At 33.2% G+C, this 238,302-nt stretch overlaps 1 protein-coding gene and 1 non-coding gene across 2 annotated transcripts; one reads left to right on the top strand and one right to left on the bottom strand.

The window, feature by feature from the left end:
- The first annotated feature begins 110,872 nt into the window (after positions 1–110,872).
- On the top strand, positions 110,873–217,134 carry Gycbeta100B (guanylate cyclase soluble subunit beta-1-like). Its single transcript, XM_035365313.2, has 10 exons — positions 110,873–111,029; positions 122,120–122,193; positions 123,144–123,244; positions 171,266–171,540; positions 186,881–187,290; positions 190,438–190,704; positions 194,623–194,860; positions 204,345–204,485; positions 210,971–211,128; positions 215,029–217,134. The coding sequence occupies exons 1-10, from the start codon at positions 111,027–111,029 to the stop codon at positions 215,150–215,152; spliced, it is 1,791 nt and encodes a 596-aa protein (XP_035221204.1). The 5' UTR covers positions 110,873–111,026; the 3' UTR covers positions 215,153–217,134.
- TRNAF-GAA (transfer RNA phenylalanine (anticodon GAA)) lies at positions 127,499–127,572 on the bottom strand. The gene has a single exon. It is a non-coding gene; the product is annotated as a tRNA-Phe (tRNA).
- Positions 217,135–238,302: the final 21,168 nt, after the last annotated feature.

Here is a 238,302-nt window from a genome sequence, read left to right as displayed (position 1 = left end):
ATGCCCATAAAAAAGTTTTTGGTTAGTAAAAAATCATTAAATAAGTTATCAACTAAATTAGTTGCAGATTAAAAACGGCGGCATTAAAAATGAGGAAGAGGATGAAAATAAATGAAGTGAAAAAATGAAGGTGATTAAGAAGAGTGATTGTCAAGTATTAAAAAATGGAGGAAATGAAGAAACGAGGAATGAGAAATAGACTATAAATGAATGATGCGAAAACGTAGTAAAGGAAAAGAAGAAAACACTATGCAGAAGCAATTTAAATTTACTTGAAATCATCTGAGATACATAAAAATGATCATATGGTAAACTACTCGAGCTAAAGGTTTAATTTTTGTGAAACCTTAGGTAAAAATATGATGCCAAAAGCAAAAATATGATGCCAAAAGTGATTACTCTGCAGCTTATTTTAGAAGCCTTCTCATTAACGCAAAGTCTAAAACAGCGCGGAAAAGAAAGAATTAAACATTTTTAGCTTCAACGCTTTGACCATCAATGCTAGACAGCGAAAGCATCTCAGAAAAGTACTGTGTAACAAATTCGTTGACAAAAGTTATGAAGAGCGAGACGCCACACGGACGGCAAGGAAATAATATGCTCTCCTAAAACCTGTAGTTTATTCTGCTTCTAAGTTGATTGGTAAAAGGGAAATATTAGGGTTTTTGATACTTTGCATGCTAAAAAAATGAAAGAATTATTACATTCTTTCTTTAATGAAACATGTGGAAAGAGTTTAATCACAGAACCGAGATGACAGCGAAGTTCGCAAGTAAAACTCATCCTATCATCACCCACAAAAATCAGTTAACGTCTTACAGTTTCTGCTGGATTAACCTCCGTTGTTTCCAATAACACGTTAGCAAAATTTTGATAATCGAATAGATTACAGAGAATCCTCGAAAAATTACAGCAGCATAATAATGGGTTGTTCAGAACAAATTTTAAAGGATAAAAATGAGTGGCAAATAATATTGGTACTATAAGGTAATTCTCCCGCTGTCGTAGCATGCCTTCGTGATGTAGTGAGCAGCACACTCGGCGAGAATTAGAAAGGTCCGTGGTTCGAATCCTACCAAGAGCATTGCTCAATTTTCACATCTACTGCTTTGATACAACCTAATGTCTCTACAGTATAGCTGTTTGACTTGATTGATGATCCTTAACACTTCTGTAAAACGAAACCAGCTTCACTTCAACTTAAGCTTTTCTACCTACTAAGCAGACACTGAGAAAATCATCTAGGATCTTGGAATATTTATGTATTTAGTATCTATTTTATTTATAGTGGCAAAATATCAATTTTGAAGACTATAAATTTAGACCTTTAAAAAAAGGAAATGCAAAAGCTAATACTATTTTGTAAATTTCTGAGGATTAATACTGATTTTAATCACTATGATTTTCAAAAAAAAAAAAAAAATATATATATAAGTGTGCTTATTTTGGCAATAGCTATTTTTTACTCAAACGGAACTGATAGCGCATTGTAAACAAGTAAAGATATTAATATAATGCAAAATTAAAAACATCAGGAACGGAATTAATAATTACGATTAAATTAATATAAATTAGATACCATGGTATTCAGGCTAAAGGTTGCGACCCCAAAAGGGGTCACAAAAAATTAAATTGTAGTCATAAGGTGGATTAAAAATTGTAAATAAATTTAACTGAATACAAATACATCATCGACAAACAATTTGGAGAACTACTTTTCGGACGGCACCTTATCTTGATATCCCAAATAGGTTTGCACTGTCAAAATGTTTGAATATTACTGATCTAATAGTTTATAAAAACTTTCTTTTAAGAAATGTGTAAAAATTATTCATAAATTATTTATGGATAACTAATAGTTTTACAATAAATAGAATTGGATTTGCATTTGTTAAGAAATTTTAAACAAAAGTAAGATTAGAGATTTTTGAGATGACGTATAATGTAATCGTGAAGAATTGGAAATAACGCAGTCGTACTGCTGTCAACAATGCCACGACTTTTGTAACTAAATGCGCTCATTTCGAAATTTTAAAGTAATGACAATGCAAGTAATAGAAATTTATGCAGTATTCTTAAAAATTCTGCCTTTGAAACGAAAAACAAACGAGGAAGATATTGATAAAATGCTTTTGAAAGCAGTTCGATAGAAGTAAATACGGCGTTACTCAAATTGTCATCAACCGATATCAATGGGAATTTGCAAATGGCCACTCATAAAAATGGTTTATGATCTTGTGGAAAAACTATGAATCATTCCCTTGTCCCATTACCTATCACTTCAGTATACTGTACGATAAAGCAGAAAGATCTGCCCGTTAAATTGCTTCTATCTCAGTAAGTCACTAGCTAAAATCGTAAATTCTCTTCGAACCACACGTGTCCAAGACATACTGGTAGAAAAATGTCTAGAAAATTTCGAAGTAAAATAGTGTAATGTTTTGCCCGTCTGCGAACATATGCTACTATATAAATGACATTGCGCTTGTATTTATAGGACGAATGTTAACGCTATGCAGTAAAAAGAATTTACTTGTCCTTATAGCGCATATATTTACCTACGTAAACTAGTTCCGGGAATTTCTAATTTCTGTTAGGCACATCGTATATTTTGCTTCCATTGCGGCTCCTTCTGTTGACTTTCTTTCAATTCTCTTAGACTTTACTTCTGATGTAGGCTTAATCTGACTTCAGCTACCTTGAAGTCAAGAACGTGAAGAAAGAAGTCAAGAAAAAATGACTTCAACTACCGTTCAAGATTTCCCTTCCTTCACTTTATTATTGCCCTGAGACTGCGAAATATGCCACAGAATAAGATAAGGTAAGGTAGGATTTACTTTTGGTAACTATAAAGAGAAATGAAGTTTGTTTTAATGTTCATATGCTAAATGAAAAATCCCAAAACATGAATTTCTTAACTTAGTGCTAAATGTGAGAGTAGAAGTGATAATAAAGTGATTTATTGAAAGAGTCGTCGAATACCTCGCATAATTTTCTTGATATGGGTCATGATGTTGATGAACTCGATAACTGCAACGAAATATTATTTTCTAAAAAGCAGAATGACAAGATGTTATACAAACTAAAAATATTTTCTAGATTTCAAAATTTTCCCACCTTGTAAAGGCTTATAGGTGTTCGATTTCCCTGTCACAAAGAAACCCTTGGAATTTTTCAGAACGTTATTTTTTTTACATTCACAGTCAATATAGAACGTTTAAAGAATTTAAATACCATACTAAAATAAAACTTAAAGAATCCTTTATCAACAGCTGGAGATTAGAATATATGAAAAAATGCAAAATGAAAATATTTCCTTTAATGTATGATATACCTAATTCGTCTGAAAATTCAGCGATTAGCAAATCTTCTTGCACTGCTGTTCTCTTAGTTTCAATAACTAAGCCCACGTAGATTAGAACTAATAATAAACGTAAAATTTAAATTGCATATTTAGTAAATGATTTTTTTGAGAAAATTGTTATTCTGTGAATCAAGTTACTAACAGAATCAACATAATCAATGCAATAATTAAAAATTAATTTGGCCTTATACAGGGACAGTTGCTGCTCAGTATCTCAGAATTGCTGCAAATAACTTTTAAATAACAGATTAAAGGAATCTTTATCGATACTCTTTCAATATTGATGCTATATTAAATGATTTTTTGCAATACCTATTACAATACTTAAGCAATATAGGGTATATGGAGGAAAATTTTAAATATTCTAAAATTTAGAAGGACTATTTCTAAGAATTCTAAAATTTAGAGGAACTATATTCTAGTATCAAGCTTTGAGTAAAAGCTTGTTAACCGAAGTAAGTGTTAGCTAGTTACTTTGGAATACTTAAAAGGATTTTTAAGTACTTATTTTTTGTAAATACACACTTTTTGTAGGTATGCTGTTGTAAAGACCTTTTAAGTTTTCTGGATCATGAAACATGAAAAATCAATTGTGCTCTTGCTGGAATACAGGATTCGAGCCACGAATCTTTAAGCTTTCTTCTTTGAACACAAGCAACATTCTTTTAACAGATGGAAGTATTCATCCCTTACAACACGAAGGCATGGATAAGAGAATGAAATAATTCTTTACATTCTCTCTCACTCAAAAAGCAACAGGGAAAAAATACGAGACCTAGGCAACCAAATCAAAGTTATGATGAATTATTGTCCACCACATTTTAGTTCAGACGCCACTGTAGAGACTTTTGAAGCAAGAAACAAATTATGCCGTAACAGGAATTCGAACCATGGATCTTCGAATGTTACATGGGCCAGTTAAAAAAATACATGCACGAGAAAGGTATTAATTATAACATAAAATAAACAAAATATGCAAATAATGTCTTAAAAATCCCAAACATTTCGCGACTTAAAAGAAACAAAATAAATGACAATATTAAGACGCCATTTTGATTTAAAATGCTGTCTGAGTGACACTGAAATAACACCATTAGACCAGCTTATTCAGGAAAGCAGCACTTCCACTGAAAATATTAAAATGTTACGCAAGATTTTCTGGCACTTACACTGCAAAAAATTGAAAATAATTTTTCGCATGTGTTTCGTGGTAAACATACTTATCAAGCAATTTGAAGTCACTGGGTTTGATTCCTGTGAAAACTTTACCGCCTTTTTTACGTTTCTTACGCCGAAACACTTATTTGTGCAGAGACTTACAGGCTTTTAAGGGCAGGAAGCATAAAAAAATCTAATATGACTAGAGGAGATTTGAGCCACTCGTGGTCTTCCATTTACCAGCTAGACGATTACCAGTTACCCCTTATTATAAGCTCGATAACACGCCCATGGGAATACCGTAATTTCTTATTTTTTCCTCATATGATGATTGGAAAAGTTAAGAGACCCATTTCAGCAAATCCTAGTGGTAGCAAATTATCGTCACCACATTTTTAGTTTGGGCACAACTGTAGAAACCGTTAGGGTTTTTGAAAACAGAAAACATGAAAAATCCACTTCGCCTTCGTGGGGATTCGAACCACAGAATCTGCGGGATAAAATATCATAATTCATTACACTTGTTTCTACAGCATTAAATGTAACAGACTAACTAAATATTTACCTATTCTTCCCAATGAAGGCAGCTATGGGGCCATGCCTATAATCTTTAGCTCAATGTTAGGCAGGTAAAGAGGGATTTGGATGTGGAACGTTAGGCTCCATTTTAAAGTCTCCATTCTCCCATTCATACTAAATTATGACCTTGCTGGCCTCAACATCTGCCCAGGAAGCCAGATCATTTAACTTCACTAAGGAAGTGGGGGAGAAATGATCGAAAGCTAGACCACTGCAATGCCTGTATGGTGGGATCTCAAACTAGAATCTGAGTTAATTCTTTTCCCTCAGACCGTGAGCCCCCTCAGTATAGATGTCAACAAGCATAAAAGTCCTCGAGGTGAATCTGCAACATATAATATTCACTGATAAAAAAGAAATAAGAGAGAAATTTCTTTCAAATTTTCCTAGTAATTTAAAAATAATTCTTTCAATTAAAGGTTGTAACATATAGAAAAAAAAAAGCTTTCACCATTTCTTGTAGCATTACTGTAATTAACTGATAATATCCCGTTGCAACGATTGTAAATTAAGTCACTCTTAGAGAATCTTTCAAATGCATTGCCTTCATACTTTTTTAAGATTAACTGTTTGATAAAGCGCATTTATTTAAAGTTTTTATTAATGAGTCGAAAATATTTATTGTGTGAAAATGTAAAGCATTACCTATATATGTATATTTTGCCTAAAACCATTTAAATGAGAAAGTGAAACTCTTCCTAGTTCTGCTTTAATTGAGCTTATTAGTTGAAAACAATGACTTACTACAGCCCACAACAGCACAAAATAGATGCATAAGCGTATTTCATTATAAAAGAGATGCATTGAAAGTTGATATAGCTCTCAGACTGCGATACGTCTACTTCTAGGCGTAAATTAAAATTTTACATAAGGTAAGCGAGGAAATTCATGGTAATTAACAAAATAATAAAAGCACCAAAGGTTTACTAAAGATTAATATTCCAATTAGCCAGTTATTTACAGTTTTAGACTTTACAGTAACTCTTTTCCGTTTCCTCAGCAGAATATAAGTGAGTAATATAGGATATAAACTGGACTTATTTTTGGATTTTTAAGACAGAGCATGTTTCTAGTCTGCGCGCATGTTTCTAGTCTGCGTTTAGTTCCTGCAAGCCTTGATAGTTGTAATTATTCGGCTTTGCACTATGTTGTTGCCGACAAATTAATTTTGACGCTTCGGTTAGAATGTGTGTTCATGGTCTAAATTATGTTTAAATAAAAATGTTGTTTAAACCTTTCCACAAGCTATAGATATTTCAGACATATCAATAATTCACTTTACGTCTTTTGGGGTTGGTGAATTAATTACCAGTTTCAGATCAAATAAAACCTCATAAGACAAATGCGGGAAATTTCTCTTTTCACTATTGAAAAATTATTCACAATTTTTGCCAAACTCCTATTTCCTTTTCGAATACTTTGTCATACTTTTTTAAATCATTAGGACTTGCTCTTTTAAGATTTTTAAAGTGATGGTTATAAACGTAACAATTTACTTTTCTCAGAACTTAACCACAATAATTCGTGTCTATAATCATATCACTGCTGTTTCCCTTTAGCTATCAAATGCATTTAAGTCCCTGTTTTTATTGATAAATAGATTTGCTTCGGTGGCGTCAGTTGCGTGTATTGAAAATATGATTGCTAGCTTAAATGTATTTTTAAAACATAAATTTGAATCAAGAAACTAGGCTAGGTTTAAGAAAATTTTGTGAGCCTGAGGAAAGTGAATTTGCTTAGCCTAGTCCTGCTTATCAGCGTAGGGTAAAAACGAAACTTTGAATTACACGTGTAAGGTGTTTTTAAATTTTATAACAGTTATTTTTAATTTTGAAGCCATCCCCTTTCAGTTCTTGTTTTCCACTTACAACTCCCTACCAGAATAAGTTTTTAGAATCACATTGAATGCAAATGAGGTAGAAGCAATAGTTAAGGAAGGTTCAATTTACTTCCCCACAAAAGCTTAGAAGTCCTTAGTGGCTCGTGTTGCGTCAGGCTACTTCGTTATTAAACCTACTACGCTTGGCCGTATTGTACTTGCCTGTTGATAATCACCGGCTAATTTAATTAAAGGCCAACTACGTCAGGCACTTGTGTCTAGCTCCGGCTAAGTCATTTTAGTTTAGTTATAAGGTATTTCTCCCACCTTCTTCGCATGCCTCCGTCGTGTGGTGGTCTGCACGCTGAGCGCGTATTGCAGAGGTCCGTGGTTCGATACTCGGTGAAGACGTTTGCTCCTTTTTCATGACTCCTGCTTCCAATTAACCTAATGTCTCTACATTTAAAGACATTAGTAACCTAATGTCTTTTTCAGTTCGGGCGCCACTCTCGAGTGGCGCCCGAACTGAAAAAGGGTGTTGGATGATGATTTTCCTCACCCAAGATTTGGCGATTGTGTCCCCTAAAAAAACCTCAGTCGCCCTTTAAAAGGGGGAGTAAGTATATAAGGTATTTCTCCCACCTTCTTGGCATGCCTTCGTGGTGGGCTGGTCTGCATGCTGAGCGCGTATTCCAGAGGTCCGTGGTTCGATTCCTGGCGAAGGCATTTGCTCATTTTTCATGATGACTCATGCTTCCAATTAACCTAATGTCTCCACACAGTATTATATTAGTTTTTATTTTTCTTACCTTGATTTGAATCCCCAGGTGAGGCTTCCCTGTACGCCCAAGAAGAGGCCGACTCTATTATTGCTTTCAGTGAATAAAAAAATATTTTAACCCTTCTATGGAATTTGTTAAACTCAGCGATAAGGCATTACACAGTTCAATAGGTTCCTCTGCATTCAGCATAGACCAAGCGGAAAGGAACATTATATATGTTTTAAAAATCTAATTATGCAGAAAGTTAGTCAGAGCTTACGTATTTGCACATTATTTAATATTAATGTTCTTTGCAACAATTCAGTAAAATAATAAATTAAAACTATATTTAATTTTGAAGTATGAAACCCTGAAAAATAAGTTACGTGAAAGAAATGTGAGACTTAAGTTTTTAAAACTAAATTACAGCTTTCTCATCTTCAAATTTGAAACGCCTTGATGCTTCAGTCAAAACAAACTTAGTAGTGAGAACTTAGTAGTAGTAATTTTGTGAGGTCTGACAAAACTTAGAAACAATAGAATAGATCAACTCATAAGATAATATGTTAAATTAACTAAATTTTTGTAATTTTAAGGACATAAATAGTTTTTAAAATATGTATTTAAAATAGCATTATGCAATTCCATTTATATGTTTAGTCTTAGTTGTTTTTTTTCTGAGCTATTTACAATGATAATTGAAATTAATACCCGTAGTCTTGAAATAACTTATGTAAAATTATCCTGAGACTTGTTCTTGAATACTGAATAAGCAAATCATAATTGTGTGACTCACACCTCGAACATTCGTCTTAAAATGGTATTTGCACGTACATGAATTCGACACCTTTTCGCCAAACGGAGAAAAGTGTGCTTTCTGTGCAAAAAACATATACGATGGTCCTTAATCGGAAATTTCAAGTTACAGAAACATTTGAATTGTATTTGAAGAACAATGAAGACCTAAATTTCATAAAAACCTAAATATTATTTGCAATCTTGTAATAAATTTGAAAAATAATAACTTGCAATCTTTAAAAATATATAAATCCTATTGACATCTCTAGCTTTTCCCAGGAAATTATCCTGCTCGTTTGTATGAACTGAGACAAGATATTCAGGTTTTCTTTTTTGACAAGAAATACGAGTTTCGTGCTAGATTTTCAGGAAAGTAGTGGCAGTCCAAAATAGCTTTCCCGGATTAATCTTCTAACAGATAAATAATTTGACTGAAAGTCTGCATTGTAAATAACCAGCATTGTTTACGATTATTGATAATGTAAAATGCATTAAGAAAGAAACTTCGTTTTACAGCAGAACGTTGTGAATGCGTAACTGCGTGTCTTTCCTTTCTTAGAATATTTTGTTGAACACGATGAACGTTATCCCCTTGACTCTGTTATAAACTACAAGAAAGAACACTATCTGCCTTCAATGATATCTTTTACGAATATTTTCCTGAAAATTCAAATCTTACACCCTGCATACGAGACTTTTCCTGCAGTCAAAGAAAGACTAATAAAAGTTCCTTCATCGAAAGGAAGGGAAGACTTTATATAACTCTCAAGATATCAAATTCTCGAATCTGCTTTCAAGGGAACATCTTTAACAGACTTTTTCTGCACGGACTGGATGAGTTTTCTTTTATCGAAAACTGTGCTTTGAGATCAGAGTATCCTCCTTGATAATACATCTACAGAAAGGTAAAAAGTATTCCTAAACTTGAAATTGATTTATGATTTTAGAAAAACTTTTTTTAAATATGATGATTCACATTTAAATGAATAAAATCATTACTGAAAAATATTTTAGCATGCATTTAGCTCATAGACATAATATACAATGAAATAGCTACCTTTGCATACAATGAAAATGATCATTGTAAGATATATTCATAGTATTATATTACTATTAAAACTACGGAAACCATTTTCATATTTATTGCAGTTCCCTTTTATATTAATAATAGCTTGACGATAAGCATTAAACTTAATTAATTCAAGCATACTTTTTTGTTAATTTCCCCCCCCCCATTCTTAAAGTTTATGCTTAAGATCATGCTTTATTTGATACTGAGCTACCTTTGAAGCTTTCTTTTCATTTCATCCCAAGTATACTCGACTGGGTTAACGGCTGCTGACTGTGATGGAATGTATAGCAATCATTTCATTCACAGTTCGAGCTTTGTATCTGGAAGCGTTGTCTTGTTGAAAGTAAAATTTTTCAGAAAGAACAAGTTCTTGCGTTTTCAAACTGGTTTTTAAAATGTTCAAATAATCAAACTGATTCAAAACATCATCAGTTATGGTTCCAACGCCATTTGCAGCTATACCCCCCACACACACATCATTTTAGTTACCACCATTGTCTTTGTCCGTTGTTTGTATGTTTTGCGTCCTTATGGCTTAGCCAGCTTTCTTCCACACTAACTTGTATCCACCCCTTTATTGAACAGTATACTTACTTTCATCTTAAAAAATTAATTGGTGCCAGAATTCTTTAGACTTCTTAATGAATTCTTTTGAAGATTCTAATCTTTTCTCTCTGTTAGTTTTACATATGAATGGTTTTCATCTAGCTATTCGTGCATGATATCCAAACTTTTTTTACCAGATGACTAATTGTACTAGAATGAACCTCTTCCCTGGTAGCTTCACGAAGTTTTGACGCAATAGAAGAAGAGCTTAAAAGAAGATTTAGTTTAATTTTCTTCAAAATAAATCACTCATCTCTCTTCAATGGTCTTCCAGAATAATATATATTTTCCACAAATCCAGGCTTTTCGAAGTTGTTTAGAATATATTTTACAGTAGCTTCTTTTATTTATCATACTTTTCATTTGACGCAGAGATTTCTCATTTTTGAGCAATTATATTATGAGATATCTGGCATGAATTGTCTTTTCACTTTTTTATTTCTAGATAAAAAAAATATAAAGATTCATACAAGAAGCAGTAAGCAGTAGATTACGTACCTATTTGGGTGGCTGTGATAACTAAAACATCTGCTCATGAGAAGATTGAAATTCTCAAAGATACGAATACTTTTTTTCTTTCTAATTTAAAACTTTTTTGATGCTTTAAAACAAATATTACATTCATATATAACATTTGCAGAAAATATACCTATTTTTAAGTTTTATTTTTTCTGTTATTTTGACACATATTACAAAGAACCTATGAGCTAATCAGCGTAACGTAAATTAGCTTAAAAATTTTTATGCATGAGGAATGGATACCTTTTCCCCTCACTGTATGTGAAAGATGTCTCTTCTTTCATAGTGCCCAAGATAAGCTGAATTTGGAGCCTAACATCCGTATGAAACTTTCAACTGTGTAATTAATTACCAGAAATAAATATTAAGCCAGGCATGTTCCGCTAAATAACACTGAGAGTTCAGAAGCTCTCAGCTTCCAAAATGAAGATTAAAAGCTTTGTCTAGAAAAAATTAATAATCTGTGTCTTTTGCCTTACTTTTGAACAAATTCCTGATGAAATTATTTTAGACATTTTGTATTAACATTATGTTTAATTGTATTATTCCTTTCATTTTAACTGAGGCACCACAGTCTTAAGATCATTTGCCAAAACATCCACTACCACCATCCTTCATCTTAAACTTGATTATAATGTTTTTAGCAATACAAATTCTAAAAGCCAGTCATTTACCTCTGGCGTCAGAAAATTGTATCGGGGGAGTACATTAGACTTTTAGTAATGATCTCAGGGTATAATCTAGCAAAACATTTGAGAACCATTTATGTACGGTAAAGTGCATTCTGTAAAGGAGTCCATTGAGGTAAGACAGTAGCTCTCGATTTATCCAAATTATTCTTAAAATGGGTGATTGGAAGATTGAAGGGGTTTATAAATGTTATAAGACATATTTTAAACTTCTTTGTATGCATTTCCTGCATATATTATGTGCATGCAAAAAACGTTTCAGTAACTTAAACGTCAGAAAATGAGACTTCACTCAGATTACCACCATCTAACCCAAAATATTTTGCTTCTTTACAAAGAAAAAGTACTTTCTTTTCAGATAACCGCAGTTATAATATTTTATGACTGAACATTTTGGAGCTATGCAAAGATATTAGTAAAATATACAGAATCGGTTGGTTCAGGGATTTTAATTAATAATACAAAACTGCATTAGTTTAAGGGATTAGTTAATATTTTTATTTTTTCCTTATTTACAAATGTTATAAAAAGAAATATGAAGTATCGAAACACAGCCAATTACGAACTTTATTATATGTGTACGTATATCAATGATTCTAAACTTAAAATTCATACATAAAATTCATACATAATTCATACATAAATATTCTTCCAAAGTATGCATTCGAAAGATAGAAAATATATCAATATGCATTCAGATTTACTAAACATTCTTCATTGATATTCTTTACCGAAAATATTAAGAAGGGTTTTAAGATTTTCTACGCGAAATGTCACAAATAGATAGCAGTTTCTATGATTTTTGAAATAATTATTTTCGTACACCTCCACATTAAATATATATTTTGATTCGGAACACAAGAGCAAGAAAAATACATATATTAGATTTTTCGGTGGCAGAAACGGAAAAAATAAGCTATGCCCATGCCAGGATGTAAGCTCCGGATCTTATGGTTACATGCTGGGCTTGCTACCAGTTACACCAAGAGAATATTCGCGGGGTAAAGCCATAATTCCTATAAAGACATTCAAGATATTCTTCATAACTTTGCATGTGATATTTTAATTTTCATACCCTCTATCTTTATCTAAACCTTGAGTTTAAATAATAAATGTATTTATTCAGACCGACCATCATTACTTACCAGTATTTTATTTATTTGTTTATTTAACTTTTATATTTCAGTAAATTTATTTTCCCAATAAAACTGTTAAAACTGTTCCAAATAAATTAGCATTAACTTCGCTGTAATTCTTTTACTTTTTAAAATCTGGTCTCAGCCAGATAGCTTGCTTAATTATACAAGTATATAATCTATAACCAATATGAAGCTGAATAAGAAGATTTTTATAATAAAGTAGAGGAGTTTGAGATTAGAAAAAAGTTTGACATCCTTTCCTGAAATATTCTTTGACTTTGTATCTTATGATGAATTAGATTTTTTTTCCTGTTTTTTAATGCTATATGTACTATTGTACCGTTAGAATTTCAATCTTCCCTTTCGAAATTCGACTGGGATTACCCTCTTTCGACAAAGTTTACAAATTAATTTTCTTTCTTTTTTCAATATAAGTAAAACGAAATCTTTTCAGAAATAATTTTAACGTTTTCCTTTTCTTTTATATTTTACGAGACTTTAAAAGGATACGTCAGACTCAATAAATAGTAAACATTCTTTTGAATTTCAGATTTTATATGATCTTGTCCTTTTTTCCATCTCGAGAGCTAATTAGACAGGTACCCACCTTTTAAAATTTATTCAAAATCACTAAAAAATTTTAATTAGGTTATGAATGCAGTAGCTTTTAAGTGGATCCAACGCATTCAATATTATAGTATTCTCCACTATTTAAAATTTCAGCATTCACTCTATTGGCACGGTATATAAGCCACAAAAACCTTATGCGGCATTTTTATTCGAAAACAAAAACATATGTAAATATGGTGCATTAAAAATGCCACATATAGTAAATTCATCTCCGTTCATATTAAATTCAAATGTTCTTAAACCTAGGAATTCGAAAAATTTATATTAAAAAGAAGCACCCTCTATTATGTCGCTTCGAAAAATTTCAACCCGCGTAGCCACTATATGTGTATCATTGTACAATGCACAGCTTCATGACCATCTGCTCAAAATTGCGCATAAATGAACAATAAAATTAAAAAGTGTCAGTAAAAGTAAAGACATTTTTCAAAGGAAGTAATTAATGAGCTCGACTTTTTATGAAGTTAAAATGGCGCCCGTTTACCATAAATTTGTTTTATATGCGAGGGATTCAGTCAAGAACTGAAATCTTCTGATATTCATTTTCCGAATTTAAATTACACCTTTTGCGTTGGATTCAATAAAGACCAGATTCCGTTAAAAAAAGCAATAAAATGCTGAAATTACTTATTTCCAATGACATTTTCACACTACTATTCTTTAGCACATTCGTACTTTTATATAATTCAAAGAGAAATTTCCGTATAATAGTTTACGAAAGGATCATTTTAAACCTGGCTCTTCTTCAGGTAAACCCTGAGGATGTCTATAAATAAGCAGTTCAAGAATAGATTTCGAGTATCGTAGTAAGTATCTCCTTTTCACGCAAACATAGAAATAATACCTAAACTTCAATACTCCTGGAAAACTTTCTCTCACAAAAATTTTCTTCGCTATTTTTGTCTATACAACAGTTCCTATCCAATTGTCATTTGCCGAAAGGAGTCTTTGCTCCCAATGTCATTATAAGGTATTTCTTCCACCTTCTTAGCATGCCTTCGTAGTGTAGTGGTCAGCACTCTGGACGCGTATTCCCGAGGTCCGTGGTTCGATTCCCGGCGAGGACGTTGCTCATTTTTCATCTCTCCTGCTTCCGAAATAACCTAATGTCTCTACAACATTAGTGATTTCTAGGCAAAATTAAACTAACTTCTATTTTAATTCCTCTGTCGTATCTACTTTCAAGTGCAAAGTGTTCAGGTGCGATTTTATGAAAAGAACTCTTAGGAATTGTAAAGATGGAAACTAACTTACAGGATAACAAATAAAGGAAAATTAGTAATGTTGAACAACTGGAAATTTTTCTCAAAGCAATGTGAGAGTACATTCGTTATATTACTTTTCATTCTCTATTCGCCAGGCCAATATTTTAGCACTGAGATAGGATGCAGTATAAAATTAAACAGAAGCTTTACACGGCATAGAGTGGTTATATTCTAAAATAGTTGCTGCTGCATCATTTACGGAAATTCCAAGACCCCAGTCAGAGCTTTAATTTGTAGATTAAATTTCAAAGCAATAGCGTCAGAATTTTGTCCAGGTTTTATAAAGCTGTTATGAATTTTAAAGTTTCAATAAAATAACAGATTTTTAAAGTAAAACTGTCAACCTTTTATCAAATTTAAATGTTATGAATTAAACAGTTCATTATATCCCATGTCTTTTATACATATGGCTGTAAAATATACAATAGAACTGTTAAATAGGACTCCGTTATTATTTTAGATCAGATCTAGTATCCGATGACAGTTGCATCACTTGGCGCCCAACTGCTTAAAACACTCTTCACTCTTCGCTTGTCTTGCATTGGACTAAATGTATTGACTGCATTGCCTATTATTACAATTTTTTTTTCCATTTGCTATGCACCGTGTTCACAGAAGTCTACCCGGCATCTATTTTCCTAACCATTGGTCACAGACATTCAATTACAAGAACGTTTTTAAATAATACAAAGTTTCATGTTGTGGCATTTTAAAATTTAAAGAAATCAGTTTTGTAAAATTATAAAAATCTAACTTTTTACCTGTTCCTTCGGTTCCTATACTTATATTTGGATAACTTTTCTATAAGTTATGGAAACAAAATGTTTGACTAATGTACGATAACAGTTCACCGAGTATTTGACATAATCATATTCAAGGGCCATACACAAATCGAAGACAGAAATATGTGCGTTTGTAAGATTTCTAATGTTAAAAGATGATGTGACGTGATTTCCAATACAGATTATTGTGAAACATATTTATCAATATAACTTTTTCCCTAAAAGAGATATTTTATTCACAGAATTTGTTTTGAATTAGTGTTCTAGAAAGCACTGGCAAGCTCCAGTGCTGGCACGGAGCCAACTCGTAATATTATTTGCATTAATTAAAAATGAAAAATATTTTTATATTAATGAATTTCTTACGATTACCAAATTATAATTCTAAAATAATAAAATTTCATGAGAATATTAACCCTTTCCGGCGCAATGTGTTCGGTGTGAACACACCAAAAATATTCCCTCTTTAGACATTGAAAATAATCGATAAATATCGTGAAAACTACACTAATGGTTACTTTTTAATCTCTTTTATGAATAATAGATGGTCGCACGACACAAGCAAATCATTAACGTTGAGATATATTCTGTTTTTAAAGAAGCTGATTTTTCAAAGAAATGTTTCAGATTTTTTTAAATATAAAGAATATTAATGAAAAAATCTTTGTATAATTTTATTGTTCGTATGCTAATCTGCCTACTCTGTATTACTTTTAATTTTTATCTTTGAAATACTGCGTGAAGCCTTCAGCGTGTTCGGACTGAACACGCTGTACTTGTAGCGCCTGTCACGTGGGAGTGAGTCATAGAATCTGGTCTCGTGCATCAAACACGGTGGAGGCTGAGAGCGCAGATTTATTTATATTCGTTTTTATTCTTTTCTGTTTTTGTCTTTGAAGACGCCGGTTTTCAGTCAGCTATTTGATTTTCAGCGAGAGCAGACACTTTTTTTTCTTGCTTTCATCGAGCGTAGTTTGCTTAGTTTTGATTTCTGTAGATTTGTATATATATTTAATAATTATTTTTTCTAGTCAATAATTAACTGTAAATATTATAGTATTTTAATTATTTTTCTTATAAATTTTTAAATTGTGTAAATGGCTCGGAGAGGCCTCAGCATTGCAGAGGCAATCCTTTTTTTCCCCTGTTTTTTTGGGGGGGGTGTAGAGAAGCAGGCCTCCCCGTGGTGCACCCTGGGTTCTGCTAAATCTGTTACAGAGATCAAATTCTACTGTTTTTAAATCATAGACAAAGTATTTTACTGTAATACGTGCTTCACAGCAATGCTCACCTATCGCAGCTCGTGCGGCTCAGTGTATTCGCTTCGGACACACCCACAAAATGGAAACGGTTTGTGCAATCTTTGTAAAATTATACCTGCATACTCTCCTAGGCCTAAATAGACTGCCTACAACTTTTTTTGGTAAAATTCCAACTTTAAAGAGTAGCGTGCCGGAAAAGGTTAATAATATAATTTTAGACAGAAAACATAAGAAACTGCTTGTGCGAAAATTCTTTCGGCATACCAAATGTAACAAAATTATAGATAAATGTGCTAGTATATCACGAAAGAGTATCATTGAATAGCATTTAAAGGCAAAAGGTCAACCTCGAAATATCCGAATTTATTTATTAATTGGCCCCGAAATGCAAATTCAGGACATCAGAAATAGCAGATTTGGGAATTAAATATCTCGGATCAATTTTGGTTGTACAGGAATCAAATCTTTTGTGTTTCATTTTTTAGAAGCACTATAACGATTTCCTAAACATAAGTAGAGGAATCAGAAGAAAATGTAAAAAGTTAAATTTCGTAATTTTTCTAAAATTGACTTTTCTAAAATTATGAAAATGCCAAAACACGAATGTAATTTAAGCATGAAAGTAACATGTAATTTACAATATTTTTGCAACTGTAAGTACATGTTTACCACCGACAATTGTGAAACCAAAGGCTCAGTAAAGACTTTTGTGGACATGAGGTATAACGAATTGTCTGTGGGTATTCATCCTGTCAACTGCACCAATTGTAATAACCCTCTTTTGCAAAGTTGTTTGCAAAACATGCGCCTCATTCACAACTGCATTGCACTTTATATATATTTATTATATGTCACCCTCTAGTATTTACATGTTTACAACATACATAAAATAAAAAAAAAGAAAGAATGAATCCACCATTCGCAGCAGCACTTGCGTCGTGATGCTCGGTCGCTTCCTAAGTATAGTCCAGTTTTAAGAAGTTTAATATCCTTCATGTGATTTCCCGAAGTGTTTAGTGACTCTAACTACTGTACCGAAGGGCCCAGGTTCGAATCCGCGGGACGGCATGGATGTAAATTGTTTGTCCCTTCATAGGAGGCAACAGTGGCCCACATATTACGTACTCTTCATAATAAAAAGGAGACCACCGCTTCCGAACTTAGTAGTGGCCAACGGTAAAATTCGCAGTCTAGTAAACTAGTAAAATGGCTACAGCCCCCATTGAAAAAACAGTTCCCGAAGCAATCCTAAGGTTTTGCCCAGTACCTTAATGTTTTTAGGTTCACAAGCAGAGCGCATAGAGGACATTTCATTATGAAATAACATGATTAATTTCCCAGTATTTGATAAGGCAATGCCTTGCTCTGAAAGCTACGCCTTTGCCAAAATGTAGTTCGCTATATATCTGATTTTGCTTTAAGAAGGCAAGTTTGTACAAGTCTTATTATTTTCACCGTTGATCTCAGTTTTCTTTTTGACTTGCTTAGATTTGCGTTTAATTACTGAAACGTACTAAAAGACCATCAGGTTAAGTATGTTGTGTAACTTATTTGCTTTCTAATTTAAAGTGATAATAAATTTTTAATTTGAAACTTTAAATTAATATTCTAATTTGAAATTTTAAATTAATATTTTAATTTGAAATTTTGGTTTTTCTCAAAGATCTTCCTTTTTCTCAAATATCTTCCTTTACTTATTCAAGTTATGTTTGTGATTTATATCATCTGGTAATATCTTGAAAGATCTTAAAAGATTAAAGATCTTTCAAGAAAAAAAACTTATTATATTATTTTTTAACAAACTTAATCCATATTTTAAGCTTTGTTCAGATATATTCTTTTGATTTAATCGCTTCTTTGCTTAATTTTGGTAAAAGAAGTTATCACTTAATGGTGTTTTCACCTCAATCAATTAATTTAATTTAGTTTTCTCACCTTTCCTTTAAAGTAAGGTTTCTGACTAAGTCTGATTTTTCATCAACTTGTAACCAAGATAAAAGTTTTTACGCAATTATTAAAGAATTAGGTCTTTGAAAATATCGTTGTATACTAAAAGACATGTCTGAACTCCAAAAATGTTAGTATTTAACTAATCCCTTAGAACATCTGGTGCGAAGGTGTCTCAGTTAGGCATTCGAGAGCTTTACCATAATTAATCAACGAACTAACTTCAAAATATCTCCGACTCTCATTCATTCTCATTCATTCATCGTACTACGGAGACTACATAGTTGTACCTATTGTAGTAAATAGTAAATAGCTGTACCCTGTTTGTTAATATAATGTACCTTGTTGTTAACTGTAGTAAATAGTTATACCTTGTTGTTATGCGTGGCTTCATTGCAGTTAAGTAAAATGTGTATCATCCTGAAACATTTTCTAAACAGTGTCAAAGTATATATTGCTTAATGTAGTTAAAAGGTTAATCTATCTGTAGCTAAGCGAATAAAACTTTATTGCATTCACTTTAATGAATCAAACTAAAACAAATTAATTAAAAGCCGAGGAAAGTATGAAAAACAGTATGAAAAAAGTATGAATTTGAAAATGCTTCAGGATAATACAGATTTTACTTAGCTGAAACCACGCATAACAGTACAACTGTTTAGTCTCCGTAATACGAAATGAATGAGTGTCGCAGATATTTTTGAGCTTGTCAGTTGGTTGATTAGTTATTGTAAAGCATTCGAAGGCTTGAGTGAGAAACCTTCGCTCCAGATTTTCTAAGGGATTTGAGTCTTCTTTAAGCTACACAGACAGAAAACTGGAAAATATCATTTTAAGTGCACTTCAACATCAGGTACAGTACCACAGAAAAACGGCTTCTTCAATCATTTGCCCGCATGAGGTTCCAGTTTTGTAACAGTGACTTCTAGGCAATACCTTTTAGTAAAACTAGAATGCTCGGATGATAACAGAAAAGTTCAAAGATTGATTTCCTCAAGGCATTCGGATGACATCTTTGCAACACGTGCGGTAGTCATTTTATATTTTTTCGCGATATTATTTACGTTTCAACATTTTCCTCTGCAGTTTTGATTTTCTTTATCTTGATTTGAGTGCACTATTTTCATATCGTAAGAAATAAATTCAATTTTATGCAGATTAATTAGGAACATGATATCCACGTTTCCACGTTTATTTATTAAAATTAACCTTGGTATATAATGTTCACTTATTATTTTTTTCTGTATCATATGAATATTTATCAACGTTTCTATACATTTTATAACCTTCAAACCTTCAAACCATAATCCCATATCAGAGCATTCTAGCCTTAGACATAATCCCGTACCAGAGCAACATTCATTTCACGATCTTTGATACATTCTTGTGCTTCCTTAATATGTGCTGGTTATACCTCCCTTCTTCACCAAACATCATTCAGCTAAGATTATCATGAAAAGTGCTGAATTAAGAATGAATGCGTAAAATTAATTTAAAGCATTCTGTTAATTTCTAGAATATTTCGCATTACATATTAAATACTGAGAGAGCTACGTTTCCTGTCTCAGTCCTTTTCTACATGCATTTGTATCCAAATTGAATTTCCTTGTATTTACTCTCAAAAGATCCTTCATTTCAGCATCCTGAGAGACAAATTAAAATTTTTTCTCAGAATACCTTCCAACATTTACAATTTTCAGCAATAACTTTACAAAAATTATTTCACTGAAACAAAATTCGCAGAAACTGAGATAAAATTCCATATGAATTTATCGTCTTTGCCTCGAAGGTTTATAAGAAAATAAGCGATGTAAGCCGTTTTGAATAATTTTTTAAGGTACTAAGAAACGTGGGTATTAATGTGAGCTTTCGATAACATAATTTCCTCCAAATAAATTTCAACTAACATTTAAAATATAAGCATCTATTTCGAACGTGAACGAAATTATACTCGTAAATGATTTGTTCGATGTTACATATTTTGTATGCCTGTGAAATGTTCATGTATGCAGGAAGGTTACTGCTTACAAAATAAATTATGATAATCAAAGACTTAGGAATCAGTATGGAGGAAGAAATTATTTTTAATATATATATATGTAAAATATAAAATCTAGCTTTTAAATAATTAATTAATAGCCCTTTAACTCCTGTCTTCATTCAAAAATAACAGAGCAATAATTTTGTAACTAAACGAAAAAGATCCGTCACCTAATCTGTATTGCGCATTTATTGATGAAATCTGAACCCAAAAACCTGGACATTAAACTGTCATGTGATCTGCAATGGAATTCGTATAAAAGGTCAATTGAGTCACAATTCTTCTATTCCGTCTTTTCTCTTACTTCGTGTCGCTGCTTTACATTACCCGCTAACCTCGTAGAATTTACTTTTCTAAATTTAGTCCATTCTTTAAGGGAACATGTGACATATCGACTGGTGAAATGCAACTGTTTCGGGTCAAAAGTTATTAGGGTATAACTTTCCTCAAATTAAAAGTATACTCTAAATCCTTTTTTTCATTTAAAACAGACATCTCGAAAGTTATATAAAACACATAAAACATAAATTTAAAGCGTAATGTTTTTAAAAACCAGTTGTTTAATTTCTCTTACCTTTGACGACTCTTTTGTGATAGTGTGCTAGTTTGGTACACTTTCCTTAAAAATTACTGCATCAAACGCCTTCAAATGTTACATGATGGTTAAAAACCTATCATTTAAGAATAATAAGCAGTACTTTATATTTTACTTAAAAAGAAAAAATATTAAAAATAAATTAGTAAAATGTTTTGAAAATCATAGAAAAAAATGGTATTAAATTTTTAATATATCCAACACTAACGATCATAAATTTTATATCCTGCGTAATTTCAAAGAAATAGTTTAGATAAACAACTATGTAAAATTTAAACCTTCTAAGCTGAATAGTTTTCAAGAAAAGTGTACCGAGAGTTTAAAAAAAAATTTTTTTTGAGAAAAACTGAAAAAAAACCATTTAAACACTAACAATTTATAAAAAAAATTCATTTTAATACATTCCTGCCCTATAATCATCTTTTCATCATTTCTCCATCTAGGTTTTTTTCTGTTTTATTATATTTCTTTCTGACCATTTTAGAAAGCTTATGGTGAGCGAGATGGCCTCACTAATTCTATCGCAATCTATTTTCACAAAAGGTTACATAAAATCCTGGCTGTAGCGCCCATGCCGCACGGACCTTATACATTTACATACATCAGTGCCTTCTCCGCCATACGAACCGGGGCCCTTCAGCCCGGCAGACAGCGCCGCTAACCACTAGACCGGTTGGGGCGGGATAATTTGTCTTCTTTCATGAATTCAATTGAACAATAGTGTTTTGTCAGAAAGACTTCTAAGCACTCAGCTAATAAAACAGGTTCTAACAAAGAGTATTTATGAATATACTTTTTACCAGCTGAAGAATATGGCTTTATTGTTGAAACACCAGACATCTGTCCCTTCTAAACTGGTGGACTTGCTAGTGCTTGTTTACATTTTGTAATGAAAGATTTAGGTCTTTTAAAATTCCTAAACAGGCATAAATTATATATTTTTTGAATGGTCTCAAGCTACTTCATTTTTTTTAGCCAAAATTGAAAATTTGAAAACTTTTATGTCATATGTCCCCTTAGGAAATGGGAGCTGTACAGAATTGGGAAATGCATAGCGCACCCACAATGATCATGTGCATTATCGAAAAATAAAATTATGTGTGGAATTTACCGTTATGTGTGTTCTCGAGTGTCATCTTGCTAACTACGCAGATAAGTCTTCAAGTTGTGATGCAGTCCTCCTCCCACGTCAATCCATCGCAACTCTCACCAAGTTATCTTATCACTATAATGAAGTAGTTTTATCACAATAATAGAGCAGTTTTTGTTTTGCAGCTCAATGCGCAAAATTCTTGACCTCACAGGCCCTTTTAAGTTTAGTTAGTTTGCCTTTCTTACATGATATATATATATACAATTTTATGCAGAAATCTTTAATATATATATATATATATATACAGGGAACTGGAAAGCGTAGGTTACATGCTGTATTTCCCTTACTATTAATCCTAGACACATACTTCCAAAAGAAAAATTTCTCAAAGTAATTTATAAATTGCTAACACAGCTTCACCATTAAGGTTGTAAGTTTCCGTAAATATAAAATCTAACATTATGTGTAGTCTACGTAAAAAAAAAAGTTCTTTTAACAAAATTTAAAAGCTTCCCCTAATTTATTCTTAATAGTTGCGGATTTACTCGAAAACAAATTTTCTGATCTACTATATTATCTTCAAAAGCTATAACTACGCAATACAATTTCAAACCAATTTCTGATATAGTTAAGGCAAAACTATAATACAAAAGTTCTTTACTTTGGTAATTAATATCTCCGCATTGGCTAAAACCGCCCTAACTTTTTAATTAACCATAACAAACATTTAATTACTTATTTCCTAGGATTCTGTCAATAATTTTGTGTAGCCCTTTATGTTTCTTTCATTAAAATGTTGTGGCTATTTTACTGACTGGACATTTGCTCTAGGAGGATCATATAAAAACAATAAGTTTATATTGGATAGCATTCTTATCTTCACTTTTGAAACTGTTGATATCACTTCACTTTAGTTTGAGAAACCTTGTAACGGGACATGCATTTCTACAAGGCTAGGATTAAGAATTAAGGAAATAAAGTTCCTGTTTTAGGAAGATGGAGGGACTAAATACATCTTTAATGATTAGTAGTACGTGTATAGTTAACCTTAAAATGTGAGTCAAATAATTTAAGCTTCCAGCAATGATGAATCTACCAGTGGCAGAATGGTAAAACCGCTGACCGGACGTAATTCGGCTAGGGTTTCCCTGCTAGTGAACGAGTTGGCTTCAAAGTCGTTCTCGCGGTTTTCCTCCTGTTTAGTAGAATAGAAGCGAGTTTCCCTCGAGAAGTTTTCCACGAAGAAATCCCTTCCCTAAAAGCAACTTTTTTCCGTAGCAAGCGTTGCCATAATTACATTAATCCACTCTAATTCCGATTACTACAAAAATTTTCAAATCACCTGGTAGTGTAGTAAATGCACCAAAAAGAAACACTGACAGAAAAGCTGACTCATAGAGAACAGAGAAAAGTTATCAATATTGTTAAAGTGAATTAAAACATTTCTTAACATGCTATTGTAACAACATTCAAGGAAGACTTCGAGAAAATAATTCATCCAAAAGCTATCCGCAGAACTCTTTATTGGACTGGTTGCAAATTTAGAGTAGTCAGCAGAAAACCACATATCAGCAAATCTAATTGAAAGAATCTAAACATATCCTCCCATTTACAAGGGAGCATTTGAATAAAGATTGCATTTTGGTTGAATGTATTGTTTTCCAATAAAATTAATTTCTGATTAATTCGTTGCAATGGAAGGAATTTAATTTTAAGGCAACCAAAAACTCGGCTTCGAAAAAAAAATCAATTTTAAGCAACCGTAAAACACGAGAGCAAATGTACGATGATATGCAGCTGCATGTTGGTTGTAGATGTCGGCAATCTTGAGTTCAGTGATGACACAAATGGACCGGCATGTCTATTTGAATATCCTTAAACGTAATCATCAGCAAAGCTCCCTTCTGACAGGACCAACAGAATAATGATCCTAAACATACCCTTCGTCTGTGGTTGCTCTTCCATATGCCCAAAACTCTCAGTCCCTAGCTCAATCCTCTAACTGAAATCCCATCAAACATTTATGAAAAGAACTTAATAATAGGGTAAAGAAAGAAAATATACTAGATGTGGACCATATAAAAAGCTTCTTCCAGAAGAAGGGGACAGAATTTCTTTTGAAACAACAAAACCATTGGTGAATTTCATGCCAATTAAGCTCAAGGTTATTATTAAAAATATAGGATTTATCACAAAACTATTGACTACATTTTATTCCGATGCCTTTATTTTTCCCCTTCACTTTGATGGGTTGAAATGTTCTATTTATTTTTGTCAGTTCATTAATTTTAATTCAGGATTTTGTGCTTATCTTTATAATGTTCAAAAGATTATATAAATGATATGTGTTTTGATAAAAATAAGGGATTTTACATTTTTTCACCATTTTTATGAAAACATAGAAACAATGCCTTCACTTATGTTCAACACTGTATGTTCTTTAGACAAATTTTGAATAAGTGGCTACAAGCATTATTTATTTTAAATTTATCCTTAAGAGTCATAGGATAGATTTGATTATGAAAACGAAAAATTCAAATTTCTTAAGAAATGCATAGTAATATTATTTGACATCGATATGAATACATAAATAATAGAATTGACATCCAAAAAATCAAGCTACAGACACAACAGTTATGTCTTGGGAAAAAAGTTTTTAAATCAATTTAAAGTTTAAAATAATCAGATGAATAATAATATGGAAAACTGAGCCACGGAACCAAAGGTAGTCAAACCACATTTTTCTACAATCTAGACTTTCGTCTCGGAAAAAATAACATATTTCAGTTTTCAATGCATTTCCAAAGAACAAAATATCGTAACATTTTCATTTCGAACTCAGAATGTAAAATATTAGACAATTTCTACTTTCAATACAAGATGCAAGACAGAAATGCACTGAAAATACGTAGTTTAAATGCCCTTTTCTTGGAGCCTTGTCAGCTCTCTTAAATTTTAGCTTTGAATAATTTACTAGGTAGCTGTAAGCAAAAATTTTTATTTGAGCAATTTACAAAGAAATTTAAGAATCTAGCATGTTAAAAGTTGTTGTAAAAAACTTTCCGATAGCTTTAAAGTGAAGTTTAAAGTGCAATCTGGACTTAGCTAATTGTCTAATTCAATATCTCTTCCCTTCGTTGTAGTATGATTGTAGTTCTAGTTCGTGTTATTAGTCAATTTGAACATTGAACAAAATATTTTAATTTATTTACAGTATCCTTGTTCTTAAATACATTTTCATATGGTATTTGTGGCGCATGACGGGAAACTGAATTGAGATTAATCAAAAATTAATAATTTACACTAAATTAATTCAGTTTTGGAAACTTAATTTTAGCGCTAAATGTAGTTATTAAATCTCCAAATTTTTTCAGAAGGTCGCAAAACTGATTCACTCACTAACTTTGCTACTCAAAATTTTTATATATTGAAAACATTATCTCACAGACCTGGACAAAAAATAAGAAAAATTTGAAAATATTGAACTTATTTACGAGAGAAATTCCAATAAACTAATATTTCCAACAAGGATGAGCAACCCGCTTCCACGGCCACAGCATCAATCATTGTTTAAATGTACCAGAAATGTTTCACTTTTTTAGGGGAAAGAGGGGAGTTAGGAAGATGAGTTATCTGCGAAGGTAATAAATGCTTTTGTGGAGGGCATTTTAAGAAAAACTATCTGATATCCGCGCTGCACTTTCAGAAACTGCCAAAGCTCCCATGCAACCAACCGTTCATCGGGATGTGATCCCAGGCCAAACTACTAGTGATCAGCGACTTTACCTCTCGACCATTATTGAGTTTAAGAATTTGGAATAGAAAACCACTAACTGTTTTATGCTTGCTCAGGGCATCAATGTTAGCAAAAGGATGCTATTTTATTGTTATTCAGTTTAATTATAATTTCAATATAAATGTTAAAATTTCTCCATACATGCTTTTTCAGGCCTTCCACCATTCTCTTTATTTTCTGTTAATTTATATATATTTTCCGATCTATTATTCGATTATTATTTCATGAGAAGAATTTTTGAGCAACTAGAAAGTTGTAACCTCCCTTTAAGAAGTTTTTCTTTTTGGGGGGAGGGGGGCGGGAGTTATTTTAGTTTGGGATTGAATCAACGATACTAGTAGAGCCTGGGTGAGTATTTTCATTTGGATATCCTGAGCTCGGGTTATGGGTTACTTTTATTTGAATTATGTCAAAGCACACAAGGGCTGTCTTATGGAGAAATGTCTTCGCGAAAGACATTTTAAGAGAAACTGACTCGTATTCACGATATACACGGGCAAACTTTGAAATCTCTCCTCATGCAGACAGCTCATTTATTGGGATTTGAACCCAGGTCAGAATATCAGTATTCAGAGATCTTACCGCTTAACCTGTGTTGGGCTATTCTAAATGTTAGAAAATAGAAATTCAGCAAACGTGTAAAATACTCAAAATGCTGTAGAATAGAAATTCAGAAAACGTGTAGATCTTTAGACATTCAGATTATGTATCAGTCTTTGCTATGGTAATAGCACTTATAAAATTAATTGCCTTTACGTAAAAATGAGTGATAAAGGAATCATTCACTCTTGATAAAAGGCTTCAAATTAACTTTAAAATTTTTCTTTTTTAATGTATTAAATTTGTCAAAGAGAATGTTATCATTCTCACCTTATACTGGAAAATATCCATATAACCAACCTGTCTGACTGGGTATTAAACCTGTCGTGGAACGGGTTCGCTATGAGAAAGGTTTAATGGTATTCTTAAGCGCAGTGAAAATCTGAACTCGATTAGACTCGATTATGACAGCCAATGGTGCCTTTGTGAAATACTTTCTCAAGGAAACTGGCTTACATTCTTGTTGCATAAACAAAAAAAACCTAAAACGCTCATTTAACTCAAACTACTAATGTTCAGAAAGTTTTTTAATTCAGCCCTTAACGAACATATAAGTATAGGATAATTTTCTGCAGATAATCTTCATAAAGACTGTTTCGCTTCCTTCCCGAGTTAAACTCGGTTTGCTTTTCCTTCACAGTTGTGAAGTGATTGTACAAAAATAAGCATTTAATTAGCAATTAATTAGCAATATTAAATTAATATTTTAACACGGAAGTTGATATTATTTTTAAATAAAATTCCCTGCTCGTTGAAGTCTGAAACAAATTCCAAAATATTTGAAAATAGTAACATAAGTCAAAAAATCATCACACAGTTATATCTTCATTAAGTGAAAAATCTGAGTATCTCTGTTTTTAAAGCAACACTTTACCTTCAAGTGACGCAAATTACAATGCAAAGCGAAATGCTAATGATCTCGTTATAAATTTACATGTACTTGAGCAAATTTAACTTAACTCCAAGGCATACCTTTTGCCATTCACTGAAAGTCACGTAGGAGAACGAAAGGGAAACGAAACTAAATCCAAGTAAAAGAAATAGGGCAACTCTAATGATTCCCCAATTACAAGATTCTTTTCTTTTTTTATTGCAATTGTTGATAGAGATACTATTCATTACATTCGAACTTTCCGTCCAACCGTGCTATCTCACTAGCAATATCTGGCTAGTAAATGGACTTGTCTGAGCATGTTCTATCAAAAGACATGCGACACAGAATGTCCATTAAGGCTAAAGACATGAACCGGGGAAGTGTTTCGAATAAAAAAAATAGACATAATCTCATGAATCATCCATCATGCACGTACGGATTATTTTGAGAACATTTGTACTTCTTAGAACCAAAGAATTTCATTTTACATTTACTTTATAGGAAGCGTTTCATTAAGCTATTTCATGCTATTTTTCCAATATGGTCTAACTTTTTTTTTAATATTTAACGCAAATTATTTGGACACAGGAATCTTTGGAAAACTTAATTTGAATAATTATTAGCTAATTAGATTTATGAATGTCTTCGTTATTTATCTCAAAAATTCAATATCAGCAACAATGAAGCTGACATGTTTTGTTTTAGTTACTCCTTCGGATAAAGTTTCCCTGAACGCTTATCTCTAATATCCATTATTTAAAAATTGTGAGATAAATTTTATTTAAATGAGAACTCCTAGATACAACAAAGCTATCTTACGAAGGATCATTTCTAATTTGAATTCAATATAAAAGCTGACATGAAACAAAATTGTCTACTAGACGCTTCGTAGTAGTGAAATAAATATATTTTTAATTATACTTTGTTACTATTATCGTCTTTGAAGATCAGGGTTCCAGTTTATTGTGCGTGAGATTCAATAACATTAAAGCCATCTCTATACTAATTCAGGTATCAAAAGTATTCTAATTCAAAGGAAAGCCTGCTATAGCATTAAAGAAGATTTATTTTATAAAACATCGAAATTAATGTCTTTCTGAAAAGTTCTTTGTTCCTCCATTCAAACTCCAAATTAGCAGATTAACAAGATCAGGAGTTTTATGGAGATAATGTTATTTTAGATCATGTTGCTGCGTTTTAAATTTGGGTATCTCGCTCAGAAAATCGAAAAGGAGAAAATATTTTATTTTATTAGATTAAACAACGCTCTAACGAGTAGCATGAATAATAAATCCGGGTTTTCTGTTGGTCTATTAAATTCGAAAGAATCACAGCTCCACCCTCTCATCCTAAACTTGAAAAATACTTTACGTTTTTTTAATGGCACTGGGCTTTATCTAATAGCCATTAGCCTTGCGCCATTACAAGGCCCGGAAGTGGTGGCCATTTTATTATGGAGGAGCGTAGTATGTGGCCACCGTTGCTTCCTATGAAGTTAGGGAGGGTTACAACCATGCCTTCTTCGGGAGATTCGAATAGGGGCCCATCGAACAGGGCAATCAGGGTCGCTAACGCCGGTGGATTGGTGTAAAATACTTTGCTATTTGAGGATCAAGAACTTCGGGGTAAAAAGCACTTAAGCATGTTCCCCAAAAATAGGTAAGAGCAGGTTATACTCATTTCCATTACTGGATAAGTGAAATTTCTTATGATTTGAAGGAAATCTGAATAACAGAAATTTCCTTCAATTCAATCTGCCTATCAAAGTAAGTTTTTAAAATACAACACATTTTTTCTGCTTTTATTATGAAAAGGGTAAAAACGATGTATTCATTATGTGCAAACACGTAATATATAATCAGACGGAAGAAACTGCTGCGAAAATATCTTACATTTGAAATACAGATTCTTGAAATAACTCAGAATCAGATGTTTTGATAAACATAATAAATGGATATCAAATGACAGGAAACAGCATTTCAAAATCGCAGTTACGAATTATATATCGATATCTAAGGTACATTTTATAACAGAAAATTCTCATGTAAGATATTCTGAGATGCAATTCCTTAATTTTTTATCGGTTACTTCGGATACAAACGGAGACCGAATAGATAAGGGCTCTGAGCACTGAGCATTTCAGCCGCAAAGCGTACATAGCATTCCCATCGCTCCCGACGGAAATCGGTTAGCTACGTGAACGTTTTCGTATTCTATCCCATGTGTAACTAGATATATTATCCTCCACAAAAGCAGGCTTCCGAAGGCAGATAATATCTTGTGCTTTCCTAAAATAAATTATCAACTTATTTATCTTCTTCGTTCCTTTTGTTCATTGTCGAGTGCTGTAATTCACCTTTTTGGAAGGCGGTAATGCCGTTTTATCTATTTTTTTTATCCTTCTTGAGCTAAATACTACCTGATAACTTGAAATCTTTTTTCTCTTGAAGGGATTATATATTGACGGTCGTGAAAGACTAATATTTTATGCAAATTAATATTTGCATAAATTCTGTCTCCTTATCCTTAAGCAATCCTCCTTATCATCTTCATAAAATTACACCGTTATATATATGCCTACCAGCGGCCGAGTGGTAAGGTCTGAACACTGGTATTCGGTCTGAGGTTCGAATCCCACAAACGGCCTGGCTGCATGGGCGTTTTCAAGGTTTTCCCCATGTGTAACGTATATAAGAGCCAGTTTCCCTTAGAAAGTCTTCCACTAATGCATCCATTTCCTTAAGCATATAGCCGTCGAGGCTATGCAAGGCAGAGTTACAAGGGAGATTTTTGAGGTAATCAGTCACTTTTCTCCAATTAGTTTTGGGCGGGAGCGTTTAGGTGTAGGGTAGAATAGATGATGCAGTTAAGTTGCGAGCGGTATTTATACAGAGTATATGCAGAAAGGACTCTAAGCTATGAATGGTTAATTTTAGTTTTAGTTACCTTTTTCAAGGAGCGTTATGTAACATGTGAAGATTCGAATTTAGGAGAACAGATGAATTTAGAGGGAGAGAACAATAGATCTAGAATAGTGAATTTTAAGGTATACATATATATATATATATATATATATGTAATGATTTTAAAAGCGTAGATGAAAACAGTGGACCTCCCAACAGCTTACGATAAAGCGTAGATGATCGAGAAGACCGTAGTGGCTTGAAGGTGGCAGAGTGGAAAGCATGATGACGCAATTTAGCACAACATATCTTGAAAAATCACAATCTTTATTTTTTCCATGCATATCAAATAATCCTTTTTCAGACAAGATATTTCTTAATAATATTTGAATAGAATAACTCCCATGTTGAAGTACGACGTCATCTTAAGCAAGTAAGCGGCAGCAGCATGGATGAAAAGCGTCTTACCAGCAGGAGAGCTAACGCGGAAAAGGGCAGAGTATCATACAACTTCAGAGGAAGAAGGGTGGAAGTCGGAAAAGTTTCAGTTCACAGTTCTGGTTTGCAATTAATTTGATTGGACAAGAGGCATCTGCATTAAAACGTTACGTGAGATAGAAAAGTCTGGAACCTGTGAGAAGAGATGAATTTAGGGGCAGATTACCAAATTTAGAATGTTAATTTTGAGGTCGTCAATTATTTTTTTGAAACAGCTATAATATTTTGTTATATCTTACATGTATATATATATATATATATATATATATATATATACAGAGAGAGAGAGAGAGACATAGTCCTTACCTGGCCTTTATTTTCGCAAACTTGTCATATATGTACATTTCCAGGTACAAAATATTGTAAATGGCGCAAAGATTCTTAAGTTAGAAAGTATTACTTTTATATAAAATACGAAGTTTAACTTTTTACACATTCTTCCGGCCCTTGGTTTGGTTTGGTTTGGTTTATTTAGTTATAGCAAAGCAACTCGCAGGCTATCTGCCAGCAGGGAACTAGTGTTTTTAGCACTAACCGGTTCCGCCACATCATGAGAAGGCACTACCGGGTTTGAAATCTTTCCGATCGTTGCGCCAGTAATCAGGCCGTGGTGGACTTTGCGTCCTTTATTACAAACATACAATACACTATTACTAAAACATGACAACATCTAGATTAAGTAAAGAAAAGTTAAAAGTTAACACAAAGTGTCCTATTTGGACTTGCTATTTACATATGTACAGGTAGTTGATATCATCAGGTTCGCAGACCTGGTTTTTAGTAATCTTCTAGGAAGACATCTGGTCGTTGGTTCAACTCTGTAATGATCTTGGTCACTCCTTTCACCTTGTAGTAGTCCGTAGCGAAGGAGGCTAATGAACGATCTTGGAAATTTGCCGGGAAGTGTCTGGATCTTATATCATCTACCAGCCTACAGTCTTTGATGTAGTGAAGGGCGTCTGCTTGATGACCTGGGGTGCCGCAGGCACATCTTACATCGCGGTTCAAGAATCGCTGAAAGTAAGCTGGGAACTTGCCATGTCCGGTCAAGGCTTGCGTCATGAAGAAATTGGAGCGGATGCGTTTAGTGCTTACTTTCGGGAAGAAGCTGTATGTAATCCGTCCATTGTCTTCTTCTTACCATCTATCTTGCCACGCGTCACAGAGGTATTTGGTAATGAGGCGTTTAGCTATATCTGTTGAAATTGGAACTTCTACATCTATTGCTGGTCTGGAAGTAGCTGCCTTGGCATGAGCGTCCGCCAGCTCGTTCCCGTGGAGTCCAGTGTGGCCTCTAACCCAGCATAGGAGAGTCCTTCGGTTTAATGACTTTATAATTTCTTTTAGCGTTGCGGCATGTTCCGCTACTTTTCCTCTTTTATTCATCGCTTGTAGAACACTCATGCTGTCTGTGCTGCCAGCAGGGAAGTCTTTTCAAGAGAAACTGGCTCGTTTACACTTTACGCATGGGGAAAATCCACGAAAACGCCCATGCAGTGAACCCGTTTGCAGGCATTCAAACCCTGGAATGAACTACCAGTATTGAACGACTTTACCGCTCGGCCGCCAGTGCGCTTTTCGGATTCTTATACTTATGTCTAGGAAAATTTTTTATTCGTTATAAAAATAAAACACAAAACATTTGACTTCCTTACAATAAAATTGACAGGGATATTTCATATTAAAATAAAGAATCATATACGTGGGCCTCCGCTGATCAGCTCAGGGGGGCTCACGTTCCCGTTATCTCCTTTTAGTGACCAGTTGGAGTCTGGTTGATATTGTCTTGCGTGCTTTCAAACCTGACTAAGTTTATTTGCGCGTGGGCTTTACCTCCGTAGATAGCCTCTACAGGTTGAGGCGTTAACTTGAAAACAAAATTTCCCATCCAAAAAAATGTGTACTTTTAATGCAGTTGTTTCATTTGAGTCTAAAAGGGTTTCAATGCAGAACATTACTAACACGTGAGTATTTTATTTTATATCAAATTTTAGTATCGCGCACTGTTACAAAAATAGGCGCCAAGTACCAAATTTAACAAACTGTTATTTTTGGGATTGGTAAACAAAATTACTTTCCGTCGAGGAGAGTTGTACAAATTGACGGTTTTTTGAAAGCTCGATGGGATATTTAAGTATTAACGCAGCTACCACAGTAGAAATCGCAAAATGTTTAGATTGTGCCAAACTCTGGACACCATGTTCATAAAAAAAAACCTTCAGTTAAGCGACGTCGTCATTTTAGCATGCGTTATTTCTTTGTAAAAGGTTTTTATAGACAAACCGTGATATTTTTTTTTTTTTTTTTTTGCCTTAAATTCAATTTTAAAATATGGGCTTGTGGAATTACCCAGCAGTGGAGGAATGTGGAGTAACATTTCTGCAGAATACAGTACTTTGCCGCAAAATCGCTGAAGGGGGCAACGATTAAATGTATTTGATAGATAGTTGGCGGACAATGCTATGTTTGGGTAATTCTCTGATTTTTTTAACCAAGAATAGATCGATATATACATGGGAAAAGTAGCGCAATAATTTACGGAAGGATTTCGCGAAAATTGTGTTTTATTTCTTAATGTATCTTATATCTCTTATTTAATAATTAAAAGCTGTATTTTAGATATCTAAATGGTGTTTTACAATAAATATGAATAGTTCAGCAATCTTTTTAAAAAAGCCGCGAAAATCGTCGAATCGATCCATTAACTTTTTGATGGTCACCAACGAGCTCGGGTCGCATTTCAGTTACGCACCGCAGTCGGCACAATAGCTCGCAGTATATATTTACGACTAGGAGATATCATGCGTATTTGGGAAGAAAACAAAATTGCTTAATCTCCCTACTGCCAAAGGGTTAAGTAACTTTTATTTTTTCTCCTGTAAAATGTCGCCAGATTATGACAAGGTAGTTGCGTTAATACGTGTATAATGCGAATGGTGCTGTCATGAGGCATGACAGGAAATGTTATGCACAGCACTGTGTGTCCTTGGATGAGTACAGCCACTCTCTTCACCTTATCACCCCTGAGGATTAACTTTTCAGTTATGTCTGGCAGTCACGAGAGTAATGAACGAACAGCAGTGCCTCGGAGCTTGAAACAAAGTATTGCGATCACATTTCTCGTTCACGAAAACGTCAAGTCATCGAAAAATTGGCAAGGAATCCAAGTACAGTATGAGCTAGACTCTTTATCTAGGACCCGTGGAATTGAGTAGTTAAAGTACAGATAATCGTACAAATTGCGTTCGGAAGTAGAATCGCAGCAGCCAAAAGAGAAAATTTCTATGAAAGGGCCAATAAAATATTTCCAGAAAGTTAGCAAAAATATATCAACTCTGAAAAGAAGTACGTAGATGGGTGATGTTTTCAACTCTTTGATTCGTAATACAGATAGATATTAGTAAAAAACATCAGACCAGTCATGTTTGAATCGTTTGGCAAAACTTCCTCATCAGTATAAATTTTCTGACGAAAAAGGACTCTTTTAGAAATTTACATTATTAAATTTGTATAGCTAACTTCTTGAAGAAAGAATTACAGATAATTTTTAAAAAGTAAATTCAAATAATGCACTTTCTCATTAATTATTTTAATACATTACAGATGTTAAGTATCTTAACACAAAATGTTAAAAAAATAATAATTTTTTACGTTTAGTTGATTACGAAATCAGACTGGATGAGCACATTTAATTTGCAAGACTCAAGAAATACATTACTGTAAATACAGCACATGTATTTAACTAAATGAAAATATGTTTTGAAATCTTTCTAAATGAAAAGATTTTAGATGAATTATTCACCTATTTGTGTAGAAATACTCCTAGTCTTTAAATCTAATATCATAATATAGTTAGATTTTAAGCACAATCCAGCTGTCAAAATTTTAAAAAGATTTCAAGAAGACAGGTAATTTAATTGGAATAATATTTTTGTGCGAGTGCTAATATATATATGCAAATTTATGGTGTGTATTATAGAATTATGGTAAGTGCATTATAGAATTGCTTTATGTTCATTTGGTTGAGTATGTATTCAACTGGTAAAATTACGTTTTACAAAGTCACTTTTCTTCAAAAATTCTTATTTCTGAAGATATTAATAACCCAGTAGAAAATCTTCAAACATATGATGCGTAGTTTAAAACGAAGAAAATCATTTTACGAATAATTACAGGCACTTATGCATATTATATGAAAGACTTAAACTTTGGAGTCCATTTGCTAAGAGTATGAAACTTCAAAGCTAGACCAAACGCAGAAAGACAAAATTAATGTCCTCATAATAGCTCTACCATGCTATTGTCATTCTAACTAATTTGTTACAGTCGTAAGCTATTGACAGTTTCCCATCCGTAAGCGAAATAAATGAAGTGTAGGTAAGTGGAGGTCAACTCATCTAATGCCACATGCATAATGCGGAGAGCGAGAAATTTATAGAATAAGGAATTATGTTTATTCCCCTTCATTTAAATTTCGGTAACCATAAATTAAATGTTCCTCTATTTTTTTCAACGTCCTATAGGTTAAAATATTAAAAATTATGTTACTTTTAATAAATCTTTTAAATCGTCTTCTGTATATGCAAATACCAATACTTGCGTAATTCAGTTAGCACTACTTTCATTCTAAAAAGCATTATTTGGAGAAAAATATACAATGATACAAAGTTAATTTTATTCTCTTATAAATAGTCTTATTTTAAGTAAATAAAAGCTGTATCTTGTATAATTTCTGAGCATCTGGTTCCCATTGTGACGTCAAATATTTGCTTATAAATAATGAATTTTTACTAACAATATCTAATAATTATCTAATAATTCATATTACATCGAAGTTAATTACTTCACTTTGTAGAGACATTAGGTATATTTTTGGAAGCAGGAGAATTGAAAAATTAGCCGCCGGGAATCGAACCTCGCACCTCTGGAATACCGGCCCAGCGTGCAGAACCCCTACACCACGCAGGCACGCTAAGAAGATGGGAGAAATACCTTATATACTCCCCCTTTTAAAGGGCGACTGGGTTCTTTTAGGGGACCCAATCGTCAAATCCTGGGTGAGAAGAATCATCATCCAACACCCTTTTCGTTCGGGCGTCACTGTAGAGACATTAAGTATATTGTAAAAGCCAGGCAAGATGAAAGCTTAGCAACGCCTTCGCCGGGAATCGAACCACGGACATCTGGAATACCGGCCCAGCGTGCAGACCTACTACACCACGCACGCTAGGAGGCGGAAGAAATACCTTATATACTCCCCCTTTTAAAGGGTGATTGGGGTTTTTAGGGGACCCAATCTTGGGTACTGTAAAGAATCCTCATCCAACACCCTTTTATTTCGGGCGCCACTGTAGAGATATTAGGTATATTTTTGGAAGCAGAAGAATTAAAAAATTAGCAACGCCTTCGCCGAGAATCGAACCTCGGACCTCTGGAATACCGGCCCAGCGTGTAGAACCACTACACCACGAAGGCACGCTAGGATGGCGGAAGAAATACCTTATAACTTTTCATGCTATTAAGTACTTTCCTTGAATTGTGAGAAGCGGTAATTAATACCTGCAACTCAGAACTATGTTCCATTTAAAATACAGATTTTTTTTAGTTTTGTTGGTTTAATTTCATATTTTTCACATCGACAGTTATACCTTTCTGTTCTTTCTTTAGGCTCACCAGTGGCCTAGTGGATATGTGAATTTCGTTAATTCCAGTTGGGCTCAAATTCCGCTGATGAGTTTTGTTGCATAAGCGTTTTTATAGTTTTCTACAGGCTTAATGTGTATAGATGATAACTTCCCTTAACAGATCCTCCACGAAGACATCTCTCCTCTAAAACAAATAGCTCAGGTGTGTTTTGCCATAGTCAAACAGTTGCCATTACGAAAATCTTTTTTTTCATCTACTTATACAACGTTTAATAAAATTTCAACTTTCAGTCAAAGGAAAACATTGAAACACACTCAAACTGATATTATAAAAAATGAAGCATCTAAGAAAGATTTAAGAACTTCTGTCCGATATATAAGCAACTAAAATTATGCATTTATTTCTACTAACTGGATTTTTCACTGAAGTTATTAAAATCTATTTAACGAAAATAAAGTATAGATAAAGTAAGATAAACTAATGTAATATTTCTATCTTGTCCAGAGTGTACATAAAATGTCCACCAATTATAAAACTTGCTCATGAAAAAATAAAAAATAAAAATTTAAAAAAATCATCTTTGCTAGCAATCTTCGAATTAGCTAGATTTACGAATTTACTCATTTTGCTATATTTGGAAAATGAAACCAAACATAATTAAGAAATTAACAAATGCTCCCGTCAGTAGTAGAATTAAGTAAAAGAAAGAAATGTATGAATAAATGGCATTTCGAATGAGCCTATACACACTGTTAAACACAGAAGACACACTGTTAGGTCCAAAAATAATTTTCAGAAACTGGCTGTTGAGGCATAACAGTATACATCTCTCCCACTATATATTCAAAATTTGGTACCTTATAGTTATAAATACAGTATGCCTACTGAGATTAAAAACATACTTTTATCGAATTTCAAACTGCTGTAAGAAGCTGGAGAAAAGACTTAAATAAAATATAAATATATACAAATATAAGTATGATAGCTGAAATTATCTTGGTCTCCAACGCGACGGACCTTCTTCGTTTTGCAATTTTTAACACTGCACCTACAAACGCTTTCGTCGTTAACATAAAATTATATGGCATCCACCTCATTGCTTGGTAAATTAAAGATGGTTAACGTCCTATTCACAAAAAAGCAATGAATGTATTTTTACACAAACAATGCTAATTCGAGCGAACACGCAGCCATACTTTGGGAAGGTATATCGGTTGATTGGCAATTCAGTCTCTGAGGCTGCTATAACAAAGAAGTACCTTTACACGTAATGTGTACATCCACATCTCTTGGAAATATAAGTTACTTGATTAAGCAGATGTATAAAATTTAGAAAAATTGGCAAAAAACAGATGCAAGTAAAAAGCAGAAAAATACAATAATATGATGTAAAAAATTTATTCCGGTTCAGCCAATATTTTGCTTCAATGCATGCTTTCAAAATTCACCTAGATGGAAAATCAAGTTCTCATACTATGTATGATCATATTGGTTCTGCGTGCGAAACAAGACCAATGCAATGTTTTCGTATTTATAAATTTGAAAACACTTGCTTCAACAATTTAAATATTCCCTACTAACAAAAATGATTCGTTCTAAAAAAGGAAGAATAATATACTTCATAGAATATTGCAAAATAATACTGAGATTTTGGGTCAAAAAAAAGTATAGGAAAATTTAGAAAGAAGTTTATCCATATTTTAGTTTAGACGAAATAAAAGAGACCACGCTTTTTTATACTGAATCTATCGCAAATATTTACGATATTAAGGGAACGAATAGACTAAAATGTTGATGCATTTTGATCAGGTTTTTTACCTCTGTTTTGTCACCTCACAAGAGCAAAATGCGGTTGCAAATTTTAATTACGTTTGTTTAAATCACTCCGAAAGACGTGAGAGTTGTCTGCTTTGGAGGAAGTACTTCTCATGGAGGATTTCTTAAGTAGATGCTGTCGAAACTCTTAAAGAAAACACAAAACTTCTTAGGCTGCTGTTTACATTTCCGGGAAAAGAATCAAAATAGGGTACGAATTTTTAGTGATCTTTCTGGATCGAAAACTGGTGGACCAAGCATTTCAAACTAAGGTAGCCTGTAATTTTTTTCCATTAAGCTAGCATATCAAGCTTTGTTTAAATCAACGATAAGCAGATAATTTTTTACCTCAGAGATGAAAAGAACAAATTTATTTACAGTGTAAAACTTTCTTGAAATTTACAGTAGCTTCCTAGTTTATCACAGTAAAATCGGGTATGCAAATAGGAAAAGCAACTACGCAATTTTTCCAATTTTTGACCAAAAATAATTATTATTATTTACTCAATATAACCATTTGCATTGAACACACTGCTCTTAAATTCAGTTGTTATTATTAATGAAAGTCTTTCCCGATGATTACCAGATCCCTACAATTTCTTACAAGCCCAATAAGCAGTTTTTTTTCCTTTCTCCGGAAATTAAGTCCCATAGGTAATTAGATGGTAGATTGAGTAGATTGTCATCTCTAAGATTAATATCGTTCTTTCTTTTTCTCTTTGTAAGCATTTTCGCGCCCATCTGAAGATGTCTTACTGACCCGAAATGCTCAGATATCGGAGGTTCCTCGTTCCCAGTACATGTATGTAAACAGCTCTTTCAGAAAAATTGCAATTTCCTTTTAGGATTAAACCACAGATTTAGAAGAAATCAGGGAAACTCTTTCGTACTTCTAATACATACGAAAGTGTCATGAAAAGATTCAGACATCTACCACGTATTTCCTAGAATCGTACGCCAAGTGAAAATACCACTGCTGAACAAACAGTATGATAACCCTTCTGTCATCAATCAGCTTTTACGTGAAGATTGTCAAAATTAATTCCATTCGGAACAATGACTTATTTGCATTATGAATACTTTAAACAATTTAAGAAAAATTACTTTGTTTAATTACTTTTAGTATTTTCCCATTTTAAGCGAACATACCGTTCCAATTACGTACTGAGCCAATATCCGTATATTTTTGTAAAATACGGAAAATAGGAAACAAATGGTATACTAATACTAGGAAATCAATACATTACATGAATGTTATCTATTTCATGAGCAAAAAGAAATTATATTTAAATTTGCTTTAATTAGTTTACAATTTTCGCTATACTGAATTCTTTATTTCTCTTAGGATTAATGCAAATTTAATCATGGACTTTCTTGGCATGTAAACGAGGAACTTCGACTATTTTCAGTGCAATTATTCCAGTTGGGATACTTAGAAAAGTCCCGGTGCAAAACATCACGTGTGTAAACCAGATAAAGACACGCTCTAAAAGCGATTCCTTTACTCAAAGTTTCAATTCCCGGAAAGCAAATTTAATTTCTTTTATGTCTTACGAAATGAATATTTACGCTCATTGCGTGATAACAACTTAACACCGAAAATGTCTTTCTCTTTTGTGACGTGTGCATCTATAATCAAGGCATCTTAGAGGTTTTCATTCGAATATACTTACATGTAAACCTGCTGTTATTTTTCTCTTAAATCAATTACTTTTATCATCATTTAGTTACTGAACGTATTAGCTGTCTTCGTTAAAAGCCATCAAAACAGTTAACAGAAACAAACTCATTTGGACTTTGGTTAAAGCTACGCTTGAAAGCTCTTTTAACATTACAGATTTTCTTTTTTTTTTTTTTTTTTTTTTTTTTTGGTTAGTAGAGTGAATCATCAATTAAAAGTGCATGATCAAATGTCGTACGAATTTTCTGAACCTTGCTTCTGTACTTGCTGCTTTTACTCTTAAAGTAAACAGATACAAGTTTAAATGCAAGTCATAAATCTTCATTCTGTCCTGGATACATAACTAAATTAATTAGGAAATGAAGCAAATGTAAACAATTGAAGTTTATTCTATGCTATTGCTTTAGTTTATGATGTTTTAGTTTTAATTATATTTCTGTTTCACAGTTAAAGATGCATACTCTTAGAAACTGAGAAGAAGATTAATTAAGCATCGACGTTATAAATTAAATCCGTCACACTGAAATGAAGAGCTAAATGGGGCTACAAAACATAAAATATAGTCTTCCGGGAATAAATTATAATCTTAATTTCCATTACGCACAAACAAAGAATTTTAAAACAGAGGCTAAATTTATTTCTGCATATGACTAGTTTATAAAGAACTGAATCAGAGCAATCTATTAGAGTTTTTTAAATAATATTCACTGGGCTAGTATATATGAGAATGCACCTTCCGCAGTATTTTAACTATCAGCTCTTAGAAATGTAAAGACAGAAAGAAGACTTATCTTCCCGTCTTTCCACCGAAGTAGAATAATACCGACTCAAATGAAGGGTTAAAAAACCTTTTTGTTGACACGTCAACCTTACAGTTAGAAAAGACAGATAAAAATAAAAGGAAATGAATCTCTGCTACTTGTGGGTTAAAACAAAAGTTCCAATCAAATTTTAAAATTAAATACAAAGTAACCCACCCCTAAATAAATAGTAAATAAGCTTTACTCAGCCCCAGTATCTTCAAGAAGCAATAACGGCTATCATATCTAACGTTGATTACATTATTCAGTTACAAGAAGATGCTATAGAGTGACCGGTGAATGATGACTGCCAAGGGCTCTCTCTCAAACTCAAAACGCTGTATTATGCATTAACTACACTGCATCTTAAGCTGACAAAAAAAAATTAAAATAAAGGCAAAATAATAATGTAACAAATGAATTAACATAAAACCATGCAAGTATATAAAACAAATCATCATTATTACTGCAACACATCATATACCAGACAAAACTACGTTTCAAATAAAAGAAGAGGCAAAAAAGAGAAACAGGTTTATAACGGTTTTAAGTGCATGGGGGATATTTTCGCATGATATCTTTCCCTCCTCATTTTCCTGCAACATATTTTTATTTCCAACTGATAGTTGAGTAGATGATAGATAGATGGCTGATAGACGGTAGTTGAGTTTAAAAGTGGACAACTTTTGGCATAATTTTTGTTACAGTAACAAAGACAAAAGGGTGAAATTCTCTTATGATTAACAACTGACACTTATGGAAGATAAAAATGAATTCAAAATTAAATTTCAGCTTTAAATTATTGTAAGTAAGCAGTTATTGTAATAATTTACAATGGAAATTTAATTTTCATTTCAGTTTGGACAATAAAATTATGCCATATAACAATTTTACTTTTGAAGAAGAAAGACAAAGTAGTTTCATAACACAATTAAAATGGATATAGTAAGTGCTGATCATAAAGACAGAGCAGGAAATTCATAATTAATAAAAACAACGCATAATTTGCATATTTTGTCTATAGTATACTAAACAAAGGCTAAAACAACATATCACAGCACTTTTCTGCCTCCATTAGAGGGAGGGAAAAGGGAGATACTAAAGTCAAATTTGAAATTACGCAAACCATTCTCATCATAAGATCGTATATCAAGTCATTAAACTGAGAATACATTCAAATTAATTATAAATTTAGAGAAAAACAATTTCCTTTCCTTCAACATACGCAAATTTAGGACTGGCGGTAAAAAAAAAGGTGGAGAATTAATCGTTTGGGATACTGTTGCGAACTTTGTCGATAAAAATAATGTGCGTGCCGATGAAACACGAATATGTCGACAAGTCAGTTGATCAATTAATTTTCCCAAGTCCAAAACTACCTTGGAAATCTCACAGTGCGACGATAATAACAGGTTACATCCAAATAGTATCAGAGAATAAGTTATGTCTTGAATGTTTTAGCAGATGTCTTTATTAACAACAAAAATGTCATTAGCTTAGTTTTTCCATTTTTTTGAGATGCACTAAATTACGTTGTGGAGGAATTTATCAGCCACATTACATGGCAGTTTTTGCCATTCCATGAGGTAAAAGATCTTTCATTTATTCTCCTCGCAGCCTATAAAATTACTAGTTCTCAAAGAAATGTTGTCATGCGACGTACATAATATTTTTCGTTTATCATTTAATTAAAGCAGCTAAAAAAAGCTGATTTAAGTTAAGGATGCTTAACAAATTCCTTTGTAGCTTTATTTTATTTTTAATAGCATCTCTAACTGATTAAAGTTTTAATAATGCAATTAATGTCATTTATAATACATGCAACCTGATAATAAAGGATATCCGTAAATGTTTACCTTGATTACAAAATATGATAACTACGTTTATGCACAGATAAGGAAGCACGCATTGAACCTCAAATGCATAAACGCAAAATATTCAACGAATACCTTCAAGGCCCACACTTCTGATATAACCTTCACTCCAGATTAATTTCTTTGGGGTATGTTAAAGACACTGTGTACCACGCAACAGCTCCTGTTGTTACAACCTTGCAACAGCGCGTCTCAGACGCCATTCATACAATGACGCCAGAAATGTTGAAGAATGTGTGACGTGAAAATGAGTACCTGTTGGATATTTTACGTACATGCTGCCCATGTGAAAAATTATTATATGTTTTCAACATTATTATAAACTTAGAGAGTTTTTGCATTTGAAGTTTAATGGTTTCGTTTCTGTGCACGATCATGAGTTTTGTTATCAGATAAATATTTATGGGCATTCTATATTTACAAATATTTACCCCGTTATTTTAATTAATAAATGACCTTTCTAACACTGAATATAATACTGAATAACACTGAATTATGGGTTACGTGCCTCAGTGTAGAATAATCTTTTTCTGCCCCGCCTAAGAACAAGGTTTTAGTTCAATATCGCAAACGACGTTTTTAGTACTTTAACTTTGAACGAATGTTCCATACAGTAAAATGCTACTCCAACTAAAACAAAAGAAACGCTGTTAAATACAGTGTTGCATTCGTAAGGGTTCACAATAGACTGAATGCACAAAGGTCCGATGATAGGTTGATAAAATTTATTCCTATCAAATGAATCTGGAATTTTCCACAGAAATAGTCCTTCAACGCTTCACAATATCACAGAGTACAATTAGTTGATATATTTCAAACTGCTCTGAACGCTAAACACAATGCAATGCAAAACGCAGCTAAAGAGAAAACTACCCTAACTAACGGAAATATTCTTCGAACCCACGCTGAGCTGACAACTACAACTGAGAACAAATGCTTTCTCCAGCCTTATATAGTTTTTGCCAGTCCGCCGAGATATTTCTAGTACTTTCTGCTTTTCGAAATTACTGGAAAGCAATATGAGGGTCGAATTACGTTTACAACTAATAAAGTAGTCAATTACATTTATTCAATTGCAATGCCTATTACGGTGATACAGGGACCGGACCAAAATGTCGCCAAATAGTCATCAAGTTTGGCGACTTTTGGCGATTTCTTGCCACGTTTGTGGATATCTCGCCAAATTACTGAGATAGCCATTTACCCAATGCTAAACAGGCTTTCCCGCGTATTCTTCCTTTTCTGCCATTGCATGTCTCTTTCAATATTTCATGTTAAATTAGAAGGAAAATACATTAATTTCACATACATTAAATTCATCTATCTATGTACGAAATTCGTAACGATAAAGTGTCAACTATTCATAAAAAAAATCGTATAGTTATATTTCTGCCTGCAGAAAAATGCTAAATGATGTGTCTCCAAAGCTGCGATTTTAAGCTTTTCATCGATACACCTTCTTCAATATAACAGCCATAGCCCAGAAACAGAGCTGGAATTTAATTCAGAAGGGAAAAATCCCTCAAAACCATACAGCCGTGCTTTTCTCGCATTCGGCGCATATTTAGGAATTCCTAACAAACTGAAGTAATAAAATGCAAAGTTTATTGCTTTATTAGTCGCCTCGACGAGAATATTTTAATACCACTTGAGCTTATTAATGCAAATGACAATTTCGCGAAAGGTACCTTTTTTTAGCAAAAGAGTTCTCGTAAAGTATATTTAAAATGTTTTAATGGCACCATCTCAGAAACGTGCAAAGGAACATATAGCTATGATGTCTCACAAAGTGATCAGACAGGGGTTATTTTCATAAAGTTAACCAAATAAATAATTTGATCACTAAATAAAATTTATGTTTTTGAATTTGACAATTAATTTTGTAGGTACTTAAGACTTTTGCATTCACTTCCTAAAATAAATTATGAATTGAATACAAATAGCGTCATATGTGTTAGGGTCCAACAGTTATGTTCACAAAAATGATCGGCCGCTTATTATTCCGTGAAATTTAAAAAAAAAAAAAAACTTTTCAAAACATTGCTATACATCTACAAACTTTTAAAATAATTTTTAGCGTGGATATAATTAAGTTTTTGTTTTTATTTCTGGCCCTTTATCTTTTCTTTACTTATTTGTAGTTCAAATTTCACTAATTTCAACTATTATTTTAAAGGGCCATTTTGTTTTCGGATATTACATTTCAGTTAATGCCAAATATCTTTGCTTATAAACAGAGCTTCAGAACTGTTTTAATTATTTCGTCAAAATTAAAAAGGTAATCGGAACTGGATCGTTGAGGTGTCTTTCCCTAGTAGAATTTTAAATGATTTTTTCCAATTCAGCTTTTGTTCTCAAAATTTCAGATATCATTTTAAAGTATCAATATTTTTGTACTGATTCATCTCACAATTACTATATACAAAATCGCGATTCTAATGAAGGACATTTCTTCCATAAGACAACTTCTCTTCTATCATGTTTTATAGTCGGAATTTCTATTTCTAAAATTCTTCTTTGAATCTTCTCCATTACACATAAAGGAAAGGTGTTAAACATATTTCATTAACAAGTGTCCACCAACGGCCGAGCGGTAAAATCCCTGAACACTGATAGTTCCGCTCTGGGTTCGATTACAGGTGGACGGGCCAGCTGCATGGACGTTTTCGTGGTTCTCCGCATGTGTAACGTATATACGAGCCGGTTTCCCTTAGAAAATTAATCCTTCTCTTACGTAGTTAGCCTTAGTGTGCTTTGCCATAATTAATTAAGCCAACCTAAATATCAGTAAGTAATATCGTACTCCAGTTTCTTAAAATTTTTATTTCTTACAGTTCTCCACAAAATATTTTACTAGTCTTTCATTTTCCTGTCCACTTTAACATTGTTTATTAATATCTGGATTAACGAATACTGCATATTATTCATTATTGTGTTCTACCGAAATTGTGAGAATAATCAGTATTTTGTTATTTTAAAATTAATGCGTATAACTCATTTCTTTCCAGAAAACAGCTCTGATAGTCGAACTTTCTTTCATTTTAAATTTTATGATATCTTAATTTCTAGATGCCACTGTAGAGACATTAGGTTAAGTGGAAACAAGAGAGATTGAAAAATGAGCAACGCCTTCGCTGGGAATCGAACCACGGACCTATGTAATACGCGCCTAGCCTGCAGATCACCACACAACGAGAGCATGCCAAGAAGGCGGGAGAAAGACTTTATAAATTAACGTTTTATTATATCCAAAAACTGATGAATGTTTTATAGCATTTAACAGTATTTTGTTTCAACATTTCAGTAACTTTTCTAGGAGATTTTTCTTTTCCGATTTGCAAATTAAGTTCCAATAAAATAATTTCTAACAGCTTTCTTTCTTGAAACTGAAATAACAAAAAAGGTTATAACCCACATTCTAAGAAATGTTTATTAAAAATTTCAAGTGAATGTTTATTTTTCTCGTGTTACTCATTGTTTCGATCTAAATTAATGTTATATTCTTATATATTACTAATTGCAAATGATTTTGTTTTCGTTCTCAGGAGCACATTTGTGACATCATTTCTTCCTTAAAACCAAAATTATTAATTTTTAAGCTCAATGTATTTGTTGGAAATTAGCATAATTATTTCCTGCTGCGACGAGTTGAAAATGGGATTTTGAACTGCTGTTGCAGCAGGGAGAGTTCATATATACGTTTTCTTCTTGATTCCATTCATACTATATGGCTGCTAAGCATGCTCCTATATGGGCTGATTTGGTTTTGCGTATTTTTTGTAGTCAACCCATAGTTAAATCTGAGTCTATATATATCGACGTCCAAATTTCAGCGTAACAGGCTACAAAGTGTGAAGTTCTACATAATTCACCAGTTAAAAAGCGATGAACATTTTCAATGTGTAAATTTGCCTCTACTGTTGCAATATTCAAGGGCTATTAAAGTTTCTGTGTGTCATTTTTCATTGCCTTTGATGGTCAGTTGCTCAAGTTATCATATTTTATTGGATGTGTAAGAAACAAAGGCTTTACAGACACTGCTGTGACTAGGCAATCCCAAGTAGTGAAATTACTATCTTTATGTATTTTTCTATGTGTGACAGTTTCATTTTTAAAGCATGTTTTGTATACGAAAGAAAATATTAACGTACAACTTCAAAAAAACCTACATTTTATGGTTTCTATTTAATGCATTTTAAACTTTTGACATTTTTTTTTTTTCTAAACTAAAAAGTCAGATCACTCTTCTGAGAAAATGTATGGGAATTAAAGAACTACACTGCCTTCTCAAAATGACAAGTTTTCTTTTTAAGAGACAAGTAAATATTATGAAGGAATTCAAGCATTCTGATATTTGAAATAATATTTTCCTTCCTTTTGGTCTTTCCTTTGCTTCTCATTGAGTCGCTTACCCCCCATCAAACTACAAACTCTTTCCTTTAGAAACGTGTTATAAACTTCTGTAAGCAAGATCTTGCTATATAACACACAAAACCCTGTAGGTGTTTAAAAATGATCACACAATTAAATAACTTTTGAATGGTTGGGCGTTCCCAAATGAATTCATTTTAAGAAATAAATCAAATAACATAGTCTCCAGAGTATGATATTTTTAGTTGCATGTTACCTTCTTATAAAAATATATGAAACTTACATTTTTGTACGGCCTCTTACACGTTTTCCGTATATTATTAATCAAGCAATGAACATCTTTCTGAGCGGTTTAAATTATGCTAAATACCATCAACTACACTTATTGAGGGCTTATACAAATGCTACTATAGATAACTATTCATGTTAAATTTTCGAATGCAAATGTGTTTAAAGCTTTGGCACACGAAACTATAACTTCTTGCTACCCGGAAGAATATTTTTTTTTTTACAAATGACGGGCACTTGCCTATAACAGCATTGGCCACCACTAGGCCCGTGGTTCGATTCCCGTCGAGGGCGTTGCTCATTTTTCATCTCTCCTGCTCCGAAATAACCTCATGACTCTGCAAGGGCTTTATGGTATCTTTGTAAGTGAAAATAATGCTATATGTGCTTTTCATTGTCTGTATGTATTTTACATGCAGGTACGTACAATCGCATTATTGTATTATTAACAGTATGATTTACAGTACACAATGAATTATCAGCATTTTACTTTGCTATAAACTGATCAATATTAGTTCGTCCCAAATGTCAGTTCTTGTATATCTGAGTTGATTGTTCCTAGAGTATTTTCCATAAAATATGTATCTGCAAATCTCCCCCACGTCTCATAACAAGTAAGTAATACAAATTCTAGTAATGCAGTAAATCAGCACTGTATCCTTTTACTGGTATGGTAGAAATCGTAACCGATGTACTGAATGTAACTGTACTATTGCATCATTGTCTGTTACTAAATGTATTTAGGTATTATTGTACAACTGATTTGCATTATTGTGACTCGATTAAGGTGTAATTGTATATAATTATTGTATTGGAGTATGTATGTATTTTGTATGTATATATGTTTTATGGTGTACTTGTATTACTATAATTAGAATGGTAGCGAATTTTAACTTGCAGTTTCACTGTAATGGTATAGCTGCATTCTTGTTATGTATTTAAGTATCTCCGTACTGCTTTATTGTTTTTAGCGTCTCCACCATTATATGTAATTGTTTTTACTGCATTATATATATATATATATATATATATATATATATATATATATATATATATATAATGTTGTATGAACTTATATCCATTTAGTGCGAATACAAGTTATTATTACTTGCGCAATTGCTGCAAAGTTAGTTAATAATAATTTATTTCCTAAACAGTATTGATTAATTGATTATATTATCTCCTAAGTTTAATAAAAGTAGAATTATTTTAAAAGTGTGCATCCATACTGGTAAGTTATATTTTGAAAGATGTTTTGAAGTAATTTGAAAGCAAAATGTTAATAATGTTTTAACGGGGACTGGAGTTAAATCATCACGAAGAATAATATTACAATTGTAAAAGGAAAAATTAAAACATGTAATTATTGTCATTGATCGGAAATTAGTTGACTTTTCAAGGGGAACAAACCAACTCCCGTTCAATGAACAATAATTGATAAAAATACGTAAATATGAAAGTGTTTCGTCTTTACTCGAGTTATAAGTTAAAGCCAAACCGGCAATTCTACTCAGGCCAAATATTTCCGCGAATAGTTGCTACTCAAAGAACTTATTCTCATGAAGCATTTTAGTCAATTCAATTTGGAGTAAAAATCAATTACTGTAGAGAAATCCTGTAAAACTCGAGTAACCGTCCCCGACACTATCATCTTTATGTATTTGAGTACTATATTATTTGTAGAAATTAAACATTGGAAATTGTTATTATGAAATCGAAATCAAAGTAAAGTTGAAATAAACATAGAAGATTATAAATAAGATAAATAATGCAAACTTTGTAAAAACAAATTAAAGAAAACATAAAAATAATATAAAAATAATAATATAGAAAATAATATAAATAAGATCAGTGAATGTACATGAAGATATAAAGGCCAGAAAGGTATTAAGTAACTTACATTCTTTCTAGTGGGGGAGTTGGCAAAGTGTTCTTTTCGTGTCTGACTCAGAAGTGTAGGGTGTCCGAAAATTCTTAGCGGCAGTAGGGGCTTTGAATAATATCAGTCGGTAAGACTTGGGTGAAGTAATTTATGGTAGTGGGTGGGACTTGGAATTCTTGAGGGATGTATTTTGTGGAGTTCTTATCTGAGAGAGACCGTCTGTTAAGATTTTTTCGAAAATACTAGTGAATGGAAATTAATTAATTTCTGGCTAATTGTCGTGTCGCAATGATTAAGAATTTAAGAAAGGAAAAAGGCATTTTCGCTGTCCAAGAGCTAGTAGACAGTCTAAAGGCAGGAAATAGGCCCATTTTTTTAGTAACAGTAGAGTAACAGTATATGTCTGAAGACAATTAGCTTTTTACAATATATACAATTGAGTAATTACACTATATACAAATCTTTCAACTGACAGTCATCCAACTTATACCGCCTTCTCAGGTTTAGGAATAAATTATCATATCCCTATCAGTTAAATGATTTAGAGTGAGTATTTAACGCCTGCTCTTTTAAGGCAATGGTTGATAAATTGAAAGGGAATTAGATTATTTTTGAGAATTTTGATAAGGATCAAAATTTCGCGTTGTAAATCTATTGTATCTGTGCATATAGTTTTAATTCGTTGTATTTGATTAATTATAGTATTGTTAATTACTTTTTTGGATATGTTGGAGTTCCAATTTATTAATTTGTTAGTATTGAAATTGAACTTTCTTGTTTTGTCAAAAAGTAAAATTTTTTTGTAGTTAATGATTTGAAGATCTAGAAAGTCTATGCTATTTTGTGAATTATTAGTTTTATTAAGTTTAAGACAATTCGGATAAATGTCGGAGTTTTCAATTTTACCAAAATTATTAATTGTAATAAGGTCATCAATATATCTGTAGGTGTGTTTGTAGTAATTTAACTCTTGTGGTTGTAGATTATTTTGGAAGTTAAATTCTTTGACAAATAAAAAGATATTACAGATCGAGGTGCTGGAATGTAAGCCCATTGGCAATCCTTTGACTTGTTTAAAAAGTTGATTTTGAAACTTGATGTAGTTAAGAAAAAGTGTGCATTTTAGGTAGGTTTTCCATTTGTCAAGAGTCATGATATTGAGTATATTAGGGAAAAGTTTTGGTAGATCAAGTAGACTGGTATAGATTTCTTCTAGAGGAAGTGAGGTATATAAGTTTTCAAAATCATAGCAGTTAATGTTTTGGATGTTAATGGTATGAATGGTATTAATGACAGGAGTGTTATTATGAATGATCCAGCAATAGTTATGATTAGTGTTACAATCATTGAAAATAAATTTACAGATTTTATTAAGTTGAATTGAAAAATAATAGTCTATATTTTTCTTGTAATTATTAGTTCCATTAGCTATAAATCTAAATTTTAATGGTGTTTTATGGAATTTGGGAATCGCATAAAGATTAGTAAATCTGTTGTAGTTTGCATTGAAAGTAATATTGAGTTTCTTATGAAAAGTTTTAATCCTGTTTATTATAGATGTTTCTGTTATGGAAATTTCTTATGTATTTTTTGTTGTGTATAATTATTGCGTGTTATTTTACTGTGCATAATGTATTCTTAGTTATTATATTATTTTTTGTGTTTAATGAATTTGTATTGAGCTTATTTTAAATTAATGTTTAATATTTAATATTGTTAAACTTTACGGCAAAACTCCCTTAAGTTTGGCTGAATATGTGTTACAGTTAAAAGGGCGCGGTAGTATTTCCGTTTCTCACGCGTAGGCGTCTTTGGAGGTTAGAGGTCACTGTCCAGCTGCATTTTCCCCTTTTTTCGCGGGGGTTGAAAACACGTGTTTTTCTCGTCCAGAGGAGAATAGTTCTAAGGGGCAGCGATATTTTGACAGAGTTATAGGTTGGAAACATTCTTCTGTTGCGTGGGAAAGAAAGGGTCTGTCTTCTTGCAGAAAGTTCTAAATTTCTGAGAATTTCAGTGGCGATTTATGACCTTTCTTTTAATTGGCGAAAGGGAGTCCATTTTCCTTAAGATTGGCTAAATTTTTTAATTTTAGTGTTGTTTGAACCAATAGTAATTTTGAGGCGTTTCTTGGTGTGGGTAAACCGAGGTTTCTTAAGCCGTTGCACGGAAGGCAGGGAATCTTCTTTCTGGACTTGAAAAAAAAAAAAAGCGATTTGGAGAGAAGACTTTGAAGAGGTTTTTTGGAGCCTTAGGGGTTTGCTACTTTGACGGCGGCCCCTACGGGGCCGGCCGCGGTCAGTGAGGTGCTGAGATGGTGCGGAGGAAAACGCGGCGGTTCTGCCGTGGTCGACCGCGGTATACAGTTAAGTTTTTATCTCCGAGATTTCTGGGTACGGAGGGTGACGGCGGCAATTCTTGCGGCCTATTATTTTCAATTTCGTCGCTGAGATTTCTTTTTCCCATTTGTGGAACAGTCTGAACTGCTCGTTCGTGCTGGAGTATCTATTTTGCTTTAGAAAAGGTGGAAATATGGAAAGTCGTCATCGCCTGAGGTCTGCTTTGGTCTTTTGTCTCCAGTTTCGACCTCTTTCTCTTATCTTCAGTGGAACTTCGAAAACGGGAAGATGATTGAGTGAAAGTTTTGCTTAACGGAGGAATTTGAAAACTTTAAACTGGAACTATGAAAAGGCTCCGGTTCCGGAAAACAACGATGAAGATTTGGATGTTATTGTTTCGGGATTTGTAATTTAGATCGGGGCAGCTCCCTGAGTCAAATTGAAAACTATGAACTATGAAAAGGCTCCGGTTCCGGAAAACAACGATGAAGATTTAGTAGTTATTGTTTCGGTGTTTTGAAATTGGATCAATGGATTTGGGCAGCTCCCTGATTCTCTAAAAGGTGGTACGCCGATTTCGTGAGTGACTTTTTATTTTGATACATAATCTTTTTAAATTTGGAAATGTTTAATACTAAAGCAAGAGTTGACATGTTAAGTAGATAAAAATTGAATATTTTTAACAATTTCTAGCTGAGAAAGTAATTTTTTATTTAATGTTTAATAGTCAGAAGTCAATTGAACTAATTGGAGGAAGTGAATCTTTGTTTTAATGTTTAAGTGCTATGTTCAATATGTTTTATTCTAAATTAGTTTTTTAAAATGAGTTTAATATTCTTGAGTTCCTGCTTAAAATGATTAAGAACTGTGACGTGTTTCCCTATGATTTTTGAGTTAATGAAATAATGTTTAAATTGAGATTGCTATGAAAAGAAAAAAACTATGAGGAACTTTAAAAGATTTTGTAGGGGTAGTCTGGCCAGCTATCTTAAGTTATAATGTGTGGGAATTTTCAATAAATGTGTTTATTATCTTTAATATTGTATGTTTTTTTTGTGTGTGTATTAATTGTGGTCTACTGAAGGTCACCCATGTGATCCTAACGGAAACATGGTTTTTCAACCGAACCTGGGTAATTATATTGCGGTAGTAGGAAAAAAAAAATCAATTTTAGTGTTGGAGGCTATGCGATCTGTTTACAGAATTTATTTTGATTATGTTGAGTAAACTTCTTAATTGTGAGATTGTATCTTTCCCCGGTGTTTTGAAGAGTTCTGTTTGGTATTTGAAATGTTAAAGTTTTAAGGCTATCTCTAGATTTTGGTATTCAAATTTATGTGTTTTCAGGTTGGAGATATAAATTAGTTTTCATTTAGTGAGAGATAGCCTGTTAAAGATTTTGTTGTGGATGTACATAATTAATCGTGATTCTACCAAAACACCAGGGAGGATATCTTTCTTTGATGTCTTTTAGATTTAAAAGTTTTGATTACTAAGTACAAAGTTTAGTAGTTTTTAGTAGTAGTTAGTTTGTTTTTGTTTTTTTGTCGCGGCACCAAGCAGTCAGTTGTAAAGAGATAAAAGTTAAATGAAAAATATATTTTTTTTTTTCGACATAACATTTCTGTAAGGTTGGCTGATTGATAAGTAGTTGCGTTGAGAAGTTCTTTATGAATAATCTCAGTGTAGAATTGTTTTCATATAATGCTAAAGTTATTAGTTGCTTTATCTATTTTTGTAATAGTAAAAAGCTGTTTTAATTTACTAATATCTGATGTAAGTTGCGACCAGTTCAGTGTACTTTTAAATTTGAGGTGACTGATTTCTGTGGATATGCGTTGAAGAATTTTAGCTTTCCATTTTAAGAAGGTATCTATGGGAAAATTCAGTTGATAGCTTGCTTTAACTATAAATTCGTTGATGTTGTTTTCGAAAGTCTTGTAACACTAATTTGTAGTCATGTTTCTGACTGGTTTAAATTTTGTACCATAACTCATTAGTGTTTTTAGTTGATGGTTTTGTATGATATTCAGGTTGCCAGTAATTATGTGCTGGTGATGAGAATCTACGTAATTGCTGTAAATTGGTGTCTTACAATGTCATTCTGCAGTTTCATCTATTTCATGGTGGTTAGTAAGCAAGTTGCTTAAGGTCCTTTGATATTTAAATGCAATCATTGGTATAGTGTCAACTGCGGGGAAGTAATCTTTACAATCTCTGATGATTCTTGAGAAATGAATATTGTCAAACTGCGGATGCAGAAAATTGACTTTAAAATAAATTTTGCGTTGAGTGAGACTATTAGAGAGTCTGAAAAGACTAAAATCAAGAATCATGTCTTTAATGATTTGTATGTCGTCGTAGCTTTCTTGAATGAATTTTTTTAGTTTTATAAGGAATTTAATAGTACAGGAGTGTAACCAGTTGAGAAGTTTCTTGGGAAAGCAGTCTGAGTCAAAAAAACATTTCAATTGTTTTTTCAATGCAAGTGTATTCAAAGTGGATAAAAATCTCGCATTATTTTTTATTTTGCTTCCTCTTTTTCCTCTGAGTCAGACACGAAAAGAACACTTTGCCAACTCCCCCACTAGAAAGAATGTAAGTTACTTAATACCTTTCTGGCCTTTATATCTTCATGTACATTCACTGATCTTATTTATATTATTTTCTATATTATTATTTTTATATTATTTTTATGTTTTCTTTAATTTGTTTTTACAAAGTTTGCATTATTTATCTTTTTTATAATCTTCTATGTTTATTTCAACTTTACTTTGATGTCGATTTCATAATGACAATTTCCAATGTTTAATTTCTACAAATAATATAGTACTCAAATACATAAAGATGATAGCGTCGGGGACGGTTACTCGAGTTTTACAGGATTTCTCTACAGTAATTGATTTTTACTCCAAATTGAATTGACTAAAATGCTTCATGAGAATAAGTTCTTTGAGTAGCAACTATTCGCGGAAATATTTGGCCTGAGTAGAATTGCCGGTTTGGCTTTAACTTATAACTCGAGTAAAGACGAAACACTTTCATATTTACGTATTTTTATCAATTATTGTTCATTGAACGGGAGTTGGTTTGTTCCCCTTGAAAAGTCAACTAATTTCCGATCAATGACAATAATTACATGTTTTAATTTTTCCTTTTACAATTGTAATATTATTCTTCGTGATGATTTAACTCCAGTCCCCGTTAAAACATTATTAACATTTTGCTTTCAAATTACTTCAAAACATCTTTCAAAATATAACTTACCAGTATGGATGCACACTTTTAAAATAATTCTACTTTTATTAAACTTAGGAGATAATATAATCAATTAATCAATACTGTTTAGGAAATAAATTATTATTAACTAACTTTGCAGCAATTGCGCAAGTAATAATAACTTGTATTCGCACTAAATGGATATAAGTTCATACAACATTATATATATATATATATATATATAATGCAGTAAAAACAATTACATATAATGGTGGAGACGCTAAAAACAATAAAGCAGTACGGAGATACTTAAATACATAACAAGAATGCAGCTATACCATTACAGTGAAACTGCAAGTTAAAATTCGCTACCATTCTAATTATAGTAATACAAGTACACCATAAAACATATATACATACAAAATACATACATACTCCAATACAATAATTATATACAATTACACCTTAATCGAGTCACAATAATGCAAATCAGTTGTACAATAATACCTAAATACATTTAGTAACGGACAATGATGCAATAGTACAGTTACATTCAGTACATCGGTTACGATTTCTACCATACCAGTAAAAGGATACAGTGCTGATTTACTGCATTACTAGAATTTGTATTACTTACTTGTTATGAGACGTGGGGGAGATTTGCAGATACATATTTTATGGAAAATACTCTAGGAACAATCAACTCAGATATACAAGAACTGACATTTGGGACGAACTAATATTGATCAGTTTATAGCAAAGTAAAATGCTGATAATTCATTGTGTACTGTAAATCATACTGTTAATAATACAATAATGCGATTGTACGTACCTGCATGTAAAATACATACAGACAATGAAAAGCACATATAGCATTATTTTCACTTACAAAGATACCATAAAGCCCTTGCAGAGTCATGAGGTTATTTCGGAGCAGGAGAGATGAAAAATGAGCAACGCCCTCGACGGGAATCGAACCACGGGCCTAGTGGTGGCCAATGCTGTTATAGGCAAGTGCCCGTCATTTGTAAGAAAAAAAATATTCTTCCGGGTAGCAAGAAGTTATAGTTTCGTGTGCCAAAGCTTTAAACACATTTGCATTCGAAAATTTAACATGAATAGTTGTCTATAGTTGCATTTGTATAAGCCCTCAATAAGTTTAGTTAATGGTATTTAGCATAATTTAAACCGCTCAGAAAGATGTTCATTGCTTGACTAATAATATACGGAAAACTTGTAAGAGGCCGTACAAAAATGTAAGTTTCATATATTTTTATAGGAAGGTAACATGCAACTAAAACTATCATACTCTGGAGACTATGTTATTTGATTTATTTCTTAAAATGAATTCATTTGGGAACGCGCAACCATTCAAAAGTTATTTAATTGTGTGATCATTTTTAAACACCTACTATACAGGGTTTTGTGTGTTATATAGCAAGGTCTTGCTTATAGAAGTTTATAACACGTTTCTAAAGGAAAGAGTTTGTAATTTGATGGGGGATAAGCGACTCAATGAGAAGCAAAGGAAAGACCAAAAGGAAGGAAGATATTATTTCAAATATCAGAATGCTTGAATTCCTTCATAATATTTACTTGTCTCTTAAAAAGAAAACTTGTCATTTTGAGAAGGCAGTGTAGTTCTTTAATTCCCATACATTTTCTCAGAAGAGTGGTCTGACATTTAGTTTAGGAAAAAAAAAATGTCAAAAGTTTAAAATGCATTAAATAGAAACCATAAAATGTAGGTTTTTTTGAAGTTGTACGTTAATATTTTCTTTCGTATACAAAACATGCTTTAAAAATGAAACTGTCACACATAGAAAAATACATAAAGATAGTAATTTCACTACTTGGGATTGCCTAGTCACAGCAGTGTCTGTAAAGCCTTTGTTTCTTACACATCCAATAAAATATGATAACTTGAGCAACTGACCATCAAAGGCAATGAAAAATGACACACAGAAACTTTAATAGCCCTTGAATATTGCAACAGTAGAGGCAAATTTACACATTGAAAATGTTCATCGCTTTTTAACTGGTGAATTATGTAGAACTTCACACTTTGTAGCCTGTTACGCTGAAATTTGGACGTCGATATATATAGACTCAGATTTAACTATGGGTTGACTACAAAAAATACGCAAAACCAAATCAGCCCATATAGGAGCATGCTTAGCAGCCATATAGTATGAATGGAATCAAGAAGAAAACGTATATATGAACTCTCCCTGCTGCAACAGCAGTTCAAAATCCCATTTTCAACTCGTCGCAGCAGGAAATAATTATGCTAATTTCCAACAAATACATTGAGCTTAAAAATTAATAATTTTGGTTTTAAGGAAGAAATGATGTCACAAATGTGCTCCTGAGAACGAAAACAAAATCATTTGCAATTAGTAATATATAAGAATATAACATTAATTTAGATCGAAACAATGAGTAACACGAGAAAAATAAACATTCATTTGAAATTTTTAATAAACATTTCTTAGAATGTGGGTTATTTTAACCTTTTTTGTTATTTCAGTTTCAAGAAAGAAAGCTGTTAGAAATTATTTTATTGGAACTTAATTTGCAAATCGGAAAAGAAAAATCTCCTAGAAAAGTTAATGAAATGTTGTAACAAAATACTGTTAAATGCTATAAAACATTCATCAGTTTTTGGATATAATAAAACGTTAATTTATAAAGTCTTTCTCCCGCCTTCTTGGCATGCCTCATTGTGTGGTGATCTGCACGTTAGGCGCGTATTACATAGGTCCGTGGTTCGATTCCCAGCGAAGGCGTTGCTCATTTTTCAATCTCTCTTGTTTCCACTTAACCTAATGTCTCTACAGGGGCATCTAGAAATTAAGATATCATAAAATTTAAAATGAAAGAAAGTTCGACTATCAGAGCTGTTTTCTGGAAAGAAATGAGTTATACGCATTAATTTTAAAATAACAAAAGACTGATTATTCTCACAATTTCGGTAGAACACAATAATGAATAATATGCAGTATTCGTTAATCCAGATATTAATAAACAATGTTAAAGTGGACAGGAAAATGAAAGACTAGAAAAATATTTTGTGGAGAACTGTAAGAAATAAAAATTTTAAGAAACTGGAGTACGATATTTCTTACTGATATTTAGGTTGGCTTAATTAATTATGGCAAAGCACACTAAGGCTAACTACGTAAGAGAAGGATTAACTTTCTAAGGGAAACCGGCTCGTATATACGTTACACATGCGGAGAACCACGAAAACGTCCATGCAGCTGGCCCGTCCACCTGTAATCGAACCCAGAGCGGAACTATCAGCGTTCAGGGATTTTACCGCTCGGCCGTTGGTGGACACTTGTTGATGAAATATGTTTAACATCTTTCCTTTATGTGTAATGGAGAAGATTCAAAGAAGAATTTTAGAAATAGAAATTCCGACTATAAAACATGATAGAAGAGAAGTTGTCTTATGGAAGAATATGTCCTTCATTAGAATCGCGATTTTGTATATAGTAATTGCGAGATGAATCAGTACAAAAGTATTGATACTTTAAAATGATATCTGAAATTTTGAGGACAAAAGCTGAATTGAAAAAAATCATTTAAAATTCTACTAGGGAAAGACACCTCAACGATCCAATTCCGATTACCTTTTTAATTTTGACGAAATAATTAAAACAGTTCTGAAGCTCTGTTTATAAGCAAAGATATTTGGCATTAACTGAAATGTAATATCCGAAAACAAAATGGCCCTTTAAAATAATAGTTGAAATTAGTGAAATTTACTTTGATTTCGATTTCATGATGACAATTTCCAATGTTTAATTTCTACAAATAATATAGTACTCAAATACATAAAGATGATAGTGTCGGGGACGGTTACTCGAGTTTTACAGGATTTCTCTACCGTAATTGATTTTTACTCCAAATTGAATTGACTAAAATGCTTCATGAGAATAAGTTCTTTGAGTAGCAACTATTCGCGGAAATATTTGGCCTGACTAGAATTGCCGGTTTGGCTTTAACTTATAACTCGAGTAAAGACAAAACACTTTCATATTTACGTATTTTTATCAATTATTGTTCATTGAACGGGAGTTGGTTTGTTCCCCTTGAAAAGTCAACTAATTTCCGATCAATGACAATAATTACATGTTTTAATTTTTCCTTTTACAATTGTAATATTATTCTTCGTGATGATTTAACTCCAGTCCCCGTTAAAACATTATTAACATTTTGCTTTCAAATTACTTCAAAACATCTTTCAAAATATAACTTACCAGTATGGATGCACACTTTTAAAATAATTCTACTTTTATTAAACTTAGGAGATAATATAATCAATTAATCAATACTGTTTAGGAAATAAATTATTATATATATATATAGGTTTTATTGTCTTATGGTAATTGTATTATTACGACTGTCTTGACATAGAATTATATGTCAATGTATATTTTATATGTACGCACAACTATAGGGAGTGTGTAGTGTTGTGCGTGCGTACCTTGGTATGTATATGTATTATAGCATTAGAGTTTTCTATAGCAAAGTTTTTTTTTTTTTTTTTTTTTTTTTTTTTACTAATGGCGGGCACGGCATTGGCCTCTACTAAGGACAGGCCTAAAACGGCCTAAAACGGCATTGGCCTCTACTAAGGACAGAAGCGGTGACCATTTTATTGTGGAGGCATCTAACAGGCGGCCACCATAACCTCCTATGAAGGGACAGACAATTTTACATCCCTGCCTTCTCCGGGATTCGAACCCGGGGCCTTTGGTACTGCTATCAGGCTCCCATAACCAGTATACCGTCTGGGCAGCGGTTGTTAATGTACACTAACGGTTCCTTTGAGGATTTCGTCGGTACCCTGGGTTATAGCAGGAGATATTTTTCCCGCTCTTACCAGTACCTTAGAGATTCCCATTTAGGTCCTAAGCTTTGTGAAATCCTCAGTAAAAAGATCCACTAGATGAAGTGAATTTGTCGGGAAAGAAGTTTGGAGCACTTTGCCTATTGAAAGCAGACCAGAGGCTTGTGAGCTGGTCAGGTGGGTTTCTTCGACAAATCCTGAAATGTGGTGATTATTTGTAAACTATATACAAGGACCACTCAAAATATTCAGAAAATTACGTTCCATATAATGGAGATGAGAGAGAGAGAGCCTTTCAAAGTCGTAATTTTGAAGAAACACAATTTTCAACAGAAAATTTTCAGTGAGCAGAAATATTGTGTTGTCACTAGTTATCGTGGTCACATGTTTGTGAGTGCAGCAAATGAGCAGCACAAGGTCTAATAATTTTGTCCTCCTCCAGAATATCATAGGCCAGGATGTCTCCGAAGTTTGCGGAGGTTACTCTTTATAGATCTGTTGAAGTAATTTTTATTTATCCTGAGCTTTCTTCCATGCCCAAAATCAGTGTCGACATGAACCGCGATGTGTTAAATGTGGTTCAGACCACGAATCAAGGGATTGTACTAAACCCAAAGAAGAACTTCCATGTTGCTGTTATTGTGCATTAACACATACTACAAACTTCAAGGATTATGCCCACTACCCAAATCCACGATCTTCGCTATTCGAAAAAGGAATCACCCACGCTGATCGGGTAATAAACAACAGCAATACTCTGCCAGCGCCTCCTGCTCTCCCTCAGCTCAAGGAATTTAAAACCAGATTAAAAGAGACTAATGTGTAAACAGACTGCCGCCTTAAAAGCCATGTTCTCAGAAATACGTAACTTCATGTCTTCTGGTTTTATTCTCTGTTAAAATGGCTTTATTATAAAAAATATCCCTCGGTTTAAAATTACACAAAAAAGTAGGTCTTAGATATGCAGCATCTAAATAAAGCTCCGCAGGTTTTGTAGGCAATCGGATATAAGATCCCTCTTCATCAGGAAAAAGGATTTTAATTCTTTAACGGAAGAACCTAATGTCTGAGTTTCCTCAAAATGGGCAGAAATTAATTAAAGAAACAGTAGTTTTTTAGTTATTCATTTATTTAATGTGAATCATTTAGATATGTATCAAATGTTTGAACAAATACATAAATTTTAAATTCTTTTAGAATTTTGAGAAATCAGATTTCCACTTAAGCGTAATGACTATAGAAATTAATTCCTGTCTCATATATCAAATGAGCTCAAGTTCTGCAATTATCTGAAATAATAATCATTTTTCCAGTAGCAGTTTTAAGAGATTTTTCATAGTATATAATTGTGATTTTCTTCATCTCACTCTCCCCCACCCCCACATACACATATCAAAAATCCTTTCGAAATTTTTCCTATTACTTTTGCAGCTGCTTATGCTTTTCTATTTTGCATAGTTTAGAATAAACTGAAACATTTTTAACTTTAAATATAAAATTTAATGCCAAATTTGTTCCACGCAAAGAGTTTTACTAATTATTTAAAGAAACCTTTATCTACTCATTACTATTGTATTGCTCACTGGTATTCTCCAAACATATATCAATGAATTTGCAGATCAACTACCATCGAAATTTGCATTCCACAGATATTGGAGCATATTTATTCGCATAAGTAGGTTAGATACACGAAATCATGAAGCAGCAAAAATGCTTAAACATCTTACATTCAAGTTTAACATGATCCGAAGGATTTAGGAATAAAATTCGACATACAAAGAGACCTCAAATTTCATTTTGATTTTATTGCTTTTATATCACTCAGACGGGAAAGTGATTAGTAGCTCTGACTGCCCTACCGAAGGTCCCGGATTCGAATCTCTGAAAAGGCATGGATATAATTTGTTCATCCCTCCACAGGAGGTAATGGTGGCCACCTGTTAAGTATCTCCATAATAAAGAGACCATCGATCCAGCCTTAGTAGTGGCCAACGACTTGAATGGGTAGAATTCGCAATTGGAAAAAAACTATCGCTTTTCCAAATTTAGAAATTTAACATAGCATTTCAAATGTATATTTTTGCCCTTTATTAATAGAAAAATATACACAGAGGATCGAGTTAAACTAAACGATGTGTTATATACATTAAACAAAATAGTATAAGCAGACAAATTATATCTTGGAAGTTCATCTGCAATAGGAAATGGGTATAACAACTGTTTTCTTGTTGATACAGTAATTTAATTACATTATATTCAAACATAAAAGGATATTTCAGCCATCACTTTTGTTATCATTCAATATTGCATTTGAACCAAACATAATATTTATCAACTTTGTCCAGTTCTGCAAAGTCTTCAAGACTCTTACTTGATGCGTCATACATATTATAATTACTACCACAAACAAAAAATATCGCAAATGTTAATGTTTACCCTTTCTGCATCATGATAAAGTTAGGTGGATAGGCCATAGTTTACGTAGGAATTTTTCATAATTTAGATTTTCTACGAAAAACAAACAAGAGCAGAGACGACAAAAAATTAACATGATATGTGATTCCTTTATCTTTAATAAATTCTTTATTCTCCCTGATATAAATCAAACAAGTTCTGAATATCTTCGTTGAGGAATGTACTTATATTTCATTCCTGCAGGACCTGCTTAATTTGCTTTAACGCGCTTTCGGGAGACATAATTATCTAAAGAAGTAAAAGTTTCAGACGATATTCTAGGCTTCATTAGCTTTCAGAGCTTTCCATGTTATGGCCAGAAGTATGACAAATGCAGAGGTCATTGAACAAGAGCAGCAGCTAACAGTCTAAATAGGTAATTTGGTTTTTCATTTTTTTTAATTTGATACCTAGAAATAACTATTAATTACTAATAAGAAATAACTCAGACTATTAATCGAAAATGAAATACACAGGTAAATTATAAAATACAAGATTTATAACTTCAGTATATATGTATATTGTTTTACAAAATAAAAATATTCAGGCTTCATACAATAATTGCAATCTAACGCCGAGGGCAACGGAGGCAGCGAAATCGTTAAACACAGTCACATAGTACGGTATTTGACGCCACCAAAATCCTCAATGAATTAGTCTCCCCTGGAACTTAGAAGGCCACTGCCCTGTTTCTACGAAGGGCTGTGACGCTAATAACTTGGGTGAGGATAGAATTTCTATCACTGAAAACTTTCAGACGGTGTTAGGTCCTTTGTACATTTACTAAACTTCCATACAGACTAGTTTATTACGACAGGTGAAGGAAATGTTGTCTTTTACATCATGCAAACTTTTTAAGTGATCAGCGCAACAGTATCGAAAACGATGAAAGTGAAGTAAAATTTTAACAAGTAAGATTTTATGTAGAAGCAAGAATAAGAGAACTGAAACGACACTTCGATAAACCAGTGAATAACGATACGCATTCCCGGGGCTACAACCTTTTATGTATGATAAATGTATATTGGATTCTTTTTGCTTACAGCGATTTAAAGCATAACTATCTAGAAAAAGACATTTTAAAAGCTTTTCCAGTATTTTTAATTATAATATGAGAAATTAGAAATTACAAAAGTGTATACTGAACTTAGAAACTAAATGTAAAATTAATTTTAACGAACAGTATATCCAATTATGTTTTTGCTCGGTTTGTTTCTACATGTTTTCAGTTTAACACTATTTGGAAATAAAATATACTTCTTTGTAAAGACTGCATCACAAATGTCGCCCGATTTCCTGACAAAATCAGAAAAGTTGTTTCTTGTGTTTATACGCTAAAACATTAGTTTCATATTTTAGTTTAAATGTGCTTAGAAAAAACCAAATTTAAGTTAATGTGTATCCACAAAATCTCGGAACAGCTTTAACAGCTTGTTAAACGTGCTGCTTCTAATGAAAGAACTTATACCTTTTGATGCTGGTCACACTTTCCCAAGCAGGGTTCAAACTTTTTGTTACAAGTGACACAAATTACACAGCTTCGACATGCGACAAAATAATTTATAGAGTACAGACCTCCAACTATAGGCAAACGTTATCAGTCAATTTATCGAGCTAAATTCTGTCGGTTTTCGTTTGCTCATAGACGAAAAATGGTCCTAAAATCTGTTATGCGGCATCCCACACCAAACATTCACTTTCAAGCTGTCCCGCTTCAGTTCTTTTGTGACATGACGATTTTCTGATCTCTAAATAGTCGCATTATGTGTTTGCAAACCAAAGCAAACTGTTGGGAAAAAACACTTTCATATACTTGCAGTAACATTTGAAACATTTACGTCACTATCTTTTACAGAGCGCTCACAGTAGTTGTACAAAGTTGTTAGGGGAGTTTGTAGATACGCTATAAATTTGGGAACAAACTGCATGAACCTGTCTTTCATGAACTGAAGATATAGGAAATAGCAACGAGCAAAATCGAGTTAATAAGCACGTACATCATGCAAAATTTTTCATGCGCTTGTTTCGACGCATTTTTAACAGTTCATTTTACTTAAATTCATTAAATAAGATTATATTTAAACGAAGAAAACCTAAATTAAAATTTAAATAATCTTTATAAACTTTTTGAACTATCTTGTTATTTATACAGAGATTTTATAACTAATCTAGATAAAAAATGGAACTAATCTTCCATTTTTTTTTTTTTTTTTTTTTTTTTTTTTTTTTTCATCTCTAAGGAATTATAGCATTTCCACGTATATGATCTCATGGTGTAAGTGGTTAACGCGTTCAACAAGAAAACTGGAAGAACCTTGATTCAAGTACTGGCAAAGATATAGTTGAATGCTCTCGTTTCCTGCTCCGTAAAACCTAACGGTTTTCATAGTGGTGCCTAACTAAAAATGTGGTGGTTACTTTTCACCACCTGGATTCAGTCAACTGGATCTTATACGTCTTCCTAGTCGGGGTTTAAGTGTGGTGGGTGATGTAATAAATTAACGCAACCCCTAAGCATGCTCTTATTGTGTAAATATCCAAGTAACGCATCGCCTGTTCTATTAGTCAAATCCCGTGTCCAGCACTTTCATTTACCATACTCTAAACTTTCATTTATCTTACTTTTGCACTCTACAAATCTAAGTAGTGTCACTACATGTACTGTAAGATTTTAACCGAAGTGCATTGCGCAGTTTCTTCAAGAACATATTTACCATGTAAAATTAGGCCCTTCAGCGGCTAAGCTGCTGAACACTGGTAGTTCGGTCCGAGGCTCGAATCCCGCAAACGAACTGGCTGCATGGACATGTTCGTGATTTTGCCCATGTGTAATGCCCTCGAAGCTTTGCCTTAATCACATAAACCAAGCTAAACTAAGCAATGTGGAAATAGAGATTGATGTACTCTGAAGAGAAAGTATAGAAATATTCAGTCTCTAAATTTAAAAAAAATATTCTATCTCTGATAGATATGGGGCAGGATAATAATTGATAATAATTAATTTGTTTGCAACGTATTTCACCCGGCATGGGAAAGATTTTAAAAATATAATTCTATTTCAAAAGAAAATGATTCTCAGTTGTTCCACGCTTGTATTTCTCAACATTATTAATACTGTGTGCACTCTGATTTTTAGACGTTAAATATTAATTAAGCTCGTTACCATTCCTCAATAAGATTGAAATATTTTGATTACGATAATCGTGAAGTCCGTAAGAGCTGATTTTCCTAATGTTTGATAAAGAGAACAACATTAAGCATCACATTCAACGCAAGATTATTGGATAAATATTGACGCTTTATTACGAAAATTATTGTTATACATTATGGCAGCTGCAAATGAATAAATAATTATAATGCTTAGTGCGACACTGTTATAAGCAACAAATTGCTTCATTTAACTTTCTGTCCATTTATCTGTCTGCTGCTCCCACCATCAAGAGAAACAGATGACATTTTTTCAATGCACTTTTTCTTGAAATACGAACGATCTTCCTGTATTTCAATATAACGTTTCTTACAGATATTGCTTAGTTCTAATACATTACGTAAGTAATTCTAATACATTTTTCTAACGCTTTATGTGGTACATTACTGAGCTATGAATCAATTTTGATAATTTATTTCCAATAAGTAGTTTACATGAATTATTGTTCTCATTACAATTACTTACAATCTAGCTATCAGAGTTTAAAAAAACTATAGTTCAAATAATTATAATATGAGAGAACTATGTATTATACATTGACATGACGAATGTATTATACATTAACAGCTTGGAATATGGTAACAGCATATTAAACAAAGAAATATATAAGTATTCGAAATGAATTCCATTTTTATATTAGTCCATTTACACTAATGCAAGCAAAAATAATCAAATTTTTCTTATTTGATCTTTATTTTTTTTCTTTTATTTTTTCCAACAAGATTCTTTTATTTTTTCCAACAAGGATCTTTTATTTTTTTTTCCAACAAGGAATTACCTCATGAAATTATAAGTGAAACATCAAAACGATACGGAAAAAGTTGCTCAACTTCTATCATTAAAATTCAATTCATCGTTCCGCCACATTAATCAGACATACAACAAATGATGTTGAATTTAATGGTCTACCCATAAATGGAAAATAGAAAATGAAACATCAGAACGATACGGAAAAAGTTGCTCAACTTCTATCATTAAAATTCAATTCATCGTTCCGCCACATTAATCAGACATACAACAAATGATGTTGAATTTAATGGTCTACCCATAAATGGAAAATAGAAAATGAAACATCAGAACGATACGGAAAAAGTTGCTCAACTTCTATCATTAAAATTCAATTCATCGTTCCGCCACATTAATCAGACATACAACAAATGATGTTGAATTTAATGGTCTACCCATAAATGGAAAATAGAAAATGAAACATCAGAACGATACGGAAAAAGTTGCTCAACTTCTATCATTAAAATTCAATTTATCGTTCCGCCACATTAATCAGACATACAACAAATGATGTTGAATTTAATGGTCTACCCATAAATGGAAAATAGAAAATGTTCCTTTGAAAGAAACGAAACTAAGAAGACCCTTTTTAAATGATTAATCTTGGAAGTGAAATAAAAATTTAATCTATTAAATGTCTATGACTTTTATTGATTTTTGTAATTCTTATTTTCTTAATAGCAGTGCTTTGATTTCTGCTGTTAATTACGTCAATTTTAAAAAAAAAATGTTTCCTTTTAGTCCTTGTTATCCTGGAAAAAACTATCCGCAAAATATAAACACAACAGGAGTACGACAAAAAATAATCTCATAACTATATACAATTTTGAGATATTATTGTAACTCATGCTTTGATTATCGTTTTGAAAAATCCGTATCCGTTTTTCCTAGCAGTGAGAACAATAAATCTGTTGAGGTGAATACCATTTGGAGAATTTTTACCCTTAAAATTTCTGTATAGAATAGTTCAAATCTAACGGTTTATGGTTACTCATCATATAACTTCATAATTCCATGACTGGTGACATTTAAATCGATAACAAATGTTCTGAAGAATAAAAATGATCACTAATTTAAAAGCCAATTTCCTTGGTATGTTTTAGAATTTTATGCTTTGGCTATAAACTTGTTTTCATGGTTTCGTTGTATGAAAGTATTGAAAACAGAATCGTAGTTAGGCGTATGTAATATCATACCCTGAGTCACTTCTAACCCAACTGAAATGTTTATTGCGTCATAAAAAGCAGATATGACAAAAATTTACATCAGTATTTACATCAGTATCCCGTATAGTTGAGTAGTTGAGTTAGAAAACAGACTGATACTTCAAATTGTACTTTACAATTGTACAAATTGTTATTTTCCAATACAGAATGAAACATTTAGGTTAGATATTTAATTACAATAAAGCGCACAATAACTGTGTGTATTAAAAGGGTCTGACAGACTTAAGACACCAAGGATTCTCCAAAGAAAATTAGCTACCAAACGAGGAAAATAACAGTATAAGGTATTTCTCCCGCCTTCTTAGCATACATTCATAGTGTAGTGGTCAGCACGCTTGACGCGTATTCGAGAGGTCCGTGGTTCGATTCCCGGCGAGCGCATTGCTCATTTGTCCAGTCCCCAGCTCCGAAATATCCTAATGTCTCTACAACAGAAACAAGTATTTAAAATCAGGGAACAAACTTTCTCTTGTTCAAGGGTTTGAACGATTTTTTACAAATTGTCTCACAGTTAGACATCAATCACAAAAGTGTCCTTTTCAAATCAGTTTATTTCTGCTGAGCTTGTAATCGTAGGTTCAGTGATGTAAATAATATTTTAATATTTTTTGCTGGGAGGTAAAATGATCTTTTACAGTTTTGTGGGAAGAAGATAATTAAATACTTTAACTGATTGTAAGAGTCCATATTTTGTTTGCAGAAGCAACAATATTTAACGCTGTTCATGCGTTTTCGTCTATCAATAATTTTATTCCCTCTGTACTCAAGAACAGATTTTTCTGCTGAGATGTTTATTGCGGATGCTGTTCAACGAATGCTCTAAAATCAATAATCATGTAAGGACAAAAAGCAGCTTTATATACCTTTATTTTATGCATGGCGTTTTTATCCTGTCTTAGTTCTCATGAAGATTATGTCGACTAAGTATCTACAATAATAAATATTTCTAGGAAACATTCCTTTAATTTAAACTTTTACAAATACATCTTTATTTTATAACAACTATTAGTATATTAAGGTGAATGGTAAGTCATTTCTGTCAAATCACGCTGATCAAATAATAAGCAAGAACAGAATAGCCATAAGTTTTATCTATTATTGTCATTTTTCATGTATAGATTTAGAAAAACCGATGTATAATACTAAAATTGCAAATTAATTTGATTCAAGTAACTTGTTCATTATTTAGAAGGTAATGAAAATGTAAGCTGAATCTTCCTTCAGAAGTAAAAGTAAATAGCTATGTAAATATATTAAAGCTTCCAGAAGAGGGATGTCTTTATGAAGGACTTTTTACGGGAAAATAGGTTTACTTCATATCTAAGGTAAACTACGAAATATCCGTCCAATGTTCCGCAACTGGAAATCGAATCGTGGAGAAAACTGTCAGTATATTCAATCACTTTTACCGTTTTTACCGTGAACCAATGGGGAAACGGAAATATTTTTTTTTCTTTTCAAAAGGCTTCGTAAATATACCAGCATAATTTCTAGCATTTAATTTTTATGCATTAGAGTGTAAAAATATAAAATAATTTCGATTTCATTTTACTTGTTTGTGTACGCGTTTTTATTCATTTATTTATTTCATTTCCTCCCTTTTAAGCCTATATTCTATTCGAGTGAATATACTCGTATTCATACATCCCACTGGAAAATATGCAATAAATTTTGATCGCATAAACATTAATCTTTTAATTCTTTTATGTCTTCTCCGTGAAAGAAATAGACTTTCCCAAGCAAGGAATAAAATATGTTTAGTTGCGCATTTCTATGCTAAAAAAGACACAGTTCTTCGTAAAAATATGAAGGCTCTATTCCTGTGTAAAATTACTCTTCTACTATATTTTTTTTTATAAATAAGAACAGAAAACATTGTGAATAAATTTTCTGTAGAGTCTATTTTATCTGATCTACATAAATCAAACTATGCAGATTCAAAGAGATAAAAAGCAAATTTGGGAATGCTTATTTACGAAATTTTGTATATCCACGTTGCTTACGTAACAAAGTATTTACGATGTCAATCAGCTGAAAAATTGATTCCGTTTCTTTTTTTAATATGTCTGTCTTTCTACATGTTAGACATCACAGGCGACATTCTTTCAAAGCAGACAGAACTTTAAAGATACTGATAAGATTTCCAAATTCTGAAAAAGGAAGGCATTCTAATTGGAAATAACAAGTAATGAAGTTTCAGAATAGCTATTTAAAAAGAAAACTAGAAACAAATAACAATTTCGTGCCATATTATTTCCAATAGTTGAAAAAACATAATAATAGGAATTAAATAAAATTCTGGTGAAATGTATGTATTTTTCAACCATTTTATTCGAAGAAATATAATTATCTGTTCTTTTACATGTTGTTCGAAAGCTATTTCTATCTCCTGTTCGAAATAGATATATACAGCCTTTATTTATTTAAATATTGATCCTATGCATACGTTTCTATTTAAAAGTTTCACAAAATAAGATATAGATTATTTTTAAATATCTTCAACGCTGTAATTATGGAGATTTTTTATAATTATGCAGTTTACTTTTTTACATGATCCTCTTAAACCAAACCTCCATGAAGTACTATTATATTTATTTTTTTGTCAGCCAAACGTTCCTTTGTATGTAAAACTCGCAGAGATATGAAAGAATACGTTTATTGAATTTAGTTATTTATATTTTTTAATTTGTTAACACTGACGAATTTCTTAACACTCTTCAACATATAACGCTACGATGTCTGAATCTCTTTTTTTATCAAACTTGGAGAGAAACTATAAAAATATCTGTTTTTGAGGATATGATTCCTAAGTATATAAACCAACATTTGTTGTTAATATTGCAGCTGCAACCATGAAACTATTAACTGTAAATATCTTCGCAAGCTTTTCAAGTAAATGTAATAACAACTTTTCATTTAATTTGTCCAAGTATAAAATGATGATTTTAATGTTTGAACTTTACTCTACAGGAAAAGTATCGAATCATCGGCATTATTCTTCTGTCCCGAATGATAAAAAGAATTAAATTTTTTCTGAAAGTAATTATCTAGTATGGATATTTAAATACATAATGCCTGTAAACTCTATGTATATATGTCTATACGCTTATATATAGAAAAGGAGATAGAAATAGCTAGTTGACTAGCTAGGTAGATAAGATAGACATGCAAAGCCATATAGTTTATCTTCTGTCGTTATGCAGCGTTTCTGAGAAAACGTTGTCTTATTATAAAACTAACAGCACAAAATGGCGTAATTAAATAAGATTTGGGATAAAAAGAAAGAATAATTTAAAACGCTTTTGACACAGATACGTGTAATTATACGGAATGGACACAGCTAGTGTCTTGCTATATTCAAAATGGCAACAACGAAGAAAAAAGCTTAATGCGGATTGTGATTAGATGAAACATTTTCCATAATTTTGCAAACAAATATCTCAGTCAATGAGGACGACGCCTTTAAGTGTTTTTGTAATTTGTACTTGTATGCAGAAAATTACGAGCAAGAGAGTTCAGAATTCAAACATTTATGATTGCTCTCGATATTGATAAAACTATTAAGCAAATCAGATAAGGAGTCAGTAAGTACGTGAAGAGATCAGTGAGAATCGCTGAAAGAACTTAATCCACCAAAATATTGATGTTATTTGTGTATCTTAAGGAACACATTTTAAGGTTTATTTAACGTAAATTATATAATGTCGATCTGCGCGTTATAAATTTTTATAATTAAAAATATTTCCTTTTTAATCGAAAAATTATTTCAGCATATAGCTTCGCGATGTGGTATTAAATAGAATAACAATGAAGACAATGGAATAATGATCAGAAAAACTCCTAAAGCCCTTTAAATCTGCTGGTGATGAACAAAATATGAAATAATTCAGAATGATAATAATTACTGATTAATACTTTTTCAAGGAAACCAATTTATTACATTTAAAATGTAATAAATTGCCAAAAAATGTTTTGCTACTTGAATAGTACTAAATTAATGCGTATTAAACCAGTATTCACCTGCAAGGAGAAAGATAGGAAACGGCGATTAAAAACACCAACTAAAATGCTCACAAGATGTAAATAACCTTTTTAATTGGAAAAAAAATAATAATTCTTATTATTATTAGCAGTAATAAAGCAAATCCCCAAAATATATTAGAAAGAGTAAAAGTTATTTTTATGTAAAGAAAAAGAAATTTATTAGTCCACATCCTTCTCTCCGGGTTAAAATAGAGCGGTAAAGTCGCTGAACACTGGTAGTTCGGTCCGAGGTTCGAATCCCGCGAATGGGCTGGCTGCATGGGCGTTTTCGTGGTTTTCCCCATGTGTAACGTGTATACGAGCCAGTTTCCTTTAGAAAGTCCTCCACGAAGGCATCCCTCCTTTTAGGCAGATCGCCCTCGAGGCTTTGCCATAATCACACACACAAACACACCGGGTTAAAATAGAATCGTAAAGCAATCAACAAGACCCTAACAGTAGCTTTTTGAATGTTTGGAATAAGCATAAAAACCAAATAAACACAGTCGATAAGAACTGATATAGTTAATGAAGCAATTAAAACAGTTCATTGCAAAATATACTCCTCTTATAAAAAAGAACTAACAAATAACTCTATCGAAACCGAAATGAACAAATAAAAACTGTAACTCGTATAATTGCATAAAATGCGGCGAAAGTAGAATCTGTTAAAACAAATACATGAATGTAAATAAATAAAAGTAAGAAACTGAAACAGAAAAAGGTACTTAAAAATACTGAAATAAAAATATAGAATAAGAAATTTACTATTTCAAAATGCTGAAGTAAAAGAAAAGGGTGTAAAATAATTCATATGTGTATTTGTGTAATTGGATGAAAATTCCCATACGTACATCTTTAGACGAAACATATGTCCTCCTTATGTTTGACTTAGTTACTGTTTAAAAAATTAAATATATTTAAAACAACGTATTTTGCAAGCCATTACCGTTTTCGTGGGTGCAATTTACTGCAATTCGCAATCAACTTCTGCCCCCCAAAAAAACTGAATTTCTCGAACATTTTCAAGTTTACGGTTTTAGACATATGTTATTAATATTTCTAATCTTTAATTACATTGAGTAAAATAATGCCAGTGTTTATCCTAAGTGTTTTGAGTTACCTAAAACCACTAACTACGATGACATTATTGATTATCAATTAAAATTTACAACCCGCTGTTGGAATAAAGAAGACATTCCCTCTCAATGCAAATTTATACGCTGAAACACTAAAAATAATAAAGAAAACAATTAAAAATGAAACCACACCATTAAAAATAATGTGCGTCATCCAAAATAATTTTCATTTATAAAGAAGACCATTTGAGAGTAAAGACATGTTTATATTTAAATTCATTACTACGATGGATTTTAGATAATGCACACATCTGCTACGAAGATCTACAAGCGTCATCTTCCTGTCTTTATCGATGCGGAATACATGTCCTGTATCTCGTAAGGGGAAACCATATCGACTTTTACTCGAAATGGATATTTTAAAATAACTATTATTTGAAACTAAATGTTATAAAACTGCCTTCCCACAGTGTATTATAGTTAGTTGACGATTTTTTGAGAAAAAAATCAAGAATCTCATTGTTCATGAAACAAAATGTGGCTAACAATGATTCATAATAATAAAGGCTATAAAATTTTAATCAAACGAAGACATTCTTTATACGCTTGCATGAAAAGACAAAAAAATTATGAGAAAAAAGAAAATGAAAGACAAATAACAAGCGTGGGCTACTGCAAGACATTAGTATGTAGACAAGCTGTTCGACTATAAGGCTGAGTAAGCTAAAGTCGAATTTGATAACTTCACATCTGTAGGCAAGAGTAAAATCAACATTGTTGTCAAAACAGGGCAGTGTAGAGATTTGTACTTTCCTCTGAAGAAAGTCTGTTATATTCTCAAAATAGAGTGTCAGAGACGTTTACCAAAAACAACCAAAATTTTATTTATTTTTAACTATACTGTTTTAAATAGCGCACTGTACATCGCTTGTTTAAAATTTTCTGAAACGCTCATTTTTGACAGATTGCAAACATTAATTAGAATTTTACAAGACCATATTTGAATTTTTCCGACCATCAGCGTATACATATGCATTACTTAGCACTGATAACTGAGAGATCAGTTTTCGCACAAAAATAAATCTAAACTTTATTTATATTCTGTATTTATGTTAAATTCACTCTTAATTTGCTTTTGTCTGATAGAGATTTATATTTTCACTGTACCGAAACCGTTTTCAATATTCAAAAATGGAATTCGCCTGAATATCAATATTATGCGATTTATCTATTTTCAATCAAATACCCTATGAAAATGTTTTAACACAGAATCAACTATGTCAAATCAAAATCAACACAGAATCAATAACTGCTAAAAATCTTCTTAATCCTCTTGATTCCAAAGATAATTCTGTGACTGCTTGTCATTAAAGCTTATAAGGTATTTTCAGGTATTTATATTTCTTAGGTAAATATATTACCAAGGAATTTTATATTTGACCGATTGACAGCAACACAAATAAAGTTAACAATTATCTGTCTGTTAGGTGCATACTGGTAAAGGATTCTGCATCAGTTATGTGAGTTGAATCTGTATCATGTGAAATGTTTTTAATGTAACTTATTGAGCTAAAGTAGCTTAGATAAATCTTCTAAAGATATGTTTGAATATTTCTTCACACCTAGTTTTAGAATTAAGAGATTCAGTTCCATAAATAATAATTTATGTATAATTTCATTAAGACAATTCGCAGTTCTTTGACTATAAACACGATACGTAAGTAAATTTTATAATTTATATTTGAGTATATTTCGGCCAAATTTCATTTGAGTAATTTGCCTTAGAAAAAATAAAATTACATACAGTTTATCTTGTAACACCCTATTTTAAGTAATGATCGTTTCCAAGTGCTTCTTATAATAATTAGTTTTAAGAAATAACTATTTTAAAATTGTATATTTCGGCATTAAAACTAATATTAAAATTTCCTAAATTAAGTCGTTTTAAAATTATTAAAACATCCTGAATTAAGTCGATGTGATTTTCTTTTGAAATAAGAAGGAGATACCTAATGCGCAAATAAAGTCAACAAAATGGCTCACTTTATCTCGTAATAGCAAATGGCTTCTTTATCTAAATGGTAATAGTTTCAGTCGTAAATATACGCTTAGGATTTCTCACGTGATCTTCCTAAACCCGAAGGTTTTACCCAAATGCTAAGTTTCCAGCATTTGAAGACTGTACTTTCAAAATGCGCCACTTTCCCGATCATAAGAGGTAATGTGGAGCCATTCTGGCTCCGCTAACTGATAACATGGATAAAATGGAAGACCGTTACTATTTGGAATGAAAATATGTAAGCGTAAAGAATTTCATGAACTTACAAAGGCTACGCAATTTTTTAAAGAGCTGAAAATAAAAAAGGTTTTAGTATGATGAAAAGTTAAATGCATATGAAGATATTTCATTAATCTTAAATGTTCTTCATTTTATCCATTATTACATATGTAGCGTGAGACTGAAGCTATTTATTTGAGTTGATGCTTCTGCCAAATGCAGATTCATGCTACTATTAAATTTCCTTAAGCTGAAGTCTAAAATATGAATGAAAATCATTGAAGATTCTGGAACGCCTATGAAGAACCAGCATGTCTAATATTACTTTGAGCAATAGTAATGAAATTATAAAAAGGATGAACAGATATCCATGATGAGAAAGAACATGAAAGAAAGTCTCTGACGTCGGATGCTTTTTCTGAAATCTGACGGATTTCTTTTATGATCAGGAGGCAAGTTCTATAACAAATTTCTCTACCAAAGACATACTCTGTAAGAATTTTTCTTTTTCATTATCGCTTGTCTTAATGGATTTATTGGAAACACGCCCGACTAGCAATCGGAAGGTCCGGAGTTCGAATCCTGGCGAGGTTATCGCTGTGTCTTTTTTTTTTTTTTTTTTTTTTTTTGATTCCTACCCCCGAAGTAATCCTAATGACCCCATTATGCAATAAATGATGACTCAGTAAGATATATTTTAATCTAGAAGGCAGTTGCTCGGAGCTAAATGATTAGTGTGTCTGACTCTTCTGTATGTTAAAACCTTTTTATACTTCACTCTCATTTTCATTTCAAAGCTCTTCGAATTTGATTTAAAATGCTAACCCTCGTATTTTCCTATTTTTAAACTTCCTTTCATATCTTACTGAATTACATTCATGAAAAAGTAAAGAAAATGTATATTCATAATTATTTTTGTGATACATCGTTAATTATAGAGTTAATAATTACAAAGCATTCAATATTAACACTGTGCGTTATTTTGTTTATATTTCAATATGAGCAGTCTCCCTTCAACTAAAGCTAAAAATCAAATATAACAGATGAAGAAGCAAATCTTTCGCAATTTATTTTATCGTCTTAAATATTTTTATAATTTTTAATGCTGATTTCTGGCTCATTTGCTGGAATGTGTCCAAAAAAGAAAGTCTTTTAAGGCCTGTAATGTTAACTACTTTGAAAGACATATGGCTAAATCCATACATTAAAAATGAATGATAAAATTTAAAATTAGCAGTTGAAGCCTTATTAATAAATCTAAAAAAATTAATATCAAGGTTTCGATTCCCTTCTGACAAATTTAGCAACATTCGAAATTCTAAGAAGGGGCAAAACAGTGTTATGTGATCTTACATATTTGTATTCACATTTTATAACTCGGTATTTATAAGTATTTATAAGGGATTCGGGGGCTATTTTTCAATCATACGTGTTTCTAAATTAATCGTTTGCACTATTTTTTGCACGTGCATGTGTGTGTACTGCTTTACAGCTTTGCTGGTTTAAATATGTCATTGTTTAAATTCGTTTTCCACTGCATTTCATGTGTTCTGTAGTATAGTGAATACATAATCTACACAATACTTGTCACATGAAACGTACATTATTTGCATGATGTATGAGATATTTTTATGCAATATAATATTTTACAAATTTCCTGTGTCCTGGCTCATTTTCAAAAAATAAATTTCTTTCAGTTCTATTCAGTGATTCATGTTACCAACAAATTAACACATATATTGAAAATGAAACATCATATATCTATTTTTAATCGAATCATTATTTTATATATTTGCAATGAGAATCTGTCATATGAAGCGCAGGTCTAAAGAAACAGGACTTTGTCGTTCCACGTAGTTTCATTTTTTATCTGGTTCTGGGCCCATCCAATTCCATTTATTCTTATACTATACATATATCCTTTTTTTTTCTTTGATGAATAATAGAAATGTTTTAACACAAAATTCCGAAAGGACCAATCGAAAGGTAAAACTTTTCTAGTATGTGCGGCGTTAGGAGAAGGCTGACGGATCCAATGAAAAGGTTGCTAGTGAATAATCTATATAAATGAATTTGATGCTGACTTCAAATGATTTTGTTCCTTTTTCGATCCTTAGTGGTACTACGAGCAACTCGTACTTATAAATAACTTCTAGGACCTTTAAATGAAAATGTTGGGCCTATCACTTTATTGCCAAAGCTTTCTTCCTATCTGATGAAAGAACGCAACTGAGAGCATGTATACACAATTAACTTTACCGATGCTTTGGCACTAAAGAAGGGATTCTTTTTTAGTGGAGATCAACTATATGCTGTCCATTCAACTTAACAATGGCTCGATTCAGAACTTCTGCGCTTTTGCGAAAACTTTTATCCGTGAGTTTCGTCTCAAATAATCCAGAAACTCGGTTGAATGCGATTTGGGTCTTCAGAATTCAACTGAGTTTTGCCTCAGATAATCCAAAAACTCGGTTGAATGTGATTTGGTTCTTCGGCGTTATATTACAAAAGAAGCTCCGATTACCTTTCTTACATATCTTCGTAAGCAGTAGACAGTGAATTAAAATATTACCATGCACCAAGCTCAAAAGCAAATTGTAAACGTTGTGACAGCAGTGCAGATGTGAAAGGCGTATTCATATTCCAAACGGAAAGCAATACACGATCAACCGTAGATTTTCTAAATCAAAGCTTAAATAATAATAGTATCTGAATTAAATCATTTCTTAAACCTAAATGGAAATAAATTATATGAAAACTGCGCCTCTGTATTCAGAAATAAAGATTCATTTTAGTTTGAAAGAATAAAGTGAATGAATGAAATCAAGTAGAAAAATATTAAAATGCATACAAGACAAAAAAAATTTAAGGATTTATCAAATTTGATATCTTAGCAGATTAAGTTTTTTTTACATGTTATATTTATTGATACGTTTACTTATCTTGTTAGATTTGCCACTTCGTTTAATTTCGCAAGAAAGATCTGATTTATTTTTATCTTACATTCACTTTAATCTTTCATTTTATTCTAGTTTGCCTTTCATTCGTATTTTAATATGTTTATTTATTTTAGCTTTTCACTTTTCTTCTTAAGGTATCCGAACACGTTGAAAAGGCCAATTTTGGCAAAAAAATGGCAAATTTCTTCTATTCGTTCAATGGATAGATTGTTTATTTAGTTTTAAACAAAATTTAAATTAATATAGGGAAGGAACACATTAATTAAAAATTATAAATGAAAGTAAAACTTAGAATATGAAAAGAAACACAAAAAAGAAGCTTAAATTACAAACCAAGTTAAAAGAAAATAGAATATCTGTAGGACACATTGAAGAACTGATTCGTAATAACTAATGTGTTCATAAATATGGTTAGCGTATATCTTATTTGTCTCTGTTTTACGCATAAATATGTATTTTCTGGAAATATATTGCATACGAAAACTGATAACGAATAGAGTAGTAAATCAAAATGCATTCAAAATATCAAGATAAATAATAAAAAATCCGATGTGTGCACCACATGACTTCCTTGTACGGAATATTAAATTATACGCATTTTTTCTTGCATTTCATTTAAACTTATTGGATTGAATTAAATCTACTTCGTAGATAGCGCATAAACCACAATAGAATAAATGCACTCTTTAAAATTCACTATATTTGTTTACCATAGGGACACTCTGGCACTAGGTTCACTTAACAGCGTTACATTTCATTCATTTTTAACTCAGAATGCATAAAATTTATATCATCTTAATAATTATCTAATCGTTGCCACGTGTTCTATTCAAATACTATAGTAAATCTAAACAGATGTATAAAAGAAATTGAGCAAAGCACAACAACAAAAAAAAGAAATAGTTTTCACAGACGATTTTAATATTTCTCATTCAATTAATTCAGTTATCACTTCGCGACAAAGCAGAAATACATAAAAACTCAAAATGTGTGTATTGAAAATTACGAAATAAATTTTAAACGCTTATTTCCTCGAATAAATTCCAGAATGGATTAAACATGATTTAATTCACAATAATAAAAGAAGGCGTTATCTTTGTTATTTCGAAGCTAAGTTTCTCTAGATTGGCAACAAATCTATTATTCTGTTGTTTCAAAGGTAAACAAGCAATGGCCGCCATGGAAAAAATTATGAGGCTTAGCGGCACTTAAGCAACTTTTAAATTGTTGATAATTCTAAAAATATTGCATCCAGATTTACTAAAGGCATAAAAACCTTAACCGGAAGATAAGAACAACATAATTCAATCATTTTTAAAGCAAAAAATGCACAATTTACAAACATATAAGTATAAAGAACTGAGCTCACTGAGCCGAGTAACAGAGTGGATGTATATATGCATATATTTATATACTTTTGGTGCGGTCGATTGCAACTAAAATACGAGGTGCACATCTACATGTTATAGCTGTCCTATATACGAAATTTCAACGTTCTGAGGCTACTCGTTTTTCAGTTATGCGAGATACATACGTATGTACGCACGTACGCACAGACGCCACGAAACAATTCTCTTCAGAATTCATTTTAAATTAGTTTTACAATTTATTTTGGGGGGAAAGAGTCCTTTATTCTGTCCTTACGTATAGATGCCACGCAAAAACATCGTTAAATTGTATTCGATAGCGGTGAAAATGGATATTTCCGTTGAAATATGATGCCTGAAACTTTTCGCGATTACAATACTTCCTTTTTTACTTCGTACAAGGAAGTAAAAAGACTATTTAATTATCTTTTCATGTAAAAATAACCAAACGAAATCAGACATACTTCGTGCATTTGTGTTCAGATTTTTATCGAACGGTAAATATATACCGTTCATGTAAAAAATAATAGTTTTGCTAGACCAACAAGGACAGCAGCGTCATGGCATTTTCCGCACGCATCCATTTAATTCGATGGTTGGTAAATACCGCTATTGCAATAAGACTAACAGAAAAACATTTAAACACTAAATTTCAGCCATAAGGTGTTTATATTGCTGTATGCAGGTAGGTAAATAAAAGGTCAAACTTCAGAATTGGTACTTTAATAGTATTATTATTTAATGTAGTGAATTAATGATATTATTAGTTTAAGGTCTTTTGTGAATGAAACGGAAAGAAGGTCTGATTATAGACCTACGCACCAAAATTCATCGCGGAAAATATCAGCAACCATCTCTTTGAAAACAGGTTCTCCGAGTTAAAAATAAGATGTTTACTTATCGACTGAAATAAATACCATGTATTCATTCAGATTATAATTGCGCATTGTTCAGAAGCTGATTTATTTCATCATTATTTTATAGAATTACTTTTGTACTATTTTTGTAACGTTGATCGGCCTTTGGTTCTGTTATTTATCATTTTCTGTTTGGTTTCTGCCAAAATGATGTGTAACTATTATTCCTTTTTGACAGATTTTTATAGAATGCGATACGTTAAGACAGATAATTTATGATGGCAGATATTTCGAACTAGCCATAAGATCTAGCCTTAAGAAGAATTAGCCTTAATCCCCGTGAAATTTTTCTAAGAAAAATGGCTAGCACTTACTTTACATATAAGAAAACCAAAACCATCCATGCATTTAAGTCGTTCAAACGCTAGGAAATGAAACCAAAATGAATAACCAGTATTCAGGAGTTTCATTCATTTATTCGCTAATGAATTGCTACGTTGAACTATCTGGTACAATGCCAATTTGTTTCCATTATTTTGCCCGGCCACCAGTGGCAAAGCGGTAAAGTCCCTGAACACTGGTAATTCGATCCAAGGATCGAATTCCGCGGACGGGCTGGCTGCATGAGCGCTTTCGTGTTTTCTTCCATGTATAACATGTTAATACGCCAGTTCCTCTTAGAAAGTCTTCCGCCAAAGCATCCCTTCCTTCCGTGTACTGCCTTGGGGCGGAACAGGTAATAATAATAATTATTATTATTATACCCGCTAAAAAAAGAGGAAAAACCTTTTATTGCCTTTGAATATTGGCAATTTGTGATTCAAAATTCCAACGCAGAACAAAATAAATATTTGAAAGTTTCAGTAGTAATTCAGTGAAATTACTACGTGAAGATTCATGACTTGAAACTTTAAATTATTATTCGTTATTTGTGTTTCTGGCCCATATTGGTTTAGTTCAAAAATGTCGTTCTGCAAGGTTGTTAACTCTCACCTGCTTGTAAGGTTTTTTAGTCCAAAGGGGCTTTGTCCCTGAAGGATTATTGTTTTCGTTTTCAAATTTGGAAATTTGTTTTATTATCGGTTTCATATTTTGTAAAACTTTAACGAATTTTTGATTAACAATCTCAACGATTTAAAAGCGAGTAATGGCAACACTCGACGAGAGGGGGGGGGGGAACCTTTTTATTTCCAGCGCGCGGAACTGTGTATGGGAAATTCTAAAGATACGCTCATTTTTAAATTATTTTGCGACATTGCTGTTGAACTGAATTTTATGGTTTAAGTGCAAAGAGCATGATAATAAATAAATAAAGGTAACACAGAAAAGGTTAAAAAAAACGCCTCTTTGGACGTAATTTAATTTTTTTAATTAATACGTTTTTTTCTTATGTTAAATCTTTCTTCGGCTGTCACTCTGTTAACTTGCGTACTTTATTTAAGAAATGCGTACTTAGTTTAAATGCTGAGAAGAAATCCTTGTTAGAGAGGAATATTGGCATCAGTATTGAAACTCTCTGTCCGCGGTAGTGCTCTCTGTCCGCGGTTGCCTGTGACTTTAGCTTCCTCTGCAGCTACGTTAGAAGGCGCGTTAACTATAGTAATCGAGATTTCAGTCTTTAATTTAATACTTTCTTTCTGATTACTGAAATATTGTTGTATGCTCGGGCGCTCAAGGGGTGGACCCTTCACTGCATGGCGTTGCTATTGTTTAACATAAACTTGGGTTACTTTTTACGGGCACCTATCTTGTTTTCAATTGAAAATGTTTGAAATTTCAAAGTTCCTCAAAATGTCATGAGTAAGTGGTATTTTCTTGATTTTAATTAAAAAATGACTCTCTCATTTTCTACCCTGATTCCTTTTCTTCCAATATACATCCTAACCGAAATCAGATACATTAAAAGCTAGCAGAAATTTTCATGTGTAATGAATATAGAAGACAGACTTCTATACGGAATTTTCCGGCCATTACGCTGAGAGGGCTAATGAATGATCTGTTTTAACATGCTTTTCTTAGTTACATTCATAGATAACGTAAGTTGCTTTATTTATTTAATATAGCTGATGGCATGGTAGTCAAATGTTATCAAATTATGTGCATTATATTCGAAATATATTTCAAAACTGACATGAATTCAGCTGTTTAAAAATTTATTTTAGCTGTGCATACGTATGGTAGACACTGGAAGAACTAGGGAAACGGCAATTTTGTCCTTGACCAACTTTCCTGATGTATACAATTATGTGTTGCTGTTTAGCAAGAGCATGGATTTATTCGTAGTCTGATGGTACCACTATAAATTAGGTTACTGCTCGGGGATCAATATTTGAAGTTCTCTCTGGGATTTTGTGTATTGTTTGTGAGTTTTATATAATAAAATGTAATAAAATTAGTAGTAAATACGTTGTACTGTGTAAAGTGCTTAGATTTTGTAATTAGGGTATCACCTTATATACTTTGACAATGAAATGTGTTTGTATTTATAGAGAGAAAACTAAAATCTTATTGATAGAATCATTTGAAAATTTTCCTTCAAAAATAATTTCCTGCGTGTTTAGAAAAAAAAATTGAAATATACATATATTTTGCTCCTATATTAAATTTTCCTTAATTTCGTCTTTTATTATCTTTAACAACTATTTGTCATTTTTGAATTATCGAGATTAATTCAAATAAATCAAAGTTTTACATGAAAAACATCGATCTTGTTATCTATTCAAATTTTAAGAAAAAATATTGTTTTCAAAACCTGTTTAGAAAATTTACTTCTTAAAAAACGAGTATTATAACACTTAAAATACGGGTAAAACAGTGTTTAATTCAAGTTAAAAGCGCATTCAAAGTCTCAGTTTTTAGCACTGTGCAGTCGAACCGGTAATCGGAAAAAGAAATTTGCAGATTAATATGCTTTTTAAAACCAAGAACAGCAAAATAGATGAGGTGGCACTAAGCTTCAATAAGATCCCGAACGTGAATATCGAAGTCATAGCCCAGTGACGTAACACATAACAGATGCCTTTTCTGCTCTGTTAACTGCCTGGGGCAGGTTTAGCATTGATTCAACAGTATTCTAATAGGACAGATTTGTTAACATGGGTAAGTAAACAAAGGATCTTACATGCTCTAGACGTCCCAGATGACGGGCTGCTCAGTCTAGTTGCCCGCATTCGAGCACGGTCAAAAATAAGAACTGCCACTGATCTCTAAATGCCATGTGATCTGACGTCACGAACTCCGTTTAAACAATCTGATATTGTGCAGATTTTTAAATTGTTTTGTTTGTCATTATTAGTTCAAAGTCAATAATACCAAATAGATCGATGCTTTGCTCCGGGATGCCAGTCGAATTATGACAAAACTGGCACGTACGTTTCTGTATACCTAAAGACGTTGGTAAAAAACGAATTGATGTATGAAAATTCCCCAGAACATTTGTTCGCCATCCGCAAGAAGTGTTTGTTGCGTTTGAATCGGATGTAATAAGGAATCCTAAAAGAAATGTTCGAGACTGAAAGAAGATACTTACCCATCTGTATTTACTAATTGCACCAATTATCTAACAGAAGCAAACCTACATCAAGAACAAACAGATCTAAAAAGCTTGTAAAATCGGATAACCCTGCTTTTCAGAAATTTTAGATAAAGATCAAACCAAAAGTTTTAATGATATTGTGAAAAATTGGAGCAACAGGTAAATTCATTCAATTTAATTTCAAATCCAATTGTAATTAAAAATAAGTATCATGTATTTTTATAGTATTTAAATTTGTTTTCAGCACCAAGTGTAATTTTAAGCATGAAAATTAATAATAATATGAGTTCAAATACTTTTCTTGGGGATATTTCGGTTCCTCTTTCTCACTTCGAAAATATTATAAATAATCTACATAATAATTCTGTTGCTGGCCGTGACTCGAGTCATTTGACCGAATAAGTCAGGTGAGACCACGTTTCATGACATTAGCTTATTTCTTCCCCCATCCTAATACAGGTCGTCCTCGGTGACTTTTCGTTCTGAAACGTATAGTTCCTACTCTGGGAATATTTGCAATATAAGACGGATAAAACGTTTTCAAGATGTTTTCCTAAGCATATCGCAATTCACCACTGCAATCACATATCATCTAAAGCCACCAGCAGACCACACCAATTACAATAAATTAACTTTCCTTATTGCATCAACAATCGTCACCCCCGTGGACAATACTTACCATTCAAACCAGATTCATTTCTAAATACTGTTGCTCCTACGCTCGCCAACCGTTATTAGTCTCTTAAAAACAAACTCTTGAATTCATAAACATTTCTTCAATACCTGTTGGTGCAATCGGCATATTATATTGCTAACATAAGGGGATTTTCCAATAATTTATAATGAGTAGTCATGTGAGACGTTTGCTTCCGAACTCCATGGGCAAATGTACGCTGCATTATCATATATACGTTAGAAGTTTCAGTTTTCAACCTCAATTCTCACACAGTTATAGTTAGGCCGAATTTGTAACTTGCTTCTGCTTTCTTTTCTGGTCTCATAATTTCGTCACCCTTTCCAATTCTATCTTTTGTACAACAGTTTCATCGTTGTTCTGCTACCCTGTTCACGCTCGAATTTTCTTGGTAGGTTCCAGCCTACACGTTAGTACAATTGCGCTAGATGTAGTTTTCGTATTACTAATAGACACTAATACGGTTCAACAAAACTTTTCACAAAATAAGTGAATTTTTCTATGTTCGTGGATTATAATTTAAGGTATGCATTCGGACTTTTACCATCATTATAGTTTCTGGCAAGAATGTAAGAAATTTTCTCCCTTGATTTACCCTTTCTTTTTCTCCCTTGATTTACCCAGTTTATATCAGGTATTTTCTCCCTTTCAGTGTGCCTTCGTGGTGTAACGCTTAGCACACTCGGCGCGTATTCGAAAGGTCCAGGTTCGAATCTCGTTGAGGACACTGCACATTTTTCGCGTTTTCCGCTTCAAAAAAATCCTGATATCTCTACAGTCTAAAATGTGCTGAACGATAATTCGTCTCCACCTGATTTGGCGACCGGGTCCTCTCCTTCTGATTCGCCTTTTCAGTGGGGATAGACTGTAAGGAATTTTCTCTCTCCTAATCGTGTACCTTCATGGTATAATTAGAAGCATATTCGGGAGATATGAAGTGCGAATATCGGATAGGGCATCATTAATTTTACATTCTTCCTGCTCCGAAATAAACCTAATAATTCTACAACATCAGTCGCATGAAAGTACGGTTGCATAAAAGTACTTTTAAAAAATATGCGAATATATTAAAGTTTAAATATATGTCTTGATGCACTGAAGTTTATACTACGAAAAAAATTTTTATTTGTGAGTTCTTTTCATAACTTAGTTCTTTTATTCTCCAGTTCAAGATTCCATTAACTCCAAACCAAGGTGTAAATCGTAAACACTGTTGCAGATTTCCATTATTGCCATTAGCTTACTCTACTAGCATCAAAAGAGCCTAAGAAATTTTTAATATCGTCCAACATTTTCGATATGAAAAGTACTAATGGAGTGCTTATGCTGAATTAGAAGAACCTGCTATTGTTCTTGAGTTCCAACTAGGTTACGCAAAATACCGCCCTTCCTTTGCGCATAAGGTTGAAAAAAAATTTTTAAATTCCTCATTCTAAACGGTATCACCAAAGAGCGAGATGTTTAATATCATTAACAGTGTTTCTGAGAAGTATTTCCTTCCTCTGCTACGTTAAGCTAGGATTTAGCTGAGATATTTGCTTTGAGAATGGGTGCAAATGACTGATCGGTATAGTGGTTAGTGTTGTTTGCTCCTGTGTCACTAGTCTGGGCTCGGGTTCGAATTTCGGAGAAGGCATACATGTTTGTAAATGTATAGTGTCTGTGCAGCGTGGTGCACTCTAAATATACGGTGATCCAAAAGGTTTCTTGAGTGGTCCGGTAGAAAGGGATTGTAAAGATACTCCAACAGTCCTCCGGGGTGTTCTGCATCAAAACTAGGGCGGAGCTTAGTAGTTACTGCGATGGACTACACCTATACCTCAACTGGTAAAATTCTGGAATCTCGCCTCCATTATACCTGTAACTGTACCTGAGATAAAAGCATAACCAATAAAAGGTAATTTTGTATATAAACTGCAACATTATTGTTGGATCATATTTGATCAACAGTTAAATCAACTTAAAAATATTGTATGGTGAGATTTTTCAAATGTCTTTGCAGAAATTTTCTAGCGAAGTATAGAGCAAAGAAATATTAAAATATGTATATTAATATATATTTATGATCTATTGAAGTCATACAAAGCTATGATGCAATACGTCTTTAAATCTTAACGGTTTTCCTAAATTCCCATATAGATTTAGGAAGGGTGAGCAAGGAGCATGGCAGACGCTTTCATTATGAAATTTTTGAGAAATAATGCTATCAACAATATACTTGCTGATCCACTTTAAAAGACGTTCCACGGGCTAAATACAACAGGTAGTCATATACTTCTACTTTTTAGTTGATTCTCTTCTCTTCCTAGATGTTTAAATTTATGTGTACTCATATAAATTTTGAGTGTGTGCCACAAAAAAGTTTTATGATAAGAAAATTCTGATTACATATTTAAACTTAGCAACAGAATACTGTGAGATACACGTTTTTATTCATGCGACAAAAGGAGAAAAATTCTTCCTCGGAGTAATCCTACCTTCCTAGTAAGGTGATAAATTCTTAACAGAGCAAAATAACAGAGTGGGTGCTTCATAGTGGATATTCCTTACTCTATAAAATCAGCTTCATCCGCAGAAAAGTTTATAGCTCGAGATTTGGACACATATCATTGACACTAAAATCGCAGTTTTTCAAACTTACTTTTTCCTCATATTCTCTAGTATAGCCAGTTCTTGTTTTATATCTTATTACATTCTTGCAGAGATTTGGTAAATCGAATCAACATACCATGAATTTATAATATCAGCAAAAGACAACATTAAGCACATCAAAAAAAGTATTTTTCATTTAAGCAGAGGATATTTATATGCATTTTAAAAGCAAGATGGTCGTAAAACATTTATTTCCACATTAAATTAATGTAAAATAATAAGTAATTATAGTATTATTAAATAGACCCGTATACGAAGGTAATCAATATGCAGTTTATATAGCGTTACTGTATAGCTGTTTTTCATAGCGGTGCAGAATGTGACTTCATTGCAGTTAAAATAAGCTTCGCTAAGGCTCATTCAGTGAAAGTAAAAACAGCAGGAATTCAGATCTTTTACTAACTGTTTTATATTACGCAGTGTTTATATTCCTAGAGTGAGTAATTTGGTTCTGAAAAGTTAGAAGATGAAAATATACCGAGTATCTCAAAATCTTTTACAGGTTAAATCAAATACAAAATAAAACCGCACAATTTTAATATATTTTTCTGGAATTTAAAGTGAAATTCCTCTTCCTCTGCAAATTTTGCAAAAGAAAGAGGTAAGTAAAAAGGTAACTGAAGTTAAAATTTTTAATTATTTAGCTCATAATTGTGGAAATAAAAGCAAAACGTTTTTTTAGAAACTGTGGACGAAACAAGAAAACATATTGCGAAGTTTAAAAAAAAATTATAACACAAGTACCTCCTCTGTAAGCTTGTTTCATTATTAAGGCAAACTTTCTCTAGAGGAAAAAGTAACATTGTTTTGCTAAATTTCATTAAGTGCACTTATCACTGAAATTCCACCTTTTTTTAAACTAAACTAAACGTTTAGTTTCAGAGAGAACATTTTTTTTTTTGTTTCAACCGCTAAAAACACAAAACAACGGTATTTTTTAACTTCTTCTTCTTTTTTTTTTTTTTTTTTTTTTTTGTAAAATACATATTCTACTTGTAATATGCTAAAACTTCATCCTCAGTAATTTAATGATTATAAAATCGTAACATAATTGAGAAACGTTTTTCTATTCTTAACACTGATGTTAGTACAAGTAATAAACATTTCAAAGCCTTTTCTTTTTCCTAAAGTGAATGTGTAAAAGTTATTTTAATTTAAATCTAATGCAATTTCTGTAGCGTAATTTTAATGAATAGCAGTGCTTACAGCACTTTCAAACACATTTTTAAACTTCCAAGTACAAATTCTAATTCTCACAATGCAGTCAAAAGATGCTCCATGTTCTGGATGATGCAAAGCTATAATATGAGTACCAATATATGGAGAAATGCAGTTAGCTATTATAGTTGTGGAAATGTCGTCCTAGCAAAGATTTACGATCTACCATAAAATACATCTAATGTTTCAGACAATCTTTTATATTTTCCGGAAATAAGCTTCATATAACAATCTGCTGTTACTCATCTCAAGTAAGTACTATAATAATTTATTCATGTTTTTTTATGAATGCAAGCCATTTGCAACAAAACGCACAATTAATAGATATGAAAAAAAATCTCCAATATTTGGCTACTCGGACAGATTTACCGTGGCAGCCTGAAAGTTTACATTTTTGTTTACTTCAGCCGCTCTCAAATAAAATTCTTTTATCAATTATTTGAACCAGAATTTATGAATCTTAACAGTAAGCAAACAAGCATTTTAAAAGTCTGTATCATGCAAACAAATTCATTGTTAATTCATGAAATTAAACATTTTGTAATTTTACAGCCGGATGTGCTCTATCTTTCTCTACAAAGATTCTGTTTTTAGCTTTTCCTTACCAAACGTTTTGAGCAGCAGAAATACAACAGAAGCAACCCCCCTCCAAGTGACAAACTCTTCCTAAAGCAGATTTTCTTTTTTCGCCTGAGTTACCATTAACTTTGAAGTGTACCGCAGAAAACTTAATCATGCATGGGAACTCCTAAGCTCATTTGTTGATAAGATTCAAAACGTACTCTTGAAATGTTAAATGTGTGTTCCAAGAAAATGTGGATCACTTTGGGGGGCGCTTTACCGACACAGATGATCAATAGACAGAAAGTGATAAACAAATTTTCGGCACTTACATTTTTCATCTGCTTTGGAACAGATCTGTCTGAACGCGTACGTTTGCTTTTAACCTAAAAGAGCTTTGAGTATCTCGCATTATCTACATTTTAAACAAATGTTTACACATCTATTGTACACTATACCTTAGGTAGTCCTTCATGAAGGCATCCCTCTCCTTAGGCACGTAGCCATCGTGTGCTTTTCTATAAAAAAATAACCTTTAAAACCACCGTACCAGTTTCTATTTAATTTTTCCTTTTTTTTTTTTTTTTTTTTTTTTTGCAAGCTGATAACAGTTTTTTAAATACCAACATCAGCATACGGAGTAATAGATCAAAAACATTTTGGACCAAAATTTAATGTTAATGACTCGTATTACTTATTTTTATGTCACTGAAATAATAATCTCATGTGTTATCTCCAGTTCTTTAACATTGTTCGGTTAACTAATTTAAGAAACACACGCGGAGGCTATCTGCCTAAGGAAAGATATGCTTTCCTGTAGGAGATTCAAAGGAAAATTGGCCCATCACAAGTGAGAAAAACCCCGAAATCACCATAAACCTAGCCCTGTTCTGCAGGTGCCGAAGCTGGAAGGAATTAGCTGATGCAAACAGCAGGGCATTTTGCAAACAGACGAGATCTTAGAGCTCTATCCTCCCCTTTTTAGGGTTACAGTTAGCCCTCAGTTCATTTTTATGGACTGTAACTTTTGCACGCATGAGCCTAATCTGGTAAATGATTTTCTGGAAAGTGAGGATATTAATTGAAGGGATCAGCCAGCTAGATCTCATCCCTGTATAACTTGTCTGGGACATTGTTGGAGGGGGGCAACTGCAACTCGCCTTCCTCCTCCCAGAACCGTCTCCGACCTGGCGTTGTTACAGAACTTGGAGTAAATACCACTGGAACTCATAAGCTGGCTGATTTTCAGTATCAAGTCCCTTTATGAGAGCTATATGAGGGTTTGCCGGAGACCGTTCATCCCCCCATTAGCCTGTTTATTGTTCGATCTTGCAGCTTTTGTTTTAGATTTTCTTGGACTATAAGCTATTTCTCCCGCCTTCTTAGCGTGCCTTCATGGTGTAGTGGTCAGCATGCTCGACGCGAATTCGAGAGGTCCGTGGTTCGAGTCCCGACAAGGGCATTGCTCATTTTTCATCTCTCCTGTTTCGAAATAACCTAATGCCTCTACAGCGGCGTCGTCTTCGTTGCGTGCCTTTGTGATGTAGTGGTCAGCACGCTCGTCGCAAATTCGAGAGGTTAGTGGTTCGAATCCAGGCTAGGGCATTGCTCATTTTGCGTCTCTCCTGCTTCGAAATAACCTAATGTCTCTACAGGGCCAATGAGTAATATGCGCGATAATGAGTGTGTACCATGACTGTTTTTTTTCTTTCTGTTTTCAAACTTATTTATTTATGTCCTTTTTATTATTATTTTATATTCATTTCTAATTTTGACTGCTGATTGTAAATAATGATGTAAACAAGTCATGATTGTGAACATGATCTATAAAATAGAAATAAGTTGCTTCTAGCCACCACAATTTATAATGTCATGATTAGTCTTTACATGTGAATAATAATGCACTGCTAGATATAATGTAATTGCTGAAAATCAGTTATCACAAAAACATACGTTACAGCACATAATGAATCGTCAAAATCGAGCTGCTAAAGTTTCAGCACAACTATACAACAGTACTTAAATGTAAGCTTGATAAACCATGTTTTAGTTCTAACTTAATTCTGATAGTAAACACTGATGTAAACAGATCACGTTTACAAAAATGATTTGCAACATGGAAACATCACGCCTGTTTCTACTGCAATATACAATATCCTGGAACATGATAACTGATGCCTGTACCCACTACAATAGATAACATCTTAAACATGCACCTGTATAAAGATAAATATCGCAATGTATATCATGTAATGTAATCATTTTACCTGAGCTAATTTAACGCTGAAAGGTAGGAGTGCCGTTGAAGCTGCCGGCGGTGGCAGAACTTGTAGTGCAGGCTTGAGTCACAATTTCCATCACGACTCGAGGAAATGATGCCGGAATGTTGTTAGTTTTCTAGTTAGTGTGTGAGGCTAATACCTACTTACTTAGGGTAAATATTAGGTGGCCCCCTTCACTTCTACATAACATAACATAACCATTACTGTTGGTATGGTTTGGCTTATGTGACTATAGTAAAGCCTCAAGGGTTATTCGCCTAACGTAAGGGATGCTTTTGTGGCAGACTTTCTAAGAGAAACTGGCTCGTATACATGTTAGATACATATGGGGAAAACTGCGAAAATACCCATGCAGTCAACCCGTTAGCGGGATTCGAACCTCGGACCAAACTACCAGTTTCAGCTACTTTATTGCTCGGCCACTGGTGGACCCACCATAACTGTTACATTGTATATTTTTTTTGTATTATATCAATTTATCTCCATATAGAATTTCATTAAAATGAAATCTGAGAGCTCTGAAGATAATCCACGAAATGTGATAATTCTTTTAATTTTGAATACCAGTGTAAATGAATCTTTGTAAATAAGAAAACCATTTAGCACTTTCCTATTCACGGAAGAGTTCTGACATAAAACTCAGCCGTAGTGAAATGCACAAAGGTAAAATTTTAGTTTGTAATGTAGCCTCTCCCCCGCCAAAAATGGAGCTGAAATAGGAAAAGGTGCATCTACAATTATATCAAAGGCTACATTACACTACAACAGAGGACTACTGACCCCGAAAACTATTAAACAGTCTCACAGCATTAAAAACCTCCATGCAGAGGCGATCCAAGGAGTCGCTTACCTATCATCGGTTAAGCCGACGAGCCAAGACTAAGCCGAGTCGACAGGCACACTCACATTCCACGTCCCTGTCCTTGGAGGGAATGTAAAACATCTGCAATCAATGGGGGCCCCCAACCCTGAACAGCAGAACAAAATCGCAGAAAAAAAGTCAGACAGACGGGGCTACCAATTCGGCCTGATAACACTAAGTACACACATGTCGTTTTCCTGGCACTCCAAAGCAGGGCGCGACAAGGAAGGATATGAATGTTCCAATAGTAAGGCACCAGGCGCCCACTGGATTTCTCAAGCAGTGTAGTGGGCTCGCCGACATTGCCGACTCCACCGATGGATGCGTTTCTCCCTGGACAACCAAAACTATCAAACCATATAGCTCCAACACAGCAAAGGGAACCGACAAGACAATATTATATGATCCCTGCCCAGTCTGAACCAACTATCTAATGAACGATGATTCTAGTCCTGTGAAGACTGATTTTATGCCCCGTGACCGAGCCTGCCTATGTATAGATCCTAGCCAGTAGCTTTTCAGAGTTCTCTGCGTCTACCCCCGGGGTCCAAGTTACAGCTATGTTTCGTAATAAGTGATAAATTTCTAATGCATTTTCAACAGTCATTAGGTTTTTTTTTAAGCGTGGGACATGAAAAATGTGCCAGTGGCCCCGCCGGGATTCTAACACCGTATCTCCCGATTGCTAGCCGGACCTGTTATCCAATTACACCTAGAAGGCACTACTGTAAGGAAAGAGAAAATACCTCATAAATTCCCCTTTTTTAAAGGGTGACTGGGGAAGGGGACCGAATCGCCGAATCCTGGTAGTTAAGAATTCCACCTTTCAGTTCGGGAGTTGAATCATTTGGATTTTTTTCAAGCAAGAGAAAGTGAAAAATGTGCAGTGCCCTTGCTGGGGTTCGAAGACCGGATTTCTTGATTTTTTCTTGATTTTTATTTTGATATCCATTCACACCATGAAGGAAGGAGGAAGAAAAATACTTTGTAAAGTTAATATTAAAACTACAATTATAAATTAATAAGTCATCGTTTAACCTTGCCACAGAGAGATTAAAAAGTAAATTTAATTACTTATCTATTTTTCCTTCTTAAATTTAATACGCATTAATTTTTCACTTACTTTCAATAATTTAAGAAATTACATAACTTACCTATAAAATATTTGGTATACTTTACTGTAAAGTAAATACTTGTATGATTTCAGGATATTTAGATTAATTTTTCTAATAATATTTACTCTTAGTTATTACAGGTTTTCATATGTTGATTTGCCCTTTTACTTTTTGATATTCAACCCCATGTATTAATTGTTTGTATACACTATCTTCCTGAAAAATCCGTCTGTTTACAGTTGCTTATCACTTGAAACGTCACAGGATGTTCTGCAGCACATAAACCGATACCTCAATCACTACACTCCTACCCAAATGTCACCATTTTAGACAAAATACATTGTTTTTCGTATTTTTTATTATGATTAATATGTTCGCTATGACCGTAATATTACTCTAGTCGATGGTTTGCGTTTGATTTTTCTTCTTTCGATTTATTACTATCTTTAATAAAGATCCAGAAGTATGGGTATATTTGGGGTGAAATTCCAGTTTTATACCTCATCTTCTTCGCGGCTCGGCTTGAGTGTGATGCAACTCTGGTAGTAAAATTAATGAGATACGCCCAGAATCTCTGACTGTACAGCACGGTTTATTGGAAATTTTGAAAATTATTCATAACTTTCCCTGGATGCTTTCCCGTGCAAATATTAAGAAACTTTCAGATTCAAAAATCACTATTTCTTTAAATTTTTAGCACGGTTTTTCCAAAAATATATTTAAAAAAATCTGAAAACATAAAACAAAGCAAAAAAATTTAAAAACAAAAATTTAATTTTGATGAGCTTTAGTTTTCTGCAAAATCTCAACTAGAATAGCTTATTCTTGAGGTATAACGCGTCATCTTAAACTGTTTTAGTTTTTATGAGCAATTCTTTGAAGTATTCGTTAAATGAATATGTATAGGTTCATTTTCATTGCTATTCTAACTGTTAAGAACCACTTAAGAATCATTTCTATAAAATGCGAACGAATTAAGGTTATTAGTTGACGTTCGATACAAAAAGAACAAAGAGTATATTTGTTCAAAAATGTTCACACGAAACAATACTTTTAATACGCATTTGTACTGAAAATGCAATATACATTATACTAAATTTTCAGTACAGTGTATATGCAATACAGTGTGTAAAAGAAATATACATTGTACTAAAAATACAATGCATAACTACGAAACTCAATACATATTGTATTTTCAAGTTGTGAAAATGAGTTGTATCTCTTATTTTGCCCAAAGTACTTATTATCAGTCTAAAAATACTATTGATAGCACCAATAGACAGTAACACCTGTAATATACTATTACAAAAAAAATCTAAGTTTTTACCATCTCCTTCTTAAGCTTATGAACTGCTGATTAGAACATTTGCATTGAATGAATAGGGTGAGCGTTTTCGTTAGCATAGTTATGCAACTGAGCGATTAAGGTACGTTTATTGAAAAGTGAAAATCAAAATATATAGTATTGTTAAAAACATCTAGGAATTGGAAAACGTATGGAAAAACTAGCTAAACAAACGTTTAAAATTCAACTTCTTTAATACATCTGTGTAATGAGGGCATTTATGTTCTTCATCAGTAACATGTTTCCTCTATTTAAACGACTCTCATTTGGGTGGACTGCGAAAATTCTTTTCCGAAACCTTTTCAATATAACATTTGTTTGCTCAACGCTTCTAAAAACATTCAAACATACAAAGTGTATTATTTTCGCAAATAAATTAGTGAACCATTCATTTTCATTAATGCATTTAACGGGGCCTATCGCGCAAGAATCTATTACGATGGCCAAATTGAAGCTCCGACACCCATAATTCTGAAGTTTCTTGAAAGCAAATTTAGTCGGCTCCCGATTTGCTCTTTACTTCAGTAGATATCACTCATCTAATTTAATCTTGCTCTTATGTGGCATGTACTAATCGACCAGTTATTGACTATGTTCTACCAGTTACACTACAAAAACACATAGCTACAAAATTCCATGTATGTAATATTTGTAAAGAAATACAAGGAGAAAAACTTTAAAATTAATAAAAAGTCGGGATCTTTCTATGGAATCAACAAGGACTCTCTTATTTTAACTTTTAAATTTACTTTTTATTAAGTAAACAATTTAATTACTAATCCCAGTTTAACTAATTATTATTTTTTTCGGATGGCGGGCACTTGCCTTTTTTTCAGCATTAGCCACTAAGGCCAGCAGTGGTGGCCATTTTTTTCTGAAGGCATCTAATAGGCGACCACCGTTATTTCCTATGAGGCGACAGACAATTTACATCCATGCCTTCTCGGTATTCGAACTCGGGCCCTTCCGTATCACAGACGGTTCCCCTAACCAGTATACCGTCTGGGAGGTTTAGTTAATTATAAATTCCAGTTTTTGATTTTCGCAGAAATGCACATTGACTTTCTAAATTTTACTTCAAGTTTCCTAGGAGATACCTTCATTTAAAAATTCTCTCTCTCTTCGTATTTCCGATCAATAACAATGATTACATGCATTTAATTTAATTCTTGCCTTTAATTTATTCCTTTTATGATTGAAATTTTATTATTCATGATTTAATTCCAGTCCCCGTTAAACATTTTTAACAATTTACATTCAAGTTACTTCAAAACATCTTTCAAAATAGATCTTACTAAGTATGGATTCACTCTTTTAAGATAATTCTACTATAATTCAACTTAGGAGATAATATAATCAATATTATTTAGTAAATAAAATATTATTAACTTACTTTGCAGCAATTGCGCAAGTAGTAGAGTAACATGTTTTCGCACTAAATGAATTTAAGATTAAACATATATATATTTATACATAAACTCTCAGTCCTTGAAATTCTTAAGAAAGAAGAAAATATAAGAAAAGCTCGAATTACCGAAGAAATCAGAAAACAAATTATTATTATTTCTTTCAAGCCAGTTTAACACAGTACATTTCCCTTACCCGATAAGCAGTATTACTTAAAAGCGATTAAATAGATTGCACTGCTATATGAAGGATAATTTAGGAAACAATGTTTAACCCATAATTACCGAATTAAACATTCTTTGAAATTAAGGCTTCTCGAAAACGGAAACATGTACATGCGCCTCTACTCTCGAGCGAAACAAACTAATAAGCGAGTGAATAAAGTAGAAACACGTATTAAGATTAAGGTACACATTTTTTTTTCATTATACAAAATGAATATCGACAGTCCTAGAAAAGATTTATTTTTAGTTTTATTTTTTCGCTTATGATAACTATTTAAGAATGTAGGTGTTATGAGAACAGATTCATCACCTTTCGAGAACATTTTTTCCTCTCTAAGTTGCTGTTACTGAGTGTTGTTGTATGGACTAAGTTGCTGTTGTATGGACTTCTTTATGAATACTCTTATACTTGTAAAGTTGTTAATTTACAGAATAAAGCGAATCATTCTTACTTCAGCTTGCATGTCATGTTAGGTACGATATTAAGCTGTAAGTCAGGTATAGTCAAATTAAATATTTCAAAGGTAGATAAAATTAAATGCAGTACAAACACATTACTGAAATTAATATGGCAAAGAGCTGTAAAACTGACCTGCAGTTTTGCCATTTGACATCTCCAAAGGTTTGAATATTCGACTAAACAACATCTCGGTGATATGGAGGATATTGCTTATCATAGTAAATGCTAATTGTTGAGAAGGTCAGTGTCATCTATCTCTTCCAAAGGAAAACAAAATCTACAGATAACTGACATATTCAATAGAGTCCAAATGGTTCGTCACCAAGTTCTTTACATTGACGACATAATATTCAATTTAAATACTTTTTCCCCAATGGCGGGCACTTACCTATAACGACATTGGTTACTACTAACGCCAGAAGTGGCGGCCATTTTATTGTGGAGGCACCTAATAGGCGGCCACCGTTACCTCCTATGAAGGGACAGACAATTTTAAATTCATGCCTTCTCCGGGATTCGAGCCCAAGCCCTTCAGTATCGTAGTCAGGCTTCCCTAACCACTATACTGTCTGAGTTGCCAATTTAAATACTAATTCTTAAATTACTTTGTAGTAACTTTCATGCTAATTTACCAGTGTTTACAATTTCTATCCTTACAATAATTTCTCCTTTCCGTATTTCTCACCAGGATGCAAATGGATAACCAATATCTTAACTGAAATTTTTGGAGTTTAATACAGAGCGTGTTTCTGCAATCGCGCACACACTTTTTTGTTAGTTTCTTGCCAGCCCTGAGAATTGTAATTATTCGGCTTTGTGTTCTATTGCTGCCGACATTTTAATTCCGATGCTCTGGTATAGTTAGAGAGTCAACTTTTAGTAATATTTAATTATGTAGTCCTTGACTACTGCTCAAAGTTTTATTTCGTTTGAACTGTTTTATTTTTATGTTGCATCATCACGACATGCAGATATTGCAGCACAAGAGAGTTTTCACTGGTTTTCACTCCAGGAATGACTACTGGCCTGGCTTGAGTAGCCTTTCAGTAAGCCATCATTCTTGCAGATGCCGTTTATTCATATTTCAAAAGAAAGGTTACATAGTCACATCGAGATGGCTTACATCATTTCCATTACTCTTATTGCATACGAGTATATACCCGTATATATGGCTTTTCATCAAAAGGAGGGGAAAGAAGAATGAAGAAAAAAATTATATCTATATAGATATTTAAACTATTTACAGTGGGCCTGTTATCGTAACAAAGGTCCTCATTGCCCATGTTACAAACTCATTTAAGATGCCGATTATACGGTAACATAGCATACTTGTACGAGCAAGCAGTATTGAATGTACTTTAAGATATATGAGCTACTGAATATTAACTTTTGGTCCCAACAATCACTATTCCTAGCAAAATATTCTAATCAACGCTCCGCATACTGTACAATAGTTTTATAATCAATGTTCTGCATACAGCTCACACTTAATACTGTAATAGTGTCCATCTTTCAATAATAGTATTATAATAATACCTATGAACATAATAATGCAATTAAATAGTTATATATGATAGTATAGTCGCGAAAATACAAGTAAGCAGTACGAAGATACATTCATACCTACACTAGTGCAGTAATGCAGATACATTCAATCCTTACGTTAATAATTTTCTATCTTACTAGTTACAGTAAAACTATAATACATTAAAACCTACACACAATACCAACCTATATACTCACTATAGTACACACCTACTACAGCAATGGGTACATACACAATAATAAGTCACGAGCATACAAGAAAGCAATACATATATGCAATACTGCAGAATACAGTTACACTGAATACTTCAGTTAGAGTCTGGTATAAAACATAAGCGTATATCAAAATAAATACATACCAAAGTACACCCACACTACAGTGCGGACATGCAATAATACGCACTCTTATGCAAACATACCCTAATACAGTTGTAAAGTTGCACGCTTCCAACCTGCACGCAACAAAGTGGTGACTGCTGAGAACTGGAAATAGACCAAAGTCTTGAGAAGGGTTTAAATCCCTTTTTATTCAACTTTAGAAATTACAAATGCGTGCTCTTGACGCTCACAAACTACGCCGACCCGGCGGTAAAATAAAAATAAGAAACTAAGAAAACAATAGTAACAAGTGACTAACTACGACGCTCTCTAAATGTAACTAACCTCATCGCGTTCTAAAATACAGCTGATACTTTAGCAAACTTCTGAATATTACGTTGAAAGATTAACAATTTGCGGAGGCAAGCACACAGTCCGAAACGCGTGGTTCTTCAGTTTCTAACTAGCCACCTCCACACTCGTGAAGCAAGAAAGCACACTTTCGAACTCGTTTCCTTTCTATTTAACTCAGAATACTTTCGCTGATAATTTGAATCCTTGCGCGTTCTACTAAAATTTACATACACTGGCATTGGCAATTCCAGGGAAAAGTAAGGCTTGACAGGAAAGACAGTTTAAACTTAAAATAAATGTTAGTTAAAATAAATATAAACCCTACATTTGCCGCTGCCAGAATTTGGAAAACTTGGAAGCAGGTCCTACAAACGACCTGTTGAAAAGTTTCTACAATTCTGAACTAAATTTTAAGAGCCTTGTTTACATAAAAAAATCTGTTATCTCACAAAAGGTATAATAAATTTCTGTATATACTTATTTAACTCTCTCTTACAGCAACTTTTCCTGGACTTCACCAATCAATCTGTTCTCTTCCTTCCAGCATCTGGAAGGAATAAGTATCAGTATCTTTCTAAATACATTATAATTTACACTTTCTTGACACCGAATAAGTTTTTGTTTTTGAACGATTTATTTTCCTTAGTTACTGCTTAATTCACATTCATTCAAGTATTCAAACATGAATTTAACTTTACCCTGGCTCTCCACCATGTGTGGTGTGAAACGGGAATATTCGTGTTTTAGTATTGCAACACTTTCCCTAACCACAATGATTTGTTAGAATTCAACGACCAAATAAACACACCTTACTCGACATTCTACAACTCGATGGGCTATTTTAACATTCTTAAAATTCAAGTGTAGGTGGAGAACCCTACAAAACACATTCATTCTAACTTCCCCCTCATTCATCTTTAGACATGCAGGCCTTCGCTCTAAAGCATGATTTTATCTACAGTTTAATACTTAAATTTGAATTCATTGCTTTTTGAGCATTTACTTTTAGCATGTAAAATTTTATGCTTCTAGACTAAATTCTACTTTTACATAACTTTCAAGTATTTACGTATATTTACAAAATTCTAATACATATGATTTTTACAATTTACCATAAAATGAATAAGAGAAAAATAAATTTTTACTTTACTCATTCTTCGCCAAGCTGGCGGCACTGAAACTAAAGTTCTTATTAATACAAGAATACGAAGTTATTTTTATCTTCGGCCAAATTTTGGCTTTAACATAACAGAATTAGTCTTTCGACCAACAGAAACTGCTTGTTCTTAGATTTTATACTTAAAGAAAATAATACTTTTGCCTTAGCTAAATAAAGTAAAACAAAACTAAGTCTCAACCGAGACACATTGACTTCCGTCAAAACATAGAACTTCGTGTTTACGCATAACATTTCGAAACAAAAGGAAAAAATTTTATAGAAGATTTTAACTTATCTTTGAGTTTTCGATGACTGGAACTCCGACATTCTTTTCTGGCAGAACTGCTCCCACGTTATAGGTTTCATTGACGTCAGTCTTCTCCTTAATGTCCTCCGAGTGTCGTCCACGTTAATTTTTCTTTTTCGCCCTCTGCATGCTGGCCTCTTGGAGTGGTAGTCGTCGGGTTGCTGTCTTTTCCGTTTTTTCCCTGGACGGCTGGTCTTGGCGTCCTCCGGTCTGGAGTCATGCCTGAATTTCTTCTGTTGGTGGTGGTCTTTTCGTTCCTCCTGCTGTCTTTTCATTTTCGGGAACGGCGGCCTTGTTTGCACCTGACTCTATAGCTCTGGGAGCGTTCTCCTCGATGTAGACTTTCTACTGCGATACGTTGTAAGTGGTGTTTTCCTATTTACCAAGGTTTCTTTACGCGGCGGCTTTGCTTTCTTGTTTTTCTTAAATGCTGGAGTCTGAAAGTTTTCGTTTCTTCTTTTCGGTACCGTCGCATGGGTTGTAGAAGGGCTAGGCTCCTCTTCAGTTCTCTGCTTCTTGGGTGGTGGAACGGGTGACGTTACTTCAGGACCTTCTACTTCTTTTACGCTTGAGTCCTGCAAGAAACTTTTAAGGATTTCAAAATCATTTTGATTATAATATTTTTTTACCTGGTCGGGATTTGCTTTACAGATTTCCCCTCTCTCGTTCTTAAGGTACAATACGACTCCATTGATTTCCTGAATTACATAGGGGCCTTCAAATTTTGGAGCTAACTTTGCAGTAAAATTGTCTGGGACACTTGATAAAGAAAATTTCAGCTTCAACACTTTATCCCCAATTGTAAAATCTGCTTCACGGCGTTTGCTATCATAATATAATTTTTGCCTATTTCTTGCCGTATCCGAGCTTTTAACCGCCTGGTCAATAAGTGTTTGCACGTCTTTCTGTTTAAATTCTTGCTCTCTTTGTTGCACAAAGAATAATTTATCTAATGGCGTAATTAACTTTCGTCCTAAAAATAATTCTGCTGGGGTTTTTCCCGTAGTATCGTGATTTGCCGTTCTTAAAGCATAAGCTAACTCATTTATGTAGCCAGCCCAGCGCTTGCGATGTGTACTAATATAACTTCGAATTATTTTTACAATGTTTTTATTAACTCTTTCTGCTATGTTTGCCTGTGGTCTATACGGAACCATTTTGATATGGCGTATGCCAAGTCCAGTGCATATGTTTTCAAATATTTGACTAATGAATTGTTTACCGTTATCGCTAATGACTTTTATTGGTGCACCGTATTTTAAAATTTATCTGTGTAAGAATGCATCTGCGACTGTTTTGGCTGACGCGCGTTTAAGTGAAACAATTTCTGTCCATTTTGAAAAATGATCTACAATTACTAAAAGAAAACGATTTTTATTTAACTCACTCTCGAGAAAAGGACCAAGAAGATCTATGCCTAAAATTTCATTCGGAAATGTAGCGCGAATGCTATTTAAGTACCCGGCCGGGCTGTAATTAATATCATTTATTAACTGACATTGATTGCAGGACCTGACATACGCAGTTACTATTTTGTATAATTGCGGGAAATATACCGCCTCGCGTACCCTTTTTAAAGTCTTTCTGACCCCTAAATGACCCGCTGTTTTCGCGTCGTGTAATTCCTTCAAAATGCTTAATCGAAGGGAGGCTGGGATGACTGGTTTGTACTCGAGATTTTCGTTTGTTGTTTTCGTATAGAATAATAAATTATCTATTATTTCATAGTTTTCTGCTCTATTTCTTATCGCATCGATATCTGTGTGCTCAAAGCTTTCGGGGTCTTTCAAATATGCATAGATATTTCCAAATTCAGGATCAACTTTCAATTCAGCAATAATTGTATCTCTAGAATCTAAAATTTTTGAAGTCAACACAGCGCATTTAAGTTCGTTGCCTTCATCGTCCAGTTTTATACGAGAAAGTGCGTCAGCTACATTGTTTTCCTTACCCGGTTTATATTTGATTATTAGATTATATTCTTGGAGTTTTAAAGCCCATCTTATTAACCTGGGCGTTAGGGTTTTCCCCGAGTAAAGTCTACCAACAGCCGCATGATCCGAAAAGACTGTTACTGGCGCTTTGCCGAAATAAACTCTAAATTTGTGTACAGCCATTAATACGGCTAATGTTTCTCTCTCTGTAGCTGTATAATTCCTTTGTGTACGATTCAACGTTTTACTAAAAAATGCCAAAGGATGGCTATTTTGCATAAGAACCGCACCCACAGCATACTCCGACGCATCTGCTGCAATTTCCAGGTTTTCGTCCCCCTCCGGGAATTTCAAAACAGGGGCATTGATGAGCGCTTCTTTTAATCTTTCAAATGCGATATTTGCTTCCGCTGTCCACGTGAATTTACTTTTCTTTCTTTTAATTACTAACAAGGGTTCAACAATATTAGCGAAATCTTTTATGAATGACCGATAGTAAGAACATAACCCAAGGAAAGAAGAAAGTTTCTTGGCGGTGTTGGGAGGTGGGAAATTCTTGATTGCTTTTATTTTTGAATCTTGAGTTTCTATACCCTTTTGCGAAATTTTATAACCCAGATATTTAAGTTCTTTAGTTGCGAACTTGCATTTTGAGGCGTTAATTGTAAGACCGGCCTCTTTTAATAATTTAAAAACTTCTAGATCTTTAATATGTTGTTCCAACGTACTACTCGTTATAATTATATCATCTAGATAGATTAAAGTCGATTTTCATAGGACAGGCTTTAGAACAATGTCCATAGCTCTCTGGAATGTTGATGGGGCCCCACACAACCCAAAGAGCATGCGTAAAAATGCATAAGTGCCCGATTTTTATGTATGTCTTCGGGTCTCATAGCTATTTGATAGTAGCCAGATGTTAAGTCCAAAGTAGTCATGTATCTAGTAGATTTAATCTTTCTAATAATTTCCTCTATAACCGGCAAAGGGTAAACTGGGAATTTAGTAATACTATTCAGTTTTCTGTAATCGATAGCAAACCTCCAAGCCCTTTTATCCGACGGAGGAAACTCGTTCCTTTTCCTACATAGTACGACTGGACTCGCGTATTCACTATTTATGGGCGTTATTATTTTGTTCTTTAATATTTCCTGAATATGTTCTTCTATGATTAGGTCTTTCTGTTTATCATAGCGATAAGGTTTAGTCCTGCAGGGTTTGTCGGCATTTAACTGTATCTCATGCGTAACTATTTGACAGCTACCAGGCCGTTCTGAAAACAAGCTTGAAAAAGTACTCACCACTTGCTGGATGACTTGACTTTCATGGTCATTCAAATGGCTAAGGTCAACTTGCGGTTGTTCCACTGGTTCCACCACCCTCCGGTCCATCTCCAGCACAATAGAGCTGTCCTGAAAATTCAGTTTGGCCCTCGCGGCCCTTAAAAACTCCATACCTAAAATAAGTGGATTTTGCAAATTTTTTACTACAAAAATTAATACTTTGAGGCTTTCATCTTTTACCTGTATGTTTAATGATATTTTCCCGATGCATTGACAGGTTTTTCCTTGCGCCGCTGTAATTTCTGTGTTTTTATTTTTAAATAATCGTAACCTATTAAAATTCTTCTTGAAAAATGTATCACTCATAAAATTAGCTTCTGCCCCAGTATCAATGAGGGCTTCTACTGGTACATCGCCAACCAGGACTTGTATAATTGGTAGATGGGAGTTTTTTACAATAACCGTATTTAAGTGTCTGTTTGAGGGTTTTTTTCAAACCTTCCGGGGTCTGGACCCTCGCTTTCACAGGCCCCTCTATTCGTTTAAAGCTTTCCTTTCAACTTCTGCCTTCTGGGTACGCGGACGTTTGTTTTCAAATTTCCTTTTTGGGCCTTGACCTTCGAGGTTCGATGAGTTAGCTTGATAGCTCTTTGCCCCATAAGAGCGGTTTGCATTTCTGGTCTGCTCATTTGAAGACTGCCTTCAGATACTTTGAGAATACGATGCCCCTCTAGCTTTTTCCGCTATTCTGCGATTTTGAAACTTGACCGCCAATTCGAAGAGCTCCTGCAATGTGTTTGGGTTTCTAATTTCAAAGTAATCTTGAACAGCAGGTAACAATCTTGGTAAGATTATTTCAATAATCTCCGCGTCGGGTTTCTTCCCATACAGCATATCCGTCAGCTTAATTTTTCGCAGAATAAAGTCTGTCAACTCTTCTATATCCCGTTGATAAAAACTATACAGTTCGGCTTCTAGCCTTGCTCGTTCTTTCACAATGGGGAAGGCCTTAAATAACGATTTTTTGAAATTTTCAAATGTATATGTCTGGCCTCCGAATTCCCCTAATAAAAATTGGCCTATATTCTTCCACCATAGCGCGGCCTGTCCTCTAGTGCAGATGTGGCGATGGCAACGTTTTGTCTTTCAGGCACAGGGTAGAGCTGGAAGTGATTGTCGAGGCTTTCTAGAAATATCGCCACCGAATTTTTTCCGTCGAAATTGACGTTTGGCTTGATTGATGCCCTCAACGTCTGGACCAGGTATCCAAGTCCTTCCAATTGGCTTGCCATTTCTTGTTGTTGTCCCGCAGCTTCCATCCACTTTTCGGCCATTTCAGTTCGACAAGTGTTCGGGCGCCACTGTAAAGTTGCGCACTTCTAACCTGCACGCAACAAAGTGGTGACTGCTGAGAACTGGAAATAGACCAAAGTCTTGAGAAGGGTTTAAATCCCTTTTTATTCAACTTTAGAAATTACAAATGCGAGCTCTTGACGCTCACAAACTACGCCGACCCGGCGGTAAAATAAAAATAAGAAACTAAGTAAAGAATAGTAACAAGTGACTAACTACGAGGCTCTCTAAATGTAACTAACCTCACCGCGTTCTAAAATACCGCTGATACTTTAGCAAACTTTTGAATATTACGTTGAAAGATTAACAATTTGCCGAGGCAAGCACACAGGCCGAAACGCGTGGTTCTTCACTTTCTAACTAACCACCTCCACACTCGTGAAGCAAGAAAGCACACTTTCGAACTCGTTTCCTTTCTATTTAACTCAGAATACTTCCGCTGATAATTTGAATCCTTGCGCGTTCTACTAAAATTTACGTACTCTGGCATTGGCAATTCCAGGGTAAAGTAAGGCTTGACAGGAAAAATAGTTTAAACTTAAAATAAATGTTAGTTAAAATAAATATAAACCCTACACATTTACAATGCTACAATAAGAGTAATACAAAAATACCGGAATACTTAAATAATGCACTTAAACAGTAACTTAAAACAGTAAAGTCAGGGGGGAAAAATAGAGAAATGCCAAGATGCATACGTAATGCACAATAGTGCAGTAATACTGTTACTCTCCGTTCTTCAATTAGAGTTTACTACCTTACTAGTTAAAGTAAACCTGTAATGCTATAAAACACCTACATACCTAGATACAAATGCACAGCACAAGAGAGTGTCTTTATGTTCTAAATTCTGTTTAAGTTTAAATAAAGAGGTTAGTTTAACTTTCTCAAGTCTCTATCTTTTTTCTCAGAGATAGCGATAATTCGCTTCACGTCTGCTAGGGTTAGTTATTTGACTAAAATGACACTACCAGGTCAAGAGTAACCTCCCAGCTTTTACTTAGATAAAACTTGAAAACCCTTCAAATTTCCGTTGCAACAGTGATTTGTTCCTCTATGGAGAAATCAAACGGTCACACTGATTTTCACACTTTTAACATAAGTTCTGTACCCGACAAAGGGTGCACTGACAAAGACACTGTATTTGCGGGCAGAGCTTTTAGAGAGCTAAAACTTTCGAATTTCTCGCAATCGTTGATAGTGCTCACCTTAGCTTGTCCTGGAAAATGAATTCGTAATTTGACTGGTTTTCCCAGCACACACAGCGGATTTAGTTTTTCTGAAAGTATCTGTGATATCTTAGAACATCGAGTTGCAGCAGGCCTTTTTACTGTAGTTGTTCCGAACTGCCATCATTGGAAGGATGAATTCAAAATCTACAGGAGTTAGGTCATACATTAATTTATTTCATGAAAAGCATTGTGTTATCTACTTGGATTTAATACTTTTAGGATACCAAAAACATACTTTATACTACTTTCCGGATACCCAAAACTATACTAAACCTTTCAGTTCAGCATAGTAAAACAATAACATATGATACGTTTTACACGACTGGTGACTTTCCAAGGACTGACATTTAATCCGCTAGAATAAACAAAACTATAAAAGCCTACTCTGATGGCGTAAGTTATTCTTTCATTCTTTAGGTATTAGTTTTCGGATACTACGCCGTTTCTAATGCTTTTATGACTTCGGGAAATGTTCGTTCGTGAAAGGTTTCCATTTTCTTTCTTTCTTGTTTTACTTTCAGCAAGCAGACAGTGTTACAACTTCCCATTATCGCAGCTTAAATTAGATTTCACATAGAGTGATTTATAAGTGCATAGTTAGAATTACAAATTTCTAAACGTATGCGATTAAATTCGCGTAAAAACATTAATTTGGCTAGATTGGCTGGATATCATGAATAAATAACTAATATAATGTATTGTCATTTTGAATCGAAATATTCAGTTTGTAGAAACATTAGGTATTTTTCGAAAAGGCGAAGAGATGAAAAATAGCAACCGCCTTCGCCGGGAATCGAACCACGGACCTCTGGAATACCGGCCCAACGTGCAGAACCACTACACCACGAAGGTACGCTAGGAAGGCGGGAGAAATACCTTATTAGGTAAATAATGCAAGATACTGGCTTCCTTTTAGATTTTAGAATACCTTTTATATAAAATATCACTCACTTATTTAATAGATAATATATTTCAAATGGTTAATTTTTGGTGTATCATCGAAAAACTGTTCATTAATAAAAAATTCATTATTGATATACTCAGTCCTTAATAATGGCTCTTGTACGTATACTGGCTACGTATTTTCAGCTTTTTTCAGTAATCATGCTCATCCTTTCTGGTACCATCCTATTTTCATATATATAATGTCTTCTTAATTAATAAATTGTTCGCATATTGTTTAGTTCGCTATTAATGATGATATATGCATAAATTTTAACAACATGCTAACAAATTATAAAATGATCTCTGTGGGAATCTTGTTTTCAGAAATGAACATTTAGAAAAAAGACTCAAAGTAATATGTAACATAAACGCAAATTACTTCTGTTTTCCAGGCTTATTTAACAAAGATTGTAATAATGGGAATGCAGATCATTACCTAGAAAACGTTCAAAATGGTAAACATCTCACTCTCAACAAGATACGTTTATTCTGAATTTTGCGGCCATCTAACTCCGAGTAATCATGTTTCAAATGTATCAACATTACCTTAATCATGTTTCAAATGTATCAACATAATCTTAACTTTAATTCGTCTAAAATTCTTTTTTTTTCGGTTATTGATAAATGAAAATATTATATACGTTTAAATGATTGATGATAATCTCATGAAATCTTCGAAACTATACAGTAGCTAAGACAAAAATTCACGCTTCAAAAAGAGAAAATTTAAAGAAATTGCCTCTCTTTTATGACATTAGTAAGTATAATGTAAACTTACTTGAGTCTAGGCATTGCTTTGATCTTCTGGTTTAAATATTTTGCTGCTTTGGGACAAAACTAACAAGACGAATTACATTTACTTTATGCTACATATTTCTTTAGCACTGTACGAAAGGTGAGACCTGTTTTCATTAGTAAGGCATATTTTATTTAACGAAACTACTACTTACCAGCATGCTGAAAATTTAATACACAAGAAACTTTTGTACTTGTCAAATACAGATACAAAAACAGATACGTTAATATATATGTATTGACAGATATAAATAGTAAGCTTGTATTAATCAAATAGGTATATAGTTAGAATGGGTGTGCAGTTGGATGTGAACAAATAGCTGGATATAGGTATATATTTGGGTAAGATAAGTAGACATAGACAGATAGAGATATGAGAGATAAATAAGTAGATTTAAAAATATGTAGACAGACAAATGCGAAGATACTGCATAATTTCAGGAAACAAAAATAAATAATACAAAAAGCTGTAATTAATCATTTGAAACATAGCATGCGGTCACCATTTGTTCGTTTGAAACTTACACGAATAATAACAATATTCAGCACTCTTTTGTATTGCAAAACTTTAAATTACATTGATGAATATGTGAATATGCTCTTCAAATATATTACCTGCTCTCTTCTACTTATTTACTCTAAAATCAATAAATTATCATTTTTAGAGCAAGGATATTTCAGTTTTATTGTAATAAAGAGAAGAAATGTTGCTGCAACATTTGCTAGATCTTTATATAATTTTTTACCAGAAGAATAGTCTTCTTTATGCATCTTCGTCTTAATATGAGCATAAGTAAGCATGAATCTGTTTTGGCAAGAGTTCGAAAGCTACGATGCACTAACTGGTAACTATTCTGCGAAATATTATGGGATTAGCGGACACGTGCCCAACTGTCCTAAATTGCCAATACTTGCATAATTTTGAACCGCTCTAGCCAACGGTTACAAAACTCAAAATAAGATAGGCTTAGAGCTTCATCTCTAACATTTAATTAATTACAGGTTTATGTCTATGCACTGTATATTTGTTCCGAATTTCGAAAACTGTTCCAGGGACTTTTCTTTAATTTACGCTGATATTAGAACGTGTATGAAGCAGTTCGTTTAAGCGCTATATTAGGACAGTTTCCAGTTGATTATAACCAATGGTGCCTTTCGAAAACACAGATCTTGCGCTATACAAGAGACAAAAACTAACGGTTCAAAAAGCTAGAAATTACTCACTGTCAAAAGCAACTGCATTTCTTACAGGATTTCTGTACCCATTTTATTACAGAAAGCAAAGCTAAAACATTAAATAAAGATAATAAATTTTTCTATCTTCATTCGCTTTAAAAACTGATTAGAGTATTTCTCTACGTTATTTGCTTAGCAGTAACTTCCATTTAACCAGTTCGAGTTCAGTTTTCCTTTCGAAATAATTACTGCATTTCTTGTAATTATCACCGGAAAATAAGAGAAGTCTCAAAATATTTCCCAGCAAAGCTATAAGGGTTATCTTTTCTAAGAGTGAACAAAGGTTACTGTTTCTAATTTCCCACAGGAATTTCTTACTTGATATTTATACTATAACAATTCACTAAATGTTACGCAAAATCGTTGCTTCTGTTTCATATGGAATTTTTTAACATTTAATTAGAAGAATTTTTATTAATAGAATTTTGTAACTCTGAAAAACTTCTAATACAATAACTCTAATAACACTTACTCCAAAAATTCTAATAAAGTATAATAAAAATTACTCTAAAAAATTTGGGTTAAGAAAATCAACGTAATTTAATTTCATGTAGATTGAAAAGTGAAGTTGAACGAGACTGAACTTTAGTAAAACTGAATTCAGTAATGTATCAGTCGTCGAAATTTCAGCAACTGTCACACCAGTTGTCGCGTGCGAAAAATCATTTATTGAGCCGCGAAACATCTCTTAATGCTTTAATCAGTCGCCCAACCTGCAGCAAGTTTGTAGCATTAAAATTCAAAACCCTTAACCCTAAACCAAACCGAATCAAATTAACAGCTGTTTGACTGACTGTCGTCGCTGTACGCAGTTACGGTTTTTCGATCATTAATTACGTACTCTTTCCTATTCATTACGCACTGAATGTCATTTATATACAAGTAATGTCCAATGCCGTCATATTTTCTTTTAACTAATGATGCTTTAAGATAGATAAAACTTGAGAGAATAATTGTATTTTATTTCTGTTGTGGGGATTCATTTAATTTTTCTAGCAATTAATTTTTATTTTAAAGTAACTTTCCTTTGATTCTCGTTTTCTACCCACGCTATACGCTGTTCTTAAACTTAGAAAAATCATCTGCCACACAGGAAACAATTGTCACTATTATTTTCTCTGTAAACTATTTCTCGAGGGAAGAGAAATAATTTTTGTGAATTATTTATTAGCAACCTGACTAGAATATAAAGAACCATTGCTCTTTCCTGCCTTCGTATTATATATTGTAGATGATGTTTGTTGTACGTATGAGGAATAACTGCTCATATAATAAGGTTTCTGTGTAGATGCTGGAGCGATCACTTATAGTTTTGTTTTTACAAAGCATATGCTTTAGCTGCTAATGCAAATAACACTCATTTCAGTAATTAATCTGTAATGGAAAGCAATCAAACTCATAAAAAATATTAATCTTTGAATCATAACATTAGTTGTTTTCTATTTTATACATTAATGCTTTTATAATGACTTTAATTTTTATTTCAAAAGGATTTTGTAACTTCAAATTGTACTTTGCTTGCTTACGTAAATTAGTTTTTAACGAACATTCATTCACTTGCATTTTATGTATTCAACCTTTTTATATATGTTTTAACTTACTTCGGGACTATATTCTATTCATCTGAAAAGGTATAGTAAAGTATGAATCTTTTCAGACAAAATTGATTAATTTAGGAAAAATGATCCCTTCTTCGTCTACCCCTTTATTTGCCACGTAAAAATAAATACTTTTTCTTAATTTAGGAAAAGTGATCCCTTCTTCGTCTACCCCTTTATTTGCCACGTAAAAATAAATACTTTTTCTTAATTTAGGAAAAGTGATCCCTTCTTCGTCTACCCCTTTATTTGCCACGTAAAAATAAATACTTTTTCTAACAGTCACAGAAATAACCATTGCTTTTGAAATACCGGCAACGATCCCTAAAGGTTTAAGGAGAAGGCACAGGTGATGTTCCATATTACTGTTGAAAAAACGTATAGCAAGCAGTATATAATCGAAAGAGTCAAACTTTTCAGATCTCCTCTCAATAGCAGAATATAGCTGCCTACAGGAGCTATTATACTATGAGTCACAGTTCATATCGATTTTTTTTCCTTCTTTTAATTGAACTATTTGAGAAAAGTATGCAAACTATCTGTTTACATTTGTTTTCTACCTCCATCGGACTCAATTTACAATAATTTACTACAAGTTTTTGTATCTTTCACCAGATGTCGCTAGCTACAGAAGATCAATACGATGAAAAGCCTGAATATGAAAAGCATCCGGAGAGAAGAATTTTGCTCTAGAGTGATGTTCAGTTGAGAACAATTCCTTTTGAGAAAAGCGAATTTTCGCATTTGTTGCTACTACAAAACTTCTTTTAACTCTCTTTCGGGCTGAATTCATCTTTCATATTCTAGGAAAATGGTAAGAAAATGTTTCGTAACTTTTTGAACTTATACATTATTTTTTTTTCAAATATCTATAATGCCTTTAATTCTTTCTGAGCGCTAGAGCACGTTAGGAATTCCAAGTTACGAAGTTTTTTACGCTGTACATTTAGGAATCTCATAAATAAAAAATCATAGTTATGTTAAATAAAAACACGTTGGCATCTTTCTGTCCCAAAATAATAATTCACATTCATATAACTCTCTCTTACATATTAAAGTTTTATAATAAAGTTTCCAGAGTCGTAATATGTTAGCAGATTGAAAAGAAATTGAAAAGAAATTTGAGGGCGAAACTTATTTTAGGAATTTAGGTAAGGTTGAAATATAGTAGATTAAAATTGGAGGCTAAGATTTATTTTGTGATTTCATGAAAGGTTGGAATAAAATTATGTATACTATTTAAGATTTCCATGCTGTTATTTTTTTCATACTAATGTACTTTTGCTATCTATCTCTATCTGCAAACGCATGTAGTTGGTGTACCAATATTTATAACAATAAATTAAAATGATATAACACAATATCTACAGATAGACATTATCATGCTTTTGGGGACTTATTTATTTTCGGAAACAGCATATGTATGTGTGTGTACGTATTTTCACTGACACTTATGATTGTTATGATTACTTCTTATTCATAATTAGATACGTAATACATAATTCTTCTTACATGTATTATAACTTCTTTCTTCGTTTGTTTCGTACTAATTAGAGCATAAATTAAAATAAAGAGTTTTAGGAATACAATATAGCTTTTTTATATAAAATAAAATAATTGATTTTATTAAAAAGCACTGTACATTACAAGTCTTATGTTTCACGCGTGAAGAGGAAAATCGAAAAATGTTTACTTTTAAACCTGCATTCTAAGTTATTTTCCCCCAGTGAAGGAAACAATTATGAGATATTTCTCTTTACTTGGTCCGGGAAAATATTCAAAACTTAACATTGTTTCTGGCAAAAGTTGTTAAGGAGGGATTAGCGAGAAGCGAAGGAAACAATATAAGAATATGTTATTTCACTTCTATTACTCCCCTGGCTGAGGAATGTGCTATCTGGATATTAATATTTTCAGTCCCTCTGAAGATAAGTAGAAATTAGTTCCTTTTCCTTTTGTTGACTTCTCCTGGAAATATGTTTGAAATTATGGCAACAAAATATTATTATCTACACTTAAAGCGTTACCCTAAAAATATTCGATTTTACTTATTTCTTTCTTTTTACTAATTCGTATATTCAACACCTTTTATCCTTACACTTAATGAATGAAACTATATTGTTATGTAAGAGAATGGCGTTAATTGTAATGAGAGTTTGGTAAATGTTAAACATTTTAAATTTGGTATTTTCAAATACACTTGGCAATTACGACACGAGATTTAACTTATGAAACATCAAATGAATCTTCTTCAAGTGGCAATTAGAACATTAGCAATGCACTAGCATAACCAGAATTTTAAAACGCGCTTTTGGAAAATGTTCTTTCTGAACACATTTTGAAATTTCCTCCAGATCTGTCGCTCCTCTTTCTTAAAGCAAACCGTCAGGAATGGTATACATGTACCTAGTGCTTAATTTTTCGCTTTTTTATATCCATTAATAAAGAAATCAAACGAAAAGTAATTACGTTCGATAGTAATGCGAAGTTTTAAATCATTAAAGAAGTGAAGAACTACATTTTCCTAGGCATGTTCTCATGATGTAAATGGCTAAAGCAGCCAGATGAAAACGGAAGATTGTTGTTCGAAGCGCGGTGAGGGCATAGTTCTTTTTTCCCATTTATAACTACGAAAAGTCTGAAAGGTTTGCATAAAATGCATATCTTTCAGAAATTATCTAGCAGAAAACAAAAAAATAACTAAACAATATATTATTTGAAACTTTAGCATTTAAAATGACAAGTGAAAGATCTGAGTCTAATTAGCGCCTGCTGAAAATTACCTAACAAGTAACGTGGAATAGTTGTTATGTAAATTTCAGATTTAATTTGCAGCGATCATAGCGGGAAAAGGAGTTATCTGGAATGACGTTCTTAATAACGAAACAATTTCCTTTAGAAGGTTCTTCTCGAAGGTGTCCCATTCTAGAAAGAGAGAGCTCTGGTGCACTATCAACCGTGAAGGAACCGTAGGCAGATTACGCTACTGTGCTTTCTCATAATTAATTACCATTTTCTTAACGAAAAATAGCTTTTCTTCATAGAAACACATTTTACATGTCTTATGAAATTTGAATTCTTCATAACAGGAAAATTATATTCAAGAAAATTCGAACTCTTTCTCATTCTAAACAGAAAGGCGAAACCACTATAGTCCTCCTGGTGGAAACTAGGAACTTAACTATAGCATACATTGTCTCCTAATACTAGATTTATTTAGTTCTGTATTTAAGTCAACAGATTTTACTCCAAATATTTTCCTATATTTGATGTGTTTACGAGGTCTGATTAAGTTTTCTCTCAGTTCAACAGTTTTTAAACTAAATAGGTAGGTACATTCTCTTTCGTATAACAACCTCCTCCAATTTTGTTCGCGTTCTCCCAAAGTTGGTTTCACAAATTTTAAATATTCTCATTCTGAATAAGGAATCCGAATAAGCTATTTAAATGAGGTAAGCGGACTTCCTGAATTTTCAAGTATGCTGTTTTCCCAGAAGCATATAAAGCTTGCTCATTTTTCCCATAAAATATTCAAAATGCATTTTCAGTAAAATGTAGATAAATACATTAACGAATGGATGTACCTATTATATTTTCTCATCTTTAATGAGACTGTGCATATGGTATTATTTTGGTCCTCCGTTTCTATGCAAACGTTTCTTCTTCTTTTTCTTCTTCAATGGCCAGACAGCCCAGGATGAGCCCTTGCCTTCCTTCTATCCCTGGCCATGGACATCCAATTGTTATTTTTAAAATTCTTAAGTCTGTTTCCAAACAGTCGAGCCACCTAAATTTAGGTCTCCCTCTTTTTAGGGTGCCGAATGGTCTGGCTGAGAAGATCTTTTTAGCTACTCGATTTTCATCCATTCTGCACAGGTGTCCTGCCCATTTAATTCTCTGTATCCTTATATATTTTACTACATATATTTCTTTAAAGAATTTATAGAGTTCAGCGTTAGTTCTTCATCTCCAGATATTGTTACATTTTATGCCACCAAAGATACCTCTCATGATTTTTCTTTCAAAGACAGAAATGATCCTTTTAGCTTTTTCTGTCATTGTCCAGGTCTCAGCTGAGTATGTAAGAATGGGTCTGATTAAGCTTTTGTAAACTAAAATATTCGTTTTTCTGCTAGCGAAGTTAGCCTTCAAGTATTTTTTGAGAGACCGAAAAAACATCGGTTAGCATCTGTGACTCTACTACAGATCTCGGGCATTAAATTATTGAGTATATTAACTTCTGATCCTAAATATTTAAATTTGCTAACAGTTTCAACTTTGTAATTCCCAATTTCAAAATAGGGGCTGCTGTTATTACCACATGGCATGTATTTAGTTTTATTTTGATTGATTGCTAGATGCATTTTGCTGGCTGCAGCCTCTAGAGATGTAAAAGCCTCTCTAAGTGACTCGGGAGTGCGTGCGACTAATTCAATATCGTCAGCCAACGCAAAACGTTAATACAAACGTTTCCTCTTCGTACAACAGAAGGTTTCTTTGCATGTGATAGTATTTCGAATGTTTTTTGCAAGAAACCATTACTTCTTTTAAATATTAACATTGATGTTTTCTATCTAAACCTCTGCGCAGTATTTTGGAAAATAAGTCAGTAAGCATTTGAAACCAAATACTGCTTTTACCTTTTTGAGGTTTTCTTAAACACATTTTTACTCATCTTGATGATTTTGTACTTTGGGTTCTTGTTGTGCATAAAATGTGTTCTAAGAAGAAGTTACTTCATAGCAGAAAGAAGTTTATAATCTTTGCGCTCAGTATTGTATCTGAATTTAACTGTTTCTTATCCCTAAATCGGAACAAGAACACAGGATGCCATGTGCCTCTTGTATTCCCATCTGTTTAAACTGAACTCCTTATAATCTTTATCTTAAAACATTTTTCTAAGAAACCGTGTAACCTGACATCATTTCAGAAATCTAGACACAGAGCTGTTACAGAAGTGCCAACACCTATGGCTTACAATTATAGTTACTATATTACAAATTGCATGAATGAATTACAAATTACGCCACTTTATGGATTCATTTTGAAAATAATGTAAAGACTAATTTTATACTTAAGGGTTGCTTTTACTTAACTTAGTTACTTTAGTAACGGATAGTTAAATATAAAAACTAATACATGGCTAAAATTGTGTAAATTTTCTTAAAATATGTATTTTGAAGCTTAGCAGCTTATATCACTAATGTATTTTAATGTTAAATTAAAATTCATGTATTCATTACCATGACAGTTTAATTTCGAAAATAATATATCCCACTCTTTTGAAACAATTTAACATTTTCATAAAAGTTATGCGTATTGAACTGTAACAAGGTAAATTTCTTACTTTTTCTTAATTTCCGTTAGTGCTTCATTGGGAAGCCTGATACTAAAATTATAGCCTGACAGCAACTTCCCATCGAGTGAACCAATGAGTTTTGTTCATCGAATGTTAATCCATCATTTTAAAAGTTTCTCTTAGTTAGGTTTTCTGTTAAGTCTGTCCACCAGGAAAAGAGACTTGGCTACGCCTACATTACTTGGCGTCGGACGATCCCAGTATCTTAATTGCGTTAAACCGGGACAAACGGCGCAGGCTTTGTAACAATGGGACTTGGATTCACTCATTTGCAACCGTGGATGGGCTCATTCGATTTCTGCCCGCACTGAAATGAACTCCCTTTGCTAACAGGTGAAGTCAATTCTCGTCTCGTGGTGGACGAACTATACCGCCAAGATGCGGTTGTTCCTGACTAAAACATTTCTTTAACCGGTTACAGATATTTTCGACTAAACAAGCGAATTTCTTGGTCATTCTAGCAACACAAGTATGATTACCCTGAAATAACAATTTGTGCTGAATAGAAACATGTCAAAGTAAAAACACAATACCGCTGAAATAAAAAAACCTCATTATAAGAAGAATCCATGGGCCCGTGGTATTATTCCTAACTTTAATATATAACTGGCATATTTTCTGCTAGTCAAAAATGTCACTGATCACACAGATTCATTCCATACCTTTTGCTATCACACATTTTCAGAACGGAGCATTAACTAAATGCTTTACAGTAGATATTGAGCATTCAGGCAACATATCTTCTCCAGTTTTTTTCTCTAACACATTTAATTCCGTCGCTATCGAATATGGATCTGGTTTCGTCACTTAGGATGACACTTTTCCATATTCCCTATGGTCAACTAATACGCTTTGTAATCCATTCTAACCTTTCTTTATTTGCTTGCATAAAAAAAGCTTTTTCTTTGCAGTTCTGCTATTTAATACAATATTTTGAAGTCTGCATCGAATATTCTTGACACTTAGATTTCTATCACGTTCGTGTAAGTCATTTAAATCAGACGATTTCCGTTCACAGTTTAATTCTTCTATCACAGCTTTCTTTTAACCAGCTGACTCTGTTGATATTTATTCCATGGTTTAGAAATTCATCCTTTTGTTATAACATTGTAACTCCTTTTGTAAACATTTGTAATGTCGCCAAATCCCGAGTGTACCGTATATTAGGATTAAACGAAGCATTTTTAAATGCATGGAGATAGACAAAACCGTAACAAACAGTTCAACAGGACTTTTATAGGTAATGAATTTCAAATTTTTGTTCAGTTTCTCTAATTTTGATCTCAACATTTATTAGTAATTTATCAAAGCAATTAATTTTGTCGTTTTCCATTAAAAGTGTTAATATTTCTTTCTCCTTTTCCATTAATTTTTCCGTCTACTTCTCCTGACTGTGGGTGAGTTTTCCGTCATATATATTGGATAGCCGTTACATATGCATGAATATGCATCGTCTTTTAGTATTGGACGTTTTCTCGGAATTCTTAAAATCGCCCCATTTATAATCGTGAATACATATTCACGCACAATGATATCTTCGCGAAAATTGTACTTTTTGCTCTGTATGCGGTAAAAATGTTTCATATTATGTCAGCATATTAATTCAAATACATTCGTCTTTACTTCAAAAATAATAAATAAAGTCATATTTCAGCAGTAAAATAATTGCTAACATGTAATTTGCATTGTTTCGGAAATATGATTTTTTTTAAATATGTAAAATGCATAACTTAATAACTTACTTTATAGATTTGTTTCATTTTTAAATATTTTCCTATAATATTTATAAAAAAATATTTTAAGTATTATTTATTTTAGCAAAATTTTAACAATAATTCAGCGTGTATTTTTAGTACTAATTAAATTTAATAATTCAAGTATTTATATTAAATTTACATTTCATTAGATGAATCTGCCTTAGATTAATATATTTAGATGAAATAAAGTAACGAAACGTTGCAAAATAAATCTTATGTGGATTTCAGATTCTTGAAAGGGCAGATTTAGTCTCTTTTCATTCTAAAAGTAACGCTGATGAACTATGAAAAAGATGCTAAAACGACCACGTCTAAAAGCGGTCATATCATGACGTTTCAGCGACGTCGGCAAATTGCTAAGATGCAAAGGCAAATATTTTGCGTCTTCGCAACGTTGTAAAGACGTTGTAAAAGTGCAAAGTGGTCGTAAACCACGACCACTCGGACCAGTTTGCAAAGTCGTTAAGACGTTGCCGTGCTACTTGGGTACATTTATTCAATTACAATACCTATTATACAGAGACCGGACCAAACTGTCCCCAAATTTGGTGACTTTGGTCTATTTCTCGCCGAATTTGGCCACTAAATAAGTCGCCAAAGCAGTTGCCAGCTTGATGATATCTCGCCAATTTACCGAGATACCCAATTACTCAATGTTAATGTTACTTGCTCCTGTATTCTTGCGTTTCCGGCATAGCTTATTTTTTAAGATTTTTTGCGTTACATTACACAGAAAAATACAAGTTTCACATATATAACTGCACTAAAATCATCTATCTATGTACAAAATTCGTGACAATATAATATATCAGCGAATATGGTAAGTACATCTCCTGACATCAGTTGCTTTACTAAGCACTTCTAGTTAGCGTCTTAGCTGTATGTAGGGCTATATAAAAATTCAGCTAGTGAGTAATTAAAACGCTCAAGCTATAACTACTAAAACTGTTTACCGAAATGTGTACGTTACAGAAACATAGCTAAGACTTAAAAATATGTTGCGTCTAGCAAGTAAACAACTTAGGCAAAATTTCAATATAATAAAATATGATACATTTGATATGAGCGAGTGGAATCAGACTAGCTTAGCTAGTTATTATAACTTCAGAAATTATCCGGTTATTATCGATAACCACAGCAGCAATTTAGTATAATACAAGTTAAAATCGCACAGCTTTTAATTGCTACTAACTCGTAGTATTCATTTTTATCCTTAATCTTCTTTTTTCGCATTACTTCATCTATTCTGCCTGGAATAAGCTCTTACGAATAGAGCTCAGAAGAGACAGGACGGAATCTAAATTAGAAGTAACTCATTAAAAATTTTAAATAAATTTTATGAAGAAATAAAAAAATTGTAAAAGAAAAAACATTTTCCTTACAACCTTTTAAAGTAATAAAAAAATAAAGCATTTTCCTTGCAACTTTTTAAAAATAAAAAAAAGCATTTTCTTTACAATTTTTCAGAGTAAAAAATACTACTTGTTCGCAAAGATCAATTTTTTAAACTCCCGTATGCAATTTTTAAGGCATATCTTCGATCGCTTCCAAGGCAATCTATTCATCGCACCGTTCTACTTCATTAAAACTGTCATTTCGAGCTTCGCGCTTCCTCAAGAAAAGGAACTGCACTCATTCATGATAGAAATGACTTCTAACATTCTGGCTATTTCAGGCAGGGAATATTTTCAGCATTTAACATAACTGTCGATCTTCATACATCTTGATCGTTATTTGAGTTTTGAAACTTTTCCATGTTTGAATACCTTACAAGCAATTATAACGATCTTATTATTCTTACAGAATCTTTAATTATTATATTAATACGTCTGTCTATCGAAAACACATCCCATTTCATTAATATTTCCTATCGCTGCCAGGCATTTGTGGAACCACTCTGCAATAATTACATATGCCAAAGAATTCAAATATGTTATTCAATATACGAACAATAATCCAAATTTACTCAAAAGTTTTTACTCTACGACTCGTAGAGTTACTAACTCTACGACTCGTAGAGTTAGTTCTCTGAATAAAACTATTTACTTTTGCGTAAACTTTCTACGTAATGTGTATATCATGCTCAAATGTTTTATATGCTTTTTTTAACCTCATTCATGGCGTTTGTCGCTATGGCAAAAAATTCGTCAACGTTTTAAAACTACGTGTGTTTTCTGATAAACCTAATTCTGTACTCACGCTATTTGTGGTTAACAGCACAGTGCTGGAAGGGAATTTTTCAAAATTCAATTTAGATTTTTTCAGTTGAATGTTGAGAAGAATTTCCAGGCATATCTTGGTTTAATGTCTTATAGAAATTTACCTTCGGACGAAGCGTAGAAAATTATTTCACATGAAATCTGTACAAAACTTTTAACGTCATTTTTTTAGTTTTGAGCGAATTTTCCACTGTTTGAACTGCGTAATTTTAAAATCTCAACAACCAAAAGCATATCGGCTTTGAAATTTTCACATATCATTTAACAAATTCTTCGTCTTCTTTTAAAACAAGAATGATAAAATTGTATTCGTGCGATTCATATTATCGCATATTAAAAAATTATTCATATTAATATTATCGCATATTAAAATATATGCGATAATATGAAACAGAACAGGAATATCGGTTCATTCTTGGGTATCGCTTGAAAACATAGTTCCGAGGTTATAATGCCATTATGTCACACAATTTGTCTTGCTTCCGGATAAATTTCTCTAAAATTGATTTTATTCATTGTTTTTTCTATCTCATATCCCTTGTTGTAAAGAATAACTTGTAAAAAAATTAACTTACTACAGAAATCTTCTGCTATTTTACAGATGCTATATTTCCCTCCCCCCATTTTATAGAACGAATTTGCATTTACAATTCACTTCATCTCATTGATCTCAAGAGCAATAGGATTGATTAGCGTTTAAAATTATTTGTTGTGAAATCTACGGCATCATTTTTTATTTTTTCCTTTTCGTATGTTGATGTATATTTTTTTCATCATATGCTAAAATTGATTTTCTTAGTTTTACTGTGGTTTATAACATTATATTCATTTAGGGTTAGGGCACTTCGAAATTTTAACATCCAAAGATGTATCTGTTGTAAAGATTTGAAATTTTCAAAGAATATTAAACAAACTCGTCACCCCTTTTAAAAAAGGAAAGGTTATATTTACATGTATAAATGTGCAAGAAAAAAGGACTTTGCAATATTGATGGTGTAGAGAGTCCGTAATAAAGAGCAAATGGCAGCCAAGGCAGATTAAATCTTCATTTTATTTCAGTAATCATGTTGCAGCCACAAACAACTTGGCACATTATTTGTGCCTATTTCAAAACGTTTACGTTTTTGATAGATTTTAGATAAGAAGAGAGCATCAGAATGCAGTCCAGCTAAGCCGAAGAGTAGAAAATGAGTGCGCTATGTTTAGGATGACATCTTACTTCAGATTGCTTTAGTTTTGGTTCTCAATACATTTTGATTGGATAATTAATGCTGCTGTAAATCTATTATTGGCTGTTTGAGTTATAGTTCCATTTATATAATCAGAACTACGTAAGAATCATATGACATGGATTAGTCTCGAAATGACATAGTGCAAAGAAAATTGTTATTTTTAGAATAGAGAAGAGAAATTAATTTACGCAGCTAATTTAAATTATGAATTATCTTTTATATTTTCTTTATTTTTCTTACATATATATATATATATATATATATATATATATATATATATATATATACATTACCGCATATTTCTAGAGTTTGCCATGCTTTTACACAAACTATTCCCTGATAAACTACCGAGCTCAAATTTTGCATACATAGTCATGGTAGATGACAGTAGAATGTGGCTAAGCGATTTTTCAAAATCTGGTTTTATTTTTTTAATTTAATGTATTTTTCGAGCATAATTTCGTTTTATAATCAAGCTAAAACTCTCAGAATTTGCACCATCGAATAGATCGAAACTTCACACCATCGAATAGAGCGAAAACAATCTTTTTAATGAAGTTTATATGAGATTTGAATGTAATTTCTGATTTTAGACGAAATTACTTTTCTTCATTTTCGATCATTTGTCATAACAAAATTGTCAAGAGTAAAATATCGATTATTCATTGTTGAGAAATGATTTTTTCGTCGAATAATTTGATTGGTAGCGTATCATCGAGACTAAAAAAATGGAAATAAAAAGGTAAGAATAAAAAGTTTTCAGAAAATAAACTTTAAATTAAAACTATAAAATAAGTAATAAACTAAAAGGAGAAAATGACTTATCACGCATTTTAATAAAAAGAAGTGATTAAATAATTCTCTTTGCAAAGTTCATCAACAATTTTACATCACCAGTAATAAAAAAGTATCCCCTTCGATACATTTATAAAACTAATGACTTATATTTTTGACAATACAATTGGATTATTCAATTTAATTCTTTAAACGTCCATTTTTTATTACTTGTGATATAATTATTGATGAATTGTGTAAAGAGAATTATTTGATCTCTTGTTTCCACTAAACTGCATGATAATTTTTTCTCCTTTTAATACACTTATTATATTATGAATTTAATGTAAAAGCTTATTTTATAAAGATTTCTTAAACTTTTTATTTTAAATTGATATTGAAGTTGATTATAAAATATTTTATTCCACCCTTTATTTTGGTTATACGGGCTAAGAACTCTTATACGTTTATGAAAAACCATTTGATATGTGTGATTTCCAAGTATATGTTCCGTTCTTTTGTCGTGAAACTAGAATACTAACTGTAAATGTGTCTCCTTATAGTACGGATTTGTAAACCACGCCCTTGAGCTTCTTATTGTTCGAAACTACGGTGAAGAAACATGGGACCAAATAAAGTAAGTACCATTTATTCTTTTCCTTAAAATATGAAACCTAAATCTAGCCATTATTATTTTAAAACAATGCAAAATTTTTAAGTTTTGGCGTAATTGTTTATTGAATACAATATTTCTTTGCAACGCGTTCTCACATTTCAAAGACAAAAACACTTCGATAACTCTCGATTTTAAATTTATGAATAGCAAACAGTACGCAAACATATTTGGAGAATAATTGTTAACATGAAAAAGAGTGTTCTGTTAAACAAATTTACATTATATAGATTTTGACATCAGAAACTGCTTTTGGGGATTCTGTCAAATTATTTTATCATTATAACAGGGTAAATTTCGTTTCAGCACTTTTGAAATTGGCATACGAGACCATAATATTCTAAGATGAAATAAAAAATATAATTGTCTTTCTGACGTGAGGACAGTGTGAAAGCTCAGTCTGAAATGGGTTGCGCTTCGCATTTCCATTTCTTTTATAAAATCAATCATCTGAAATTTAATGTTTAAAGATCATGAGAGGTTTGCTCTTTCAGAGAAAGCAATTTGCTATCCTAGACAGAACTTCTCCTAACCTCGCTCTGAATCGGGCATCTTTGATGCTGGAATTTCTGAATTTGGAAATATTTTTCATATGAATTTCGCTTAATTTTAAATTCATAAATTCGAAAAGAGTCTTATGGATTTTTAAGGTGCTTCTTATTAATTCTAAGACATTACTATGATTTCTTGCTTTGATTTCAGGCTAAAATACAGATTAAATTAGAGTTTAAATCATAGACACGTTTCCTAGTGACACATTTGTCTGCAATCAGTATATATTTCCCATGTTAGAGTATTATATGCTTCGTGGTCATACTTTGGCCATTTTAATACATTTCTTCAATATATGAGACTAAATAATTTTATTGTTTAAAAGTTCAAGTGAAAGATTTATTAAAATCATGATTTTGCAGAAAAGAAGCCGAAATCGTGATGGAAGGTCAGTTTCTAGTTCGCATTATTTACGATGATGAAATTACATATCAAATTGTCCATGCTGCCGAAAAGTGCCTTGGTAAGTTTCCTAATATTCACTTATTTAATTTTTTTTCAGTTATTTTCAGATGGCAGTTAATTTTTTTTTTTTCAGATGGCAGTTATAGGCAGTTTATTTTCTTTTAAAGAAAAAACATTAACTGTTCTATATAACGTAATTGTATTAGATGAGAAGAATGGCATCAATAACTGAGATTTATTATTTTAGGGTTGCATAAGAATTTGCAAATTATCAGAATAAATATAATTTAGAATTATATTTTATTATCATTATTTCTTTTATTAATTAACTTTCTATTTTAATTACTTTTATTTTACGTGGTTGGCATGAAGATGTGTATAGCTTGTTCTCTATGCTCCTGAAAATAGCCTTTCTTTATGTTCAAAGCTAAGAAAATGCAACCAAAGTCAAGGGCATTATCACAGTCATTGAACATTCAAGAAGGCCCAGAATAATCACATTCGTCCCTAATAATTTGCTGTCATAATTATTGTGGGGAACCAAATAAATTGTATCAAAGATTGGTATTTAATATGAAACCAAAAAAGGACAATAAAAAGTGTATTCCTTTGGCAGCCAAATCCATCAGACATGTTTCATATCAAAGAGCAAAGGTACTTGATTAATGCAAAAGATGAATTCAAAAGATAATCTAAATTTACAATCTCATTTTCATTTCGCGCAACATTGAAATTGTATTACAAAACTATTGAATTAAATACATTCGATGGTTTTCTGTCAAGAGCATAAATTTCCTGTTTTTGTAAAACATACATTTGTATGTTACCGTGAAAGACCGAAATTGGAGAATGTCGACTTTCACCGGAGAATATCAACATTCACCAAATACGTCGGTGAAAGACCGAATATTTCACTACATTCTTGTATATTCGGACCCTCACCGGTGTATGTCGACAATCACAGATATGCTCTGGTGAAAGTCGAAAAGAGAGGTCATAAAGTGCCATAATAGTTTAAGTTCTTGCAATAAATAAGATTTGAATCACATAATTTAGTAAGTTTTTTATTAATGTTATTTTATTTTCTCATTTAGAACGTACTATATAATTAAGTAAGTTTTTAACTTCTATTATTTTCCTTTCTCATTTTAAATGTATTGTGTGTTTTAGGTTCTCATGTTCTTAAGTTCTTATTTCAAGTTTCAAGTGCGTTTATTCGCGACTGAATTACGGAAAAGAAAATACAATATTGTTATTATGTTCAACATTCACCATTAGTACGTGGTGAATGTCGAATTGACCGGTGTAAGTCAGTAATAAGAGTATTTGGAAAATATTTCGGACATACACCAAGAGACTATGTGAATGTTGACATTCACCGGTGAAAGTCGACATTCTCCAGATTTCGGTGTTTCACCGTAACATATGTTATTCATGATAAAACATAAAACATTATTCTCAAAATGATTATAGCAAGCATGTTAGAGTTTAGAATGCTTAGGATTTTTTCAACTTAGTATATTGCAAAGTTATTCAAAACATTACCCCGTTTTAATGCTGTTGTCCAGTGTGATCCAACCTTTAGTTACCCGACGGCCAATCAAACGTTCGTATAGGAGAGTGAGGGCCAATCAAACGTTAGTATAGGAGAGTGAGGGCCAGAGGCATTAAAGAAAGAAAAAGAATTACATATAAATCAATAGTTTAATACATCTTTAGGAATGAAAGAAATTGTCACCTGATGGACAGCTTTGCCAATGTCAGCGGTTTCCCGCTAAATCTACGATTTTGTATTCCCTGCAGCGCAGGTTCGCCAGCTGGTTCCCATCCTAGCTACTGCTTTACACTGCTTGTTTTTCACAAATTCAGTTTATTCTGTTTATTATTATTTAAAGCAGTAAAAAGGGTTTTTTTTTATGTTTTCCTAAATATTTAAGTAACATTTTTGTCTCCAGTTAGAAGGGCAAGTGCCAAAAAATTAATAAGAGGGACGCGGATTGGACCACAACTGCTGTTGTCTATTAGCACGATGTCACTAATCAGAACAAATTACTAACATATGCTTTTATATTATATTCTTCTTGATTCAAATCTAAATAAAAAGTTATTTTCTCAGTAAAACTCTTGGATGGCTTGCTTTAAGTTCGTGGAAACTTGAGTTTTAAATTTGACAATGCTTAAATTGTTAACTTTCTAAGAAAATGGTTATAAATTCTATAATATTGTGTCTATTTAAATATTGCAGAAAATATATCTAGAACACTTCTTAAAATATAACATATACCAGCGCTAGCAAGCTGAATGTTTCAACAAGCTTTATTACCCACTACTCTTGCTGTGAAGAACAAGATAATATTTATTGAATACTGATTATCTGTTGCATAAGAAACTGTGAATAAAATGTTATAATAACTTCTGTCTTATCTTCGATTTTTTTCTTTTTAAAAGCCGCTTCAGAGAAATAAACCATGAATGGTTTATTGCCACGTCTTTGGGTTTGAGATCGAATACCAGATAAGGTATGTTGGTTTGCGATTGTAGTGTCTCTTTGAAATGTGGGCACATAAAATGTACCGATTAGAAAGAACTTTCGAGAGACTATTTATAGCAGAAAAGCGGTATCAAGAAGCTGGGATTCCAAGTCCTGCTGTGCTCTTCATCAAAACTGAGAAGGATCTTACATAGATGCCCTACTACGCTTTGTCTTAATTGTTTAAACTAATCCAATCCAATTTCTTTTCAAAGAGCTTTGAAAATATATGGAAGTACAACATACGTTAAGTACAGGATCTTGCCGATTATTGAAAATATGCCTATTATACGATCTTCTTAAACATGCTGAAGAGTAGCCAATACTATTACTTATTTAATAAAATATATTCAATATAATACAATTTTCTTTTTAGAAATCTATAAAAATTTCAGGTTAATAAACCATAATACGAAGATTATATTCAAAATGTTGCCGAAATATGAAAATATACTTATTCTCCAATGTTCGCAAAATCTAAAAGTTAATCAACACCTTTACCCCCTTCAGTCAAACTTTATCAATTTAGCAGGTTATACTCTAACGGACAGCATCTCAAAGTGTATTACAGGATAGACAAGAGAAACACATTGTCTGTCAATCATTTCGCAAATGTAATACATGAAAGCCATTGTATATCTAATAATACGTGGCTTTCAATTTCCCCTTTTGATGTCTGAAACAATTTATTTAGCAGACAAATAAACTAAAAGGTAATTATATTTCACTGTCTTTTACTTTGAATAGTTAATGTGTACATAATAAAATTAAAATTCTTTTGCAAGAGTTTTCTTAAGTTTAATTTTGTTAGCCTCTTTGAACTGTGACATCTGTAGATCTGCAGACTGATCCGGAAGGTAAGAGTTCTGAGAAAGCGTAGCCAAGTTAGATACTAAACATGAAATTAAACATTATGTGTGTACAACTTCAAAAAATACCTGATTAAATGCGAGTTTACAAAAAACTAAAAAGGTCAGTAAATAAAGTATTTTCTCAGCACGAGAAAAATTATTATGATTCAGCTCTTCAGGTAGTGACAAACGAAGCTAGGTCAAAATCTATTATTTTCCGATTTGTGACCCGCGGTTCCCATCCATCAGCAGAAAGCGAATCATTGAAGTAAAAATTATAACTATTCCGTGCCACCACAACCCCACAGCTTCTTCAATTTTTTTGGTTTGTTTCTAATAATCAGTAACACAAAGAAGTTTATCTTTGTCCCTAACATAACCCAAAATATTGCATTAGTTAAACTTTAAAGCAGTTTTTGCAGTTGGACAAATATTGTTGATCAAAGTAATACGCATGTTATCACTGATATGTAAATGACTTCCTTTATTTTAAACAAGAGGGGAAGCTTACTACTTAATTAGCTGCTTCTATCAACCACTCGCCTCCAAAGTTACTTTTACTGTCATGGCTAGTTATCTCCCTTTTGTTTAACAGAAAGTGGAACCAAGAACTAATACTAAAGGTAAAATATTAATTTTATTTTCTCGCAGCTAGTGGGTTAACTTAAAGTAATGTAACACAAAATTTAAGTCTTCTTGACTTATAGCTACTAGATGGAAAAATTCAACAATTTTGTAGAGTCATTAGAATTTTTGATGCTGGAGATGTGATAAATTAGCAATGTCCTCGTCGGGTTTCGAACATAGACCTCTCGAATACGCACCGAGTGTGCTACCGTTAAACCACGAAGGTATGCAGAAGTGAGGAAGAACATACCTTGTAGAGACATTAGGTATTTTTTGGAAGCAGGCAAGATGGAAAATTAGCAACCACCTTCGCCGGGAATCGAACCGCGGACCTCTGGAATTTCGGCCCAGCGTGCAGAACCACTACACCACGAAGGCATGCTAGGAAGGTGGGAGAAATACCTTGTAACCTTATCTACTCCTCCTTTTAAAAGACGACTGGGGATTAGGGGACCCAAATCTCTAAATTCTGGTGGTGAAGAATCATCACCCACCACTTTTTAGTTTGGACGTCACTGTCGAGTCATTAGATTTTTTGGATGCTGGGGAAGTGAAAACTGAGCAATGCTCTCACCGGGACTCGAATACACGCCGAGTGTGCTACCTTTATACCACGAAGGTGTGTAGAAAGAAAGGAAACATACCTCATAAATTAACTTGCTACAATCCCAGTGCTCCTACTCGAAGCTTCAACATCGATCTAAACTCTACTGCAGTTCATATTTACCAAAGCCTTGCCTAATTTCAGGCGAACAAATTTAATTTAATCTTCGGCTTTCTCTCTAATCAGGCAAGCAGACGTCAGAAGCAATAGTTAAGTCTCTACTATAAGTCATGCGATTCTTCCTCTCAGTTTAAACTACGCTTCTCCCCCTAAAATTTACATAAACCTCTATACTGAGAGAGTAAGTGACGAAACGAAGCACAGAGATAAAAATCAACTTAAATGAAATGTCTTATGTTTGCTTTTAACTGAGACGGGTTGGAAAATCCATGTTCGTACAGATGGTAAGTTGTACGAAAAAAATATTTATCACAAGATAAACTTTGAGGTAATACATTGCCACTTTGTAATTCTTCAATTATTGTACCATATTCACAAGAGTCCTTTTAGTTATTGTCATTTAGTTAGGCTTTGACCTGTTCTTGAATTTCATTGGTGTAAGAAAATGAGGTGTGTGATCTGAAAGAATAATGGAATTAAAGTAACATACCCCCCAAAGGATGACAATTCAAATAATACAAATCAATTAATATTTATTATATCTTTGACATCATTAAATTTTGGATCAGTAGCAGCATAAATTAAGCAAATATCGCCAGACAGAAGAATATCATTCCTACCATTTTGACTCCTGCCTTTTCGTACGAGAGATGCGTAATATTCCAATCAAAGTAGATCTCATTCCATCGACGTAATGCAAAGTTTCGTGATTAAAAAAAGTCAAATTTTTTAACGGCGGAAATTGATTTAGCTGGTCATTCCAATATATTTTTGAAGAAGCACAAGGAAAATACGTATATCATCCGGAAAGTTCTAGCACGTGCACAGGAAGTCTTTTCGAAGATTTTTAAATTGTAGAACATTATTCATTATCGGCAGACGTTAGGTATATAGATCTTATTAGTTGCAGCTTCAGTTCCAATTTCTTTACTAGAAGGAATACCATGACTCTGCATCCAGCAACGGAGATGGCAGACAAAAAAAGACGAAGAAGAACAAAAATGGCACACTCGTCAGCCGGGGTGAGAACAGCCAGAAGCCGTCCTGCACCTTCGGAGCCCAACAGCAGAAGGAAGAGAAACCGGTTGTAACCGTTAATTTCGCCTTGTCATTCAGCGGTCGCAGTGAACACACTTGACGTTGAATAAATGTGGAGGCTTGCCTGCACAATTGGGAAGTTTCCCTGTTTTGACAATAAAAGGGCTGTTGACTATTTTCGCATCTCTCCTATTTCGATTCCAGTGCATTGTTAAAAGTTACAGGTAAATCTTTAAGAGTTTGCAGATGGCTTTCAACTTCCGTTTGGATTGTCATTTGGGATGCAAATATGACTATGTGTCATCAACCAATGCGCTCAAGAACGGAAACTACTTTTTAGTTTTAATTTTATCTATCCACAATTCCATTTTGCAAACGAACGAGCGAAATATATTTTCGAATACTAAAAATTTTTGTTGCCTTCTAAACCTTTACTTTCAGAACCTAAGAACTAATATTTAGTATGTTTAGTGTCCACCAATTATGCCAGTAGACTTTTGAGTAACAAAAGTGTTCATTCAAACATCATTGATTTTTTTCTTACTTATAAACACTTTTTTATCCTCCTTTATTCGCTATTTTATATCTTCTTCTGAAAGTCAAGGAATTCCTGTGCTGAAAAAGTGTTATTTTGTGCTGGGAATCCCCATATATGCACATTGTAGCATATTGTTCCAATTGTAGCATGTTACAATTGTAGCATATTGTTCTTGTTGTCTGCCCTTACTTCAACTGATCTGAGCAGTGATCTGGTTAATAAAGCGAGCTCATGAGACTGGAAAGATATGATTTTAATTAATGCAGCACTGATATCTTCAGTTCTTGGAAAGTGGAGAAAACGGTTGGTTATAACGAAAAATATTCAGAAAAGAAACTATCCTCGAAGAACTTGTAATATCCCTGATGCAACAATATCAGTAAGAAATGGAAGCATTAGAAAGGCTGATCAATTTTAAGCAATAAAAAAGAATCTGATTAGTATTCCTGTATATTGTTCTCGAGGTTGAAGTGTAGGGTATTTCTCCCGCCTTCCTAGCGTGCCTTCGTGGTGTAGTGGTCAGCACACTGAGCCGGTGTTTCAGAGGTTCGTGGTTCGATTCCCGGAAGGCGTTGCTAATTTTTCAATCTCTCTTGCTTTCAAAAAATTACTTAATGTGTCTACAGAAGTATGAACTTTCCAGTGCCACTACTTCATGTCTCCTCGCTATAATACTGTCATCAAATGCAGAGTCTTATTTTTGACCCACCTGTACATTAATAAGTCAAACTAGTGTATTCTTTTTAAACTTTTTATAAAAACTTTAGATAATTGTTCATAAAATTCATCATTTGATAATAATTAAAAATTTTGCATATGAGAAACAAAATGGATTTGCACCGTTCTGCTACCTTAAAGCTTTAAAATGTGTCAGAATTCCTCTTGATAGATTCAAATCATTCTCAAATTACTTTAATAACCAGCAAATTGTTTATAATTCAACCTTTTTAGTACTCAAATCCAAAATCAGATTTATGAAAGTTCTTGTAGCTCTCGGCTTTTTTAGAGTATACCCATCTAAAACTGTATGTCCAATTAATTTCTGAAAACTTTAAAGGTTATGCATTAAGATGATGCCTTTTTCTTTACGTTTAGAGGAACATCCCTTATGAAATAATGAAATAATTTTGGAAAATAAAAATTTATTTAGATATCTCCAGACAATTACTATTCAGCTTTTCAGATTGAAATATAGAGATAAAAGGTCAGAATGTACCCAATACTTCAAACAATAGCGAGGTTCCTGATAATAAGAAAAATTATGCATATCATTCATATACGTATAGTAAACACATATATTCAAACAACTGGCCATGTAATTCCCATATCACTTATTAGCGGCATATATTCGTAAATGGAGGCATGACAAACACAAACGAAAGTTTCTCATTAGGCATATCAGTATATTCACAGACGAAATAGGAAGATTTTATTGTCCTATAAAAGTAATTTTACCCCAGATATTTAAGTCATTTCACTAAAGTTACATCTTGAGAAATACGTTTTATCGCATTATTATTCCGGTTATTATATTCAGGATAATGTCTAGGTCATTAGGGTGGGTAAGTTGCAAATAAGTTTAGATATGACAGAAAGAATTGGCTGATTACCCTAACCAGTGTTGCCAGATCGTGTGACTTTGCGCAAATTTTCTACTTTTTACAAATCTGTGCTGCCTTTTTATTTTATTTTCCACCGATAATGGGGCAGCCATTCACTGGGTTTAGCTTAAGTTTCGGCCAAAAGTCCCATTATCGGAACTATCTTAAAATTATTTTACAAAGCTCGTCCCATATACACAGGGTCTGACTCAATTCTGTGCATTACCATTTTTGCATGCACGGAAAGAAACAAAATTATTAATAGAATATACACAAATACACTATTATAAATATACTAAAACTAAGACATTAATTTAGCAAAATACACTTCGATGAAATATGGTTATGATAACATTTGCTTAAACATTTCTATATGAATACAGTTAAAAGTAAAGCATTAAATGACATACAAATTAATATAGTTGTATAACAGGGGCATTGGCACAACATTAACATGAAAAGTATATTTGGAGAGGTAAATAATACACAAAGCTCTGTATTACTGTGTAACTGCAAAAACTTTAAAACTGTGTACAATAAGTATTACATGGGAATTACTCCAGATCGTCAGCTATACTCTTAACAATGATAGTACAAAGTCTTAAGCGTCTAAAAATAAATATGTGCTATTAAAATTAATTTATGTCTGCAATTTTGCGAATTTCATGTTACTTGCGCTACATTTTGCTATTTAAATTTTTTATCTTTCGTTGACCTATATACGTAAGAAAGGGAGGTATGATTTTATGTCTAAAAATTATATAATGTCTAGGTAATAATACATATCTCACTAAATAATTATAAATATCACCAATGTCTAAGTGATAATAAATATTTCACTATGAGTGAAATATTTGTTGTTGTCTTGTCCATATTACATGGAACAATGGTTGCCAGAGCCTTCTCCGAAGAAAACTTGGACTTCTATTTTCCACTTCCAGTTTTGAGGAAGAGCAACGAGAGGGGGTAATCTGGGGTCTTTCACCTCTCTCCCCTTCCACCAATCCACACGAGAGGACATTCGGCTCGCCGCATATTTAGAGTGCCGCCGTGCTGCACTATACATTTACAAACACCCCTGTCTTCTCCATAATTCGAACCCGGGGCCTTCGGTACCTAACCACTGTACTGTCTGGCAACAACACTGGTAGTATGCAGCGAGTTTGTTTGCAATGACTGTAAGCTCTGGACTGCATAGTCTCTCAGTGTATTATATAACCTTTACCCTTATAAAGTCCCCAAGAAGACATATCTTCCTTCAGACAGAAGCCCTTGTCCCTTATCATTATGTTCTATCATAGTTAACTTAATTGATCAGTACTTCTGTGTTGGTTAGGTTAGGTAATTTGAATAATGCAGAGCACACAGGAGCTATTTGACTAAGAAGTGAGATGCATTAGTAGAGGACATTCTAAAGGAAACAGTCTCGCATTCGTATCACACATGGTAAAAACCACGAAAACCGACCATGAATCCAGCCCGTTCGCTTGGGTTCAAACAATGTCAAACTACCAGCGATCTTAGCCAGTCAGCAACTGATGGGACACTCTCATATTATATATTCATGAATGCATGTGCACTGGCAAATTGTATTTTATTATTGAGTTTAATCGATTACTTTCCTTATTTTGCTGATCTATGAGTAGGATTCCAAAGTTTAAATCAGGTTATATGCTGTATTTTCTAAACTGCGAATAATAAGTAGCATGAAAATATTCAGTACTACCTTTCAAGATGCTTGGCTTAAAATACGCACGTATGAAGAATGTGTTAGAAAGAATGAAAATAGACTAGACAAAATCTTATTGCAAGTTACGCAAATCTGAACTGAGGGCACATAAAATTAATCTGACGAAATACAATATTTCTTCAAAGCATAAATTTTATGTTCCAAATTAGATAGTTACCTTAGAATGGGTTCACTGTGTTTATTCTACAACACATTTTTAAAATGAAAAGTTCTTAGAATAATTATTATATTTAGTTTTAACAGAACAGAGTTACAATTTTAGAATATAAAATGTAAATGTCTGTTCATAATTGAAATCACTATCTCATCGTATCAAAAAATTCCAAAACATCGTACATTTTACCTAATACAAATTCCGTACAAAAATTTAGTATAAAGTTCTAAGGATTACTTCTATTTATTTGTTCGGTATATTTTCTCTTTTCCATTCTAATAATTTCAATTTAAATGTTCTATACAACTTTAAAAATCGGAAGATAATATATATTTAAAAAATTGTATGTATATATATGTATGGTTTCAAAAATGAATACACAAACAATTGCAAAATTTGAACTCGAGCTGCCTCACTTTTGTGTAAAGGACTAATTAACTATTATTCTTTGAACTCACAGCTTCATGAGATATGGCTGTAGGCTAGATGACCTGCTTTTTGCGTCCTTCTCACAGCAGCACACAAAAGACCGTATTTAGCATAGTGCAGACAACATGCAACTTGGACTCCGGAGCACTACGATTACGCAATTTCTTAACCACGTTGTTAATTTCCGCCAAACTAAACGGAAGATTATCTGTCATCTGGAGCTCATCCAACATCTTACAACTACTCCACAACCAAAAAAAATCCTCAACAGAGCCACAGTCAAAGTTCCTATTAAAACAACCCTTTATAGCTTCAAAATTATTCACATCAGTATTACATTTTTCTCTCATAACCATTTCCGAGGTGTTTTACCACTAGTCGCACGAAGAAATCCTCCACAGTATTTTGCACTCTCAGCAAAGGAACCTATTTTACTCTGGTATTTTACTATCTTTATCATTTTCTTATATGCAACTAGTTCTTTTTTATATAGGATCTTCCTTTCGATACGAACACATTTTTAATATGATATTGTTTTCTAAATGCTCGAATCCATCGTTTTAATCTCTGCAGTTCCGGTGTGCACCACAGAATAACACTTTTATCTTTCCTCTTAAGTCTGAACACCCTATTGGCTCTATCAACTAATATATTTTCCAATTTAACAACAAAGTCATCAAGCTCATCTTTCTGGGCTATGTTTATCAGTTCCTTCCCTAAATTCTTCCTTTTACTCCTTAAAACTTTAGCATACCTTTCGACTCTTTGTATATCACGTGAAAATATAATTTCTTCATCATTTCCACACATATTTCTTTCAGATTAAGATAAATATATTTATTATCGCTTCATGACTCCTCTTGTTCAATAATTAAATCGACAGACATTGAGTACATTCCAGAGGACCCTAAAACTATATCCGTCCAGCTCCCTCCAGTTGGAGCATAATATATTGATTTACTTTAAATATTATTAGAAGATGCATTTTGTAAGGATTTAATGGGTTTCTTATAGTTCTAAAGGTTCCGTGAGTCGACGAACTTCAAAGAACACTGTACTAAAGCAAAAATCTATCTTACAAAATATGGGTTTACAAAACCAATATAGAAAAGTTTCTTTCTCCTCAGGAAGGTTCTTGAAGGTACTTGCGCCAAAAATAAAGGTCCTGCTTTAATTTCCTCTTAAAATCAATTTGAATTCAGCATTATGGGTTTACAGCCTGGAGCCTAAGAATAACAAATTGTCCATTTTCTAGACACTGGTATTAGGGCAGTTTGTACGCGGCTGCCCAAATCCGTCTTAAGTGTCGATTTTATTCTTTTTTATTCTTGCTACGAAGACCAGGCTGTTGCAGCATAAACCTAAATCCTTATTTGTTCTACGTACAACATATAAAAGCAATAATTGCCATCATAAGCTCATTTTGGCGTGGTATATGTATACGTATAATTTGAATAAGTTAATTAATAACCTTAATAAGTACTTAATTAATAATTTGGTACCTAAATAATGCGTCGTAAATTATAATGAATTGTTTTAAGAATTTGTTGATAAAACTGCTTCACAGAGAAAGTGAAAAAGGATTTGGAGTCTGCTAGTCTTTTTCAAATTTTAGCTATTTGCTTTTCAAATTATTGTGAATTCACAGCGCTTGTATTCGATAAGGTACAATTCTGTTACATAATTGTAACCTATTTTCATGTTCCATTTTCATGTATTTGCCTTAGTGAAGGAAATTTTAATTACTGTAAATGTAAATAATGAGAATGAATAAATATTTTTTTGCATTACTTTTATAGGAAACTCCAAACAAGAATATGAATGGTCATACGGAATATTCAATAACTACTGCACTTAAGTTCATTTCGGAAGTGAATATAACGATAAACTATAATGAACACTTTTCAAAATTCTTTGAGTTTCGAATTTGCTAGCATATGCGCGTAATAGTTAGGCAATCAACTGTATTAACGTGTTGTTTAAATACAAGTAAAAATATGAAGTAGAAAATACGAAAGAATGGTAATACCCGTCAAATAATAAAATCAAGAAATTTTAACAGTTGCAAATATCGTACGTCTAACTTACAAATTTTCTATCCCGATCAATCAATTATACGCCATTTTCTGTTTCAAGTATTTTCAGAGTATTAACCCGAAAGTTTAGAAATTTTCCTTTTAAGAACTTCCAACCTTGCTCATTAGTTAAATTCTTACACTTGAAAACAATTTCTTTGACAGAGATGAGACTGAGACTATCCTGTTGTTAATTCCAGGAATGCCTTTCATTTTAAATATTTTGAAATCTTAAGAAAGTAGCCAAGAAATATGAAAGAAAAATTTTAGAAGTACAGGTTTGAGCTTAACGCTTACACCTGAGAAACTTAACCTCGTTCCTTCTTCCATATTCATGAAAAGACTTATTCTCTCTCCTTAATCTATTCATAATATATTTCTATATTTGTAGTACTTACCTGAATGTATCTTATAAGTATTTTAAATTTAGAAACCAAATTCTTTTAAAAGAAACCTGAAGACACAAACGCAACTTTTAGTGCGAAAGTTTTCCATCCGAAGTGTGCCAAATTGTTGTTTTGTTAAAATTATCAGACTTTTATCGTATTGGTGTATTTTAATTATGGCAAAGCACACGAGGGCTATCTGCCTAAGGGGAGGGATGCCTTTCGTGGAGGACTTTCTAAGGGAAACTGGCTCGTATACACGTTACACATGGGGAAAACCACGAAAACGCCCATGCAGCCAGCCCGTTCGCGGGATTCGAACCTCGGACCGAACTACCAGTGTTCAGCGACTTTACCGCTCGGCCGCTGGTGGGCACAGACTTTTATCGTTTCGAGTAATAACTTATACTATTTTTACACTTTCAAATATCCTATAGATTCTGGGGAAGGAAACAATCAAAGCTGATTACGCATAAATGAAATTAACTCATGTCAGATCACGAATATGGAGGACAATTTCTGAAGAAACAGTCTGAAATTGGAACGGAATTTAGAATCTAACTCATCGTCTAAAATGAATATACTTTTGTATTTAATGAAAATGTTAAGGAAAATACGACCATGATGATATGGCTTCTAAAAAAATACAGTACTACTAATGATCTACGCCTACTAAAAAAATGATCTAACATCCTATGGCTAAAATGCTTGCTCCGGAGAGTTGCTGTTGATGCAGCCCTTAATTAACTAATTACAAAGCAAAATTAACATAACAAATAAAATTATTGTCCAACACCTTCGAAAATAGCTTCGCTTTGCTCGAATTTTAGAATAAAGCCGTCTGTATAAAGAAGGCTATTAGCAGTTAAAGACAAGTATTCTCATATAATAAAATGAAACTTATATATATTGTGTTAGTTTAGTTTTTTCAGAACATTTTAACCTTATGCAATGTAATGAAACTATTTCCAGCGAAATTCGTAGCAGTTACCAACTAACTAGAAATCTAAATGAAATTCGTCTTTCAAAAATAAATTTTCTGCGCACCTTATTTTCAAAATTATCTTATTCGTTTATACTAAAAACGCAAGTAAATTTTTTAAGCCACAAATCAGTTAACAAACCAAAATAATGTAACATAAGCAGACGAATCACGCCTGGCAGTATTATAGAAACACTTGCTAAAATTATAGAATACGTTGTATCCTAGGTATTATAAGAGCATGTATTTCTTAGTTGCTGCCACCAAAGAATAATCGACCACTGTCATCGGGCTACTTTTCTCGTCAGCTTCTAGCCCCAAATTTCCGTCAGAAAGTGTATTCGGTTAGTGATAACGTGTTATCAGTTCTGATTTACACTCAATTTACGCTGGTCCCAGTTAATCGTTATTTATGTAATTGCTGGCCAGTGCTGTATTTCTTATATTAGTTATTTTACCTGAACTTTTGGGATGAGTGTGGTACATTTTGAAATCACAAGGTCCAGAACAAAAACTGATTAGCTATTCAAATTAAGACACAATAACACGCCGAATAAATACTAATTCAGAAGTCAAACAACAAAAATCAGCGTTATATTTACCAAATTTTCACAGGACTAGTTTCGATGGTTTTACCGAACCACCATCTTCAGCTGCAAAACCGCAAATGAACCAGATAGGAAATAATGATTAGATAAGATAAGAAAGCCTGGACAAGAATAAGCAAGTGGCGCCATCTGTTGGTGAAACCAGAACTAAAACATAATTTCTTTAAAGGCCGAAGGCAAATTTGGATTGGAATTAGGATCGTTAACTAGAACAGAAAGATTTTTATGAATGTGAAATGCCTCTAGAAAATCCAGTTCTCCAATGGAAGATGTTTTTTGAATAATTTTGGCAGCAAAAACACTGAAAGTGTGGTTTTCGGACCAACAATGTTGAGCAACAGAAGACTTCTGTGTTTCCTTTTTTCTAACATATGCCTCATGTTCCTTGACGCGAAATTTTAAGGCTCTCTTAGTTTGGCCAATGTAAATTAAACCACACTGGCAAGGAATCCTGTAAATACCCCAGGAATTCATATCCGGAATGGGGTCCTTGATTATGGAACTCGGAATTTTATTGATGGGAGAATAAACAACCCGAAAGTTAAATTTCTGCAAAACATGTGCAACTTTATAGCTAATTGATGGAAAGAAGGGAATGACAACAGAATTTTTATAATCTCCTAAAACAAGAGTGTGCCTTTTAGTGTGTTGAGATGAGAATTTTTTAACTGCTTGATTAATAATGTTGGGTGGAAAGCCCCTGTCAATAGCTATTGCTTTTAAATAATTTAGTTCTTCATCAAGGGCTAGTTTGGAGGAGCAAACTTGAAGAGCACGGAAAACATAGGAATAAAATGAAGCTAACTTTTGTTTAGTCAGATGACATGATTTAAAGTGTGGTGGAAGGCAAACCGATGAAGGTTTACGGTAAACCGTAGTACTGAAGTTGGATGTGTTACGTGTGACCAGAATGTCGAGAAACGGAAGAGAATTGCAAGTCTCATGTTCAAAAGTGAACTGAATAGCAGGATCAATAGAATTCATTATTGAAAGAACTTTATTTAAATCATCTTTATTACCTTCAAACAGAGTAAAAGTATCGTCTACGTAGCGGAACCATGCCGGGAAGTTTAAAGTTTCAAACAATTTTGATTCATAATAATAATGCATGTAGATATCAGCCAGGATGGGACTGAGGGGGCTTCCCATGGCTAATCCCTCAGTTTGCTTGTAATATTTATTTTGGAAAACAAAATGTGTTTGTTTCAAACAGAGTTGAGTGAGAGAAATTAGCTCATCAATTTCGATGCAAGAGAAATGAAATTCGCGAAGTCTGGTTTCTAGAAATCTTAATGCACCCTCCACTGGGACATTGGTGAATAATGATTTTACATCAAAAGAAACCATGAGTAAATTACTAGGAGAAATGTTTTTAACTTTTTTTACAAACTCTATTGAATTTTTTATGGTGTAAATGTTATTGTCTAATAGAGTTGAAAGTCTAGAAACTAAATATTTACCTAATGGATACGAGGCAGTACCTAAATTTGATACAATAGGGCGGAAAGGAATACCACTTTTATGAATTTTGGGAAGAGCATATAATCTGGCACAATTCGCAACAGATTGGATGAGTGAATGTTTTAAGTTGCCTGAAATGATTTGCGAAGATTTGATCGCAGTTTTTATTTTTGACAAGTCCGAAGGTGAAGGATCTTTAGGGATCGGATTATATGGTCCTTCGTTTAAGAGTTTAGTGACACCATCGATGTAAGTGTTCCTATCCATGACGACTATCTGACCACCTTTGTCGGCTTTTGAAATAATAATATCCGGGTTAGAATGAATTTCACGCAATGTAGCTCTTTCTCTCGCAGTTAGATTTGGTTTCAAAGGTTTATTATTGAATTTCACATTATGAGCGATAAGTTGTCTAATCATTTCTTTCTGTGAATCTGAAACTTTACTGAACTTGAAAGCTTTTTCGATAGGAGCCAAAATCTTTGGAATCGAGGGTTTACAGGTTTGTGAGAAGTTAAAATTATATTTTAGAATTCTCTCTTGTTCTTCTGAAAGACTAACATTAGAAATATTAACTATTGGCTTGATGTTTACAATGGGAAGATTTTTTGAACGACTTGAACTGGAAGATTGTAAAAGAAGTTTTTCGAATTTAACTGCAAGAGTGTTTTTATGACAGTTAACTGCATTCTCCGTTCTAGACCAAGACTTTTGTTCAAGGGCAGTGAATTTTGGATATGATTTAGCGAGTTCCAGATGAAGCTTATAGAGTTCACGTTCAATTTTGGACAATTGTTGACGTGTATCCCTTATGACGGACCGAAGTAAGGCAAGCTTGCAATTTCACAGAATTCTTGAAACGCGACTCGAAGGTTTTTGATTAGATTTGATTTGAATAAAATTTGGGATCAATTTTTTACATTTACATTTAAGTAAAAAGTCAAGATGATTCAGGAATTTTTGCCGTTTCAGGCGTAATTTAGTGAAACGATTAACGGATGAAGGCATGATAAACAATACAGAAAATCAAGCTAAATTAACTAAACAATAATAAAGCACACACAAAACAGCAGAAAAATCCCTCACTGAAATTAATAGAAAACAAAACGTTTGTAAGCAAAATGCATGAAATCAGACAAGCAAAGCACAATATCCAAATATACAAAATATAAACATAACTTGAAAATTGCAAAAAAGTACTTACCGAAACTCATGCAATCACAAAATGGCGGCCACACCACGTGCAAAAAAGAAAACAAAAAATAAGCCTGTTTGGGGCTTCTATAATTAAGAGACAATAACACGCCGAATAAATACTAATTCAGAAGTCAAACAACAAAAATCAGCGCTATATTTACCAAATTTTCACAGGACTAGTTTCGATGGTTTTACCGAACCATAATCTTCAGCTGCAAAACCGCAAATGAACCAGATAGGAAATAATGATTAGATAAGATAAGAAAGCCTGGACAAGAATAAGCAAGTGGCGCCATCTGTTGGTGAAACCAGAACTTAAACATAATTTCTTTAAAGGCCGAAGGCAAATTTGGATTGGAATTAGGATCGTTAACTAGAACAGAAAGATTTTTATGAATGTGAAATGCCTCTAGAAAATCCAGTTCTCCAATGGAAGATGTTTTTTGAATAATTTTGGCAGCAGAAAAACTGAAAGTGTGGTTTTCGGACCAACAATGTTGAGCTACAGAAGACTTCTGTGTTTCTTTTTTTCTAACATATGCCTCATGTTCCTTGACGCGAAATTTTAAGGCTCTCTTAGTTTGGCCAATGTAAATTAAACCACACTGGCAAGGAATTCTGTAAATACCCCAGGAATTCATATCCGGAATGGGGTCCTTGATTATGGAACTCGGAATTTTATTGATGGGAGAATAAACAACCCGAAAGTTAAATTTCTGCAAAACAGGTGCAACTTAATAGCTAATTGATGGAAAGAAGGGAATGACAACAGAATTTTTATAATCTCCTAAAACAAGAGTGTGCCTTTTAGTGTGTTGAGATGAGAATTTTTTAACTGCTTGATTAATAATGTTGGGTGGAAAGCCCCTGTCAATAGCTATTGCTTTTAAATAATTTAGTTCTTCATCAAGGGCTAGTTTGGAGGAGCAAACTTGAAGAGCACGGAAAACATAGGAATAAAATGAAGCTAACTTTTGTTTAGTCGGATGACATGATTTAAAGTGTGGTGGAAGGCAAACCGATGAAGGTTTACGGTAAACCGTAGTACTGAAGTTGGATGTGTTACGTGTGACCAGAATGTCGAGAAACGGAAGAGAATTGCAAGTCTCAAGTTCAAAAGTGAACTGAATAGCAGGATCAATAGAATTCATTGTTGAAAGAACTTTATTTAAATCATCTTTATTACCTTCAAACAGAGTAAAAGTATCGTCTACGTAGCGGAACCATGCCGGGAAGTTTAAAGTTTCAAACAATTTTGATTCATAATAATGCATGTAGATATCAGACAGGATGGGACTGAGGGGGCTTCCCATGGCTAATCCCTCAGTTTGCTTGTAATATTTATTTTGGAAAACAAAATGTGTTTGTTTCAAACAGAGTTGAGTGAGAGAAATTAGCTCATCAATTTCGATGCAAGAGAAATGAAATTCGCGAAGTCTGGTTTCTAGACATCTTAATGCACCCTCCACTGGGACATTGGTGAATAATGATTTTACATCAAAAGAAACCATGAGTAAATTACTAGGAGAAATGTTTTTAACTTTTTTTACAAAGTCTATTCAATTTTTTATGGTGTAAATGTTATTGTCTAATAGAGTTGAAAGTCTAGAAACTAAATATTTACCTAATGGATACGAGGCAGTACCTAAATTTGATACAATAGGGCGGAAAGGAATACCACTTTTATGAATTTTGGGAAGAGCATATAATCTGGCACAATTCGCAACAGATGGGATGAGTGAATGTTTTAAGTTGCCTGAAATGATTTGCGAAGATTTGATCGCAGTTTTTATTTTTGACAAGTCCGAAGGTGAAGGATCTTTAGGGATCGGATTATATGGTCCTTCGTTTAAGAGTTTAGTGACACCATCGATGTAAGTGTTCCTATCCATGACGACTATCTGACCACCTTTGTCGGCTTTGGAAATAATAATATCCGGGTTAGAATGAATTTCACGCAATGTAGCTCTTTCTCTCGCAGTTAGATTTGGTTTCAAAGGTTTATTATTGAATTTCACATTATGAGCGATAAGATGCCTAATCATTTCTTTCTGTGAATCTGAAACTTTACTGAACTTGAAAGCTTTTTCGATAGGAGCCAAAATCTTTGGAATCGAGGGTTTACAGGTTTGTGAGAAGTTAAAATTATATTTTAGAATTCTCTCTTGTTCTTCTGAAAGACTAACATTAGAAATATTAACTATTGGCTTGATGTTTACAATGGGAAGATTTTTTGAACGACTTGAACTGGAAGATTGTAAAAGAAGTTTTTCGAATTTAACTGCAAGAGTGTTTTTATGACAGTTAACTGCATTCTCCGTTCTAGACCAAGACTTTTGTTCAAGGGCAGTGAATTTTGGATATGATTTAGCGAGTTCCAGATGAAGCTTATAGAGTTCACGTTCAATTTTGGACAATTGTTGACGTGTATCCCTTATGACGGACCGAAGTAAGGCAAGCTTGCAATTTCACAGAATTCTTGAAACGCGACTCGAAGGTTTTTGATTATATTTGATTTGAATAAAATTTAGGATCAATTTTTTACATTTACATTTAAGTAAAAAGTCAAGATGATTCAGGAATTTTTGCCGTTTCAGGCGTAATTTAGTGAAACGATTAACGGATGAAGGCATGATAAACAATACAGAAAATCAAGCTAAATTAACTAAACAATAATAAAGCACACACAAAACAGTTAATTCGAAACTTGCAGTTAAATTCGAAAAACTTCTTTTACAATCTTCCAGTTCAAGTCGTTCAAAAAATCTTCCCATTGTAAACATCAAGCCAATAGTTAATATTTCTAATGTTAGTCTTTCAGAAGAACAAGAGAGAATTCTAAAATATAATTTTAACTTCTCACAAACCTGTAAACCCTCGATTCCAAAGATTTTGGCTCCTATCGAAAAAGCTTTCAAGTTCAGTAAAGTTTCAGATTCACAGGAAGAAATGATTAGGCATCTTTTCGCTCATAATGTGAAATTCAATAATAAACCTTTGAAACCAAATCTAACTGCGAGAGAAAGAGCTACATTGCGTGAAATTCATTCTAACCCGGATATTATTATTCAAAAGCCGACAAAGATAGTCGTCATGGATAGGAACACTTACATCGATGGTGTCACTAAACTCTTAAACGAAGGACCATATAATCCGATCCCTAAAGATCCTACACATTCGGACTTGTCAAAAATAAAAACTGCGATCAAATCTTCGCAAATCATTTCAGGCAACTTAAAACATTCACTCATCCCATCTGTTGCGAATTGTGCCAGATTATATGCTCTTCCCAAAATTCATAAAAGTGGTATTCCTTTCCGCCCTATTGTATCAAATTTAGGTACTGCCTCGTATCCATTAGGTAAATATTTAGTTTCTAGACTTTCAACTCTATTAGACAATAACATTTACACCATAAAAAATTCAATAGAGTTTGTAAAAAAAGTTAAAAACATTTCTCCTAGTAATTTACTCATGGTTTCTTTTGATGTAAAATCATTATTCACCAATGTCCCAGTGGAGGGTGCATTAAGATTTCTAGAAACCAGACTTCGCGAATTTCATTTCTCTTGCATCGAAATTGATGAGCTAATTTCTCTCACTCAACTCTGTTTGAAACAAACACATTTTGTTTTCCAAAATAAATATTACAAGCAAACTGAGGGATTAGCCATGGGAAGCCCCCTCAGTCCCATCCTGGCTGATATCTACATGCATTATTATTATGAATCAAAATTGTTTGAAACTTTAAACTTCCCGGCATGGTTCCGCTACGTAGACGATACTTTTACTCTGTTTGAAGGTAATAAAGATGATTTAAATAAAGTTCTTTCAATAATGAATTCTATTGATCCTGCTATTCAGTTCACTTTTGAACATGAGACTTGCAATTCTCTTCCGTTTCTCGACATTCTGGTCACACGTAACACATCCAACTTCAGTACTACGGTTTACCGTAAACCTTCATCGGTTTGCCTTCCACCACACTTTAAATCATGTCATCTGACTAAACAAAAGTTAGCTTCATTTTATTCCTATGTTTTCCGTGCTCTTCAAGTTTGCTCCTCCAAACTAGCCCTTGATGAAGAACTAAATTATTTAAAAGCAATAGCTATTGACAGGGGCTTTCCACCCAACATTATTAATCAAGCAGTTAAAAAATTCTCATCTCAACACACTAAAAGGCACACTCTTGTTTTAGGAGATTATAAAAATTCTGTTGTCATTCCCTTCTTTCCATCAATTAGCTATAAAGTTGCACATGTTTTGCAGAAATTTAACTTTCGGGTTGTTTATTCTCCCATCAATAAAATTCCGAGTTCCATAATCAAGGACCCCATTCCGGATATGAATTCCTGGGGTATTTACAGGATTCCTTGCCAGTGTGGTTTAATTTACATTGGCCAAACTAAGAGAGCCTTAAAATTTCGCGTCAAGGAACATGAGGCATATGTTAGAAAAAAGGAAACACAGAAGTCTTCTGTTGCTCAACATTGTTGGTCCGAAAACCACACTTTCAGTTTTTCTGCTGCCAAAATTATTCAAAAAACATCTTCCATTGGAGAACTGGATTTTCTAGAGGCATTTCACATTCATAAAAATCTTTCTGTTCTAGTTAACGATCCTAATTCCAATCCAAATTTGCCTTCGGCCTTTAAAGAAATTATGTTTTAGTTCTGGTTTCACCAACAGATGGCGCCACTTGCTTATTCTTGTCCAGGCTTTCTTATCTTATCTAATCATTATTTCCTATCTGGTTCATTTGCGGTTTTGCAGCTGAAGATGGTGGTTCGGTAAAACCATCGAAACTAGTCCTGTGAAAATTTGGTAAATATAACGCTGATTTTTGTTGTTTGACTTCTGAATTAGCTATTCAAATGTTACATTAACATAAATAAGTAAATATGGTCCTTCATACGTACATCTTAAAAAAAAACAACTAAAAGTTTCCTGAGTAAAAGAAATTTTAGACACTTAAAACGCATTTCTTCTCAGAAGAATTTCTCTTGATAGCTTTTAATAGAAGAAATATTACTTTTACGATGCACTGAAAACATTTCTATCAAGAATGGCCTTGCTTAATTAACAGCTACAGCTTATGAGTTCATTGAAAGAAATGGATAAGATACAAGTTATCCTTGCTTTCATTTTGTATGACATACCCAAAATGTCTTTAACACAATGAAAACAATGTTAGACAATTTTTGAAGTTATTATCCACTTTATATCGTTTTTCCAATATCTAGCTTGCAGCACTACTTCCAAATGTTCCCAAATTTAACAAAATATAGATGTTTACTTACGAAATGCAATTAACTTTAAAAGAAAAGTTCCCTTTAAATCAAATATTCAATCATGCACAAAATCAATAAAGAAGGAAACTGTCGTTTGCATGCTTTTTGCCTTTTTATCTGAATAATGTTAAACCTTAGAAGTAATTGCCTTATCTAGAAGAAACAAATATTTTCAGAAATAACTTTTGTTTGTTTATTGTTTCTTTGTTCCATTTCTTTACACACAGACACCATCTCCATGCCATTATAAATACACAAACGCTGTAAAGATATTCTTGTGCTTTTATTATCTAAGTTTAAAGAATTATTTTAAGAAATAAGCAACCTGAAAATTAAGTCAAGAACAGTTAAAGGATAATACTAAAATGCATAAAATACAATTCATTAATAATACTCATAGGTGGGAAAACATTGGTGCTTATTTTCTTATTACATTTTTGAAAGAATCGAAATGAGAAGCAGTCACTGTACCTCGCAAAATGTAAACAAGTTACGCCATGGATTGCTTACAAATTTCATGCATACAGTAGTACAATGTTTCAGTTTGTTACATTCAGTTACCTACGTTATATGAAAATTAGTTTGAGTCATATTTACTGCTTAATGCAATTAAGAAAGAGTGCCGGTTACATGAAATATAAATATTTTGCAACTGCGCAACCTCGTTTTATATGTTACAGCTAATATGGTTGCAAGGAACTTGTAACGAAATTAGTATTCATTTTTTATCTTAGAATCTGCTCCACTTTAGCAAAATAAATAATCTTCTTGTATTGTTTCCAAGAAAACTGGAAGTTTCGATTTCGAAGTTTAGATGAAAGATAATTGAGATTGTTTCTTTGAATTACTTTCGAAAACTAGGAGCGTCTTGCATTGTTTGCACGAGGATAAATTTGGGAGCATTTAGAAGCATTGATGCAATTTCAATCGTAGAATTTCTTATTTTACATATTTGCTTGTAAAACCAACTTAATTAATTTAATGGCTAAGTATTACTCGCAAGCAATATAATTTCCACTAATTACTAGTATATCACTTAGGGAAAAGAGACATCAAGATATAAAAACAAAAATTTTATAAGAGTAGAACAAAAGGGATAGTAATTTGTACATGAAATGAAAACTTGAATTGATAGCTAATAGAACAATATTTAATGGAGTTAACCCATTCAGTAGCCGTCTTAAAAACAACTTAAATGAGATGAATGAATTCTCACACCCAACACTTGTTGATAATTAACTACTCTCATCAGACGAGCAAAGAGTACTTATGATTTCGTCTTTTTGTCATACTCCCAAGGGCTCAGTGCGAGCCACTTGGGAGCGAGTTAATTTGAAATTTACTTCAACCCAGTGCTCAGTGCACTCCCAATGTCCATTGATTAGTGGAAACATTTCAATGTTCGCCGCATGGCTTTAATGGGGTGTTATTTTGCGTATGTACCTCCAACAGGGTTTAGCGCTTAAGAAATAAGAAAACGATAGAATAATAACTACACAAAATTACTGCTTTATTAAATTTAAATGAAACCTTATACGACACTTCAAAAATTATATGAAATGGATAATTTCCTGTGTGTTTTTTATATTTCAGACATGGCAATAGCATTTCGAATCATCTCGTTATGTAAAATAATCATTTCTCTTCTGCATTTTTTTTAAAACACCTACAAAAGAACAAATTTCTACCTCAGTATCTCTAATGAAATGTGTACGCAGAAAGATTAGTTGTTCATTCACAGAAAAAAACTCCTTGTAAATCATATTAAAAAAGTACTAATATCTATAGGGAGAGACGTAGGTACCTTTTAGCTTGCATTCCTTAAAAGGAAGTATTTTCAATCGTTTTAATGGCTTGCAAACCATAGACATAAACTGAAATTACGGCTATGCTTTGTAAATTAATAAGGTTATGATTACTAAAGCGCTCGCATTAAAATCATGCAGTGAACGTAGAAATACTCTTACTAATGAATGCTAAAGCACTGAGTGGTGTTTTGAGCTTATCCTCAAATCAACTAGTCGCCAAGTGCTCGAGCTTGAGCCCTTGGGACTAGCAGTAAGGCAGAAGGATGAAATCAGAAGACCTCTTTTGTTCTTTTTGTGAGATTAATTAGTAATCAACAAGTGCTGAGATTGAAAATCTCATCATTTCATTTCAATTGTTTAGCAGGACGTCCGCTTAATTAAGAACTTCATTGTTATGTTGTTCTATTAACTGCCAAATGCAGTTTTCATTTCATGTACATATTATTATTACTCTTGTTCGTCACTCGTTGGCTTAATAAAAGCACTGAGTTTATCTGATACTTATGTTTATGTTCTTGCTAAGTGATACGCTAGTAATTAGTTCAAATTACGTGTCTTGCTCATAATTCTTAATCACTAAGTTTAATTTATTATCAGAATGTTGGGCTAAAATTTTTATATTATTACACCACAAATTATACTTATAATATTACACTTCAAAATATATATATATACATTTACACTTCAGTATTACAATCCACTTTTTCCAGTACCGAGCATGCAGGTTTTCCAGTACCATCGAATTCCAGGATTCGAACCAGAGCCCATTGATGTGCGTGATTAACCCCCATTAATCAGAGTATCACCCTAAGCGGTGGAAAATACGATAGCATTCATTTGAAATATATACATCTGTTTTTTAATGTTTCCTGTGTGGCATTTTATTCAGAGCATAACAATACCAGACATGGAGTAAACACAAAGTAACGTCATATATTCGTAACAACGTTCTCAGTTTATCGCAGCACGGCCTCTACTAAGACGCTTCAAATATGAAAGCAACTGTCCTGGGATGTTTGCCTTAGTTATATGTGTACACTTTAAAAAATCTGCATTTTTGTTAATAGCTAGTTAAATAATTTATTCGTTTCAGATTTCATGATTTTTGCAGGTAAGTTGCATAAAATTCTAATTACTCAAGAACCTATAATTGCCTATAATAATAATATAACATATAACTTAAGCATTGCAGATAATTATTACAATCATTCTTTTGTGCTTTCTTTCTTCAAATCAAATAAAGTTATAGAGTCAATGTTATAGATTACTTAGCTTATCTTGGAGCAGGAAACATGAAAAATGTTCGATTTCCTGGCCAAGGATAGAGAAAATTCCTTTCATTATCCGGGCCCACCAGCGGCCGAGCGGTAAAGTCGCTGAACACTGGCGAACGGGCTGGCTGCATGGGTGTTTTCGTGGTTTTCCCCATGTGTAACGTGTATACGAGCGAGTTTCCCTTAGAAAGTCCTCCACGAAAGGCATCCCTCCCCTTAGGCAGATAGCCCTAGTGTGCTTTGCCGTAATTAAATACACCACCACCACACCACACCTTTCATTATCCACCGCTAAAAGGTTGGCCGGAAAGGAGGAGACCCAGCCGCCAAATCCTGTTTGTGCCGAATTATTGTTCAGCACATTTTAACTTGGCTACCACTTGAACCCACTGTAGAAATATTTAAAATTTTTTGAAGCAGAGCATTAGGAATCAGCAGTGCCACTTGCCGGGCTAGGACTTCGAAGCTGCCGATCGCTAGCCGTAGACGGTCCCAGTTACGCCATGCAGATACATTATAAGGAAGAAGAAAAATCCCTTACGTTCTTCACCACTTAAACTGGATGACTGGGGAGTCGAAGACCAATGACCGGATCCTTATGATTAAGAGCTATAGTCCATCACATTTTAGTTCACTAACACTGCAGAATTATTTGGTTTGCGTAATAGGAAACATGAAAAATGTGGAATGTCCTCCCCGATATTTGAACTATAGACCTTCCATTTACTAACCAGACGTGCTTTGCGATTACACCCTGAAATCAAGCATTAAGGAAGGAACTCACCCCATACAAAGTAAGATAACATAATGGGATGTCTTTTATAAGCAATAATATATGCTGGAAAATGACTTTATTCCTGAGGAAAATTCTTTTATCATTATATAGGATTATTATTATTTTAATTAACCGCTTATTATTATTTAAACCTTTACTATAATTTCTTCTTTTCCGTTTTCTCACCAGAAATGTAATTCAGTTAGAGAGTATTTAATCTGAGGTTTCGGGATTGTAAGACAGAGTGTGTTTTTGCCTCTCGACGCCACGTTACTAGGTTTTTGCATGCTCTGATAAGACTGAAATTAGACGGCTCTGTGTTATAGCTGCCGTCATTTAAAATATACTCCAGTGAAAAGCTCTGAACCAACTTAGAATTAAAGTTAATTGAGCATTCTTCAACTACTAGTCTCAGTTTAAACTCTGAAAGTTACTGTTACTTTAAGTTGCATCGCTGCACGTGATGATACTATGAGCATGAGACGTAAGTTTATGTTCAAATTATGATTTTAATAAAAAGGTTATTTTAACTTTTCAAGACTCTGTAGTTCATTTCAGACACAGAAATAACTCCCTAAACGTCCGTTAAGAGTTTGTTACTAGTAGTTTATGCTACCAAAGAAGGTCAAACTCTATAATTATACATTTCATAAAGGTTTTATTATAACAGTAAAACAGAGCATTCCAAAACGTTTTGCTCGGTTAGTAATGAAAATTAATTTAAGGTAATATTGTAAGAATATTTTTGAGAATTGTTATATTTTAAGATTCAATAAATTTGATTTACAGACAGAAAATATCACTGAAGATAGTTTATCTTAATAATAGCACTTAAAATCATCAATGACAGTTAAACTAATGTGTAAAGATTATTGAGATTTTTATCATGTGCATTAATGACATGGAAGACTCACCAAATCATATATTAGCTGGATTATTAATAACGTGCGCTACTGCGTTGAAATTTTCATATTTCGCAATAATGCACTCTTCCTCCATTTAAGAGATTGTGGAATTTCACTTACACAAACCATTGCAATTTAAACACCAATTTCAAATTACAATCCTCTTACCGCATATTTAATAGGATCACTCAATCAATAAACATGTATCGTGATAATGAAGAATACTCAAAGCATGACAGGGACACCCAGAGTGTGTTATAAACAAGTCCAAAGTACCTCGTTATGAATTTCCGCAAATATAAGCCAGCCGTAGTAACTGCTTTTGTCACGCTATTTCTCACAAGAGTTAATTTTCGAATACGTCCAATTAAAACTTTCCGCTGAATTCTTAAGTTTTTTTAATTTATTTATTTACTTATTCTTTTATTTTATGCACGATGAAACATTAAACCACACGTTGTACCATTCATTTTAAAAGCGGTGAAATATTTCATCTGTATAACCAATAAGAATTGTTATCATATTCGATATTCCATTACGTAAGAATATTATAATTGGTTCCTTCGCAGAGAGCACTGCGAAATAATGTAAAATATCTTCACTTATTGAATGCAGTCGAAAGGATGAATTTGCTTTGATACTCAAATCATGCCTTAAGCTATTATGATGGCTATATAAAAAGAAAAACCGCTGAACTTAATTTTAGTGTGCATAAGCAAGAACATAAAATTTGAAACCTAAAACAATCATGTAGCTATAAGTTCAATCATATGCATAGTTTTTCTGTAGTCACAGTAGCTAAAAATGCGTTGGGTTACCACAGAACCGTGTTGAAAATGCAATGGAAAGTTTGAAAGCTTTACTGAAAGGGACAATTAAAACAAATCAGCATTTTTTTGTTACATCTAGTTTTTTCCGTGTTGTATCCTTCACTAGATACAATATTGGAGTTGTATTTAAGCACTCTTTGGTAGAAGCTCTACTATTCTGAAAAATACTGGTAGTCTTATTCAGATTCAGATGATTCGATAGACCTTGTAGTGGGTTTTGTTTTCCCAAATTTTTGTCTTGCACACGAAATTAATTTTTACACAGAATTTTATTAACAATTCAAAAGCCTGAATAGACTCTTTTGTGATATCTTATTTATCATTGAGGGCGTCGAAATTTCTCTTCCTCATATCATAAGAATTTGTTCCCGAGAAACTGCCTATTCAGTGCTGAGAATCCGCTTGAAATAGCATGCCTAGATATCATTTGGCTCTTGAGTCAGCAGACAAATGCCAGTCTATATGCAGGGAATTCTAATGCTGGCATACCAGTCTCAAACAATCCTGCTAGTGCCATAGCAACAACATGCAGCTATGTATTATCTTGGTACAACCACTATTTCCTAAGACAATTTTGTCTTTTTTTCTCATAGCTGCATGCAAATGGTTTTCAAAACATTCATAGAGTAGTCACTGTTCACTGTCTGCTTATGACTGTAAAATGTTGGCTTCCCTTGCACAAACAAAATGGACAATTCTATATCTCCCATTCTACTGGGTCGATTGACGAAATTTAACTCGCGTTTTTCATGTCTTGAAAACACAGATTAGGATGTATATTAGATATATACATACCATTATTCTAGCATAGTTATTATGAAACAAAATCGGATTATTCCTTAAATAACATACCGATTTATCCATATATATTTTAAGTCGTCTTTTCGAGCCATGAAGAACTAAGTTAAATTTTGTCAATCGTTCCAGTAGAACGGCAGATATAGAACGATGCCATTTTGTGTGTGTGTGTTTGTGCAAGGTGTACCTATTACGCAGTAGATAACCTGCCGAAATATACATTGTCGACCACTGTAGTTTTATGGCCTTGACTTGCTCCATTGCTCTAATACTGAAGCAAAATGTAAATGTTTCATCGCAATACACATACTGTATTTTTTCAACTATTTTAAAACGGTTTTCCCAAGTTTAATCAAACAAAATCAGTGATACCTACTGCATAGTTATACAGACGTCTTCCTTATTCGCCGCGACTAAACATATTAAGTTCTTCTACTTGCTGGAGTCCAATCCTCATTGTCATTGCAGTTCAATTAAAGTTTAAACAAATCCATGTATACAACTTTCATGAAACCTATCACAAGGTTGCCCACCTCTAATACCGGGAAAAGGAAATACTGATGGTTTTTTTTTTCTTTTCCAATCAGGCCTTGTATAAGCAAGCGTGGAGAAAGTGTGTATCCAGATCTGTAAGTGAAACGTTTTGCTATATGATTTCATCATTGAAATGAGAAAGCCAAATTAATACTCTGAAGAGTCCAAAAGCTGCAATTGTATTTTTAAATGATTTTAAAAAGAGATATTTTCATTCAAAAGTTCCTAAAATATTACTCAAGTCTTCTCATTTTCGGCATTAATTAATGTTGAAACGAATATATATATATATATGTTGTAGAGGCATTAGGTTTTTGGAAGCAGAAGTAATGAAAAATGAGCAATGCCCTCGCCAGGACTCGAACCACGGACCTCTCGAATACGCGTTGAGCGTGCTGACCACTACACCACGGAGGCATGCTAAGAAGACGGGAGAAATACCTTATATACTACCCCTTTTAAAAGGCGACTGGAGATTAGGGGACCCAATCGCCAAATCCTGGTGGTGGAGAATCGTCATCCACCACCTTTTTTAGTTTGAGCGCCGCTATAGAGACATTAGGTTTTGGAAGCAGGAGTGATGAAAAACGAGTAATGCCCTCGCCGGGACTCGAACCACGAAGCTCTCGAATACGCGTCGAGCGTGCTGACCACTACACCACGAAGGCATGCTAAGAAAGCGGGAGAAATACCTTATAATATATTCATGTAAGACAATGGATAAATCAATTTTTGTCTGCCTGACAATACTAAGGATCACTGAATCATTAAGGATAACAATTTAAACTGAAACCATCGTGTACTTTATAAATACCCCTAATATGAATTGTCCTCTTTCCAAAAGCTGTCCAAACATTTTACATAATTTCTCCAACTTTCGGCTAATTCTAAATGAGTATGTACTGTTTTCATATGTTGTTGTTGTCTTGTCCATGAATTTCATGGAAGAATGGTTGTCAGAGCCTCAAGGCGGTTGAATTTCTATTTATAACTATATTCATATAAACAGTGTAAATGCCAACCAGTTAATCATTATTCCTTAACTATATTCATATAAACAATGTAAATGCCCATCAGTTGATATTTTATTTGAGTATGTTAATCTTTCTTTTATATATGCGTCCCATCTTTTTTTTTCCTATCGGTTTAAAATCTACTTTTTAAGCCCAATCTTTACCACTTACATGAAAAACTTTTTATCTGTCTTTTCTTTCTTTCGGCATTGTGTTTTTCCTGATTTCTTTCTCATTTCCACTACCATTCTCTTTTATGACCTTAAACACAGTAAAGCTCAAAAATAAACTTTTCTATTCAGTACCATTGGTTACCACATTTAATAAAGTATTGATACTAGTACAATACTCATGAAGAGCATTAGAAATGCTTTGGCTCTCGGAAACTCTCTTGATTGTATTATGCTTCTATTGAAGATGGCCATCATTCTAGAACATGATACTTCTCAGGCAACAATTTTTCGCTTAGAAAACGTTAGCTTGTCCTTAAGGTAAAAATATTTAACTCAAATTAAATTATCCTCTTTAAAGATAGCAAAATCTGCGTCTACATTATTATTAATTTGTTGTCTGTTGGGAATATATTTGGTTTTAATCCGCCACGATTCTTTTTAAGGCGTTTCCTTCTGTTTATTAAAATCGAATGAACTCTGAAACTAGATAGTTTTCCTTCCATTACCTAGTTCATTATACTTAAGTAGTTTATAGTAATTTCCTCTCTAAAGCAATTAACCTACGTGTTTTTTACTCCCTTGAACGAAGTTAAGGAAGTATTGTAATCGCAAAATATCTTGGGTCTCATGTTTCAATGAAATATTCATTTTGACCATTCTCGAATTCATTTGGATGATTTTTTTTGTGTCGGCTCTACTCATGGACAGAATAAGACTCTTTTTTGCAAAACGGATTGTATCAAAAGAGATTTTTTGTGACATTTATACGTATATATGTATGTGTGTATGTATCTCTCGCAATTCAAAAACGATTAGCCGTAGAACGTTTAAATTCTGTATATGAGATTGCTATAACATCTAGTTGTGTTCCCTTTTATATTACAATTGGCAGTACCAAACATATATATATGTGATGTACCAGCTTTTGTCCAGAATAAAAGATTGGTGAAGAATCATAAATGTAGTCGTAGCTTAAATTATCAGACGATAAGTTTAAAAAACAGGATCCATTTATTATTATTCAGGAGAAATAACAGTTACAAAATCAGATATCCGGAGTAAATAAAAAGAATTAATAATAACTTTTTGTATGAAGTTTACTGCATCGTGACATTTAAGAAAAAAGCCCCGATATTCCTTTTGCGAGTCCTTTTATAGCCTCTGGAAAGGCGGAGCTTCCAAGAAATGACGTCAGCCTCGTCAGCCAATCCAGTTCGCTTTAAATATCTCCAGAACATTCTAAAACTGTACGTGTAGAAAAGGCGGGAAAAACAACTTGACTACGGGGCTGTGGATTTAATTCCACGTACTTTCAAATAAGAGAACGTCGCCATTAAAAATGAAAAGAACATACAGTTAGAATTTTAAGTGTATTCTTGATTATGGAATTTTATTATTACAAATATATATATATATATATACCCACCCCCTTACCTGGCTTAAAAGTCCGTACCCAATCTTTATTTTTCCAATCGCTGGTTGTAGTCATATACTTCCAATTATAGAAATGTTTTAAATGATGAAAATATTCATGTTTTGGCAATGTTAAATTTAAAAAAAATTATTTTCAACAAACAGCGAAATCTAATTTTTAATGTGGTCTCCCGTTTCCTGTATTATATTTGGGAAAGATTTGCACTCCTTACAATAGAATAAAATTATAAGAAATTTGACTCTGGTACGACAAAAGCTGACCGGAATATTTAATCTAAAAATTTGCAATTTTCGATGTCATTTTCAGCTTGCCTTGAGGAATCGGTTAATTAAGTTAGAATAATTCGAGCAAATAAGTGTGAATGAAGTGCAGCAAAAAATGTGTATAATTTAAAAGGGAATACAATAAATCCATGCGGTGTCCACATCCTACATTTTTATTTTAAATGAAGTTTAAAATTGGGTGGTAAATCTATGGATCTAGTTTAAAAAAGCAATTATTATGATAATTTCAACCATAACAATATACATAATAATGAAGTTCACATTTTTTACGAGCTCTCTGCGCAGGATGTTCCAGTTAATATGTTGTTCCCATTAAAAGTCTATTCACAAATTCATTCCCTAACATAAAAAAACTGCGCCATTACAAAATTACAAAATTTTATGATTTAAAAATATCTTCCAACCGAAGAAATAGAAGGCAAGATGTGTCTACATTCAGCCTTTAAAGAGATATATTAAGTGATGCGAAAATTTTGAAATGCACTGTGTAATAGTGGATTTCTTTGTGTTCAAATAAATGTTTAGATAATTTTTGTTGCTCCGTTATTAACCTAACTCTGCCTCTTTAACGAATATGTTGTCAGTTATGCTTTCCATTGATTCCTCGGTGTATTTCACTGTTGATATGGAATATCTCATCTCGCTTTCTTTCCTTCAGTTTTAATGGAACGAAATAAATTTAATTTTAATATTTTAGTTTATCGATTGTTTTTTCTATTTGTTTTGCTTTCCACACCAAGTATTATCACTCAAATAAACAAAAAATGTTGTTTCATTATTTGTTTTCTTCCCCTACTCCTGTTATTCTTAATTTTTCTCTCTCGGGAGCTCAATTATTTGAGCATTATTGCTGCAAGCAGAGATTTCTGTCCTTTCGTTACTAATAAATCTTTTACGGATTATTTTCTTACCACTGAAATCGATATTCCTCCATTGAAAACGAATCAAAACTTTGTGTTAATATATTTTTCTTTCTTGTTAATAACAAAATTGGGCAAAATCTCCATAAGTTAAATTTACGGGTTAACCTTTATTTTACTGGTGAAATTGAGAAATCATTCCCTAAATATTTTATATCAAGTTATGATTCTTCATGAATTTATAACGATGTTCTTTGCTAACATCGGTTTAACATATACCAGTCAAGCGGTGAGACCATTAAAATTTTGTATTGAAGAAAACAGATTTTACGTCAGAAAAAAAAGAAAAATTAACAATTCTTCCTAGTTGACCTACGATAGAAAATTTCCATTATTTTAGATTTTATTCTGCTGAAGTCTTAAAACAGCTTTCCTCGATTGCTGAATTATATATCCTTGAAACCTTTTCTGTTTTTCAGAATCTATCATCTTTAATTAAAAGTTCTTATTTCTAATACTATCCTTTCAAAAACGTTTAAAAGCATCTTCCCACTCTTTTTGTTTCTTTCAGTTCTAATTTTCGTCAACAGACAGGGTTCTATTCTTCTCAATTTTATTTTTATTTCCCTTGTTTAAGACAAAAACGGAGGAAAGGAATTGTAGGGAAAGTCAACTTCATTGAATGGGAAAGAAACAACTGCTGCCCGTGTTACCTGTGTACTTCGAAAAATTACCTAATAGTGCAGTTTTCAACTTTACCTGCTATGGATCAAATATCTTTTCACAAGCAAAAAAACATCAATTTTGTGTTTTATTTCTTCGCGAAAAAAGAATAAAAAAATTTAAAACTTATTATTTTTCTTTTCTCAAAAATTTTGTGACTTTGAAGTAACAACGAATCATTACGGCATATTTTAACTCAAACACATAAATCATGCAGTTGCTAGACCCTACTCAATATTATTATCGATTTCACTGATATTCTGCTTTAGAAAAGCACATACTTAACTGCCCATTTTATGAGTTCATTGAAAAATGAAATGAAATATTGCTGAATACTGCGCCGGGAATTTTGGTTCGATTCATGAAACTCCAAAAAACAGTAGAACTGCAAATAAAACTTACGTAAAATTGTATTTCAAACACATAATATTTGAAACAATTCAGCATTGGGTTAAAAATTCCCTCTAAATAACCAGAAAACGATGAATTTCTAGATGTGTCCCCTGCTGTGTTTCTAACACAAATTTCACTTCCCAAAACTATTTCGGAGTCATTACTCCTATAACATAAAATGAAAATAACACATGGTAAATCCAGTAATATTGGTTCCATGATAACTTCTCCGTCTATTCAGATCACTGTGATAAAACTTTATGTTTTACTTTCAACATGAAAGTCACACATACTCGTTTCCCAAATTCTTATAGGCAACCTGATTTATAATAAAACAGAATTGATAAAACTATGTCTGCAAAAACTTGATATGTACTTTTACTCTCAAGTTTAGGAGTGAATTTCAATAGAACTTGGAGGAAACAAAGAACATATATCACAGGCATTCAGACACATGTGCCTCTTCGTGAACAAAGGTGTCTTCAACCAACCTATCATACAACATGAATCATTCACCAAGCTATAACTTTAAGGTCATGCTGAGTTGTAATGGTACAACATTATAAAGAGCAAACAGAAACTAAAAATATAACTGTTATCTGGAAGTTACGTCTGACCATAGAAGGTTAAATTCAAAGGTATTAAGGTATGGTAAAAATTATCCACATTCTGCATTTTTTTTTCTTTTTGTTTGATCTACTTATCCTTGTTTTACGCAACTTTCTGTTTCTCGGGAGCTCAATTACTTGAACATTGTTGCTACTGAGAAAGATATATGTCTCTTTATAACTAATAAATCTTTTAAGGATAATTACTACTTTTTATTACTGATAAATCTTTTAAGGATCTTGCCTTTAAAAGCAACATTCCTCCTTTAAAAAATAAATCATACCTTTAATTTAACACATTTAATGTTTCTCTTAACCCATATCTCTTTCAGTTAAATTTACAGGTTAACTTTTATTCCACAGATAAAACTGAGAGTTCAGTCCTTAAATATCTTACATTAGATTTTATTTTTAATTAATTTAAAACAATACTCTTCGCCAGCCTATATCATTTAAAAGGTGATTTGAACCTAACAGCCAAAATTAAATTACATAACTGTTAAAGCGAACTATCGCCTGTACATGAATAAAACACACAACTAATAGCAACAGCTGAAATATTATTTAAAAGGTTGTGAACGAACTTAAAACAATGAAAAACGCGTAGCCCAAAAATGTATTTAACTCCCGAAAAAATGCGTAACTAGCCTAAATGTAATTCTATTAGACATCTGCTAGTAGAATCTAATACAATTCTATTAGAAGCATACAAGTCTATGTGTCTTTTAAATCTACAGGTCTAAGGTCTTTTAAACTTCTACTTACGCCTAAAAATAAGCTATCAGAGTCACCGCGATCAGCAAAGCAGAAACATACGATTTGCCATAAACTTAAACGGATAATCCTACGAAAGGCAAGAAAAATTTAAATAGTTTAAAAGTTAAAAAATAATAGTTGAGAAACTAATAAAAATTAAATTAATATTTATTAAATAAACTACTGCTACAATAAAAGCCCACCAGCGGCCGAGCGGTAAAGTCGCTGAGCACTTGGTAGTTCGGTCCGAAGTTCGAATCCCGCGAACGGGCTGGCTGCATGGGCGTTTTCCTCATGTGTAACGTGTATACGAGCCAGTTTCCCTTAGAAAGCCCTCCACGAAGGCATCACTCCCCTTAGGCAGTGTGCTTTTCCATAATTAAATACACCATCACTGTTAAAATAAAATTTTACTGTTGTTTAGAAAATTTAATAAAATTCAAATAAAAAAAATCATGAGAAAGAAAATCTGAAAGCTTTCGGATTTTATATTACGCCCAAAGGGGCGTTTTTTAACGTTTTGTGTGTTACCTTTATTTATTATATATCATGGTCTTCGGACTTAAACTGCATAAAGTTCAATTAAAGAGCAATATCCCAAAGTATTTAAAAACAGCATATCTTTACAATTTGCGATACACAGTCTCGCGCGCTGGAGATAAAAATGTTTTTTTTTTCGTACAGTGTTGCCATTACTCGCTAAGAAATCGTTGAGTTTTTTTAATCAAAAATTCGTTAAAGTTTTACAAAATTTGAAATAGATCATAAAACAAATTCGAAATTCAAAATTCGGGCTTGCAAGTGCCTATATTAGGTTGGGGGATCACGTTATTCAAAATTTGATGGCTCTAGGTACCAGTGTTTTTAACAATGCGATAAACATTCATGCATTCATGCAGCTTCTTCATTATTTAAGTTTCTAAATAAATATACATGGCGATAATATTTTGTGGCAACAGTTTGAAAAGTGAACCGACGCAAAATGCTATTTTGAGACTAATAGCCCTTCGTGTCTAATTCCATTTTGAGCTAATAACATTTAAAAAGAGATTAAACACATGTTTAAAAATATTATTAAGAATGTTACTATTTTGTTCTTCTAAAAAATTAGCAAAAGTTGTTAAAAAAACGATAGCTTTTAAATAATTAACTGATACACTTGTGATTTACTTAGAAATTCTAATGTGTACCTCAGAACAATAAGGAGTACAATTATTTAATAAAACGTTCTCTTCATAATTTTACATTCATCTGAAAGTGAAGAGGGAAAAACTACCATTATAATACATTATTATAATTCCGAGTATTTCCACCTCTTTCTTTGTTGAGTGGTTTTATAATACGAATGTGCACGATATTGTCTTTCAAAAACAAACACGCTATTAAGATCATACAAATATCAGATTGAATCCAGACTTCCTTGTAATTATCTCTTCGCCAGCCATGATTTATGTATAATAATAATTATACTTAAAACACAGAAAAATCTTGGTGCTGGAAGAAAGAAGATCTGAACCACGATATTGCTGTTGAGTGTTTCTCCAAAACTAAAACTATGGTTGAATTTTTTCTTAATTTCAAGTTGGCGTGCTTCTGTTGCATACATTAATTCTCTCTTCGTTTAAATTTATCGATAAATAATAAAATGCGCTTAATTCAGAAATATAAATACCCCAAAAATATCTTCAACATTCCTTACTGCATCTTTATTTATAAAGTAATATATTGTAAAGGTGCAAAGTCTACCGTACGAAGCTTTTTATTTCTTGATTAAAATGAGTCAGACAATTATTCTAACATCTTAACATAAACCCTAAACAATAATTACAAGTCTAAAAAGAAATGGGTGGTAAATCTATGGATCTAGTTTAAGAAAGGAAGCAATTATTATGATAATTTTAACCATAACAATATGCAAACTAATGAAGTTAAAAATGTTTTACGAGCTCTGTGCGCTGAATGTTCCAGTTAATATGTTATTCCTCATTCCATTAAAAGTCTATTCACAAACTCATTCCCTAATATGAAAAAAACTGCGCCATTAAAAAAATTGCAATATTTTCTTTCAACCGAAGAAATATTATTATTACTTGAAATATTCTTGATTAAAAAAAGCCAGACAATTATTCCACCAACTTAACATAAATCTTAAACAATAATTATAAATCTAAGAGGAATATTTTCTTTAAGACTTCCCATGTTTATTTTCGAATCTAAAAAGGGAAGCATGTCTCATGCTTCCCTTTTTAGATTAGAAACTTTTACTATCTTAAATAAATTTAATTTAAAATTTTCCATGTACAGCAAATTGTTCTCGAGATGCGTATTTTAACATTATCAGAAGTAAAATTAGAAAACTAACCCAATCCGTCATTCATCAAACCCGATGAAAAACGCAAGATATTGCATGCAAAATTATGTACTTAAATATAGTATTTAAACAAGAAAATTAATTATATTATATTTATTTTTACGCAAACATTTCATTTTTTCCCTACCTTTTTCCAATAAAGATAGTTAATTGACTGAAATTAAATCATTGAAAACATTTTTAATAAAATATTTCTGTTTAAACACCTCCCAAACAGGTAACGCCGTTTGGCACTAAATAGAATATTACGTTCCTTTATAGAGGACACTAAACGGCTTTAAGTGAATATCTATCTAACTTTAGCAGTAAATAAGCAAGTAATCAGGGCTATGGTTTTTCAGTGTGGTGTTAATTTTAGTTAACGACAGCCAACAACAATAAATATCTAAGAGCATATCGATAAAAAGCGGACTTTGTTCTTTTATGAGGAGGAGTAAATATCGTACATAAACGGAAATGTCTAGGTCTGTTCTCAAATTAAAGAAAGTAATATACAAGAAATTTCGATTTCTGACTTCGTCTGATACAAAGAAATACTGAGAATTCTGAGTAACTATCTATGAAAAGAAACAGAAAATGAAAATAAAACAAATGCTACACTATGTACATATTATGCAGCTGTGCAGTTAAATTTAAGAAGCTGTTTTATAAAAATTTCTAATCCCATTAATTTTATTTAAAACTAACACTGAAGTAAAATTTGTACACAAGGTTATTCTGCAGTGCGATCAATGCCTACAAAATTCATTACAAATTACAAACACGAATTCGGCACAAACTTCAAATTAATGAAAAGTTTTAGAATATAAGTTATTGATTTGTGTCTATCCTATCGTCTTTTAATGATAAGTATCACCTATAAATCTCAAATATTTTAAAAGCTAAGCGAATCATTTTCTAAAATAATATATTTTAGCTGTTTGTTTTAAAAAAAAATAAAATAGGCATGGAAATAAGCGTCGTTTTGAAAGCCATGGTTGAATTTAAATATTATCCTTTCATTAATTTTATTTATTTAATTACTTTATAAGGTATATCATCCGCCTTCTTAGCATGCCTTCGTGGTGTAGTGGTCAGCACGCTCGGCTCGTATTCGAGAGGTCTGTGGTTCGAGTCCCGGTGCAAGCGTTGCTCATTTTTCATCTCTCCTGTTTCAAAAAAAAATCCTAATAGCTCTACAACTTTAATATACAAAACGAAGCTTTATTCGCTACCCAGTATAACAACTCAAAGAAGGATAAATTTCAAAACCATCCACTTACATAATAAAGTTTCATTAAGTTATTTTACCCAGTGATAAACACATCTGAATTTTATAGAATTCCAAAAACTTCTGAATTCTGAAAATTTTTAATTTTACAAAATATTACGATTCAAAGAAGTATCATACGAATTTTAAGTTCCAAACGTATTCTAAAATGAGAAAAACTCAACGAAGCGACATATAAGAGTGCGGTTTGCACACAAAGATATCATAGAGGAAGAATATTTGTTTTCTAAGGCGACGACTATGAATAAATTTTATTTAATATTTTCGCCAGTAGACGGTGCGGTTAATATCATACTTAGAGCTGTATGAGAAAATTTAAAATTATGCAGAATTTTTTCCTTTAAATATGCTGGTGTGTTACAGTATTATTAATAACGTAGCATTCCATCCTGAATTCTGAATTAAAGATCTTTTTTAAAACTTTACATTTGCGCATTTCACGATATTAATAGCGCAGAGCTATTCGTCAATAAAAGTATTAAATAAAACCCAAATCCACCTTTAAGTACAAACATTCTAAGAAAGAAAAGTCAATGGTTCATGAATCTCATGACAGACGTTTTCTCTTTTAGAAGAACAAATATATTAGAAAAATAATTAAAGCACAAATAAGTAATATTAGGTAGATTAAGTAAAGAAATAATAAGTAGAAGGCAAAATTATCAAAGCCCAGTTTCAATTATTATCTTGAAAAGAAGTGGAATTTTGTCACATGGATTTGTATACTAAAGAACATAATGATTATTTCCGCTATTTTTTTCCATTTGTTTCTTGTGTAAAAAGGTAATTTTTATTCACTCTCCTTGCAATTTAGTAATCTGACAGATTAACATTGTGCATCTGAAACAGCATAAGTTAACGATAAAATAAAGGTATGAAACTTATAGGTGAAAATCTGAGAATTTTTTAATCTTAATATGCTTCCACTTGGCATTATAATATACACTTAACATTTAATTATAGCTCATACACTAGTCACGTGAGATATTTGCTGAAACAATCACTAGAACTGACCTTCACATTATACGCAAACAATATTTTCGCAGTTCATTTCTCGTGGACTATGCAAAACGAAACGAATACAGCATATATTGAATATGGTACTTACTAAAATTGCCAATGGTCAAAACATATGATGCAAAATGTGTGAAAAACAATCACAATATGAGTAACATAGTACAGATGTGTTTTAAGGATATTAACTTTTAAAAAAATGTTGAAGCAAGCTAAATAAAAATTAATTTTATTCGAAACAATTTGCAGATTTTGAATAATTTTGAAAAATACAAAAAACTGTTAAAAATCATATTTTGTACTGAATTTTTATTAATACAGAATACCAGTTTCAAATATTTATGAAATTTGAAACAATATAAATATTGTATAAAATCGTTCATTCTTTATAATTTTTGTCTAAAATGGTTTCACAAAATCTGATGTTACTAGAACGAATAGTTCGAGATATAATGGAGACTAAACTAAAAACATAATTTCCAGAGTAAGGCAACTATGCAGTATGTCAGACCTTTTTATGTTGTCTCAGAAAGAAGGATCCTGAAAGGCGTAGTGTTTAAATATCACTCAAGTCACAGATCTTGCAAATTATACGAATTCCAAAAAGTACTTTATCTGCTGTTTTGTACTGATTTGAAATTAGGAAAAAATTTCTAAAACATTTGTTTAAGTAGTCAACATCTGACGCTTTCTTAATTAAACAAACATCTAGCTTCATATCTTAACTGAATTCGTAATTTATAATAAACAATTAGATAAATTAGATAAATTTACTTACTGCAACCAGTTAACTGAACCATATTCTGTGAGCTTATATTGCGACATTCGAGAAATATTCAAAAAAATTATTTTTCGTATTTGTCCAAAAACTAGATTCATTCAGAGATGGAAAATAATTTTGTGCACAGGAATGCATATTCAAGGGAAAAAAATCATGAAGAAAATATTTCGGAGAAAAGCAACAAAAAACGAAACATCGCACAAAAACTGACTATGCTATGCTAGAAAACAAAAGCGGTAGGAAACATCCCCGAAACACATCCCAATCCTGACAAAAATAAAGCAGCAATTAAACGACAGATGACAATAACATCAGAAAAAAATTATGCATTTTTATGTCTTAAAATTTTTAAGTATTCAAAAAAGTGCTTTTATCGTCACGATTTGATGGCGTTATTTAATTAGAGCTAAAATGCTGGTTTTTATTCAGTTTTTCGTAATTAGTTAAATTTCAAAACAGTACAAAAAGTTCATCATTTATGAATTTCTTTTAATGAATACGTTTTTGCGGTCTTACGTTAAATTTAATTAAAATAAAATTTTTATATTATTAAAGTGTATTTAAAAAGATTTTATGAATCATCAAAATTAGGTGCCCTAAGTAGCTATCTTTTTTGCATTTTTTTTATTACCTCTTAATGCAATTTTTTAAGTAAGGTAATATATTCCTCATTGTGAATATTTTTAAACCGTTTTCGAAATTTAAATGCTCATGAAAGACCAGTTAAGGCAAAGTTTGTAAGAGTTACCTGGTCGGGTCATATGTAGGGAAATTTGTCCCCCATTATGCAAGGAGTGAATTCTCAAAGTGCCAGTTCCCTCCGCTGCAAGAAAGTAAACCGGTGGTGAAATGAAACAATCGGTGGTTATCTAATTGTGAGTGGCATTAGTCTGAAGATATCTCAAACACATAACTTAACCTACTCAGCAACATTTAAGCTTTATACGTTTTGGTGAAAAAGAGCTTGGTGGTTGCCAAAAGTTACTCACTGGATTTGTTAAAGGGTACTTGCAAATTAATTATCTCAGATACTCAATCGCTTGTTAATCATCGTTATGTAGTTCACACTTTTAGCTCCTCACTTATTTATACCAAAAACCAATTATATTCCTCACAAAAGTCTCTTCGAAATATGCCTTTTCTCAGAAACGTGTGTTTAAAGTTTGCAGCCACGGGAGTTTATAGACAAAGAGAAATCTCATATTTTAGTAAACTAATTCATATTTAGCATATTTAAAATAATAACCATTTTACCTCTTGTATAATGAATACACTAATGAAGGTCATTTACTGCTTGAAATTGAATTTGTACTTCTAAATTACTTTTCTGAAGTCATAAATGGGTTTTTGTCTACTTTATGTCTACTTCCCTATTTGTTGGTTCGTTTAGTCGATTATGGCAAAGCACGGGAAGACTATGGAGAAATGTCTCTGTTTAAGAGCAGAATTTTTGTTTTGGAATTTTATTTTAAGTATACATATTTACAAAATGCTATAATATGACCATAAAAGTTTAAAGGAAGATCTTTTTCATGACTACATTCATAAAAGATTTATGAATATTTTTAAATATAAAATACTTAGAATTATGACTTTTACAAAAGTAGGTTATGTGCTGGAGTTTATTGATTGATTCTTTTTTTAATAAAATTTAAATTCTTGGCCAAGTATCTTCTGAACGTAGTCCTCCTAAAATCAATTTATTATAAGAAATATTTGCTTTCAAAATACTAAAAGCAAAAACACTAACTACTTTAAGAGTTCAGTAATGAAGTCAGTTTTAATAAAACCCTCCATTTTAGGCCAATACTTTGGGCTCATAAGCCCTAGTTCCCAATTTTATACGTACTGTAAAAATAAATAAATAAAACGACATTATTCTAAATGTTAGTTAAAAACTTTTCTCTTAACCACCGATTTGTAAGGGAACAGGAAATTTTCTCTTTATATAATTATTAGGGATTAGATAACTTGTCAAACAGGACAATATTTCAGACGCAATTTTTACGTCAATTGGTTAGGTATGAGCCGGGGCAGATATTTTAGAATCACGAGAAAATAAAAATTTGCGATAAAATCCCTTTTGCTCGGAATATGTTGCTCAGAAATTCTCTTTCGATTTCCAATTTTAAAGCATTTTGCATAATGCCCTGTGAAAGCTTAAAATACCTCATACATAGTCGTCTACATTTTAATATGTTTCGCCACTAATTTCAAATTTCAGTTTTCTGTATGAATTTTGTGATGGATAATGTGCAATGGAATATAGGTCTGGCTAAACATATGCTTTTGCCGAGGGTCTCAAGCAGGTTAACCGCCAAAAAACGTATGCCGAAATTTTCACAATCTCTGAATTTATTTTTGCTAATGTATGACTAGTAAAATGAAAAAAAAATTAAATAAATCTTTGTGTTATTTTCATGAATTATTATTGTGATCTACCAGTAGCAAAATGGCTGAGATTGCTTAAGACTCATTGTTTATTCTGGACTGAATTCCTATCGACTGAGTAGGCGATTGGTAGACGACTATCGACTGGTTGCAGAAGGATTTGAGAATTTGCAGAGCATAGCGTGAATAAAAGTCATTTTTTCTTAAATAAGATTCATTCATTCCTCTTATATGTGTTTGTGATTCACAGTTAGCATACCGGCTTTTGGTTCTGCCAAACACTGGTCTCTCCACAGATTCCTTGCTTGACTTTGGAAGTGAAGGTATAATTTATTTTCATGTATCCCTGTTTCCTAAAACACTCCAGAACTCAACTTCTATTGCTCGAAATAAAATCATGGACAATAACTGACCACCAGACTTGAACAGATCAACTGGGTCTCCCTTCAATGGTCTCATTGCAAAATAGGTAGCTTAAAGGATCACCTTCTGTTTCATCAGTATTTGGTGAGAATAAAGTAGAGAAGCCACTTTAACCATAACATTGAACGTCTTTTGAGGGTAGGCATTTTGAAGGAAGGTGTGTGTGTGTGTGTATTTAATTACGGCAAAGCACACTAGGGCTATCTGCTTAAGGGGAGGGATGCCTTTCGTGGAGGACTTTCTAAGGGAAACTGGCTCGTATACACGTTACACATGGGGAAAACCACGAAAACACCCATGCAGCCAGCCCGTTCGCGGGATTCGAACCTCGGTGTATTTAATTAATTATGGCAAAGCACACTAGGGCTATCTGCCTATGGGGAGGGATGCCTTTCGTGGAGGACTTTCTAAGGGAAACTGGCTCGTATACACGTTACACATGGGGAAAACCACGAAAACGCCCATGCAGCCAGCCCGTTCGCGGGATTCGAACCTTGGACCGAACTACCAGTGTTCAGCGACTTTACCGCTCGGCCGCTGGTGGGCCTTTGAAGGAAGGATATGAAAGGAAAGACTGATTTTATCAATCGGGTAAACGTCCTTAGATGGTATCCTACTTACCGAATTTCAGATAATCCAAGTTTTACTGTATATTCACTGTATAGCAACTACGTAATCAGACTGTACTAAAAAATAGATTACAGAGCTTACACTGATGCAGCTTCCTATCTTAATACAAGCACGACAGGTAATGAAAGAGAAAACTTACATAAATTTGTTTTTGACATGTTTTTTAAGAGTGTATTTCTTTTCCACGTCAAAATAACTTTCGATTTTAGGCAACTTTAGTTTTGATAAAGGGAAAACAACTACAAGGATATAAATCTGGCGAACATGAGGGTGACTATTCAGATACTTATTTTCAGGGTAGAGCGGCTCTGCGAAATGGTTGTTGACCGGTGGGAAGATTCATTTCATGCTGTTATAGGTTTCAGACTGAAAAACATAAGATTTAAAATCGTCTGCTTAATTATCAGCTATTAAGTCAGCTACTCAGCCAACCGTTTAAAATTGCAGCACTGTTTTGACACATGACTTTGTAGGATAAATCTAATGCCACTTAATCTAAACATCTGTTTAATCTACCCAAGTGAATAACGCAGAGAAAAAGTATTCCTGTCTTTAGCTTAGACTGTCTATCTCGTCTTAGTTCTTATCAAATAACGTCAAGTGAATACAATAATAGCAAATGTAACTTAACGTTCATTTGCATTATGGCTTGCTAGTTTAAAAACTAATGCGTTAAGAAAACTTAAACTAATGCGCAAAAATCTTTTGAGCCTGAAAATATAACAATATTTGAAATATTCAAAACACTAAATAGTAAATTAAAGACTCATAGGTTGGTTCCTATTTTAAGCGGTTCTACTAGTGGCTGAGTGGTTAAAAACTACTAAATACTGGTAGTTTTTTCCGAAGTCAAACCCAGCAGAACTAAATGCCAGCACGGTTGGTTTTCGTAATTTTCCCCATGTGCAACATGAATGCGCGTCATTTTCCCTTACATAAGTCTTCCATAAAGGAACTTCTCTTCCTTAGGCAGATAGCCTCCATGTGCTTTGCCATGTTTAAATAACCAACCATCCTAATTTATGGACGATTTCTAAAAGCCACATTTCTAAACTATGAAACCCAGAAATTCACTGAAATCCAGTGTGGCTGTCCAGTTGCAGGAGTATGATGAATAGAAAGCAAATGGTTGAATTGCTAGTAATCTCTTTCTGAACTTAAACTGTCATTGAATAGTTTAAGCTCAGTTAATATGTTCTTTTTAGCAGCGTTACAGGAAGAGTAGAAATGCAGATACTAAAACTTTGATTGATATTAAATTTGCAATATGCTTACAGAGAAGTACGACTTTTTTAATTTTTTTAATTCTTTTACAAGAAAAGTTTTAATAAATTCTAATATAGCAAAATATGTAAGAGAAATAATAATAATCTTAAAATAAATGTAACAATAATCATCATTTGTTATATTACTAATGATTAGAATTCAAATCTTGACAAATCACAGTTTGACTTTTAAAAATGTGTTTATTCTAAAGCCTATGTTTAGATAAAATATATTTTGCTTATAAAAAAGGGTCTTTCATGATAATATTAAGGACCCTTTGAAATGTAAACAACAGTTTGTTTAAAAACATTGCAGTGCAGTTAATGACACGAAATATCTTTAGACATAAAATATCCCTGAAATCATTTTTCTTTGTTCCCTTTACTACACATAGAAAAGAAAAGAAAAATCCTATATTCTAGAATATTTTGCAGTTGTGAAACATTAAGGTAGTAGCAGACAGCATGTTTTATTTATAATATCTTTAATTTAATCTGAAAATTATATTTCTTTGCATATAAAATAAAGTAAAATAATAGATGATAAAATGGCAATGTAAAAATTTACTCTTATAGAAGGAAAAAAACTCTTTAAACTTTTCATTAATATTCTTTATAAATTGAAAAATATAGCTTTTTATGTATTACTGACAAATATTTATTAGGTATTATCAATGAAAATAAGAATAAAGAAATTCCTTGTGAAAAATTCTCAGTAAAAATTTATTTCGGAATTTAAGGCTCAAAATAATTATTTCAATTAAATTGAAGACTGTAATAACGTTTGTAAACAACATTTGGCATTATTATGGCTTATAACAAATATGTTAAAATTCAAAGAGCGCCAATATATAAATTCGCGCATATCTTGGGACATTTTGAGTAAAATCTCTAATTTGTTTGTATACCTAGAAGCAAACATCTACTTTTAAAGGATGGAATAAATTTTATGAGTCATAATTCAAATTTCAAATCCTAACAATTTATAAAAATTACTAAAAATTATACAAATTTAAAAAAGTTAATTGTAAAAAATATGCGAATTTTATTTGGATTAAATCTAAACTTGGAATTTTGAAAGGGGAATTCAAGTATGTGTTTAGAAAAGAGATGTTAATATATACATACCAAATTCAATTAACTCTGAGGAGCTGAAATTTTGAGAGCTAATTTTTAAATAACTACAAGAACGGTTTTTACAAAACTTGGCACCTTTAAATAATTTGAAAAGTAGGGTAGAAATAGGGAAAGCAAAAACGGTACTTCATTTCAGAAATGTTCGACTTTATGTCAAAATACCTATGTTAGAACAGTGCTAGATATAAATCCAATAAATATCATAAGTCAGGCTTTCGAGACATAAAAAACGCAAGTTTAATTTCTTCAATCGGCCCAGCAGAACAGGATATATGAAACTGTCCTTTTTTTTTTTCTGGAGTGGGTGTACATACTGACACAACATTATTGTTTCGATTTATTGTCTGTAACATGTCAGCATAAATAATGCAACTGAGGTTTGTGACATCAAATTAAAGTAGAATAATATCAATCAAGTATGTTACACTAGTATAATGAGATATGTTACGCTGGTATTTAGAGTAACACTGTAGTATAATGAGGTATGTTACACTGGTATTTAGAGTAACACTGTAGTATAATGAGATATGTTACACTGGTATTTAGAGTAACACTGTAGTATAATGAGATATGTTACACTGGTATTTAGAGTAACACTGTAGTATAATGAGATATGTTACACTGGTATTTAGAGTAACACTGTAGTATAATGATAGATCATTCAAATCTTCAGCAGTTATTAGTCAGATAATTAGGAATGGAAAAGATGTTTCTCTTAATCAATGGAAGATGAAAGATGTTTCCCATCTTAATCAATGAAAATTTCTGAATCAATATAATTTGAGAAATCTAAGTCATTCAGAACTTCATAAAAGTAACTCATAAGAAAGAATGATGCTGAAAGATATGACTTAGACCTTTTATGTTTAAAAAGCCACATTTATAAAACTCATTTCATTAGCCAGAAAACAACGTAACGCTGCAACTTGTATGGGTAACAACTGTGGTGCATGGCAATGTTTTATTCTCATTCAAAGTTAATTGAAAAACTTTTAATTAAATGTAATGATTTGCTCTATCATAAAAAAGCAGATAAATACATATATTTGTTTATTTACTTTTATAAATCAGTTTCTAAGTTTCAGTGTGCATAAGTGCAAGAAAGTACTTGACGTTTTAGAGAAAGTCCTTTTGAGTATACAGTTATTCTGAAAGTGGTCTAATAAATAAATTTGTTTGAAATTACTATTTTGTTATAACCTCCATTTTTATAACTGAATAACTTGATAAATGATAATTATCGAAATCGTTTAATAAAGGGGTTTATTTGAAAAAAATATGTATACTTAATTCCATATTAAAGTTGAATAGACTGTATTAAACATTTTGATTCACATTGAATAGCTTATAAAAATTAGAATGTTTGCTTATCCTCGCACATAGGTATAAACGCTGCTGAAATTCTCGAGCTCTTCGGTCGCATGTTCTTTGACTTCTGTCAAGAATCTGGTTACGATAAAATTTTGCAAGTTCTTGGATCTTCACCAAGAGATTTCTTGCAAAATTTAGACGCCTTGCACGACCATCTGGCAACAATTTATCCTGGAATGCGAGCACCCTCCTTCCGATGCACTGAAAGACCAGAAGATGGAACTCTTATTCTTCATTATTATTCAGAAAGAGAAGGATTGGAACCTATTGTTATCGGCTTGGTGAAGGTAAGATGTTATACCGAATATAATACATGTACTTTAGTTACACTCATTCGCACTAACTGAAATAAAAAGTGCTTCTTTCCCAATCAATAAGAATGTAAAATGTGCGGTTTTTGTTCTTTCATTCTGTATTAAATTGTTTCCCTTGCCATAAACCAAAATAAAAAAATTAACAATTTGGATTTAATTCTTCGTTCTAAAGTGTCAAAAGTATTTCGCTTTCATTTTTTATTTCAGCAGGAAATAGGAATCAGTTAAGGAAAATTAAATTTTTTTATCAAAGGAAAGCAAGTAATTAATATCCTTCATAAATTTCTAAAACATTGCCTTAAAAAACGTAAATAAGCATTATTTTAGAGTCATCTTGCATAAAGATCATATTGGAAGGAAATACTTTGTAAACATAAAGTACTAACTTCCTAACGTAATGTTATTTTAATTCAGCATTTTAACAAACATTTTAAGGAGTGCTTTCTTTTCCCTGCAGCAATTTCAAAAGCAGTTAATTAAAGAATTTACAAGAGGGATGGTTAAACATTCTGTTTGGGCGATTCTCCGAAGAGTATAAAGGTCTCTTTTAAAAATTCATGTCTCGAAAATTCAAGTGTAACCCTCCCTCCAAAGCTGCAAATAGCTGAACATCGAGAGCAACTTTTGCTACATATTTAATCGACTCACGCTTTCGCATGTAGGTCACAGTTTTAGTGCTCTCCTCGGGTCAAAATATATCTGAATGTTTAGACTTATTCTTTGCATAATAATGCCGTGAAATGATCCTATATTTGTATAAACATAGCTTTCTTTTATATCAAGCAAATGTCAGGTCAATCTTAAACGGATACTTTAATGTTTAATGTTGATACAGATGGAGTAGTTTTGTATTGGGTAATTTAGTTTTAATGAAAGTACATGACGACTACATTTCTAAGACTACCGCCCGTGAAAGTGAGCAATATCACTTAGAATAGCGCTGCTTACGCTTTTTTCAGCCATGATACATTTTTATCGATGAGATACTTTTCACAGCCTCAGATACTAAATGTAAAAGAAAAATATAAGAATAAAAATTTTTACACAAATGATTTTACTTCTTTCTGCAATATACATACGAAAAAAAGTACTTTTAAGATTTATTTCAAATACACAAAAATTAATTAAAGAAAATCAATGCTTCATGATATGGATATGCTTGGTTTTTGCTGAATAACAAATTAAATACTGATGCAATATTTATACTATTGGACGTAAAGTGTCTTCATCGTTTTCCAGCGCTGACCGGTATTTAAATTTAATAAGCGTTAAAGATGAAGAAAAGTCGTTTCACATACGTACGTGATGCTGAATGTCAGAACATTAACTAATGCCACTTCAGAAACTGCGGTAAATTCAGTTCTAGCTCCGATTAAGAATTCAGTAGCAGCGATAGCTCTACAAAGTCCTCTTTGGCTTTATATGGCAGGTCATTAATCTCACTAGTGTCAATCAAACACGGTTTTTGAAATTATGATTCGATATAAGGTATTAGCAAAGCTACGTTTCTAGGTTATTTTGAGTGTTAATAATAATAATTATTATGTGTGTCTACGGTTTTTAAGTGTTAATAAAAGTTAATAAGAATCTTTACAAGTTTTTTTTTTCAGTTATAAAACGTTTCCCACCTTGTTCTTCTAAATGTTGATCTTTTATATTTTGTCATTCGAAGTTATACAGCTACTTCTTTCTTAAAAAGACAAAGTAAGATCCTTTAGTTTCTCGAAAATATCTCGCAAAGAGCACAGTTTTGACAGCCATAAGTCATTTTGAAGAATAAAAGCAAGATTAGATATTTGTTTGGCTAAAAATATAATAGTTTCGTCTTTTAATAACAATAATCTTAAATTTCGTCCTCTTGAGATCCCTCTTATTTCTGCTTGCAATAATTAATTTTTGTATTCGGAGTCCGTGTCTTTACATAAATATGAAATAAACAGCTGTTAAAGGTACGACTCTTAATAAATTTTATAATTTTGACAGAATTTTGAAGTACCTCGCTTAATTCCGTTGCTAATTTTGTTGTTGCAAAAGCATCTTAATCGATCAGGTAGTGTATAATAGTTGCATGACTTTACCAACACCTTTAGCAAATTATTTAAAACCAATATTTTCATCCCTCATTGCTTTTGAACCATCTTTGCATACACCAATGCAATTTTTCTATTATTTCTCAACTTTAGAATACATATCTTCTCTTATACACTACCCGACATTGAAAATGTAACACCAAGAAGGACCGGCCAGAAAGGGATGAAAGTCGGAAGACAAAGAGAGATGGTAACGAACAATAAGTGATCTTTATTTCGAAATGATATGCATAATACAGAGCGAGAACAGTGTTGGTTCAGTAGGTTGTAGGACCACCTTGGACGGCGATACACGAAGCAATACGTCTAGATACAAAGTCAGTGAGACTACGGATAGTGTACAATGGTGCTGCGTTATCGCGCGGTGGGGCGTTTGGCAATTGCTGCCGGATTGGACCTGTCTCCACAACAACGCCACACTCGTAAGCGGCGACTATCAATTGGAGAAACAGAAGCGTGACTCATCTAAGAGCACGACCCTGCGCTATTCCTTCGTCCGCATAGCTGGAGCCCTGCACCATTGCAAACGCTGGCATCTATGATGTGGGGTCAGTAGCAGTCTTCTTAACGGACGCCACGAGTGCAGATTACTAGCCACCAATCGACGGCAAATGGATCTTATCTACATGGGAACATCCAGAATGTCTTGAACATGCTTCAGAATGGCGGTAGAAGTGGCTTGCGGATGCGCCAACAGCGGCACGAAAACTGAATATTCTGCGGGTTCCTTTCCTTATATTCTTTCAACGTCCGCTGGAGAGCTGCGCATTTCACATCATTCGCACAATACGATGAAGTGCGTCTACCCTGAAATTTGCATAATTCTCGGGTACTCCTTTTTGGTGTTGCATTTTCAGTGTCGGGTAGTGTATGTTATTCCAAAGGATAACAGAATAGTAATTCTTCCTTGGTGCTTTCTTTCTAAATATATTTGTCATATACTAACAACTTTTTTGAATTATCAGTTGTTTTGTCTAAATGAATTGTAGGTTTTGAACTTGAGTCCAGTAGTAAGCTCATAAGATATTGTCTCCTTCCTTTCTGCATGCTTTCGTGGTGTAATTGGAAGAATACTCGACGCGTATTCGAGAGATCCAGAGTTCGAGTCCCGGCAAAATCACTGCACATTTTTCACGTATATTGCTTCAAAATAGTCTTATAACTCTACAAGTAGCGCCCGAACGAAAAGGTGGTGGCCGATAATTCGTCACCAACAGGATTTGGCGACTAGGTCCCCTAATCCCCAGTCGCCCTTTAAAAGGAAGAGTATATAAGGTATTTTTCCCTCTTTTCTGCATGCCTTCGTGGTAATTGGAAGCGTACTCGATGCGTATCCAAGTGGTGTAGCGTTCAAGCCCGGCGAGGGGCAATGCACATTTTCACGTCTCCTGCTTAAATAACTTAGCAGCTCTACAAGCTACTCGAACTGGCTCTTGTAAATTTCAGAAAAATCTCTTGATAGCAGCAAAGGAATACTTCAAAGTTCGTCGCTATATTTACTTCCATGAAGTATTTTTTTTTTTTTCATTTTAATAGCAGCAAGTAATACAAGATCTCCAAGAGTATATGGCTTTTGATTTTTAGCAATCAGGTATAAAACTTCGTATGATGTGAGTAAATACTTTTCGCTAACAGTTATATAGTTCTCAAAATATTGCTTTTTTTGCTTTATTATTTATTATTATTATTATTATTATTTATTATTATTAGCCTAAATGTTGTTGCAGATTTAAACAATGACGTTGTTCATTATCATCACAGTTGTTGAAAGTAAAATCAAATTGGAGAATCCGCACCTTATATCCCGAATTTTGATTACTAGAGTCTTTGTAGCATTGAAATATCATTACTTTTGTCATTAGCTTTGATATTCAAATTCAACCATTTATTCACGGGGAAAAGACGCTGGTATCGCAAAATATAAATAAAATAACATCTTTCATAATAATTATTTATATAAATTAAAAAATTGGTCGAGTAAAACAATACGTACAACATTGTATTGCGATATACACACATGCTCCGATGACACAGAAACTACTGACTATACTGAACAAGCGTTACCAGTACACTAGTCGCAACGTCACCGATTTATTCTCGGGACGCCTGTGTGGCACAGGGCGTTATGTACTGCTCATTTACGGGATATTTTGAATCTAGAATAAATTATATGCTGAAACTGCAATGCGACATCGCTATTATGAAGCACTTCGTGGTATTTTCAATATATGAATATAACTTGTACGTCAACTTGGCCAGTATTACGATTTTATAATTGTGTTGTATAGAAAGTGTAATATATTAAGGATAATGAAGTGATTAAGATTAATATTTCCTTAATTTCACTGACCTAAGTTTTCGTGACCCTAACATTTCGCTGTGCTACTCCATTTCTGTGTGCGACCCGTAGTTTAAACAACGCTGACTTAAAACATATACACTCTTTTGGAAAAAAAATCGAAGCACCATGAAGGAAGCGGTTGTTTTTAATGAAGTTGAATATGTGTATAGCTCATGCACAGATAATAAAATTATTAAAAAATCAAGGTCATAGTACCTGTTCAAGGCTCACAGTCATCCACTGAGTGTTCAAATTAGTAGTTGGTCGAACCGCCCCTGGTGGCAATGCATGCTTAAATTCGTCCAGTCAAGGAGTGTTAGAGGTTCCTAATGTCATCCTGCGACACATTCTACCAGGCATTCATCAAATGTCGCTCTAGATCTGCGATATTTTGTGGTGGCCGAATCTGGCGGCCTACCTTGTCCCAGACAGGCTCAATTGGTGAAAGGTCTGGTGACCTTGCTGGCCAAGGAAGGGTAAAGGGTACCGCACGGAGACAATCCAGATATATGCAAGCGGTATGTGGCCTGGCATTATCTTGTTGAAAAATGGCCCCAGGATGACGTGCTATGAAGGTAATGTAACCGGCCGCAGGATGGTATCAACATATCTTTGAGCGATATTTCAATAATTTTAAAGTAAACAATAATCCTTAAACTTAACTTTAGATTGCAATGTTTCAATAACTTTAAACAAACCTAAACCTTAACATTCTTAAACTAAGACCCCTACGAAGGAAAAGCACAAGCATTAAATTTAAAAACATGATTAAAACTTATTGAAGAAATTATAAAAAAAAATGTGGCACATTTTCCGTGCGTGCTTGGGTTGTAATAGTGATTAACGCAATCAGTTAGCCGTTGGAAGGTCCACGGTTCGAGTCTCGGACAGAATGAAGCCAGTTTTCTCATTTCGCACTCTGAAAGACTGTCCCAAAGTCAATTGGTGGAAGCGTACGATATTTTTTATAGTAATAAGATTTTTCGTTTGCGAATTAAAACTTTTTTAGTAAGCAAAATGAATAACTAAAGAAGAACATCAAATAGGAAGACTTCACTCAATCTTAAATGAATATTTCAACAGTCAATTAGTGTTTTAGATATTACTAAACAAAATTTATAATGTATGTTTTTTCGTGAATGTTTCTTCTTTACATACAAGATCTACATTCTGTAAATGCAAGTATTTTTCATTTGCATTATTTTAGAAAATTAACTATAAGACAATTTTTTTCTAATTTTTCTTACATTATATTCTGCTTTCCTTTATACAACTAGTAATTTTATTAATATAATAGTGTTGGTAAACCAATATACGTACATTAGTTTCACTAGTTACCTGTAACAAATCTCAATAGTAAGTGATGCATTAAGCAAATCAATAAGCGCCATCAGCGAGTAACATTTTCTCTAAGATGACCACCGCCACAGAAGAGCAGGATTGTATGAATCTGTGGATAGTCCTATTAGAGAGGATTCACAGTCCAGGAAAGTAAAGTTTTCCCCGGCAATCTGTGTATGCTATCAAATCATGGCACAAAAAAATTTTAAAATTTATGGATGATACGTATCCGTTAACACTGATGGGGCATATTCTCTGCTGGTGCAAAATTAGTTTCAGTATTTCTGCTTTGTTGTAATCTATATTTCCAGCAAATATTGTTTTTTTCCCTTGAAGTAATGGGATTTTCTGATACCGAAAGCTATAACCATTTCGAAGAGGATTTTCAATTCTGAGTATAAAAAAGCATATTGCCTAAGATTCTTGGGAGTCTGAAAGTTCTCTAGTGATCCAATTTCCTCATCTTTTGGTAATGCTGCAGAAAGCTATCAGTCTCTTCCTTTTTCTTTGAAATAAAGATAAATTCAAGACTTCTGTGCTAAAATCTAGGAAACAGCGAGTATTATATCTCTTACGTAAACAAAAACAAAGAAAGTACATATTCTCATTATATCGGGTATTGATTACGGAAGTGAAACGCCCTGTTTTGAATTAAAGCATAATGTGGTTATTAAGAAACGTCTTTACTGATATGTTCATAGAACGGCATTTTCTAAGCAATCAGTTAATCTTTTTCCACTCTAAATACCAATTTTGTTTTAATTTGCATATGTATTTAAACAAATACTTATTTAGTAATTTATTAATAGCAAAATATTATTATTGCTATTAATAATAATACTTTGTAATTAATAAATGATTAAATAAGTATTTGCTATTAAATAAGTAGTAAATAAGTAATAGCAAAACGAATATTTATTTAATGAATATAATAAACAAACCAACTTTGTTTTAAATTGCATATGTATTATTGAGTACATAAAGAAGCGTAAAATAATTATCTAAGCCAATGGTAATAGCAGAGTTTTTTAAACACATGAGAACTGCTGTCACTGAAAGCAGAAAAGATCCAACAACACTAGCAGATAAATTTCGTTTACTGCGTATGCAAGCTAATCCTGACATCAAGGAACTCAACAGTACAGTGTTTGAAGCAAGGTAGCAGTTAGACATTTCGGACCAAAAAAAATTACAGATTAAGTAATGCCGTCAGCGATATTCAAACTCTAGACCTTCCATTTGCAACCCAGATGGACTACCACTTACACCAAAAAGGCACACGGTGAAGAAGGAGTGAATCATTTATATGTTAACACATTTTCTGTGTGAATAGCTTGAGAATTATAAAATGTATGTATATATTACATCTACTCTTTTATCGTGGTATAATATTTAATGTTAAACTGAGGATTTAAAAGCGAATTTAAATCGGAGTATTCTCTTGAGCTTTAAACTCCGGGTGCACGTCATGTTAAGTGGCTCGTGAGTTATGACTGTCGCATAAAACTGTCATATATGTCGTAATACGAAACAACGGAAATCTCTCTAATAAGCTAACATGTTGACGACAGCAAAACACTTCGAACCGGACAGACAGAGTAATTAAAATTCGGTACACTAAAGCTCTCAATGTAGCAAAACAAATATTTATTTAATGAATATAATATACAAACAATATATTTATCTGTTTTACATTCTTTGACAGAAACCCCTCGAATGGCATCCCAATGTATGTTCATCGCCCAGAAAACCAAGGCAATTATCCGCTGCATTTTGGCCCCACTGTAAAGTATAGTAAAGGCATTGAAACACTATAGAAATGTTTTTCAGTGAATGTCGTCGGTGTTTTAGTTCCCAAAGGCACTGTAGACAGATTTGTGTGCAGAAGCACCATGCAGAATAAAACGATTCCTTATGGACAGTACAATATGACAAAAATATTCTTTTCTTCAACTAGATAGCCCGACGCAAAGCCCAGTTTAGATTGTGGGGAAAAAGTATCTAGCTCATGGAAAAGTTAAATGATCAGCCAAAATTCTAACTTAAGTCCTCTAGTACATTTCTGATGAGAGCTCGTATGCAGAAACACAAGTCATAATTATCCAAATTTTGATGACTTAAATGAGAGAAAGAGGATAGTGGTGGTGTATTTAATTATGGCAAAGCACACTAGGGCTATCTGCCTAAGGGGAGGGATGCCTTCGTGGAGGACTTTCTGAGGGAAACTGGCTCGTATACACGTTACACATGGGGAAAACCACGAAAACGCCCATGCAGCCAGCCCGTTCGCGGGATTCGAACCTCGGCCCGAACTACCAGTGTTCCGCGACTTTACCGCTCGGCCGCTGGTGGGCCAGAAAGAGGATAGAAGAAATGGATTTATTCCATTGAAAAAATAATGAAATATTTGAATTCATCCTAGAATTTGCGATGATAATTTGAAACTAAAAAGCACTTTCCAACCTACTACTGGAAAGATGCATTATATTATTACCCATTAGAATATTTTTCATGTAAATTTTTATTATTTCAAAAAGCTTTTGATTAAGCATTAAAGAGACTTTTTCTGTCACAAAACGTATTCTATTATTCCTATTCTACAAAACGTTTGTTGTGTTTTTAAGTTTTTAATATCTTCCGCATTTTATTTTGCCATGTAAAAAATTAAATGAAACAGCGTATGGTTTTTTCAATGATGGAATTTGTTTCTGTCAAAACACTTTTAGAACATTTCTGTAAAAGAGACCAAGATTTTAATAGTTAATTCTTACCATACTCTTAAAGACTGAACACACGATAAATAAACAGAACTACTCAATAATTATCAATTCAAAAATATGGGTTCAATATTGATTCATAAGCTAAATATACCAGTTAAATTAAATGAAAGTTAAACTCCCACACTGAGGAAAAAGAACTTGTAAACTTCAATAACTATACAATATAATTTAGGGAATAATCCCAAGAAAAATTATTTGTTTCTTTGGATAAGGAAATCTGCTGTTCCATGATGTTACCTTCAAGGGGTCAAAAATATGTAGAAATTAACAGAATTCAAGAAAGTTGCGTTTATAGCACTTGAGATGAACAGAAACATAAGAAACTTAAGTCAAGAAAAATTAGTTTAATTTTTAAACGATTTATAATAGTTCGTATAAGGCTATTCCCAGCGCAACAACATGAAACGCAAATAATATACGAAAGCCGAAACCGAACAAAGTAGAATTCAATTAAATACATCAATAGAAATGAAATCAATAAAGAAAGTAAAATAAATACGCATATAAAAGAAACTATTTCCATTGTTGTCGTTGGGTGTTAAAAAAGTTTTTTTAATGAAAGAAAAGACAAAAAGGAAACAAAAATTTAGTCTCCACTCTCTATCTCTATCTCTCTCTCTCATTCTCCCCTAACTATCTATGTATCAAGAAGAAATGTGTTACTCAGACAGAAAAAAATATTTATAAGCAAATGTATAATGTATTTATTATAATATTTTATCTATAAGAATTTAATTCTTAACGGAAATTATTATAAATATAATTCACTAATATATATATATATGATTAATTATACTGTTGATTCTTACTTTTCTGATAAAATTTAAATTCCAGTGAATAATAATTATGTAAAATATAAAAAGCGTTTTTGAATAAACTTTCATTATAATTTCTTATTTTAAATGTCAAAATAATTTGCATTAGTTTTAATTCGCTTTATTTATTCTAAGATCAGTAAGATAAATGTTGGAACATTCACTCTTACTTACATTTACATTTCAATGGAAAGTTGATTCAGTAAACTTAAAACTGAAGGGTCGTTAAGTATTTTATGAGCAGGAATCTTGAAACATCAACCATTCTTTCATTTGGAATCGAAAACGATATCTTTTAGTTGCTAGCTCATTGAGATAACCATTAAACTACTAGGAAGGGAAAAAAATATTTTCAACTGCTTGCAAAAGTAATTGCAATAATTCTTATCAATATACCTGCATGTCAGTCAAAATAATTCAAGGTAATAGAAATTGTGTATAAAAATACTTTTTTGGAAACAGAAAAGTTTGCATACTGCAATGGAATAATTAATTTCCACAACGATGCTATTCATTTGTTGAAAAGTTTTAAGGATCAGTTATGCACAACTGTTAAATATGAGCCAAAACATTATGACCATCCCCACATTTTTCAAGGAACTCGTCTGGATGACGTGAAGGACACGTGATTAAGTGAGAATGGTATTTAAAGAGAAGAAAGGTGCTTCACTCTAAACTTAATGTTGCCATGCTAATGCTAGGCGTGGCGAACGCCTTCAACCGCGTCTGGCATGAGAAACTTATCTATAAACTAATTAACCTGTACTTTACCAGAAAACTTATTATGGGGATTCAGTCTTTAGTCTCAAACCGTACCTTTAAGGTATCGGTTGGTGATGCACCCTCTACTAAAAGGATTATTGAAGCCGGCGTACCACAAGGATAGGTTATTGGACCCGTTTTGTATCTATTTTACATTTCCTACTTTCCTAAGTTTAATTACTACAATAATTCTATGCTTTCATGCTACGCAGACGATACTGCCTTGACAGTAAAGTCTGCAAATATCAATCATGCGATTCGGAAGCTACAAGATAATATTCCCTCCATGGAAGGCTGGTGCAAATGATGGAGAGTTTGTATAAATGCCCAGAAGTCTCAACTGCTACTCATTAGAAGGTAAAAATGTAATACTACTCTCAAGACCAATCTGATCCTGTTCAATGCCCCTGTTCCTCTGGTTAAAGAAGCCAGATATTTAGGAGTTATATAGAATCACAAATTTATTTGGTTTTCTCCTACTTTACATGTTCGAAGCAAAGCTGTTAAAATTATAAAGTGACTTTATTCCATATTTGGAAAATTTTCAAATCTGGATTTAGCAAAAAAGAAACATCTATTTGGTTACCATCCGACCCATCATGACGTATGCTTCGCCAACATGGGCTACTGATTCTGACTTGAAAAAAACTACAAATGGTGCAAAATAGATGCCTACGAATTATCGCAAAGTCCCATTTCTATGTCCGAAATAATCTTCTACATGAAGACCTACAGATTGAACCTCTAAAGAAATTTCTTCACAAAGTCCACAAGCTCTTCTTCGTTAAAGCACAGGACTACGACCAACTGAATTACTTCAATACCTTCACTCATGACACTTTAAACGAATATCTACGCGGCTTATCTCCTAAGTGCTAATCAAGATTTTCCAACCTTATCAACCTAAATTGTTTTATTATCACTGCCTAATTTTAGAAATAAGATGGACTTAATTGGATTTGGATAAATTAAGCAGCAATTTACCCCACATGACTTTCCCCACATGACACGTGGTGTGTGCACTGTGCAGAATCTCTCTCCCTCTGACCAAGCCTGCTCGTCTTTTCATCGCACTGACCATTACCAGATGGCGACTCCTATGCCGCCCGTGTGTTTATACTGTTTTCTCAGATTTACTAGGTGCTAAGGCTGCCTCTTCTTGAATTCTACTGATGTTCTCCTGTTCTGGGATTCCTATCATGACTTTTCACCGTCAGACCCTTCGGGGATTTCGCTTAGGTTACTGGGATATACTGCTTTAATTCAGTAGAACCCCAGTATAATCATAGTAATATCCAAGTACCCAAGGAATCCTTCTTGCACTTCCTTTTGCAAATGAAAAAGGCTGCTGATCTAAGGGAATTTGATAAATGGCAGATCGTAAAGGCCCCAAGACTCTGAACGAGTATCTCCGAAACTGCAGGACTGGTAGATTGTTCACCACCTGCCGTTGTTAGTATTTATGCAAAGTGGATAAATAACAGCTGACAGGAGACGAAGGACGGGGACGTCTGGTGTTTAATAGAGGTAAACAGGCATATGTCCCGCGGCAAAGTCAGTAGTAGACGCCAAAGTGTTAGATATCCACGCATCATCAAAGAAAAAGGACGTCGGACACTGCTCCAGAAAAATCGGCGCCAGACAGTGTCTCAGCTAATAGCCCAATGCAATACAGGTCCAGTGCAAGTGTTTCGGATCACACAGTTACACAGGTTACACAGGCTGGTGATGGCAGTATGATGCTTTGAAGGACGTTCTCATGGGCGGCTCTGGGACCATTAGTTGTGGTAGAACAGACCATGAAAGCTGCGGACTATATGAACATAACTGCGGATCAGTTTTATCCTTACATGAGATCTGTCTTCCCAACTGGAAATGGAATCCTCCAGCAGGACAACACCCCATGTCACAAGTCTCAAATAGTGTTGGAGTGGTTCGAATAGTATAAGGATTAATTCCAATTAATATCCTGGCCACGTACTTGCGTGACCGCTGCTTGGATATTTGGTACAACCTGACTCCAGTCTTCTACCACGAACCTATGGCATACATGCCAAGGCAAGTTGCAGCTGTTTTGCAGACCAAAGGTCGCGCAATGCGTTATTCAGTAGGTGGTCATAATGTTTTGGCTCGTCAGTGTCTATTTACGATTCATACTCCCCGTGTTTTATACCTGTAATTTTACTGAACTTAATTAGCCTACAGTAAAGACGTAAAAGAAGCTAAGTATTGTAAATTAGTTAGAATAAATTCTATTAAGTAGAATTGAAGATATTCTTGAAATGGTCACAGTTCAGTATTTTCAATTTCATTTTTTAGCACTCTAATCTATAGTTTTATAGTTATTAATAACCCATCAACTATACTGGCATTCAATAATGTTTGAGAAGCTAAACTTTTATACTTCATTACATTATTTCAAAGGAAATTACAGTTGTTTTTTATCTTGTAATTGCGGAGTCCATTTTCAACAAATTTGAATTGTATTATATTTTTATGAAACTTTCGTAGCAAGGGTATAAATAAAAGTAAATTTCTTTTATTGAAAACTGGAATCAATATTAAATTTCCTGCGAAACGCATCAAGTTAATTCCTTGCTATTTTCTCTAACACAGAATTTATTTGGTAAGTAACTATAATTTGTTTGCAATTCTTCTTGGTAAACTGATTTTCAAATATTGTTAAAATTACCATTCCCATTTTCTCAGTAGTCAGAATAATGAAATTGTTTTAACAAATTTCATTTCGGCAAAGAATTCTTTAACCAGTATTATACATCTATTCAAATAAATAATATTAGGGTAGCCATATTATACCTCTAATTTTTGTAATACTATATATATATGTATATATTAAAAGTAATATTACTTACATAAAATATTTGATTACTGTTTTTGTTAGTCTCTGTTTTGTGATAGGTTTCGAAACATTCTGTAATTGTTTGTTATGCTATAATTCGTGAAATGTCTATATTATACGTTTGTTATTTTGATCCACAAACATTTTGCATTCCTGATTATTATTGAAATGCAGGCTAAATACAGGAAACCTAGCTTTTCGTGTGATAATGAAAATTTAGTATATTTGTGTCTGCCATTAATAAAAATGAGACGTATTACTATGAAAAAGATTATTCAAATTAATTTGGTCATATAGTAAACACAATACGTCAATGATCGAAGGAAGATTTGGTAACAGCATTTGCTAGTAATCTGTAATTCATATGATTTATTAATTTATATCTTTATATATTGTATTGGTAGGAGTATACGTATGAAGAAATTTATTGATATTTCAAGTGTTTGGAATGTAAGCGAAGAAAAGAGGTGTTTTTTTTTCCCATATTGTTTGGAAAATCAGTATAATTTGAGCATTTTGTAACTGAACTACTTTTCAATATCTCTTTTTGCCTCTTTTACCTTTATAATAAATGAAAGAGTTTCATATTTTAGGCTACACTACTATATTGATTCTTTTAAAAGCTAATCTTTTCAATATCAAGGACATGAATTTTTAGGTTTTCGAAGTTATTGAGAAAAAATGTCTTGTTCTGCAAGTTACTTTATTTATTATTTTAAGTTTGCAGCTATTTTAAATTTTTTGACACCTTATACTCGTTTTTTTTTTTTTTTTTTTTTTTTTTCTTTTTCTTTAGAAAGTCTTAAAAATTAATTAATGAAATCTCCGTTAATTTCATGTTCCGTAGCTGTACATAAGTTTGTAAGTAAATATGCCTGCAATTACATTTTTTAAACTTTCATTTAAAATATTTCCATTCCTCTGAAAACCAGTATTTTATTTTCTGAAGTTAGATATTTAGTTAGATGTTTTTAGAGATTCATAATGTAATCTTCAACGGAAATTTTAAAAGCTGTTACCTGAACGATCTTTTTACTTTCTTCTCACATTAGCGTGAATTTAGGGAAGTGCTGTCAATCTTACAGTCATTTTACAGAAACGCAACTAGAATAGGATTCTTATCGCCCTGGTGGTAATTAATACTGTCTATTATACTGTCCATTACTAGACGCTTACTAACAAATTATACAAAGTGTTTGCAAACTGTTTCCGCAATGAAGTATAGTACACTATCTATCAAGATGACTAATATTTACATTGTAATCTAGGACCGTATTCTGCTCAAAGTGTCAGGAAAGCGTAAGTATCCAAGCTGAACTTTCAATTGTGAAACCAAAATGCTTAATGAGATCAAAAGCTTCACAATCTTATTTAGATCAGAGAAAAACTCACAGTAAGAACTCTGGAAGTTCTGGAACTAGCTGTAAAAATGGAATAAGCGTCATTAACTAAAGAAGGTAATATTTTTCTGAATGTCAAGGACTTTCAGGAATGATAGGACTTACTCGCTAATCCCAGATCTGTCGTAGAACTTAATATACACTGCTCACGCCTTGTTAAAATGTCTTTTTGTTTCCGTATTTAAATCAGCAGTCTGAAGGAATTCATTGTAAGGCATTATGTAGATTCAAGCAAAACAGTTTTAATTACAAAATTGTAAAACCTGCAACAAAATTATTTTGTATAATTTGGTATACAAATTTATGCTTGTTTCAGAAAAGATAATCATACTTCCTTATTGTTTCTTTTAGCACTTAAAAGTGGAAGCTGTGAACAAGTATTCTTTTCAAAATTACAGCTTAACAAAATGTAAATATTCCTAAAAAAAATTTTAGTTCATAATATTCTAAACTGTATGAAGCAAATTTAATTTTATATAAGAAACATCAGAAATAAAATTAGTTTAGATTGCCGCCTTCATTATTTATATCTTTATATCGTAATTTTACATCGCATTTTTAAAATAATTCCTTGCTCATGAGCAATACACTTAAATATATAATTTGAAGAAATTCATACTTCTTATCAACAAAACAAAAATAATCCAGTACATCACATATATACACAAATTTTTAAAGTACCTAAAAAAATTTGGTAATCGTATAGCCAATTAAAGGAATTAAATGCCAGTTTTAAAATTTCGCTAGTTCTTATTCCTTCTACAACATAAATAATAGTAAAGCTTTCATTGTTTCCTCTGAACGATTAAATTAAAAGATGGCTATTAAAACTAATGTTGCTCTTTACAAGAAACCTTATCCTTAATAAATATTAGATCAGACGTAATAAAGAATAATCTGATACCCTTTTGTCTGATTTTACAGGCAGTGGCTTCTAAACTCCACAAGACTGAGGTTGAAGTAGAAGTTGTCCAGCGAAAAAGCAGCACGTGTGATCACGTACAATTTGCAATCAGGGATCGCAATGCTTCAAAAAATCAAACAGATCAAGAAACGGAGGAGTTCGAGACATTGTCCATGGAGAACAAAATTAGTCCAGCCACTTTCTGCAGAGCTTTCCCTTTTCACATCATGTTTGATCGCAACCATTTTGTTCGTCAAGCTGGGACTTCGGTTGCAAGAGTTTTACCATCTCTTACTCAACCAACCTGCCGAGTTACTGAATTGTTTACAATGGTTCGTCCACATGTAAATTTCACATTTAATAACATTTTGGCCCACATTAATACAGTTTTTGTCCTGAAAACACTGGATAAGGAAAATTCGGAAAAAAGGTAGGTTCTGTTACATTTCTAATTTACTGACAAAACTACATGTTTTAAATAAACTCGTATGTTATATTAATAAATCTTATTCATAAAGTTTGCAATAATATTGACTTTCTCTTATACGTTATATAAATAAACTAATAATTCAGTAGTTCATTACTCTAGGAATTATTAACTTCTTATTTAAAAATAACTTAAAATATTAAAAAATTGTTATTGCTTTGAACTAGACAGATATCCTCAGCATAGCAATAAATACATGCAAGTTTACTCCAAAACTTACTTTGCTTTGCCAATATATAGTTTAATTGAATAAGTTTGCTTTAATCTTTGTGCACTGCTCATTCTTCAAGAAGAGGTGACGCTCTATTGCTACACGAGCTGTGTAGTTTTTGTAACTGAAGAACTAATCAAAAGGTTAATTTTAAACCTTCTTCTGAAGTCGATTTTGTTTCACTGTAAGACGGGAAGATAAATCTCCTGACCGTCTACACGAAGTCCGAATTTAACACGGCAGTAATTAGGTTCCGTTCAGTTTTTGCTCTTAGATTTAAAAACCGTTTGTTTGGAGTAAGATGAAGATTTTTTCCCGAACAAACCAAATTTTTATGATTTACATTTAATGTATTTACATTGAAAAGAATTAAAATACGGAATTGAATAATATAAAGTTATATTTGCATACAAGTAGCACAGTTAAAACTACTTGAGGATTGCACAGGGGGGCGGAGCAGAAGGTCTACAGAGTATTGAACTGGATTAACGATTATTTACACATGCTTATTGAATTCTAGAGAGGTCTTGGCTCGCTAGATTTTGCCTGTTCACCTCTTCTAGGCTCTCATCACACAGTGAAACTCATTTCACTTTATTTAGCAATTTGCTCCACTCAAAGTAAAAGTCTCTGTCTTTTATTTACTAAACTTTTAACGTTCAGTCTATTTTGAAATTTGACTTATATCATATTCCACATTATGTAACCCTCCGTGTTAACTAACACCATTATAATTAAGACACAATAACACGCCGAACAAATACCAATTCAGAAGTCAAACAACAAAAATCAGCGTTATACCTACAAAATTTTGTAGGTATAACGCTGATTTTTGTTGTTTGACTTCTGAATTGGTAACACCATTATATTAATATCACTTCAAAGTTATTATTTACGCAGTTGATTTCTTACCCCAGTTAATTCAATCAATACCAATGCAAATATTTCCGACTGAGCATTCCACTGGCAGAGCGAAACCACTTAGAAAACTGACAGCGAATATCAATCTCTAAGGCAACTATCTACAAAGCTTAGAATGTTTCTTCCACTTCCCATCCAAATCATTTTAACAAGCAATGTTTAGCGCGAAATCTTGTCAAACACTTTTTGTACTGGTGGTATAGGTGCAAGCAATATTATAATCACCTCATGATTTGTTTCAATAAATTAATCAAAATGCCTAAATTTCGATCCAAGGCTCTAAATAGTTTTCAAATCAATCAAAAACGCCTTAAAGGCTGGAGGTTTCTCCTGTATAGAAAAGCTTAAATCAATGACCTTCAGAACCTGAAAGACTAACAATCGAGTTGTCACTCTAATCTGAATTAAAATGATAAAATTTTACGAAGGCGACAATAATTTTTTATTGAATTCTTTAAATTATCAAAAGGCACATTTTGTGCTACAGTATATGACTTCGCGGGTATTTAAAATAACATAAGTTGAAGTTAAATTCAAGTAGCGTGATTTGAAACTACTCTCAAAACATTCTACTGAGACTACTCACAAAATAGTCCACTTAAGTTGGCTCAAGCAATTAGCTGCGAGCTTATAACATCGGCTAGCAAAATAGCTCAAGGCCGTAATAAATTTTGTCAGAGCTGGGGATAGTACGTAACTGTAAAACGAAGCTGCCAGAACATCTAATTCTAAAAGATTCAAAAATCCTTGGGTTAAATATTCTAAATCTAATTTGCATTCAAGTGATGATTGCTGAAAAAAGAAGTAAAGTAAAGTTTTAAATGATAATAACTGGTTACTTAACATAAAATTCTACAAGATAATTTAATCAACAAACAAACAACTGAACTAAGGATACAGTTTAAGTATTTGTCAATTAAAATAAACATTAAATAAAATTCTTATATCCTATTCAAAATTATAACCTTTAGAAATCAATGCAAAATTTCATGCACGCTATTTTCTAAATAAATAAATTTCTTTCGAAAATCATGTCCGTGTGAAACTTAGGTTTACAAGCAGCCTTAAATTGGCGTAGATTTTAAATAACTTTTCCAGTTTCGAGCGTGATTTAATTAACCCCTTCAGAAACAAAATATCTATTTTAAAATATTCTTATGACCGCATTGACCCTACAAGTGGCACTCGAACTAAAATGCGCAAGATAATTCGCCACCTCCTGGATTTGGCGACTGCCTCTCTTCCTTTCCAGTCCCTCTTTAAGTAGTGAAGAATGTAAGAAATTTTCTTCTTTTACAGCGTGCCTTCGTGGCATAACTGGAAAGCACGTTTTTGCCAGTATCGGAAGGTAAGGAGTTTGAGTCGTGGCAAGAATATCGCTGATATTTCAAATTTTCTGCTTCGAAATAAACCAAATGAGTTTGTAAATCTAAGGTAGCTTTTGGCATAATTTTAAATTAATTTTGTGCTTTAAAATATTTTCGAATATTTAACGCTTTTTTTTCCAAAAATGTATAAAAACTCTTGGTTTTTATAGTTTTGTGGAATATCACTAAACGTAAGGGCATTTCTGAAACCTTTATTCAGATCTGAAGCTTAGATAAAAAGAAGTTTGTTACAATAAGTGGGTGAGCGCTATCTACTTCAAAACTGAGGTCTTGAAATGCATGTTAAAAAGAAAAATTGACACCTATTCTAATAAAGAACAGTTTTCATTTCATTAGAAAGAAAGCAGCATAATCTGTTTATCTGAAATCGATGAGCGAACGGAATAACTAGTATTCAGTAACCTTAAATTCTTGATCACTGTTATGCTTTTCGGAATGTACTCTTGGATTTACGTTTCTTTTTGCAAATTTCTAACTATGTCTATTGCTTCTAAACCGGAACACTTATTTTGTATTAATATTAATATTTTAATGGGCATCAACATACTTAATCACATTTCTTTTCTTCAGCATGAGACTCAAGGGACAAATGTTATACGTTCCGGAAACCGATTTGATGTTATTCCTGTGTTCGCCAAGCGTCCTCAATTTGGATGACCTTAACAGGCGAGGCCTGTATTTGAGTGACATTCCCTTGCATGATGCTACAAGAGATCTTGTTTTGCTGTCGGAACAGTTTGAAGCGGAATACAAATTAACAAGAAATCTTGAGATACTTACAGATAAATTGCAGCAAACTTACCGTGAACTTGAGGATGAAAAAAAGAAAACTGACAAGTAAGGTTCTCGTTTACTGCTAGATTTTGTATAAACCCTTAATTTATCTTATATTACTGATAAGTATGCAAAACATACACTATATTCTATTTAAAATTAGTAATAAAAATATATAGCTCCTAATCTGATGCAATTAAACGTAAATTTAGAATGCTGTAATCAGTTCTACTGTATGTATATACACTGGTTATCATAAATTATGGACAAATCACAAAAATAGCGATAACCACTTCAAAAATAAGCCAAATCGTGTAAACTTTGAACATGTTGCCAAGTAATAAGTAAAACTGCGATATGCAAATTAGTGGCGCTGCTTTTGGAATACGTCATCTGCGAGGAGCATAAAAGTCCATGTTTGAGAGCAAGCCCACATATTTCACTGTGACAGTGACATAAGAAATCTGAGAAAACCAATTCGTAACAGTGACCTCCAGGCATCATTTGCCTGCAGAACTGCAATGGAGAGCCATTGGGAGACTAGAGGCAAGACAAAGTCAAACAGAAGTGGCCAGATGGCCAAATGTCTGTCCTTCTGTGGTTCATAGACTTTGGAGGCAATTTCAAACCACAGATTCGGCATCTAGGAGGTTCAGCCAAGGACGGCCAACTGCTACGACGAGTGCCGATGACCGATATTTGACATTATGTGCACGCAGAAACAGAACCGCTACTCCGACTCTTCTTAGATCCTCCCTTGCTGCAGCCACCGGAAGGTTCGTGTCAACGTCAACTGTGAGTAGAAGGCTTCACGAAGGCGGTCTGTATGCGAGGCGACCAGCCATTTGTGTGCCGCTCACGTCACGTCATAGGAGGGACCGTTTTCAGTGGGCACGACAATATGTCCACTGGACGCCTGATCAATGGAGGGCGGTTTTCTTTACCGCTGAGTCCAGGTTTAGTCTAGAAAGCGATAGTAGGCGTTATTTTATATGGAGAGAACCTAGAACTCGTTGTCATCCGTCAAACATCCGTGAAAGAGATGCATACGGAAGGGGCAGTGTCTGTGTTTGGCGTGACATCTCTTTGGGTGGACGCTCAGACCTCCATGTCTTTCCAAAGGGAAACCGTGAATGCTCCGATTTATAGAGATGACATCCTTGATCTTTATGTGCGCCCATATGCTGGGGCAATAGGTGATGCTCTCCTGTTACAGGACGGCAACGCAAGACCCCACACGGCTCGCATCGTAGATGATTACCTTCAACAGATCGTAGATGATTCAATTATGCGCATGGAGTGGCCAGCTCGATCCCTGGACTTGAATCCTATCGAGCACGTTTGAGATGCTTTAGGCAAACGTCTAGCTGCTTTTAATCCGCCCCCTCAGACCCTTGTCGGGCTTGCAACTGCTTTGCAAGAGCAATGGCTCTCGCTTCCTATGAAACTGATAGACCGCATAATTGAAAACATCACACATCGCTGTATGTGCTGTATTGCTTCTAGAGGCGATCATATTCCATATTGAAGGTACTTTTCCTGTAGCAAACTGACACCTTCGATTTGTTCATTTTATACATGTGCTAATTTCTATACTACCATATTTGTCTAATAATTTCTTTTTATGTTATTTGATACCATACTATGTGTTGTATATTGTGGGTAAGTTTCATTAAATTCCACATGTAACTTTTTCAGTAATCGTGATTTTTATGATTTTTCCTTAATTTATGATAACCAGTGTAATATCATCTTATTTTAATTGGAAACTTAAGGCAGAATGGAGTAATTTAGGAAAAATACGATCAGCTGTGAAATCATTAAAACCATAACTACGTAGTATACGGAACAGCAAAATAAGAGTTAATAGCGTTTTAAAGTACTAAACTTTCCCTTCAGTACAATTAATTAAAGGCAAGGGCAAAACAGTGAAATATTAGAAAATGAGAAATCAGTTGTACAATTATTAGAAATGAGAAATTAAGTAGCATCACACAGACCCATTCCAAGTGTTGCCAAGATGTCCAGCATTGCTTTATTTTTTGGGATTAGTGTCTTTTGTTTGATGATATAGCGCTGGTATAGAAGCAAGAAGACAGTAATACTTATTTGATCTACCAATTTTCCTAGCATTGGCAGATGGTTGTAGCTTCGAGTATTATGCGCAGAGTTTTGACACATGCCTTGAAATGTTATCCTTAAAACTCTACCCAGTCTCAAGAGTTATTATATTTGGGCCAGATTGCAAGAGAGGCTTTTGTGCTCTACTTTCTTGCTCAGATGAAGTCCACGGACCATAGTGTAAACCGGTGAAGCACACTTCTATATCCACGGTACTGTCAACATGCAAAATTGTGGAATATGAGAAACCCAAACTTTATCTCAGGGCATGTACTACGTCAGGGCCTCTTTATCCCCCAATAGTCATTTTTGGTGAGCATTTACAACAACATTCACCGCTGGTTCTTCCTTGTTTAGTCGTTCCGGAAGGCCTTCTTACCTGTTTTATTAATGTCTATTGATATGAATGCGTTTTGAAAAGCAAAATATTAAACCAAACCTGGGGCAGGTTAAGCTTCAGAATATTCGGAAGCATTTTCTAAAGTGTTTCTTTAAAAGTGTAATAACTTTCATGTAAAATAGGGCTCCATATCGCAACTTAAGGTAAGCGACTATTTAATAGTCATTACAGAAATGAAAGAACAGCCATTACTCTCCAGTAACATGGCCAGTACATTCCCCAGATCTGAGATCATGTGATTTTTTGGTTTGATGGACCTATGTATAAAGTTGTTTCTGAACACTTTGCAAATTAAACGGAAGGGGAAATCTTACAGTGTGCACAACTTTTCTTACCTCTAATTGAATGTATGAGAGCGAAATACTGCACTAACGTGGACCCTGAAAATTTAACGAGGAATATTATATGCGAAAGTTTTCAAACAAAAATTACTTCAAAGACGCTTAACGTCTTTTAGGAACAGAAAGTGGTGGTAATTCTGTTTTGATTAAAGAAAAACACATCATAAAAATTGTTGTACAGTACCAAATAATGTTCATACAAAGCGTTTCCCTCGAAATAAAATGAATTAAGTGGGTAAAATTTCGCTAAAACTGAAAATTTTATCTACTGGCAGTGTAACATATTTGAATCATTACTGCTTATTATTGTCAGTTGTTAAACTCTTATAACTAGTAATTCAGACATCTATGAAACATTCAATCTCCATTCACAAAAGAAATATTCTCACATACAAAACAAAAGAAAGTAAGAGGGGTAACTCATAGCTAATTCTGGAAATCAGTAATCGACGGTGAAAGAGTATTAAAAATATTTACCTCAAATATAATTAAGTATAAACTATTTTCAAAAACGAGGACCGTTATGGATTATGTTTTCGGTTCATAAATAGGTTAGGTTATTAGGTTATTTTTAATTACGGCAAAGCCTCGAGAAATCTGCCTACGGGGCGGGATGCCTTCGTGGAGGACTTTCTAAGGGAAACTGGCTCGTATACACGTTACACATGGGGAAAACCACGAAAACACCCATGCAGCCAGCCCGTTCGCGGGATTCAAACCTCGGACCGAACTACCAGTGTTTCAGCGACTTTACCGCTTGGCCGCTGGTGGGCCCGGTGCATAAATAGAAATTCACGATACATAGACACTTTTTATACTGCAAACAATGAAAATATTAAACGGATCTTTCTCTCACAGTCTACATTTTCTAACACACCTTTGCTACATTTTCTAAACTGTGTCTTAAAAGGTGTACTATAGTAAAAGCACTTTTAAGGGCAGACTATTAGTCTGGCAAATAATTCTACCTTTTGTTTAAAGACTCAAACGCATAAAGTATGATAAGCATAATTCAACACTTGCTTGCGTATAAAATTTATGGTTCCCTTTCAATAAATTAAATTTACTATTCTTTGAAATATGATTTCCTTAACATTAATATTTCTGTTCTATTTACAGACTGCTTTATTCAGTGTTGCCTCCGTCTGTGGCGAACGAATTACGCCACCAAAGGCCAGTACCAGCAAAAAAGTATGAATCTGTGACAATCCTTTTCAGCGGCATAGTTGGATTCAGCCAGTACTGCGCTAAGAATTCCGACTCTAAAGGAGCCAAAAAAATTGTGCAACTTCTTAATAATATTTATACAACTTTCGATGTCTTGACGGATCCAAAGAAAAACCCCAACATTTATAAGGTGAAGTTAAAAACGCTGAAGAGACTTTTGTAATGTATATTTATTAGTTATGTAAAACAATACCTAAATTCTTGCAACTTTCAACGTGTAATAAGTGATAAGTATAATAATGTCGAACCTTGAATAATATAATAATGTCGAAGGGAGGGAAAAAATATAAACCTTCTTTCTTTATCGGTGATCACCAAGGACAGCTGTCGTACTTTGATAAAAAAAACTGTTAATTATTTTTAGGTCTATACACTAAATTCTGATCCTGCCCTGAGTTACCACACTGTTACATTTTAGAGCATATTTTCTTCTTTCTCTGTGTGGACAAGAAACGTTTATATAAATCAGTCCAGTGTGGAAGGGGCAGCAATAATCTGAGGGAATTCTTATCCATTGCTGCAGTGATTAGATGGATGAGTTAAAATTCCATGTTGCGAAAATGGTTTCAAAACAATTAACATCTCCCAAACTGTTCCTTGAAATATAACTTAATGTTGTGTTGAAATAAGTTTTATATTATACAAATATACTTACGATAAAACTGTAATTTATTCTTATTGACCTTTCAGTCTTCTACACAAATTATTAATTTGGGAGATTATTGCGTGATATCGAGCAACCCAAAGATCATTAAGAATTATAAATTATTTTTTAAGACTAGCTGAAGCATTAGATCCTCATTTTTAAGGTTAAAACAAATCAACGGCAGGTTTACCCGTGATGTTTTTATAAATATCTTTAGCCTTCAGTGGGAGTTGCTATGCCCACCTATCAACAATAAAAAGACCCCATGGGGAAGATCAATCGTGAAAGAAAGTATTTAAGGTTTTCTTGTAGGAATTGACAGAATCAAGGAATTAACATGTTGAATGTGTCCTGTAACGTAACTTCACTGCTGGTTTAATACTGTAATGGGAAAACTACTTATACAGGTTGCAAAAAAGATGCAGCAGCAGGGTCCCGATACTAAAATGTAAGTGAACGTGCAGGAATTTTGAAGCTGTGAGGCTTTTAAATGATGAACATCATATGGAATGCCTTGGTTTGGTTTATTTAATTATGGCAAAGCACTCGAGGACTATATACCTGAGGGATGCCTTCGGAGGACTTTCTAAAGGAAACTGGCTCGTGTACATTTTACACATGGGGAAAATCACGAAAGCACCCATGCAGACAGCACGTTCGCCGGGATTTGAACCAGTGTTCAGCGACTTTACTGCTCAGTGATGGGCCTTCATATGAAATGGAATTTGGGTAATAATAGTCTTAAAACTTACCCAAAGGATCAATGAATCAATTAAATAAAAAATACAGAAAAATTAGAATAATTTTGATCTTGATTTTCAGAGGAATTAAATGAATTAAAGAGAAACAGCTAGCAAATGAGGAGCTTAAGATAAAAAATTAAGATGCCAAAACGTGATATCATAGTACTATAAAATAAGATGCTAAACGATGAAAAGGCTTACAGAAGAGCTTGTGAAGTGTTAAGAACTAAAATAGGATATTCTGTGAATGGGATATTGTGATATGTATGGTATATTATACAGAATATACAGAATGGTTACAGAAATATTGGTTTGATTTCATCCTGTGAAGCTGTAGGTCGCTTTTCAAAATTCGACACTTGAAAGAGAAACGCAAAGCCAGAAATAACACAATAGATTATAGTGCAAATTATTTCATAAAATTACCACTAATCTTATAAGAATTACCACTAAATAATGATAAAAAATCTTATAAGATTGGTACCGGATTAAAGCGAAACACTAAATCCACTAACGCCAGCAAATATGCTATTCGGATTAAAAATAACAGTAAAGAATGAGAATATGTGCTGCACATGGTATTTCGGAAGCTCAGAATGTGGGAACGTCTTTAAATAAACACTTATTAATTACTTCGAAGAATACAGCTGATATTACTATGTTGAACTCTATTAGAAAAGAATAATTTATATTAAATAATTATCATTTAATGTAAAATTCAAACAATCCTTGTATTGTATATGTGTTTTAAAGTGAATGTGTGTAGCATATAGGCCTTTAGAATCTGTAATCTGTACACAAACTCCAACAAAACGTAATTAGACACATAAAATGTTCAAAGGAAATACATGATTTATGTTTAAATAAAAACCTTATTGCTGAATATGATTAACACAAATTCAAACAAATCCAGGGCTTTATTTGCAGTTAGCAGGAAATAGGTATTACAAAACTGGGAGTCTGTACCCTCATCACAACTTGTTACGAAGGTCTTACCTTAACTAAAATAAATATATAATTTATATATTGATAAGTTTCTGCATTTGATATGCGTGTATAAATATGTCACTGGCAGCAGAAACAAGTTTTTAGATCATATTACCAAGAAATAAGGAAATCAAAAGACGGAAGCAAAGTTTTACATCTAAACATAGCTGAAAACACTGATACCTTATTTTAACTTTAAAATAAGGTAATTTTGGAATAACTCTCAGAAATTTCAAATTTATTCATGTTGTTTTATGTATAAACAGAAGTTGGTGCTTTCACGTATATATTGACACATTGTAGAGACATTACGTAATTTTTGGAAGTAGGCAAGATGCAAAATTAGCAACGCCTTCGCCGGGAAGCGAACCACGGACCTCTGGAATACCGCCCCAGCGTGCAGAACCACTACACCACGAAGGCACGCTAATAAGGCTGTATAAATACCTTACATAGTTCCCCTTTTAAAGGGCGACTGGGGATTTTAGGGGACCCAATTGCTAAATCCTGGGCGTGGAGAATCATCATCCACAACACCATTTTAGTTTGGTCACCACTGTAGAGACATTAGGTATTTTTTGGAAGCAGTCAAGATGAAAATTTAACAACGCCTGCGCCGGGAATCGTACCACGGACCTCTGGAATACCACTACACCGCGAAGGTACGCTAGAAAGGCGGGAGAAATACCTTACAACATAATTTCCTGAAACAAAAGAGTGTTTCCTAAAACTTTAAAATCAGCTTTCAATTGTTTTCTTGTGTAGCTACAATTTAAATTTATGCCACTGCGTTAATTATAATATGTTATCTTTCCATCAGCCAGAGTTAAAAATAGTGAGCAGTAAGACGAAACAATCATGATAAGCATCTTCAGAAAATAAATGCTCTTAATTATATTTCAGAGTCACTATTTATTGTTATATTTTTCCTTTTTGTTATTATTATAACTGATGGATCAACTGTAATTACTTTTACCTACTTATGCAATATAACACAAAACTATGTTTTGGGACTCTTCATTGTTGTTTGTCCATTCTTTTTTCATAAGACTACTCGGCTCCTTTAGAATGTAAAGGTATCGAGGAGAAATGTGAAGCATATCTCTCGCTTCGTATGAGGCACCTCGCCTATGCTTCTATGTACGATTTCCAACTGACGGTAACTATTTACAAATTTCTGTTATGAAGATTTCTTTATATACATAAGTATTAGAACAATTTGCATGTTACTATTACTAACGAAAAACTTAGATCTACAATCTTTTATTTCATCCAGGGCTTAATTTCTAAAAGTAGAAGTTTCGGTGCCCTATGTAAGACTGTCAGGAAAGAGTAACAAGAGTAAATAAATGAACAAAATGACTATTAAAATTATTAATAATTAAAAAAATTAAATAGTTAATGAGTATTAAATTAATTAATAATTATTTAATTGATATTAAAAATCAATATTTATTAATTGTTATTTAGTTTATAATTATTATTTAATTAATGCATACTTAATTTATTAAAATATTTAAATATTAAAATAGTTAAACTATTAAAATTAAATAAAATGTAAAGAGATAAATAAAAATTTAATAAGCGATTTTTTATATAATTTTATTACTAAAAGTAAAATTTTCTAGATCCAAGTTCTACTGAAATAATTGTTCAGTTACAAAAAAAAAAGTTCCTTTTGATTTAGGGCTCCGGTGTGCTAAGGCTATAATTGGAATATGTCCCAAAAACTAAGGAGTACCGAAGCCGCGCTCCGGTAGGCTCCTGCGTAATTTAAGCTCTGATTTCATCTATATCAGGGTTGTCAAACTCATAGGTACACTTGGGCCAAACAAACAAGGTTCAACTTTAGGCGGGCCGCAAAAAAAAAATCAATATTCATAGAAACGTAGATTTATTTCGAATAATACAATAATAAACATATATATATATTTATATAGAAAAGAACAAGAAAAATTTAATATTTACGTCCTGATACTTGACATCTCTTCTCTGCTATTATCTTTCCTATTTCGGGAGAAATTTTGTTTGCAGTGATAACTTTCAACGCAGACCCAAGGTGAGCATCATTAATACGGTTTCTAATAGGAGACTTATTACCTTTCATGACTGAAAATAACTGCTCGCACCGATAAGTGCTACCAAACATGGAAATAATTTCATATGCGAATTTTCGAGTATTTTCAAACCTGGCTGGTAAATATTTGTAAAATTCAGGCACGCTCACTTCAATGAATTTTGGAAAACTGAGACCATGAGTTCGGCCACATTCGGCTATCGGGGGATGCGTACAAGTTCTGAGTGCACGTGTCCCCCAAAAGCCGAAGGTAGCTGAACGCAAGCTACTCACACGCATTTGTAATTTAAGTAGTGTGTGTGTCAGCTCGCTGTGAGTAATCTAACAACACTGAATAAATTATCGTTAATTACTTAGCAGTAAACATTTCATTTTTTTCTTCGTCGATATGTTATTTTATTATTATATATTATTATTTGCCGATATATTGGCCGGGCCGCAAAAATATTTGTTGTGGGCCGCGAGTTTGACATCCTTGATCTATATAATTCTACTGTCTCTTAAAACCGATCTGCTTACAGCTAATATCTCTGAAAGTTACGCTTTCGTATTGTGTTGAATTTACCTGTAGCATATATCAAATCCAAAACCATTTGTGAATGTAATATGATCTAGATTGACTTGCCGCGTCCTTTGGCTAATGAATTGCAAACGTTTCGATATGATTCCAGATGGGATTTTCAGGCGATTTCTGTGCGCTTGTGGCAAGTAAATATCCGAGACAATATAAATATATCCTTTGGTATAGTTCAAGCTACATTAAAGTTTAACAGGTCACAGGTGCTGAGATTTCCGTTCGGTAACTGGAATGCTTCGATCTCGAAGACTTTCCCCAGATTCAGAAAAAATCTGCTAAAGAATTACGGACTTCCATATTTTTAGCGTCAAAGCGTCTTCTTTTAGTAATTTTCTTGAATGTTTTTAATATGGCTTATGTTTAAAATAATTCAGCAAATAATTCAATTGTTCTTTTCAAGATCTTATTTTCATTAAATTTAACATGACCATTTAATTATAATGAATATTTTACAGTACCTTAATTCTCTAGGTGAAATACAGTCACGGGTTCTCTAATGTTCTTTCGTTTTCTCTCATGCATTTCTTCACGTCTGTTCAGGAACAACATTACGTAAACAAATGTATTTAATCTTTTCCTCTCATTTGTGTAGCGTTCCTAACATCCAGTTTATTCTGTTTCCAGAATCAATCTAATTCCCAGAAATCAATCCAAATTTACTACGTTTACCGCAAAAGAATTTCAGTTATGGACCAAATGTTCTTCAGTCTTCCGGAAACCGTACTCAGTTTACTTCAATTATGATTATCACAGGGGTTCTGTGATAACCTGGCTTACGAACTCATCCTCTTTCGAGTCGTATATATTACTAATAGGGCATAATTTTACTCTTATGTACTCGGATAACCAGGTCAGAATTTCTAGATTAAAACCTCGAAGCTAAACTATAACTACAGAGAGTCACGATAGCCAAATGATCTTAAATATATTTTTAAACTTACAACACATGGAACTTTTCAGATATAGGTCATTGCTAGCATCCCAGTTAAACCCAATGGAGTCTGCTTCATGTACTTTCGTTCATATAAAGATGTTTTCGTCTCCGAAGATATATGAATTATTCAAATCCTTTCCTTGACATCAACAGCTCTGAAAAGATTCTTATGACAACATCAAGAAAATTCGAGCACATTTCGTTTCTTGTTTCTCCTTTTAACTAAGCACCCAAGTCAGAATATCCTCTCCAACTGCGACCTTGTAGAATCCCTTTTTAGACTTTTTGGTGCAGGAAACGTGATAAAATCAGCTGTGCCCTTGCTGGAAATCGAACTCTAGGTTTTCCGACTGCTGGATATGATTTCTAATGACATCACGGAAGCACGCGGAAAGGAAAGAGAAAAACCTTACAACCTTACTTAATTTGAGATATTCAACAAATAAATCGAAAGGAACAAAGATTAAGAGTTATAAAGTTACAAGTGCTACATTTTGGACGTAAAAATATTTCAGTATACGGATGAATGAAAAGTAATGTTTTGAGGTATCATTACGGAAAGCCTAGGAAATAATTTTTATGTAAATGAATTATGTGTGCTACCGCTACATCACGAAGGCATGCAGAAAGGAAGAAGAAAATTCCTTATTTACTCCCCCTTTTAAAGAGCGACTGGGATTAAGTTACCCAGTCACCAAATCCGGGTGGTGAAGAACCATCCTCCACCTCCTTTTAGTTCAGGCGCCACTGTAGAATCATTCGGATTTTTAGGTAGGAAACGTGAATTATGTGCAATGCCCTCGCCGGGACTCTAACTTGGACCTCTCGAATACGCACCGAGTGTTCTAACCGTTATACCACGAAGGCATGATGGAAAGAGGGAGAAAATACCTTATAATATGAGGGTCCTTAGATGTCCTGAAATCAACCGGGCCAGAACTGTTTGATCCTTCCTGACATCCTTGAAACCAGTCGCAGCACCAGGACCTATTCTACGATACCATGAGAGTGTCGGTAGCTGTCTCCAAGAGCTGTTAATCAAAGCCTTTCTTCTCGAGTATATTTCGAGGTAAGTCAAAGCTTCAGCATAAACGTGAGGCATGGAAGTACCTTCCTTTGCTAGGCTATTAGCTATATTATTATATTTGGAGATTTACATGATATGGTATCCATTGTAGGTGGAAGACAGAAGAATGGGATTAAGTCTTGAGTTTTTCAATATTTTTAATTCGTCTCTGTATCTGAAGTAACATGATAGATTTGAAAAGCATATTCAAGAATCGCTGATATAAAGCAGGTATAAGTTGTCCTTAGGGTCTTGGCATCAGCGCCCCAGTCGCAGGCAGATATAAATTTCAAAATATTTAGTCACTTTCTAGCCCTAGATACCAGTAGATCGATGTACTTATTACACATGATTTCAGAGTCAAGAACAAAGTTACTAATCCGTTCCATGATTAGTTAAGCATTTGTAAGATCTAAAATATGCTCATACGACTAACACATCGCAGCAGCAGGTACAGGAAGCAACTAAACTGTTTTCTGACTTTAGGCTAGCTGCTTTTCAATGGAAATATAGGAAACAGTTTCTATATTCTCCAATGTCTGTGACGAAAAGATGAATTAAAGAATGGTTATATTATAAAAGACTACGCCTTTAATTATTTTCACAGGTCTTCTGTTCCAAAGTTGTATATTCTGCGAATAGGCTGATTACATCAGATTTTTCACAGTTTTCCCTGTATGAAACGAGAAGTTTTCATAGTTTCTTATAAATTGTTTTATAGCGATATCCTTCCTCTTATGCAAAGAGCCCTTGTACATTGTTTCATATCCAATCAACCAATCAATTCAAAATGTACCGCCATATTTAAGTAGTCGAGATACGATAAGTAAATCAGTCTAGAGAGACTAGATAGATAATTTGTTATGGAAAAGTACTCGATGGTTGGTATATGGCTATGCTAGGTTTATAGAGAATGTTTGTAATGAAAGGCAAACTACTTAATTTTCTATGTCTTAACGAAGTGATTACATAGAAAAATATACATAGAAAAATAATTTGATATTAATACTAAACGTTGAGGGGTAAATATTGGAAAGGAATATATTTTCACCTAGTTTTGAGATGAAGAATTATGAACCTTATTTATCTTATTTTACATCAAGAGTTCTGCCTGGAGTTAACCTCTTAGGATGGAAAATTATCTTCTGGTTCTTCGGAGCTTTGCGTTTTTATGATTTTATAATTTATGTTTTTTCTCCTAATTAAAATTCTATAATGAGAAGAAAATGAAGTAAGCATTGAAATATTGCACGCCTCAGATCCATCAGACCAATAATATTTATACGGAAGTGTTCCATTCACACAAGTATATAGAAATTCATTTAGTTATGAAAATTCAATCCAGAAAAACCAAGAATTTTCTTGATTTCTGGAACGTACCCAGAATTACAAAAAAATTTAAATTACACACATACACATGCGACTTACAAAATTCAAATTCAGTATGCCTTTGATGGAAAATAAATTATGAATATTTTATCTTTGTTTAATATACAAAATCTTCGCTTAAACTTCTCCATTGTCGGAGCTGGTAAAACATATTTGCAGAAAGGAAAACATGTTTTGCCTTAAATCATTAAGAATGAATATTTACAATTCTTCTATGTTATGCTAACATTTTGCGTAATATATTAAAATGATAATTGCTTTTTACAAGACATAATACTGTAATAATGTAATTTACTATGTTTAAAGTAAAATTCAGAATTGCAGTGTGTTATGTTTTCAGCAAAACTTAAACATTTGGATTTATGTTCAACTACGGAATTAAGCATGCAAATGATTAAACTACTTTTTTAAGTTAAGATGCTCTGAAAACGTTTCAACTTTAATTTATAACTAACAACTATACCTGCGAAATTTTTATTTCGTCTACCTTCAACTGCAAAAATGCATCTAAAATTATAACTTTCGTAATCCATTTGCTGTTTTAGGTTACTGTTCAGCATGTATTATGCTTACAAAAGCATGAAATATATAGAATATATTTGATCCTACTTAAGTATTAATCTGAGAGCGTGTGGTTACTTATTTCTAATTTTTGAACTTCGAAATTTAAATTTTCGTTTTGCTTTATTTTAAATATTTAATTTTTACTTCGCTTATTAAATTCTTACTTTTTATTTATTTATTTCCTTATGTATTTAACTTTAAATTAATGCAAATCCAAGCAATGATACTTTAGAATATCTATAACTTTAGAAAGATGTCGCTATAGAGCGTTTAGTCGAAGTTACTAAACGCTCTATATTTTATAACTAACAAACCTATTTTATGAAAACAGAGGTTTGTTCTTTACGTAAATTAAATATTTCTCTTCATTCATGCTTGTAATTAAGCGGTACACATTTGAAATACCAACTTCTTTTTTTTTTTCATTTTATAGCTATAAATCAAACTATTTTTTTTTTTTTTTTTTTTTTTGTTTGTTTGTTTTTCATAATCTCTGATTTTTTTTTATTTGTAAATATCAGAAGAATCTTACTCTAAATATTCAGTTTTTTCGTTCAGCAAGTGATAAAATGATTAAATTTTTTCCATTACATACATTGTAAACTTTTCATTTTCTCCAATCTGCGTATAGGTGGAAACCGTTGGAGATAAGTATATGGCAGTTAGCGGTTTACCAGAGCCTTGCGAAAGCCACGCAAAATGCATCGCTCGTCTAGCATTAGATATAATGGATTTGTCGAAGGAAGTCTTAACAGAAGACGGAGAGCATGTGGTAACTTATTTTTAATCTCTAAATTTCAAAGTTTTAATTTTTATTTTACTTTATTTTAAATATTTATTTCGCTTAGTAAATTCTTTATTTATTTCCTAAATTATATACTTAGCTTACCTTAAATTAACGCACTAAATTGTTTGTTGACCCTGTAAACTTTCATAGTGATGCATACCGCTATCATTCGCAAAGCATCTAACACTCGCCGAACATCTTTGTAACAGCTAAACGCTCGTCAAAATGCCAACGGCTGGTTGGTTAACTGTAAGATCCCTTGTGCGCTTTTGTGACAAGCCACATTACGGAAATAACGATGTTACGGTTGTGTGCTTAATCTCTCTTTTCGAAATGGTATATTCTAGTGATGGAACATTCGAATCTCAAATCCCACGAATCTTGAAAAAGACTCGAGATTAAAAAAAATATCGAATCTTAGGAACCCTAGCATAAATAACCATTAAATGCTTTAATTCAAAATTTTGGAAAGATTTGTATTATTATATCCAGTAAAAGCTTTCATTTAAAATAAGGACTCAGAATGGGCCTGCTCAGATGTTCTTCGTGGCGACCTTGAGTTCTACACCCTTAATTTTCTAGAGAAAATTGAACGTTACTTGTTAAGTGTTTAAACTGTCTTAATATTCGAAATACTCTTCTTCAAGCTTGGTTTGATTCAAAAATATTTCGGAAAATTGTTAAAATGTGAGCTGTTACTCAGATATATTTCATCAAATTATACTGAGAAAATGAGCCTCAAGATACAAGTTTTTAAGTGAAATAGGTGTATGTTAAAGAGGAACTACAGTATTAAATTTCCCTTTCAGTAACCACAGATTTCAAATTCTACTTTAATTAAGCCCTAACATTAAATTAAAGTTTTTTTCTCTTTTTATTAGTATTATTGTTGTTGTTTCTGTTGTTTATTAGTATTATTGTTGTTGCTGCTTTTATTATAAGAAATATTTGAGAGATTCAAGAAACTTTTAGGATTCAGACTAAAGAAAATTTAGAATTCTTCGCGTAAATTGGAAGCCTTACTCAGTGCCTAAAGATTAGTTTCAGAACATCTATTTATTAAATTTACTTTAATAACTTTTTATTATCTTATTATGCATAAAATCTCATAAAAAAGTCATTCCTTCCGTTGATTCTCTAAGCTTTCCGTTTCTGCAGTTTTCAAGATTAAGTTTCTTTTTTTTTTATTAAATATTTCATTATCTATTAAACGTTTAATGTATTTTAATTGCATCAGTTAAAACTTGCGAATTCAAAACAAACAAAAAAGTAACAAAAACTCGAATTTAAAATATAAGGGGCAAATATTCCTAAACATTATTTTAAGGACGATAAGTATATTTCTAGATTTTCTACTGTTTTCTCAAATTCATAAGCTGAGTTATACAGAATTAAATTAAGAATTAAAACCAAACACGTTCACTAAAACGACGTTCTTAAATTAGTTTTAGATACGAGAGAGCCATCATTTCTATACATACTCTGAAAAACGCATCAATAACCAACCAAGATAACGAAAACTGCTAAAGCGAAAGGGGATACGTCTGATTACCAACGCCATCTATCGACGAAAAGGGCAAATAAAACTTAAAAATACTTTAACTGCTTAAAAACAAATAAATATTCCTCGAATCGGAATGTTCCATTTGTTTGGCAGAAGAAAAGAGAATAAAGAACTTACTAGGAAGTTTCAGAATAAATAATCAGCGGTTATTATTCAAGTTTTCCGAAATTTCTCCGAATATAAGTATAGTTTCTCTAATGAAAAACTTTACATTTCTTTTAGTTTGATCAACATATACAATAGAAAAGCAAAATATATCTCTTGATGAGCTGTTATTAAATGAATATTTGAAATATATCGGAATAGCATGAAATTTAACGAAAGATCTCTCAAAACTTGACTCCTGCTTGATTCATAATCTCTTTCATCGGCAATAAAAGTATCTTTTCATGCATAGTTAATTACCATAATTTAAAGAACTCATACGTGGGCACACCATCTTGATGGCGCATTTCAATCCCTCCGAGTAAAATATTTGCAGAAAGCGCAATTAACCACCTCATTCGCGCTTTAGTTTTTTAATCTCAACTCAGAAGATTTAGAAGAAAGGACTACCCAAATTAAGCAAAAGTTCAAATTAGAAATTTGGGTTTTAAGACAGAAGTTTTTCTTAATTAACCTGAAATTTAAGTTATGGAGATCTGAAAGGAAAGGTGTGACAAATTCTCTTTTTTAAGCTAAATTTCTCTGAGTTTTAAAAATGTGATCTCAGCACTGTTAATTCTTTATATTATTTCTCGTCGCGCTACACAAATACATGTTTACGTAATTTTTTTCTTACGGTGCTAGAATTAAGAAATTTTATTTAAGATAGCAGTATGCAATAGTTAATAATATAAATGCAAACAAAATCGAAAAGAAACGGCATGATTTTTCCTAAAATGTGTTAGTAGCATCAAATATCTGGCCTTCCATGCATGGATTCCTGTTCATATATCTTTATTCTCCTGCAGTTACTTTTCTTGTCATATTAGAGAGGTACTGGTATAAGGTCATTGGAATGAGTATATTTAAAGCAGAGGAACTAATGCCAATTAATATTTCAATAATTAATTGACTAATTAGTAAAACATTTAAATGCTGAATACTATCTAACATTTCTACTCTTTATCTGCTTCTACAAGTTTACTTATAAACGTTTAACTACTTATAAAGTTAAAAAATATCATCCATTTTTTCCTAAAATAGATGAAAATGGCTAATGTGCAGAAAAACTTATATAGTAATGAAGTAAATATTACAACAATATTTTACAACAAATTTGGTTTTAAAAGCATATTATAAAGGAAGGAAATTCAGTCATTATAGCGCGTAAAAGTTTTATCATGTTGTTATAATTTATCTAAATACTATACATTTTGCAAGTATTGCGTATTCACTTTTATTTATTCATTCATTTCTTTTTTAACACTTTTTTACTGTACACTAAGCAGAAAAGAAGTACAATTCATCTTCTTTTCTAGTTGTCTGATCTATAAAATTCAGTAAGCGTTTTTTTAATGCCGTGGAAGTGTTCTTATGATTTATTTTATGTTTGTTATATATAGGAGATTTATATATAGCTTTGTTCTACCGTACTTACTTTTTATTTAAATCAATGAGTAAGTTTTAATTTTTTTTTTAATTTTAAATGGTAAATTCTTTTTCGATGTCTTAGACTAATCTGAAATTTTCGAATTACAGTTCCATTTATTTATAGTAATTCTCTCAGGAAAAAAGACACTGCCAGAGATGCTCATCTAATCGAGATGATAGCTATATGATATGCATATTTTCCCTCTCAGCTTTCGATACATATGACCTTGTTTTATCTTAAATAATACATTAAAAATACCCTATATTGAACTAGCAAAATTTCAAACATATTTAAAGAAAATGATCAATGAATTGTTATACTCGTTTTCAAATAAAGATGTTAAAAAAAATAATTGATAAACTGACACTGCTGTTTTCACTTTTTTAAAAGTTAATTTACCTAATATATTTTCACAGTTACCTTCCGGTGACACACATTCATGAAATACTGAATTCTAATTCTTCATCTTTGACTGGAAAGATTATACTAAATATTAAACTGTATTATAAATGTAGTGCAAAGATTCTGAATCGAAAATAGGTTTGTGTAATTTAAAACCTATTTGTAAATTTAAGCCTGTTTGATTTTATGTAATGACATTGTGTTCATTTTCGTAGTCATTTTTATAGTGAACACTCGCTGTGTTATATAGAAGTAGTTTAATATTAGAGAAACACGATAAAATTCAATGCAAGCCTGCATTTATTACACTAGCTCAGAGTTTCTTAAACTGTGGGTCGCGAACCCCCATGCGGTACCTGCAGCAGGGAGTAGCCAAAAATTTTAGCAGTTTTGATATTTCTTTAACTAATTATAATAATTTTACAGTTACAAAATATAATCACGCAATGTATCTGAAAATAGATGAAGATAAGACACTACAGATAAAGAAAATACGAAAACGCTTCGACGAATTCTTTTTATAATATAAACGTTCATTTTACTTGCTTTGCACGTGACGCTGTCATTTCGTCTGTTACTTAGTTAAAATTTTCCCATTGTTCTATGTCTTAAAATTAGAAATTAAAGTTAATGTCCTGAAACTGTAATAACATATTGTGCAAGTGAAAAAATTGACAGTTTCACTCACGTATGTGTCAGATTTGCGCAATACTTATGGGGTCCCACAAAATTTTCGTAAATATAATGGGGTTCTGCTATCGAGAAAAAAAGGATCGCGACTGAAAAACATTTAAGGAGCTCTGCACTAGCTCATTAAACAAAAAGCATTTTATTTGATCGATAGTTTCTCCTCTCGATCAAATAAAACGTTTTTTGTTTATTTAAATATGCCTTTTCAAAGCAAACGTTTACTTCCTGTTTGCTTTATTTAGTGAGGATTTCTTAGGCATTTTGTTAAATTTTTTATTACCTGATACAAAGCATTAAGTTAAATTAGGATGCTAGGATTAAATGATAACATAGAACAAAACATGAAATTAATAATGCTTTCGTAAGCTTTAAAGCTTACATTTGTTACTTTAAGTATAATGCACGCAAGCATTTTTTTTTTTTTTTTTTTTTTTTTTTTTTTTGAATGAATGATAATATAACACAAATATATCTTTCAAAATATAGCTAAAACAATGTACCCTTTAAATTTCCCATAACCATGGAAATTTCTTTATGTCTAGTTCGAAAAACTTGCAAAATGTGTCTGAATTTGTGCATTACTTTTTAGATTCATACTACAAACATATTATTCGTTGCTCTGTAACTCAACGAAGAAAATACTCTTCTTGATTTTTTGTTATTCAGTGTGAGAAAAATTTGCACATTCCTCGATCTCTGATGAATGATTTTGCATGAGTCTGAAGACCTGCTTCTTATCATTTGTTCGCAAGACCAGGTGTCTTGATAACATTATTTTGTTGCACTAAAAGCATTACTTAGTACACGCTAAATTAGATAAACTTTAAATTAATTTCTGCTTTGGAATACAAAATAAACTTCCCATATTTCTTGGAAACGTACTTATGCCGATTGGCTAAGAAAATGTTCTTTCTTTTAACGTTTATCTAGTCATTTCTAAACTGTGGAAATTTGAAAGTTCTTTAGGAGGGGAAATCTGATGATTGATTTGCACTGAATCTAAAGAACAGCTGTTTTCTAATTGCTTACAAGCCCGACTGCTTTGTTCTAAACATTAAATACGCGCAACTAGATTATTTGGTGTGGCAAAGTACACTAGGGTTAACTGCCTAAAGTAAAAAAAAAATGTCTCAATTACATTATTTGGTTTAGGGCAAAGCATAATAGGGCTATCTACCTAAGGGAAAGAATGTCTTCGTCAAGAATTTTCTAAGAAAAACTAGCCGTATTTACGTTACACAACGGTTCGTATTCACAAGCATAAAATAAGCACAAACATGACTTGTATTCACATTATTCATGAGGGAAACCACGAAAACTCCCATATGGCCAGCTTGTTTAAGGGGGTTTGGACCCGGGTCGAACAACCAGTGTTCAGTAGTCTTACTACTTCGACTCAGGTGGACACTTGAAATACCCACAAAAACAGTTCACTATTTTCACGATGCGTTATTTCCTTTGATAAAGCAGTTATTATTTTATAAAAGTTAAAGCAACAGAAACCTTAATTTCTGCTTGGAAATGCATCATAATTCTCTATATGTTTATTTCAAACACGAATTCAAAAACTACAAAATTTAAATCTTACTCTAATATGGCTTATTAATTCTAACTGGGTATTCAAAGAAATTTGTCGGTACTGAATAAAGCAAAGCCTAAAATCACAACTATCAATTTTGGCAAGAACTTAAATGTAGCGTGCACCCGTAGGCCAGAAACACGCTCTGTCTTAAAATCCAAAACGCTCGGTTTACATAATAGCTTAACTCATTTGCATTCTAGTGAGGAAACGGAAAGTTAAAATGCAAATCCAAATCACAATAATTAGTTAGTTTCAAATACAAACAAAATAATAAATAAATACTTACAAAATAATCACAGATATAAGATGTTTTCTATCCTTTCGTTACCATTATTTAAAAATCAATCAGTGCTTATTTGAAAAGGAAAAAAAAGAGAAATTTCAACAAAAATATTAATCTACTTATCTGCATTCTATTAATCTAGTAATTGCTTTAATCTAGTGACGGCCATGTATCTCTAGAGTTTCCTTTCAGAAAGTTAATTTCTTAGAATTCTTGACTAGAAATTAAGGCTTGTCAATATAATAAGAACATTTATGCAACTGAATTTAATTCTAAATAGTTTTGAAAGTCTTCTCAAAAATTAACATTTGTAAAATTTACAGGCATTAAATTAATTTTACAAATATTTCAAATTATTTTTTATGTTGTTTAGCAAATAACTATTGGAATCCATAGCGGAGAAGTTGTAACTGGTGTCATTGGGAAACGTATGCCTCGTTATTGTCTTTTTGGCAATACCGTGAACCTTACAAGCCGCACTGAGACTACAGGTGAACCTGGAAGAATCAATGTGTCTGAAGATGCCCACAGGTAATTTCCTTGAAACGTACTTCACATTCTACTTTATTAGTATAAATCGTATTTTTTATACTATACCATTATCCCAAAAATATTGATAGAGACTAAAGGCTTGTATTTAAAACACTATTTTAACGAACTATCAGACTGATATTACAAAAATTACTAAACAGATAACCCAAGTTTTCCGTGGTTAACAATATTACTTGGATCGTACAGAAATGATTGACACAACGCTTCTCACATCGAAACTATTACACTATGCGAAAGGAAAACAAGTGGAATAGACATAAGGGGGGCGTGAGCTACTCAAAATGCATAGATGGAGCTGGCCGCAAGCCCAAATGGGCTTGTCCCTTTCGCCCCCGTCCCTTTCGCCGTCGTCATTGAGAGCGTGGACAGCAATGATGGAAGGTTATTATCATGGTCAGCGCTGGACAGTGGTTACTATGGAAGGAAGGGATACAGGTAGTGAGATCCATCGTCGCATGATGTCGGTGTGCGGGAACAAAGCACTCTCAAGGCGTACCGTATCCCAGTGGTTGGCCAAGTTCAGCAGTGGAGGAGACCACAGCCAAAGGTGTCAGCGCAGGACGGCCAGCAACATCGCATACAGCATCAAATGTTGCAGCCGTGTCATATTTGTAAAATTTACAGGCATTAAATTAATTTTACAAATATTTCAAATTATTTTTTATGTTGTTTAGCAAATAACTATTGGAATCCATAGCGGAGAAGTTGTAACTGGTGTCATTGGGAAACGTATGCCTCGTTATTGTCTTTTTGGCAATACCGTGAACCTTACAAGCCGCACTGAGACTACAGGTGAACCTGGAAGAATCAATGTGTCTGAAGATGCCCACAGGTAATTTCCTTGAAACGTACTTCACATTCTACTTTATTAGTATAAATCGTATTTTTTATACGATTTATACTAATAACGTTCAACAAGATGCAGGAAGAGACAGGGCTTGCGCCAGGAATATTGCAGGCGATTGTGCATAGTGATATGGAGATGACAAATGTGTGTGCAAAGTGGGTGGACCTCGGACCTCTAATCAAGACCTCGGACTAAACCTTGCTTGACAAGATGAAGAACACAGTCAGGGACCAACATGTTGAATCTTCTCCCGAATTGCATGCATTTGCCCATAGGTGGTGCACCAACACCCCACAGACTGGTTTACCAAAGCCCTTCGGGACCTCCCAGCCAGACGGCAGAAGTGTATTGACATGGGCGAGGATTATTTCTAACTGATGTACTATAAGTTTCTTGTTAATAAATTGTATTCCGCTCTGTGGCAGCATTTGTGTCATTCATTTCTGTACGACCTAAATAGATCTTATGAAACAGTTTCTGCTCATTATTTCAACAAATGGCAACACAGGAAGTTAAGCATTATCGCATTGTGATAGCTAATGTTAATGTTCATCACAATCAGCTCTGAGCAGCGATAATGTCAAAGAAAGTATAATTCGTAATAGTTTCGTTTTGGTGGCATATTGCAAGTTACCGTATATATACACTCTTTTTCAAAAAAATTCGAAGCACCAAGAAAGACTTTTGTGATCGCGACGAAATTTGGTATGCAAAAACATCTTGATCGAACATGCAAATGATCAAAGTTTGAAGGCAAATGAACACGAATTGCGATCATAACGCACATTTCTAGTGCGCAGTTCGCAAAGTATAAAACCAGTAACAGAGGCGGAAAATTTATCTTTTTCTGTTGCTGCCATTGTAATTCCGTAAAGAAGCAACTGCCGTTACGACGATAAAGATGCCATTACGACAATATGGAAGACCTTAACAGACAACTAAATGACTTCGAACGTGATTGCATTGTAGGGTTGTAATTCCGTAAAGAAGCAACTAAAGATTCCATTACGATGATATCGAAGACCTTACACACAACTAAACGACATCGAACGTGGTCGCATTGTAGGGTTGCGTGAAGCTGGGTGGTCATACTGAGCAATAGGCCGCCACCTGCAGCGCACAGACACTGCTGTGCAAAGATGTTGGTAGCAATGATTGCTACAAGGAAATTGTCAACGAAATGAAGGCTCTGGAAGGCCAAGAAGCACAAATGCGAAGCAAGATATTGTTCGAGAGTACCTAACCGCCCCAACGATATCATTGCCGACTATTCAACGCACTACAGCCACGTCTGTACCTCCCGTGGTACCGTCCACCAACTCACGGCGCTTGGCTGAGGCGGGGTTACGCTCACAGAGGCCTTTAAGACATTTGCCTTTGACCCCACAAGATCGGCGGAGTCGTCTGGAGTGATGTCGCAGCCGATCATCATGGCTGCCATCAGTCTGGCATAGTATAGTGTAATCAAATAAGCCAAACAAATAAGCCGTAATCAAATAAGCCAAACAAACACCATGTGCTCTTCGACTGGACTCGAATGAAACTTCATTCCGTGCTGATTGGAACATTGATGGTTACTCGTCAGTATTGTAAATCCTAATAGCATAGTATTCATTGTTTGGTAGATTCCGTAGACCCGTAATCGAACTATAAACTCTCTTCTTAAAATTGCGGCTTATATGCGTTCTTAAAACTTAACTATGTCATACAGTTGCAATAGCGATTAATTTGTGTTTACGGTGCTAAAGCTGATAACTATACGTTCCTTTCTTGGGCGAATTTTGGCCTTTTTTCGGGGGGGGCGTGTGTGTTATCACGTAAGTACCAAAATTTCACAGTATTTACATTAACTCAAATGCCTACGAACTGGATATTCCCTAAAAATACGTTTCATATTTTTCATTATTCCTAAAAACAGTTTTCCTTGTATAAATGTTCATTTAAAACTTTAAAAATAAATAAATAAATAAAATAATTAATAGCATTGATTAAAAGCGCAGGTCTGACGCCGTCGGAATTTGAGCTGAGACTCCTAGCTTGTAACATTAGCTCTTTACTGCCAACACCAGATAGGTATTTGATAGAAAGCGACTTAATAGCATGAATGTTACTTAGAACTTTAGCCTTGTTTTACTTTTCCCTCTCTCCCCTCTAGCGATGCAAAGTCTCATTTTATATACATATTTACTTTCTTTCATGTTTTTTACTTTTATTTTTTATTTTTTTACTACTATTTACTACAACAGTACTTTGTTATTTTGAATAATGAAGACTAATAATATAATTTGAAAACTAGTGAATTCACAGTGATGGTTAAAATGCTCTCATGAAATTATGAAAATTGGATAGAGTCAAAAGAACTAAAAATCAAAATGACTTTGCCATAATGAATTGTTTTTTAATCTTATGTATGTTATAAATAAGAAATAATTAGTTCAAAAGTATTTTATCTAAAAAAGAGCACAATGCCAGTAAGAAAGATTACGTTTCATTTTTTCGGTATGTTTCAGTAGATGTCCTATTTCGAAATAAAAAATTTGATGACTACAAAAATGAAAATTCAACCAAAAAAATAATTTTGTCTTCAACAAGTCAACTGTTTGATCTAATGGGATACCTTTACCTTGTAACTTTAATTCCAAAAATTCTAATGCAAGTGTCTGCGGAGAAAATTATCTTGGGATGCCAAATTATCTGTAGACTTAGAAAAGGAATTAATATTACTTAGAGCTTTTATTTTCTTGCTCACCCCTCCCCTGTAGAGATGCGATATCTCGTTTCATATACATGTGTACTTTAAAGACTGGCATAATTACGCAGAGTCCGCCTGAAGAAATTGCTGAATCAAGGGCTTGCGCTTCTCTTGTTAAAAATCCCTGTTAAATATTACTACAAAAAAAAACCAGTTTTCTTAAAATTTTAAGAAATTTGTTTAAATGTTTTTCTTCCGTTTGACTTCTTGTTTATTTAAAGGTTAATAACTGCAAATTATAAAACTTGTGTCTCTTCTAACTTTATTTTCCTATTTTTAGATGTTTAATGGAGCCGCAAAATTTCGATCCGCAGTTTCATTTTGATTATAGAGGTCCTGTGCAGATGAAAGGAAAAAAGGAGCCAATGAAAGTTTGGTTTTTGTCTAGAAATGAGAAGGCTTAATAAATTTCTGTAAGAATATACCGGTATTATATTTTTCAACATTGTATATGTCAAAAAGAAAAATATTTTAAACCGGTGCGCTGTTATTTCATAAGTATACCTTTACTTGAAATATTTATACACTTTTAAAACAATCTCTTGAAAATTATAGCTGCAGTTAAACATTTATATAAAATTGCATTTTCGGGAAGCAATTATTTTTAAACTTTTTTTGAAAGTGAGAAAAGAAACTGCATTTTACTAACCAAGAAGAACAATTTCAATAACGATTCATTTAGAAATACCATGTATGATGCTCTGTTTATAGAACTGAAGGGTAGCACTGTGCGGTTAACTTATTTTATATGCAGTCTGAGCGCACTAAATATGATCTGCCACTGATAAACTTTTCCCTTTTCAATAAGTTTAAAGAACGAATAAATCTACATTTGCTACTAGAATAACTGCATGTAATGTTTACTTAGAAAGCGCGTTTCTTTTAAAGATATTATTTCCAAGAAAAACTTGTAAATTTTTGTTTGTTTATTTCAGTGCTTTAATTAAAAATTTTGTTGCATATAATGTGTCTTTTCTTAATAATTTCAGACACTGACTCATTAGTTTTAAAAGCAACAAAATATTATCATAAATAGATTAATTTAAAATACGTCTGAAATACAATGCTTAAAATGTTACTTAATATTTTAGTTAATAAATTCTAGAACAGCACTTTACAGCATTGTGATTTTTATGCATTAAAAAAGGTCTGGAAGAAAAAGAGAAAGACAGTCCTGAAGTAAAAGTACATTTATCTATTTATGTACGTATTTATAATTAGATGGGCAAACACTGATATAGATTTAAAATTGTTTTTCATAATGGTTTCTAATAATGGTTTTTAATAATGTTTGGTAATAACTGTGTGTGATATGTGACCTGTGATTTAAGACAAATCTTTATGTATTGTAACAGAACTACTATTTCTTCTTGTTGACTTTGCGAACATGCTGGATTCCTGAGTAGAACAGGGAGTTTACTTAAAACTATGTTCGTTGCAGTTGTAGAAGATACGACACAAATGGGAAAAGTTTAATTAACCTTTAATCTTCATACAGTTTACAGACGTTCCCACGCTTAAAGACCAATGGAAGTTGGTAAGTTTATGTCCTGGAACGTAAAAATAAGAACTAAGACTAATTCAATGTAAATAAGAGCTAAACTCAAATACTTTATAAAGATTAGTAACGCGAAGATCGGCCTTTTAATCTTTACGTATTTAGTACGCAGAATGCGGGAAAACTACAATACGTCTTCAGTATCAAGAGGACTAAATTCTGGCCTTAAAGGCGGACAGCAACTGACTGAAAATGTGAGAAGTCTCTCTCTCTCTCTCTCTAACTCCTTCTTGGCTAAAAGCCACAACTTAAATACTTAACAGTTTGCAAGCTCAATTTGCATAACTAAAACTAACAGCGTTTATTCTGGCCGGACGTGGAAAATAAGAGAGGATAGTAAAGTTTTAAAATAAAATAAACGTTTGTAAAACTTAAAATACTTACAAGGTTTATCCTAAGTTGTTAACCGTTATCTTTATTTAAAGCTACTTTACTATCTCTCCTAATTTCAACTTACAATTTCCTACTAGAATGTGTTTTTAAAATCGCGGTTAATGCAAATGAGTAAGAGTGGTATTTAAGTCAAAGTTCCACTGACTCCGTTAGAGAGCCAAAAATTCTGACTAGCGCGCGTTCGCCTTTTGGCTACACTGTCTCTAAGCTATTATTACGCTCGGCCGTATCTCAGGCCCTTAATAGCTTCGCCAGCTTAATTCATATTTAGTGTCCAACTACTTAGAAATCTTCATAGCTTCGGCTATATTTTTTAGTTAAGTTTCATTTCTTATTTCTTTGAGTTCATGCCCGAGTGGAGGCTATGCTGTACGTCCTGAAAAAGGGACCGTCTGTGAAATTCTTTTTTTGAGAAATAAAGGATATTTAACCCTTCTTGAGTTTTAGTATCTGTTTCTGAGCTAAAGCGCATATTCGCTTACCTGTTCACGAGGTTCCTACACACTTAGCTATTATATAAAATATTGGAACCCCACAGTATAAACTTTTCCTTTTCGCTCATGACTTTTAATTGCTTTTATGTAACGAAACAAAAAAACTTCAAAATGTTTCGCAATCCATCAAAAATTAGCTCGTGAGTAGTGATCCACTACTGGGTCGCTATCCACACTTTGAAAAACACGGTTTTCAAAGTCGCATTTCAACAGCAATAAAAAAAACAATTTTTAATATTAAAAATTCATTTCACACTTTTATTACTAAAATAATATTTTAGATTAGGTTTTTGATACTAACTGTGGCGACTTGCCTACTACAACTCAACGCTGCCAGTCTGGTAACCCATAGCAACAAGAGACAAAATAATATTTATCCTATTCTATTGTTATGATTATTAACGATCTGTCTCAATTATTGTACTACCTTAATAAAAACTGTACACTAAAGAGCCAAAACATTATGACCACCTGTCAATAACGAGTTGGGCCACCTTTGGCGCGCAACACAGCTTCAACCCGCTTTGGCATGGATGCCACAAGTCCTTGATAGATGGCCGGAGGCAGATTGTACCAGATGTTGTAGCAACGGTCACGCAAATCCGAGATATTGCGAATTGGTGGTCTTTGACCTCTGAGCTGCCGTCCCATGACATCCCAAATGTGTTCTATCGGATTGAGATCCGGTGAGTTAGGCAGCCAGGACATTAACTGGAAATAAGCATCATGTTCCTGGAACCACTCCAACACAATTGTAGCCTTGTGACACGGGGCGTTGTCCTGTTGGAGCATTCCATTTCCAGCTGGAAAAACTGAGGCCATGTAAGGGTGCAACTGGTCCGCAATGATGCTCAGATACCCTGTAGCATTCATGGTCTGTTCTACCACAACCACGGGTCCCAGAGATGTCCAAGAGAACGTGTCCCAGAGCATAATACCGCCACCACCGGCCCGTGTATGACCTACTGTGCATTGAGGGAGCAACTGTTCTCCTGGAAGCCGATGTATCCTGACACGGCCATTGCGTGATGAATGACAAACCGTGATTCATCTGATCAGGAAATCTCTCCCACTGATCCATGGACCAGTCGCGATGTTCCCGGGCCCAGCGCAGGCGCAGTTTGCGATGACGCTGGGTCTGCAAAGGCACACGAGTGGGACGTTTGCTGGGTAACCCCATATCCAACAGTGTCCGCTGAACTGTGTGCTCCGATACTTTTCTACTTGACCCTGCATTGTATTCGGCTGTCAGCTGAGCCACTGTCTGGCTCCGGTTTTGCTTCACCATGTGAGACAGTCTCCGACGACCTTTTTCTTTCATAGCGTGCGGACGTCCAACACCATGTGGTCTACTGCTGGTTTCACCGTCATTCATCCACTTTTCATGCGTACTAACAACTGTAAATCGCGAACAACCCACGAGTCGTGCAGTTTCGGAAATACTTGTTCCGAGCCTTCGAGACATTACAATCTGCCCTCTATCAAAGTCCCTTAGATCCGCAGCGTTTCCCATCACACACAGAAGTAAGTGAAAGAATGATTTTTCAGACTCTCCAGCAGCAGTTAAATACCACTTCCACCTGATCACGTGCCTTCCACGTCATCCAGGCGCGTTCGTCGCAAAATGTAGGGCTGGTCATAATGTTTTGGCTCTTGAGTGTATTACCACAATTGGTGACCCGTATTTATTACGAATAGCAACCTTCAATGTTGCACAAATATGGAGCTTAAATATCAAAATTCTGAGCAACAGTAAGTTATCCAATGTGATGAGATGCAAGTAAAACATTTCACCTCTGATTTCAAACGTTGTGCCACATTCCGGTGAGTCAACATATTTCTGTCATAATTTTAGCGGATATATGTATCGTCTGCTGCATTTGAGCCGAATTTCTCGGATTTCAAGTATCAAGAAACTCTGTCACTATGTACATATTGATTATTTTTCTATACATATTATTATTGCACATATTCTGTACATATTATTATATTATTATTGCACATATTCTATACATATTATTATTGTGCATATTCTATACATATTATTATTGTGCTTATTCTATACATATTTTTATTGTGCATATTTGATTGATCTAAAATGGTTGACAACGATGCATCTTCACAATTGGCACGAGTGACAGTTAAGTCACCGCCTTTTTGTCGCCGAGATCCATCGTTATGGTTCATCCAATTCGATGCGCAGTTTAAATTGAGTCACATTACGGCCGACGAAACTCAATTTTATACAGCGATCGCCGCGTACTCAGGTACAGAGGTACTGCAATTAGCTCGTGAAATAATTTTGAATCCACCGACGACGGACAAATACAAATCTTTAAAAAAAATTAATTTCTGTTTATGAAGAATCCGAGACAGTTAAAATCAAGCAGCTGTTGAACGATTTACAGTTGGGTGATATGAGGCCTTCTCAATTGCTGTCTAAAATGTCAGGCTTAGCCGCCGGTAACCTAACGGATAACATTCTTAAATATTATGGATGAAGAAACTACCATCTAACATGCAAGCCATTTTAGCGGCCAGTAGTGAGCCACTTAAAAATCTATCTGAAATCGCTGATAAAATTCACGAGCTCGCCATTCCAGCGCAAATACACGCAGTGCAGGCTCCTGTTCCAGGTACTGTGGCATTACAGGCTCAAATTGATGATTTGTCCAAACCCGTTGCTCAGTTAGTAGCCATCCAAGCTGAACCTTTTCAGCGCAACCGCTCCACATCACGTGGTCGAAATACATGTCGTAGCCTCCTGAGGAAACGTTCCTCCGGGTACAAATACGGCGCAGCCCCATCCACCTAATCGACAAGATTTTGTGACAAACAAGGGCTGCGCCAAGCAAAAACCAAAATATATATATATATATATATATATAAAATACATATAAAAATACATAATTATACATGAAATTACATATTACATGAAATACATATAAAATACATAATTATATAAAAGCATAAAATACACCACATAACGCACTGAATAAAGTTATGTTAAGATTCCATATAAACACCAATATCTCAATTTAAATTATTGTAACACAAAATTTAAAAACAAACTTTTATCAAATAAAAATACCAACATTAGAGCGATCCGAGTATTTGCTTTTACCACCACAAATTTGGAAACAAGGCAAACAAATGCCGCCCACCGTGTCGTTATAACGACCAGGGAAACGAGAAGGGCCGTCGCTCGAAGTCGTGAACGACAGCGGCCGGAATTTTGCACGCCTTTTCGTCATTGATAAGAATTCGGGCTTAAGGTTTCTTGTAAACACCGGGACTGATGTTTCTGTCGTTCCACCACATTTTCACGAAAAAAGCACCTTACCAAGTTACAACTTTATGCAGCAAATGGAACTCCTATTCAAACTTTTGGTGATCGCCTGATATCTGTTGATTTAGGATTGCGCAGCAACTTCCAATAGCCATTCATTATTGCTACTGTTTCAAGTCCTATTATTGGCGCTGACTTTTTACAAAAATATTCTTTGCTTGTAGATCTTAAGAATCGCCGTTTGATAGATTCCACAACCAACTTAACTTATCCGGGAGTAATTCGCAATAGTCAAGTTACCACACTAACAATATGCTTATTTCAGCTTTTAGTGAGCACCACGGTATATTAACAAGCAAAATACATAGTTTCTACATCAACAAAAATTCTACAACTTAATTTCGTACCTTTTAAATAATCAAACAGTTAATTAAATACATCACAATTAAAAAAACCAAAGGTGAGCCAAAAACTACTATTGTTATGAAGTATTCAGAAAGTGAATCCACATACACTCATATATCCTAATTAAAAAAACTCTTATATATTTCACAGCGAAGTTTTCCTGTTGTTGTACGTTAATGAATATAATATTGTTACGTGCTGACGGGTTTGTAATGGATTGAATGCATATGGAACCGATAACAGCTTGATGAAATTTACTTTTTCCAAAAATGCTTTACAGTTCTGTAACTCTTCATACAAAAGTAATTGCACAGCTCTTCTAAGTATAACAGAGCACAGTCAGTAGTTACCATTTCAAACTACTAAGAACGTTGAACACAAGGCAATACAAAAGGCCTCAAATGCGTAAGCTCGCGTGCTGATCTCTCAGTACTCTCAATACTCTGAGCTTAACTCTGAACCCAACTTTGAACTAAATTCTTATCTTGTTTTCCACCGTTTTCGGAGAAATTTCCAGTACCTTCGTTTTCTAGAAATTGCTGGAAGGCATGCACAGTTACCGTTACGTATGGATCGGACCAAAATATCGCCAAATGCTAGTCAAGTTTGGTGACTTTGGCGATTTCTTGCCAAATTTAAAGACTAAAATTATTCGTTAAAATCATCATCAGTTTGGCGCGATACAAATTAACCTCACTGTTAAATGGATGTACCCCTATAACCGTGTTTTCAGGCGATGCTACGCAAGCTTGAGACCTCTCATGTTACATTATACAAGAGATATTATAATTTGCATATAATTTCACTAAAATTATTTACATATATACAAAATTTGTAACATTGCCCCTCTTCCCAAGGACTGTACGTCTCAGGCATTGCAACCCCTGTACAGGAAGCTTGAACACTAAAATAATAATTTCATTAAATAACATACAAAAAAATCAAATAATAAATTAATAAATAAATGCATCCATTTACAAATTTATATACAAACAGAACCATACAATTCAAGTGCTATTCAAGTAGTCTTGAGAGCATGGGTATGGTCGTCCTCTAAACAAGCAGAATTGCGGAGTAGTAAGATTAACTAAATGGTTATAATTCTCATTTTATGGTACAAAAATTGGTGGAGGAGACTGAAAAATGCACTGCTGGCCATCCAAAATGCAACACCATGAAGGAAGCAACTGAACAGCATGAAACTTTCATCATATGTATAACGAAATGGAATATGCAGATGATTACGATGTCGCCCACATCAAATGCAGATGATTACGATGTCGCCCACATCAAATGCAAATTATTACGCGAACATCATAGGTGACTGCAGAGCTCCTAACAATCCGCATATAAAGAGAGGAAGGACTGTCGTTTCGAATATCGTGGATTGTTCTCTCGTGAGATTTTCTTCTGTATGCAGCTTCAGTATGCCTCGTAGAAAAACAGTAGCACCATTTGAGCACGTTTCTGAGCTCGAACAAGGCAGAATCGTCGCATACAGAGATTGCAGATTATCCTTCCGGAAAACCGGTACGTGTCGGACGTAGCCAAGTAACAGTCATGCGAATATGGAATCCGTAGATGTAAGAGGGAACAGCTGACAGACACGAACAATTGCAACCGGCTTGTCGTACCAATCCACAGGAGCTCTGGTGAATTTTTTAGACGATAGTACACTGAAACAAAACCAAAAATTTAGTTTTAAGAATTCATTTACTTTGTGATGTATATAAGCCAAAATTGCATACCGTACCCGTGTGAAGATAGCTTAGTGATAAAGCTGATGGCAACATAGTTCAACTTTTGGGGGTCGTGAGTTCGAATACCATACGCTTTTTCCACCCTGTCTGCAACTTTCTTAGCTTCTTGTTCCAATTTGATCTACTATATTTGTGTTTTATAATTTATTTCTATTACTATATGCATTAAATATAATGTTTTATTTATGCTCTTATTTATTTAAATTTTCCCCTCAAAAAATTTTTAAAATTATATAATACGAAATTAAAAGCATACTCCCTGTACATATATATACATATATATTCGTTTCACTTTTATTTGAATGTACATACATGTGCTCAGACCTATGGAATGTTTTCAGCTCTAAACTTTCACTACCAATTAACATGAGACAGTATTAATGCCCTAAACATTTAAAAAAAAGAACTTACTATAATAATTGCTTTTAAATTCAGACCTCTCCAGCAGAAGCGCAAGAATTAATTAATTAAATATTTCCATCTTCTTTACCTAATGTGTGTATATATATATATTAATAATATTTTATGGAATACGCATAAAATATAACTGCGCATAGTGCAGTTTAAAACAAACGAGATTTCTAATAAATTATCCAGCTATGACCCTGAACAAATTAAAAATGAAGAAATCGATGCTAAAACTTTATATATTACCTTCTTTCTCCGCAAATTTGGGCATATTTTAAAAATATGCAATCTCGCATGGCAGCCAGCAGTATACAAGCATAGCAAATTTTGTGTAAATATTTTGAACCTTTCTTTATAGTTGCTCTGTATTTTTAAAGTAACAACTATTTTTTAATTCGTTTAACTTTTTTATTATTTTTTTTTTTTTCAGTAACAGTACATTTTAGTTTTAATAATATATATATTATTTCATTAATATTTAAGGCTTCTAGAAAAGCAAAGAAATTTTTAAAGCTTCTATGCAATTAGTAATGTTGATAATATGCTTGATAATCTTACTTATCTGAAAATTGCTAGGGTACTTTACTTTTTCATAAGCAGAAATAAAAATTTTCAGTAACATGGAATTTAAATATCTTAAGAATCCAAATCACATAAGTTAAATACAGAGACATCTGGTGGCAATAAATGCAATCAACCACCAAACTTCCGTACGCGTAAATCCAACGCAATAGTGTAAACGGTCTTCCGTCTGCGTATGCGTTTCTCTCAATAACGCTACGCGTTCGAAACGCACTAATGGAAACGGGGCTTAACACTGACACTGTGTGCAATCTCTGAAATAAATTTGACTTTGATACGTCTTGCCCTTCTTTGTCCTGCATTTGGGATGGCTAATAATTTATATAGTAGACAATGATCTCAAATTGACGGCATGCTGGCCCCGAAACAATTTTATGCAGTTCGCGAAGACATTTTTAAGTATGTATTTACTGCAAATATGGTGCTGTAAAGATTTTAAGATTTTAGTTATTTGAAGTCCGAGTTTATAATAATACTTTTATTTCCATTAAAAAACGAACATCAACAATGCACCAGAAATGCTCTAAATGGAGCTGATTAATTTACAGCATGTTATTAATTTTATTCAAAGATTTTGCAGGTACAGATTTTATTAACTTTTATTTGTACCTGTCAAAATAAATCAGCCCAATCACGACTTTTTGTACTAAGAATAAATTACTTTTGTTTGGGAACACATTCACATGAGAAAAGCTTTTTTTTTTTTTTTTTTTTTTTTTTTTTTTCACAACTGAAAATTAAAAAGAAAGGACCCAGTTGACCGATGAGCATTTACAATTCGTGATGAAGATAAATTCTAGCAGTTTCTCTCCAAGGCTACAAACTTTTTCAGAATCGAAACACCATCAAATGTCAAGCAATAGTAAGAAATAAAAAAGTTTATAATGATTTAAATATAGACATATGTATTCTTATTTATGCATGGAAAAAAAATTCTTAAATAAGAGAAACAAACTAAATTGTTATAATTTATTCTCAAGTTTTGTCCCATTTCTGAAAGCTTGGAAGTTTTCACACATTTTTATTTTAATTTTTTATTTAAACTAAGGTAAGTTTTTCAATGATTCATTAAATATCATAGAAGTATTTGAAAACAATGTCGATTTAAGAATTTAAATATTTTGCTGTCAACATATTTCAATGACAAATTGCAACTAACAAAAAAGTCTTACAGGCATCAAACTTAAAATTTCAAATAGAAAATAAATATTTTTATTTCCTTTGAGATATTAATATTATTGTTTAAATATATTCTTATAAAAATTTAGTAAAAATTTACAATTTGTTTAAAATATTTTTTAATTCCGTTAATAAAATTTCTCCTTTTAAAGAAAGAATCTGCCCGTCAGCTATTTTCAGATCGTGCATCTGGTCGCATGCAATTCGAGTTTTAGACCACTGCAGTAGACAATACAAATTGACATGTACGTTGTAAGGAAGTTGTTTACTCTGTGAATGCAATAAGAATCCTTAATTAGCAGTAGTTAAGTTATCTTTAATTAAGCAGTAATTACCCGAAAATATAAGATAATACCGAAAAAAGTGCAGAAAATTTTCACTAATCCTCAGACAAATGTTAAATAGCTGAAAATTATGTGCTTTATACTTTTTATGACTTTTAACTTTGACTCAACTTAACACATGGTGCCGGACAAACTAATTAAAAAAATCCCATTCGAATCAAATTCATCATATATGATAAGATCAATCGTATGGTGGTAATGGATTAGTACAATAGGGCGCGTTGTGAAGACTCGTGTAAAACGATAAAATCAATAACACCAAATTCAATAAAACTCCATGCTTCTTAAAAAAGCCTCCCGGCTCAAACAAATGGAGGGACATGACAGACCACCCAAAAAATATACACACAAGATTAAAAAAATGCAATTAAATTATAAGATAAACACATTTATTGATTTCTAGAATAATATTATATTACTAAATATTAGATAACTGATCAGTCAATCCTACCACATATTGAACTATGAAAGGTAACATATAATGTCACACATAATTCAGCTTAAAATAATTAATTAAGTTAACATTCTCAAATCAATTGTAACACTAATATTTTACTCATTTAATTTTTGACATAAAGTGATAATCAATGTAATTTCCTATAAGAATAAAGAAATTTGCAGTGTAACGATTAATTAATTTTTTAAGCAAATTCAACCCTACGATATCATATTCTAATTTCAGCAACCATTAAACTGACAACTCCAGCGTGGTTAATTAAGAATAATCATTAAGGTAATTCAAAATAAATAAAAATACAAAATCATCACTCACTGATTCTTCCGCACCATACAATCCTTCTAGGCACAGGGAAAAGTCTCTTTCCTTTTCGTGAATTCTTCTCTTATATTTCTTAGGAACATTACAATCCTTCTACTCACAGAGAAAAGTCTCTTTCCTTTTTCATGGATTCATCTCTTTGCGGAAGGTAGTCAATGACCCCCGAAGAACCGTTGTCGAAACCCGCACCGCGCCGGATACTCCTCACGGATTTTAAAATGATTCGCCGTCAATGCTGCGTTCATAACAGCAGAGAGTTCTCAAAGAATAAAGAAGATACCAGAAGTAATAAGTGCTAAAGTTGTCGGTAAGGTACTCTTGGAAATTAGCACTTTATTTTAAATCTTTCTAAAAGAAAATGCTCTTCTAGTAGCTTCTAGTAGCAATCCCGACCCGTTTTGGGCCGAAACCAGCCGCAGGGCGAAAGCCCCCGCGCACTCTTACGAGACTTAAAAATGTTGGAACTCAAATCACTCCATATCGGACTCCGAATGAATTCTAACAAGGTGCAAGCACCTAAGTAAGCTCTCCTCTCCGCCCCCCGAAAACTTCATAGGCCTACAAAAAATCATCAAATTAAATCTTACCAATCCCAGAATTTTACTTTATCATTAAATGAGAAATTCCACCCCCCACGACGAATCAAAAACAAGAAAAATCTGACAATGAAACCAAACATCTGTACTCTCAACGTGGGAAATAACGTGGACACCCCCAACTAACAAGCGGAAACTAAGCTATACGGGAATCCAATTACCTAAGCTTACAACAACTCCCACTGTCTTGAAGTAAACAAAATTGCAACTATAACAAAGCGATGGGAAGACGAGTTTCGTTTCAACGCCATTAGAAAAAGGGCCACCAGAGAAGAAAGCGACAACACAACACCCTAACTACTTCCACTGTTAGTAAAAGACCATAAACCAGGTGGCTCTTGCAACCGTTTCTTGTCTTTGTTACACTACAGTTTCAAGAATAATGAGCTAAATAAAGCTTTAACAATTTAAGAAAACTCTTTTACCAGATTAGAATGCACATGGGTACAAACAAAAAAAATACTAGAATGATGATAACTTAAAACACATATTAATATAATTAAAATGCGAGACATAACACAAACGATACAATGGAAAATTATGTGGTGCATGTAAACATCAAATTTCAAAGAGCAAGAAGCATGAGATTCACTAGTGTCATTTAAAGTAATGGTCCAAAAAAGCAGCTACCCAGTTTTAAATCCGACACATATTCCTTCAGCACCTCAAATGCCTCTTCCTTTCCAAACATAAACTTTATTATGTGTAATACATATAATGCTCCTACTTGAAGTCTGGTACTGTCATTACTTACCTGTGGTGCATGCAACAATTTTGCCCGCAACCCTGCCTTCTCTTATCTCATTACCACCCGCTTTAGAGTAAAATATGTTATAACATCTGCAGCTTTAGAGTGCAGTATGTAATCGCTGTTCACTATTGAACGCCTCGCCTCACAGATGCGTCAAGTTTGTTAATCTACGGTTTCAAATGTCGCAGGATGACTACCATTTTACACGCTTTATTCATGGATTTGCGGATGACTTCAAAATACTACATTCCACATTTGGCCTTGTTGCTGTGTTGACACTGCCCTGAAAATTTCATGGCGACTGTCGTCGGAAACTCCAACAGCTTTCCCTCTAAGGGATATGGTTACTTCTGACTTACGTACAACTAGTAGTAGTAGTAATAATGTGCCTATGACTATTGTGAATATTAATGTTAATGAAATAAATTCTAACGTTTCTATTGTACTTAATACTGTAAATAATAGTGGTTTTAATGATGTAAAAGTGAATTTATCGCAGCGTAATGGTAATATGCAGCAGCAGATTCCAAATGCAGCTCAGTTTGCAATGAGCCCAATTATGGTTAGGCCAGTAGATAATGTTAAATTCTGAGAATTTGTTAAAGATTTAACAGGTTGTAGAGACATTAGGTATTTTTAAAGCAGGCAAGATGAAAAATTAGCAACGCCTTCGCTGAGAATTGAACCGCAGACCTCTAAATTACGCGCTGAGCGTGCAGACCCCGACACCACGAAAGCTCGCTAAGAAGGTGGGAGAAATACCTTATAAGCTAAACTACCATATGTCAAGATTCTTTGCCGACTGCGTGGGGAAACTTATTAGAATTCTTCCACGCACAGTGACCACAGAACTCTAAGCAGATATTTCCTAGATAACGGACTTGATCACTTTAAGGCTAATTTTAAACATGAAAAGCCAGTTAAAGTTCTCTTTGCGAGGCTTGCCTTCTGATATGGACGTTGACGAAATTAAGTGTGAACTGGACAAATTAGGATATAATCTTCATAAGGTTGTACAACTAAAAAAAAATAAGTCTCAGGCGGCAATTCCTCTCTTTCTAGTTCAACTGTTTAAAAATGATATCATTGAAGAAATCCATAAACTCCCGAGCTTGTATTGTTTTGCCATCACAGTAGCAGGGTACGTTTCTAAGTACCAGGTACCGCAATGTTTTAATTGCCAAAAATGGCATCACTCATCAGAGAATTCCCATGTGGCTCCCCGATGTGTGAAATGTTCCGGTTTCCATAAGACTCGAAATTGTGATCAGAAAAGCCGTCTTGCTGTACCTTTCAAATTATGATAAAGGAGGTCACCCAGCCTCTTATAGAGGCTGCGGGAACTTCCCCTTATTAAGAAAACAGAAAAAGCCCTCTAATATCAGGAAAAGGTTCAATTACACGCAAGCTACTGATTCAGCTAAACCCAGGCAAAAAGACAAATATGGCACCCCAACCTGCTGCTGCATTAAGTAATAATGGTCGCGCTGTAGCGGCCACAATCCATAATCACAACTCTAATAATGTACTTATTAATAATAATCTTTCGGCTACTGCAAGTAGTCTTGCAAATCTTCTAGAATTAATGAAAATCCTAAATGAATTCCAGCGTGCCTTTGGCACTGACCTCAAAAGGTTCACCTAAATTTTTCAAAGTAAGATAAACGCTATGCGGAATCTGATTGATATTGGAGATAAAACTAATTTACTGTACCTCACCATGGAGGAAGTTATAGGGCTAGATAAAACTAATTAATTATGGACTGTAGCAACCTACAGATTGTAACATGGAACGCTAATGGACTGTTTCATAATTTTTTTAATTGCGTGAATTTATAGATAAGTATTGTCCCGATATCATCCTTATATAGGAACACAAACTTAGTCCCAATACAAAATTTAGCATTTGTAATTATGACATTTATAGAATTGATCGAATTAGACCCACCAGGTACGCGGAAGCAGGACTAATTGTTTTAGTTAAACGTTCCATCTCTCATTATCCTATTACAACACGACGGCTTTTAGTTGTTGAAGCTCTAGCCCAGCGGTTTTCAACCTTTTGACTAACGCGTACCATCTAAACAAAAACTGAAAACCTTTAGTACCACCATTACAAAGTACTACTGCCACCACCTTTCTTAAACAAGGCTCAAATCGTATAAATTTACGAATGTTAGATGTAAAACTCAATCAGGATGTTGGGGTTTTGATTTTTGAATTTAATAGTTGAAAATACTTTGCTTCTTTGCGTATCACCTATTTTTCTATTGCGTACCACCGGTTGAGAACCCTTGCTCTAGTCATTACCATCATTCCACAACACTCACGACTATTCACTGTTATCTCTGCCTATATTCCACCTAAAAGAAATATTCACGGAAACGTTGCAGTTGAATCTGCAAACGCTTTCTAGACTCAACAATCGCATCATAATAGGCGGAGATCTTAACGCACACCACCGCGAGTGAATCTGCACTTATAACAACACTTTAGGTAATGTAATACTCCGCTTTGCCGACTCATCAGGATTTACAATTGCAGCTCCACAAAGCCCAGCACGTTATGGTGATACCTCAGCCTCTATCATTGATTTCTAACAGCTAAAAGATGTTAAAAACACACATGTGGAAAATCTGGCTGAACTGTCGTCAGACCATAACGCTGTGATTATTGAGTTGGATATTAATTATCATAACACACCACACAAAAGGGCCATTATTACCAATTGGTATGGCTATGCCAAAGCTCTCAACAGCACTCGCTGCACTATCCCAACAATACATGATGAGGATGAGTTAGACGCAGCAATCAATGACTTTAATAAGGAATTATTTGACGCATTAAACAGTAATAGCAAAACTGTTGAAACCAGAAACAGGGCTCATAATTAAAAACTCAGACAACTCATCAAACAGCGCAGCGCCGCTCGAAAGGAGTGGCAGAGATACCGGAATCCGGCGGACAAATCCGTCCTTAATCGACTGAATGACGAGGTCAGACTCCTGACTTGTAAACAGGCACAACGTAACTGGGCTGTTTATTTTGATTCGCTCACCCCAGAAGATAATTCTCTCTGGAAAGCGACAACGAAGTTTAAGAGATGCTTCACGAATATTCCACCTTTAAATGGCCAACAAAGTATTGCTTACACTGACATTGAGAAGGCTGAGTCGCTAGCCGATCACTACGCCTCTCAATTCTGCATTAACAATATTTCACACCCCCAGACCAGAAAGCTTAGTCACCCATACACTAACAAGCTTCCTTACACAGTCACACACAGACAGCATTCCTACAGTCTCTCAGACGTTCTTGAATACACCACTAAAGTGAAAACGAAGAAAAGCTCTGGCTTAAGACCATGTTTCAAACAAAACGTTAGTCAATATGTGGCTAATCATGATTTTCAGTTTAGCCAAAATTATTGAATTCATACTGAAAAGTGATTACTATCCCAAAATCTGGAAAACGGGAATTATCTGCCCGATCTTAAAACCAGGAAAGTCCCCCCTGCGATCCAGTCTCTTATAGGTCAATAAGCCTGCTTTCCGCACTTAGTAAAGTACCGGAGCATGTTATCCTCCAGAAAATGATGCATTATGCTTAAGAAAATAATATTATCATAAAAGAGCAGTACGGCTTTAGAAAGCGACACTCTACAACGCATCAACTACAAAGCGTCGCAGAGATGATTTCTGGTGGCCAACAAAATAAACTCACCAGTGGTGGAGCCTTTTTAGACGCTGCCAAGGCGTTTGATCGCATATGGCTGGATGGCCTCATAAACCTGGGTTTCCCAGGTTACATCATAACTCTCATTAACTCCTATCTTAAGGATAGCACTTTGTCGTTCGAGTTAGAAACCTACATTCTACCTCCAGACCGATTAAGGCTGGAATCTCCCAACGGACATTTATTCAAACGACATCCCACAACAACAGGACGCAACAATTGCTATATACGCTGACGATGCGGCAATTCTCACACAAAATGCATCTATCAGCTCAGTTAAACAAACACTCCAAAAGCACCTTCATGCACTGGAATCATGGCTTACAACATGGAAAATCAAGATAAATGTCGATAAATCAGATTCTATTTTGTTTACAATAAAAATAAACACCAACGAGCATGATCAATTATATATGTTCAGTACACCTATCCCGTGGACCAAGCAAGTCCCATACTTAGGAATTTTATTCTTTATAAATAACTCACATGGCAGCCCCACATTAAACACGTAATTGATAAGTTCCGAGCTCGTAAAGCTACTCTCCCCCAATTGCTCGGAGGAGCAGCGTTCTGTCTACTGAAAATAAAATACTCATCTATAAGGCCATGTTACGACCCATTATTACTTATGCCCGCCCTGTATCGGGCTACGCTAGTAACACAGCAATTAAAAAACTGCAAGTAGCTCAGAACTCGGTACTCAGCCAAGCCACCAACTATCGTTGGTTTATTCGCAATGAAGCGACTCACCGTGAATACAGTGTTCGAAAAATTAATGTCTACATGATAAAACTAGCTAAAAACTTCAAAAGGAAAATTCATAGAGTCCAGAACCCTACGATTCCGATTTTGAGCTACGATTATCGTAGCAATAGAAACAGGAAGAGACCTAGGGCCATTTTAAGGCTTCTAAATCAAATCTAACTATTTTAATTTAAACTGACTTAACTTTCTTTAGAATAACTTGCAAGGTAACACTTTGCCCTTTTACTGTACTCTTCACTCCTAGCCAATCAGAGGCCCAAGGAGCAAGGAAGGGTTCTATTACGAAGCACTTAAGCTTATTGCCTTTATCTCCACATCATCAAAGAATTATTTTTATCGCCAAAAAGAGGGTTCCGCAAAGAGGTAAAATTTAGTGCCAAATGTTAAATTTAACAAAAGAGTAACTGCCGTCCACAGTGAAAAAATGTAAAAACACTGAAGGACTTAATTTAGTAATTTTTTGTGTCGAAAAAGGGCCAGGGATTACATCATGAATGTTGACAAGCACCAACGTTTCCTTGATTAATGGTCATGTGGTGTTAACAACAAATGTTAAATTTAACAAAAGAGTAACTGTCGTCCACAGTGAAAAAAGGTAAAAACACTGAAGGACTTAATTTAGCAATTTTTTGTGTCGAAAAAGGGCCAGGGGTTACATCATGAATGTTGACAAGCACCAACGTTTCCTTGATTAATGGTCATGTGGTGTTAACAACACGAAAGCGGAAACACTCGCGAAAAACTTCATGTCGCAAGTGCTTCGGGTCTGGGAGGGGGGAAGAAGCGGGAACTCGTTAGGTGAGTTTGATTTAAAAAGACACGGCCAGCAATACCTCTGAGGAGAAACTTTTATAAATACAAAATGATTACTTTAGAGCTTTAAGTGTTATGTCAACTAATGAAAAATAGTATTAATTCTCATAAAGAGATTAAGTTAAAATTAAATAAAATAATAATAATCAATGCAATAGAACCCTTTAAAGAAGGGAACAAAAGCGTGCTTAAAGTCAGTTAACAACCGCTTACGGTTGAAAGACGTAAGATTGCCCGTTTTCGGGACAAAGAGAGAGTGACCCTGAGGGAAGCTGAAAGATCAGCGAATTCTCACGCGAACGAGTGTAGTGAACGCGAACGAGTGAGTGTAGTGAATGGCACGCGAACAAGTGTAGTGAAACCTTCGAGGCGCCTCGTCTCAATAGCAACGCCTCTTGGGGAAAAAGAAGCGCATTATATGAGTAGCTGTGGGTCTTTTTCTCGATGATGCAATTACCCGGATGATAAACAGGCAGTGGAGTACGGGGTTTCCGATCGAAGGAATCTTTTGGAAAAAATTAGCCGAAAGTCGCTGTATAAAGCGATTCACAGGGAGAATTTTGGCTGCGTTATGAATATCTTCGTTCGTAACAAACCAAGGAGCTTTATAAATTTGCCGTAGCATAATATTTTGAAAAATTTTGATATGTTTCCTGTTAGTAATTGCTGCTGCGCCCCATACAAGACTAGCATATGTCAGAATTGGCCTTATCATTGATTTATACAGCAAAATCCTGTTTATCGTGGACAGGTCGCTATTTCTAGCGAAAAAAGGCAGTAATTGGGTCTTGATAACCTTCGCATTGGAAATCGTTTTTTGTATGTGAAATCGTTTTTGGATGTGAAGTTGCCAAGTTAATTTTGAATCAAGTATCACTCCTAGATACTCGATATTAGTAACCCAGGGAATTGGTTTTCCGAAAAACTGCAAGTTAGGTAAATTTGGGAAAGTACTTCAGATAAATAAAGTTGCAGCACATTTAGTGACATTAATTTTGATCTTCCACAGTCCGAGCCGGATCTCTAGGTTTGAAAGATAATTCTGTAGTGCAGAAATTACCGTGAAAGTGTTGGAATGTTGGTTCATGATGGCTGTATCGTTCGCATATGAAGCTAGATCGACATTAGGTAACTTAGGTAACTCATTTACGAAAATGTTGAACATTTGAGGTCCGAGCAAACTTCCTTGCGGGACCCCAGCACAGATCGGGCGGGGAGTTGAGTATTCATGGTGAACTCGCACCCGAAAGGATCTACCCGTCAGGTACGAGTTGATAATTTTAACGAGCCGAAAAATCAAGTCGCATGAACTTGTAAATAAGCCCGTTATGCCAAGTCCTGTCAAAGGCCTTGGCAATGTCAAGATAGACAATTCCAGTTTTCTCTCGTTTGCGAAAGCCCGAGTGAAGGAATACGACTACACGAAATAACTGGTGTACCGTGAAGTGTTTAGACCGAAAGCCAAATTGTTCCGGGATTTTTAAATTTCGATCACGGCAGAATTCATTCAGGCGTTTAAGTAAAACATAAATTTTTGAGAGAGATGATAAGAGGCTAACAGGCCTGTAATTGACGGGGAGGATTAAATTTTATTCCGGTTTTGGAATAGGAATGACTGCAGCGATTTTCCAAGTCAGGGAAGCATAAGCCTTTTAAGCATGAGGTTATTCAAGACCGTAATCCATACAATATACATTATGGAGAAGTTTTTCATCATGCGATTCGAAATTTGATCTATGCCAGGGGGCCTTCTTCGGTTGCATTTTATCAATGAACTCTAGCATCTCAGTTGGGTCAGTCGGCTGGAGATCAGGCGTGATGGGCTGTGTTAAGAAAGGTTCAACACGTGACTGTATGCGCCCCTGTGTAACCGGATGGTTACAGTAGGCGTCGTTATTTGGACTGAATTGAGTAGTAAGGCTGTCAGCAATAATTTCAGCCTTTTCAGTGTCTGTAAAAGCTATCTGGTTAGCATTGGCCGTTTCAAGCGGCGGAATGTGTTTGCATAGTTTGCGTAGTCGGGCGGCAGCGCCCCAACCCAACCCGTCATCAGTCGTTAGGAACTCAAGGTAGTGTTTCCACTCCGCTTGTTTTTGCAAGGGGGTTTCAGACCTAATCTCGTTCTGTAGTCTGCGAAATTGAGCATGGATACTGGCTAATCAGAGACGAGCTTCGAAACGTGTCACGACCAATCTGGCAGCAGCATGGGATGCGACTATACATTTTTTATCGACGACTTACATCGTGTCCCGGAGGGATCTACGGAGCCAAGACCTGCCTATAATAGATAATTTTTCATCTTAGCTGATCTACTCGGGCATACTTCGTTAAAAAATCGCCAACCTGTTACTCAAGAACAGAACTACCGTACGGGCGCCTGTTTTCTGCAAACTGCGTTCGCATAATCCGACTTTCGTACAACCTCTGGGACAATGTTCCATGCTTCCAATTAAATGATCTAACACAATCGAAGGTTGAAATTATTATTTAATGAGAAAAGACGAAGAATTGGAAGAAATTTTTTAGAACTTTAAGAATTTTTTCAAGGATTAAACACATCTGCTGAAATGCTTCAAAAAAGCATCGTCTTCAACTAATGCCTAATTGGCATATTTGCGAAGAATAAATTCTAATTGGTCACACATTAAATTATATTTGAATGTTCCTTTCTATAACACTTAGTTTAACTCGAAAACCTTTCAGCATTTCAAGCTCAGAATCTTCACCGGGTTTCGGGGAAACACTGTAGCATTGCACTTTGAAGAGGAGATAAATAAATTCGTTACATACAAAAAATATATTGGGTAGTTTATTTCAGAAACGTCTAAAAGATAGAGTTTGTCGAATATTTGAAACGTTAAGGAAATATCACTTAGCAGACGATTTGTTTAAAATTTTTTAGCATAAACTTTAATAGTCTAAAAGTGGCCGAATCTGCTAAATACTGCTCAACCCGTGTTCAATTCCTAGTTAACTGGCAGCCTTCATAAGATTTCCGTAGTTTTCCTAATGTCTAATGTTAATACTGACCAATTTCTTTTATAAGAACTTCCAAGAAGGTACCTCTCTTTTAAGTAGATAAACTCGCGAGTCCTGCCAAGCTCCATTAAAGAAACTGATCGAGAAGCAGACTACTGATCAAAAATTGCTTCTTCTCAGGTTTATGTTAACAGGGATTTGTGTTCTTTAATTCGGACTTTCAAAGACTAAATAATGCATACAAAACTTACTGACAACGAAATCTTTAAATTACTCAGCTCACCAGAATTAGGTCTCAAGTGTATTTCTAAAGATCAAACACAGCGAATTATACAAGGAGGGGAAAAGCAGGTTTACAGTTAAGAATGCATGATACTAACATATAATTTATTCCTGCGATAATGATGACACTTATTTTGAGAACATGAAGATCCTTTGTACAAAGCCATTATAATATGTAAATTTCTTCTTGAAACCAACAGGTAGATACATTGACAAACGTCAGTGGAAAGGACAACAGGGACTAAGGACTTAACCATAACTGACTTCTAACAGAGAGTTATCAAATGAATTTTTCGCAAAAGTACGTGCTATCGATGATATTACTGGCTGCAACAGTGAAGTGTGTGAAAAAATAGATAGTGAATGTGATCAGTGTAAAATATGAAGGCTGATATCGGGATTACTTGCGAGATTGTATCTAAGTGTAAAACTTAGATAGAATTTAAACTAAAGACTCAGTCTAACTGAGTCTAACAGATAGCACACAAGAGTTATCTTAAATTGTTGACGAATTATCTCCCCTAACAACTGTCTAACTGAGAATACATGAATACATCAGCTTGAAATCCAAATAAAAATTTAATAAGTGACTGATTACAACTGAAATTTTAACAAAAAGACTAAACGATGTCTTGTCATATAAAAATGTTGCAAAATGATACTTGCCTCGGTAGCTAAGATTTCAGTTTACTGCAAGGTTCTATGTTGAAATACAAACATTTGGTAGTCTACACAATTTTAAACTCGTAAAAGCAGTTAACAATAACACAGTGACTAAGTATAAGCCTTTTACGGACTCCGCAGAAAAAGAGTTTTTTCGTGACACAGCTGAGATAAGAAAACGCTCATATAAGCTTATGGTTAAGATTATCCTTTTACTTTTACACTATGCAAACATGCAATAAAATTCGCAGAACTTTCTTATCTGAGCGAATATTGGAACATGAACCAAAAAAAATAGGATTTAACTCAAATCTAACTGCTCGTAAACGTTAAGAACAAATGTTACAAATGCACTCCATGACTGATATTTTCTTTAGTTAATAAAGTTATCGTAACAATCATAACTGCCCCTGGATTGGTAATGGATTCATTTGCGCACTCCTGTGCTGCCGGGACAGAAAATGATTTAAAAATTTATCCTCCCGAAAACTCATACAATTTCATAAGACAATTATGACAAAAGGATAGCATCAGAAAGACCTCAATTAGTCCTGATATTCATTAGTTTCCCTTAGTAAGAGAGTCCAATTTTCCAAAAACGTGCAATGGCAGTTTACAAAATACCAGTACTTACAGTTTACCTGCAGCTTTCGTTGTCTAAGAAAAGCAAATATATAGCCCAACACAGTGAAAATTTTGGATTCCGTCAGAGATTCATTTTTTTTTTTAATACCTTTTCCTTTTACACGTTCACTGATTGGAAACAATTACTTTTACTTCAGAAGAGTGCATAAAAATTACGATTAGCCTCAACTCATTAAAATAAAAATTCTAACACCATATAAAACAGCTAATTTTGCAAACGGTATCTCAAGCGCACGGTCATCCTCAACAGTAATGAAACAGATTAACGACTTAAAAGCTCGCAATAGGAAAGGGCAGCAAAAGTGTGGATAAAGCCCTTCTTTTAGGCCTTAGGTTAAAAAATAAACTAACTTCCTTTTTCGTTCTTCCTAGCCACTTCGGTGTTAACCTGTTTCATATTTCCTATAAGCACTTAACAATGCATAAACTTATTCCAAATTAAATTAATTTACTGCAATGAGATAAAATGCAGTTCAACTCCAAATTAAAATGGGATGAATTAACCCGGTTGAAGAGTAACCAAACCTTATCTAAAAGAAAAGGTTAAATTAGTTTATTGCGAAATGATGGGAATATTATGAAAAACAATAGGATAAAGAAAATTTCGACGAGAAACACCAAAAAGAAAAATGAGAGAGAAGAAAATGCGTAGAGAGTAACAGCAGTGATATCAGATGATGTCACAATACTCAATATTTTATTATCCATAACAGTACGTAATTTAATTTACGTAATCTGGAATATATAAGCACAGCTAAACCACTCGTTAAATTTCCAAACTGTAAAAATAGTTTAATTATACAGCCATTATTCCCATCGACTCATATCGCAGTACAAAGGTAATAAAAAACCAAAACGTTGTTTCCGTTTTGCAGAGTGTACTTTGAACGTTGATTTAATTTTGCATTATCAAATGAACTTATCCTCCAAGTAAAACTGCTTAAAAATGCAAGTAAAATATTAATTTTTTTGTTGCTTTTGTTAATCATATTATGAGCTTTTACTCCTTCCTGTGTGTATATTTATCTAACTGCCGTCGGATTCATGTAATTTTGTGGATTAACCCTTGTTTCTGTTTTGCAGAGTGTACTTTGAACGTTGATTTAATTTTGCATTATCAAATGAACTTATCCTC

The sequence above is a fragment of the Stegodyphus dumicola genome, chromosome X2 (genome assembly GCF_044657685.1).
Source record: "Stegodyphus dumicola isolate Sdum_Otavi_A_Nest chromosome X2, ASM4465768v1".
Lineage (NCBI taxonomy): Eukaryota > Metazoa > Arthropoda > Arachnida > Araneae > Eresidae > Stegodyphus > Stegodyphus dumicola.
This window is presented reverse-complemented; position numbering and strand designations above follow the sequence as displayed.

Excerpts from the sequence above, each read along its gene's own strand:
- Gycbeta100B (XM_035365313.2), top strand. Across the intron at positions 122,194-123,143 it reads GAAACATGGGACCAAATAAA|AAAAGAAGCCGAAATCGTGA; the intron begins GTAAGTACCATT and ends ATGATTTTGCAG. Across the intron at positions 190,705-194,622 it reads GAAAAAAAGAAAACTGACAA|ACTGCTTTATTCAGTGTTGC; the intron begins GTAAGGTTCTCG and ends TTCTATTTACAG.